Source organism: Oncorhynchus masou, chromosome 31, assembly GCF_036934945.1.
Source record: "Oncorhynchus masou masou isolate Uvic2021 chromosome 31, UVic_Omas_1.1, whole genome shotgun sequence".
Lineage (NCBI taxonomy): Eukaryota > Metazoa > Chordata > Actinopteri > Salmoniformes > Salmonidae > Oncorhynchus > Oncorhynchus masou.
Window position 1 is genome coordinate 93,296,964 of NC_088242.1, and position 247,412 is coordinate 93,544,375.

General features: G+C 43.8%; 7 protein-coding genes and 1 long non-coding RNA gene across 13 annotated transcripts in view; 3 read left to right on the top strand and 5 right to left on the bottom strand.

Annotated features, from left to right (window-relative positions):
* The first annotated feature begins 2,416 nt into the window (after positions 1-2,416).
* LOC135525065 (26S proteasome non-ATPase regulatory subunit 1) lies at positions 2,417-54,546 on the top strand. The gene is made up of 23 exons (XM_064952824.1): positions 2,417-2,599; positions 3,460-3,503; positions 3,840-3,913; positions 4,291-4,460; positions 4,721-4,929; positions 5,175-5,318; positions 5,857-6,083; positions 6,261-6,321; positions 6,433-6,561; positions 6,685-6,773; positions 7,345-7,423; positions 7,544-7,717; positions 8,327-8,438; positions 9,807-10,003; positions 13,173-13,268; positions 13,713-13,777; positions 40,713-40,827; positions 46,593-46,709; positions 47,942-48,044; positions 51,491-51,660; positions 51,871-51,963; positions 52,331-52,423; positions 54,421-54,546. Exons 1-23 carry the CDS (start codon positions 2,584-2,586, stop codon positions 54,544-54,546), a joined length of 2,703 nt encoding a protein of 900 aa, XP_064808896.1. The 5' UTR covers positions 2,417-2,583.
* Positions 18,813-34,833, bottom strand: htr2b (5-hydroxytryptamine (serotonin) receptor 2B, G protein-coupled). Its single transcript, XM_064952568.1, has 4 exons — positions 34,434-34,833; positions 32,918-33,540; positions 22,559-22,759; positions 18,813-20,711 (listed from the first exon to the last, which is right to left on the bottom strand). Exons 2-4 carry the CDS (start codon positions 33,177-33,179, stop codon positions 19,789-19,791), a joined length of 1,386 nt encoding a protein of 461 aa, XP_064808640.1. The 5' UTR covers positions 33,180-33,540; positions 34,434-34,833; the 3' UTR covers positions 18,813-19,788.
* A 145-nt stretch (positions 54,547-54,691) lies between the features above and the next one.
* Positions 54,692-59,886, top strand: LOC135524764 (uncharacterized). The gene is made up of 3 exons (XR_010453016.1): positions 54,692-54,708; positions 58,313-58,478; positions 59,702-59,886. It is a non-coding gene; the product is annotated as an uncharacterized LOC135524764 (long non-coding RNA).
* Positions 59,887-68,994: 9,108 nt separating this feature from the next.
* LOC135524765 (arf-GAP with coiled-coil, ANK repeat and PH domain-containing protein 2-like) lies at positions 68,995-145,537 on the bottom strand. 5 transcript variants are annotated; one of them, XM_064952571.1, is made up of 30 exons: positions 145,069-145,537; positions 126,312-126,369; positions 123,908-124,027; positions 120,134-120,187; positions 119,064-119,122; positions 117,593-117,776; positions 111,442-111,486; positions 111,232-111,327; positions 109,308-109,382; positions 99,588-99,700; positions 97,462-97,513; positions 96,939-97,039; positions 95,296-95,401; positions 94,820-95,025; positions 93,134-93,203; positions 92,798-92,892; positions 88,927-88,978; positions 88,408-88,508; positions 86,778-86,883; positions 86,312-86,520; positions 84,622-84,691; positions 84,284-84,378; positions 80,818-81,020; positions 80,142-80,243; positions 79,724-79,804; positions 79,293-79,528; positions 79,081-79,190; positions 78,132-78,242; positions 75,864-75,925; positions 68,995-71,085 (listed from the first exon to the last, which is right to left on the bottom strand). In XM_064952571.1, exons 1-30 carry the CDS (start codon positions 145,119-145,121, stop codon positions 70,979-70,981), a joined length of 3,132 nt encoding a protein of 1,043 aa, XP_064808643.1. In that variant the 5' UTR covers positions 145,122-145,537; the 3' UTR covers positions 68,995-70,978. The 5 variants fall into 5 exon arrangements, with proteins under 5 accessions (XP_064808643.1, XP_064808642.1, XP_064808641.1 ...); XM_064952570.1 differs by having other exon boundaries at positions 86,312-86,517; positions 94,820-95,028; XM_064952569.1 differs by having other exon boundaries at positions 94,820-95,028; positions 145,069-145,535.
* Positions 145,538-152,163: 6,626 nt separating this feature from the next.
* ppp1r2 (protein phosphatase 1, regulatory (inhibitor) subunit 2) lies at positions 152,164-187,119 on the bottom strand. Of its 2 annotated transcripts, none has more exons than XM_064952576.1 (6): positions 186,524-187,102; positions 175,986-176,093; positions 175,226-175,306; positions 161,548-161,639; positions 159,221-159,391; positions 152,164-154,651 (listed from the first exon to the last, which is right to left on the bottom strand). In XM_064952576.1, exons 1-6 carry the CDS (start codon positions 186,658-186,660, stop codon positions 154,638-154,640), a joined length of 603 nt encoding a protein of 200 aa, XP_064808648.1. In that variant the 5' UTR covers positions 186,661-187,102; the 3' UTR covers positions 152,164-154,637. The 2 variants fall into 2 exon arrangements, with proteins under 2 accessions (XP_064808648.1, XP_064808647.1); XM_064952575.1 differs by lacking the exon at positions 152,164-154,651 and adding an exon at positions 154,673-155,301 and having other exon boundaries at positions 186,524-187,119.
* Positions 187,120-213,350: 26,231 nt separating this feature from the next.
* LOC135525066 (protein ANKUB1-like) lies at positions 213,351-224,465 on the bottom strand. The gene is made up of 5 exons (XM_064952825.1): positions 224,457-224,465; positions 219,669-219,812; positions 216,586-216,672; positions 214,694-215,616; positions 213,351-213,868 (listed from the first exon to the last, which is right to left on the bottom strand). Exons 1-5 carry the CDS (start codon positions 224,463-224,465, stop codon positions 213,787-213,789), a joined length of 1,245 nt encoding a protein of 414 aa, XP_064808897.1. The 3' UTR covers positions 213,351-213,786.
* Positions 224,466-229,389: 4,924 nt separating this feature from the next.
* LOC135525068 (uncharacterized) lies at positions 229,390-231,357 on the top strand. Its single transcript, XM_064952826.1, has 3 exons — positions 229,390-230,583; positions 230,751-230,838; positions 231,179-231,357. The coding sequence occupies exons 1-3, from the start codon at positions 229,390-229,392 to the stop codon at positions 231,355-231,357; spliced, it is 1,461 nt and encodes a 486-aa protein (XP_064808898.1).
* Positions 231,358-237,602: 6,245 nt separating this feature from the next.
* LOC135525069 (protein ANKUB1-like) overlaps positions 237,603-247,412 on the bottom strand; it is a 47,349-nt gene continuing 37,539 nt past the window's right edge. Inside the window, exon 5 of the mRNA XM_064952827.1 lies at positions 237,603-238,873. Within this exon, the coding sequence (XP_064808899.1) occupies positions 237,934-238,873 (940 nt within the window). The 3' untranslated portion in view covers positions 237,603-237,933. The remainder of the gene's footprint in view (positions 238,874-247,412) is intronic.

A 247,412-nucleotide genomic window follows, 5' to 3' on the forward strand; every position in this document is an offset into this window, starting at 1 on the left:
CCTTCCCTGGCTTCTGGCTTGTTTCATTCTCGCGGGGTCCTTCCCTGGCTTCCAGATTGTTGTTCTCGCTGGATCCTTCCCTGGCTTCCGGATTGTTGTTCTCGATGGATCCTTCCCTGGCTTCTGGATTGGTACCATTACTGCCTCCTTTCAGCTGCCTGGTAGTTTCCCCTCCTCCCACAATCTGTACAACATCAATACCTTATCCAGTGCATCACTAAGATGGGCCAACATAACATTGCACACCTTGTCTTTCCCAGGTGAAGTTAACCCATCCTTACCTATTGCCCTTTTCATCTCTGCCATGGTAAATGGTGCATTCAATGCATAATTTACATCCTTCCTCCTATCCAGCACTCCAGGGTGCTCCTCTCTCATTCTCTCTCTCCCCATCCTCTGAAAAAGTTGCCAAGCTATGCACTTTGACAAATGCTTTGGCCATCATCTCTGCCTTCTCCTCATCTGTTACTGCCATATCCTCCCCACTCGTCAACACTGGATAGTCCCACTCCCTTCTGACCCCACTCATCCTCTTAATCATCCACCACAATTTCCCCACTGGTGTCGCCCTTCCAAGAACCGATGCCAACATGACCTCTTTGCCTGACAGATGGTTCTCCTCACCAGAGCCTGCTTATACTGAATCAAATGTTGGAAGTTACACATCCTTTTCAGTACTCTAAATGCCCTGTTCCTACTTATCAGCATTGCCCCACACTACTCCCTCCACCATGGAACTGCTTTCCTCCTCCTCCTCCCTGAACTCTTAGGTATCACCTTAGTAGCTGCCCTCACTAAAGCTGTTCTCACCCAGTTATTCATACTATCCACATCCCTTCTCATATCCGCCAGAGCCATCACCTGCTCACTCAGCTTCTGAAACTGATCCCACTTTGCCCTTCCAAACACCCACCTGCCTACTCCATCCACTGACACCTCCTCCTCCCTCCAGCCTACTGTGCATACTATGGGGTAATGATCACTCCCTACTGTCGACTCCTCCCATTCCTCCCACACACAGATTCCTGCCATCGCACTAGATACCAGAGTGAGGTCCAAGGCAGACTCTTTCCCTGTGGCTAAATCAATCCTGGTCCCTCGTCCATCATTCAGACACACCAGATCCCTTGGCCATTTTCATCCATCCGTTTGCCCCCCAGAGAGTGTTGTGGGCATTAAAATCCCCACACCACATTACCTTACTTCTATCCTGGCCCTCCAACCTCTCCAGCACTTTTAGGTTCAATATCTGACAAGGATTATCTACTGAACAAAAATATAAATGAAACACGCAACAATTTCAAAGACTTTATTGAGTTACAATTCATATAAGGAAATTAGTTAATTGAAATAAATAAATTAGGCCCTGATCTATGGATTTCACGTAACTGGGCAGGGGCGCAGTCATGGGTGGACCTGGGAGGGCATAGGCCCGCCCACTTGGGAGCCAAGCTCAGCCAATCACATTGAGTTTTTCCCCACTAAAGGGCTTTATTACAGACATAAATACTCCTCAGTTTCAAGTTTACCTCTTTAGAGCTAACACTCACAGGCAATCCTGTTATCACCCCTTTAATCCACTGCTTGAATGGTGCAGACAGAGGGTTGCCTCGCTTCTAGTCCTTAGGAAACTTGCAGTATTTTGTTTTTATTGCTGCACTGCCGGAACTAGAAGCACAAAGCATACCCACAATAACATCTGTTAAACACAAGTATGTGACCAATACAATTTGATTTAAAACTGTTGCTCTCCTCAAACTTCCTTTTCTACTTAATCCCCACCGCCATAGACATCTTGCTCCCATTCAAACCCCTGCTCAATTTCTCTACTGCTTTTGTTTTGTTTTCTCTTTCCTACTCCCTTCTCCATCACAATTGCCTACAATCTCTGACCCAGTCACAGCCGTGCCTACCCGCCGCCAGTTTGATTGTTTGCTTACTCCCTTTCAACCCGAAAGACTGATACGTAGCAAAAGTGCAAGCGCCAGCACCGTACCAAGCGGATACTCCCTTCGTATAACCAAAGATCTCCAACCCACACAACTCCGATATTTATTATGTTATTACTATGTCCAAAATACCACAGTCGAATGCAGTTTCAAAGCTGTAATATTTTTTCTGTAAGGGTCGCTAGGGGGCAGAAAAACAACGTGTGTAGGACAGGTAAAATAACTGATTCATTCGAGACTGGCAGAATAGAAGCCGGTTTGTGGATTTTTTAAAAATACCGAAATTATGTTTTAAATATTCTAGCTAAGAATACAAAATATACAGCCCATTACAATTATTTTATTCATCACTTTTCCTACCCCTATCCAAGAATCAGGATAAGATTAAATAATTGACGACGAGCTGTAATTTCATCAGGCACTATCTAGGTATACCTAACTATGGGTTTTTGGAAAGGGGGCTTTCATTATTGAACCAAAAATATTTTTCAACAGACAAGTGTCCCGCTGTTGTGGACAACTGACACATCTACTGTACTTTCAAGGTGTTGATGTTTTATCATTTCATTGTCACTAACTGAAACGGTATAACCTGGGTTCGTGGAGTTAAGAGGGGGAGAATAAAGAACCAACCATGATAACGTCTGCCGGTAAGCAGTAACATACTAGCAAATGTCAGCGTTTTGTAAAAGATTGCTAACGGTAGCAAGCTAGCATCCATTGATTTAGCTGAGTCACATAGCTAACTGGCTAGCTAACTAGCTATATACCCAGTTTACAGACTTTTAAAACTCACAGTTAGCTAATTTAGCTGCTGTACGTTAACAAATGTTAGTTAATTACGTATGTGGCTGGATAACAACTTTATTATTATCATATTGTTTCATGTCTATAGTCGCCATTAACGTTAGTCGTTGGACAATGACGTTAGCCAGATGGCTAGCTAACATTAGCTAGGAATTTACCGACCGCGTTGGTTAGCTGCTGACGTTACCTAGCTGTGCCCTGGCAAACTAACGTAGTTAGCTAGTTTACAATGTAATATTTTAATAGCCGCCGGCATGTAGCCCGGCGGCTAGGATTTCTAGTCACTCCTGCTCCTAGTAGCAGTGTTGGGCCAGTAACCGAAAGGTAGCTGGGTCGAATCCCCGAGCCGACAACGTTTAAATTTGCTGTTTAAATCTGCTCCTGGTCAAACTCGGAAGGGAAAGGGGAGACGTAGTCCAGTTATTAAATTGAAATATGTCGATTATGACACCTCTCTGATTTCCGAGGGGTTGGGGTAAATGCGGAAGGCACATTTCAGTTGAATGTATTCAGTTATACAACTGACAAGATATCCCCTTTTCCCTTTCGAGTTTGACCTGTTTAAGCTTCACGTGAAACATTTCTGTGTCAGTCATAAATGAGAAGGTTAACGTTTTCTGTCTAACCTGTGCATCAGGGTTCACACACACATCAGGGTTTATCCATGATGCTGAAACTGACTTACACATCATTTGATTTTTAGCTGGAATCATCTCACTGCTGGATGAGGAGGAGCCCCAACTCAAGGTATCATGAATTTAAGCTTGTTATCCAGTGAGAATACATTTACATTTAAGTCATTTAGCAGACGCTCTTATCCAGAGCGACTTACAAATTGGCCAGTTTGAATAGAATACACCAGTGGTCACCAACCATGGACCTAGAGAAGACGAAAAGCATTGTACAATAACATTAAAGACCATCATAAGTAGCAAGTTAGTGGAAGCAGTCATTAGTGCTGGACAGTAGCTCTCCTGGACCATGTTTGGTGACCACTAACATTCCTATTGACTTGGCAATGATTATTCTTGACTATTGTTTGCGTAAAAGTGTCTTAACATTTGTAAACATTTTTGCTTGTAGGAGTTTGCTCTGCACAAGCTGAACTCCATTGTCAATGACTTCTGGGCTGAGATATCGGGATCTGTTGACAAAATGTAAGTTTTTAAACAAGGGGAAAAAAGCCACAAATATTTACATGGTCAGTTTAAATTGGCAATATGTCACTTTTTGGGCAACCTGACCAAATTCACTTAATGTTCTGTTTTTGCTTATTTTAACTTTCGGTTTTGTACACCAGCTTCAAACAGCTGAAACAACAACATTTTTGGTTATGTAAAGTATTTTTCACAGCAGTTTAGATGATACATTGATTCTCTACACTATAGCTAACTTAGTTTGTCACAAACTGAAATTAGGAAAACTATTTAGTTTAAGCAATCAGGAAATGGCGGAGCGATTTCTGCATAGTGCAACTTTTAATTAGAATAAAGAAATTACTCAAGGGGGGGAGAAATGTGTTCTCTCCTCACAGCGAGGTCCTGTATGAAGATGAGACATTTCGGAGCAGGGCGTTTGCTGCCTTGGTGGCTTCCAAAGTGTTCTACCACCTCGGGGCGTTTGATGAGTCGTTGAACTATGCTCTGGGTGCAGGAGACCTTTTCAATGTCACAGACGACACTGAATATGTGGAGACCATTATCGGTGAGTGATGTCACAACTGCATGTTTTGGTATCCACAAGTACTCCATCTTAGTACTGACCTCAAGGGCTTGATGCTGATCCATAGGCTTACCTTTTTAGTTACATTACACATAGTCACCTCCAACAATGTTCAATTTATGTATACCCACTGTTGCTAATTTAGATATCAACACACTGATGCATGCCACTAATCATGGCAATTGATTATTCCACAGCGGTATACAGTAGTTCTTTGATGACCTCTGGTCTTTTCCCCGTAGCCAAATGCATTGATCACTACACCAAGCAGCGGGTGGAGAACGCCGAGCTTCCTGAGGACGAGGAGAAGAAGAGCATCGACCCCCGGCTGGAGGGCATCGTCAACAAGATGTTCCTGCGTTGCCTGGGCGACCATAAGTACAAGCAGGCCATCGGCATTGCCTTGGAGACTCGACGCCTGGACATCTTCGAGAAGACTATCCTTGAATCGGTCAGTGGCTCCCAGGTCGTCTTCTGAACACATTCTGTTTTGGTTCCACAGATTGTTTAATTTGGCGCAACTTCTACTTAATGTAATAAATAAAAAATTAGCTTAATGAAAATTCACAGATCCACGACTTTTGGTTTAGCCTACATTTTATTTAAATGTTTTTGTTGTGGTTTAAAACAAAACATTCAGTAACAACTTACATTTTATGTTGAGATCCTAACCCTCTTCCCTTTTGTCTTGTACAGAATGACGTTAGTGGCCTACTGGCCTACAGCCTGAAGGTCTGCATGTCACTAATGCAGAATAAGAAGTTCCGCAACGAGGTCCTCCGAGTGCTGGTCAAGCTCTACATGAATCTGGAGAAGCCTGACTTCATCAACGTTTGCCAGGTAACAGGGAGAAAGCACACTTCAAATTGGGCTCTGATTTTTAAAATATCTATTCAGCTGCCTGCAGTTTGGTGGTGCGATGGTTATCTGATTTCACAATCTGAAACAGTACCATCCTGATCCAGTGGAATTACATAGTCATTCAATAGCAATTTTCTTTGAAAATAAACAGTCACGTGGACATGTTATTGTTAGGGGGGGGTGAGAAACTGCATAATGAAATGAAAAGATCCTCTAAATATTGTTCACCTCAAATCTAACGATGCTTCTGTCTGAGGTGGATCTTTATCAGGTTGCATGTGCTCAACCCCACACGTGTTACCAGCAGAGGCAGTCACTTTGAGGCTGACTACAGACTATTGCTCTTCCTTCCCCCTCACCCCACCTGAATCTCTTTTTGATTACTGCAATTCAGCTTTTAGTGGCAAATATGTACAATATCAAATAAACCCATCTTACTAATACGAGGAAGGAACCGCTTGACCACCATGCATCACACTCAAACTCTGGCTCTCCTCCTTCTCTTTCTCCTCCACAGTGCCTGATCTTCCTGGACGACCCACAGGCGGTGAGCGACATCCTGGAGAAGCTGGTGAAGGAAGACAACCTGCTGATGGCCTACCAAATCTGCTTCGACCTGTACGAGAGTGCCAGCCAGCAGTTCCTCTCCTCCGTCATCCAGAACCTGCGCACCGTGGGCACGCCCATCCCCGCCGTGCCTGGCTCCACCAACACAGGCACCGTGTCCATCCCAGACAAAGACAGGTGCGTGAGGATGAGGGTGTAGTCACAGGGTGGGATGGGTAGGTTGGGGAAAGATGATGGGAAATATGAAGGAAATCAGGAAATAAGATCGGTGGAGGTGAAATATCTTGACACATCACAGGTAACCTACTGTGATACAAAGTTGATTTAGCCAATATGTTTTAAAAAATGTCTCAGTGATGCTATGGAGACGGACGACAAGGCCAGCAGCTCCCCTGCAGGAAAAGCTGCAGACAGTGTGAGTAGCTCTACTTGGTGCTTCTTTATAGCCACTCAGAGAAGCTGTCAATTTTATATAACTGTTCTTGTCACCCAAATTAATGGGTCTTCCCTTCTTCTGCTTGCATAGAAGGACGAGCCTAAGGACCAGAACGCGAAGATGATCAAAATTCTCAGTGGAGAAATGGCCATCGAATTTCATCTGCAGTTCCTCATCCGGAACAACAACACAGACTTAATGATTCTCAAGAACACAAAGGTAAAGGATGCCATTATGAGTATTAAACAGGCTATGTATTGCATGTTACATAGGCATTTGACATGTACTGCATTATAAGGCTTTCGCAATTATTTTTGTTGTTGCTTTGTCTACCTAATCCAGGATGCAGTCCGAAATTCGGTGTGTCACACAGCCACGGTCATAGCCAACTCCTTCATGCATACGGGGACCACAAGTGACCAGTTCCTCAGGTATAGCCACTATACTATAACATCACCAGCTATAGCATAAACACATAGAGAATATCACTTTCTGTTTTGCCAGCACACTTCATAACGTACCTTCCAGGAAGTCGTATTTATATATAAAAAAAAAATCTATATTTATATTTCGTTGTGTTGGTGGTAATGTGGTACATTCTATTGGTGTGAGGCAGACCTGGCTTCTGAATATTTTCAAATAATGTGGCTGAAATCAACTACTTCTACTTGAAGTATTTCAAATAATTCCTATAAATAGCATACTAATTATTTCCAAATGCATTATTTCAAATACTCCTAGGACCTGGGTTCAAATGCATCGGAGTACTTATTTGAATTTGTATGTACTCTGTATTAAATAACATTTTCTAATAAATGCTTATACTTCCCAATTTTATTTCCAAATACATTCCAATATTCAACTACTTATATTTTCTCCCCAAAAATATTTTAATATTATTTAAATAGTCAAAATAGTTTTTGGCTGAAGCCTGGTGTGGGGATATAAAGGATTAATGCTGTATTTGGCTGTGTGATGGGATTTTATTCATTCTTTCAACAGAGAGAACTTGGAGTGGCTTGCAAGAGCCACCAACTGGGCCAAGTTCACAGCCACAGCCAGTCTTGGCGTCATTCACAAGGTAAACTTTAGTGGAAACTATTTAAAACATAAAAGGATATCTCTGGTTTTCTGATTTAAAAAAAAGTATGTGTGTGTGTGTGTGTGTGTATGTTTCACTGAATAATCTGCATATTTTCAGGGTCACGAGAAAGAGGCACTGCAGTTGATGGCCACTTATCTGCCCAAAGACACCTCACCCGGATCAGCCTACCAGGAGGGAGGCGGCCTGTATGCCCTCGGGCTAATCCACGCCAACCACGGGGGGGACATCATCGACTACCTGCTCAGTCAGCTCAAGAACGCCAGCAACGACGTGAGTGGCAACATGCAGACATGTCACATTTCCCTTAATTAATTCCAAATCAACCCATATCCCCCACCCCTTTGGTTACTTAGATTTGTGTGGGTGTGTAAAGGCATCTGCATGATACCCAGCCGAAACAGTTCAGAAGAGTTTGTGCTTATATTATAAACAATTTGACACTTTTTTTTTTTTTTTTTTTTTTAATTGAGAAATACTGAATCAAACATTATTGATGTACAATTGCGCGGCTAAGATCTCCTCGGCAAAAACATAAATTAATTTATTGAGTTTCTTGAATTGATTTCTTGAGTTCTCTTCGATGAATTCTGACTATTTTGAGGAAGTCTACTGGCTACAGCATTTCAAGATGGACAAACAGTACGATTGGCACTTTTTTTCTAGTTTTTCAAGCGTAGGTCTTTTTTAAGGGAGTAAGCGAACACACTCGTTCGGTTCCGGGTAGGCGCCAGTCAAACTGAAGCATGTTAATGCATTAAGCAATACGGAGATAATTCCAACGAAGCCCATCAGGGGGATATCATTTCACATTTGAGTTGAAATCAAAGTTCTATTCGTGTCTGTGATGGCTGTTTTGGTTTGCTTTATTTCCTCCCACAGATTGTCCGTCACGGAGGAGGTCTGGGCCTGGGATTGGCTGCTTTGGGTACAGCCAGGCAGGATGTGTACGATCTGCTCAAGTCTAACCTGTACCAGGACGATGCAGTCACAGGTACATGACCCTGAACAGACAGTGAGGCATTTGGTGCTAGTTGAGTTCAAATTTAGCCAACTATTATACACTGAACAAAAATATAAAAGCAACAATTTAAAAGGTTTTACTGAGTTATAGTTCCTATAAGGAAATCAGTAAATTGAAATAAATTCAATCTATGGATTTCACACGACTGGGAGTACAGATAAGTTTTTTTTTTTTTAAATGGTAGGGGTGTGGATCAGGAAACAGGTCGGGAACATGCCGTGCAACATCTCCTTTGCGTGTAGTTCATCATCAGGCTGATTGTGGAATGTTGTCCCACTCCTCTTCAATGGCTGGGTGGAGTTGCTGGATATTGGTCGGAACTGGAACATGCTGTTGTACACGTTGATCCAGAGCATCCCAAACATGCTCAATGGGCGACATGTCTGAGTATGCAGGACATGGAAGAACTGGGACATTTTCAGCTTCCAGGAATTGTGTACAGATCCTTGCGACATGGGACTGTGCTTTATCATGCTGAAACATGAAGTGATGGTTGCAGATGAATGACATGACAATAGGTCATGGTATCGCTGTCCATTCAAATTTCCATTGATAAAATGGAATTGTTTGTTGTCCATAGATTATGCCGCCTGCCCATGCCGTAACCCCACCGCCACCATGGGGCACTCTGTTCACAACCGTGACCTCAGCATACCGCTTGCCCACACGACACCATGCATATGGTCGCGGTTGTGAGGCCAGTTGGACGTACTACCAAATTCTCTAAAACTACGTTGGAGTCTGCTTATGGTAGAGATTTGAGCATTAAAATTCTCTGGCAACAGCTCTGATGGACTTTCTTGCAGTCAACATGCCAATTGCACGCTCCCTCAAAATATGAGACATCTGTGGCATTATGGTGTGACAAAACTGTGCATTTTAGAGTGGTCTTTTATTGTCCCCAGCACAAGGTGAACCTGTGTTATGATCATGCTGTTTAATCAGCTTTTTTTTGCCACACCTGTCTGTTGGATGGATTATCTTGGCAAAGGAGAAATGCTCCCTAACGGGTGTAAACACAATTTGAGAGAAATAAGCGTTTTTTGCATATGGATTATTTTTGTGATCTTTTATTTCAGCTCATGAGACATGAGATCAACACATTACGTTTATATTTTTGTTCATTATCTCTGTAGCCCTTAGAGTTAAAAACATCTTGACATATTTGCATCTGTTGATAATACAGTATGCTTGCAACAAACTGCATTGCTTGTGCAATTTTACAAGAGATCAGTGATACGAGCAAAATCAACTCTGTGCTGCCAGTTGTTCAGATTTAGAAAGGACTTTTCTTTGGTTCCATTATGCGGTGCTCATGTTTTTACCCTCTGTTCACAGGCGAGGCAGCAGGACTGGCCCTGGGGCTCGTCATGCTGGGCTCCAAGTCTGCCCAGGCCATCGAGGACATGGTGGGCTACGCCCAGGAGACTCAGCACGAGAAGATCCTGCGCGGCCTGGCCGTGGGCATCGCCATGGTGATGTACGGACGCATGGAGGAGGCAGACACGCTCATCGAGAGCCTCTGCAGGGACAAGGTAACAATGGGACTTGGAAATGCATGTACTAGGACTGACCCCATTTATTTTGTTTGGTCGTTACGCTGTTTGACCGATATTTCTTTAGTCAAGCAGTCACAATTATTTTGAGTTTGATGTTTTTTTTTCTTGTTCTTTTGATTCACGCTGGTCTCAGTGGACTAATCCATTGTGGAGTCCACTGGGTCATCACTCTAAGATGTGAAATTGTATATGGTTATATTATGTAAAAATAATAGTGCATCACTACTACAGCTAATACACTGTGTAAATAATGCTCTTTATCCCGTGTTGGGTATGGTCACTGTTTGTGGTTCTGAAACGTAATCTTCAGTGCGCCATAGAATTGGCATCTTTCCTTACATCGCTATGTGCATAATGGCAAAATTTACCAGCATATTGCGAACAATGCCTTGACCCTATTCGGAAAGGATTAGATTTACATTAATTCGTTCATGCCATCACGCAGAATGAGACATGAAATGCAATCAAGCATTTTTTTGTTTTAAAATTAAATGACAAAGGGAGCTTTGAATAATTAGCCTAAACAATAAACTGCAATTAAGGAATGCATACAATAGTGTGCTGTAATAAAGACTTAAATAGGTGTGTGTGTATCTATTATATATGTTTTTCCCCAGTAGAACAGCACATTTAATTAGTGTTTACACTGTTCCAAATTGTAAAAAAATATCTATTCTCACGCAACGCTTGCACCTATACCCTCCTGAATCTCCAGTAGTTTCCACAACTAGGTCACATGTCTTCCACACGTCTGACTTCCCCTTTCCCTCCTGAGCAACCAGTAAACATTCACCCTTTTTGAGTTTTCACGTCCTCCGCATTTGTTTTGCAGTCAACATTACTGTGTTCGGAGTTTGTTATAACCAATTTATTGATGTGATTATGATAGGCTATAGGTCAGGCCCTATTGGTCATGTGCATGCTATGATTACATGTAGGCGATATATATCGTGTGACGATAGGAAAAAAAGTCTATCGTTTCATATTATGCTCTATCGTTTATTTCGTTGTCGCAAATCGCACTCTTTGCGGTAATTTTTTCTGTCAATTGGACAACGCTTTGTGTGAACTTTGCAACGCAAACCAATGTGGAGGAGAGTGAACGTGACACGGAGCTCATACCTAAAAGAGGGCCTACTTCGGTCGCATGGTCTCGGTTTGGATATGAAAAGTCTGACACGGACCAGAAAACCGTCCTCTGCAAAATATTCCGCAGGCCGGCCCCGACAACAGGCTCAAACAACACTAACCTCCTTTACCACCTACGCAAGAATCATGTGAAACATTTCGGAGAGAGTCTACGGATGAGACCCAAAAAAGTTCAGTCGAGTGCTCAAAACAAGCCCCGACTCAGACGTTGCAAGAGGCTTTTGCCCGCGGCACACCATATGGCAAAGAACCATATGGCAAAGAACCATATGGCAAAGAACCATATGGCAAAGAACCATATGGCAAAGAACCATATGGCAAAGAACCATATGGCAAAGAACCATATGGCAAAGAACCATATGGCAAAGTACCATGGAGATGGAAGGAGATAACAGCTTCCGTTACCACTTACATCTGCAAAGACATGGCCCTAATTTACACGGTCAAGGAAACGGGGGTTTCGTGAGTTGGCGCTTACACTCGACCCAAGGTACCAAATGCAAATTGATATGTGACACGTATTAATGCCAAAATAACATGCAATACAGGCAAGCCCCCCACAAAAAAATATTTATATTTTAGGCCTATATTTATTTTGTGCGCAACTATTTACCTTTTTAGATTTTGTTAAATGCTTAATTTAATATTTGCACAAAGGTTCTAAATAAAAGAGAAATAATCAAATATGAGTAAGTACCTTTTTATTGTTGAGTTAATTCAAAATGTAACAAGATAGGCCTTTACGTGTGGGCATTTTATGTAGACTATTCATTGAATTTACAGAACATGTGATATGTATCGTTATCGGGATATGAAATAACCTATATCGGGATGTGAGATTTTGACCATATCGCCCTGCTCTAATGACATGTTTCACATAAAGAGAGCAAGGTTTGAGGGAAAGGTTTTCCTGAATAAATTAGGGAGTTTTGATAACGGTTCAGTCAAACAGGTAAAACTGCATGTCTGAAATGATGTAGCAGCTTGAGCACGGGCAGTGCGATTAAACACTTGCTGTGGTGCCTTTTTCGCCGGAGTAGGGAGGAGAGACAACGTCTGCCAGTCACACAGGCACTCGCTGTCACTTGTTTTAACACTCTTGAGTAATTTGTGACTAACTATTTAATCAAACCATATGCTTATGTAGACAAGCTCAGTGCGTATGTAGTTGATTTTATTTAACTACATAATATGGGAAAAATGTTTAAACATATCGATTGGTTGAAAGAACAGGACTACTCTCGGGCGACCCCAAACATTTTTTTTTCTCGGGACCACCCTAACACACACACTAGTTTGCTATGCCTGCTGTGGGGATGGGTTCTGCTATGCCTGCCGTGGGGATGGGTTCTGCTATGCCTGCCGTGGGGATGGGTTCCGATATGCCTGCCGTGGGGATGGGTTCCGCTATGCCTGCCGTGGGGATGGGTTCCGCTATGCCTGCCGTGGGGATGGGTTCCGCTATGCCTGCCGTGGGGATGGGTTCCGCTATGCCTGCCGTGGGGATGGGTTCCGCTATGCGTTGTAGGGTGCGGAAACTCACCTCATCCCCTACTACCAATATATTGACCTTCATTCCTTTAATTCCTTGGCTATGCAACCATGACTGTTAACCTGGTTGCCTATTGTGGGTGTTTTTTATTTCTTCCAGCCTGTCGTCATCCGTTTCAATTTTCTGCGACAATGAGTACCTGTCCTGAACCGTAGTATGAATGATACATGCAGTACCCATACTTAAATGTGTTATTTGTCAAATAAGAGAGATACCTTTTGTTGACCATACATTGTTTCCATGACTACCTAGTAGGGTTGCAAAATCTGGGAACTTTCAATAAATTCCCTGGTTTTCCAGAAATCCTGTTTTGGAGGGTTCTGGATTTCCTGATTATGGGAATTATCCAACTGGGATTTGGGGAATACCAGAATGTTGCACCCTTACTGCTGCAGACTCTTCTCTTAGCTAAGGCTCTGTGTTCCACCACTGCGTTTGTTGTAGGACCCCATCCTGCGCCGCTCTGGAATGTACACAGTGGGCATGGCCTACTGTGGCTCCGGGAACAACAAGGCCATCAGACGCCTGCTGCATGTGGCTGTAAGTATTCTCCTTCCTCACGCAAAACACTGACAACCGGGAATCAGAGTAGGGATAGTCAAGCTGTGAAGTATTGGAATTGGGAGTATGGTTATGACAGACCATAGTATACCTCACAGTAAATTAAAATGTGTTGGTATGTTAAACGCTGTAATGAAATACTTTCCTGGGTAGTACAGAAAGCCCTGATAGATTCATTAATGTTACTGGGGCAGATGGTTGAGTTGGTATTGATACAGATGGCAGCCTGCACAAGCTAAAGATTTTGTGATACAAGAGTTTTTTTTATTTTTATGAACAAGTATAGGCTTTCCCCAAATCTTTGATATCTGGGCAGATTGGGAGTTTGGTGTTTAGGCAGGAAAATGGTTATTAGTAGCTGTTATCTCTTTGCCGTACTGTATTTTTTTTCCTACTATTAATACATTGTTCTCTACCTGTCAGGTAAGCGACGTCAACGATGATGTCAGAAGGGCAGCGGTGGAGTCCATTGGATTCATCATGTTCAGGTAAGGCCTTATTCAACCCTGTATCCGCTATGTGATCCCTTTTCCGCCCAGCAGAGGTCCCCCTACTTTCCAGCCTCTTGGTCCACTGCTTAGTCTCTTTGCCCAAGCTAACTGATCAATCAGCTCCTACTTGTATACACAAAGACTGCATTCCTCTCATAGCCCGGGCATCATTTCCAAATGATTTTGGAGTATATCCTCAGATGGGTGTTGTTGGCAGTTTATGTAGCCTCCCTCCCCTCATCCTGATTGTTAAAACAAACAGTGAGAGAGATTTCTTCCGCCTAGACCTCAGATAAATAGATGGGGCTTTTCCACTCCTGATTGCCACCGGGGCTGTTACCCATCTTTGGCCCTGAGGTTAACCCACATTTCCAAGTTCCATGTTTTCCCCATCAAGAATTTAGGTTTCGCAAGTTCTCACCTGTGGAATTTTCACCTCTGAAGAATTTGTCTGAACACTGTTTGGGGGTTTTAAGTAGCCAAGGACATGCAGTAGGGTTAACCTTTAGCCCAGATGGAGCTCTGGGCTGATTTGCGTTTTCTTATACACTGAATTGTTTATGTAAGCGCTAGTGCTGAGCGATATGGCCAAAATATCATATCACGGTATTTAAGTAAAAAAATAAGAAAATGGCTGTATGATGGTATTTGACACAATTTTTTTTTATTTTTTAAATAAGGACATTTCTAAATTTGCTTTATAAATAGTGCATGACCTCAGGGTGGTAACACATACATTCTAAGTGATTTCAACGTGTCTCCATTCTCATTTTGTTTTCTACTGTTCAATTCAACTTCAACCCAAACTATTTTTTGGCCGTTTTTCATAAATTTCTGCATTTTCTGCGTTCATTTGAGTATTTTCACACTGCCATGTGGGGCTGCACGATATGGGCAAACAATCTAAACCTTATTTTGAATCAAATGTTAATTGTTTCCTAGGGGACCCTTTAATCTTTGGCGACATTGTCTGTTTTCTGCTTCATGTAGCTAGCATATATTAATGCCTCTTGTATTCCTCTTTGATGTGGAAGGTACTGTTGCACAAACAACATGCTGATTTAGGTCGACACCACCACTGGTATTATCAGGCTGTATAATTAATTATGTTTGCTCTGACTCAGTACATTTATTAGCTAGCTCCCTAGCGATTAGCATTAGCGGCTAACAATATTTTGGCCCAACTTGCTAAGAAAAGACAAACTAGCTGTTTGCAGATGTAAGCAACACAAACTACTAGTCTAATAATAGAACGCTACTGCATTTATATGAAGAAGCAAAGTGAAAACAGCATTGTTGTCATCATGGTTGCCATCAACATTGTTGCATGTGCTGCATTGACCATGCAGAGAGAACGCAAGTGTCTCATTTTCTAGGAACAACAATGCGCTCCTTGAGTGACAGGGGGCGGGGCTAGGTCTGTGTGGAAGGGCAGCATGGAGAGAGATGACTCAAATAGCAAAGTAAACTATAAAAATGGACGTTTAACACCGCGCATCACATTTAACAAACCAAACAATAAAAAAAACAACGTTTTAGAAGGTAAAGTTAAATGACCCAAACCGGTCCGTGTATGCACGGTATACCGCCCACCCCTAGTAAGCGCCAAGTTTGGGCTCAGAATGCCTCAAATTCAAAATTGTTGAATTGAAGTAATAAACAGGATGCAGAATTGCTATTTGAATGAAAGGAAATAGAATAAATGGAAATTCAAATGCCTCTTCGATATTAGTAGTTGTCTATAGAAATACACAGCTTGTACATAACATCAACCATGTCGTTATTTATATGTATGTATGTAAATACAATTGAAACAATTTTTAGATTTTTAAGAAAAACTCAATTCATGCTCAAGGAAAACAAAACCTATGTGCTGTTATTATATTTCATTATTCACTTAGACCTGCTCAGGTACTTTGGAAAATAGTACGTTTTTGGGCTGGATGTGTCAGTTTGTAGTTCATACATGCATAATCTATGAGCAAAATAATACTGTCTTACCTCAATTAGCCACAAAATCCCTAGGTTAAAATTGACTGTTTTCTAGAAGCTGTGTGATGCCGTTTTCCCTACCTTTACCCTCATGTGGGGGTTTTAGTGACAGCTAGCAAGACACAGTACAGCGAGAGAGCAATGATGTGGTGCACATATCTGCACATTTGTGACGTAGTATGCAATTTTCAGGGACCACCTTTTGGCTCGGGCACTACTTTCAAAAGTACCAGAGAATATCTGTAAAGGTCCAATGCAGTTGTTTCTCAATATCAAATCATTTCTGGGTAACAATTAACTGCAATATGTAACTTTTTGGGTGACCTGACCAAATTCGCATAGAAAAGTGAGTTATAGATCTACTGCGTCTAAGACTTGCTTTCAGATCTGTTCTATGTGCACTTTCTATGCTTCCCATTCAGTTTTGTGTTTTTGCGTCGAACTATCGGTTTTGTACACCAGCTTCAAACGGCTGAAAATACAATATTTTGGGTTAGGTATTTCACAGCAGTTTAGATGGTACAATGATTCTCTACATGACATTTTCCTTGTTTTGTCACACAAACTGAAATTTTGTGAACTATTAGAATTTTAGCAACCAGGAAATGGCGTAGCAATTTCTTCATGTTGCACCTTTTTTTGAGTACCTTACTGTGATTGTATTATATTTAAATGTTCACAAAATAGCTTCTTAGCAAAGACCAATTTGTCATTCAAGAATTTTAGGTCTGTTTGGGAGTGATCTGCGTGGGGATAGGAAAACGATCTGTTATTGCCAGAGGTTTGGAACTTCTCTTTCTGTCTGTTAACGAATTAACACCTGGTGATGTCACGAGGCAGGCCAAAACTCCATCGCTCTGTAGTGTGATGGACGCGCTGCTGTGTGTGTTTGCGCAATGCCACCGAGTGCCAGAAGTCAGTTGGCAGCCACAGATTGATAAGCAGGATGTTTGCCACTTCCTCTGTCCTCTCAGACCTGATTTACTTGTCACAATGAGGGAATGTCTTTTCAAACAGCTCTTACGCCCTTTTAGTGTGTCATAATTTTCACAATTTCAGTGTTATTCCAACCTCATGGTATGGATATATATATATATATATATATATATATATATATGAAACACAGGTAAATCTAGTTTTTGACTGCGCTGGGCCTTGTAAATTCTGTTAAAAATAGGGAAAATACCCTCAAGTTGACCCTGAGGCCTTCAAAAAATAAAGACAAATGTTTTGATAGTGAGAGCAATTGTCCCATACTTTTTAAACGGGTTGTCTACATTTGTAAACAGAGAAATAAAAGCCTACAATTTTTTTTTTAGGGGTGGGGGGGGGGGTTATACACATCGGGCTATACACTCTGAGTGATATTCTCCAGGAGTCAATAGGTTTACATTTATACCCAAAAAAGTACAATATCTTTGTACCAATCATGAATTGTGGCATTAGAATATAAAACACAATATATAAGGTAGGGTCTAATATAACTATTATTTGTTAAGAAAATTTAATTGGCTTTTCTAAGCACTAAGGTTAAAATAGAATGTTTCTGCAGAAAAGTGATATTCTTTGCTGTCTTGACGTGTCACCTGTCATTCAATGAAACACATTCAATGACTGAGTGGAAATTGAATTTTAATTGAATCAAATTAAATTCTACATCCTGTGGGGGTGTAGACCAATTTGAATTTCAAGTCAAGAGTTGAATGGGATTCTATTCCAAAATTCTGAATTGAGCTCAACCCTGGTAAGCGCTGGGTATCATTTGTCGTTTGAAAAACCAACGCAGTTAAATGTTTTGAAAGTGTGCTTAAGTTTCAGCAATGTGAGAATTTGTTTCATGTCTAAGTTAAATCTATGGAACATGAATAATCTTTGAACCACCCTTGTGGTCTGTGCAGTGGTTTCATTATTCTCTTGTTAATTTTTAAATGCAATTCATGATCAAAGATATGATGCCTTTGGAAGTGATTTTACTTTAAAGCATAGCCTAACCTACATTGATCAGCTGCAAACTATCCCTCACTTTCCTAGTGTTTGCACTCTTAAGTGATCCTGTGATTGGTTTGCATGCGGATTATCAACATGACATAGTGATCAGCATCTCATCAAATGGATGACAGAATTTAGGTTAACTTTTAGCTGAGAGGATACAATTACTTCCTGGCTTCTTACAGGTAGTTCAGTGTCTGAGGACGTTGGCTCCATGTCATCCTCCCGAGCCACATTATTGTTTTTCGTTCTGTTTACGGAGGCTTATCACTCATTCTCTGACGTGAATTTACCCATCAGGCATCACTGCAGCATTCAACAGCATCAGGCAGCACTGCAGCATTAAACGGCACTGAGCCAAGCAGAGGAAAATGGAGGGACTATTTTAAGCCCAAAAAAGGCTATGCGATATTCTCATGATCAATTGGCTGTTAGATAAACCTAGTGTAAACCCTTCCTCTGTTTAGAGATCCTCCTGAGCGGCAACAATTCAGTTGAGCTCCCACTCCCCCCATGGCTTCCAGGCCCCCTTACAGTCTTGGGAAACCAGGACGTGGTGCTCAGAGCTGCTGTCTCTGAGTGGGTCAAAGGTCAGAGTGAACGCTGGTGCGCTGGCGTCTCTCACTCCCCAACTGCTTCGAAAGGGCATGGGTATATTCCTCCCCACCGTCTAGTCTCATGATGGCAGAAATATGCATTGGAATTTGTAAATGAACCAAACATGGGCTCTCATTACATTTCTGGCCATGTACTTCATGCTTATTATTATAAATTTTATGCTGTGGACTAATTTGGTACACTCACCATAAAAATCATTTTTTTTTTTAGGTTTATATAAAGTCAATTGTTCTTGAGTTGTTACGTCACTTCATTCACTGGTACGGAGAATGAATCAAAATGCCCTTTTTATTGCCCCTCATAAAGCGATCATGTCCCTACGCACTTAACGTTCAGGATTCAGCCTCCTCGTAGTCATTGTTTGTGACGATGAACTCCGAGCACAGTGGTTTATGGTGTGTTTATTTTGGCTCTCGTGTCCAGTTAGCTTTGCTTTGCCTCATTACCACCCCATCAAGGAGACACTATATAAACTCTGATGAAAGTGAAACAGTAGATCGGCCGTTGCGGCTGCAAAACACATATTTTCAGAGATAAAGACGTGCTTAAAATAAGATGACTTGGTCAGTAGTTACATCTGCTTTCGAGATCCTCTTTAAGAGCTGTAAAAAAGGACACGGCTTTTCTTTAAGCCAAGCAGTTTTTATACATTTCTGAACCATCACACATCCATTCGTAGGCTATACATTTTATATTTGACAAGCTTCCCATTTGCAAAGGTTTTGTCTGTTGAATTTATATATAAACATCCAAGTGGATTATTATAACACTTTGGGGAAAATAGGTCTTGTGACTTTTCATAACATCTGTTCACAGTTTATAAAAACACTTACCAAAACATTGCTGTTAAAATGGGTGGCATTTATAGTGTATTCCTTCAGAACTCTGTGTGATGTGGAGGCTGAATGTCTAGTTTATGTAGGAGTGTTTGTCCTCTCAATTGGTAAGCATGTCATCTCCTCCATGGAAATTGTCCATAGCAGACCACCAAATAGCCCAAGGTGGCATGGGAATACACATTGTATCCACTTGAGTGTTTCAAGACCGTCTGTCCTCATTCCTTATCTGTCTGGCAGCCTCTTTAAGGACAATCCAACCTGAGCGTTATAGGGTTCGTCTTTTATTGAAGGTAACTAACTACCTCGACGCACCTATTTGCTGTCTCGTTTTACTCCTAATGTTCAGCAATCTCTTTATAGAATCGGAGGGCCTCTTTCTCACCAAAGTGTTTGACAGAGATCGGTATCTCCTTTTGTTTCGCCCTTGAGAGCACACTGTTTTCTTTTAATAGCACTGAATCCACAGAAGTGATGCTCAAGGAAGGTGTCTTGTCACCTGAACCCCTGGACAACTCGAGCCTGGGCTGTCTTTTTCACATGACTTTCTGTTTCTAATTATTTCCTTTTGCACTACACATAACTGACATGCTCTTTGAGTTTGCAATCCTCATTCTCTGTAAGGAGCAGAGTGTCCAGTAGAACGCTAGCAGAAGACTCCATGGGTGCTTGCCGTCGCCTCGGCGGGCTTTGATAGCACACCGGCCCGATGCCGTTCTTCATCCCCCGCTTCATGAACAGCTTGGAGTTTTCCGCCACAGACGAATGGAAGGAGATCCGTGTCAGATTCCTGCAGCCATGCTGTTCCCTAGTTTGCCTGGCTGGCGTGTTAGTGGTGCTGCTGTAGTTACAGGTGATGTAGCGTGTGAAGGCCTGGCGGAAGGTCTTGTTGAAGAGGGTGTAGACCAGCGGATTGATGCCTGATGACACGTAGCCCACCCACACGAAGATCTCCATCAGACGGCCGATCACATGGACGTCGCAGCTGGCGCACAGCACAGAGGTGATGTTGGTGATGAAGAATGGGCACCACATGACCACAAAAAGAAGGAAGACGATGCCCAGCACCTTGGAGGCACGCTGCTCATTGGTCAGGTTCTGCATTGACTTCTTGCCCATGGTGGACATGCGACGGATGGGGATCTCGTCACCTATGATTGGGTTGGCGGGAGAAATTGATTTTCCTGGCAGTTTCTCAGTTGTGGGAGAAGCCACAGACTGCTCCCTCTGGAAGACTGAGGAGACGGTTGGGCGATTGAAGCGTTGGGTCACCTTTGACCTGAGCAGAAAGGCTTTCTTGCGCAGCACCTGGATGGTGAGCAGGTAGATGACCATCATGATAGTCAAAGGGATGAAAAAAGCTGTCATGGAGCCAAACATGATGAATTCTCGGAAGCTGTCTGGTTTCAGAAGGCAGGTGTGGTTGCTGTTAAAGGTGACATTGTTGGGAAGATGGTAGTTTCTCAGCCCCTTGATGGGAATGGGAATTGCGATACCTGTGAGAGAGAGAGAAGTTTGGTCAGTCAAATCATCAATCCGAACTTTGTTGTCTCTACACAGTGTTAGATGGGAAGACTAACAACTTTGTTTGTTTGGGATTAAATGTGTTATGGGAGTAGAGACAGGATCTTCTCACAGCCAGTGGACACTTTATGCTGCTTTTCTTTTTGCTTTTATTATAGCGCATGAAATCTTCACATCTGCTTTTCCTTTTGATGTTGCCAGAGTATAACTCTGTTTAAAGCTTCAGGCTTTCACGACTGAGTACAGCAGAGGTAGCGCAAAGGGTCATTCTGGGACTTCTGGAAGTTCTCATTCTTTGCTTAAAAATCAAATAAACAAATCATATATTACCAGCTATAATACAGTGACCGTGAGCACTACACCCTGGACGAAGAGACCCTTCTACTGTCGTGGCGTCTAAGTGCTGCTCGCGTAACTCTTAAGCAATCATCTGGTTTTGCTCACCGAAAGAAAGTCAATGTGTCGAACCTTAGCCATGAGGTGAAAACGAGAGAGCGTGCTGTTGTGAATGAGTCTGAACGCCCTATGAATTCTATTAACCTGCTAGTAAGCATGTCCGTTGGATGGTGTATACAATGTGTATCCTGTACATGTGACTAATAAAACTGGAATCTTGATTAATGCCAGGCTGAACTCTGTCGAGTTTCACACCAGTCGCCTAAATGCTTCAGCCAGAGGAACCGTCATGGCTAACGATGTTAACTAGAATAGGGGTGTTAAATTTAATTTCATACTGTGTGTGTGTATGTATATATAGATATAGATATAGATATATCTATCAATCAATGCAAACCAACTTATTTACCACGGGTTCACTGGCCAGTCATTAACAATACAGACTCTGTGGACAAGAATTAATAAGAAGCCCAACAATCAGGAAAATAAAACCAATGTTTGTCTCAAACTGTCTTATTGGACAGTGTCAAATGACCAATTTTGAGTATCGACTTATGATTGGGCCAAATATGGGAAACCATATTTTGTCTGACATTCCGTCGTATGAAACACGTTCTGTGTGAAGAGGATTCCAGTGGCTCAGCTGCTCCATCTCCCTCTTGTTTATGGACTAAGGGTATGGTCCTTAGCTTTATCCCTTACCCCTTATCCTCTTCAGTCCACATGTCCTTTTGTCTCGTAACCTAATTTTACTGAAAATACCAGAGGCTCTTTAGTGTTGCTTTACTATTCAGTTTTGTAAAATTGCAGATTCCGATCTGTTCTGCAGTGCACATTTATGCTTATTGTGAAGAGTCAAGTGGTTACAGGTCCAGGAGTCCTCAAATAAGGTCGTGGTTTGAATGCTTGGTTTGTCTTGAATGTTATTTTGGCTTAAACTTTTCTGAAAAACAAATCTGCGATCCATAGCGTTGTAGCAACATTGTAAAGCCGTTGTACTGCTCAAAGATACAATTGCAAAAATAACGCTGGCGAAGCCTTGTGTTTCACTACGCTCATCACAAGGGCAGTGACGTGAAATTAATTCCCTTCCTGGGGGCATACTCGATCATTTAAACCTCCTTTTTAATTTGATGCCGTTTTTGTGTAAATCTCCTCCGGCTCATTAACTGTTTACCCACAGGTCCCCTTGACTGCTAACACTATGATAACGTGTTAGTCGGGGTTAAGTTTAAGGGAGGTGCTGTATGCAAACCTTTTTATACAGCTTTTATTGCATCCTGCTTTTCTGAGGCATGTCACAGGCGCCCGGGGAATTGAACCGCAATGTCATAGCGTAAAGAAACGTGTTCAAACAACACTGGAGAATGCTCCTGATATCGACACAGGACGAAAAACAAACAAAAGAAACCGAGCAGCTTACCAATAGATATGAACCACACCACTGCTATCTTGGCCATGGCTTGGGCCCTGGACTTATACTGGCTGTGCTGAATGGGCTTCTTGATGGCGATGTAGCGGTCCAGTGAGATCGCACACAGGTGCATGATGGACGCTGTGGAGAACAGGACGTCCAGGAAGAGCCAGATTGGACAGAGAAACTCCGGAAGAGGCCACCCGGAATCTGAGAAATGGACATGATGGGAAGCATTGGATTATTAGCTGCTCTCGTAGGCCAATACAGAACCATTTGAAATGTAAACCATGCCTTTCTAGACAAATTCTCAAACTTCATTACTATGGTGCTAAATCTTTTTTATTTTATTTATTTTTTTACCCTGAGAAGAGCCTATTTGGCTTTTAGTTTAAGTCATTGTAAAAATCAACATAATAGCCATTCAAGTAATGTATTACCGTCTGCACTGAACAAAAATATAAGGCGTAACATGTGAAGTGTATGAGCTGAAATAGAAGAACCCAGAAATGTTCCATATGTGCAAAAAATCTTATTTCTCACAATTGTGCACAAATTTTATTATACCCATGTTAGTGAGCATTTCTCCAGTGATGTGAAGTACTTACCCCCCCCCCAAAAAAAACAACAACAACTACTTAATAAATAAATAAAGATGATAAATTATTATCTGTTTAACTTTTACTCCACTAAATTCCTAAAGATAATAATTTACTTTTACTCCAGAAGTACTTGTTACGTTTTGAATGCTTAGCCTTAGACCTAATTTTTCTGTCCTGCTAATTGGCATACGTATCAACAGAACCTCCCTGGTCATCCCTACTGCCTCTAAACTGGCAGACTCACTAGACGCATGCTTCGTCAGAGCGTGCCCCTGGCTATCTGTAAATAAATAACTCATGTGTCCATCTGCTTTGCTCAATATAAGGAATTTGAACTGATTTATACTTTTATTTTTTACTTTTGTTACTTAAGTGCATATATAAAACAAAATACTTTTAGACTTTTAATCAAGTAGTATTTTACTGGGTGGGTGACATCTTTTTAATAGAAAATTAATCATTACTTTTACTCAATTATGACAATTGGGTAAATTTTCCACCACTGCATTTCTCCTTTGCCAAGACAATCCATCCACCTTATAGGTGTGGAATATCAAGAAGCTGATTAAACAGCATGATCATTACACAGGTGCACCCTGGGCTGGGGACAAAAAGCCATTCAAATTTGCAGTTCTGTCACACAACACAATACCACAGATGTCTTAAGTTTTGAGGTAGTGTGCAATTGGCATGCTGACTGTAGGAATGTCCATCAGAGCTGTTGCCAGAGAATGTTAATTTCTCTACCGTAAGCCGCCTACGACGTCATTTTAGAGAATTTGGCAGTACGTCCAACCGTTCTCGCAACCGCAGACCACGTGTAACCACGCCAGCCCAGGATCTCCACATCCGGCTTCTTCACCTGCGAGATCGTCTAAGACCAGCGACCCGGACAACCGAGTATTTCTGTCTGTAATAAAGCCCTTTTGTGGTGAAAAACTCATTGTGATTGGCTGGCCCTGGCTCCCCCAGTGGGTGGGAAGGTGAGCAGTCGTGAAATCCATATGTTAGTGTTTAATTCATTTATTTAATTGAACTGATTTCCTTATATGAATTGTAACTCAGTGAAATCGTTGAAATTGTAGCATTTATAATGTCAAGGACTGCATGGGCTGTGTGTGTGTGTGTGTGTGTGTGTAGGAGATTTAATAGAGATTTGTCAAAGATGCCAAAATTAAAGGTGGAAATTTAGGATATTTTTCTAATAGGAAATGAAGTGTGAATATGTTGGACATTTATTCATGCCGTTTCTCTTAATTTGGTGGCCTATGACGCAGGTGTATTTGTTTTTAATTCCTGAGGAGCAATAGCCCATTTTTGAAAAAGGGACTAATTTCTGATTAGTCCCATTTTGTCAAGCAAACCTTTTGCATTCTAAACAGAACTTGTTTTGTGGACATCAGTGACGCCACCAGCATTGGGGAGATGCGCTTCAATAGCTAATGATTTAAAACCAGCTCTGATGTAAAGAATTCTGTTTATTTTAGTAAATAATTAATTTACTGCCGAGAAATACTTCTTATGACTCTTTGTATGGAGCTGAAAGCGCTATGTTCTTGATGTAGATGTATGGCGAGAAGGGGCCAGAACACGTGTTTGTTTATTTTGGGTCCTGGGCGTGAAATTGCCCCATAATTGTGTGTTGGAAAGGTTCTTGAATGATTTTCTTGTTAACCTGTTTTGCTGATGGCTTGTAATTTCATAATTCAAGCATTAGTGGATATGTTTATTTTTTTGTTAACAAGTATTACTTTTAATATTTGTATATACATATTAAACTATAAAATAAATACACATTTGATCACAATATTTTAGTGTCCTCCCTGTTCTAGATGTGCCCTATGAATGTAGTGGGCATTCATAATGTTGGGGGTCTACTGCACACCATTTCAGGGGCTTTGTTCGGCACCTCGTCTACTGCTCACCATTTCAGGGGCTTTGTTCGGCTCCACGTCTACTGCTCACCATTTCAGGGGCTTTGTTCGGCTCCACGTCTACTGCTCACCATTTCAGGGGCTTTGTTCGGCTCACCATTTCAGGGGCTTTCTACTGCTCACCATTTCAGGGGCTTTGTTCGGCTCCTCGTCTACTGCTCACCATTTCAGGGGCTTTGTTCGGCTCCTCGTCTACTGCTCACCATTCCAGGGGCTTTGTTCGGCTCCTCGTCTACTGCTCACCATTCCAGGGGCTTTGTTCGGCTCCTCGTCTACTGCTCACCATTCCAGGGGCTTTGTTCGGCTCCTCGTCTACTGCTCACCATTCCAGGGGCTTTTTGTTCGTCTACTGCTCACCTCCTCGTCTACTGCTCACCATTCCAGGGGCTTTGTTCGGCTCCTCGTCTACTGCTCACCATTTCAGGGGCTTTGTTCGGCTCCTCGTCTACTGCTCACCATTTCAGGGGCTTTGTTCGGCTCCTCGTCTACTGCTCACCATTCCAGGGGCTTTGTTCGGCTCCTCGTCTACTGCTCACCATTTCAGGGGCTTTGTTCGGCTCCTTCGGCTCCTCGTCTACTGCTCACCATTTCAGGGGCTTTGTTCGGCTCCTCGTCTACTGCTCACCATTCCAGGGGCTTTGTTCGGCTCCTCGTCTACTGCTCACCATTCCAGGGGCTTTGTTCGGCTCCGCACCACTTGCGCACCACTTTCTCCTTTTTTTCATTTAGATATATTTTCTGTGGAATATTTATACTTTGATAGGTAGGCTACTTTCTAAGAGTATATATTTTTTGTGGGACCTTTTTTTGTGGGCCCCTTCGATGGGAATAATACTCAACAAATTCTACATGTGAGGATTTTGTTTGCTTATACCAGATTTTAAAAATCTGTTTGCTGGTAAAGTTTCTGATATATAAGTGTTGCCAAGGCTACAGAGGTGTCCATCCAAGGCCACATTTTCTAAGACAAACGTGTGAGGTCATTGCAGTACACCAGCTTCAAGAGCGAGAAAGAGAATTCTATGAAAACCGAGCTACCAACCTCTAGGGTGAGGTCACCATTCCAGAGTTGTGGAAAAAGCCGAGTTGGACCTGTGGGTAAACAGTTAAACTACGCTGAGTTCGCTGTGTCTGAGTAGTATTATTGCCATTATGTAAATCATGATTATTGCTTATTTTTAGCAAATGGCCCCGTTCCAGCAAATACCGGGGTATAAACGATCTGACCTGAGTCATTGATGTTTGTCAGGCTCTGATTATACAAGACATGCCCACAGTTCTTAAGGGCCTCCATACTTTTATATTAGAATCTTTTTTTTTCTTCTGTAAGAAGAAAGTCGTCGCCCCCAACAGGCCATCAGGGAGAAGTACAAGGGCTCAACGTTTGGCAACGTGTCTATGCTAAGTCCTCCTGGGGATCTGCCTTTTTACTGAAGTTGCTGGGAAATGACTGACCACACGGCTCTTAGCTCCCTTAGTAGATGCCTACTGGAGAAGTTATTTGCATTGCTTTTAATCTTTTTAATGAATTTTGTCTTATTAACACTTTTTTTGTTCTCGCTAGCTATTTGTGTAGGTAGCTATCAAGTAAACGCAATGATATAGTAAATCTGGTAAAAGCTGATCTAGACATCACAATTGTTTTATAGTCTATGTATGATATATACAGTGCCTTCGGAAATTATTCATACCCCTTGACGTTGTCCACATTCTGTTACGTTACAGCGTTATACTAAAATTGATGAAGAGGAAAAAACTATCTACACACAATAGCCCAAAGGCAAAACCACAGGTTTTTAGAAATGTTTGCCAACTTATTAGAAATAAAACTGATATCACGTTTACATAAGTATTCAAACTCTTTCCTCAGTACTTTGTTGAAGCACCTTTTGGCAGCGACTACAGCATTGAGTCTTCTTGGGTATGATGCTACAAGCTTGGTACAACTGTATTTGGGGAGTTTAACAACAGCCCTTCTAGAGTTTTCTATTCTGCACCGATGTCCTTCAATGCAGCATTAATTCATACGTTGTATTTTTCTCGTTATAAAGCTCTCTGCCAGAGCACTAAATGGATCGCTTGGAGGTTTTGTTTACATTTTTAAATGAGGTATGTTTTTGACTTAATGACATTCCGGGGTTCTCAAAATGAATTATGGTGAAGTTTAGGTTAAGACAGCGCTGGTTGAAACGTAGATCTTTAAACCTAGGCCCTACCGTGTGTGTGTGTGGGGAGACTGGGTGAGTCTGGGGTCGAAGCTTGTCTTGCAAAAGAGTGACCTCTCCCTGAAACAATCTTAAGCTCATTAGTGAAGAAGGGTAAGAATGTTCTGTCGTCATCCTCTTATGGCCTGGTGGGCTATTTCGTGGAACCTTAATTCTACTCTTCACTCTGATTATAGAACAATGAACAAGTTTTCTGCACTGCCAGGTCTTATGCCACAGCCCAAATATATTGAGGTAAACATTTATCTGTCCGCCATGTAAACACTTCTAATGGTGCTTCCTCGTAAATATGGCGCTATGGTTAGTGCATCCCCTCCCCTCCCGAATCCTTCAAATAGCTTTTCTTAATTGTTCTCTCTCTCTCGTCACCCAAGCCTTAGTCAGCTGTATGTTTTTAGTTTAGCACTATAGTCAGTCTACAGTGCAGCCTTTAAACATTTGGAACCATGTCATTTTTCAAGGTGTTGACTGTAAAAGCCTTACATTCATCTGCTGGGCAGATGTGGAAGGGGCCCTCAGGACTTCTTTACAGCTCTTGGCTAGTGTGCAATTGCTTTCGATATGTCCTCCAGTAAAATGTTTAATTTTGGAAGAAGGTCTAATTATGATTGGGTTCACTAACTCATTAATATTGGATGTTTGAGGCGACTGATGTTTTCAACTCCGTTCACTCCAAAATAATCTTAGTTCATTAGATTCAGTAAGGACTACCCTACTGATGAACGATGAACTAAACTCTGAAACTAAAAAGAATCATGATTCTACAAGCCGCACGTTCACCATAAGGGAGGGCTTATTGGATCTGTAATCTGTGACTCAAACAATGTCCATTTTGTGATTGCTAGGCATACAAATACAATTATTTATTGATACCATCTGGTATGAGGTCTAGTTATTGTGAACGACTCTTGGCGGGAAGCAGTTGCTTGACTGCTGAGAGAGATTAGCACTATCGTTTAAGAACTGCAGCAATTTTTTATTTTTATTTTTCTGGATCAAGAAGTGACTTAGGTGGTGGGCGTGGCAACATTTTAAACACCCCAATTTGGTTGGTGTAGAGTTTTTAATTTTTTTTAAATTTAAGCCGATTTCCTGCAATTCTACACATTTCTGAGATTTTTTTTCCCGTTGCTGTTTTTAAAGCTAGTTTCCTGCCATGCTATGCGTTTTGCCATGGCTAACACTGCTAAGGCTCAACCTAACAATTTAATACTGCATTGTTTTCGGCCATTTCAATTTTCCCACACTGTCCATTTATCTTTTGTACATATTTTATCTGGTTTTAGTTAAGTTTACACTGAAAGCATTTTCCCATTTAATAAAATAAACCGATAGCTTGCTATCTTTTTTAATTAAATTTTTTTAACACAGCTTGGACCTGAAAATGCTGAGGTGGCCCTTCCAAGAATTATTATGGCAAAAAACATCCCTGTTGTCCATCGATAGCGGTCAATAATTAATTAATTGCATTAATTTGTGTATTTTTCTTCTCTATGCTGCAGCACAATCTAGAGTAGCGTGTATTAATGCCGCTCTTTTCATTTCGGCCAGCGGGGCAAACATACAACAAAATAAATGTTCAAGTTACTCGGTGGGGATTCAACTCTTTGGTCGGTAAAAGAGTCAACTGCACGTCACTAGTTTGAGGCTATAGCTACTCCCGGTTAGTCTGAAACTTCTCCAGCAGCCAGGGTTTGGGATGGAGAGGAGATCCACACAGGCAGACACAGAAGAAAGTGGATAAATGGTCAAACTGGAGTCGCTATTACTTTCTCTGTTTATTTTAAGCAAGTAGTTGTTGTGGTTTATTGGGAATTTAGAGAGTCTAGTGTTCAGTGGAGGTGATATATTAGTGGTGACAATACTGTAGCTACAACATCTTGTCTCTGTCCTCTGGTAAATTTCAGGTGGTATTTTGAAGTTTGCACTGATTCCCTCTCTTGCCGTTTGCCTGCACACACTGTTCTTAGAGCTGCAGGCCTTAACTGCTGAGTGGTTCTAAAGGGGCCCTCCTTGCTGTGTGCTCGGTCTCCAGCCAGTAGAGAAATGACAGCTGCCTCTGCACAAATGTACCTTGAGTCCATTCAGACATGGAACTCTGTGGAACTTACATGTGCGCACACGTACATACACAGCCCCCACCCCCACTGAACATGGGCTACTACTCCTCGGAAGCCTCTGGCTCTTATTTATGTGATCACATGGCCTTGACTTTGAACGTCATTAAGATGATCCTCTCCTTCCCCCTCCGTCCAGGCCTGATCCTCTCCTTCCCCTCCGTCCAGGCCTGATCCTCTCCTTCCCCTCCGTCTCGGCCTGATCCTCTCCTTCCCCTCCGTCCAGGCCTGATCCTCTCCTTCCCCTCCGTCCAGGCCTGATCCTCTCCTTCCCCTCCGTCCAGGCCTGATCCTCTCCTTCCCCTCCGTCTCGGCCTGATCCTCTCCTTCCCCTCCGTCTCGGCCTGATCCTCTCCTTCCCCTCCGTCTCGGCCTGATCCTCTCCTTCCCCTCCGTCTCGGCCTGATCCTCTCCTCCCCCTCCGTCTCGGCCTGATCCTCTCCTCCCCCTCCGTCTCGGCCTGATCCTCTCCTTCCCCTCCGTCTCGGCCTGATCCTCTCCTTCCCCCTCCGTCCAGGCCTGATCCTCTCCTTCCCCTCCGTCCAGGCCTGATCCTCTCCTTCCCCTCCGTCCAGGCCTGATCATCTCCTTCCCCTCCGTCCAGGCCTGATCCTCTCCTTCCCCTCCGTCCAGGCCTGATCCTCTCCTTCCCCTCCGTCCAGGCCTGATCCTCTCCTTCCCCTCCGTCCAGGCCTGATCCTCTCCTCCCCCTCCGTCCAGGCCTGATCCTCTCCTTCCCCTCCGTCTCGGCCTGATCCTCTCCTTCCCCTCCGTCCAGGCCTGATCCTCTCCTTCCCCTCCGTCCAGGCCTGATCCTCCGTCCAGGCCTGATCCTCTCCTTCCCCTCCGTCTCGGCCTGATCCTCTCCTTCCCCTCCGTCCAGGCCTGATCCTCCGTCCAGGCCTGATCCTCTCCTTCCCCTCCGTCTCGGCCTGATCCTCTCCTTCCCCTCCGTCTCGGCCTGATCCTCTCCTCCGTCTAGGCCTGATCCTCTCCTCCCCCTCCGTCTCGGCCTGATCCTCTCCTTCCCCTCCGTCCAGGCCTGATCCTCTCCTTCCCCTCCGTCCAGGCCTGATCCTCTCCTTCCCCTCCGTCCAGGCCTGATCCTCTCCTTCCCCTCCATCCAGGCCTGATCCTCTCCTCCCCCTCCGTCCAGGCCTGATCCTCTCCTTCCCCTCCGTCCAGGCCTGATCCTCTCCTTCCCCTCCGTCCAGGCCTGATCCTCTCCTTCCCCTCCGTCTCGGCCTGATCCTCTCCTCCCCCTCCGTCTCGGCCTGATCCTCTCCTCCCCCTCCGTCTCGGCCTGATCCTCTCCTCCCCCTCCGTCTCGGCCTGATCCTCTCCTCCCCCTCCGTCTCGGCCTGATCCTCTCCTCCCCCTCCGTCTCGGCCTGATCCTCTCCTCCCCCTCCGTCTCGGCCTGATCCTCTCCTCCCCCTCCGTCTCGGCCTGATCCTCTCCTTCCCCTCCGTCTCGGCCTGATCCTCTCCTCCCCCTCCGTCTAGGCCTGATGGGTGTCATTAAGGTCCGATGGAAGGATGGAGCCCCCCCCCCCCCCCCACTATACAGTTAGCCTCGTGCCCACTGTTTGCACGGCACATATGGTTCTTATACAAAGATGGTGCCTGTTTTCTGAAAGCATGACTTGAAATCAGATTCCTGCCAAGCACAGTCGAGGTGGGGTGTGTGTCACAGGGCCGTTTACTCCAACAGAATGAGTGAGGAGTAGTGGCTCGACTATAAATTCTGTGTCAGGAGAAAGAGGGGGGTTGTTTTAATTTTGCACTTTGAAACACAGCTGCATTTGTGGTGCGGCAGGTAGCCTAGTGGTTAGAGGGGGGAGGCAGGTAGCCTAGTGGTTAGTGTTGGGCCAGTAACTGAAAGGTTGCTGGATCGAATCCCCGGATTGACAAGGTAACAATCTGTCGTTCTGCCCCTGAACAAGGCAGTTAACCCACTGTTCCCCAGTAGGTTGTCATTATAAATAACAATTTGTTCTTGCCTAGTTAAATTGTAAAGCTACATCACTTAATGGAATCGAATGCAAATCTTTTCAGTTCGCTCTTATATTTTCCCTGGCGACCTAAGTGAGTGTGCGAGCCGAGGGAGAGGTTGGTTTGTGATTGGAAAGTCGTTTGTATAAGTATGTCACGCAGAAATTGGGTCATCGTGATCATTGCTACCTGATGTGAATGTGCCTCTACTGTGATTACACAGCTAAAGGAAGTACCTTGTTTATTGTCCACTATCTTGTGTTTTTGCCATCTGCTATTAATTTGTTTATACTGTGCTGGCGGAGATTCAGCAGCAGCTCTTGTGGGGCACGAACTCTGCTATTCTTGAATTATTATATTATGAATATGCATATGCTTATTTATTTTTTTTGCTCGGTTGTTCAGTTAACAAAAGAAGGCGGCAATTCTTGTCATCGAATGTTAGATCTGCTAGATTACAATGTTGTGTCTTACCTACTGAGGTGGATATCTGCTTTGCAATGCACATTTACAGGTGTTTCTCTGGTCTCAACTGACAGCAGCTTTAAAATAGCAGCTCCATGGGAACTGGGGTGACCCAAGTGTAATTTAGACCTGATCGATGGGAGCCAAGCTAAACACGAGTAAGAGGCCAGCCTTTGTGCTTGAATCAGCTGCTGTGTTGGGGCCAAAAAAATAATCATTCATTTTGATGTTGAGGCAATCATGGTGTTGCAGTTCTATGAACTGTTCACACTTATAGGATCAGTACCTTTTAGTATCAGCTGTGGTTGGGTTGTATACAGATGTTCATACCTAAATCCTATACCATCCTGGGGTATACAGTATTATCGTCAGTGCAAACTAGTGGGCAGGTATTTAAAAATGTACCAATTAAATACATTTTATGCTTTAAAAAAAAAATGCACGCGAACGTAAACCAACTGGGAAGACAGACCCCCCCCCCCCCCCCCACCCCCCCAAGCTCATGAAGTTGTACAATTAACTCTGAGGTTTTTCTGCACACAGAAAACAAATATCAAACAATAAGAATGTTGATCCAGGCGAGGATTGATTGTCTCTGCTGTAACCAAGAAACTTGATCTTGACATCTAGACACTTGGTTCGTAAACCAAATGCATAGCTGGAGCCCTGAGCTGGAGAGAATTTATTTGGCGCGTCTTTAGATATTTAGCTGGAAACCATTAGTAGGATCCTCACAAGTTTCCATGTGCTCTTTGAGCCAGTCATGGTGTTTTATGTTGAATGGCTTCTTAATTTCGCCTGTTGCATATTTCTTTTTATTAAGAACGCCATCTGCGTTATCTATTGACTCAAGTTGACCTTGTGAGGTGTAAATCATACCGTGTGTATTTAAAAGAAATACCCCAGTATACAGTATTCCGCCCAACCCTAGTATCAGCAGGGTCTTGAGTTACAATTGGTTGAATGAAGGTACCAATGAAGTGGTCCTTTCTGATGGCAAGGCAAGAGGTCAACCATGTTGAGGTGACTTACTGTAGAGCACAGTGATGAGGGCGATGGGCATCACCAGGAGTCCCACGAGCAGGTCGGCCACTGCCAGGGACATCAGGAAGTAGTTGGTGGCATTCTGCAGCTTCCTCTCCAGCGACACTGCCAGGATGACCAGGATGTTGCCCCCAATGGTGGGGATGATGACCATAATGATGAGCAATGCGGCCCAGCGTAGCTGAGCACCAGCCACCTCCCCGGACCCCGAACCGTTGACCGCCAGCGGGGGTGCCTCTGGCTGGGACATGCTGCTGTGGAGAGGACGGCTGGGTTGGGCGCGGGTCGGGGCTCTGCTCTGGCTGGTTCAGGGGGCTTGGTCAGCATGGTCACAGGGTCCCGCGAGCAGGGGCAGGTGGAGGGCAGCTTAGGTCCAGTACACAGGGCGGTGGCTCATACCCGGGTGCACCGTATAAACCAAAAGGCCCACTTCAACAATCAAAAAAGCCCAGCAGCTCCAAAACTTAACATGTCGCCTCAAAACGTGTTCAAGGCAGTAATCTAAGCACAGAATGTACCTCCACAGGAAAAAGGGGTGTTGGTTGTCTGACTCGTAATCCGGGCGCCGTTGTCTTCTGGTTTGTGTACGCTCTAGAACAGGCCAGTTTCTACTAAAAGTTTTAGAAGGAAACAAAAGTGACAATGTTAAACCCCTTGGACATTAGTTTTAGTGTGAAGGCCTCTAATGATGAGTGTCATTTATCATAACAAATGTCATGGGTTTTTCCTCCACAGTCATTAGTATTGTTTCTAGACCAAGGAAACGGCTATCGGCTAATCACTGCTTGCTTGCGCGCTTAACTCTGGCATGTTTTTCTACATGTTTTTTTGTGTGTGTGTAAAAAAAATAGTTTTTTTTATCAACTGCGTATATGGTCGTTCTGGGTCTCTTTGTGTAGTGGTTTGAACATTTTATTGTCAAACAAAATTGTTAACACCTAAGGTTAAACGATTGCATGTCATAAAAACATTGCTAGAATTATTTCTTGAACTAATGTTAAATTATGCATGGTTCAGTTTTGAACATACAATTTAATAAAGCTTTTGCATTTCACTTTTGAAAGTAATTTTATTTGTAAAAAATAATTTCCTTAATTTTCCCCTATTGGTTTGTAGTGTAAATAGTTACTCGTTACACATCTAGCTTATTCACTGCATATCATAGTGGTTTAAGTCTGTGGCACTAGGGTAATTATGACCCCCCCCCCTCCATTTTTATAGAACAATGTTATGCAAACGCAAGCATATTTGGTCATTATTTAATTGACAATATTACACTCAATATTGTCACAATCTCTAAATCGCTTATACGTGTTATTTCCATGCCATCATTAATTATAACTCATACATTTTTTTTATCTTCCTGTTAAAGTTAACTGTCTGACATTAAAATCAAGCACAGCTCAGAAGTTCTCAGACCTTTTGATCAAAAACATTAACCATTTCCTGTAGATTTGACTGATTTTTATTTTAGAATGATTAACAAATAGTTTGTCTTTCTTACCTTCATCAAAGGCAACAGCCCTTGTGTTCTCCTTTTTGGTTTGTCCTGTACATTTGTATCGCCTTCTGAGCTGCTATAATCCACTTTTTTTCCCACTCGTGCAAAACCAGTGCTGTTCATCACGAAACAACTCGATCCTCAAACTCCTTCAATGACTGCTTTTTTTTTCTTGTCCCCGATCATGTTTTTATAACTTAGAACTCCTCCAAAATCTAAAAATGTCACAGGCAGCCCTCCCCTTGTGAAAATATTTGCCTAATATTATCTCACTTTGGTGCATTCCATCCGTAGGAAATTCCTTTGTCCTGCTTGTTGGATGAGCCCCCGGTTTTGATTCGCGTCATCTACCGCGATCACAGGTTGAAAACTTTCATATGTCCTGTCTCCCCCCTTCTCGCACTCTGTCTCTCACTCCCCCATACTGCTTCTCCACCCCCCCCACTCCCTCCTATCTCGCTCTCTTTTACCACCTCACTTATCCATGAGTCAGGCTAGGGAGAAGACAGATGAATGTCTCAGAGCTGGCCGAATGCCGATGTTTCTGGGAGGCAATTTCCTTCAACACAGCCGACTTACTGTTTATGTTTGTCTCTTTCTGTTCTCTCCTCCAGTAGGGGCTGGGGATGGTGGTTGGAGGAGGAGAGAGTTTTTAGTTGTGTAGGTTAAATGTTGCTTCACGTGTCCTGTTGAAACAGCATTATCACTTTTTTTTATTTTTTAGATAAAAACTAAAACCGCATTTTCCAGGTGATGGTTATATAAGAAATTGCAGAGCCAAGTTTTTTTTTGTCTCCCTTTCCGTGCTTGTACAGGGGGTTATGTTTGACATCTCAAATCTCTCTTTTCTTGACAGCCTAACCACCCCCGGCCAAGTCGGAGCAATTGTCTTTTGATTAGAACAAAAGCCAAAGGTCACCCCCCTCCTCGCCTGATTCCCATGTGAATCACTTGGATGCTCCTGATCCTCTGATGTTAGGAGTTGCCCAGGGACTTCCTGCTAGCGCCTCACAAACATCTGTTTTCTACCTTTCTGCATTAACACTGCGGATGCTAATTGAAAAATGATTTAAATACAATTTGATTGAACATTCCGCTGACTTAGATTTTACGACAATGGCATGTCCCATTCTTCGTATCTTCTAGCTAGACAGGACAGCAATGGGCATGATTTCACTCATGTTTAAGTCTGTAGTCATTTCTAATTGGAGTGGGATTCATGGAGTACAGAGAAGTTCTGCAAAATGTTCTTATGTCTCTGTATGGAAAGAAACACTGCTTTTCATGACTAATTTGGATCGAGTGGAATGACTAAGTGAATCATATTGACTTTTTGGCAGTGTATGTATGAACTGGTATTGGTTTGATTAGCCTTAGTGTTTCCCTACGTGTGCCACTGTGCTGGGCATCTCTGGCGGCTGAGTGGAAGGGACATGATGGATTGAGCTGGTGCTACTGTGCTTTTTAATTATTATTATTTTTAAATTCAGCGTCGGACACCATCAGGTGCACACGCACATAGCCTATGTAGGTAGGGGTTGCGTTAAATACGGAATACTTTTTTTTTTTTTTTGTAGAATTGACTAGGTGTTTTTATTTTTTAACTTTTATTTAACTAGGCAAGTCAAATTCTTATTTACAATGACGGCCTAGGAACAGTGGGTTAACTGCCTTGTTCAGAGGCAGATTTTTTTATTTTTTTATTTTACCTTGTCAATTTGGGGATTCGATCCACCAACCTTTCGGTAACTGGCCCATCGCTCTAACCACTAGGCTACCTGCTGCCTCTCGGAGCAGTGTTTATTAACTCCAAATTTTATCGAATCAAAGTTTATTGGTTGTGTACACCGATTTGGAGATATTGCATGTGCAGTCAATGCTTGTGTTTTGTAGCTAGTTTGCTGTTGCTAGCTAATTTGTCCTGGGAGATGAACATTGGTTTGTTATTTTACCTGAAATGCAGATGGTCCTTTTTTTCTTTGTTCTTTTTTTTTTTTGCTGGATCTTTGTAGAAGTTTTTTGTAGTTATACATTTACCGACACCAACTGGACTGAAGTGTGGATCTCGTTCATCTTTGAATCACCCACGAGGGTATATGCTCGTAAAGCCAATGAGGGGATGGGGAAAGGGCGGGACTTGACGCAGTGCGTCAAGCGTATAAAATAGAACCAAGAAATGATTGAATGACATGTACACATTTATTTAGCAAAACGGACAGTTTGGTCGGTATGTAAGAGGCTTAATGTAGTGTCTGATTACAGCTAGCGACTCTACTTGGATTACATTTTAAAGATGCACTATATCGAAATCGCTCCGCCATTGGCTGGTTGCTAAAATTCTAATACTTGGCTTAATTTCAGTTTGTGACAAAACCAGCAAGGATAGTGCAGAGAATCATTGTACCATCAAACCGCAGTGAAATATTTTCCATAACCAAAAATATAGTATTTTCAGCTGTTGGAAGCTGGTGTACAAAAGTGAAAGACGTAAAAACTCAACTTTTAAAAATGGGAATCATAGAAAAGTGCATGTAGAACTGACCTACCACTACTTAGACTTCCTTTCAATGAGAATGGCATATCTCTAACACATTTCTATGAGAAATGTGCAGTTGGTTTGACACTACTAGTTTAAATTGGTTTTAAAATGAAGACGGCCTGTTCTTGGTTTGAAGGACTCTGGTTTGAGCAGTAGCACAACCGTAATAACGTGTTCAACGTGTTCGGTGTCCGGCAAAAGGGATCCATATTCCTCTGAGCTTTCTTAAGCCGCTTGATAATTATCACGTCCTCCTGGCCTCTTCACGCCATCAAACCGATGAGGTTTTCTCTGAGAAACAGAAAGGACCTCTTCGATTGCAGGGACGCGTCATATTTTCTTGTTTAGCTGCGCTATTTTGATTGAGTTAGTGGCATGAGAGTCATGGAGAGGGATTTGCACTGTTGACGATTATGCTTGTTTTTTTGGACAAGGCTGAGGGGTCTGGTTTTTATTATTATAGAGGATTGGTTTACCGCCTATCGTTTTTCGGGTGAATGACGATTGAAACCTAACTGACAGACTCTCAATGACCATTACGGAGAACGGAACCTTTCTGGGAAATCTGAAGGCATATGGTAATATCCTCATCTGTTTCACTGTCCGTGCCATGGCAGTGTTGGTCTTATCCAACTGCCTTTTTACAGCATAGCAGGCTGGATAACACGCTCAATATAATGCTGCTGACCTCATCCCATAGTGGCTGTTTGCCTCTGTCTCGACAGATTCCCTAATTCAAGACATTACCATGGGCTATGCTGTAATATATTTCCAGTGTTGATAATGTAGCACACATTGTAGTGATTTGAGTAAGAAGTGAATGTGAAGTCACCACTACTTCTGATGAAATCCCTCTTTCTCAGGCAGTATTGTTCCTGACCAGTTGTAATTGCGTTCCCTTTTTTTTGGTGACCAAATATGAGTAATAAATGTTTAATTTAGCTGACCGGTTTGGCAGGAATTTTCACTGAAAGACACACTGGAACACATTGCACAGGCTACAACAGGCGACTCATTTGCATTGCAGTAACACATTCTCATTTACAGCAACGACCTGGGGAATAGTTACGAATGAGCCAATTGGAAGCTGAGGATGATTAGGTGGATGGAACAAAGCCAGTATTACTTCCTCAAAATAGTCAGAATTAATCTAAGATACCTAAAGAAATCTGTAATTAATTAGGATTTTCTTTTTGACGAGGATGTTTTAGTCGCTAAATTTTTACATCTAGCTAAGGCCGCGGTTCCCAAACTAGGGGTCGTATGAAAATGGGGTTGCGGGAGAATTTCCAAAATAACAAACGTTTTTATATATCATCGTTGTATCTTAAAATCATTGTAATGTGGTTCATCTTAAAAATCTAAATGAGAAGTATTGAAATCTAAAAGATAAATTCAATCGGTTCCCTTAGATCGTGGGCAAAGGCCGTGACTGTGGCTCTTGAATCGGAATGATTCAAGTGCGGCCTTTCGAACTGTCATGTGACCGAGCTCTGCAGACAAAGCATTCACAGGTGTATTCCTGACTCGAAGGGAATAAATACCCTGCAGTCTCACTTAGACCATTAAAACTCAGTGCCCTTCGGCAGCTCACATCTGTGTGACGCTGGATTCATCACTGCTCTCGTCTGCATTAAAACCAAATATCGATTTAGGTGGGATGTGACCGCAAGAGGTGAGATGCACGCTGTTGACCCCATGCCCCCTTTGCTTTGAGAAGCTCTGACATGCATCAAACACACCCATCTCATCAGTGGTGGTGAGATGAGACGTTGTCAGACTCATTTGCAATTGACTGTCATAGCCCCACAATAAAAGTATGTATCGTGAGTTAAGACAATCAGAAATACTGTTAGAATGTTTTGTAATTGACTGCCATAGCCCTGGGGAAAATATATATATTATATGTATGTATATATTTATATTTATATATATAAGAATTTTCACATCAAAATGGGTTTGTGGATGACAAAAGTTTGGGAACCCCTGAGCTGAGGTGTTTGATGCAGTGTTTCTCTCAAGTAAAACCAAAGACACATCCTCTGGGTAGGTCTGTCTCACTGTATTCTGCAGTAGGATTGGAAAGAGCTCAGTCACCGACGCTGTGTATCCTGTGTTAGTGAACAACCCTAAATCATGACGAACTCACTTACAAAACTCTGTTTTGGACCAGACTGACTTTATGACCAAAATTATCCTCTTTATACTTTGTAGTCAATTTTGATAGTAGAATAAATGTTTCTGATTTAATATCGATGCCACATGGGCTGTTTTCTATCAGATGGTACGTTGTTTATTGACTTCAGTTGCCTTTAAAGAACCTACATTTCTTGTCCCAGAGCCACTTGCTCTCCGTTCCCACTTTACTCTTAGAATAGAGCCCATTTAAATTCACTTTAAATCTCAAGCGCCTAATGGCAAATGGCCCTTACCCTAACGGCACTTTGAGCCTTAAGTAAAGATGAGGTTAGGGTCCAAAATCTACATCCCACCCTGCTCTTACCTCTATTTTCTCACCCCATACTCCTGCTAGGGTGCTATTGGGGTGGGGTTTAACTATAATTACGTTGTGTAAATTGTTTAAAGAAACCATCTTGACACAGCTGCAGACCTGGGTGGGTTTGTATAAGGTCTTGGTTCGAAATGAACATGTGAGGAGTTTCCTCACAATGAGACGGTTGGACCTGTGGAAACCAGGGAAGTGTGATGAGGGAAGAAACCCTGGCATTTACATGTAAAACACGATGGTCGAAGGTAGTGGATTGGGAGGGTTAGACCAAAATACTCACTTCCACTGGCAGTGTTTAGACTTGAGGTAACATTCTGCCAAATTACACCGCAAGTTGCCTTGGGGCACAGTTTTTTTCTGCCAACGTCCCATCACCTAAATGGTGTTCTTGATCATAATTTTTTGGATGTAAAAATCATTATTAACAGTGCCTGTTGGATGGGCGTTATGTTTGAGCGTGCCTGTTCTTTTTGTAAGTCTAAAAATGATTTTTTACAAATGTAGTAGGCTAGTTAATAGGACAGAGTCTCCACTGCTGTATGTTTTAATTGTCTTGGCTCAGTTTTCACTTCAGTCAGCAAAGGAATAACTATTTATGATAAGCAAGAGATGATAAAAAAAAATGTTGCTCTAGACCTGTGCCATTATACTTCAAGTCAAAGATTTCAATCTTGCAAAATGGTTAAGCACAAGGTTTTTCTCTTCATACAGCAGCAGCCTCGGATACATCAAGGCTTGCGGAGGTGTCAGACCTATAAATCACTGCCCCTTTTCACACACCGTACACGTCCCCCCTCCCTCCATCACCGGTTCTGTAGCTGCAATCCCTTTGTTGTGCTGTAGCTTTGAGCCACCTGTCACCTGAACATTTATTATGTAATGATATTAAAACCTTGGACCAGGTCCAATTGGATTCATTCCTATGACCCGCAATGTTGACACAACCCCAGTCTTCAAAAATGGTCAAAAAAGTTAATAATGATTTATATTAGTGTTAGATGTTGTATTAACCATGTTTACATTGTATCTGTACAAGAGGCAAGACTGCAGACCCTAACATTGAGCGTAAATGAATTACCTATTGACTGTATGTTTGTTTGTGTAACTCTGTTGTTTTTGTCGCACTGCTTTGCTTTATCTTGGCCAGGCCGCAGTTGTAAATATGAACTTGTTCTCAACTGGCCTACCTGGTTAAATAAATAAAAGATAACCGTCTCTGTCTCTGTCTCTATAGGACCCCAGAGCAATGCCCCAGTGTGGTGTCTCTCCTGTCAGAGAGCTACAACCCCCATGTGCGCTGCGGAGCCGCCATGGCCTTGGGCATCTGCTGTGCCGGGACAGGCAACAAGGTAAGTGCCCCTCTTTTTTTCCTTATCCCACCCTACCGTGCATCCCGTCCTCACTTCTCTGTGAACAAGCTGCCAACTTCATTGTCCAGTCCAAAATAAACCCTTCTTAATGCAGCCTCGTGATTCTGAGATAAGCATAAGGGTCTATTGCCAAAAAGGCAATATTGGGAAAGCTCCTTCTAGCCAGCTCCTCCCGGCTCCGAGCCTGCCCCGACGGCTCCGAGCCAGCCCCGACGGCTCCGAGCCAGCCCCGACGGCTCCGAGCCAGCCCCGACGGCTCCGAGCCTGCCCCGACGGCTCCGAGCCTGCCCCGACGGCTCCGAGCCTGCCGCGCCATGCGTGTAGCAAAACAAACAGATACCACTGTTTCCTAGGAAACTGCCCCCCGGAGGAATGTTTAGCAGCTGTTAGTGTCTATCAGACTGAATAAAGTGACAGGTCTTTGCTAGAGGGCCATGATCCCTCCTGGCACACAGCGAGAATCACAGCTAGGATAGGATCTAGCCTGGCTCCTATGTGGAGACTGGGCTTAGAGGGGCTTCAATCTGAACCAACCCTGTTGAAGCATTCAACATACATACACATACACATATTTAGCAGATGTTATTGTGGGTTTGGTGAAAATGCTTGTGCACTTGGTTTTCACAGTGCGAGCCGAGAACGTGCCTGTTTGACCAATGGCTAGAGTCTTTATTTGGAATGCTTGTCAAAGACATGCTTCACCAATGTTGATACCCTGGAAGGATGACGCCTGCCTATTCCTGCTGACCTCTGTTGGGTCATATAAGGAAGACTTATATCTGGCCCACACACACTATGCGGTGATGGCAATTTTCCTTTTTCCTCATCGCCATTTTGGTTCTTTGTAGTCCCTTGTCTGTCACCGATACTGATGTCCTATGCTGAGCACAGGGCTTCATCTGAAGTGAAAGGCCTTCAGTAGGGTTAACTACTAGTCCACGCTGCTAAAACAACGGCAAATTATATCCTGAACCACAAAATATAAACGCAACATGCAACATGAGTTTACGGAGTTACTATTCACACAGTATAAGGTCAATCAGTCAATTGAAATACATTCATTCATCTGTTGATTTCAAATGTTGGTCACGGATTCTTTTTATTTTTAGTGGCATGGATCAGAAAACCAGTCAGTATCTGGTGTGACCACCATTTGCCTCATGCGGCACGACACACCTCCTTCTCATAGAGTTGATCAGGCTGTTGATCGTGGCCTAAGGAATGCTGTCCCACTTCTATTCAATCTCTGTGCGAAGTTGCTGGACATTGGCGGGAGCTGAAACACGTTGTCTTACACGTCGATCCAGAGTGTAATAAATGAAATACAATGCCTGAAATGCATTTTGATATATTGTGCAGTTTGGTTTTTGTTTGGTTGGCATATTGCCACTGAGCTGTACCCTGTCTGCCAGACAAGGACATTGTGGTCAGGTATAGAGGCGGGGAGAAGACGCTGCTGCCAGGCCCAGAACTGCTTAATGATGTGGACTGGTCACTCTCAGGTGCCCGAAGCCCAAACAGTCACAGCTCATTTCACTCAGGCCTTGGTGCCCAGAGGGGAGAACGTTCTAGGCCTACACTGGACTGTGCCAGACCAGGACTCCAGTCTTCACACAGCCAGTCCTCCAGTACGTTTAGTTCCGTCCTTTGGTGAGTGGAATGGTGTTGTGGCTGGAGAAGTGGGTCAGCAAGCTATTACATATGGAGCTAATACACTCTGTCATCATTTATACATCCTGGGGGTTTGGATATTTTTTTTATTGCCCTGTAATTTCGGGTTCTTGCTGACTGGTATTGGGTACAAACATGTTGAGGGAAGCGAATTGGATTGGAACCTATTTCACTCTCCCTATCCGTCAATACAAAGGTGTGCGTCGTCATGAAAATTTATGCGACGTGCAATTTTTGGGGTTTTGACGAATTGGGTAGAAAATGCACTCTGCGTGAGAAGCCACTTTTTAAAAATTTATTTACCAGCCTCGTGTAAACATTCACATGATTTCATTCTTCTGAGTGACTATGCAGTCCTTTTCATGTTTGACATTAGATATTCTATACATTTCAAATAGGCAAGTAAATAGCAGCCGTTTTTGTTTGACTCAATCAATATATTTAAACCTCTTGACAGTGTAGAACTTTCATCAAGCCCGAACGAGTGATGTCACCCTTCAGTACTACTGAGGCCCCTGTATGCCATGTTCTGTATCAGCCAGCTCTGCTGATTGAACTTAACATTAAATACTCTCAATTGAAACCTCAACCCACTACGGTAGCGGTTGTTGGACCTGGGGCTTTCCCACCCGAACACGATATGCATAAATGATTGTTTAAAAAATATAGAGACCTGTTCCAAACGGACCCGAGGACAACTAGGCTGGTTCCGTATAGACCTGGTTGGATCCAGACTCAATCCAAGGTGAGGGAAGCAGTAGACAAGTGCATTTGTAAGCTACTTTATTAACCAGAGCTGATGAAGCACGAGAGGGAAACTCTAGCAGGCGGAGCAATGGCCTTGCGGTGTGTTTACTGTGGGCACGGGGAGGGAGATTCAGAGAGACGTCAATCCACGCTAAAAAAACAGAAGAAAATATCAAGCATACCAAGCCGACTCGTTTCTAGCTTGTCATAGCTAGATTATTTATCATAAAATATGATTACGTTAATACCCGTCTTGACTGTATCAAGCTGATTTTAGAAGCAAGTTAGCTAAGCTAGCTAGCTAGGCTAATTGAAGACTGCATACGCTTCCTCCTTGTCCTACAGTTACAAATAACAACTCCATTCAGATTATTAACTAGCAACCTACCTGTTGGCTCTAGTAGCAACCTACCAGTTGGCTCTTGGTTGTTGTAGCCTGTCTTTCTCATTACGTTTTTTTTTATTCCATAGTTTTAATTCCGTTTTACGCGGATTATTTTGTAGTTGTATTTATTATAGATCCCCATTAGTTCCTGCCGAGGCAGCAGCTACTCTTCCTGGGGTTTATTATGGATCCCCATTAGTTCCTGCCGAGGCAGCAGCTACTCTTCCTGGGGATTTATTATGGATCCCCATTAGTTCCTGCCGAGGCAGCAGCTACTCTTCCTGGGGGTTTATTATGGATCCCCATTAGTTCCTGCCGAGGCAGCAGCTACTCTTCCTGGGGGTTTATTATGGGTCCCCATTAGTTCCTGCCGAGGCAGCAGCTACTCTTCCTGGGGTTTATTATGGATCCCTATTAGTTCCTGCCAAGGCAGCAGCTACTCTTCCTGGGGTTTATTATGGATCCCTATTAGTTCCTGCCAAGGCAGCAGCTACTCTTCCTGGGGTCCGGCAGAATTAAGGCAGTTATACAATTTTAAAAACGTTACAATACGTTAATTACAGAATTCACAACACACTGTGTGCCCTCAGGCCAATACTCCACTACCACATATCTACAACACAAAATCCATGTGCATGTCTGTGTATAGTGCGTATGTTTTAATGTGTGTATGCATGTGTCTGTGCCTGAGTCATAGCTCTACGTAGTGCTGTGTGCCTCCCATAGTCTGTTCTGGATTTGGGGACTGTGAAGAGACCTCTGGTGGCATGTCTTGTGGGGTATGCATGGGTGTCCGAGCTGTGTGCTAGTATATTAAACAGACAGCTCTGGATCTTCAGCTTGTCAACACTTATTATAAAAACAAGTAATGAGGAAGTCAATCTCTCTTCCACTTTGAGCCATGCGAGATTTACATGCGTGTCATTAATGTTAGTTCTCCGTGTACTTTTAAGGGCCAGCCGTGCTGCGCTGTTCTGAGCCAACTGCAATTTTCCCAAGGCCCCCTTTTGTGGCACATGACTGAACAGTAGTCCAGGTGCAACAACCAGGGCCTGTAGGACCTGCCTTGTTGATAGTGTTGTTAAGAAGGCAGAGCATCGCTTTATTATGGACAGACTTCTCCCCAATTTCCACATTATTCATGAGATAATCTCCTAACTTGCTTTGCCACACGGAGGCCCTATGACTGTTCAGCCGCATGGACGACTTGTGATTGGCCGACAACAACAAGCTATCTACACACGCCATTCTGCATCGGCTATTCTCGTTGAGCAGTGGCGACGCGCTGTTACTTTAAAAAATCGAATTGTGAATTTATTAGTAATTTTATTTACCGCCTTTTTCTCCCCAATTTTGTGATATCGAATTGCAATCCAATTACAATCTTGTCTCAACGCTGCAACTCCCCAATGGGAAGGGGGGGGGGGGGTAACACCCGCCCACTTAACCTGTAAGCCAGCTGCACCAATGTCGGAGGAAACACTGTTTAACTGACGACCGAGGTCAGCCTGCAGGCGTCCATACCGCCACAAGGAGTCGCTATAGCGCCATGAGCCAAGGAAAGCCTCCCCTAACCTGGACGACGCTGGGCCAATTGTGCGCCGCCCTATGAGACTCCCGGTCACGGCTGCTTGTGACACAGCCTGGGATCGAACACGGGTTTGTAGTGACGCCTCAAGCACTGGGAAGCCCCCATACTGTTTATGTTTTATCCACAACTCTCTGTCCATCGCCGTGGTAATCTGGGAAGCCAAAACGTTCCCTACCACTCCCCACCGTACAGAACTAGTTCCCCCGCTGCACTTCACTAAAGGATCGTTTTGAAATGCACCAGTAAAGATTTGAATTTAGATTAGAATGTGCTCACCGGCTCGTTGTTTATCCTGTAATGCCTGAAATGTTTTTTTTCCAGATCAGATTTACCCAGTAAGAGGCATACAACACAGTGTAGGTATAGCCTAAACAACTAGTGTTTAAAATGTTTTTGTTTTTTAAATTATGTATTCATTTGGGTTCACAGTGCGGTCCCAGTACCGAACGATCTGGTACGAATACGTGTACCGCTACCGCTGACCAATCAGGAAGGGGAAGTGGTAGCCAGGGCTCTACCAGTGCCCCTCCTATGCCATCGCTCCCTGCACGCCACAGCTCTCCTCTCTGCTTGCCGTGGCAAAGATTATAAAACCAAAGATAACAGATTCTGATTTGTTAAAGCCTTTTGTTTTGTAGTTTTCAGGGGGCGGCAGGGTAGCCTAGTGGTTAGAGTGTTGGACTAGTAACCGGGAGGTTGCAAGTTCAAAACCCCGAGCTGACGAGGTACAAATCTGTCGTTCTGCCCCTGAACAGGCAGTTAACCCACTGTTCCTAGGTTGTCATTGAAAATAAGAATTTGTTCTTAATTGACTTGCCTAGTTAAATAAAGGTAAAATAAATAAATAAAAGGGGATGCTCACTCATCCTTTCATATGGTTTTAATATGCAGTGTAAATAAATAAATCATTTTAAGGACAATAAGGTTTCAGTCTATGAATTCGATAGACATTTGACGTGATTGTAGGCCTCATCTTGGATCCTCACTGCTGAATGCTAAGGTTTTTCCTGGCACAGCTGAGCCCATCCCTGGTAAGATTTCCAAGCGGTTGAGCTAGCACCCTCTGCCAGCGCTTAACTCTTAATACCCAGAAGAGCGCTGGACCAATCACTAGGCCAGAGGTTTCTGAGCCAGGCTGAGAGTTCACCGTTGACCTTCCCGAGCCTCTTCTCCCTTAAGCTGGGGCTTATACTCTGGTAGTACTGCACTCGTACTTAGGGAATATCACTAAACTTCTATTTACTTACTCTAAGCGACTCAGCACGATAACCTCTCATCTTTAGGGTGATCTAGTTGTTAGTTTAATAAGTGTATTTTATTGTCATTGACAAGTTCTATTTCCCTTTTCAGGAGGCCATCAACCTGCTGGAACCTATGACCAACGACCCAGTGAACTACGTGAGACAGGGTGCCCTCATCTCCTCTGCCCTCATCATGATCCAGCAGACCGAGGTCACCTGTCCCAAGGTGGGTGTATGAGAAACAGCCCATCTCATTCACAGCCCACATTTACCAGAGCAATTGGCCACCAGTAACTTTGTTATCCAGACTAAAATATATTGAAGTTGATTGGCTAATGGAATCATCTGTTTTAAATGTGATTCTAGCCTATAGAAAGGTTCTCTATTTTGAGTCCAGTCCTCTTCTTCTCTCCTTATGAATCCTAACCCACGTGAAGGCTCTAGGTTCTAACCAAAAGCTGTCTGAAGTGTTTTGAACTTCATGGGACTCAGTGCCTAATATGACCACAGCTTTATACCGAGTACAAGGAGGGAGCGAGAAAAGGTGGGGAGGCTTGCTAAAAAATAGCTGTTCTCTCTCTCCATTTTGCACAACAAACTCTGTCACAGCTGTTTTAAGAAATGCCAGACCCATTTTCAAGCATCATCTGGTCATGGCCTGTAACATTACAGCAACAGGCTTTGTGCTTGGCGCGGTGTGAGAGATTGTTCAAGAGAGACTGGTTTTAAACTACAAACAGCAGGAGGCACTACACTTGTTCAAGAGAGACTGGTTTTAAACTACAAACAGCAGGAGGCACTACACTTGTTCAAGAGAGACTGGTTTTAAACTACAAACAGCAGGAGGCACTACACTTGTTCAAGAGAGACTGGTTTTAAAGCTGCAGTATGTCACTTTTTTTTTTTTTTGACCAAACTCATAGAAATGTGAGTTATAGAGCTGTCATTCTCATCGAAAGGAAGAAGCAGCAGATCTGTTCTATGTGCCCCGCAGGTGGATGACTTCCGTCACAATTTAATCTCCCTTTACATATGTTACACGGTCACACAGTGGTAGTGTTTTAGCCATATGACCTTTTGTTATTATAGATTGTCATGTGCCGCTGTTCTCCAAATAGTGAAGCCAATACATAGCCGGTCTCTCAGTAAAAAGTCAGTTAGAGAAACATAAAAGGAATTCTAGAGTCATAGACTTGAGTTAGTCCTTACCTTCCACCAATAGTGTCTCTCGTCAAAGGGTTTTAATCTGTTTTTAATATAATTAAAGGGGGGGGGGGGGCTTGTGGGCCCTGGCGTGCTCATTGACTTCGAATCAAAGCTACGTGGCAGAATAAATGTTTAACATGTTTCATTTAATAAGAATGTTACATTTGTAATGTGTAGACCCACTGAAAGAACTGAACAATGGGTTTGAGCCTTCGTGTTTTTATGTGTTGTTGTTGTTTTCCCGACACACAGGTGAACCAGTTCCGGCAGCTCTACTCCAAGGTCATCAACGACAAGCACGATGACGTCATGGCCAAGTTCGGGGCCATCCTGGCCCAGGGCATCCTGGATGCAGGTCAGTGTGTGGTGACATGTGGAGTCACAGGGGTTGGATTTCTTTAGAAGACAAGTGGGTGTATTCATCTGTTTCTGTCTGCTGTTAAGGGGAGGTGTCTGCGTGCGTGTGTGGTTTACAGGAAGTCCCAGCCCCCCCCAGGGCTTGACCCCGCCCCCCCCCTGTGATTTTTCCCAACTGTCTTCTCTGGAAGCGATCTGGTTACGATGTATTAGAGCCTGGCGGGTCAGCAATGTCAACAGCCACATGACTCTTGTGATTACTGTTAGTCTGACGGCCTCGTGTGTGTGTGTGTGTGTGTGTGTGTGTGTGTGGTACTTGCTCTTGTACTGTAGCAGTGTTTATTTTTGTTCCCATAATGCTTTCAGACGATCTTTTTCACTATGGCGACAGTCGAGACCAATCTGGGAGCCCTCGTTCTCCTGCCAAGATGAACTGCAGAGTCCCCACCCCCCTCCTCCCTGTTTTCCATTGTGTGAAACCGCCCAGACAAAATCTTTAGTATGGGGTCATTGTAAGATGGCACACGGAGGCTCTCTCCTCTCCCTTTACTACCCTTAACTGTCAGGCCACTGCTACCTGATACACATCCATGTTTTGAGACGGCCTAGAAGGCAGGGTGTTGATTAACGTCAGGAAGGCAGCTTCCTCCCAAAGAACCATCACTTCACTTCTAGTGTACCACTTTGATTTCAGATAAGGTGATGGGGAGTATTAGTCTGTAGTTATAAGTGGGGTTGTGATTTTGGGGGCAGTTGGATAATCATTTACATTACATTTACATAATCGGGGGCCATCCTGGCCCAGGGCATCCTGAAATGACAGGGTTCCGTTTCATGATCTCTGGTGTTCATTACCGACGGTTTAGCATTCAGAAACAGCTCTCGCAAACAACCACACGCCCAAGGGCCCTGGAAGTCCCCCCTATCTCTGGACGTCCCCCCCCCTCTCTCTGGACGTTCCCCCTCCCCCCCTCTGGACTCCGTCCCCCCTCTCTTTCTGGATGTCCCCCCCTCTCTCTGGATGTCCCCCCCTCTCTCTGGACGTTTCCCCCCTCCCCCTCTCTCTGGACGTCCGTCCCCCTCTCTCTCTCTCTGGATGTCCCCCCCCTCTCTCTGGATGTCCCCCCCCTCTCTCTGGACGTTCCCCCTCCCCCTCTCTCTGGACGTCCGTCCCCCTCTCTCTCTCTCTGGATGTCCCCCCTCTCTCTGGATGTCCCCCCCCTCTCTCTGGATGTTCCCCCCTCTCTCTGGACGTTCCCCCCCTCTCTCTCTTTCTGGATGTTCCCCCTCACGCTCTCCCGGACGTTCCTCTCTCTCTGGACGTTCCTCTCTCTCTCTCGTGCTCTCCCGGACGTTCCTCTCTCTCGCGCGCTCTCCCGGACGTTCCTCTCTCTCGCGCGCTCTCCCGGACGTTCCTCTCTCTCGCGCTCTCCCGGACGTTCCTCTCTCTCTCGCGCTCTCCCGGACGTTCCTCTCTCTCTCGCGCTCTCCCGGACGTTCCTCTCCCGGACTCTCGCGCTCTCCCGGACGCTCTCCCGGACGTTCCTCTCGCGCTCTCCCGGCGCTCTCCCGGACGTTCTCTCTCTCTCCCGCGCTCTCCCGGACGTTCCTCTCTCTCTCGCGCTCTCCCGGACGTTCCTCTCTCTCGCGCTCTCCCGGACGTTCCTCTCTCTCGCGCGCTCTCCCGGACGTTCCTCTCTCTCGCGCTCTCCCGGACGTTCTCTCCCGCTCTCCCGGACGTTCCTCTCTCGCGCTCTCCCGGACGTTCCTCTCTCTCTCGCACGCTCTCCCGGACGTTCTCTCTCTCGCGCGCTCTCCCGGACGTTCCTCTCTCTCTCGCGCTCTCCCGGACGTTCCTCTCTCTCTCTCGCGCTCTCCCGGACGTTCCTCTCTCTCGCGCTCTCCCGGACGTTCCTCTCTCTCTCGCGCGCTCTCCCGGACGCGCTCTCCCGGACGTTCCTCTCTCTCTCGCGCTCTCCCGGACGTTCCTCTCTCTCTCGCGCTCTCCCGGACGTTCCTCTCTCTCTCGCACGCTCTCCCGGACGTTCCTCTCTCTCTCGCGCGCTCTCCCGGACTTTCCTCTCTCTCTCGCGCGCTCTCCCGGACGTTGCGCTCTCCCGGACATTCCTCGCTCTCTCTCGACCTTAAAAAAATATACACATTTTATCATTTAGCAGAAATTCTATAGCCTCTAAAAAATACATATATTTTATTATTTAGACATTCTTATCAAGAGCAACAGAAATCCCTCAGCTCTGTTGTGCCGAAGGACCTTATGCCATCACGGAAAAATGCAAGTTGATCTCGGAATTACATAACACCTTGGATTCTGGGAAAGAAAGTCCCCTTCCACAGGAATAAAAATTAAACTGCCATAAAGTAGGTTGACAAAAATGACAGGATACCCTCCCCCCCAAGTAAATTGCACACTGCTGTCAAGCTGCATCGCAAGTTTTAAGAGACTGTGTGTGTGCGTGCGCTCTCATTGTGGTGTAGCAACTAGAATCTGTGAGTCACTCTGGCAACCAGTAAATCAATTTGTTCGGGGCATTAGGAGCCCATTTCAGCTGTCAAAAAAAAGTTATCAAATCACCCAGAAGTCATCATTGTAATTACCAGCCAGTCAACTGGGCTGCAGGTAGGCCTGTTTTTAAATGAAAACGGCCCGTGATTCAACCACCATTGTCTGATCTGATTTGACATTGGAAACATTTCCAGCTGTCTGCTGTTTATAATGTCTTTTTAATCAAAGGGTTCCTCCTTAGTAACTCTTGTTTTGAAGGGAGTTTTTACAATGTTTGTATGAGGATTGGGGAAGGACTTCCCAACTGATTCCAATCCCCTTTTCATCCATCCTGTCACTCCTCTGCAACCCTCTTCCTCCCACTCCCTAGCTCCCTTCATCCTCTTCTCCCTAGCGGTCTCCCAGAGGGCAAAAGAGGTCTATTGTTCTACTTGTCTGCATCCTAGCCCTTGACCCCGTTTTGTACACTGGACAAGGCTTTATTACCTCACACGAGCCATGCCACATTGTTTTACCGCCATTTTGTTCTTAAAAAAAATATAAAAAAATCTTAAGTTTGAAGGTCATAAATGATCTAAAGGAAATGAAAGTGGGGCCCTTGGCCTGGGATTAGGAGTAATCACGATGATTTAGTGAAATGGCTGGCTTTTGTCAGTGTAGTATGTTAGTTAATTAACCCCTCGTTATTCACTTCTTGTTTGTGGCTGCGTGCCCGACGGCACCCTATTCTCTTTATAGTGTATTTATTTTGGCCAAAGTACCCTTAGGGACGCAGCCTTTATAAGCATGACAGTAGAGGAACCCACCATAACATAATAAAAAGTTATATTAGGAGATTTGAGCGTTATAATGGAAACAATACATATATCAAAGTGAAATGTCAAAACTCTCTACTTCCCTGTGCCCTTCTTTGTGTGCAGGTGGTCGTAACGTCACCATCTCCCTGCAGTCGAGGACGGGCCACACCCACATGCCGTCAGTGGTGGGCCTGCTGGTGTTCACCCAGTTCTGGTTCTGGTTCCCCCTCTCCCACTTCCTCTCCCTGGCCTTCACCCCCACCGCCATCATCGGACTCAACAAGGACCTCAAGGTAAACGTCCCACCCTACTGTGTCTATGTCATTCCCACTGTGTCTATGTCATTCCCACTGTGTCTATGTCATTCCCACTGTGTCCATGTCATTCCCACTGTGTCCATGTCATTCCCACTGTGTCCATGTCATTCCCACTGTGTCCATGTCATTCCCACCCCACTGTGTCCATGCCAGACTTTTCTCTCATCTGTTGTCTTCCCTGTCCAGATGCCCAAGGTGCAGTACCGCTCCAACTGCAAGCCTTCCACCTTTGCCTACCCTCCGGCCCTGGAGGTACCCAAGGAGAAAGAGAAGGAGAAGGTGAGAGTCCCTCAATAGTGACGTCACCCTGTTTTAATGGACTGAAGTCGCCTTCGCAGCTTCTCACGGTCATCCTGAATGAAGTGTCCTCAGCCAATATCCATTTATTGTTATTAGAGTCCCTTTTGAACTCTCATTTCCATTTTGTCAGTCTGAGACCATGTTATTTTGGCCACTCAGAGTCTGGGCTCATTATAGAACATGGGTACATTTTTAATAACGTAATATTTAAAAAAAAATAGGGGATATTTTTTAGTTCACTTGTGCCATGTCTTTTGAGAGGTTTTGTCATTTCCCCTCAGTGCCTTGTTTATTTCTGTGCCAACACTCCCTTCATTTAGTCTCTCTCTCTCTTCCTCCATTATAGGTGTCTACTGCTGTTCTCTCCATCACAGCCAAAGCTAAGAAGAAGGAGAAAGAGAAGGAGAAGAAGGAGAAAGAGGAGGAGAAGATGGAAGTAGTAAGTGTATAACACAATAATTTCATAGGACGGCCAGCCTCATCGAGACCACTTTCTATTTATTTATTTTTTTAAATAGTTTTTCTTCAAATTAAGTCTTGCTTTTTATGTAGATGTTTTTTTAACTTTCCTCAAGCAGGAATCCTGTAGCCCCTGTCCCAAACAACATATCTTTGCTCATATTGACCAGCCTATTGAGGAATGATCTGTGTAATTGGTCGTGAGGAACTAATGGTTCAAAGACCTGAAAACAGTCTCCCTTAACGTCTCGTACATCTGCAGTCTGCAACTTCCTCCACTAATATTTCACTCCGTATCCCACAAAGCTTCTTATGTCTGATGTCCAGGCACACAGACACCTGCAGAGGAGACCATTTCAAAGGTAAGAAAACCATCAATGAAATGAGTCAACTCTCCCATAATTTTTTTTAAAGTAGCAGTTCCAAATCAAATTTTAATTGTCACATGCGCCAAATAAAACAACCTTTTACAGTGAAATTCTTACTTACAAGCCCTTAACCAACCATGCAGAGAGAAAAATTTTCTCAGGAAATCTTGAGTGAACTCTCTCGCTGAAATCTAATTCGCGTAATAATAAATAAAAAATGCCCATCAATCCATCAGTTTAAACTAGACTTTGCATGAGAATCGCGTTAAGGCCACCGTATCCGCCAATGCCGGCCTTCTGAGGTGGAAGGTAGCCGAGCTACAGCGACGTTGTCAGACCACGAGACATCCCGAAAATCAGTCTTCTCACGAAAACGTCAGTATTGTCCGAACGGTTTGGCCTAGAAAGTAATATGACCACATGAAAACACGTAAAATAAAACAAAAGGAAATGTTTAAAACAGACACTTCAGAACAAACATCATTTAGATTTTTTTGGGGGGGGAGAGAAGAGAACTATATTTTGTTCCATGTAGAGAATCTGTTATTCCATGTGTTTGTATCGGCTAAAAGGACTAAAATATATTTTTATTCAAATAACAAAACAAAAAAAACGTTATACGTTATACTTCAAGGGGTCTTAGAATTTCAAATCAGGAATCGAATTCTGCCGCCCCCCCAGGGCTTAGACTCTTATGGGTTAACGTAGCAGTTCTTAGGAAATGTGAGTGAACTAGGCCTTTTTTAAAATATCAGTTCTCAGGAAATGAGTGAAGTATCCCTTTAAGGAGCAGCTATCTGCCAGCCCTGGCAAGGTCCCTCAGCCCCCCCCCCCCTCCACTGATGTGACCAAGTTATCCATGAAGCACACGGCTGGAATACATACCATTACTGACAGCCTCTGTCAACCCAGTGCCAGTATTGCTTTCAGTGGGATGTTGACTGCTGGGCGGAATCGCTATGTTTGATGGCGTCCACCATGCTAGATTTCACGTCCTCGTTGAGGGATGGCTCTGCGATCTCAGGCAAAGTTGGATCCGCTCAGTTTGATTGATTGGACTTGGTGTCATCGAGGTTAACGAGAAGGAGGGAGTATTTTAACCCTCAGTTATATCAGTTTGTTTGTTTTAACCAAAAGGCATTGGACAGTGGAGATTTTGTTTTATTCTCTCACACAAACACTGTTTGGAAGTGTTGTTTTTAGTTGACACACACACGTAGACAAACAGGACTGCTGATACAAGTCATTGCACACCTATGGTCCAGTTTTCAGCCTAGCGTCAGATGGTGCAGGGCCTTGTGGTAGCAGCAGGGAGAGGGACAGATAGGAGGCAGGGAGAGCCTGACAAATCACTGGCCACCAAGTGCAAGACAACCAATAAGGATTAACACTTCTTCCAGACAACCAATAAGGAGTGTGTCACCCATCTCCAGATTAACACATCTTCCAGAGTGGTGGTGTCAGGAAATGAAGAGGTACTTTATTCCGAGGTGACCCTTACTGCCATGGTCTTTTTTATCATCCAATGCATTGCGGACTCACCGTGTCGTGGGTTTTCATCAGGAAAAGGGAGGGAAAACGCTTAACATTGTATTTGTTGGATTCTCAGGAGGTACAGGAGGCTGAGAAGGAAAAGAAAGATGAGGAGAAAGAGAAAGAGAAGGAGAAAGAGAAGGAGAAAGAGAAGAAGAAAGAACCCGAGCCCAACTTCCAGCTGATGGAGAACCCAGAGTGATGAAAGCTCAAAGTGCTCAACATGCCCGAGCCCAACTTCCAGCTGATGGAGAACCCAGCGTTTCTGGTAGAGATATTTATTTATTTATTTGATGCCCGCCCAGCTCAAAGTGCTCAACATGCCCGAGACGTGACAGAGCAGTTCAACCAGCCCTTCAAACCGGTACGTACGGTTGGTGTGAGTCTGTGAACACGTGACTTTTTTAAGTGCGTTTCTGGTAGAGATGTGACACACACATATATATATATATATATATATATATATATATATATATTAATGGGGTTTTTAAAAATCATAAAATGGCGTGAATTCACAATTCAGATATGGTCCTGCTTATGACCGCTAGGGGGCAGTGCAGTTCAATCTACTGCTGTCCTGGCTACCGAGTAGACAGAGCAGTTCAATCTACCGCAGTCCTGGCTACCCACCAGACAGAGCAGTTCAATCTACTGCAGTCCTGGCTACCGAGTAGACAGAGCAGTTCAATCTACTGCTGTCCTGGCTACCGAGTAGACAGAGCAGTTCAATCTACTGCAGTCCTGGCTACCGAGTAGACAGAGCAGTTCAATCTACCGCAGTCCTGGCTACCTAGTTTACAAAGCAGTTCAATCTACTGCAGTCCGTCCTGGCTACCCACCAGACAGAGCAGTTCAATCTACCGCAGTCCGTCCTGGCTACCGAGTAGACAGAGCAGTTCAATCTACCGCAGTCCTGGCTACCTAGTTTACAAAGCAGTTCAATCTACTGCAGTCCGTCCTGGCTACCGAGTAGACAGAGCAGTTCAATCTACTGCTGTCCCTACCCACTCAGCAGCGATGGTAGTTTATGCCATTTCAGATTCTCTGCTGTGTTCCTCTCCATGTGCGCGGTTATCAGTAGTACATTGGACTTCATTTCCCATCAATGTGATGGCTCGTTGCAGTATGTATGGCGACGTGTTCATAGACATTCGACCATCTGTTGTTTGAGAACTCGCGCTTTATACTTGCATAGCGATCATTATACAATTTTTCATCCGGGCCATCACGGTTTTTCGACATGTCATCTTGTCGTCTGGTTCTAGTCATGCCATCAGGGCAGTGAAGCCAACATACTCTACCATTGACAATGGCCGCAAAACTACAATAATTTCTTTCTTTTTTAAATTCTTCCAATTGGTTGGTTGGTAGTCTTGTCTCATCGCTGCAACTCCCGTACGGATTCGGGAGAGGCGAAGCTCGAGAGCAGCGCATCCTCCGAAACACAACCCAGCCAAGCCGCACTGCTTCTTGACACGAAGCCCACTTAACCCGGAAGCCAGCAGCAACAATGGGTCGGAGGAAACACCGTACACCCGGCGACCGTGTCAGCGTGCACTGCACCCGGGCCGCCACAGGAGTCGATAGTGCACAAGGACATCACTGCAAAAACTGTTTGCAAATGTTTAAAAAAGACAAAACGGAAATTACATAAGTATTGAAGCACCTTTGGCAGCGATTACAGCCTCGAGTCTTCTTGGGTATGATGCTACAAGCTTGGTACACCTGTATTTGGAGAGTTTTTTTCCCCCATTCCACTCTCAAGATCCTCTCAAGCTCTGTCTGGTTGGATGGGGAGCATCGCTGCACAGCTATTTTCAGGTCTCTCCAGAGATGTTCGAATGGGTTCAAGTCCGGGCTCTGGCTGGGCCACTCATGGACATTCAGAGACTTGTCCCAAAGTCACTCCTGTGTTGTCTTGGCTGTGTGCTCCGTGTCGTTGTTCTGTTGGAAGGTGAACCGTCGTCCCAGTCTGAGAACCTGTTCCAGAGCGCTCAGGACTTCATCAAGGATCTCTCTGTACTTTGTTCATTTTTCCCTCGTTCCTGAATCTCCCAGTCCCTGCCACTGAAAAACATCCCCACTGCAAGATGCTGCCACCACCATGCTTCAACATAGGGATGGTGCTAGATTTCCTCCAGATGTGACACTTAACATGCAGGCCAAAGAGTTCAATCTTGGTTTCATCAGACCAGAGAATCTTGTTTCTCATGGTCTGAGATTCCTTTAGGTCCCTTTTGGCAAACTCCAAGCGGGCTGTCATGTGCCTTTTTACTGATGAGTGGCCTCCGTCTGCCCACTCTACTACCATGAAGGCCTGATTTGGTGGAGTGCTGTAGAGATGGTTGTCCTTCTGGAAGGTTCTCCCATCTCCACAGAGGAACTATTGCTCATTTTGGCTGGGCAGCCAGCTCTAGGAAGAGTATTGGTGGTTATAAACTTCTTCCATTTAAGAAGGATGGAGACCATCATGTTCTTGTGGACTTTCAATACTGCAGAATAGTTTTTGGTAGCCTTCCCCAGATCTGTTCCTCGACACATCCCGTCTCGGAGCGCTACGGTCAATTCCTTCCACCTCATGGCTTTGTTTATGCTCTGACATGCACTGTCAACCGTGGGATCTTATATAGACTGGTGTGTACCTTTCCAAATCATGTCCAATCAATTGAATTTACCACAGATGGACTCCAATCAAGTTGTAGAAACATCTCAAGGATGATCAATGGAAACAGGATGCACCTGAGCTCAAGTTCGAGTCTCATGGCAAGGGGTCTGAATACTTCTGTAAATAATGAATGTGCAAACATTTTGAAAATCCAGTTTCTGCTTTGTCATTATGGGCTATTGTGTGTAGTGAGGATTTTAATTAATCCATTTTTGAATGAGGCTGTAATGAAATGTGGAGAAAGTCAAGGGGTCTGAATACTTCCCGAATGTACTGTATCCGTGGCAAATTATTTGAAAGATGTTTATCCTTCTATTGACAGAATTGTTGCATTACGCATGTTTTATTTATTTTAGCCTTGATGATGATCCAGACCGGTTGGTGGTAGTTTTGTGATAACTGCAATGCCATTTAAATTAGGTCAAAAATAAAGATTTTCGGTTCGTTTTTTTTTTTAAGCTTTTGGATCCAGCGTTGTAGTTGTCATCAGCATCCTTTTTTTTCGTCTTTCCAACCAAGCCCCGGTTATATCCACGGTGTCTTACAGTTGCCTGAGAATAAACCACTCTGGCCCTGTGCAAAATGTTGACAACTTTCCACAGTAAATAACATGAGATATGCAGTCACCCACACTCTTATCCTAATCCCACTCCTATAAAGAGGACTATCGTTTGGTTACATGTCAAATCAACACGCATCGAGCTGAGAGCAATGCATCATGGGTCATATCATATGACACTTAAGTGTTTTTGCTCTTGTCTGTATTCTAAAACTATTATTATTTGTATTTTTTTGAAGGCAGTGTTTTAACACGAAGTGAATCCTTGTTGTGGGGCCAGGGTATGCCTCCCACCCCCCCTTCTATATTGTGATGATTCCATTTCACCTATTCCGTAGAAGGCAATCCGAGCACACAGCAACTGTTCCAAAGGTCTTGTAGTGTAGTCTGTGTGTAAATTGGTGTTACTGAGCTGCCCAGAGATAATGTAGGAGGAAAAATCTAGTCTGGGCAGTGCTCACCATACCTGATGCTTTAGTCTGGACCTGACCATGCCTCCAAATGATTTACACTGATAACCAAGCTGCATGATGTACTGTACAACCACTACAAGGGCAATGTGCTCAGAGTATGACGAGACAACCAACTCATTTGGGGAGGTAGACGAGGTGTTGTGTAATACGACACCCGCACCACCCCCAGAAAATTAAAAAACTTTTTTTTTTAAAGACACCCAACATTGGTCGAACAGCTTAGTCCCTCATGTCCGTGTCCCTCATGTCCGTGTCCCTCATCTGTCTCCAGCTGCACACCGGCGGCATTATCATCATGAAGGACACCAGCGAGGAAGAGGAGGAGCTGGTGGAGCCTGTCTCTGCCCACGGCCCCAAGATCGAGGAGGAGGAACAGGAGCCCGAGGCCCCCGAGTCCTTCGAGTACGTTGACGAATGAACGCTGTCCAAGCAAAAAGGTATGTGTCCTGCACCAGTGTTTACCACATGATGGATCTGGCAACAATTGATGGTTTGCAGATTTAAAAAAAATTGAATGGGTTCACTCTGAAAGTGGGGTTTTTGCTTAGAAACAAGTTTTGTTTCAGCAAATGCTGTAGATAGTGCTGAACACGTTGTATCCCCAGCCACGGGGTAAATATATAGCGACCATTTCCTCCCGCTTTTGTGCGAGAACTCAAACTTTCAGGATCAAGCTACCTGAATATTCAGCATCGCCTTGTAATTATACAGGCAACCGTCTCAGAGTAGCTATGTCACTTTGATGGTTCAGAGAGAGGTAATGGTACAGTGTGCCGGTCTTTGGGTTCTTGTTCCCATGCCTAACCTGGCTCGCGTTCATCAGTGCCTATGGAATGTAAACCGTGCTGCCGTTGCCAAACCACACACCCCCGAGGGCAAACCCCCCTCCATCTGTAATTGCACGGCATAGAGAGCCGAGCTAGATTGTGCTGATGGCCAAAAATGACAAAACAATGTTATGTTTGTCTTGGTCCTCATTTTATCTCCCAGGGTTGTACATACAGTATGTATGTTAAACAAGATTGAAGTTTAGATATTGCCATGCCCTTTGGGAACAGAAATGCTCCTGCTCTGCGAGTACGATGATTTCAAAAACACACCACTGTGGTCAATATTTTAAAAGAAATCTCTTCAACTGTCCAATGTTTCCAGAGTTCTAGTTGAAATAATTTTCCTTCCAAAAAAAATGGTAATTGATTATGTTAAAAAGCAGCTTTTCTATATAGGAATGTATTGGGCGTAATATACCTGTAATTGAAAATATTAATGTGAGTAGACTGCTGATTGGCCAGCTCATCCTCCTCTGAGGAAATGACAGGCATTTTTTAAATTATCTGACAGAAGTTTTAGTATTTTTTTGAAGTGTTTATTTTTCTACAATTGATGCTTTGGTCACACGAGTATATGACGAGTCGTCAACATTATTTGGGTACGAGTTAACAGAATATTAACTTTTAAAAGTAAGATTTTTCGCTGCACAGTTTTTAAATTGATAATTTAAAAGTTCATTGTCATTTTAATAAAGATTTGAATATAGATATGCCCAATAAACAAAACATTCCTGTAAAAAAACAGTTGAATTGAATTATGGGTATTTTGTGATCAAACACAGAGCCTGGTCAGCTGGTATCCTAACCGCTCTGTCCTTTTGCTTCCACAGGTGACCTTACCAGGCTTCTACAGGAAGAAACTTCACATCCCAGCATGCACCTCTTTGTCTACTCCCCCTTACTTATTTTACATGCTCCTTCCCTGTCATGGCCCCCTTTGTCAGACAGGGAATGTTTGACATTCTCTTGTTAAATGGTATTATTTTCTGTCAGTACAATAAAATGAAAAAGTGGAGCATGTGTGCTTATTTTTTTTCCTGCATGTGCTGTGTGTACATAGTGTAATCCCCCTAATCATACACGTTTAGGATGGTTTACATTCTCTCCAGTGTTTCATCACAGCCTGGCCACCAGCCTGCTATTATTCTGCCCAGTCTAGTTTACACAAAACACAGTGAGCGGTCTCCCCGTCACACTGCTGAAGTCTCCTTACCATACCCAGGGCTTGAACACACACTCACATTGAATGCACAAGGGCAATACACTCTTAGACATACATGTCAGATTTAAACAAATAAATAAAAGATAAATGTAGACATCTCAACGGACGTTTTAGTCCTTGGCTGCGAAGTGCGCACCGTTAACGGAGAACTAGATGAGGATGTTCCACATTGAGTTTAAGTGACACGGGGTGTTTAAGTGACACGGGGTGTTAGTTTCCCAAGTTGGGTTCGGTTGTTTATGAAAGCCGGTGTAATGCCAGTTGGGGTTACGGAGCTAACGTTTGAAAATGTAACATTAGAAGCAAATGTTCTTTGCGGCAGGGTAGCCTAGTGGCTAGAGCGTTGGGCTAGTAACCGGAAGGTTGCGAGTTCAAACCCCCTAGCTGACAAGGTACAAATCTGTCGTTCTGTCCCTGAACGGGCAGTTAACCCACTGTTCCTAGGCCGTCATTGAAAATAAGAATTTTTTCTTAACTGACTTGCCTGGTTAAATAAAGGTAAAATTAAAAAAAAAATAAATTAAATTAATACTTTAAGGTAATTAGTGTTTTAATATGTGCCCTCTCTATTCCATTACCATCGGGGGAAAAGATGGGTTTACATGAAATGCTGCTGGGCAAGAATTAACAAAGCAAGTGGGGCGACGTGAAGCCACCATCGAATGTGCTGCATGTCGGAAAACAATTAACTAACTTCATTTTATGTCGCTTCAAACGATTGACCTATTTTTGCTATTTTGGGAGAGAGAGAAGTGTGCTTCACTGATTTGAAAACAATCAATGGTTATTCCTCCTCACTATAGTCCTTTCTACCTCAGCTATTTAGTAACACGAACCCATGCAGCTATGCTCTATCACCACAATGTGTTAAACAAGGTTAAAGAAATACAGCCCTGGTTGGTTAAGTCTACTGTGCACCTGATAACAAGCTTCTTTCCCCCCCCCTACGTGATGCCCCTACAATGGGGGGGGGGGGAAATAAACAAAAGTGTCACTCCATCTTCCTGCTTGTCAGGGGAGCATTTCAATGCTCCTAATCAAATTTAGACATTGTTATATGAACCAGCTACTGTATCATTGAGTGCATGCAGAAAATGTTAATGTACATTGCCTTCGGAACGTATTCAGACCCCTTCAGTTTTAACACATTTTATTACGTTACAGCCTTATTCTAAAATTGATTAAAACATTTTTTTCCCTTATCAATCTACTAACAATACTCCATAATGAGAAAGCAAAAACAGGTTGTTAGAAATGTTATCAAATGTATTTACATTTTTTTTATTTATTTAATCACATTTACGTAAGTATTCAGACCTGTTACTCAGTACTTTTTTGCCTCACAGCTATTTTCAGGTCTCTTCAAAGATGTTCAAACAGGTTCAAGTCTGTGCTCTGGCTTGGCCACTCAAAGACATTGAGACTTGTCCCTCAGCCACTCCTGCGTTGTCTTGGCTGTGTGCTTAGGGTCATTGTCCTGTTGGAAGGTGAACCTATGCCCCAGTCTGAGGTCCTGACTGCTCTGGAGCAGGTTGTCATGTTTTCATCGAGGATCTCTGTACTTTGCTTTGTTCATCTTTCCGTCGATCCTGACTAGTCTCCCAGTCCCTGTCGCTGAAAAACATCCCCACAGCAAGATGCTGCCACCACCATGCTTCAACATAGGGATGGTGCTAGGTTTCCTCCAGATGTGATGCTTGGCATTCAGGCCAAAGAGTTCAATCTTGGTTTTATCAGACAGAAGAATCTTGTTTCTCATGGTCTGAGTCCTTTAGGTGCCTTTTGTCAAACTCTGGGCTGGCTGTCGTGCCATTTTACTGAGGAGTGGCTTCCGTCTGGCCACTCTACCATAAAGGCCTGATTGGTGGAGTACTGCAGAGATATTTGTCTTTGTGGAGATGGGAGAACCTTCCAGAGAGGAACTCTGGAGCTCTGTCAGAGTGACCATTGGGTTCTTGGTCACCTCCTTGACCAAGGCCCATCTCCCCTGATACCCTTCCCCAGATCTGTGCCTCGACACAATCCTGTCTCGGAGCTCTACTGACAATTCCTCCGATCTCATTGTCTTGGTTATTGCTCCGACATGACCTGTCAACTGTGGGACCTTATATAGACAGGTGTGTACCTTTCCAAATCATCTCCAATCAATTGAATTTACGACAGGTGGACTCCAAGTTGTAGAAACATCTCAAGGATGATCAATGGTAACAAGATGCACTTGAGCTCAATTTTGAGTCTCAGCGCAAAGGGTCTGAATACTTATGTAAATAAGGTATTTTGTGTTTTTTTTTATTTCTAAAAACATTTTCACTTTGTTATTTTGGGGTATTGTGTGTAGATTGAGGATTTATTTAATCCATTTTAGAATAAGGCTGTAACAGAACAAAATGTGTAAAAAGTCAAGGGGCCTGAATAGTCCAGGTCGCGGTTGTAAATGAGAACTTGTTCTCAACTGGCCGACCTGATTAAATAAAGGTGAAAAAATAAACAATGCTTTCCGAATGCATTGTACCCAACCAAGCTCCAGTATCTGTGTGTTAGAGATGCGCCTCCTCTTTCACACCCAGGAAGTTCAGATTCAAACTCTCATTAGACTGCTCTGCAAGCGTTATGTCAAAATATATTAATTACTGACCACATATGGAGTTTCGCTAAGTAGCTATCTTTCATTTACTCCCGTTACGGCCGGTATGTACTTACAAAAAAAATCTAAATATTTGTTTTTACAAGCAACCTAAAAAATGTCTATTCAGCACCTCCAATGACAACAGCTCAATACGTTGGAGGTGCTGAAGAGACATTTTTTTTCAGTTGCTTCTACATTTTTATTTAGATTTTTTTTTTTTGGAAGTACATACAGGGAGTAAATGAAAATAGTTGCTCAGTGAAACTCCATATTTGGTGAGTAACAAACTTATTTTGGTACAACGCTTGCAGAGCTGTCTGAGAGTTTGAATCTGAGCTTCCTTGTGTTGGAAAGGTGACACGTCACACTGGAACAACTGAACCTCAAACACGCCACAGGAAGTTGTAACAGCCTGTAGTCCCCAACTGACACGAGGAAATGTTTAGTCATACTCTGAGCCTCCCTTCTCCACCCTGTTTCCCAAAGGAGATGAGATGACCGCCAATGTTTCACTTCCCGTATGTCTGTTCTATGCGGGTGGGATATTGTAGATTTCTGGGGGGAAAAAGTGGAAAATCTCAATTCCTGGAAGAACCTTGTAAATCTGAAATAGTTCACATTGTCTTTGTTTATTTTGCTTCCGCTTTTCTCTTCTTCAACATGCCATCCTGGCACTCACTTATCTGACCAAGTCATTTTAACAGAGCAATGAGATGTTGGCACACACACCCTTTCCATCATCAGCAGCAATGGTTCTTTATGACCCCAGTATTGCCGCATGGAATAATTCTATAGGTAACCAACTCTAACCATGGCCTTATTCTGTGACCTGAACCTGTCATGTAACCTTCAATTCTAAAACACAAACTTGTCTTCATGAATCAATATCTGGCGCAACATCAGTTCTAAAAATGGTGAGCTGTGATGTAGTTGGTGTTAGACGCGAAACTCCTCGGCGTCATTTCCCAACGGGGACAATATGCCCAACGCCATACAAGGCGAAAAGCTACTCCTGATGTGGCGTCCAGCCAGTCCGAGCCGTGAACCCTGGGGAGCAGTTCTGGCCAGGCGGTAGACTGGCGCCTCCAGTGCCCTTTCAGCATACTGATGAATGAGAGAAGGAACGAGCATACCTTTGGCGATCTCGCCCGTGGAGTCACCGTCTGTTGGAAACGTTGGTGAGTAAGTGTCGATGAAATGATTGCAGCTCAACAGCTCTCATGTTGTTTAGGCAAACAAGCAGTCCCACCAGGTCAGGATGGGCCAATAGAATTGTCGGAGGGGATGGTTGTTAAATTGATTGTGTGGCTATGGAGCTGAAGGCAGGGTTAAGGCCCCAGCGTGTTTGCTTGACTTATAGGCCAGCGAGTGACATGCAGGCGGTCCATGGGACTCTGGACAGGGCAGACTGTTTTGACTCCTCAATGAGACTTGAGATCTAACGGGTGGGATGTTGTGCATCTAGGCTGATGTCCAAAATCCTAGTATCTCTGAACTAAAAGGCAGGGTACATCAGTCAGACCTCGCATTGAGACGAGCATCATCTAGGAAAATATGGAGAGACAATCTATTGGGTCGTGATGATATGATTAATATGCTGTGGTTTGTTTTCATGCCTCCGTGATGTGATGAATATGCTGTGGTTTTGTTTGTTTGCCTCTGTCGCAATTTCTTCTGAAGTGCTTGACAAATGTTATTTTCAAATATACTAAATTGAGCTTCCCCCCCCCCCTTACAATCAACTAGTGCAGCTGAGTTCAGAACTCTTCCTTAATCCATTGCATTGGAGAATGGAAGACATGTTTGGCTATATTAAAAATAAATATGTACAATTGCAGAGAAATACTGTACCAATGACATGAGTCTAGTTTGCATCACAAGAGGAGCTTCTCTTACGTAACCTAGCTTTCTCGTGTTTTACGTGAATGGCTTAGTTTGATTCCAGTCACCCTCTATAACAGGAGTCCTGTTGCTTTTGCAGGTGGTTAGGTTCTGTTCAGCAAAGTTTTTAGATCATCAAAGCTTCTGCGACCTCTGATTTAAACACCTCAAATGTCCTCTTCTGTCAACCTCAGACGTATTGGGTTTCAGCTCTCGGAGGGCTGGCACACAACCACCCAAGACCAGTGTGGAAGATGAGGCAGTCTAGGGGTATTTTATTATGATTCTCATTAGCTATTGCGAAAGCAGCAGCTACTCTTCCTAACAAATCTCAAAGAAGTATGGAAGCCATAAAATCATATACTTCCATAAAGGTGTAATGGTAGAAGCTACTTGACCCAAAGGAGGGATGTCAGTATGGGTAGACTAGTCATTCTTCACTCTCTCCAGCTTTGGTTCCCCACACCTGGCAGAGGGGCGTTCTGTGGCCCTCTGAACAGCTGAAGGCCAGACCTGTGATGGTGAGGACTTCATTTTCCTATACGGGTCGTCCCACTGGAAAGGCCGACCGCTGGCTGCTCACCGGGTGTGGAGGACAGGCCTCCGGGGAGCCTTCTCCCCCCCCCAGTATAGTCTCCTCTAAAGGGGAGGGGCTACATTGCCAGCCCATTCTGGGAACCAGGGCTAGAGACATAAACAGCACAACTGCAGAATGAAGTAGCAAGTAAGAGGAGGGGTGGAAGGGAAGGTATAGAACCTGACACGTCGTCCACTTTTACCCCCCCCCCCCCTGGATGTGTGGAGGAGGATGGAGGATTTGCGGTGTGAAAGAATGCCTGTAACACTGTGCCTATTCATTCTGGCCATCCATTCATCATCAGCATTTAGAAAATACAGGCAGGACTGTTTTGGATTCTTTGCACAAGTAGTTCCAAAGTATGAAACCCAAGCCATTCTTTCAGAGTGAACTCATGAGCGGTCTACCCATTAGTATTGAGCTGTGGGACTGGAGAGTTAGAGGGTGAGGGCAAAATGAGGGCTACCCCCCCCCTCCAGGGACCACATCTACCCCCCCCCCCCCCCCCACCCTCCAAGGACAACATCTACCCCCTCCAGGGACAACATCTACTTCCTCCAGGGACTACATCTACCCCATCCCTCCAGGGACAATATCTACCCCCTCCAGGGACAACATCTACTTCCTCCAGGGACTACATCTACCCCATCCCCCTCCAGGGACTACCCCCCCCCCAGGGGACCACATCTACCCCCCCCCTCCAGTGACCACATCTACTCCCCCTCCCCCTCCAGTGACCACATCTACCACCCCCCTCCTGGGACCACATCTACCCACTCCAGCGACAACATCTACCCCCCCCTCCAGGGGCCACATCTACCCCCCCTCCAGGGGCCACATCTACCCCCTCCAGGGACATCTACCCCCTTCAGGGACAACATCTACCCCCTCCAGGGACTACATCTACCCCATCCCCCTCCAGGGACTATTCCCCCCCCCCCCCCCAGGCACTACATCTAACCCCCCCACCCTCCAGGGACATCATCTAACCCCCTCCCCCTCCAGGGACTATCCCCCCCCCCCCCCTCCAGGCACTACATCTAACCCCCCCCAGGCACTACATCTAACCCCCCTCCAGGTACTACATCTAACCCCCCCCTCCAGGCACTACATCTAACCCCCCCACCCTCCAGGGACATCATCTAACCCCCCTCCCCCTCCAGGGTAGATGTAGTCCTGGCAGTCTCAGTGTACCGAGACCCTTGGACGTTGCGGCTAGTGACATTAATGGAGCTTGGCCTCTTTGCGTTTGTGCACATTTCTCTTTTATAGAGGGGAAACGTCTCCAGCAGCGGCACTCTGCCTCTCTGCAGGGGAGTCCACCACAGACTTCCCAGAAAAAAGGCCAGGATCCAGGCCCTGTGGCTGGGTACAGACGGGACAGTTGAGCCTTTACCACCACGACCAGTCTGGAGCTCGACAGGTACAGGCTGACTCCGCGTCTATAGGATCTTCAATAGCAGAGTCACGCCTACACGGCAGATGTTTTCCATTGCCAATAGCAGTTACTGTATGTGACCAGGGTAGGAGTTTTGTGATGTGGCCCAGGACAATGCTTTGAAACAGACTAAACATGTCCGTGGGAGGACCATAGCTCATGAAAGGACTAGAGGACTGGATGCCTTACATTTTTGCACCAGGAGAAATAAACAGTGTAATTATTGAGTGGGTGACACACCATCAGGGACATATGTTCAATTTAAAATATGAGGAGCTCTCTTAAGCCCTGGTTATACTTGGTGCTAATGCTCTAAGGCCCTGTTTATACTTGGTTCTAACATGCATCTTTTGTCCTGATTTTGTCCACATTTTCAGACAGGTGTAGTTGATTAAAAGACACATTGTGATCAGATCTTCCTGACCACCTCCTGAGGTAGTCAGGCACGCAAGTGTCAATGGACCATTTTGATGCCATAAGTCAATGATGATTTAATGTGGCTTAAAATATATATTAATTATGAAAGAATATCTTTCAAATAGTTTACATACAGGGAGGGACAATAAAATCTGGTCACAATACAGACACATTGGACAGATAACAGACTCATTTTAATACCATGTCTAGCATTGGGATGGTAACCGAAAGGTCGCTCGTGGATTTAAAAAAAACATTTTTAATCTGACGTTCTGCCCTTAAGGAAGGCAGTTAGCCCCCGACGATAACTGCTCCCCGATGATGTGAATGTTGATTAAGGCAGCCCCCCCGCCCCGATGACGTGAATGTTGATTAAGGCAGCCCCCCCCCCGCACAGCTCTGATTGAGGGTTTGGGTTCGTGAAAGAAAATGCTGTTTGCTTTTCTCATGACCAATTTCTGTGTTCATACAAGTGACTGTTTGAACAAATCTTCACCATCAGTATCTGCATTTTGGCAGTATGCACAGACCCTAGTTTTGAGAATGAAAGATCTGTTTAAAATCAAATCAAATTGTGTGTTTCGAGCTCCAACAGTGCAGTAATATCTAAAACACAAATATAAGTAAAGGAATTAGAGAAGAAGAAGCGTTGTGAGGTGTTGGTCAGTCACACGAATGAACCAGTGTTGGTCAGTCACATGAACGAACGATAAGCTATGAATGAACCAGTGTTGGTCAGTCACATGAATGAACGATAAGCTATGAATGAACCAGTGTTGGTCAGTCACATGAATGAACGATAAGCTATGAATGAACCAGTATTGGTCAGTCACATGAATGAACCAGTGTTGGTCAGTCACATGAACAAACGATAAGCTATGAATGAACCAGTATTGGTCAGTCACATGAATGAACGATAAGCTATGAATGAACCAGTATTGGTCAGTCACATGAATGAACCAGTGTTGGTCAGTCACATGAACGAACAATAAGCTATGAATGAACCTGTATTGGTCAGTCACATGAATGAACCAGTGTTGGTCAGTCACATGAATGAACCTGTATTGGTCAGTCACATGAATGAACCAGTGTTGGTCAGTCACATGAATGAATGATAAGCTATGAATGAACCAGTGTTGGTCAGTCACATGAACAAACGATAAGCTATGAATGAACCAGTGTTGGTCAGTCAATGGAGCAGTTGCCAGACAATTGAATGTTCATTTCTCTACCAAAAGCCCCCGCCTCACAACCGCAGACCGTGTAACCACGCCAGCCCAGGCAGGACCTCCACATCCGGCTTCTTCGTCTGAGAGGTGCATTTCAGTCTGTCATAAAGCCCTCGTGGGGAAAAAATGATTCTGATTGATTGGGTGGGCCGGCCTATGCCCCTCCACCAGTCATGTGAAATCCGTAGATTAGGACCGAATGAATTTCAATTGACCGATTTCATTCCATGAACTGTAACGCAGTCAAATCTTCAAAATTGTTGCATGTTGTGTTTACATTTTTGTTCAGTATATTTGGCAGCCTTCTATGAAGTAGAAACAGCAATCCTTCATGAGGTAAGCACTCTGCATGGAAGAGTGGACAACATTTCTCAGAAGGATCAGATAACATCTATGCATCAGGGATAAAATGAGGATGCCAATTTTTGTGTATAAGAGTAAAGCCCTTAAAGGGATACTTCAAAATTTTGGGAGTGAAGCCCTTTGTCTACTTTTCCAGAGTCAGATGAACTCTGCGTGCAGTTTAAAGTTGCTAACTAGGGTTAGCGCAATGACGATGTCTATGGTAACTGCTAGCATACTAGTAGATACAATAGACTAACAGTTATTGCGCTAGTTAGAGGTAGTTCCGGGAGTCAATTCTAACTTCCTTCATACTGGATGCAAACAAAAATGGTATCGTTGGCAAAATAGTGAAGTATCCCTTTAATTAATGTAATAAAACAGACAATCAGAACGGAAAATTGCTTTATAAAATCAATACAACAAAACAGTTCAACATTCAGCAAGAAATTCAGTCCATGATTTGCAGTAAATGTAATATAGTCCTTAATTATATCGATAATATGCATATCTGAGTGGTATAGGGAGACAATTTCATCTTGTAATTGTCTTTTTTATATTATCAGCATTTACAAGCGCTTATTTAATGATTCAAGTACCACTACTTTAGATTTAACGTATGCCTATTCAAAAGCTGTACAAGATCTGTATCACATGTTGTATTTAAGAATAGCCCACTTTATAACTGGTGCTAACAAAAAATGTAAAAAACACTGATCAGATCTTCCTGACCACCTACAGAAGTAGTTGGGACAAATTAATTGGTTGGATGAAAGCTCAGTGGGCAGAGTTTACAAGTTAGAGTCCAATAAAAGTCAAGAAAGGAAAATCCCTAGTTACACATTTCATTTACATGTGATATAATCATTTTTATTTTACGTTATAGACCAATATTGATGCCTTCGGTCCATGGTGGCCCATGTCAATGATGAGGGTGGATTTAAATGGTTTGACAATCCAGATCGGTTTACAAAGACCTCCTCCAGAAGTGGTAAGGAGGATCTGATCACAATCAGTTGCTTTAATCATCTACACCCATTTCAAAATGTGGGCCCAATCAGAATGTGGACAAGATCAGGACAAAAGGCAAATGATAGCACCAGGTATAAACAGGGCTTGAGAGCATTAGCACCAGGTATAAACAGGGCTTGAGAAAGCTCCTCATATTGTAAATGCAATGCCACAGTAGTAGCATCCAGGAAGGTGGTACATGCTCGTTAGTGTTTCTAACACACTACTATACTAATAAACAAGGTATGTTTTATAGAAGTCGTTTTGTGCTATCCAATGAACAGGATGCTATAATACTGTTTAAAATAGTGAGACGTCAGAAAAGTGGATACTACAATATGGGGACCTAAATTCAAACGTACAGAAAGAGCCTAACATGTCATCTTTTCTCTTTTTAACAGTCATTGTTTCCGGTCTAAAACAAGATTGAATATGAAATTATACTTTAAAAACATAAGGCTTGTCTTCCTCACACACACAAAAAAATAAACAGATTACCCTCCTTCAGATCTTTAAAAAAAATCACAAAAACAAAAAGTATTGCCTCATCAAAAAAATGTAAAACAGAAAAATACCCACAATCAACATTTCTGCATGAGCCACATGAAGGGGTTTTCAACAGTAACGGAAGAGTAACGGAAGAGTGACAAACCTACACCTCAGCAACATGAGCACTTCACACCAACGTTTCACCGTACAAAACAGTGTTGACGAGGAAAGTGGGTGGCCAGCCATTAACATTAACTTTCATTTTTAACATAGAACAGATGAATGCTGTGAAAACACACTATAGTCAAAATCACAAAAAGGTGCTGCTTATTTATAAACAAAAACACCACATTGAAATGGGACGATATTAGCAAATTGATAGCTCAAATAAAATGTTTTTTTTTTAATATATATATTTTTAAAGTATCTACATGTAAAAAGCCTACTAAACCTCAAAAGACACGATGAGTGGTCTATTTGGTTTATATGAATTCAGAAACAACAATTACGACTCGACTCGATTTTTGTTTATGGTTATGTTTTGAACCAAACTGTCACATTATATATAAAGCATAATACTGTACCATTCAGGTTCAAATGTGAACTGTTTTACCAACTGGGCACCAGTCCAGAGTCTCATAAAACATTGTTTAGGTTCACAATCCTGAGCCAACCAGCCTCAATGAAATGTATACATTTTTAACTTTAAAATGTACAATTGTAGACCCATTCAAACCAATTAAAAATGATATACCACAGACACCTTCACCATTGAGGTTCCGGTGAAACAGACCCTCCAATACTCGTGCTGAGTACAGCACTGACCAGGAAAAAGCCCAGACAGCTTCCACAGACTTCCAGGTTGTCTCCCTCCCTCATGGCCTCTGCTGTGAGTCATACTGCTGGTAGCGGTTCAGCTTCTCCGGATCGTTTGAAGCCATCTGGGAAAAATCCTGGAAAATGTCTTGGTAGGTTTCATCTCCTGCAAGGACAAAGTAAACCATTACAGTGTAAGTAAACCATTACAGTGTAAGTAAACCATTACAGTGTAAGTAAACCATTACAGTGTAAGTAAACCATTACAGTGTAAGTAAACCATTACAGTGTAAGTAAACCATTACAGTGTAAGTACGACTCCGTAATACTATCAGACACTTAAAGAATAAAACTAGTTGGTATTGTAGAATAAAACTAGTTGGTATTGTAGAATAAAACTAGCTGGTATTGTAGAATAAAACTAGCTGGTATTGTAGAATAAAACTAGCTGGTATTGTAGAATAAAACTAGCTGGTATTGTAGAATAAAACTAGCTGGTATTGTAGAATAAAACTAGCTGGTATTGTAGAATAAAACTAGCTGGTATTGTAGAATAAAACTAGCTGGTATTGTAGAATAAAACTAGCTGGTATTGTAGAATAAAACTAGCTGGTATTGTAGAATAAAACTAGCTGGTATTGTAGAATAAAACTAGCTGTATTGTAGAATAAAACTTGGTATTGTAGAATAAAACTAAGTATTGGTATTGTAGAATAAAACTAGTTGGTATTGTAGAATAAAACTAGTTGGTATTGTAGAATAAAACTAGTTGGTATTGTAGAATAAAACTAGCTGGTATTGTAGAATAAAACTAGCTGGTATTGTAGAATAAAACTAGCTGGTATTGTAGAATAAAACTAGCTGGTATTGTAGAATAAAACTAGTTGGTATTGTAGAATAAAACTAGTTGGTATTGTAGAATAAAACTAGTTGGTATTGTAGAATAAAACTAGTTGGTATTGTAGAATAAAACTAGCTGGTATTGTAGAATAAAACTAGCTGGTATTGTAGAATACAATGCAAGCTTGCAAGAGGAAGATTTTCAAGAGCTCAGACTTTTGTCACAGACACACATAATACAGGTAAGATAGGAAGGTTTTTTTTTATTGCAAAAGGTTTGAAGAAGGAGTGAAAGAAATAGAAGTGACCATACCTTAAAGCGTCACGGTGAGGCAGTAGAGAGAAACAGCATTATGCAGAGGAAGATGTAACAATGAAAGAGGAAGCAGCCCAATGTTTGAGGAGTGTGCAGGCCTAAAGCAGTACTAAGGCAAGGAGCCCCTCTCTTTGCAGTGAATTGTGATGTGGAAGAAAAAGATGCCCACAAGATTAGTTTTGTTACCAACTGTATTGTATTTAAAGTGCAGGATTTATGTACAAAAATACAGCTGTGTTGGACTCAGCATCCCAAAGAAACGAGAGAACAGAAGAAAAGGCACAAACTCCGAGGAGAGAGAAAGAGTACAGGACAAAGTGATAGAGAGAGAGAGAAGAAATGAGAGAGAGAGAGAGACACCGAGACAAGCAATGAGAGAATAAGAGTGCAACAAGTAACTGAGCAGAGAGCATGACAAGACAGCATCGTTCCATTGGATCCCTTCCCTACAACACATTCATACACTTCAGGTTTGTACACTAACAAAATGTAAAACATTGTCTTTGTAGAAAACACTACTGTATCCCCAACTACTACAACTGTCTGTTGTTGACTTCAAGGTAATAACAGGCAAATATCGCTCACATTGGATTTAAATCATGACAGAAAACGGTACATGAACAGCCATATTAAAATCAACTATCATTACAGGTCGTTACAGGTCCAAGAATCTATGGGTCATTGACTGAATCTACACTGAGTATACAAAATCATGCTCTTTCCATGACACTGACCAGGTGAAAGCTATGATCCCTTATTGACGTGACTTGTTAAATCCATTTCAAATCAGCGTAGATGAAAAGGGAGGAGACGGGTTAAAGAAGGATTTTTAAGCCTTGAGACATGGATTGTGTGTGTGTGCCATTCAGAGGGTGAATGTGCAAGACAAAATATTTATGTGCCTTTGAACGGGGGGGTATGATAGTAGGTGCCAGGCAATGCTGCTGGGCTGTTCACTCTCAACAGTTTCCCATGTGTATCAAGAATGGTTCACCACCAAAGGTCATCCAGCCAACTTGACAATTGTGCATTGGAGTCAACATGGGCCAGCATCCCTGGGGAACGCTTTCAAACACCTTGTAGAGTCCATGCCCCAACGAATTGAGGCTGTTCTGATGGCAAAAGGCGGGGTGCAACTCAATATTAGGAAGGTGGAAGGTGTTCCAAAAGTTTGGAATACTCAATGACCAAACACTTTTGAAGTGGAGGAACTATATCCAGTAGAACTACATTAAGTCCAAAGAACAGCATGCTGGGTCACCTCCCTGTCAAACTCTACATTTATATTCCACTCACTCAGAGTGAAGTGGGGAATTTCTAAATGGAGCACTCCCTCCAGTGGCCATACGAGGTAATTGGACCAGTTGTTTCCTCACTGTGTCAGACCCACTACAAACTAGTTGTTTCCTCACCTGGTCAGACCCACTACAAACTAGTTGTTTCCTCACTGTGTCAGACCCACTACAAACTAGTTGTTTCTGTCAGACCCACTCAGTTGTTTCCTCCTGTCAGTACAAAGACCCACTACAAACTAGTTGTTTCCTCACCTGGTCAGACCCACTACAAACTAGTTGTTTCCTCACCCTGTCAGACCCACTACAAACTAGTTGTTTCCTCACCTGGTCAGACCCACTACAAACTAGTTGTTTCCTCACCCTGTCAGACCCACTACAAACTAGTTGTTTCCTCACCCTGTCAGACCCACTACAAACTAGTTGTTTACTCACCCTGTCAGACCCACTACAAACTAGTTGTTTACTCACCCTGTCAGACCCACTACAAACTAGTTGTTGTTTCAGACCCACTACAAACTGTGTCAGACCCACTACAAACTAGTTGTTTACTCACCCTGTCAGACCCACTACAAACTAGTTGTTTCCTCACCCTGTCAGACCCACTACAAACTAGTTGTTTGCTCACCCTGTGCCAATTTAAAAATTACCCATCAGGCCCAGGTACATTGCCAGGTGGCAAAGACTGCGTGATGGGGAAGACGAAAGGATGACATTTAAAAAAGGGAACATGTCATTCATTATTTACCAACAATACTGGAGAGGGCTTCACACTGTCCTATATTAAACATTTTTGTGAACGTCTCTTTGTTATCCAATAAGTTAAGTTAATTATGTAACTATTATGCGGCAAGATGCTGTACATGGGTAAACGTGGATACTTTTCTAGACTATTGCCCTTCCTTTTTGGTACACTCTACCACCATGATATCTCGTCTAAACTTAAATTCACACCCTTACCAGTGTCAGCTAACATTAAAAGGATACTTCTAATGCTAGCAGATAACCATAGACTTCCAGTCATTGCGCTAATGCTAGTTAGCATTGGCTTGCAAAACTACCTAAAACATCCTTCATACTGGACACAGAGACATAAAAAGGGTACCCACAAGTTCCTCAGACTCTGGGGAAGTTGTAGACTCTGCTAAAATCCCAAAGTATCCCTTTAAGGACTGTATAATTAATGTCAAATGTCAGAGAAAGAACAGGATTGCCGGGGGGGGGGTTCTATGTTCTATGTTCCAGCTCGACCAACAATCAATGAAATCATAATAGTCTTAAAACAGGTGTAGAAAATACACAAAAAAAACAACACACAAAAACAAGGATGCAAGCACATTCGACTTACAGTACTCACCCTTGTTCACAATGTGTTGTGTTTCTGACATTACCGCTTCCGAGAATCTCGCTCAACTTTACTTCCTATTCTGCTTATACTGTATATGATATAGAAATGTATGTATATTTATGTACAATACATCATGTACAATGACATCTTATCATTATATGGTTCCAATTGTTATAAAATAAAAAGTTGTATTCCCCCACAAAAGTAAAATGCATACATAAAATGTGCCAAAATTGATATTTCATCATTGTAACAAACAGTTCAAACAACTGAAGAAGAAAAAGTATTTTAAAAAGGGGGAGGTTAAGACTCACTGTGGGAACTATACATGTAACACACTGAGATATTGCATAAGCATACCAGTAATGTGCATAAATATTCCCTCAGGTAAATCACTAATAATCACACCTGGTGCATGGCAACACACTGCTAGCCACTCAACAGCCTGATGGTCAAAACCGCCATTCAAAAGTCGGGATTACTGCCTGCTAGTCAAGACCGACGTTGCTGTTCGAAAGTAATGACAACCTCTGTTGCTCTTTGACATCACAACTAATAAAGACGTGGCGGTTTGAAAGTAATGACAACCTCTGTTGCTCTTTGACATCACAACTAATAAAGACGTGGCGGTTTGAAAGTAATGACAACCTCTGTTGCTCTTCGACATCACAACTAATAAAGACGTGGCGGTTTGAAAGTAATGACAACCTCTGTTGCTCTTCGACATCACAACTAATAAAGACGGCGGTTTGAAAGTTGTTGGACATCACAACTAATAAAGACGGCGGTTTGAAAGTTGGGACGCAACAGAAAAAAAAAAAAAAAAAAAAGTAAAAAAAGGACTGTTTATGTCACCGCTGTTCAGTAGTCAAAACAATGGCTCTGGAGATAATGGCTTCGACCCCAGTTGGAAAGAAAAAGCAGAGCACCTCTGTCTAAATCACAAGGTGCAGCTTCGCTCACCACCTGGCTGGTATTGAACACAGGACATCACAGGGCCCAATGTCTGCTTAATAAAAGTACGTTGCTTCTTCTCGTCTTTGTATTGGGGCTCTATGATCTCTAAGGCTCAGCCAGCTGCAGGCAAATGAACTCCTGCATACACTTCCTGTATTGCATCTCTGTGGGGCTGTTGGTGGAATATTGACCTGACTGCATGTAGGGCCCCTCCGCCTCCCGCATCTCCTCGTTCATCTTGGCCAATCGCAGTCTGGGGAAAGGAGAGCGAGGGGAGGACAGTCATTCATTTTGTCATCTTTATCCAACCCACCTTTACTCTGTCCCAATTCATATTGATTGCTTCTATAAGTCTAAAGTCAAATAAAATGTTGCCTCAATCTCAAATTCAAAATGGAGTACTAAGTGACAAATAAGGCGAATTGCTTTTCCATAAAAAAATAAATGCACTTTATCTAATATTTATGTATACTGAACAAAAATATAAACCAACATGCAACAATTTCAAAGACTTTTCTGAGTTTTAGTTTATATAATTTATTAGGCACTAATCTATGGATTTCACATGACTGGGAATACAGATATCCATCTGTAGGTCACAGATATCTTTAAAAAACATGTAGGGGTGTGGATCTGAAAACCAGTCCGTATCTGGTGTGGCCAACATTTGCCTCATGCAGAATGACATCTCCTTTGCATAGAGTTGATCAGGCTGTTGATTGTGGCCTGTGGAATGTTGTACCCATTAGTGGGAACTGGAAAATGCTTTCAAACACATCAATCCAGAGCATCCCGAGCTACAACGAACTACAAAAAGCACTGAAACTGGAAACGCTTATCTCCCTCACTAGCTTTAAGCACCAACTGTCAGAGCAGCTCACAGATTACTGCACCTGTACATAGCCCACCTATATTTTAGCCCAAACAACTACATCTTTCCCTACTGTATTTAATTTATTTATTTATTTTGCTCCTTTGCACCCCATTATTTTTATTTCTACTTTGCACATTCTTCCATTGCAAATCTACCATTCCAGTGTTTTACTTGCTATATTGTATTTACTTTGCCACCATGGCCTTTTTTTGCCTTTACCTCCCTTATCTCACCTCATTTGCTCACATTGTATATAGACTTGTTTATACTGTATTATTGACTGTATGTTTGTTTTGCTCCATGTGTAACTCTGTGTCGTTGTATGTGTCGAACTGCTTTGCTTTATCTTGGCCAGGTCGCAATTGTAAATGAGAACTTGTTCTCAACTTGCCTACCTGGTTAAATAAAGGTGAAATAAAAAAATAAAAAATCCCAAACAGGCTCAATGGGTGTCTGGTGAGTGTGCAGGCCATGGAAGAACTGGGACATTTTCAGCATCAGGGAATTGTGAACTGATCCTTGTGACATGGGGCCGTACATTATCATCAAATCAAATGTTATTGGTCGCATACACATATTTAGCAGATGTTATGGCGAGTGTAGCGAAACGCTTTGGTTCCTGACTCCAACAGTGCAGTGGTATAATGGGCCTCAGGATCTCGTCACAGTGTCTCTGTGCATTCAAATTACCATTGATAAAATGCAATTGTTTTAGTTGTCCGTAGCTCATTGCCCCATACCATAACCCTACCGCCACCATGGGGCACTCTGTTCACAGCGTTGACATCAGCAAACCGCTCGCCCACACGACACCATACACGTGGTCTGCGGTTGTGAGGCCGGTTAGACGTACTGACAAATTCTCTAAAACAATGTTGGAGGCGGCTTGTGGTTGAAAATTAACATTAAATTATCTGTCAACAGCTCTGGTGGACATTGCAGTGGGCATGCCAATTGTACGCTCCCTTAAAACTTGAGACATCTGTGGCATTGTATTGTGAGACAAAACTGCACATTTTAGAGTTTCCTTTTATTGCCCCCAGCACAAGGTGCACCTGTGTAATGATCATGCTGTTTAAATCAGCTTCTTGATATGTCACACCTGTCAGGTGGATGGGTTACCTTGTCAAATATGTCTTCTGTGCCCATATGAATAACCTCTATGACGTAACTGGAATGATGAGATAGATGATGTTCTTCTCTGTTTTTGTTTTATTGTTTCACTGCCATACTGTGTTTAACTGTGTTGGATCTTGTCCACCCATCTTGTCTCAAGAGGACCACAATGGAAATAAGTCCCAGACTTTATTATTGTGTGTTATCCTCCGTGATTTTATTCATGTGCATGTATGGCTTGTAAGTTTTATGTGTGCTTGTTTTTTTAAATGGTCGAACTAATAAACAAACCTAAAAAAGGATAAATGCTCACTAACAGGGATGTGAACAAATTTGTGCACAAAAAGTGATATATAAGCTTTTTGTGCGTATGGAACATTTCTGGGATCTTTTTATTTCAGCTCATGAAACATTGAACCAACACTTATATATATATATTTTTTTAAAGGCCAAAAGACTTGGCACTCACAATGTGACGATGTCTGCATTGGCAGCGTCCACTGCCATGGATAGGGGCGTTTTCGCGTCAATGTCTGCCGCGTTCTGATTGGCTCCTCTTTTCAGGAACAAACACACTTGACTGGATTGGAGAATAACATTTAGAAAAGGAAAAAAAATCAATTGTAATACCCCAACATGAACTAAGATCATAGACTGAGTTCCCCTTTGTCACCACAATTAACCTCCACCCCCACTAATTAACCTCCACCCCCACTAATTAACCTCCACCCACACTAATTAACCTCCACCCCCACTAATTAACCTCAACCCCCACTAATTAACCTCAACCCCCACTAATTAACCTCAACCCACTACCCGCGTCTATTACAAATCAATTATAACATACAAAAAGGCTTAGCCGAGGCTTGCCATAAAGGCTTTAATCTAAACCAGAATACATGAACAAAAGGAACAGTCTGCCGTGTATTACTATGCCAGGTGAGATCTAGAAATAACAGATGCTGTGGGGCGGCAGGTAGACTAGTGGTTAGAGAATTGGACCAGTAAAGGTTGCTGGATTGAATCCCTGAGCTGACCAGGTACAAATATGGCAGTTCCCCTGTAGGCCATCATTGAACATTTTTAATTACATTTTTAATTTGACCTTTATTTAACTAGGCAAGTCAGTTAAGCACAAATTCTTATTTTTTATTTTTTAACTGCCAGGTGTTCAGGTGCAGAACTACAGATTTGTACCTTGTCAGCTCGGGGATTCGATCTTGCAACCTTTCGGTTACAAGTCCAATGCTCTAACCACTAGGCCACCTGCCGTCCCTCTTAACTGACTTGCCTAGTTAAATAAATAAATGTATTCTCTAATATCTTCTCTATGAGAGCAGTCGTGGTCATGGGGCCTTTAACGTTCTGCTAACAGACAGATTGGATGGTGTGGTAGGTGGTAAGGGGTGGGAACGGACCCGGTGTGTCCCAGGATGGTGGCGTGGTGGAGGGGTCCTCGACCCAGGGCGTCCTGCTGGTTCACGTTTCCTGCGTTCTGGAGCAGGAACTCACAGGTCACCAACGAGCCCTGGAAGAATAGAAAAGTACCAGTACACTTATCATGCATGAGCGCACACACACAGGGTCAGATCCACCCCCACGCCTGTCCACAACACTCAAGTATCCTCACCCCCTGCACAGCCATGATGAGCGGGGTCCTCTTGTCGTCGTCGGTGTTGACCCAGTTGACCTCCGCTCCGTGGGCCAGGGCCTCGGCCATGTCGGGCAGGCTGCGGGCACATGAGGCCCAGTACAGCTGCAGCCCCGAGGAGTACTCCTTGGGCTCCGAGAACACCACCAGCTCCTTACAGGGCGATGGGGGGGGCAGTGTGGCAGGCATGGCCATGGGGGGCGCCTCCGCAGCTTCTGAGTGGAGGGAAAGGAGGAGAGAGAGAGGGAGTTAAGAGGTGTGGGGTCATTTCAGTGGGCGTTCGTGTGTGGGGTTATTGAACAGCTGTTTGAATATAAGCTGGATACGAGTGAGACGGGTGTGAGTGAGTGAGTGAGTGAGTGAGTGAGTGAGTGAGTGAGTGAGTGTGAGTGAGTGAGAGAGCAGATCACCTGCTTCAGCCAGGCTGTTGTTGGCCAGCATCTCCCTACTTCCTTCTGCACTGTTCTGGATGCCACTGTCTGCACTTCTTACTGCAAGGGATCAAGCAGTCAATCACTACACACCAGCACACACACACATTCACCAACTTTAACCAAGTGGTTAGAGAATGCAGTGCATTTTGGTCACCACAGCCAGTGAGAATTTCCCAGCTGACCCCCACAGCCACAATAAGACAAATGAAACTCAGACACTGACCATAACGACACACTCAACATGACGGCACGGCTCATTAAGGGAGCAAGACGAGGGAACGTGGATGGGGAATTAGTCTACAGCCAGAGCAGAGAGTACAGATGGATGGCTAGAGGGAAGGATGGAAGGAAGGAGGGAAGAAGGGTGGAGAGTGAAACACAGAGCTATACTTACTGCTCCTGAGCTTGGCAGAGGTGTCAAAGTAGGAGAAGAGCGAGTCAAGCTCGTCTGGACAGAAGAGAGAGTCGCGGCGCGCCTTCAAGCCTTTGGCAGCAGCTAGGCAAGGGCAGTGGATGAGGTCAGAGAGAAAAGGGCACAAGGTGGAGGGGTAGGAAGATAGAAATAACAAGCAGCAAGGGGAAAGGGGTTAGTCCAGAAGCACAGAGCAGCCGGAGGAGGGTGGAGAAGAGGGGGATTGAGAGGAGAGGAGGAGGATAGAAGCACAGGCAGTTAAACTACAACGAAAAGAGAGAACGCGAGAGAGAAGATGGGAGGGTGCCTTCCGTTGTGTGTCCTGAGCATGACATAGTTCTATCAGCGCAATTCTGTTGCTGATCCTTTAAAAAAGGCTCACTCCGTAGCTTGTACTGTATTCCTGGGTCAACAGTAACAAGCCCTACGGCTTGATTATTTAAAAAAGACTGAGTGGGACGAAGTTTTTTCCAAGTGTAAAATCAAAACGGAACAGGCGCTATCGATGGGCATTTTTGGTGAATTTGCATGGTTAGAACCATGTTTATGTACAGTTAGCGTAAACAGTATACATGAATTCGCAATACTACCAAACCGAGAAGGAAGAGCTCTAGAGTGCACCTTTAAGAGACCGGACCTGGGACAGGTTGACACCTACCTGACTGACCTGAGGCGTTGGAGGAGGGCCGGAGTTTGGGCGTGGGCGGGGGCGGCCGGGGGGGCAGGTGCTCCGTGCTGCCGCTCAGCTTCTTCTCCCGTTTGGCCAGGGACACCACCTTGGCGCGTAACTCTTCATTGGACGGGCGCTGCACGAAACGCCGGTCCACATACTTGGCCCTGATGTAGGCTTCGATCTCCTGCCTGGGGAAAGACACCGAGAGAGAGGAAGACTGAATTCAACAACCTGAACAAAATCAGGCAAAGATAGCAAGCAACATTTTTATCTAAAGCAACAAATTAAACCACTCTGGCAACCGACGCAAAGATGGCAATCTTTGCGCAATGCTGTAGTACGACACCTCCAACTTGTATGGGACTACCCTTTATTTGCTTCATAGAAAAAGAAGAAAAAAGCTATAAAAAACATGGTGGTGGCTAAAATCAAATCACATTTTATTAGTCACATACACATGGTTAGCAGATGTTAAATGTGAGTGTAGTGAAATGCTTGTGCTTCTAGTTCCGACAATGCAGTAGTATATAACAAGTAATCTAACAGTTCCCCAACAACTACCTAATACACACAAATCTAAAAAGGGGTGAATGAGAATAGGTACAGATGAGCGATGGCCGAGCGGCATAGGCAAGGTGCAATAGCTGGTATGAGGTACAGTATATACATATGAGTAACGGAAGAAATGTTAACATTATTATAGTGGAATTATTTAAAGCGACTGGTGATCCATTTATTAAAGTGGCCAGTGATTTGAGTCTATGTAGGCAGCAGCCTCTCTGAGTTAGTGATGGCTGTTTAGTAGTCTGATGGCCTTGAGATAGAAGCTGTTTTTCAGTCTCTCGGTCCCAGCTTTGATGCACCTGTACTGACCTCGCCTTCTGGATGGTAGCGAGGTGAACAAGCAGTGGCTCAGGTGGTTGTTGTTGTCCTTCATCTTATTGGCCTTCCTGTGGCATCGGGTGCTGTAGGTGTACTGGAGGGCAAGTAGTTTGCCCCTGATGATGTGTTGGGCAGACCACACCACCCTCTGGAGAGCTCTGCGATTGAGGGCGGTGCAGTTGCCGTACCAGGTGGTGATACAGCCCGACAGGATACTCTCGATTGTGCATCTGTAAAAGTTTGTCAGGGTTTTAGGTGACAGGCCAAATCTCTTCAGCCTCCTGAGGTTGAAGAGGCGCTGTTGCACCTTCACCAAACTGTCTGTGTGGGCCATTTCAGTTTGTCTGTGAAGTGTACGCCAAGGAACTTTCCACCTTCTCCACTGCTGTCCCTTCAATGTGGATAGGGGGGTGCTCCCACTGCTGTTCCCTGAAGTCCACAATCACCTCCTTTGTTTTGTTGACGTTGAGCGAGAGGTTGTTTTCCTGACACCTCACTCAGAGGGCCCTCACCTCCTCCCTGTAGGCCGTCTCGTCGTTGTTGGTCATCAAGCCCACCACTGTTGTGTCTGAAAACTTGATGATTGAGTTGGAGGCGTGGCCACGCAGTCATGGGTGAACAGGGAGTACAGGAGGGGCTGAGCACACACCCTTGTGGGGCCCCAGTGTTGAGGGTAGGTGAAGTATAGATGTTGTTTCCTACGTTCTTCACCTGGGGGCAGCAAGTCAGAAAGTCCAGGACCCAATTGCAAAAGGCGGGGTTGAGACCTAGGGCCTCCAGCTTAATGATGAGCTTGGAGGGTAATATGGTGTTGAATGCTGAACTGTAGTCAATGAACAGCATTCTTACATAGGTATTCCTCTTGTCCAGATGGGATAGGGCAGTGTGATTGCATCGTCTGTGGACCTGTTGGGTTGGTATGAAAATTGAAGTGGGTCTAGGGTGGCAGGTAAAGTGGAGGTGATATGATCCTTGACTAGTCTCTCAAAGCACATCACGATGACAGAAGTGAGCGCTATGGGGCGGTAGTCATTTAGTTCAGTTATCTTTACCTTCATGGGTAAAGGAACAATGTTGGCCATTTTGAAGCATGTGGGGACAGCATACTGGGATAAGGAGCGATTGAATATGTCCCTAAACACACCAGAAAGCTGGTCTGCGCATGCTGAGGACGGGGCTCGGGATGCCAACACGTCTTACTCAGGTCAACCACGGAGAAGGTCAGTCTTTTGGGCCGCAACTGTGGTACTGTATTATCCTTTAGTTTGTCTGGGAGCGAGACGGTGTTCGTTATGTGGCATGTTTTCTTTTTGTAGTCCGCGATTTCCTGTAGACCCTGCCACATACGTCTCGTGTCTGAGCCGTTTAACTCTGACTCCACTTTGTCCCTATACCGACATTTTGTTTGCCTTGCGGAGGAATAACTACATTGTTTATATTCGGCCGTATTCCCAGTCCTCTTTCCATGATTAAATGTGGTGGTTCGTGCTTTCAGTTTTGCGCGAATGCCGCCATCCAGCCACGGTTTCTGGTTATGGTAGGTTTTAATAGTCACAGTGGGTGCAACATCTCCAATGCCTTTCCTTATAAACTCACTCACAGAGTCAACGTATAGATCAACGTTCTCTGAGGCTGCCCGGCACATTTCCCAGTCAGTGCGATCAAAACAATCTTGAAATGGGGCCTTGTATGCATCGAGGAAGTTAGAGTAGCAGTGATTGAGTGTATTGCCCACGCTAGTGCTGCAATCAATATGCTGATAGAATTTAGGTAACCTTGTTCTCAAATTTTCATTGTTAAAATTCCCGGCTCCAATAAATGCAGCCTCAGGATATATGGTTTCCAGTGAAGTTCCTTGAGGGCCATCGTGGTGTCTACTTGAGGGGGTATATACACAGCTGTGAAGATAACTGCCGAGAATTCTCTTGGGAGATAATATGGCCGGCATTTGATTGTAAGGAATTCTAGGTCGGGTGAGCAGAAGGACTTGAGTTCCTGTATGTTTACACCATGAGTCGTTAATCATGAAGCATACACCCCCGCCCTTCTTCCCAGAGAGGTGTTTATTTCGGTTGGCATGACACATGAAAAAGCCCGGTGGCTGAACCGACTCCGACAACGTATCCCGGGAGAGATACAATCTCTGATGTCTCTCTGGAAGGCAACCCTTGCTCTAATTTAGTCTAACTTGTTGTCAAGAGACTAGACATTGGCGAGTAGTATACTCGGAAGCGGTGGGCGATGGTGCCCGCCTACGGAGCCTGACCAGGTGGCCGCTCCGTCTGCCTCTTCTGCGGCGACGTTGTTTTGGGTCAGCTTCTGGGATTAGATCCACTGTCCTGGGTGGTGGTCCGAACAAAGGATCCGCTTCGGGAACGTCGTATTCCTGGTGGTTGTTGGTAAATTGACGTCGCACTTATATTCAATACCTCTTTCCGGCTGTATGTAATAACACATAGGATTTTCTGGGCTAGCAATGTAAGAAATAATCCTAAGGACTCGAAGCGAGAATCTCTGTCGGCGCCATCTTGCAATGAATGGTAGCTATAGAACAACACGGCGGCAGTACCTGGGGTCTGTCGGCTTTGGCTTCATGGCTCCCAGCTCCTCTCTCCCAGCCTCGTAGATCTGGTTGATGACCCCGTTACCCAGCTCACACATCAGCTGTGTTCAACACACCACACACACACAATAGTGTTACTATGACAAAATTAACCAGCACATTCCGAGGACAGCATGTCAGTCATGCAAATTCATGACATGCAAAAGACAGCAATCTGTAACCATTACATTTTAGCATTGATCTGTCACTAGCGAATCCAAGAGAGGGAGTATGTGAGTGTGAAAATCTCCTGCCTCTCTTTTTGTGCCCCCCCATCTCTCACCCTCCCCTCTTTCTTTTCTCACCTTGAGTAGTTCCGGTTCCCATGAGTCCAGGGTGAGCGAGCGCACTTTGGAGAAATGGACCCCCAGACTCCTGCAGATGGTGAGAGTCTGTTATTAACTCATGCATCAAAGAGACTGTCTAAAAATAACTGAGTCCACACAGCTTCATCCCAGGAACATGCTGTTCAATTGAGGGTGTAGTTTGTACTGTGGCCACAAGGTGGGAGTATGCAGTTAGTAAGAGTAAGTCTACAGTCTAAAATGCACATGGGGGCAGATTTACTGAGCTTTTGATTGTTTTATTCTCCATCTAGTAAAAAAAAAGGTGAACCTTTCTACTGTTGTACAGCACCAGTCTACAGTTCGGTATGTTGTCGGACAGCACCAGTCTACAGTTCGGTATGTTGTCTCGGACAGCACCAGTCTACAGTCTAAAATGCGGTCCATTTTTTCTACGTTGGAGAATTTGGGATTTTTCAAACAGCTGAAACAGCTTTTTCCTGAAATCTAGAGTCACCACCATTATGCTTGATTAAATGTAAAAAAAAAAATATATATCTCTCTCTCTCTCTCTCTAAGCACACTTCTCGAGCGGTCTGTATCCTCAGAACTGGTGGTTCTTATTGAAGAGGAACTGAATATGCTTCTCTACTAACATCTGGGTAAACGATTGAAAGGAAGGCGAGTCTTATACAGTACATTTAGTTATTGTTTGCTTTTCGAAAAAGTCTACCAATCATGCCAGCAGACATGTCTGCTAAGATAGTTAGACAAGCTAGCGACTCGAACTTGATTGACAGCCTAGTTATGAGGTTGTGGGAACCTGTCTGGGCTAGCTAAAACCATCTTCATTTACATTGCTAACTGGCTAGCATAATAAATCAAATTAAAAATCAATAAAAATCAAACACTTCCTCCGGTGCCCCCTATGTGCATGACGCCTACGAATACATATGAAGTTCGTAGTACCGTGATGTGTAGTATCTGCAGTGATAGGAATGTACTGTGTATCCTGGAAGCATTGGGTGACAAATGTATACAGTGAACAAAAATATATGCAATATGCAATTAAAATATTGCAATATGCAACAATTTCAAAGATTTTACTGAGCTACAATTCATATAAAATGGAAATCAGTCCATTTAAATAAATTCATTAGGCCCTTAAATCGATGGATTTCACATGACTGGGCAGGGGCGCAGCCATGGGTGGGCCTGGGAGGGTATAGACCCACCCACTGGGGAGCCAGGCCCAACCAATCAGATTAAGCCCCCCCCCCTCAGACAATCCCACAGGTGAAGAAGCTGGATGTTGAGGTCTGGGGCAGGTGAAGTTACACGTGGTCTGCGGATGTAATTCTCTAAAAAAAAAAACATTGGAGCTTACATTAAATTCACAGCTTAAATTCACAGCCAACAGCTCTGGTGGACATTCCTGCAAGTCAGCATGTCAATTTGCACGCTCCCTCAACTTGAGACATCTGTGTCATTCTGTTGTGTGACAAAACCGCACATTTTAAAGTGGCCTTTTATTGGCTCACTAACAGGGATGTAAACATATTTGTTTTAGAGAAATAAGCTTTTTGTGCGTACGGAACATTTCTGGGATTTTTTTTTATTGCAGCTCATGAAACACGGGACCAACACTTTACATGTTGCGTTTATATTTTTGTTCAGTGTATTACTACATACAGAAGTACTGGTAGTATACCTGTGTATCCCAGAGCACTGGATACAGAGGGTGATGCCCAGGTTGATGCTGGCCCAGCGTGGGTCAGGTTGACCACAGTCACAGCAGCAGGCGTTGCCCCCAATGACCATGACCCTCTGGAGGGCGCTCTCCCCTTTCAGTGACCTCTCTTTGGGCTCGCCGCCTGAGTCCAGGCTGCCTGTGGATGTGGAAGACTTCCGGTCCAGCTTCTGGCACGGAGGGTCATGAACACGACGTTATGCACAACATATAACACTAGAAGAACGTTACTTCATTGTCTATTGTCACACCCACACACACCCACCACCCCCCCCACACACACACGAGGGAAATCCTTTACTTTTGTTCACACGAGGTATGTCTGATCATTTTCATCCTGACATGTACTAAACAAAAACAAATGGCAAATAAATAACATGGAGAAATGTTGTGAGGTCATTAGTTCTGGCAGCGCGTGGTGACTCACCTCGGCGTCCTCTCCCTGCTCCCTGAAGGCAGTGGCGATGCTGTTCTGGACAGCTTTGATCCAAGCCTGCCTCAGCTTCTCAGAGTCAGCCTGCATAATACAACTCCTGGAGGGGGAGGGACACTGGGACATCAGCCTGCTTCCTGGCCTGATAGACCTCTACACACTAGATTTCAATTTGTTACTGAGCAGCACCAGACTGTGTGTGGTGTGACAATATTGGGGTGTCTAGGTACTCTGTGTGCACTTGTATCTGTAAGTGTATATACACTACATGACCAAAAGTATGTGGATACCTGCTCGTCAAACATCTCATTCCAAATTCAGGGGCATTAATATGGAGTTGGTTCCCCCCTTGCTGCCATAACAGCCTCCACTCGAAGGCTTTCCGCTAGATGTTGGAACATTGAAAGAAAGTCCGTGCAGCGTTCAGCCACAAGAGCATTAGTGAGGTCGGGCTCGCAGTCGGCATTCCAATTCATCACAAAGGTGTTCGAGGGGTTGAGGTCGGGCTTTGTGCAGGCCAGTGAAGTTCTTCCACACCGATCTTGACAAACCATTTCTGTATGGACCTCGCTTTGTAACGGTGGCATAGTCATGTTGTAACAGAAAAGGGCCTTCCCAAGCTATTGCCACAAAGTTGGAAGCACAGAATAGTCTAGAATATATGCTGTAGCATTAAGATTTCCCCCTCACTGGAACTAAGGTACCCGAACCATGAAAAACAGCCCCAGACCATTATTCCTCCTCCCCAAACTTTACAGTTTCACTATGCAGTCGGGCAGGTTGCGTTCTCCGTGGCATCCGCCGAACCCAGATTTGTCAGTTGGACTGCCAGATGGTGAAGCGTGATTCAACACTCCAGAAAACACGTTCTTAGTGCTCCACAGTCCAATGGCGGCGAGCTTTACACCACTTCAGCCGACGCTTGGCATTGCACACGGTGATCTTAGTCTTGTGTGTGGCTGCTCTGTCACGGAAACCCCTCCCGACGAACAGTTCTAGCAGTTCTTGTGCTGACGTTGCTTCCAGATGCAGTTTGGAACTAGGTAGTGAATGTTGCAACCGAGGACAGAATTTTTATGCGCTACGATCTTCAGCGATCCCATTCTGTGAGCTTGTGTGGCCTACCACTTCGCGGCTGAGCCGTTGTTGCTCCTAGACATTTCCACTTAACAATAACAGCACTTACAGGTGACCGGGAAATCTCTCGCAGGGCAGAAATTTGACAAACTGACTTGTTGGAAAGGTGGCATCCTATGACGGTGCCACGTTGAAAGTCACTGAGCTCTACAGTATGGGCCATTGTTCGTCTATGGAGATTGCATGGCGGTGAGCTCGATTGTATAAACCTGTCAGCAAGGGGTGTGGCTAAACTAGCTGAATCCACTAATTTGAAGGTGTGTCCACATACTTTTGTATATATGTGCATTATAGTGTATGTGTGTGTGTGTGTGTGTATGTGTGTGGATGTGTGTGGATGTGTGTGGATGTGTGTGGATGTGTGTGGATGTGTGTGGATGTGTGTGGATGTGTGTGGATGTGTGTGGGTGTGTGTGGGTGTGTGTGGGTGTGTGTGGGTGTGTGTGGGTGTGTGTGGGTGTGTGTGTGGATGTGTGTGGGTATTTACTTGGTGGGTGACACCACTTCAAAGCAGAAGCGGCGTTCGATATCTTCACAGTGTTTGACTGTACATAGCCGCAAGTCCTCCACCACCACTGTGGGATTATCCTGGGAAAGGAGAACACAGCCTCCGTACACACACACACACAATGCAATGTACACACTCATATACAATTGTATGGCGCAGCCTCAAGAGAGCACACACAGACACGCACGCAAATGTAATTTCTTCAGAGGTGTTAATTTAATTCCATATTGTAACCTGGTTACCTGCAGCAAAGTGAATTGTTTTTCCTCCCTATTCCACAAACTCATCTGTTTTGTGTTAACTGTGCTCCACATTCAACGCTACCTCGTTGTATTACAAATGCAGGGGAATTTGGGCTGGAAGTGTATATTTGATGATGGCCACATCCCAAATGGGACCCTTTGTCCCTATACAGGGCACTACCCATAGGGCTCTGGTCAAAAGTAGTGCACTATACAGGGAACCAATTTGGGACACGAATGGAATAATCCGACTTACCTTGAACTTCTTCTGGTAAACTAGCTGATTGTTTTGAATGGAGAACCAGCGCCTGAAAGGAGAGGAGCGTTCACATCACGGTCAACAGGTGAGACAATTTGAAGTATTTAAATAGTCAATTAAAATTGATAGAGATTTAATGAAGGACAAATAAATAGACAAAATAATAATCTGATATTATGGTGATTAAATCCTATTCTGGAAGGGCTGGTAGAAAACTATACCGTTTGTCACGGTTTGATAGAAGGTCTGGAATAAAAGCTTCCCTGCACTATAATACTGTATTTTTCAAACAGCATGGAGACCATCTCGCAGCACAGGGAATGTGTTTGGAGGCGACAGGACAATAAAAGGCTTGGTGTTCTCCTTGCTAACTCCATGCAGCTCAAGGAGCGCTGCGCCATTCAGGCTGCGCTCTCCCGGGTGTCAGATGACCACGTCACTACCCCCCCCCACCACCATTCTTCCCTCCTGACTGACTGCCCTGGATGAATGAATACTAAACAGTGGCTTATCACCTCCCCACCCAGCTAGTAACAAAAACCACCGTAAGGTTAGAGGACACAGAAAGATTACTGCTACCAGGAATGTTCTACCTACTGAACATGGTGTTTAGCGCAACAGTGAAGTCATTACAGGGCACAGCTGGAGAGAGAAGGGGGAACAGGGGGAGGGGGAGAGAGAAGGAGGAACAGGGGGAGAAGGAGAGAAGGAGGAACAGGGGGAGAAGGAGAGAGAAGGGGAGAAGGAGAGAGAAGGAGGAACAGGGGAGAAGGAGGAACAGGGGAGAAGGAGAGAGAAGGAGGAGAAGGAGGAGAAGGAGGAACAGGGGGGGGAGAAGGAGGAACAGGGGGAGAAGGAGAGAGAAGGAGGAACAGGGGGAGGGGGAGAGGAGGGGGAGAAGGAGGAACAGGGGGAGAAGGAGGAACAGGGGGGGAGGAAGGGAGAAGGAGGAACAGGGGAGGGGGAGAGGGGGAGAAGGGAGGGGGAGAAGGAGGAACAGGGGGAGAAGGAGGAACAGGGGGAGAAGAGGAGAGAGAGAGGAACAGGGGAGAAGGAGGAACAGGGGAGAAGGAGGAACAGGAGGGAGAAGGAGGAACAGGGGGAGAAGGAAGGGGGAGAAGGAGGAACAGGGGGAGAAGGGGGAGAAGGAGGAACAGGGGGAGAAGAGAGGAACAGGGGGAGAAGGAGAGAAGGAGGAACAGGGGGAGAAGGAGGAACAGGGGAGAAGGAGGAACAGGGGGAGAAGGAGGAACAGGGGGAGAAGGAGAGAGAAGGAGGAACAGGGGGAGAAGGAGAGAGAAGGAGGAACAGGGGGAGAAGGAGAGAGAAGGAGGAACAGGGGGAGAAGGGGGAACAGGGGGAGAAGGGAGAGAAGGAGGAACAGGGGGAGAAGGAGGAACAGGGGGAGAAGGAGAGAGAAGGAGGAACAGGGGAGAAGGGGGAACAGGGGGAGAAGGAGGAACAGGGGAGAAGGAGAGAGAAGGAGGAACAGGGGAGAAGGAGGAACAGGGGAGAAGGAGGAACAGGGGGAGAAGGAGAGAGAAGGAGGAACAGGGGGAGAAGGAGAGAGAAGGAGGAACAGTTTGTCTGTGAAGTGTACGCCAAGGAACTTTCCACCTTCTCCACTGCTGTCCCTTCAATGTGGATAGGGGGGTGCTCCCACTGCTGTTCCCTGAAGTCCACAATCACCTCCTTTGTTTTGTTGACGTTGAGCGAGAGGTTGTTTTCCTGACACCTCACTCAGAGGGCCCTCACCTCCTCCCTGTAGGCCGTCTCGTCGTTGTTGGTCATCAAGCCCACCACTGTTGTGTCTGAAAACTTGATGATTGAGTTGGAGGCGTGGCCACGCAGTCATGGGTGAACAGGGAGTACAGGAGGGGGCTGAGCACACACCCTTGTGGGGCCCCAGTGTTGAGGGTAGGTGAAGTATAGATGTTGTTTCCTACGTTCTTCACCTGGGGGCAGCAAGTCAGAAAGTCCAGGACCCAATTGCAAAAGGCGGGGTTGAGACCTAGGGCCTCCAGCTTAATGATGAGCTTGGAGGGTAATATGGTGTTGAATGCTGAACTGTAGTCAATGAACAGCATTCTTACATAGGTATTCCTCTTGTCCAGATGGGATAGGGCAGTGTGATTGCATCGTCTGTGGACCTGTTGGGTTGGTATGAAAATTGAAGTGGGTCTAGGGTGGCAGGTAAAGTGGAGGTGATATGATCCTTGACTAGTCTCTCAAAGCACATCACGATGACAGAAGTGAGCGCTATGGGGCGGTAGTCATTTAGTTCAGTTATCTTTACCTTCATGGGTAAAGGAACAATGTTGGCCATTTTGAAGCATGCGGGGACAGCATACTGGGATAAGGAGCGATTGAATATGTCCCTAAACACACCAGAAAGCTGGTCTGCGCATGCTGAGGACGGGGCTCGGGATGCCAACACGTCTTACTCAGGTCAACCACGGAGAAGGTCAGTCTTTTGGGCCGCAACTGTGGTACTGTATTATCCTTTAGTTTGTCTGGGAGCGAGACGGTGTTCGTTATGTGGCATGTTTTCTTTTTGTAGTCCGCGATTTCCTGTAGACCCTGCCACATACGTCTCGTGTCTGAGCCGTTTAACTCTGACTCCACTTTGTCCCTATACCGACATTTTGTTTGCCTTGCGGAGGGAATAACTACATTGTTTATATTCGGCCGTATTCCCAGTCCTCTTTCCATGATTAAATGTGGTGGTTCGTGCTTTCAGTTTTGCGCGAATGCCGCCATCCAGCCACGGTTTCTGGTTATGGTAGGTTTTAATAGTCACAGTGGGTGCAACATCTCCAATGCCTTTCCTTATAAACTCACTCACAGAGTCAACGTATAGATCAACGTTCTCTGAGGCTGCCCGGCACATTTCCCAGTCAGTGCGATCAAAACAATCTTGAAATGGGGCCTTGTATGCATCGAGGAAGTTAGAGTAGCAGTGATTGAGTGTATTGCCCACGCTAGTGCTGCAATCAATATGCTGATAGAATTTAGGTAACCTTGTTCTCAAATTTTCATTGTTAAAATTCCCGGCTCCAATAAATGCAGCCTCAGGATATATGGTTTCCAGTGAAGTTCCTTGAGGGCCATCGTGGTGTCTACTTGAGGGGGTATATACACAGCTGTGAAGATAACTGCCGAGAATTCTCTTGGGAGATAATATGGCCGGCATTTGATTGTAAGGAATTCTAGGTCGGGTGAGCAGAAGGACTTGAGTTCCTGTATGTTTACACCATGAGTCGTTAATCATGAAGCATACACCCCGCCCTTCTTCCCAGAGAGGTGTTTATTTCGGTCGGCATGACACATGAAAAAGCCCGGTGGCTGAACCGACTCCGACAACGTATCCCGGGAGAGATACAATCTCTGATGTCTCTCTGGAAGGCAACCCTTGCTCTAATTTAGTCTAACTTGTTGTCAAGAGACTAGACATTGGCGAGTAGTATACTCGGAAGCGGTGGGCGATGGTGCCCGCCTACGGAGCCTGACCAGGTGGCCGCTCCGTCTGCCTCTTCTGCGGCGACGTTGTTTTGGGTCAGCTTCTGGGATTAGATCCACTGTCCTGGGTGGTGGTCCGAACAAAGGATCCGCTTCGGGAACGTCGTATTCCTGGTGGTTGTTGGTAAATTGACGTCGCACTTATATTCAATACCTCTTTCCGGCTGTATGTAATAACACATAGGATTTTCTGGGCTAGCAATGTAAGAAATAATCCTAAGGACTCGAAGCGAGAATCTCTGTCGGCGCCATCTTGCAATGAATGGTAGCTATAGAACAACAAGCGGTAGCTATAGAACAACACAGCGGTAGCTATAGAACAACACAGCGGTAGCTATACGGCCAGTACCTGGGGTCTGTCGGCTTTGGCTTCATGGCTCCCAGCTCCTCTCTCCCAGCCTCGTAGATCTGGTTGATGACCCCGTTACCCAGCTCACACATCAGCTGTGTTCAACACACCACACACACACAATAGTGTTACTATGACAAAATTAACCAGCACATTCCGAGGACAGCATGTCAGTCATGCAAATTCATGACATGCAAAAGACAGCAATCTGTAACCATTACATTTTAGCATTGATCTGTCACTAGCGAATCCAAGAGAGGGAGTATGTGAGTGTGAAAATCTCCTGCCTCTCTTTTGTGCCCCTCCATCTCTCACCCTCCCTCTTTCTTTTCTCACCTTGAGTAGTTCCGGTTCCCATGAGTCCAGGGTGAGCGAGCGCACTTTGGAGAAATGGACCCCCAGACTCCTGCAGATGGTGAGAGTCTGTTATTAACTCATGCATCAAAGAGACTGTCTAAAAATAACTGAGTCCACACAGCTTCATCCCAGGAACATGCTGTTCAATTGAGGGTGTAGTTTGTACTGTGGCCACAAGGTGGGAGTATGCAGTTAGTAAGAGTAAGTCTACAGTCTAAAATGCACATGGGGGCAGATTTACTGAGCTTTTGATTGTTTTATTCTCCATCTAGTAAAAAAAAAGGTGAACCTTTCTACTGTTGTACAGCACCAGTCTACAGTTCGGTATGTTGTCATACAGCACCAGTCTACAGTTCGGTATGTTGTCTCGGACAGCACCAGTCTACAGTCTAAAATGCGGTCCATTTTTTCTACGTTGGAGAATTTGGGATTTTTCAAACAGCTGAAACAGCTTTTTCCTGAAATCTAGAGTCACCACCATTATGCTTGATTAAATGTAAAAAAAAAAATATATATCTCTCTCTCTCTCTCTCTAAGCACACTTCTCGAGCGGTCTGTATCCTCAGAACTGGTGGTTCTTATTGAAGAGGAACTGAATATGCTTCTCTACTAACATCTGGGTAAACGATTGAAAGGAAGGCGAGTCTTATACAGTACATTTAGTTATTGTTTGCTTTTCGAAAAAGTCTACCAATCATGCCAGCAGACATGTCTGCTAAGATAGTTAGACAAGCTAGCGACTCGAACTTGATTGACAGCCTAGTTATGAGGTTGTGGGAACCTGTCTGGGCTAGCTAAAACCATCTTCATTTACATTGCTAACTGGCTAGCATAATAAATCAAATTAAAAATCAATAAAAATCAAACACTTCCTCCGGTGCCCCCTATGTGCATGACGCCTACGAATACATATGAAGTTCGTAGTACCGTGATGTGTAGTATCTGCAGTGATAGGAATGTACTGTGTATCCTGGAAGCATTGGGTGACAAATGTATACAGTGAACAAAAATATATGCAATATGCAATTAAAATATTGCAATATGCAACAATTTCAAAGATTTTACTGAGCTACAATTCATATAAAATGGAAATCAGTCCATTTAAATAAATTCATTAGGCCCTTAAATCGATGGATTTCACATGACTGGGCAGGGGCGCAGCCATGGGTGGGCCTGGGAGGGTATAGACCCACCCACTGGGGAGCCAGGCCCAACCAATCAGATTAAGCCCCCCCCTCAGACAATCCCACAGGTGAAGAAGCTGGATGTTGAGGTCTGGGGCAGGTGAAGTTACACGTGGTCTGCGGATGTAATTCTCTAAAAAAAAACATTGTAGCTTACATTAAATTCACAGCTTAAATTCACAGCCAACAGCTCTGGTGGACATTCCTGCAAGTCAGCATGTCAATTTGCACGCTCCCTCAACTTGAGACATCTGTGTCATTCTGTTGTGTGACAAAACCGCACATTTTAAAGTGGCCTTTTATTGGCTCACTAACAGGGATGTAAACATATTTGTTTTAGAGAAATAAGCTTTTTGTGCGTACGGAACATTTCTGGGATTTTTTTTTATTGCAGCTCATGAAACACGGGACCAACACTTTACATGTTGCGTTTATATTTTTGTTCAGTGTATTACTACATACAGAAGTACTGGTAGTATACCTGTGTATCCCAGAGCACTGGATACAGAGGGTGATGCCCAGGTTGATGCTGGCCCAGCGTGGGTCAGGTTGACCACAGTCACAGCAGCAGGCGTTGCCCCCAATGACCATGACCCTCTGGAGGGCGCTCTCCCCTTTCAGTGACCTCTCTTTGGGCTCGCCGCCTGAGTCCAGGCTGCCTGTGGATGTGGAAGACTTCCGGTCCAGCTTCTGGCACGGAGGGTCATGAACACGACGTTATGCACAACATATAACACTAGAAGAACGTTACTTCATTGTCTATTGTCACACACACACACACACACCCACCACCCCCCCCCCCCACACACACACACGAGGGAAATCCTTTACTTTTGTTCACACGAGGTATGTCTGATCATTTTCATCCTGACATGTACTAAACAAAAACAAATGGCGAATAAATAACATGGAGAAATGTTGTGAGGTCATTAGTTCTGGCAGCGCGTGGTGACTCACCTCGGCGTCCTCTCCCTGCTCCCTGAAGGCAGTGGCGATGCTGTTCTGGACAGCTTTGATCCAAGCCTGCCTCAGCTTCTCAGAGTCAGCCTGCATAATACAACTCCTGGAGGGGGAGGGACACTGGGACATCAGCCTGCTTCCTGGCCTGATAGACCTCTACACACTAGATTTCAATTTGTTACTGAGCAGCACCAGACTGTGTGTGGTGTGACAATATTGGGGTGTCTAGGTACTCTGTGTGCACTTGTATCTGTAAGTGTATATACACTACATGACCAAAAGTATGTGGATACCTGCTCGTCAAACATCTCATTCCAAATTCAGGGGCATTAATATGGAGTTGGTTCCCCCCTTGCTGCCATAACAGCCTCCACTCGAAGGCTTTCCGCTAGATGTTGGAACATTGAAAGAAAGTCCGTGCAGCGTTCAGCCACAAGAGCATTAGTGAGGTCGGGCTCGCAGTCGGCATTCCAATTCATCACAAAGGTGTTCGAGGGGGTTGAGGTCCGGGCTTTGTGCAGGCCAGTGAAGTTCTTCCACACCGATCTTGACAAACCATTTCTGTATGGACCTCGCTTTGTAACGGTGGCATAGTCATGTTGTAACAGAAAAGGGCCTTCCCCAAGCTATTGCCACAAAGTTGGAAGCACAGAATAGTCTAGAATATATGCTGTAGCATTAAGATTTCCCCTCACTGGAACTAAGGTACCCGAACCATGAAAAACAGCCCCAGACCATTATTCCTCCTCCACCAAACTTTACAGTTTACACTATGCAGTCGGGCAGGTTGCGTTCTCGTGGCATCCGCCGAACCCAGATTTGTCAGTTGGACTGCCAGATGGTGAAGCGTGATTCAACACTCCAGAAAACACGTTCTTAGTGCTCCACAGTCCAATGGCGGCGAGCTTTACACCACTTCAGCCGACGCTTGGCATTGCACACGGTGATCTTAGTCTTGTGTGTGGCTGCTCTGTCACGGAAACCCCTCCCGACGAACAGTTCTAGCAGTTCTTGTGCTGACGTTGCTTCCAGATGCAGTTTGGAACTAGGTAGTGAATGTTGCAACCGAGGACAGAATTTTTATGCGCTACGATCTTCAGCGATCCCATTCTGTGAGCTTGTGTGGCCTACCACTTCGCGGCTGAGCCGTTGTTGCTCCTAGACATTTCCACTTAACAATAACAGCACTTACAGGTGACCGGGAAATCTCTCGCAGGGCAGAAATTTGACAAACTGACTTGTTGGAAAGGTGGCATCCTATGACGGTGCCACGTTGAAAGTCACTGAGCTCTACAGTATGGGCCATTGTTCGTCTATGGAGATTGCATGGCGGTGAGCTCGATTGTATAAACCTGTCAGCAAGGGGTGTGGCTAAACTAGCTGAATCCACTAATTTGAAGGTGTGTCCACATACTTTTGTATATATGTGCATTATAGTGTATGTGTGTGTGTGTGTGTGTGTATGTGTGTGGATGTGTGTGGATGTGTGTGGATGTGTGTGGATGTGTGTGGATGTGTGTGGATGTGTGTGGATGTGTGTGGATGTGTGTGGGTGTGTGTGGGTGTGTGTGGGTGTGTGTGGGTGTGTGTGGGTGTATGTGGGTGTGTGTGTGTGTGTGTGGATGTGTGTGGGTATTTACTTGGTGGGTGACACCACTTCAAAGCAGAAGCGGCGTTCGATATCTTCACAGTGTTTGACTGTACATAGCCGCAAGTCCTCCACCACCACTGTGGGATTATCCTGGGAAAGGAGAACACAGCCTCCGTAACACACACACACACACAATGCAATGTACACACTCATATACAATTGTATGGCGCAGCCTCAAGAGAGCACACACAGACACGCACGCAAATGTAATTTCTTCAGAGGTGTTAATTTAATTCCATATTGTAACCTGGTTACCTGCAGCAAAGTGAATTGTTTTTCCTCCCTATTCCACAAACTCATCTGTTTTGTGTTAACTGTGCTCCACATTCAACGCTACCTCGTTGTATTACAAATGCAGGGGGAATTTGGGCTGGAAGTGTATATTTGATGTTGGCCACATCCCAAATGGGACCCTTTGTCCCTATACAGGGCACTACCCATAGGGCTCTGGTCAAAAGTAGTGCACTATACAGGGAACCAATTTGGGACACGAATGGAATAATCCGACTTACCTTGAACTTCTTCTGGTAAACTAGCTGATTGTTTTGAATGGAGAACCAGCGCCTGAAAGGAGAGGAGCGTTCACATCACGGTCAACAGACAATTTGAAGTATTTAAATAGTCAATTAAAATTGATAGAGATTTAATGAAGGACAAATAAATAGACAAAATAATAATCTGATATTATGGTGATTAAATCCTATTCTGGAAGGACTGGTAGAAAACTATACCGTTTGTCACGGTTTGATAGAAGGTCTGGAATAAAAGCTTCCCTGCACTATAATACTGCATTTTTCAAACAGCATGGAGACCATCTCGCAGCACAGGGAATGTGTTTGGAGGCGACAGGACAATAAAAGGCTTGGTGTTCTCCTTGCTAACTCCATGCAGCTCTGCGCAATTCAGGCTGCGCTCTCCCGGGTGTCAGATGACCACGTCACTACCCCCCCCCCCTTTCTTCCCTCCCTCCTGACTGACTGCCCTGGATGAATGAATACTAAACAGTGGCTTATCACCTCCCCACCCAGCTAGTAACAAAAACCACCGTAAGGTTAGAGGACACAGAAAGATTACTGCTACCAGGAATGTTCTACCTACTGAACATGGTGTTTAGCGCAACAGTGAAGTCATTACAGGGCACAGCTGGAGAGAGGAACAGGGGGAGGGGGAACAGGGGGAGGGAGGAACAGGGGGAGAAGGAGAGGAACAGGGGAGAAGGAGAGAAGGAGAAAGGGGGAGAAGGAGAGAAGGAGGAACAGGGGAGAAGGAGGAAGGGGGAGAAGGAGAGAGAAGGAGGAAAGGGGGAGAAGGAGGAGGAACAGGGGAGAAGGAGGAAAGGAGAAGGAGAAGGAGGAACAGGGGGAGAAGGAGGAAGGAGGAACAGGGGGAGAAGGAGAGGAGGAGGAACAGGGGGAGAAGGGGAACAGGGGGAGAGGAACAGGGAGAAGGAAGGGAACAGGGGGAGAAGGAAGAGAAGGAGGAACAGGGGGAGAAGAGAGAAGGAGGAACAGGGGGAGAAGGGAGAAGGAGGAACAGGGGGGAAGGAGAAAGGGGGGAAGGAGGAACAGGGGGAGAAGGAGGAGGGGGAGAAGGAGGAGGAACAGGGGGAGAAAGGAGGAACAGGGGGAGAAGGAGGAAGGAGGAGGAACAGGGGGAGGGAGGAACAGGACAGGGAGAAGGAGGAGGGGGAGAAGGAGGAACAGGGGGAGAAGGAGGAACAGGGGGGAGAAGGAGGAACAGGGGGAGAAGGAGGAGAAGGAGGGAGGGGGAGAAGGAGGGGGAGAAGGAGGAACAGGGGAGAAGGAGGAACAGGGGAGAGAAGGAGGAACAGGGGGAGAAGGGAGGAAGGAGGAACAGGGGAGAAGGGGGAAGGGGGGAGGAGGAACAGGGGGAGAAGGAGAGAAGGGAACAGGGGGAGAAGGAGGAACAGGGGGAGAAGGAGGAACAGGAGGAGGAACAGGGGGAGAAGGAGGAACAGGGGGAAGGAGGAAAGGGGGAGAAGGAGGAACAGGGGGAGAAGGAGGAACAGGGGAGAAGGAGGAAGGAGGGGAGAAGGAGGAACAGGGGAGAAGGAGGAACAGGGGGAGAAGGAGGAACAGGGGGAGAAGGAGAGAGAAGGAGGAACAGGGGGAGAAGGAGGAACAGGGGGAGAAGGAGGAACAGGGGGAGAAGGAGGAACAGGGGGAGAAGGAGAGAGAAGGAGGAACAGGGGAGAAGGAGGAACAGGGGGAGAAGGAGGAACAGGGGGAGAAGGAGGAACAGGGGGAGAAGGAGGAACAGGGGGAGAAGGAGGAACAGGGGGAGAAGGAGAGAGAAGGAGGAACACGGGGAGAAGGAGGAACAGGGGGAGAAGGAGGAACAGGGGGAGAAGGAGAGAGAAGGAAGGGGGAGAAGGGGAACAGGGGGAGAAGGGGGAGAAGAAGGAGGAACAGAGGAACAGGGGGAGAAGGGAGAGAAGGAGGAACAGGGGGAGGGGAGAAGGAGGAACAGGGGGGAAGGGGGAACAGGGGGAGAAGGGGGAAGAAGGGGGAGAAGGGGGAACAGGGGGAGAAGGAGAGATTTGCATCATGTCCTCTAGGGAGAAGAAGCGTTGCTGGCCCTCTTAAACAGGAGATTTGCATCATGTCCTCTAGCTAACCTGTTCCATGTTTTGAAGGCGTTGCTGGCCCTCTTAAACAGGTAGCCCTCCATCGCAATGCCATTGTCTGCGTCCACATTGTACTCCAGCTTGGTGTCGTCATTCGAGAAGTCCTGAAAGAGAGAGCAGAGGTAGGAGAACACAGAGGGGGAGAGAGAGCAGAGGTAGGAGAACACAGAGAGGGAGAGAGAGCAGAGGTAGGAGAACACAGAGAGGGAGAGAGAGCAGAGGTAGGAGAACACAGAGAGGGAGAGAGAGCAGAGGTAGGAGAACACAGAGAGGGAGAGAGAGCAGAGGTAGGAGAACACAGAGAGGGAGAGAGAGCAGAGGTAGGAGAACACAGAGGGGGAGAGAGAGCAGAGGTAGGAGAACACAGAGAGGGAGAGAGAGCAGAGGGAGAAAGTGAGGGAGAAAAATAGACATTTGAATGGACAATGGCATTTGGTGTTGGTAGCACTTGGTTTTACACAGAATACACAGCACACACACAGGCTTGTGGCGTACAGACACGTTCAGTCAGTAAGGCAGGCAAAACAGTCTGATCCCGATTCACTGTGAGCGTCCAGGTGAAGAGCGACTCAGCACCATTGAGCAACACATTTTGGGGTCATGTTCACGAGGCATGAAAAGGAAGAAAACCACTAAACTTGTCCAATAAGAAAAGCCCGCTTTCGTTTTCCGTTGCACAACGTTTTTCTACGGTGGGCATTAATGAACAACCCTGTTGACCTTACAAAAAAGGACATTTCAGTAGGTAACAAACACAAAAACAAAAGCAATGGGTTTCTATAAAAGTCATGGCTAATTATACAACTCACATTAAATGGTATTTCTATGGAGTTTGGAGAGGAAGAGCAGGGTACTTTGAAAAGATGTTGGTTAAATATTTGGGTTTGATCAAAATTAAAACAGGGAGAATGCGTTTTCGTAAACCGGTGAGGTAGTCTCACACAAACTAGACATTTTCCTATTTAGTGCCTACTGAGCATGCCCGGTCCTTTGAAATAGAAATGTTCTTGAGATCCAGGCCCAAGAGAGATCCAGGCCCAAGAGAGATCCAGGCCCAAGAGAGATCCAGGCCCAAGAGAGATCCAGGCCCAAGAGATCCAGGCCCAAGAGATCCAGGCGGACGTAGCAGTGACCATAGAAATACTCTTAAAACAGCTGCCAATCCACCCATTATAGCGTCATTAACTTGAATGGGGACGCCCATTCTACTCATTCTAGTTCTGTTGCATCGGTCCTCATCCTGTGACAGTAAGCTGACTCGATCCTTTAACACCTGTGTCCTGGGGCAGAGTTGCCTTCTCTCTGAAAGAGCCACCGACACCCTTGTAACTTGACCAACCGGCCACCACTGTCATGAGATAGCCCTTCCCCTCCAGCCTGCCAGTTTCCTAAGCCTCTGGGACACTGGACACCATGCGGTCAGAGGGTGGGAATGGGGGGGGGGCGATTAAAACTTCTATGAATTCACTGTTCAAAGTGCTGCTGAACTTGTCGTTAAGAGTTTGAAGACAAACAATAGGATTTAATAAAAACAGATAATTTGTTTTCTGTTTGTTTTTTTAAAAACTTTTATTTAACAAGGCAAATCAAATTCTATCTGTGATAGGAAAGATAAGACTTTAATTGTAGGATATAAACATAAACAAGTGGAAAACGATGGCAGTAATCCTCTCAGTTCCAAATGACTACTAGCACACAATGTGTCCTTAGAGTGGCACGGTCAAATCTGCCCCCGGCAACACAAAACCATACTGTCAGATCTTGGTTCCACTGGTCTATAGTCGTCCCAATCGCTCTAGAGTAAGGTCTGCATCTGTCTGCAAGTCACCGTTGGTTGATCTGTGTGTAACAGGAGTTTGACCACTGTATTGTGCTTCAACATCAAACCTTCGGCCTCTACATACAGCTAACGGGGTGGTGGGGGGGGGGTCTTCACGACCAGATTGCACTCTGCACTGTAACCTGAGCAAAGGGGCCTGGAGCTAAACACCTCAGCCTAGCAATCCACTGGTTTGACACACACACTTATACTGGACAACAGAGGTTATTTTTGGATGGGGAGGGGGGGGGGTACAGTACAGAATGTAGGCAATGGCAGGCAGACAAATGGAGGGGGAACGGAAACTGTCTGTACAAAGATGCCCAACTGTGTCAATCCAAGAGAGGGTACCTACTAATGAACCCCTTCAATCCAAGAGAGGGTAACTACTAAATGAACCCCTTCAATCCAAGAGAGGGTAACTACTAAATGAACCCCTTCAATCCAAGAGAGGGTAACTACTAAATGAACCCCTTCAATCCAAGAGAGGGTAACTACTAAATGAACCCCTTCAATCCAAGAGAGGGTAACTACTAAATGAACCCCTTCAATCCAAGAGAGGGTAACTAGTAAAGTAACCCCTACAATCAAAGAGAGGGGAACTACTAAATGAACCCCTTCAATCCAAGAGAGGGTAACTACTAAATGAACCCCTTCAATCCAAGAGAGGGTAACTACTAAATGAACCCCTTCAATCCAAGAGAGGGTAACTACTAAATGAACCCCTTCAATCCAAGAGAGGGTAACTACTAAATAAACCCCTTCAATCAAAGAGAGGGTAACTACTAAATGAACCCCTTCAATCCAAGAGAGGGTAACTACTAAATGAACCCCTTCAATCCAAGAGAGGGTAACTACTAAATAAACCCCTTCAATCAAAGAGAGGGTAACTACTAAATGAACCCCTTCAATCAAAGAGAGGGTAACTACTAAATAAACCCCTTCAATCAAAGAGAGGGTAACTACTAAATGCACCACAACTCTTTTTTTTTATATATATATTTTTCAATTTTACCCCTTTTCATGGTATCCAATTGTTGTAGTAGTTACTATCTTGTCTCATCGCTACAACTCCCGTACGGGCTCGGGAGAGACGAAGGTTGAAAGTCATGCGTCCTCCGATACACAACCCAACCAAGCCGCACTGCTTCTTAACACAGCGCGCATCCAACCCTGAAGCCAGCCGCACCAATGTGTCGGAGGGTACACCATGCACCTGGCAACCTTGGTTAGCGCGCACTGCGCCCGGCCCGCTACAGGAGTCGCTGGTGCGCGATGAGACAAGGACATCCCTACCGATCAAGCCCTCCCTAACCCGGACGACGCTAGGCCAATTGTGCGTCACCCCACGGACCTCCCAGGGACTCTGATGGCACTGCTGGCGCTGCAGTACAGCGCCCTTGACCACTGCGCCACCCGAGAGGCCGCACCACAACTCTTACTACCAGTAAATATCATCACGGTTTTAAAATGCATTGTTGTTAAAAAAATAAAATAAAAACAGATTCCCCCCCGGATCTCCATAGCAAGACGGGTCAATCGTCGGGCCAGTGGTGAGCAGGACGGGCCAATCATCGGGCCAGTGGTGAGCTAGACGGGTCAATCGTCGGGCCAGTGGTGAGCAGGACGGGCCAATCGTCAGGCCAGTGGTGAGCAAGACGGGTCAATCGTCGGGCCAGTGGTGAGCAGGACGGGTCAATCGTCGGGCCAGTGGTGAGCAGGACGGGTCAATCGTCAGTCCAGTGGTGAGCTAGACGGGTCAATCGTCGGGCCAGTGGTGAGCTAGACGGGTCAATCGTCGGGCCAGTGGTGAGCTAGACGGGTCAATCGTCGGGCCAGTGGTGAGCTAGACGGGTCAATTGTCGGGCCAGTGGTGAGCTAGACGGGTCAGCGGTGAGCAGGACGGTCAGTGGTTAACAGGACGGGTCAGCGGTGAGCAGGACGGGTCAGCGGTGAGCAGGATGGTTCAGTGGTTGGGCCAGTGGTGTGAGATATTGCGTGTGACTGCCATACGAACTGAGATAGATCCAGTTTCAGCCCTCCACCGTGACCATAGTCTCCAGGGCCCTCCCCCCCCCCCCCCCATTTCATCGTGGGGGGAAATAATTATGTTTCAGCCCTCCACCGTGACAATAACAACTCTAAATAAGACAAAAAGGACAGGGCCCTCCTCACACCCTCTCCAGTCAGTCTTGAGAGAGAGTTTGGTAAGGAAATCCTGTCTCATATGACAGCTGGGTTTATCACTAACCATGATCAACCAAGGCAACAGTAAACACGTCGTCCTCCACAAATGATGCAGCAGCCCCCCCCCCCGCCCACTTGTTGACAATTGAGATATTGCATGTGACTAACACATTTCAATTACTGTGTGTGACCACAGATGATCCAATATATTGACCAGATACAAGTGGGCCGATCTAACACTGAAAATACATGCCTTCAAAAGTTACCCCCTCGCTTCTTCCTCTCTGGTGTTACTCACACATTCCAGTTCATTACCATAGCTCAAGCCTTAGGGCCAATCAGGGGGAATTTAGTGAAATGCCGGATCTCTATGGCAACACGCATCATTCCCCCAAGTTTAGTCAAAACCTGGGCCTGTGCTGTCAGAGACGTCGACCTGACGGACAAAATGAACAGATGTGATGTAATGCTCGAAAGACACCTGAGGAAGAGGAGATGATTTACCCTAGTGTGCACCGTCTACTTACAGTAACTAAGGCCTCATTTTACAGTGTTGCCTCCTTGTATCCTGTAAAGCATTTCACTGTGAGGTCTACTACACCTGTTGCATTCGGCAGTACACTGTAAGGTCTACTACACCTGTTGTATTCAGCATTTCACTGTAAGGTCTACTACACCTGTTGTATTCAGCATTTCACTGTAAGGTCTACTACACCTGTTGTATTCAGCATTTCACTGTAAGGTCTACTACACCTGTTGTATTCAGCATTTCACTGTAAGGTCTACTACACCTGTTGTATTCAGCATTTCACTGTAAGGTCTACGACACCTGTTGTATTCAGCATTTCACTGTAAGGTCTACTACACCTGTTGTATTCAGCATTTCACTGTGAGGTCTACTACACCTGTTGTATTCAGCATTTCACTGTAAGGTCTACGACACCTGTTGTATTCAGCATTTCACTGTAAGGTCTACGACACCTGTTGTATTCAGCATTTCACTGTGAGGTCTACTACACCTGTTGTATTCAGCATTTCACTGTGAGGTCTACTATACCTGTTGTATTCAGCATGTCACTGTAAGGTCTACGACACCTGTTGTATTCAGCATGTCACTGTAAGGTCTACTACACCTGTTGTATTCAGCATTTCACTGTGAGGTCTACTACACCTGTTGTAGTCAGCATTTCACTGTAAGGTCTACTACACCTGTTGTATTCAGCATTTCACTGTAAGGTCTACTACACCTGTTGTATTCAGCATTTCACTGTAAGGTCTACTACACCTGTTGTATTCAGCATTTCACTGTAAGGTCTACTACACCTGTTGTATTCAGCATTTCACTGTAAGGTCTACTACACCTGTTGTATTTAGCATTTCACTGTAAGGTCTACTACACCTGTTGTATTCGGCACATGTGACAAATAAAATATGATTTGATTGTACAGTGTAGCCTCACTAGTGTGTAGCCTGCTTGTACAGTGTAGCCTCACTGGTGTGTAGCCTGCTTGTACAGTATAGCCTCACTGGTGTGTAGCCTGCTTGTACAGTATAGCCTCACTGGTGTGTAGCCTTGTTGTACAGTATAGCCTCACTGGTGTGTAGCCTGCTTGTACAGTGTAGCCTCACTGGTGTGTAGCCTGCTTGTACAGTGTAGCCTCACTGGTGTGTAGCCTGCTTGTACAGTGTAGCCTCACTGGTGTGTAGCCTGCTTGTACAGTGTAGCCTCACTGGTGTGTAGCCTGCTTGTACAGTGTAGCCTCACTGGTGTGTAGCCTGCTTGTACAGTAAAGCCTCACTGGTGTGTAGCCTGGTTGTACAGTGTAGCCTCACTAGTGTGTAGCCTGCTTGTACAGTATAGCCTCACTGGTGTGTAGCCTTGTACAGTGTAGCCTCACTAGTGTGTAGCCTCGTTGTACAGTGTAGCCTCGTTGTACAGTGTAGCCTCGTTGTACAGTGTAGCCTCGTTGTACAGTGTAGCCTCACTAGTGTGTAGCCTGCTTGTACAGTATAGCCTCACTGGTGTGTAGCCTGCTTGTACAGTATAGCCTCACTGGTGTGTAGCCTGGTTGTACAGTGTAGCCTCACTAGTGTGTAGCCTGCTTGTACAGTATAGCCTCACTGGTGTGTAGCCTTGTACAGTGTAGCCTCACTAGTGTGTAGCCTCGTTGTACAGTGTAGCCTCACTAGTGTGTAGCCTGCTTGTACAGTATAGCCTCACTGGTGTGTAGCCTTGTACAGTGTAGCCTCACTAGTGTGTAACCTAGTCAGACTCTTAAGTCTTTTTGGGCTGTATGTATTATTCAGGGGCTGTGTCCCAGCATGTACCCTGGAGGAATGAAATAGTTGTTCATTTTGGGAAGTGGTGAAAACATGCCATCCCTCTGAAGACACTACTACAACTGGAGCCTGTCTGTAAGACCCAAACACAAAGCCATACAGCACAGCGGCCAATCAGCAAAGGGCTCAAGACAGACCGGGACATAGAATCCAAACCCCAACCAGTCAAAGACCAAGGCAATAATCGATTGTGTGGGCAAACCAATGCCTTGCTTTAAAAGTTATATATTTTTTTGAATCCTTCTCTCCTACCTTGAAGTAATCAGCAATCTAACAGTATTGGAAGGTGAAGGCAGGGTTGTACCACATAGCTTCCCATACATGTTCAATCAGGTATTGCTTCAAGGAGAAGAGGAAGTAAATGTTTCAAAACGGGACCTAAGTAATGACAGCAACCGGCCTTGCCAACTGGACAATGAGTGACAAGGAGTTGGAATGGCAGCCAAAACTAATCTGATGCTTTGTAGTGAGGAGGAAAACAATTAGAGCCAAACATTAGAATGAGGAAAAAACCCACGCCTCGGCAAAAAACATTAATGTACAGCATGACAATGCAAATCAGTCATCACTCCGGTTGTGCAGGCAGGAAAGGTGAGGTTGGGTGGGGGAGGAGGGGGGGGGTCAATGATAAATATCAAATTATAATGAACGATTACGTACAGAGGACCTCCACGCACAAAAGCTGTGGCCATCAACCTCTGTCCCCTAAAAGACTCACAACGGAAGAACAAGAAAGGCTGAGAAACACAGAAACTGAAAAAAAGAGCACACTTGTTTCTCTGACATACAAGATGGAGATTGTTAACCACACAGAGAATGCCCATAGCACAGAGCCATGTCAAGCTGAAAAGAAAAACACATGTTTTGCCCTATTCCTCCAGCGCTCTCACCAGATACCACACATAGTGGAACTTGATGAAAATCTCCATCTCCATGTCTGTGACAGGTTAGTGTGTGTGTGCCCCAGTCACCGTGACGATGGTTAGCTGGCGTCATCTACCTTCACCTATCCCATCGCAGCATCTCTAGTGACAGCCCCATCACAGTCGCAGGTTAGCTGCCTCTCCCACAACAAAACCTCCCTACCTTCCCTCTGTGCGTGTCTGTCATCAACACTTGTCACCGCTACTGGCTGAGCTTGGCCCCTCCCCCTTCCGCTAAGGCCCCATCGGCTTGCGAAGGTCAATGGGATGTGACAGTGTGTGTGTGTGTAGGTCGATGGGATGTGACAGTGTGTGTGTGTGTAGGTCGATGGGATGTGACAGTGTGTGTGTGTGTAGGTCGATGGGATGTGACAGTGTGTGTGTGTGTAGGTTGATGGGATGGGAGTGTGTGTGTGTAGGTCGATGGGATGTGACAGTGTGTGTGTAAGTCGATGCTGGCTGGTGCTATGGGGTTAGAATAACCAACACAACTCCATGCAGAGTAGCTCCGGCATGAAACATTTATACAGCTTCTGTTTGAGAGCCATGGAGCCGACTCCTCCCTCTCACACACTGTACGCCTGTGAACAGACATGTTTTTCTGCAGCATGAACAAACTTCAAGCCCCCTTCGTCCAATGAGATCCTTTGTGACACGATGGTGCCCTCTGGCAATTAGTAATTCACACAGGTAGATAGATATAAGACGTACTAAAACACACGCATGAAAATTAAATGCACATGAGTCTAGGCATGTCAATAGCTATAGCACCTATAGCATTTAGCTTATTGGTTGAGATTTATCAACCAAACAAAATCTCTCTTCCATTCCCTTTGCAGCAAGGCTTAATGACTAGAGAGTTAAAGAATATGCTGTATCAACAACACACAAGGTGAATGAATGATTGGCATTGACCACAGTCAGCATGCACGGACATCAACGGATACACACGACACAGAGCACGTCAGGCATGGAATGAACCCGGTCACTTCAGGCATTCGTCAATAACACATCATGGTGACTACCCTAGTCTGTCTACATGAATGACTGGGTCGGTTTTGCTCTAGCAGTCTACTAAATCCCTGTCCGGGGCAGTCAACATGCAGAAAGAACAGGAGACAGCACAGAAACAGGACAGAGACAAAAATGGGCAGGGGAAAAGGCTTACCTGCAGAGCAGCCTGGGAAAGAGTAGAGAGTGGAGGAGGAAGAAAGAGGAGAGATTAGAACTGCTTATACATACTGGCAGAAAGAGAAAGAGCGGGAGGGGATGGACGAGAAGGAGTTAGGAGAAAGGCAGAGAGAGAGGGAAAGAGGGAGTGTATGAAAGAGGCAGCGAGAGAGGGAAAGAGGGAATGAAGTACCGAGGCAGAGGGAGATGGAGGGAGCGAGACAATATAAAAATAGCATTCTACTGAAAGGGAGGGGGGGGGGTTGGAGAGTGAGGGCGCTGGGAAGCAATGAGCTCAAGGACGAGCAGAAGTTGGCACGGGCCACCTATGAGAGAGGTCCTGGCTGGAAATGGTGCTTAGGCTGGAGAGCCAGCTGCTGCTCACCACGTGCGCACACGCACACACACACACACACACACACACCCACCCACTAAAAAAGGGAGCGAGAAAGACATTTCCTTGAAGACGCAGACTACATGACGAGGCCAGGCAGAAACACACAGACGCACTTAAAACTCACCAAGTGTCTTGGACTTACATTAACTACCAATACAAAAGGAATTTTATTTGTTTTACCTTTAACGGGGAGTTCCATTGAGACCAAGGTCTCTTTCGCATGCACACATTTTAAATGGGAATTTTTCTGGGGATTTAGTTGGTGACTTAGGCCTAGATGACATCTACCACCCAACACGGTGGCATTAGAGGGCTGTGATGGTGACATGTGACATGGCGGTGGTGGTGAAACGAACCCGTTGTTAAGTGAGCCCTCCGGAGCTTCCGACCCACTTGAATAATGTAAGTTGTGTGACTGTATGAGATCACCCTAACGTTGTGTACCAAATGGCATCCTATTCACTATGTAGAGCACCACTTTTTACCAGAACGCCATTTTAGGATGTAGCCCTGTGAGATGCCATTACCCAAGCCTGTCCAATGAGATGCCATTACCCAAGCCTGTCCAATGAGATGCCATTACCCAAGCCTGTCCAATGAGATGCCATTACCCAAGCCTCTCCAATGACGCAGATAGTTAATAATGGCTCCATTCATAACAATACATACTGTATTTTTCTATGTCTGGGGGGGGGGGGTATTTGTTTAAATCGCAGCAGAGTTTCAGGGCTGGTCCTAACAGAAAAGGGTAGGAATATAATAAGAAAGGCTTTTTAAAATCGCTGAGAGAACCCCTCCCATCAGATCACCACTCTAGACCAGAGGCTCATAGAGCTGTCCAAGGCTAGGGACGGGGACGGGGACAGGGGTTGTACCTTCTGTTGAATGGTGGAGTGTTTCTGCTCCATGTCCCTCTTCTCTTTGGCTGCATCCACCACCAGCAGGTCCAGCTGAAACACAGCAGAGTGTGTGAAACCATTAAGTGTGTGAGTAAATGTGGGGCGACAGGGTAGCCTAGCGGTTAGAGTGTTGGACTAGTAACCGGAAGGTTGCAAGTTCAAATCCCCGAGCTGACAAGGTACAAATCTTTCGTTCTGCCCCTGAACAGGCAGTTAACCCACTGTTCCTAGGCCGTCATTGAAAAGAAGAATTTGTTATTAACTGACTTGCCTAGTTAAATAAAAGGTCAAATTAAAAGTAGGTTGCATGGTTTTGCTCACCTTAAACCTACAAATACCTCATGCCCATACCAGTAGTCTTAAAGAGGCTTCCCCTCTTGTTGACGGAGAGAAAACGCTACTTTAAATCTAAATTCAATTCAACACATTTTCCATGACGTGTGTTTTTATGATACCAGGAGTCGAAGCCTGACAGTTCCACCCCAAAAAAATTATAATAAATATATATTTTCTGGTGTGTGATTTTGTAGTCAAGACCTGTGGCCCGTACTGACCCCACCAGTCGGGTATAGGGGATCTAGTGTTTTCAGAACAGTGCAGATGAAGGATGTGAGACGAGGAAGACACTTTAGATTAGCAAGTATTTTGGAGATCAAGTCTGTCTGTAGGGGAAACTGAAAACTAGCAACCAGAGACCCCAAACTAGGCTACTAAACTATCTTGAACAGCCCTTTGATGTAGCTAGAGGATAGTCTGCTTGCTCCTTTTCAATCTAGCCCATAGACATGTCGATGTACCGTGGATAAACAACTGCTCCTCTAAGAGATGAGCTCTCCTCCTTGAACAAAATGGATGCCACCATTGATGCGTTATCATGTGTGAAATTGGATCGTGGGGAGATTTATTCTCTCCTTCGTGGTTAGCGCCACATCCACTACATTAAAAACAACTTCAGATTGAGTAACTTATTGACTGTTTAATTAGGTCACTGGATGACACCAGAGCTTGTTTCCTACATCAGTGTAATTCTAGTCTCCTCTTGTGAATCTAAAGTAGCAGCTAGGATAACTCATCTCACAGACAGGAAAACACTACCCGATGACAGAGGAAACGTATTACTTAGGCTTAGAGTTCCAATGAACCACAAATAACCATTCCTCATCCAGCTTCCTCATTTCCACTCTGCTCTACCAAGATAATAATAATCGCAGCAGGAGGAACAGCAGCAGGAGGAACAGCAGCAGGAGGATCAGCAGCAGGAGAAACAGCAGCAGGAAGAGCTCGGTCACATTTTCCGTTTAAACCTCCCCTGGCAAGGAAGAAATCTGCTGGTTTATCTGAGCAGTGACCACGGCAAACACACACACGAAAGTGCATTATTTCTGGCCAAAGACCCTGCCTCGTGCCACAACTAGGGCACATTTGTGAACCCAGAACAGAGAACTGTTTATAGGCAGAAGCAATTCGTTTTCAGCTCAACTCCGAAGCAGGGAGGCCAAGCGTTAACTTCCATCATGGCAACACCATTCTGTACCGGGAGCAATGCCATGACCGAGGTTCTCAAACCTCTCCTCGTCGGGGGGCGCCCTGCCCATGACCGAGGTTCTCAAACCTCTTCTCGTCGGGGGGCGCCCTGCCCATGACCGAGGTTCTCAAACCTCTCCTCGTCGGGGGGCGCCCTGACGTGACATGCATTTGATATAATCCAGATCAAGCACACCTGATTCAACATGTCGACTAATCATAAAGACCGACTAGGTGAATCAGGTGAGATAGTTCAGGGCTATGAAACCTCTCGCGAGGAGAGGTTTGATAAAACATTGCTATAAGGCATGAGAGGCCCAGGGCTGTGAACAGCTGTAGCTACAGTACAATGGGAGACAACAGGGTAAAGGCCTACCTGTCCCCCCAGTTGTTTCATCAGCGGTTGCAGTTCACTGAAAAGGTCGTAACCCTGATGGAAGAAGGTCAGGTGGGCGTACATGAAGGACAGCATCTGCGGAGAGAAACGGACCAATCAGAGATGTCGGGTATATGAGGCAAGAGATGTAGGATCAACATACTGGTACTTAGGTTTATATGAGGAGGTCCTCTGGAAAACAATATTTACCGATTTGAGAATTTCTGATCTTCTCTTGGACTGTAGTACATTGATCTGTGTGTGGGGAGGGAGGAAAGTTCAGGGTTAGATTATGTCTATGAGAAAGCTAGAGAGAGCACTGTGCTAATGAAATTATGGAATCAAAAACACTTCCTAGTTCCAACCAGTCAACTTTAAATGTATTTCAAATTAATTGGTCCCCATTAAAACGGGCATCATGACTAGCATATAATTAGCAAGAATTACGCCACTCTAGATTGAATAGATGGCTATCCCTCTCTTTGACATCAGGGGGAGCCCCTCCTCCCTCTAGCAGAGAGATGCTGCAGTCAGGATGTGTCCTGTGATCTCATATGCCCAGCTGCACTGTACACAAACTGCTATGACCTATCGGGTTTACCCTTTAGACAGAGTTAATTAACGTCACACACACACACACACACACACACACACACACGAGCCTGTTGCAGTCTGCAGGTCAAAATCAGGTTCATTTCAAGCCGGAGGAGGTATAAAAGAAACAGGGGCTTTTCTTAATCTGGGCTAACGCGGACAAATTCACGATGTGGTGCGTGTAGATATTTGATCGGTGGACGCAAGCGACAAAGGACGGGAGAGTTGGAGTGCTATCACCATGTTGCTTCTACCATCTTTCATATCTCCTAGACCCGCGGAAGGTTCAGGGGGGCTGGGTGTTTACCCACTGGGCAGTTGAGAAGATATTGAGCAACGTAAAGCACAGAGTCAACTGGAAAAGGTTTTAATATTACAGTACAGCTGTTAAAAGGGGGTCGTCGACACGAACAACCCACTCGTACAGAACACATTCAAAAATGTACAACTTAGGTGGAATGCCCCCTTTAAAAATGGTTTTTACCAGCTGTGATTTCAAGGCATGGGCTATAGGTTATCGGCGCTTAACAGCAGAAAAGCTAAATACTACACTACCCCATTTAGGGACGAGAGAGACAGATAATTTATCAATCAGCCCTTGAAAACAGAAAAATGCCCTCATTGTGAAACGTATGCACTAGAAAACAGTCACTTCCCCATTCACAGCAACACCGTCTTCGTCACAAACGGCACCCTATTCCCTATATAGTGCACTACTTTAGCCCAGAGTCTTATGGCACCCTATTCCCTATATAGCGCACTACTTTTGACCAGAGTCCTATGGGCCCTGGTCCAAAAGCAGTCCACTAAAATTAAGAATAAAGGTGTAATTTGGGCCGCACATTATGGCTACGGCTGGTCCCCTTATCAGCCGACATTGTCCATGAATCATCACTGCAGCCGCCCAGGAGCAGCCGCCCAGGAGCAGCCGCCCAGGAGCAGCCGCCCAGGAGCAGCCGCCCAGGAGCAGGCGCCCAGGAGCAGCCGCCCAGGAGCAGCCGCCCAGGAGCAGCCGCCCAGGAGCAGCCGACCCAGGAGCAGCCGCCCAGGAGCAGCCGCCCAGGAGCAGCCGCCCAGGAGCAGGCGCCCAGGAGCAGCCGTCCAGGAGCAGCCGCCCAGGAGCAGGCGCCCAGGAGCAGCCGCCCAGGAGCAGCCGTCCAGGAGCAGCCGCCCAGGAGCAGCCGCCCAGGAGCAGCCGCCCAGGAGCAGCCGCCCAGGAGCAGCCGTCCAGGAGCAGCCGCCCAGGAGCAGCCGTCCAGGAGCAGCCGCCCAGGAGCAGCCGCCCAGGAGCAGGCGCCCAGGAGCAGCCGCCCAGGAGCAGCCGACCCAGGAGCAGGCGCCCAGGAGCAGGCAGGGCTGTATTCATGTAAATGTATTCCGGTGATACACGACTGTTCTCTCCATTGTGAAAGGTCAGCTAAGCTATCAGGGAAATATACCTTGTGTACTGTAAAAGCCATGTGGCCTTGACAAGCCTGGGTCTTCAGACTAAATGTGACAGCCCTAAACACTATGACCATCTATGGGACGACAGAAAGACAGAGGTCCAGTGAGTGAACAGCACCCTGTTGGACCTATAGGCTGAATGTGCCTGAGTGTGAGGATTCTTATCAGGGTCTGCATTGCATGGACACTTTGGCCTTTACTTTCATGCTACAGAGTAGAGGCCTTCGCGGTTCCAAAAAGTTGGACTCGTTCCGAAAGGGCCCAGGGACTTTGCCAGACGGACCCGATTAGCAGAAATTAATTTTTAAAAGAGAGACCCGTTCCGAACGGACCCGAGGACAACTAGACACACTCCGTAAAGACCTGGTTTGACCCAGACCCTGTCCGATCCGAGGGAGAGAAACAGCAGAAAAGTCCATTATTGAGCTACATCCGGAGCTGATAAAGCGCGAGAGAGAGGGAGAGAGAGGTAACCCTCTAGCAGGGGCCGTGCTGTGTGTGTAGGCTACTGTGAGAGGAAGGAGAGAGAGGTAACCCTCTAGCAGGGGCCGTGCTGTGTGTGTAGGCTACTGTGAGAGGAAGGAGAGAGAGGTAACCCTCTAGCAGGGGCCGTGCTGTGTGCGTAGGCTACTGTGAGAGGGAGAGAGAGAGAGGTAACCCTCTAGCAGGGGCCGTGATGTGTGTGTAGGCTACTGTGAGAGGAGGGAGAGAGAGAGAGAGAGAGAGGTAACCCTCTAGTAGGGGCCGTGCTGTGTGTGTAGACTACTCCAAGTGAGCAAGTGACACAGGAACATGGAGGAGAGAGCGAGAGACCGCAACCAACCAAGCAGACTCTTGCTATAGTAGAATAATAGCTGCCATATCTAGGTTTTTGTATTTAACATGGTTTTAGAATAAGGCTGTAACCATAATGACAAAGGGAAAACAGATTTTTAGAAATGTTAGCAAATTTATTACGGAGCAAAGAACAGCGAGATTATTGATGAAAACCTGCTCTAGAGCGCTCAGACTGGAGCAAATGTTCACCTTCCAACAGGACAACAACCCTAAGCACACAGCCAACAACGCAGGAGCGGCTTCGGGACAAGTCTCTGAATGCTCGAGTGGCCAAGCTAGAGCCCGAACTAACATCCCTGGAGACACCTGAAAATAGCTGTGCAGCGACACTGCTCATCCAACTTGACAGAGCTTGAGATGATCTGCAGAGAAGAATGGGAGGAAATCCCCAAATACAGGTGTTCCAAAACTTGCAGCATCATACCCAAGAAGACTGGAGGCTGTAATCGCTGCCAAAGGTGCTACAACAAAGTACTGAGTAAAGTGTCAGAATACTTGTTTAAATGTGATAGAATTGGCTATGGGGATGACCAGTGAAATATACCTGCTGGAGCACGTGCTGCGGGTGGGTGCTGCTATGGTTACCAGTAAGCTGAGATAAGGCAGGGTTTACCTAGCAAAGACTTATAGATGACCTGGAGCCAGTGGGTTTGGTGACGGATATGAAGCGAGGGCCAGCCAACGAGTGCATGCAGGTCGCAGTGATGGGTAGTATATGGGGCTTTGGTGACAAAACGGATGGCACTGATAGACTGAATCCAATTTTCTGAGTAGAGTGTTGGAGGCTATTGTGTAAATGACATCGCCTAAGTCAAGGATCGGCAGGATAGTCAGTTTTACTAGGGTATGTTTGGCAGCATGAGTGAAGGATGCTTTGCTGCGAAATAGGATTCTAGATAACATTTTGGATTGGAGATGCTTAATGTCAGTCTGGAAGGAGAGTTTACAGTCTAACCAGACACCTAGGTATTTGTAGTGGTCCACACATTCTAAGTCGTGATGCTGGACGGGTGGGTAAGTGTGGGCAGCGATGGGTTGAAGAGCATGCATTTAGTTTAGCTTGCATTTAAGAGCAGTTGGAGGCCACGGAAGGAGAGTTGTATGGCATTGAAGCTCGTCTGGAGGTTAGTTAACACAGTGTCCAAAAAAGGGCCAGAAGTATACAGAATGGTGTCGTCTGCGTAGAGGTGGATCAGAGACTCACCAGCAGCAAGAGCGACATCATTGATGTATACAGAGAAGAGAGTCGGCCCGAGGATTGAACCTTGTGGCACACCCATAGAGACTGCCAGAGGACAACAGGCCCCCAGTAGAAAAATGCTTATTGAAATTTTCAATTATCGCTGATTTATCTGTTGTGACAGTGTTTCCTAGCCTCAATGCAGTGGGCAGCTGGGAGGAGGTGCTCTTATTCTCCATGAACTTTAGTGTCCCAGAACCTTTGGGAGTTAGTGCTATAGGATGCACATGAAAAAGCTAGCCTTAGCTTTCCTAACTGCCTGTGTATATTGGTTCCTAACTTCCCTGAAAAGTTACAAATCGCGGGGGCTATTCGATGCTAACGCAGTACCCCACAGGATGTTTTTGTGCTGGTCAAGGGCAGTTAGGTCTGGAGTGAACCAAAAGCTATATCTGTTCCTGGTTCAATTTTTTTTTAAATGGGGCATGCTTACTTAAAATGGTGAGGAAGCACGGAATGAGGTCAACATCCTCCCAGGATACCCAGGCCAGGGCGATTAGAAAACCCTGCTCGCTGAAGTGTTTTAGGGAGCGTTTGACAGTGATGAGGGGTGGTCGCTTGACCGCAGACCCATTACGGACGCAGGCAATGAGGCAGTGATCGCTGAGATCCTGGTTGAAGACAGTAGAGGTGTATTTGGAGTGCAGGTTGGTTAGGATTATCTATGAGAGTGCCCGTGTTTACGGATTTGGGGTTGTACCTGGTGGGTTCATTGATAATTTGTGTGAGGTTGAGGGCATCTAGCTTAGATTGTAGGATGGCCGGGGTGTTAAGGATGTCCCAGTTTAGGTCACCTAACAGCACAAGCTCTGTAGATAGATGGGGGGCAATCAATTCGCATATGGCGTCCAGGGCACAGCTGGGGGCAGGTGGTGGTCTATAGCAAGCGGCAACGGTAAGAGACTTGTTTCTGGAGAGGTGGATTTTTAAAAGTAGAAGCTCATTGTTTGGGCACAGACCTGGATAGTAAGAGAACTCTGCAGGCTATCCCTGCAGTAGATTGCAACTCCGCCCCCTTTGGCAGTTCCATCTTGTCAGAAAATGTTATAGTTAGGGATGGAAATTTCAGGATTTTTGGTGGTCTTCCTAAGCCAGGATTCAGACACGGCTAGGACATCCAGGTTGGCAGAGTGTGCTATGGCAGTGAATAAAGGCTTCTAATGTTAACATGCATGAAACCAAGGCTTTTACGGTTACAAAAGTCAACAAATGAGAGTGCCTGGGGAATGGGAGTGGAGCTAGGCACAGCAGGGCCTTGATTAATCTCCACATCACCAGAGGAAAAGAGGAGTAGGATAAGTGTACGGCTAAAGGCTAAAATAACTGGTCGTCTAGTACATTCAGAACAGAGAGTAAAAGGAGCAGGTTTCTGGGCAAGGTAGAATAGATTCAAGGCATAATGTACAGAAAAAGGGATGGTAGGATGTGAATACAGTGGGGGTAGACCTGTACATAGAGTGAAGATGAAAGAGATATTTCTAGAGACTATCATTTAAACCAGCTGATGTCACCGCATGTGTGGGAGGTGGAACTAAAGTGTTAACTAAGGCGTATTGAGCAGGGCTAGAGGCTCTACAGTGAAATAAGGGAATAATTACTAACCAAAACAGCAATGGACAAGGCATTTTGACGTTAGGGAGAGGCATTCGTAGCCGAGTGATCATAGGAGTCCAGTGAGTGGCTTCAGGCAGCTAGCGAGCCGGGGTCAGCAGAGCTCCGTGTGGCAGAAGGATCAGCAGGGCTCCGTGTGGTAAACCAGGCCAATTGGCAGAATAGGTATAGTGGCCAAAGTATATGTCCGATGGGCCTCTTAAGCTAACAGTCCAATGGCTATTATGACACCTCTACTGTGGGGCTCTATTGTTCCAGCCTAACACGGTCACACCTGATTCGTATTAATTTGACAACAAACAGAGGAAAACTGACTGAAACTGAGGGACTGAACTAGTCCAATATGAAACACCAATTTTTTGTTTTCCAGTGCAAAGCTAAGTTTTGCCCTTGAATACAAACGTGACAGGGATTCAGCCAATTATCTGCTATTTGCAGGTGTTGGCCTGAAACTAAACCTGGCACACTGGGGGTTTGCGCTCCAGGACAGGGCTTGGTGAACACACGTCTTTGCTACTTCATAGTAGGATGAAGTTGAAAAACGGATATAAAAGAAGGTCAGTCTAAGCATGTTTACTTACCTCCGAAGGTTAAGTTAAGGATTTATAAGGTAAACTGATCCTGGGCCTGTACCTGGAGGACGTAGTCAAGGACGATGTGGCGGAAGCACTTGCGCGTAGCCGTCAGGATGTTGGTGGCCTCCTCCACCTCGTGCTGCTTGTTGCGAGGCGCCTGGGCGTTCTTGTTCAACGCCGCCTCCTTCTCCTCACTCACCTTGTCAAACTGCTTCTTAGCCTCTTTGAACTTCCGCAGGTCCCTAAGGGCGGGAGTTAAAACATAGGTCAGAAATAGGTATGACACTGAGGAAAGCCTCATCTCCGCGAAATGTTTGTCAATTTAGTCAAATTGTACTTCATCCAGGAATATAGCCATTACTTTCTTTCATTCATTCATTGGCATTCAATTGTTTATTTTATTTTTGAGACCTTCTTTGCAGCCATGTTTTGGTTGTACAAGTTAAAAATGGAGAAGGCAATGAGATTCTCTCTGGTTTCACATGGTTCATTTGTTTTTCAAATAAATTTTAAAAAGCGCAAGTGAGATTCTATGATTCACATTGTTTAAAAAAATAACCAGAACTAGTGGCTGTAATAGCCCAAATACCAGTAACCAAGAAGAAAGGACCAATTGAAGTCACTCAGGCGAAAATAAGAAAATGTGCAACATTGAAAAATGTATTAACAAGCGGTCTAGCTAATCATTAGAGGAAAATGTATATATTCTATGTTTATAGTATTTTACAGGAAAGTAACGTCCACAAACATATAATTTCTCTCCCTTCTTGTGAGTCCAAATGAGTCTACCGCCTTCAGAGTGATGTCATATGCTCGAGTTAAGTACTTGACAAAGCAATTAATGACTAGTCGGCTATTAGCCTCACATGCACCCTGAATCATTTGCTAGTGTGCGCAGTGTGAATTGTACATTTAAAATGAATTGGTACAGATATGAGGACACTAGTTACTCTAAACAGAGGAAAAGGTTACTACCTCAACTCAAAATGTTGTTTTTTGGCTTGTACTGCTCGAGTCTGAGTAAAAGTCACCTTAGACTGCTTAGGAGGAGTGAGTAATTGTTTGGTTAGATAGTTTTGAGTGTTTCTTTAAAAAAAAGAACCCTGATGTAGGAGTTTTGCCTGTATGTGGTGTGGGCAAAGGCAGACTTAAACTCTTACGCAAACTCTCTGGGAAAATGACAGAAGCTAATATTCTGAACAAATAACCTAGTATTACACATTGCATCCTGGACTGAGTCTAATCCCATCCTCCATTGTATCGATGTGCTGCCCCTAATCTCTTCATTCATAAGCATGTGATGCTTGTGTGCGTGGGCTTCCTCCTTTTGAGCAGTTGTGCGGTGCGATTTTTTATTTTACACGGCTCAACCATGTCATTTACTTCCTTCGTTATTTTCGACCAAGATCATGATCTATCAGAAACCATTTGTATGTTAAATTCAGAGATACTGTTCATAACTTAATGTCCATTGTTATTGTGTACAAGAAGAACACTTAACAGTGATGTGTTGACATACTTATACTTACTCTTTGACAAATGATAGAAGCTGTGTCTTAATCGATCGCTGGGCCTGGTCAAACAGAATCTATAAGCAGAGAAACAAATGACTGATTCAAGTACCTGTCCAACCGAGTAACAGCAGCGAACTTTTCACATTTAATTATGACGAGCTGGAGTGTGTGAAACTCATTTATTTACACGCAAACGGTGTGTGTTCTGCAAGTCAGCACTCCATCGCACCAGGGTGTGTACCTCTACTTCATAGAGGAGTTCACAAAACGTGACAAATAAAATCAGCATTGTTCGGACTGTCCCCCTTCAGACATATTTTAATTCACACCAGCCTATAAGGTTTCAAAACCCAATCAGCTCAATAATGACATGCTGTGTAATGCAGCTAGTTAGTCAGAGACCACCGACTCATAGAGCTTCCTTCCAAAAACAGACAGTTAGCTAAATTAGCCTCAGACACACCAAAGCTGAAGGCCTCATGGTGTTGAACCTGCTGATGCAGGACCAGACAATACGACCAGTGTGGTTGGGACAGGAGGGCCGTGCTCTGGTGACAAAACAGATTTTTGGCTCTGTGCTTTAAGGATCATGTGCTCAGGGTTAACACTGGAGTAGCAAACTTGGAACAAATCATTCAGCTGATCTCACTGCAGTCTCCAGTGTCGAGTCATGGTCTCAGACCCTAGGGTTTAGGCAGTAGGACACTAAGACAGGACCTGGGAGGTCTCTCCAGTGTTAAGTCACCATCTAAAACCTGCTCTGGTGCACCATAGGGTTTAGGGGGAATGGTATTGAGGGTAGGACATTAACAAGTGTCCTACCAAACTTGAAAGAAGAGACTAGGGAGGCATTTAAGCAGGCAGGATGTTTGTTCCCTGTTACATGCGGTTGAAGGCTGTGTTTGGAACATGAGATGTTTTTGGTTTTGCAGTTCTGCTTTTCAGCGAGACGAAAGCCCGACTATTTTAAGGTCCCATTCCTGTCAAAACCACCCACTGGCACTTAACATTGATGGTCTTTGGGTTCGATACACAAGCCAACTGTATATCACAACCACGTTCTGTTTTAAAATCAAATGTCATACCGTGTGATAGTTGATCATCTCCTGCAGACTCTCAGCAAACGTTGTGAGACTGGACTGTGGGAGAAAAAAAAAAAGAGTAACACAAAGATACTAGGTCTGCACGTTAGATACTAGGGTCTGCACGTTAGATGCTTGGTCTGCACGTTAGATACTAGGGTCTGCACGTTAGATACTAGGGTCTGCACGTTAGATACTAGGGTCTGCACGTTAGATACTAGGTCTGCACGTTAGATACTAGGTCTGCACGTTAGATGCTTGGTCTGCACGTTAGATGCTTGGTCTGCACGTTAGATGCTTGGTCTGCACGTTAGATACTAGGGTCTGCACGTTAGATACTAGGGTCTGCACGTTAGATACTAGGGTCTGCACGTTAGATACTAGGGTCTGCACGTTAGATACTAGGGTCTGCACGTTAGATGCTAGGGTCTGCACGTTAGATGCTAGGGTCTGCACGTTAGAAACTAGGGTCTGCACGTTAGATACTAGGGTCTGCACGTTAGATGCTTGGTCTGCACGTTAGATACTAGGGTCTGCACGTTAGATACTAGGGTCTGCACGTTAGATACTAGGGTCTGCACGTTAGAAACTAGGGTCTGCACGTTAGATGCTTGGTCTGCACGTTAGATACTAGGGTCTGCACGTTAGATACTAGGGTCTGCACGTTAGATACTAGGGTCTGCACGTTAGATGCTAGGGTCTGCACGTTAGATACTAGGGTCTGCACGTTAGATACTAGGGTCTGCACGTTAGATGCTAGGTCTGCACGTTAGATGCTTGGTCTGCACGTTAGATGCTTGGTCTGCACGTTAGATGCTTGGTCTGCACGTTAGATACTAGGGTCTGCACGTTAGATGCTTGGTCTGCACGTTAGATGCTAGGGTCTGCACGTTAGATACTAGGGTCTGCACGTTAGATACTAGGTCTGCACGTTAGATGCTTGGGTCTGCACGTTAGATGCTTGGGTCTGCACGTTAGATGCTAGGGTCACGTTAGATGCTTGGGTCTGCACGTTAGATGCTTGGGTCTGCACGTTAGATACTAGGGTCTGCACGTTAGATACTAGGGTCTCGTTAGATGCGTTAGATACTAGGGTCTGCACGTTAGATACTAGGGTCTGTCACGTTAGATACTAGGGTCTGCACGTTAGATACTAGGGTCTGCACGTTAGATACTAGGGTCTGCACGTTAGATACTAGGGTCTGCACGTTAGATACTAGGGTCTGCACGTTAGATACTAGGGTCTGCACGTTAGATACTAGGGTCTGCACGTTAGATACTAGGGTCTGCACGTTAGATACTAGGGTCTGCACGTTAGATACTAGGGTCTGCACGTTAGATACTAGGGTCTGCACGTTAGATACTAGGGTCTGCACGTTAGATACTAGGGTCTACGTTAGATACTAGGGTCTGCACGTTAGATACTAGGGTCTGCACGTTAGATACTAGGGTCTGCACGTTAGATACTAGGGTCTGCACGTTAGATACTAGGGTCTGCACGTTAGATACTAGGGTCTGCACGTTAGATACTAGGGTCTGCACGTTAGATACTAGGGTCTGATCTAGGGTCACGTTAGATACTAGGGTCTGCACGTTAGATACTAGGGTCTGCACGTTAGATGCTTGGTCTGCACGTTAGATACTAGGGTCTGCACGTTAGATACTAGGGTCTGCACGTTAGATACTAGGGTCTGCACGTTAGATACTAGGGTCTGCACGTTAGATACTAGGGTCTGCACGTTAGATACTAGGGTCTGCACGTTAGATACTAGGGTCTGCACGTTAGATACTAGGTCTCCAGTCACCCAAGTCATAGACTGTTCTCTCTGCTACCGCACGGCAAGAGGTACCGGAGCTCCATGTCTAGGACCAAAAGGCTCCTTAACAGCTTCTACCCCCCAAACTGCTGAACAGTTAAATCAAATTAATCATTCTACTCACTGTTTATTAATTATGCATAGTCACTTCACCCCTACCTACATGTACAAATTACCTCAACTAACCTGTACCCCCCGCACATTGACTCGGTACCGGTACCCCCAGTATATAGCCTCCACATTGACTCGGTACCGGTACCCCCTGTATATAACCTCCACATTGACTCGGTACCGGTACCCCCAGTATATAGCCTCCACATTGACTCGGTACCGGTACCCCCTGTATATAGCCTCTTTAGTTTATTTGGTAAATAAACTCTTTCTTAAACTGCACTGTTGGTTAAGGGCTTGTAAGTAAGCATTTCACAGTTTTTATTTATTTAACTAGGCAAGTCAGTTAAGAACAAATTCTTATTTACATGGACGGCCTATCGTGGAACAGTGGGTTAACTGCCTTGTTCAGGGGCAAAAGGACAGATTTTTTACTTGTCAGCTCGGGGATTCGATCCAGCAACCTTTTTGGTTACAAGTCCAACGCTCTAACCACTAGGCTACCTGCTACACTTGTTGTATTCGGCACATGTGACAAAGTTAAATGTAAAAAAAAAAATCTAAATCAATCTGTATTGTGACGTTAGGTCCAGATACACGGGACAGAACAGCGACGTTAGGTCCATATACACGGGACAGAACAGTGCTGTGTGAAAACCTCGGTCTAAGACAAAAATGTATTTTCCATGGATAATAGTCCTATTGTATGAAATAGCCTCACACACACGGCTCCAGGCTGCGACCATTTAGTTGCATTTTGCGACCCTTTGGCTGCCCTTTCTACATGGTCACTTCACGCCAAAGGTCACTTTTTTTCCCAGGAGGTTAAAAACAGGATTTGGACAAACCATAAATGTGCATAATCCTCACATTTATCCTATCATTAAAGTCCCGCCCTGCAGCTGTGCCAGTTTTGCTGGACCCACTCCTGTGCTGAGCAAGCCACTTACTCCCTCTCCCCCTAGCACACTGGGAGAATAAAGTGTTTGTCCTGATTGTAGACTAACATTTCAAAATCCAATTGCAGGAAAAACACACTTAAAAAAATAGAGGAGGTTCTCAGCTTTCTGTAGGTATCATTTTTTATTTCCCATTTGTGCTCTATAACAACTATTTTACAACCAAGATTTTTTTGATATGGTATTGATGGGATATGGAGTGTGCTAAACACGCATTGTCCATTACGAGTGGCTACAACCGCATCGTTTTATTTAGGACATGGAATTTACCATTCCTCTATGGATGCGTTGGATTCTAATTATTTCTTGACTACCATCCCAGTAGTCTATTACATGTCTTAATAAAGCACTGTGAATGGCTTAATAAGAAATTACTTGCTTTTTCTATCAAGTGACGTTTCAGATTTCTTTCCTGGTGTGACCAAATCATGGGCTGGTGCCACCGACTGGAAAATGAAGTGACACCAGTGGACATTTAGTCAAGCCCTGACACACAACACACTTATGAGCGACGGGGTATAAACACTGAATTCCAGACTAGTAGAACCTCCGGAGGGTGACTGAGGTAAAAGGAAATCCACGAGTGTAGAGCTATGCTGCTTTCGGTCATTTGAACCTTGAGCAGCAATTGCGCTTTCAGGGAGAATTCTTCAGCTAGGGCATTCTTTCAGAAAAATGCACTATGGCTGAACTTCAGACCCAGGGGAGAAGCTGTAAAGGAAAGTGACACGAAAAAGGAACAGAAATGCAGAACCCTCAATGCAGAAATGTCTGAGAAGATAACAGAGGAGTCCCAGTAAAGAGAGTCGAGGGAACTGGCGGTTGTCTAACAGTATGAACAGACAGCTTGAGCTTCTCAAGTCCAAACTAAGTTAACATAGGTCTTTTACCTCAATGACTTCATCTTTGGTGGAGCTCGCAGCGAGCTCGCGGATTCCATTGACAAACTGTTTGTTTGCCGTGTTGTAAGCCTTGCCGGCGTCGATCATCCCGATGCATAGCTTCACCAGCTAGAGGTGAGAGAACGAGAGAGAGAAATGGAGAGGGATGACAGAAGTGAGTAATGGATGAAATAGCACTTGCTTTCCACGCTGACCCTTTGGAACACTTGTCCATGTTCAAACACTGGAAGTTTGATAAATAAACAACTTGGAGAAAGGCTGAAAATCTAACATTTAAATCCACCAGAAATATACTTTTTATTTTATATAATCCTTGAGAACTATCAATCACCAAAATAAAAGCTAGACAGTCAGGAAGAATAAAAATAAAATACTAATAATAATATTTAGCAGTATATTGTTATGTTTGAGCAGAAGAACACAGAATTAGCCATGGCAAAATGCATAGAATTGCATTAGCTTTGGCTCACAAAACTACCTCCAATTTCCTTCATACTTGACACAGAGACAAATGGTATCCACAACTTCATCTGAGACTCTGGGGGAAGTAGACAAAGGGCCTCATTGTTAAAATACCAAAGGATCCCTTAAAAACGGCAACATTCTCTTAGCGGCATGACAAAATGTGTAGAATAAAGGAAATTAGCTTTAAAGCAGCAAAAAAAGGTCTCAGCTCCATGGATTAATTTGTAGAATGGCAAGAAAATTGCTAAAATGTCTATACACCGCCTACGATGGGGGCCTCTAAAATGTTCTCAAATTCACACACCAACGGGCCGACCACGGCCACGACCACCACCTAAGCCCCTTTTTGAGCCCCCCCCCCAAAAAACTGGTTGCATTTCCCTCCCAAGAAAGCTGCGCACTTCCGTGTAACACGGAACCCAAACTGGCTGCGTGCGCCATCATGCATACATTTATTTTGCCCCCACACACCAAACGTGATCACAATACGCAGGTTAAAATATCAAAACAAACTCGGAACCAAGTACATTAATTTGGGGACAGGTCGAAAAGCATTAAACATGTATGGCAATTTAGCTAGCTAGCTTGCACTTGCTAGCTAATTTGTCCTGGGATATAAACAAAACAACATTTTACCTGAAATGCCCAAGGTCCTCTTCTCCGACAATTAATCCACACATAAAACGGTCAAACAAATTGTTTCTAGTCATCTCTCCTCCTTCTAGGCTTTTTCATCTTAGAACTTATATGGTGATTGGCATCTAAACTTTCATAGTATTTCACATACGACGACCGGCAACAAAGTTAGTCTTTCAATCACCCACGTGTGTATAACCAATGAGGAGATGGCACGTGGATACCTGATTCTAGAAACCAATGAGGAGAGAGGCAGCACTTGCAGCACGATCTGCGTCAGAAATAGAAATTACTTCTATTTTAGCCCTTGGCAACGCAGACGCTCGTTGACGCACACGAGCAGTGTGGGTGCAATAATTGAATAACATAGATTCCTACATTTATTTTGCGACGCGGGCGGTGTAGTCAGGGCATTCGTGCCATCATTGACTGCTACCTCCTAGATACTTCAATGTTTGTCCTGCAGCAGATTCAATCTTGAATAAAAAAATGTAAATAAATAATAATAGCCACTGATTTCCTTGATTGTATGACTGTTCATTCAACATTAGTATCTGTAGTTTATATTCTTTACACCCAAGGGGAATTAATATTGTCCCAATGAAACCTGTTTCTTTAAGATTCAACTTGGTTGTGTGGGTAGCTCTCTTTCTCAATGGCAAGGCCTAGTTTCTAAGAAAAGCCTGAACTTTAGCCTCCTCTTCCAGGCACACCCCTCCATCCCTCACCCTGCAGTCACACCACGACTCCTGGAGCAGATCCTTCCGCTGCAGAGCAACAGGGAAGTGACACCAGGGTATTGTATGAGAGGTGGGGGAGACACCAATAACAATGCAGTCCGCAATCACTGGAGATATAGGAATAGTGAGTAAACTTGCAAGCAATAAGTAAAATCCCACCTCTTCCACCAACAAAACATTTTATTTTTTAAAGAAAAATGCTCCAGTGACTGGCTGCAGGGTCTTTATAGAACTACAAGTGGGATTTCATCACACTCCTATGTACCCATCTTTCCAGATTGAGACTCTCGTTCCCTCACTCCAGGTCAACTCGTGCTGATCTCAGGCCAGTTAAAGGGGACCGGGACACCAGGTTAACTCGTGCTGATCTCAGGCCAGTTAAAGGGGACCGGGACACCGGGTCACTCCAGGTTAACTCGTACTGATCTCAGGCCAGTTAAAGGGGACCGGGACACAGGGTTACTATGACGAGGGAGTGGTTCATCTACACAAACAGCAGGAGTTCCATCACTGTGTTCATCCAAGCCCAAATCTGGACCATATGGACTCACCTTGTCGAGTTTGGACTCCAACTCTCCAACATCCCCTTCCACTTCCTCTATAGTGGCCCTGTGAGGAGAAAAACAGCATTACAGTTACTCTACTTGTAGAAGGGGGGGGCTTAATTTAAACTGATAACAGTCAATGATTTATTTGAAAGGATACAAGGGAAAATGGACGGTTGATACGGTGCTTTGCACTGGAAGGTGAGTCATTCAACTGAAATGAGCATCCCACGTGATGTTGGTGCTGTATGTGAGGTTGACGCAGAAAGGAAGCAAGAAGCGGAGGGAAAAGGGAACACACCCCACGAGGGGCCAGATTGAGAGATGACACATTGGGTAACGCCATGGGCCTAAATCTGGCACTTCGTTCCAACTAAAACGTGGCAAAGCACATTTTGGTCTTCCCAGGAACAACAACCTTGGAGCAGCAGCAAGCCACTGGAGAGGAAGAGGAAACTGGAATAACAATTTCAAGAAGTCACTTTAGAACAGAGGTCACCAACCTTTTTGAATCGAGATCACGGAGTCAAAATGACAGCCATGTTTTTTTTCCATGACAAAAAAAATATATATATATATATTTTTTTAAGACTATGCAACATTAACCAATTAAAAACAGTTCTGTATTAATGAGGTTTGTGCAGGTGGGGGCAGTAGGGGCAAAACAGCACCGCATATTGGTTTTGCTTGAATTGCCCTGCCAATGCTTTGTTGTTCTTCTCAGCACTGGTAATAGATCAGTTGTATTACATGTGAGGCACAGCTCAGTGAGCATACATTTAAAAATATTTTTTATTTTTATGGCTCTGGGCTGATGGAGCCTGCATCTGATGGTCAGTCTCAGCGGAGGGAGAGAGCAGCAGACTAAGGGTCCGCCTCTCAAACTCACTCCGCTCTCGTTCCTCTGCCGACACAAAAGGAACACAGTCTTCCAGCTGATGGAAAAACTCAAGTCGCACCAAATTAATTCTGCCTCATGCACAAAATCATGTTACTCCTACGACCAGAGAAAGTGACATATTCTTTGATAAAAAAGCAAGCCGCTAATAACAAAGCAAGCTTATCGATAAACCTTTGTAGTCATTCATTACAGCTGCAGTACTGGTTGTAGCGTGAGTGGAAGTAGGAGAACATGCATTTTATGACTTATGACTTCAAAAAAAGTGTCGAACAGAAAGTAGGGCTGTTCAACAGCAACATCTTAATCAGCAACATCTTAAAGAGTCGTCTGTTCTTTCGAACAATTGATTTTCCCATAGACACATCCTGTGTGTTTTAATCAACTACATGCACTGAGCTTGTCGGATGTTAAGCGCACTGTTAAAAAAAAAGATTACACACACAAATGACTGGAGGGTGTCCGACCGCAATTGATTTGATTGAGCAAACGGGATCAGACTTGCTACACTGTTAAAAAAAAGAAAGACAGAAAGTGTGACTAGCATTCGTTGTCGCTCTCGCCTCCCTGCTGCAGCAACAGTGCTAATCACGCTGTCCGTGTTAATGACCCTCCAACATAATTACAGGCATTTCTGACTGAAAGGTTCTATAACCGAAATCCCTCATTTGTTTAGGAAAAAAATACCGTATTCCCTCAACCCTTGCTCTCTTTGCGTGGCACATGGACGTGACCAGCAGGGCCTGCCCTATAGCAGCATATCGTAACGGATGCAGACGACGTGACAAATACATTCGAAAAACGGGGGAATGTTTTGGTTGCTCAGGAGGTAAAGGGAAAGTCAGATGTGTGGAATAAATTTGACTAGTTGTGGAAAATACTGGAGATAAAGAAAAATAAGTTAAGGAGCAAGTGCTGTGTGCTGTTAGATTACAATGTAATTACTCTGACCGTTTGAAACAATGTAAAAAAATAAAAATAATTATAAGCGTACCAGAGAGCTGGTTGGAATTAATTTTCCGGGAAAGCCTTTATTACAGAAAATGCTAACAACAGTCTCATGCATTCGACACGGAACGGTTTATTTATTGTTTTACGCTAAATATTCAATGGTTGCTTTGATATTTTATTTTATAACTAAAATGCTTGATTGCATTACAAATCACAAACGAATACACAAAAGAATAGATGATTCAGTAACCTATAATAAAGCATTGAAACACACAGATATAAGTTAGCTATGGTATGAAGACTAAACAGGATGCAGTCTTAGGCATACAGCTCAATAGTGGTTGTACAAGACTACTATACAAAGACTAGTAATGATGATATTACTTATTATAATGATGATTACAATAATAATGGTAATAACAATAAGGAGATCAAAGAAAATAGGTTATTTTCTGACAATTTAGAACAGTGTAAACAGTAAAATTATATAAGTAATACCAGAGAGGATGTTCTAAAGAAGAAGAAAAAAGTCAAACCTTTATTACAGCAAAGATTAAAAAACAGAAGAATTTGTGAAATCGTTTATCCATGTGGTTGCGTGGTTGGTTCACTGAATCACAAGCAGGATCTGTCTTGTTTATATATGGATGATTTTTAAAACCAGGGCTGTTCTGCTATCACAGACTGGAACATGTTCCGGGATTCTTCCGATGGCATTGAGGAGTACACCACATCAGTCACTGGCTTTATCAAGTGCATCGAGGACGTCGTCCCCACAGTGACTGTATGTACATACCCCAACCAGAAGCCATGGATTACAGGCAACATTCGCACTGAGCTAAAGGGTAGAGCTGCCGCTTTCAAGATGTGGGACTCCAACCCGGAAGCTTACAAGAAATCCTGCTATGCCCTGCGACGAACCATCAAACAGGCAAAGCGTCAATAAAGGGATAAGATTGAATCGTACTACACCGGCTACGACGCTTGTCTTATGTGGCAGGGCTTGAAAACTATTACAGACTACAAAGGGAAGCACATCCGCGAGCTGCCCAGTGACACGAGCTTACCAGACGAGCTAAATCACGTATATGCTCGCTTCGAGGCAAGCAACACTGAGGCATGCATGAGAGCATCAGCTGTTCCGGACGACTGTGTGATCACGCTCTCCGTAGCCGACGTGAGTAAGACCTTTGAACAGGTCAACATTCACAAAGCTGCGAGGCCAAACGGATTACCAGGACGTGTGCACCGGGCTTGTGCTGACCAACTGGCAGGTGTCTTCACTGATATTTTCAACACGTTCATGATTGAGTCTGTAATACCAACATGTTTCAAGCAGACTACCATAGTTCCTGTTCCCAAGAAGACAAAGGCAACCTGCCTAAATGACAACAAACCCGTAGCACTCACATCCGTAGCCATGAAATGCTTTGAAAGGCTGGTAATGGGTCACATCAACACCATCATCCCAGACCCTGGACCCATTCCAATTTGCATATCGCCCAAACAGATCCACAGATGATGCAATCTCTATTGCACTCCACACTGCCCTTTCCCACCTGGACAAAAGGAACACTTATGTGAGAATGCTCTTCATTGACTACAGCTCAGAGTTCAGCAATATAGTTACCTTCAAATCTCATCACTAAGCTAAGGATCCTTGGACTAAACACCTCCCTCTGCAACTGGATCCTGAACTTCCTGACAGGCCGCCCCCAGGTGGTGAGGGTAGGTAGCAACATCTGCCACGCTGATCCTCAACACCGGAGCCCCCCAGGGGTGCATGCTCAGTCCCCTCCTGTACTCCCTGTTCACCCATGACTGCATGGCCAGGCACGACTCCAACACCATCATTAAGTTTGCAGACGACACAACAGTGGTAGGCCTGATCACTGACAACGACGAGACAGCCTATAGGGAGGAGGTCAGAATAACAACCTATCCCTCAACATAGCCAAGACTAAGGAGATGATTGTGGACTACAGGAAAAGGAGCACCGAGCAAGCCCACATTCTCATCGACGGGGCTGTAGTGGAGCAGGTTGAGAGCTTCAAGTTCCTTGGTGTCCACATCAACAAACTAGAATGGTCCAAACACACCAAGTCAGTCGTGAAGAGGGCACGATAAAGCCTATACCCCCTCAGGAAACGAAAAAGACTTGGCATTGGTCCTGAGATCCTCAAAAAGTTCTACAGCTGCAACATCGAGAGCATCCTGAATGGTTGCATCACTGCCTGGTACAGCAATTGCTCGGCCTCCGACCGCAAGGTACTACAGAGGGTAGTGCTGACGGTTAAGTACATCACTGGGGCTAAGCTGTCTGCCATCCAGGACCTCTATACCAGGCAGTGTCAGAGGAAGGCCCTAAACATTATCAAAGACCCCAGTCACAGACTGTTCTCTCTACTATCGCATGGCAAGCGGTACCAAAGTGCCAAGTCTAGGACAAAAAGACTTCAACAGTTTTTACCCCCAAGCCTTAAGACTCCTGAACAGGTGACCAAATGGCTACCCAGACTATTTGTGTTGTGTGCCGCCCCCCAACCCCTCTTTTTACGCTGCTGCTACTACTCTCTGTTTATCATATATACATAGTCATTAACTGTACATACTACCTCAATTGGGCCGACCAACCAGAGCCCCCGCACATTGGCTAACCGGGCCATCTGCATTGTGTCCCACCTCGCCAACCCCTCTTTTACTCTACTGCTACTCTCTGTTCACTCTCTGCCGGGGGCAGCAGGTAGCCTAGTTGTTAGAGCAATGGACTAGTAACCGACAGGTTGCAAGATCGAATCTCCGAGATAAAAATCTGTCATTCTGCCCCTGAACAAGGCAGTTAACCCACTAGGCTGTCATTTAAGAACAAATTCTTATTTTCAATGACTTGCCTAGTTAAATAAAAAGGTCAAATAAAAAACAAATATATGCAGTCACTGTAACAATATCTACATACTACCTCAATCAGCCTGACTAACCAGTGTCTGTATGTAGCCTGTCTTTTTACTGTTGTTTTATTTCTTTATTTACCCATTGTTCACCTAATACCTTTTTTGCACTATTGGTTAGAGCCTGTAAGTTAGCATTTCACTGTAAGGTATTCAGCGCACGTGACAAATAAACTTTTATTTAACAGTTAGGCTGTTGATTATAGACCTAATTAAGTTGGCTCTCTCAACACCAACGAGCTGAGTAACTTTGCTATTATGCACATAGCAACATGGTTAAAGAAAAGATGGAAGCACCTTCCATCAACAGAACAAGACAAATAATTGAAATTTAAAAATAAGAACGCAAGGCTGGTCTTTGTTTTGTTTTTTTCAGAAATGTTTGGCAATCGACTCGGAATGCCTTGGAGACCGATCAATTGGTGATCACTGCTTCAGAATCTCAATTCGACTGAGAACTTTGAGCCCTTATGTGAACATATATAGGACCGGTTCGTGAAAAGTATTTGAGACCCTTGCCACTGAACACTAATAAACCTTCTGGCGCATTGGCTTGTGATGTTAGCACGGTTTCCTCGTCATATCTACATTTGATCAGAGAGTAGAATGGAAGACCAATACAGTGCAGGCATAGCTCTTTGAATACGCTGTGCCCTTAACGACTTTCTGTACCCTCCCCCTCCATGTCCGTCTCCCATGCTACACTTGCATCTGTCCTGTTAAATCAATAAAATACTTAACCCAGACATTCTGCATTCCAGCTAAATATTAAGGCTGGGAATTGCCAGGGACCTAAGATACGATCACGATACTTAGGTGCCAATAGGTTAAGTATTGTGATTCTATAGTGATTTTATTGCAATTCGATGTTCCAAAACATATTACTCACCATATATCGCTGCAGGGGGAAGAGAACATAAGAAAACAAGTTGATCAGTCATAGAAATAGAAGGGCTGATAACGAATGGGCTTTGTTATGAAAGAACAAATACCGGCGTTTTGGTGCAGGTACAGCAAACTAGCTCAATAATCATATGTAACTGTATTGATCCCCCTCAATACTAAATATCAATTATGTAGGCCTATACTATTTAATTTGGCACAAACCGAGCCAAATACAGAGCATTAATAAAGTACAGTGCGTTCATAAGGTATTCAGACTTTTTCCACATTTTGTAACAATAGAGCCTTATTCTAAAATTGATTAAAATTGTTTTTCCCCCCTCAAATCGACAATCAATACCCCATAATGACCAAGCAAAAATGGGATTTGACATTTTTAGCAAATGTATTAAAATTAATTGACGTACCTGCATATGCAATGCATACATAAATGTTTACAAATGTCTAAAAGTGTGTATGCATGTCTAAAAACCTGTTTTCACTGTTACTACGGGGTATTGTGTGTAGATTGATGAAAACAAAATATATTTCAGAATGACGCTGTAATGTAACAAAATGTGGAGAAAGTCAAGGGGTCTGAATACTTTCTGAATACACTGTAAATGAATGAGTGCAGAGTTAGTCTGGGATATTCCTCCGCACTGCAAACACATACTGCAGTGAAAGCTTATCTCGTTTCCTCCAAACATCCCTAGCGTCCTTCCTCATTGGGATAACGGGCCACCGATAGGGATCAGCGAGTCTGAATAAGCGCGTGGTAGTGGCGATTGGGAAAGTTGGAATGATCCCCTTTGGGTTTGATGCGATGTCATTGGGGTTGAATGCTGCTTCCGGCGTAATCAAATGAAGACAGTGTAACGGGGGGAGGGGGGGGGGGACCAGGCGGAAGAGCCCATCCAAAACCCCTACAGCTGTTTCTATGACTGCCACGTCCCGCCACAGCATCTGGCAGCGGAGTGTGAATAACAAGATGAAAACATGTTGCCGTCGACTCCTAAAGCAGTGAGAAGATGTTTTTCGAAAGATCCTCCCAATTCAGCCCTTAAAGACTACTCCGTCTTTGTCTGTGTGTATAGGAGATGTGCAGACAGACGCTTTCCCTTCATACTAAGTTGTCAGAATGGAGTCAAAGAAATGGTTGTTTGGCTACTGGCATAACATGGAGCTGAACAACTTATCAACACACCTACACCGAGCTAACAAACAATAGGGAGTAGTAAAAGCCTATTTACAGACACCACGCATCCTCACAGTCTGACAGCAATCCAAATGAGAACTGTTAAATCAGGAGCTGGCTGAAGCCAAAAGAGCTATGACTCGAGCCACCCAGTATATTTCAGACAAGAAGCCAAGTCATGCCATAGGCCACATTTCTTTCACAATTCCGCTGGGCAGTTCTAGGTTGATATGAGCTGCCACTGATTACTACTTGCAATGTGCAATATAGACATGTCAAAGACGATAATGGTAGACTGCACACTCCAGCTGCTGAAGCAGTTGATTCCACCCCAACTGCACAAAATACCACTTACTTTGCATTGGATAATCCCCCCCCCCCCCCTTCAGTTTAAAAAAATAAAAATAGATTGGGACTAAATGAAAGAAACAAATGGATTCAACCGCTTAAAATGATCCCTGTGCTCTCCACAATAACAGAGCACTGTTAAATCAAAATGGCTGAGTCTGGGTGGCCACAGACAAATGCCATTTCATTGATTTATCATTCATAATAAAAAAGGTTAAACTGGATGACTATGCCTCCTGGAAAATATCAATGGACGACGACTAGGGTATAAATCACAAATGTAACATTGTGATGACAACACTAACTCAACTAACAATATCCAACCTGATTCAACTTTAAGGACAGACTTAAAAAAGGTTAGGCCCAACTTCAAATCACCCTGGGAATAACATAGCACTAAGTAGTCTGGTAATTAATGGAGGCTCGTTCTGTTCAATTCCTTTGAACAATCCCACTAGCTCCTATCAAACCCAAATCTAAATGAATTGGCCCACTTTCCTGCTCTCTATAGCCAAGAGAAAACTAATGTTTTCTTTTAATATGAAACTGTGCCTCGGGGGGGAACTGGTGAAAGTGCTGAGGAGTGATTCCGGCAAACAAGATCTAGAACGTAGCCTCAGTCACAGCCTGGGAGCGAGTCCATTGTATGTCTGTATAATGAGCAGAGAGCAAGAGTCACACTAACGAGGGAAGTTCTGAGACAAAGGCAGCGCTTTAAACCAGGAATTCACAGACACATCAAAAGCTATAAATAAAACCGGCCCAGCTATCAGTACTGCTAAATACAACAAATGCTACCGCTACTATCGTGGCTGCCGCCACCACTAATGTTGCTGCCGCCACCAGAACCACTAATGTTGCTGCCGCTACCAGAACCACTAATGTTGCTGCCGCTACCGCTACCACAACCACTAATGTTGCTGCCACTACCGCTACCACTAATGCTGCTGCCACTACCACTGACGTTGCTGCCGCTACCACTGACGTTGCTGCCGCTAATGTTGCTACCGCTACCACAACCACTATTGTTGCTGCCGCTAATGTTGCTGCCGCTACCGCTAATGTTGCTGCCGTTACCACTAATGTTGCTGCCGCTACCACTAATGTTGCTGCCGCTACCACTAATGTTGCTGCCGCTACCGTTACCGCTAATGTTGCTGCCGCTACCGCTAATGTTGCTGCCGCTACCGCTACCACTAATGTTGCTGCCGCTACTGTGGCTGCCGCTACCACTAATGTTGCTGCCGCTACCGTTACCACTAATGTTGCTGCCGCTACCACTAATGTTGCTGCCGCTACCGTTACCACTAATGTTGCTACCGCTACCGCTAATGTTGCTGCCGCTACTGTTACCGCTAATGTTGCTGCCGCTACCGTGGCTGCCGCTACCTCTACCACTAATGTTGCTGCCGCTGCCGCAACTGCTACCGCTAATGTTGCTGCCGCTACCGCTACCACAACCACTAATATTGCTGCCGCTACCACTAATATTGCTGCCGCTACTGTTACCACTAATGTTGTTGCTGCTGCTGCCTCTACCACTAACGTTGCTGCCGCAAGTCTTCTGAACGTACAGCTACCATTAAAAACAGTTGCGGCTTATATTTAAGCTACCACCACAGCTGGGCAAATGCAGAGACCCTGCTAGGCTAATTCTTCACTTATGCTGTGTGAGTCATGTTAACTAAGCCTTTGTCTACCCATATACCGCTTCCACAAACTCAGTAGTGTCTGCTGTCACCACCGGCTGGCTATATTACGGTTGTCAGTGGCTAAGTTCCTACTGCACCAAACTACGGGTCATCGCATCATGAGCAGGCTGTGATCAGCATGAAAGAGTAGGATGATACTGAGCTTTAAAAGAGATCAACAACCTCCAAGAGTCTAATAATCAAGTCAGTATGGATAGTCAAGGCAACATAATGAACAGAAACATTTGGATCGCATAAGCAGGCCTAACTGTGAGGGGGGAAAAAATTGATTTTCTTCACCTGTTTAGGTGAAAGCATAGCAAGAAACTTCAGCTGTTTTCACAACACCAGCGGCACAATTGGAGGAATATGGGGTATTGTATATGTGTGTATGTGTGTGTTGGTCCAATTAAGCGATAACAATACCTCCAACGCCAGTGTTTCCCTAATAAGCCTTTAGACCCCGACACTGCTAAAACAAAGCCACCCCACAAAAAAAACGAGTAAATATTACACTCATTCATGGGTTTTTCTTTATTTGTACTATTTTCTAACATTGTAGAATAATAGTGAAAACATCAAAACTATGAATACCACATATGGAATCATGTAATAACCGAGAAAAAAAAAGTTTAATATATTTTATATTCTTCAAAAAGTAGCCACCCTTTGCCTTGACAGCTTTGCACACTCTTGGCATTCTCTCAACCAGCATCATGAGAGTCACCTGGAATGCTTTTCCAACAGTCCTGAAGGAGTTTCAACATATGCTGAGCACTTGTTGGCTGCTTTTCCTTCACTCTCAGTCCAACTCATCCCAAACCATCTCAGTTGGGTTGAGGCTGGGTGATTGTGGCAGCCAGGTCATCTGACGCAGCCATGGTGGTTAAGTGTGCCTTTAATTCTAAATAAAATCACTGACAGTGTCACCAGCAAAACACCCCACACCACCTCCTCCATGCTTCACGGTGGGAACCACAAGCGGAGATCACCCGTTCACCGACTCTGCGCCTCACAAAGACACAGCAGTTGGAACCAAAAAGCTCAAATTTTGACTCATCAGACCAAAGGACAGATTTCCACCGGTCTAATGTCCATTGCTCATGTTTCTTGGCCCAAGCGAGTCTCTTCTTCTTATTGGTGTCTTTTAGTAGTGGTTTCTTTGCAGCAGTTTGACCCTGAAGTCCTGATTCACGCAGTCTCCTCTGAACAGTTGATGTTGAGATGTGTTTGTTACTTGAACTCTGTGAAGCATTTATTTAGGCTGCAATCTGAGGTGCAGTTAACTCTAATGAACTTATCCTCTGTAATAGAGGTTACTGATGGTTTTTGCAAATGCACTTGAAGAAACTTTTCAAAGTTCTTGACACTTTCTGCATCGACTGACCTTCATGTCTTAAAGTAATGATGGGCTATCGTTTTTCTTTGCTGAGTTGTTCTCAGGAAAATATTATGAACCATCTTCTGTATACCACCCCTACCGTGTCACAACAACTGATTGGCTTAAATGCATTAAGAAGGAATGAAATTCCAGAAATTAACTTTTAACAAGGCACACCAGTTTATTGAAATGCATTCCATGTGACTACTTCATGAAACTGGGGTTGAGAGAATGCCAAGAGTGTGAAAAGCTGTAATCAAGGCAAAGGGTGGCTAATTTGAATAATCTAAAATATATTTTGATTCGTTTAAAAACTTTTTGGGTTGTTACATGATTCCATAGGTCTTATTTCTTAGTTTGTCTTCACTATTATTCTACAACGTAGAAAATAGTAAAAATAAAATAAAATGTGGAAATTGAGCAAGATGAGGAGACTGAACTGCTTGGAGTAACCCTGGATTGTAAACTGTCATGGTCAAAACATATTAATACAACAGTAGCTAAGATGGGGAGAAGTCTTTCCATAATAAAGCACTGCTCTGCATTCTGAACACGATCAACAAGTCAGGTCCTACAGCCTGAGATTGACTTCATCCCCACCTGTATTTATGAGGGGTCTTGAGATGTTGACTGCACCGAGCTGTATGTTTGAACTACTGGCACACAGCTCGGACACCCCATGCATACCCCACAAGAGCTCTCTTCACAGTCCAAGTCCAGAACAGACTATGGGAGGCGCACAGTACTACATATACCCATGACTATGGAACTCTATTCCACAGATGCAAGCAGTAGAATCAGATTTAAAAAATTAAAAGAAATACCTTTTGGAACAGCAGGGAATGTGAAGCACACAAACATATGCAGACATGCATACAAACACACAATACAAACACACAATAAAATATGCACTACACACACATGGATGTTGTGTTGTAGATATGTGGTAGTAGAGTAGGGGCCTGAGGGAACAGTGTGTTGTGAATATATTGTTTTTAAAAATTAAATTAAATGTGTAACTGGCTTAAATGTTGCTGGACCCCAGGATGAGTAGCTGCTGCCTTTACAAGAACTAATGGGGATCCACAGTAAATAAAAAAATCTCTGCAGCACTCCACAAAATCAGGCCTTTATGGTAGAGTGGTCAGACGCCACTCCTCAGTAAAAGACACATGGCAAACTCCATGCGGGCTGTCAAAAGGCAACTAAAGGACTCTCAGACCATGAGAAACAAGATTATTGTGTCTGTTGAAACCAAGATAGAACACTTTGGCCTGAATTTCAAGCATCACGTCTGGAGGAAACCTGGCACCATCTTTACGGTGAAACATGGTGGTGGCAGCATCATGCTGTGGGGATGTTTTTCAGCAGCAGGGACTGGCATACTAGTCAGCATCAAGGCAAAGATTAACGGAGCAAAGTTCAGAGAGATCCTTGATGACAACCTGCTCCAGAGTGCTCAGGGACTCCGACTGGGGGCGAAGGTTCACCTTCCAACAGGACAACAATACTAAGCACACAGCCAAGACAACGCAGGAGTGGCTTCAGGACAAGTCTCTGAATGTATTCATTTTACCTTTATATAACAAGGCAAGTCAGTAAAGAACAAATTCTTATTTTCATGTCCTTTAGTGGCCCAGACAGAGCCCAGACTTAAACCCAATCTAACATCTCTGGGGAGACATGAAAATAGCTGAGCAGTGACGCTCCCAATCCAACATGACAGCGCTTGAGAGTATCTGCAGAGAAGAGTGGGAGAAACTCTTAATACAGGTGTGCCAAGCTTGTAGCGTCAAACCCACGACGGCTTGAGGCCGTCACCGCTGCGTCAACAAAGGGTCTGAATACTTACGTAAATGTGAATTCAGTTTCTTATTTGTAATACATCTGCAGACATTTCTAAAAACCTGTTTTTTGCTTTGACATGAGGTATTGTGTGTAGATTGATAAGGGGGGGGGACTATTGAATCCTTTTTAGAATAAATTGTGAAAAAAATTAATAAATCAAGGGGTATGAATACTTTCACAGCATTTCCAAACATTAAAACGCATTGGTAAAGTAGCAGACACAGTACTCCGGTCTGCAGCTCTAGACTTTAAATAGGATGCATGTCAAAGAAAACTGGCGTCGATGCAGAATAATGAAATTGGACGCTCACTTGAAGAATATTGTTCATTCATAAAAGGCTCCTACAGTAGCATAATGATTGTATCTTGCGCCAACACATCTTAAATCATTATAATACATGGGTTATTACCACATCCTTTCATAATGGCTTAAAAAAAAAAAGAAAGTCCAGCTTCCATCCGAGCAGCACCAGAACTCACGCTGAGCTGTGATAAAAGCAACATTATGGAGATAGAGGTGTCCCGTCTTCCTCTCACAGGGATCCTGGCCAAAATGCAGGTATCTGCGTCTCTCCGTCTAATAATAAAGACGGCTAGCTGCCAAAAAGGCAGACAGGGAGTCATCTGGTCCACTTCCATTTCACAATCCACAATCCACGTCTGACCGGCAAGACCTGCACACTCAGTAACATCTTAATTTGAGTCCGTGTGAAAGTATGCGAATACAGATTTCCCTCTCAGAAAAAGCCAGACAACAGAACAATTGTTAATAGCCCTTTATTGCGGTATGAAAATTCAAAAATTGACAGAGGAACTGTGTTTCGTGCAGTTCGGGTGCGAGTGAGATTCAGGCTGGTGTGTGGCATGACTGGCTGAATCAGGTCCATGAAGACTCATTTCAGTCTGGGGAAACCACAGCAACGACAGAGAGGAGGCCGTCTAGGCCACGAGGTAGATGTAGACTCAAGGCCAAGAATGTTTTGGGTTTGGCTGCTGTCGTTTAGATTCAGTTTATCAGGGGAGAGAAAGCTGATCCGAGATCGATGTTTGGGGGAGCTCTGACATCAACAGGGCACATATGTAAGTCCAACTTCATCTGTACCAAGTCTCTCATAAATATAGCACCCCTTTTTAGGCCAAACCACTCAAGTCGCCCAGGCTGACACACACAATCCGCTATACCATTTCACAACGCAGAGCTACAAGTGGGAGGGTGTGGACAGGCTTGTCAAGACAGAGAGTATTGGGGAGTCCGTTTAGCCTACATTCAGCCAACCTTCTCACCCATGCCCATGCCACAAAGACAATCAAATGGCCATAATAGAGGTTCTGGAGCACTGGTTTTGACCTGTATCGATTCTAAAAACAGACGTAAATGAACTCCCTCCCAATGACTCATTGAGCGTTGCCTGTGTAAACCTCTGGCTACTTAGAGGAGGTTTGCTGGCTGTGAGCCAAGAGGGGTTTGTGTGGTAGGCTTAAGAGCGGAAGTGAGGTATTTAAAACAGGTTAGTCACACTATTGGGTTGCACATTTCTGGGAACTCTCTATAAATTCCCTGGTGTACCCTAGAATCAGGAGAGAATAAGCAGAAAATCCAGAGTCCTTCAACCAGGATTTCTGGAAAACAAGGGAATTTATTGAAAGTCCCAGGAATTGTAATCCCTGTAACACCTCCCAAATCAAAAGCTGTGTCTCACAGCCTCTTCCTGCCAACGTTTGAGGACGTCGATATCATGTAGGATCCTACGAGACAAGCAGGAAGTGTGGTTTGAGAGGGACAGAATGACAGTCCCAACGATTGACACTTCTACTTCATACTGCTCTGTAACTCTAGACGGAAAAATTAAAGACCGGGGTCGAGCCCCTGTGCTGTGGCGTATATCCTGTAATTGTTAGAGAACGGGGATGTTGGAGAGGGGGGGGGGGGGTCCGCTGGGTTTCGAACCCATCATTACACACAAACTCCAAGGAATAACAAACAAGATCAAATCCTTGGTGGTAATATTCAAATGAAGGATCTTAGGCAAAGTACAGTATGGCCCCATATGGTATAGGCTAAGTGACTCAATGAGTAAGCATGTGTGTGTTTGGGTGTGTCATTCAGTTACAGTAACTAGGGAGCCAGTCCAAGGGAGAACCTAGTGCTTCACAAGTCCTCTGACTCCATCCAGAACTCTGACGATCCCCATACCACTACTCTGTTGCAGTGTAAATCGGCTGACGATCTCCATACCACTACTCTATTTGCAGTGTAAAATCGGCTGACAGACATCATCTCAAGTGCTCTGCTCAACTGTAGGCCAGGTCTAAAGGTGTACCCAAAAATCAGACATAACCACAAACCTCAACCTTGATCATACCCATTTTAAAAAGACAGTGATAAATATTTAATTAGCTCCTGTACCCAGTAGTGTTCCAGCTGCTCAGTAGTCGGTTAAGCAAACAGGGCCTGTGTGTTCATTGCTAATGGTATCCCGTACAATCCAGAGGGAATCGTAGATTAGGCTGAGGCTACATCGGGCGTGCAAATGAGCTCACCTGAAGGGTAGCAAAGATGTTAGTGTACAACCACCACTTGACGTCTGTGAGGAACAAACTCAAAGGCTAACTAAAGTTAGCCCAGGGACTGGCTGGCCCACCATCAACGTTCTTGAACTGTAGTGAATGTATCCCGGTGCAGTCCTCTGCTCTGCATTATCAATGTCAGTGATGAGGTGTCAGCTGTGGGTTTGTCATTGAGGCAGGTCAAATTGCTACCACTATCGAGCGGCCTATGACATCATGTCAACGGCACTCAGCCAAGCTCGGTTTCTGCATCACTCTCAATTACAAAGAAAGTCACAGGGTGAGGAGGAAAGAGAACATAAGGACAATCCAGAATTGCGAAATTAAACAGCAAACTTCCTCAAAATGCTGAATATACTGTAGGCTGAAATGAATGTGTCGAACAACAGTGCGCAAAACCAAACTGTCACAAAAATATATATATATATATTCCACGAAGGGCTGAGTGTCTGCAGGTTTTTGGCTTTTCTTTTCAAATAAGCCCTAGCCAGCCAGGTGAGGAGAGTTCCTTACTAATTAGTGAGCTTAATTAACCAAGTACAAGGGTGGAGCGAAAACTTGCAGACACTCATTCCCTTCGTAGAATGAGTTTGACAAGCGCTTTAAAGCCTAAAATTTGGTTCAAAGTTCATCAAAAGCTGACATATAGTCTCGGCCTGCCTGTCACTGAAAACTTTGACTGTAGATAAGTGAGCTAGAGTATTTATTTCAGCAATCTCATAACATATCGCAAATAAGGTATACAGAATCAGCAGCCTTTTGGCATCCGAGACCCGGAGAAGTTGTTGAAAACAGGTTTCAGAGCAGCATGATAACTTCGGCTACATCTAAAAATGAGACCTTAGAGGTGGTAATGATGGGTGTAGCCTACCCACTTGGGAATAAAAGAAAACATTCATTGGACACAGAGTTGAAAGTGCACACACACACAAATGGAAACAGATGTCAAAAGACAGTTCTTTGCTGGTCTGCATCCCCGTTCTCATCCATTACTCGCCCGCTCTCTCGTTGTCCTCTTCTCTGCCAAATCAAACACGATGGAAAACAGAGTGAAGCAATGATGGTCAAAGTGGAAAGAATGTATGTTGTTTAAGGATCTTTGGAACCCCAAGGGTCATTCTAGCCCACAGTAGAAATGAACTGTCCAGCGTTGCTTAGGTCACAGTCATGTAGAAACTGGGCTCTGTCCATAATCTACCTGTCACAGTGCAGGAGTCAGTAGAAACCTGGGTGCAGGGGTCAGTAGAAACCTGGGCTCTGTCCATAGGTCTACCTGTCACAGTGCAGGGATCAGTAGAAACCTGGGCTCTGTCCATACGTCTACCTGTCACAGTGCAGGGGTCAGTAGAAACCTGGGCTCTGTCCATACGTCTACCTGTCACAGTGCAGGGGTCAGTAGAAACCTGGGCTCTGTCCATACGTCTACCTGTCACAGTGCAGGGATCAGTAGAAACCTGGGCTCTGTCCATACGTCTACCTGTCACAGTTCAGGGATCAGTAGAAACCTGGGCTCTGGTCTACCTGTCACAGTGCAGGAGTCAGTAGAAACCTGGGCTCTGTCCATACGTCTACCTGTCACAGTGCAGGGGTCAGTAGAAACCTGGGCTCTGTCCATACGTCTACCTGTCACAGTGCAGGGGTCAGTAGAAACCTGGGCTCTGTCCATAGGTCTACCTGTCACAGTGCAGGGGTCAGTAGAAACCTGGGCTCTGTCCATACGTCTACCTGTCACAGTGGGCAGGGTCACAGTCAGGGTCAGTAGAAACCTGGGCTCTGTCCATACGTCTACCTGTCACAGTGCAGGGGTCAGTAGAAACCTGGGCTCTGTCCATACGTCTACCTGTCACAGTGCAGGGTCTACCTGTCAGTAGAAACCTGGGCTCTGTCCATCCACCTGTCACAGTGCAGGGGTCTAGAAACCTGGGCTCTGTCCACGTCTACCTGTCACAGTGCAGGGATCAGTAGAAACCTGGGCTCTGTCCATAGGTCTACCTGTCACAGTGCAGGGATCAGTAGAAACCTGGGCTCTGTCCATACGTCTACCTGTCACAGTGCAGGAGTCAGTAGAAACCTGGGCTCCGTCCATACGTCTACCTGTCACAGTGCAGGGATCAGTAGAAACCTGGGCTCTGTCCATACGTCTACCTGCCACAGTGGACTGCACTGAGCTCCCAGATTAACCAACTTCCTGACAGATGAGGGTTTACAGCATGTTATCTTTTTATTTTAGAAACCTGGGCTCTGTTTTTTCACAGTGCCCCTTTTTCTCCCAGTTCAGGGTCAGTAGAAACCTGGGCTCCAAGGAACATTGTCACAGTGGTATCCAATTGTTTTTTCAGTAGCTACTATCTTGTCTCATCGTCTAGAAACCTGGGCTCTGTCCAACTCCCTGTCACAGTGCAGGGTCTCTGGGGGACCTGTCACAGTGACGAAGGTTGAAAGTCAGTGTCAGTAGAAACCTCCTGTCCATACACAACCTGTCAACCAAGAAACCTGGGCTCTGTCCATACGTCTACCTTCAGTTAACACCCTTTGGACTAAGATTTTTGCACACCTCTGCCATTTCTACCTGTCACAGTTCAGGGATCAAGAGCAAAAACATTTGCCTTATATGATAACAAATACAAAAAATACAATTAAATAGTGGCACAGACAGTCCACTAGAGCAGAGCAGCACCTCTTACATTATTCAGATAAGGAAACGAGGCTGTGTGATATGACAATGTCCTCTGTGGCTCAGTTGGTGGAGAATGACACTTGCAATCCCAAAATAGTGGGTTCAATTCCCAGGAACACCCATATGTATATAAAAAAAAAAAAGTTTTTTTTAATGTACGCGTGCCTAAGGTGCTCTGACTAAATGCATCTGCTCAATGGCGTATACATTATTCAGATAAGGAAACGAGGCTGTGTGATATGACAATGTCCTCTGTGGCTCAGTTGGTGGAGAATGACTCTTGCAATCCCAAAATAGTGGGTTCAATTATGATATTGCATCTGCTCAATGGCGTATATTATGATATTGCAGGCATTTTGTGTCTTGTGAAGGAGCCAAAACGAAAGCGCAGGTGTCACAACCAGTGCCAACCAGAGTACCAGTCATCGTTTCAAGCTCAGCTGATTGTAAGGCTTTTTTGTTCATCCCCCAAGCTGATCCTTGAGGAAATGTTTTCATTCAACAACATTTTTTTTGTTTTTTTAAAGCCTCTTTCCACGTTTCCTGCCAACAACTTTCTAACATCTGCTTGTCATTTTGTAAGAGAGGATGTTGTTCAGCGCAGCGGGAGGGAGAAGGGGGCAGTCCGAGAGGAAGTGGAGGCTCTTTCTCAAAGCTCGGGAAGCCCACGTTTTACTGAATAGGATGAAATAACAATTTGATAACAAAAAAGCAAAAACATTTAGCCACATAAGGTGGAAAACCTTTGATAGGCAGAGGCATCTTCTACAGTTTCAAAGCAAGCACAGGGCATTATAATAGGAGCTATTAACTGCCTACTATTCTTGAAGACAATGTAAATGGAGGTCAATGACAGCACTGTTGAAAACCTAGAACCAAGCTGCAATGTTTGTTACTACTGTAGGATCATGAGCAACAATAAACTTGCAACTTTATAGGTTGCCAGTTGAGACTTCTGGAGATGTCATATATTCTTATTACCAACATGAAAAATGAACAACCTCCCATCCACCAAACAAACCAAAATAAGTGCTTGTGTTGAGGTTACAATGCAGGTAGCACTGTACAACTGAGTTGACCCTGGCAGTGAAAATAGCAATCACTTCGCTAGCTTACCATTCCTCTTCAGAATAAAATAAATCTAGTCGTTGTACTGACATTTTGTTGTTATTCCGTCTCACATACACAGATAAATGGTTAGGTAATTTAGCTAGCTAAGGGAACAAAAGCTGAGTCCCCTGAGCTAATAAAGCTAATTATATATTTTTTTGACAAGAAGCAAGCTAACGTCTCCGTAATATTAGCTCGCTAACACTTAACTAACTTGTCAGATAAATGTAGGAGGAACAAAGTAGCAAGGACATTTGGTCTACCTGAATCTCGGAGAGTCTTTGAGACATTCCTCGAATTCCACCGTTATCTTCATCTTCTTGAACAAGTAAAAACAGGGATTAATACACTAGGATTATAAACAGCTGTCCCTTGTTTTGGACTCGGCTACCCCGTTAAAGAGCTGGGAATCAATCCACAACACGTCGGCAAAGCTGGTTGACAAATAATATGTTCCCGACAATGCAACCATAAACAAATTACAAGTAAAATAACTACTTAAATAAAATATATTTTAAACTGATCGTTTTTTTGTTTGTTAAATTGAATAGGAAAATAACGCTTCACTAGCTAGGTTATAGCAGCCAAGTGGGATGAGGCTTTTCATTTCACGCATACAATTACAAACTGCTGCTGCTGTATCTACGAATCATCGTGTCCAGTGTTTCCTGATCCATGAAAAAACGACTTGAGTGATACTTGGACCATCCAAAGAGAAGGCTCTCTTCTGGACTAGGAGGCTGGACATGTGGCATGTGGTATCGTCAGGAACTGTACCCATAGAGATATATAGAGGACTCGTCTTTGTGTAGATGTGCGAGTGTAGCGTCTGTGACAGTATAGACCATACTGAATGAAGTACATTGTCTTCTTAAAGATTGGCTGAGCCCTCTTAATAACCCGGTTGGACATGACACCAACATGGTCACCAGGAGGAGTCCCAACCAGTCGACTAAATTAAAATGGTGGACGCTCTTCAAATGGCCCTGCCCATGTTAATGCCAAAGATGTTTATAATTAACCCAAGATGGGGGGGGGGGGGACAGGCTGTTGTCCAATTGGAGCAAATTAATCATAGTGAGCAGAACAAGCAAGGAGGTGGGCAGAGCCAAGCACAAGTTTGCGAGATTCTATTGGCTGTCCGTTATGGAACGCCTACTTTATGAAGCAGCGCATTTGCAGAAGGTCAATTCGCTCTTGCACTCCAAAACAATGTAATTTAAAAAAAACTTTGACAAATGCTAAAAGTCTACAAAACGTAGTCCACTTGAGTCTAGTTTTGGGAATAGAAAACTCTATTGAAATAAAAAATGTTCCATCCATCTCGCTCCATCTTCTCCCACTAGACTGCCTCATCACCATATTTAGTGGTGAGCGGAATTGTTTTATTTAACTATGCAAGTCACTTAAGAACAAATTCTTAATTACAATGACGGCCCACCCCGGCCAAACCCTAACGACGCTGGTTATGATAAAGGCTGGAATCAAACCAAGGTCTGTAGTGACGCCTCTAGCACTGAGATGCAGTGCCTTAGACCGCAGCATCACTCCACTCAAGAGCCCATAAAAGTGCCAAAATTTGGCAATTTTCTTCTTCATTGGCCGATCGCTCCCAACTCATAGGAATCCCCAACCAGTTGACTACTTTAAAATGGTGGAAGCCCTCAATGGCAATGTTCATACTTAGATGGTTTATATCCATGATGATTCCTCTGTGACAAGCGGAACAACTCTCATATAGTAGTTGTTTTAACAATTGGCCAAATGTCATGTGTCCACTTCTATCAGGTCATTCATACCAACCTAAACATTACGCAACTTCTTTTCAATCAAATGAGCCCCATGTAGAAAATGAGCAGTTAGCTGACCGTCATACAAAAATCCCCCACTTTGTGGGCTTATTTTTGTGGATAGATTTTGGGCGGAGTAAAACCTCTCACGTCGCCTCTTTCTCGATCTAACATTAGTTTGTTTTCAATTGCTAACATTCAGTCAAAACTGAAGTCACATTGTCAAAATTCTTCACAGTCAGTGAAACAGCAGTGTATGTGGACCAAACTGAATACTTTTTCATTGCCTTCACACACAAAAATGCATTCAATGACCACATTCTCTGAAATCCATGAACTCTTTTCTCATTCATACTCCACCACCTGCAAAACTATATATTTGCAGCACCTTTTCAAATGCTAAAACACCGTTTCCAAAACTGTTAAAAACACATTAAAAACAGAATGATTGCAAATGTCTTGCATTTCTGCAGTAACCAGACTGAAACATATCGAAAATCTCAGCAGAATATCGGAACATCTCAGCAGAATATCGGAACATCTCAGCAGAATATCGGAACATCTCAGCAGAATATCGGAACATCTCAGCAGAATATCGGAACATCTCAGCAGAATATTGGAACATTCCAAAGATGGCTGATTGCAATTTCAGCTGAAACCCTACGGAGGTGTCCTGTTTTTAGTCTCGTTACCAAACAATTTTAAATAAATTCAATGCAATACCTATTAAATCTCACTCAGATTGTCAAGTGTGTAACAAGGTTGAATATAAAGTATCCTCTGAAATCCTCTTTGATTGATTTGATCTTAACCAATACTTCATTTTAATGCTTTTGGTATTTTTGCAAATGACATGTGATCACTGTGCTATTGCCTGTGAGAGAGATGGTTAAATTCCTAATTCCTCCTTTTCATCCTTCTCTTTTTTCAGAAGTGTGTAAAGCCCTGAAAGAAATTGATGGGGGGGGGGGGAAATCCCCTGGCCCTGATGAACTAGATCCCCATCATTGCTCCCCTCTTAACATGTATTTTAAACCTCACGCTTGATGTGAAGGAAATCCAAGTTACGGAAATCTGCTTTTGTACGGCCTCTCCTAATAGGTGGAGATCCTTTGCTACTTGACAACTATCGACCCATATCAACATTGTCTGTACTGTCAAAGGTACTGGAGTCCTTAGTAAGCAGCTAAAGGCCTACTTCCAAGAAAACAACATATTGAATGGAATGCCATCAGGTTTTAGGTCTGGCCACAGCACTGTTTCAGCAACATTGAAGGTTTTAAATTACATCCACTGGGCTCTTGATAAGAAGTTACATTGTATGTCTGTCTGTATTGATTTGTCAAATGCTTTTGACACAGTGGACCATGTAGTGTTAGTGCAAAGGTTAAAATGTTGTGGAATTAATTGTCATGCTCTAGATTGGTTTATTAATTACCTATCAAATCGTACACTGTGTAATGGCAGATGGTTGTAAATCTGAGTCCATAGAGGTGTGCTCAGGTGTTCCGCAGGGTTCTAATTTTGGCCCACTGTTGTTCATTTTGTATAACAACAACAGAGGGAGAATGTGTGGAGGACAAAGGAGAGGAAGACCAAGAGCGGTGGTCTATAATGAGAGAGGCCACAGTTATTGACCATGTTGTAAACCATGGTCTCTCTTTGAGAGAGGCCGGTTTAAGGGTGCAACCAACCAAATCTGCAGTGTTCAAACAGTATGTTCACATTTTTTTTTACATGTACTGACATTTTGAAATATATTGATTGTTTTGTGTTTTTCAGTAGGATCCAAAGGTTGCCTCCCACAGGAGGGAGGGGCAGAATATTATCAGACACGCAGGAAATTGCCATTGTTGCCATGGTGATTGGCAACAACGGCAATAAAACGGCGGGAAATTCGGGACTGAGTGCTGGCAGACAACATCACTGTTGGGAACGTGAATACGGTCAGCGCAACATCACTGTTGGGAACGTGAATACGGTCAGCGCAACATCACTGTTGGGAACGTGAATACGGTCAGCGCAACATCACTGTTGGGAACGTGAATACGGTCAGCGCAACATCACTGTTGGGAACGTGAATACGGTCAGCGCAACATCACTGTTGGGAACGTGAATACGGTCAGCGCAACGACAATATCACTGTTGGGAACGTGAATACGGTCAGCGCAACGACAATATCACTGTTGGGAACGTGAATACGGTCAGCGCAACGACAATATCACTGTTGGGAACGTGAATACGGTCAGCGCAACGACAACATCACTGTTGGGAACGTGAATACGGTCAGCGCAACGACAACATCACTGTTGGGAACGTGAATACGGTCAGCACAACATCACTGTTGGGAACGTGAATACGGTCAGCACAACATCACTGTTGGGAACGTGAATACGGTCAGCGCAACGACAACATCACTGTTGGGAACGTGAATACGGTCAGCGCAACGACAACATCACTGTTGGGAACGTGAATACGGTCAGCACAACATCACTGTTGGGAACGTGAATACGGTCAGCACAACATCACTGTTGGGAACGTGAATACGGTCAGCACAACATCACTGTTGGGAACGTGAATACGGTCAGCACAACGACAATATCACTGTTGGGAACGTGAATACGGTCAGCACAATATCACTGTTGGGAATGTGAATACGGTCAGCACAACGACAATATCACTGTTGGGAACGTGAATACGGTCAGCACAACGACAACATCACTGTTGGGAATGTGAATACGGTCAGCACAATATCACTGTTGGGAACGTGAATACGGTCAGCGACAACATCACTGTTGGGAATGTGAATACGGTCAGCACAATATCACTGTTGGGAATGTGAATACGGGCACAGCACAATATCACTGTTGGGAAGAGTCCTCAGAGAAACATGGGAACATAAAATCACCACCTCAAGCTGAACCTCGGAAGACGGAGCTGCTCTTCCTCCCGGGGAAGGACTGCCCGCACATCACTGTTCCATGATCTCGCCATCACTGTTGACAACTCCATTGTGTCCTCCTCCCAGAGCGCTAAGAACCTTGGGCGTGATCCTGGACAACACCCTGTCTTTCTCAACTAACATCAAGGCAATATCCTGTTCCTGTAGGTTCATGCTCTACAACATCACTGTTGGGAAGTGAATACGGTCACCCTGCCTCATCACAGGAAGCGGCGCAGGTCCTAATCCAGGCACTTGTCATCTCCCGTCTGGATTACTGCAATATCACTGTTGGCTGGGCTCCCTGCCTGTGCCATATCACTGTTACAACTCATCCAGAACGCCGCAATATCACTGTCTGGTGTTCAACCTTCCCAAGTTCTATCACTGTTGGGACCCCGCTCCTCCGCTCTCTCCACTGGCTTCCAGTTGAATACGGCATCCGCTACAAGACATCATGGTGCTTGCCTACGGAGCACAACATCACTGTGGGAACGTGAAACGGTCACCAACATCACTCCAGGCTCTGATCAGGCCCTACACCAAAACAAGGGCACTGCGTTCATCCACACTCTGGCCTGCTCGCCTCCCTACCACTGAGGAAGTACAGTTACGCTCAGCCCAGTCAAAACTGTTCGCTGCTCTGGCCCCCATCAATGGTGGAACAAACGGTCCTCACAACATCAGGACAGCGGAGTCAATCAACATCACTGTCCGGGACACCTGAAACCCCATCACTCTTGGGAAGGAATACCACAGGATCACTGGGGAATGTAATCCTTCTCACGACAATATCACCTTAAATGATTTAGATGCACTATCACTGTTGGGAACGTGGCTGTTCCACTGACAACATCATGTGGGAATGTGAAAGGTGAATTCACCAATTTGTAAGTCGCTCTGGATAAGAGCGTCTGCCAGAGTCCTAAATGTAAATGTAATGATAAGGAGGAAGCAGTTGTACACTGTTCCCTTTAAGAGAAACGTTGAATGTGTGAAAGAACTCCGGTATCAATATGTCCAGGTAAGATGTCTGTTCAATAACCAAACAGGGTACATACACAGCTATGCATGATGTAAAGTACTGCAAAACTGTATTTTAGAGAGTAATGGAGATGGAAGCCAGTCAAACTGCACATATTCATCTTTGTGGATGAAGCTGGATTCAACCTGGAAAAAAAGAAAAAAAACAGCGGGAGAAGAAACGTGATTGGACAGAGAGCAACCATAGATGTCCCAGGCCAGAGAGGAGCTAACATCAATGTGTACAGCACTGTCCAATGATGATTTGCTGTTACACAAGCCACTCACTGGCCCCTACAATACAGAGTGGTTCATTTATTTTCTGAATGACCTGCATAAATCGATTTGTGCACGCAGAGGATAGGGAAAGAAACACCCCTACCTTCGTTGTTGTGTGGGATCATGTGACATTCCACCACTCTGCTGCAGTCAGACTGGTTTACTGCACATCCCAGGATGTCAGAACTATCCCTGCCTCCATACTCACCCTTCCTAAACCCCATAGAGGAGTTTCTCTCTGCGTGGAGGTGGAAGGTTTATGACCAGATGTCCTTACTGAATGCCATAAATGCGGGTTGTGGAGACACTTCTCCTGAAGACTGCCAGGGTTGGATTTGACATTCCATTAGATATTTTTCCAAGATGCATCGCCAGAGAAGACATGTGATGAGAACTTGGGGCCAAATGCAGGAGAGAGGGAGAACTTGAACTCTCACAGGACTGCACAAGTATGTGTGATTATACTATACATGTTTGTTGTAATAATTATTGCAGCCTTAGAATCTCGGGAATTTGTTTTGTTTCAATGTATTTTTCCACAAGTAAATTACTATATGCAAAGATATAGAAAAAAAATCAAGTGTATTGAAGCAAATTGCTGCATTTCTGATTCATTCTTGTTACGTTCTTTACAGTCAATAAAGTGAATAAGTGTGATTCTATAATGAAATACTGATGTGAAAAATAATAGAAACTTCTAAAAGATAAAAGTTAATCATTTATGTAATGCTCCCTGTTAGTATTTTTTAGGTCCGTGTGTTATGAGTGACAATGTATGCTTTCTGAGTGAGAATTATTGCCAGTGTTATGGTTGAACGAGCTTATTTTGAGACATGTATGAAGTGTTTTGAGTTAATTTTGGAGGTGAGCTTTGGCCAAAATGCATGTAGGTAATGCAGACTGAAGAGTTCTGAAAAATTGGTTTCAGTATTGACCGACGCTTGTTAGCAACTGAAAAAAACCCAATAAGGATTAGTAGAGTAACAGAACAAAAAAACGAAAAAAACAGGAGTTTAAATATTTCTTTCAATTAAATACATCTACCCTTAATTTCTGTATCATACCTCATCTAGTTGCCAATGGATTATTCAAATACAAATGGAGAACGTATATAATATGAATCCACAGAACTAACTGCTGGAGTAATAGCACCTCTCAACATGAAGATTTGATACTATTGCCATCTAGTGGCCATACAGAAGTACTGCGTGATCTGTTAGGCGTAGGTACACTGGCTCAAAAACATGACCCGGAGAATAAATGGTGTTCAATGGTATTACATTCTACTTCCACATAAAAACAACACCAAGCTCATAAGCAGACACTTCATAAACAGTATCTTTTAATTATGGGAGACAAAAATACACACATCCTTATGTTTAAGAACATGCAAATTTAAAGATACAAAAAAAAAAAAAATCAAAAGTCCATTATTTGGGGACAGACAAAATTATCACGAGACAGAATGTTAGTCCACTGTCCAACGTAAAGAAAGAAAATATGGTGGAATATAAGCAAGACAACAAGTAGCCAGTAGAATCCAAGCCTTGAACTGCACAGGGAAGAACACGAGCATCGCCTATTCATTCACAATACACATAAATACATCATATAGGCACATTTGCCTTGTAATAACCACCCCGGGTTAATGTCATACAAGTTGATTCACAGACAACCTCATCCTTTTGTCTTAAGTCCTGAAAATTGAAAAAAAGAAAATCTTCATAGTAATAACTCCTAAGTGTTAATGACTTAGTTTTTCTCCTCTGTGCCTTGCCTTATTATTTGGATAATAGTAGATAAAAAAAAAACAAAGAGCAAGGAGGATAGTGGGAACAGTCAGTGTTTCAGTGTTTCCTGTGGATGTGATGCTGTAATTTTCAAAAGGAATCCAGCACTGCTGAGCTTTTGAAATCGTGAGGACAGAATCCAATGGATGGACACCTAGCTTATATGGTCATTCAGTCCCCAGAATTAAAAGGGCTTGGTAGTCTAGTTCTGAGAAGAAATAAACCATCTCTACATGCCCTGATAAAACAAACAAAAAATGGTTTTGTAAATGTGCTCATTCAGGAAGAGGACATCAAAACTCAATGTTTAAGACTTCATTTATCACTGGAGGACAGTGGTTCTCAGAGGTTCATGTAGATTGATGTGCCATGACGTAAATATCACAGAGGTAATAAATACACAGTAACCAACTGTCTTGGTTGCCCAGATATCACTCATTTTGTCCGCCAAGCTAGCTAGCAGATTACAAAAGGTAACGGGAAGCAAAAACTAAAATGGGGGTAAATTGATCCAAATCAACAACCTCACAATACCATACCCTTCATACAGAATGTAAGAGTGAAAATAATATCAACTACATACCAGAAATCTTTCCGTTCATGCAGCCAATCAACCCATAAACCCCCAAAAGTCCTACTGCAGGATGGTAAGTAGTAGTATTGACATTGTACAGGAAACAGTCCTGGAGTATTTTCCTTAGTGTACACTGTAGCAAAATGTTTTGCAATGAAAACAAGCATTTCTTATTGGATAAAATGCAAGTCAGTCCCTCGCTGTTTTGGCCCATTTGCTTACTAGTGAATACACCCCTGCTTATCAGTAGTACAAACCCTTCTCTGGGAGGTTCCTTTCCCAAATGTTGTCCTTCTTATTATCTTCGTGAGCTAAAATGGCATGAGTGCTGATAAGCACAAGGCTTTAGTAGCCATGCACAATACAGCTGCGTCCCATTGGTATAATGGCAAGCCTGGACATCTCCATTTTAATATGCAGATGTCCTGTGAGAAACGACGTTATATTACGCTGTTTTATGGTTACTTATCACAACGCAATCCATAATAAAATGGTAATTTTATTGCATGAGAATAAATTGATTTTGCTATCAATTACAATACATTTAGCCACCCTATTCAGATGATGGTACCTTGTTGGTTACATATCTATTCCCATTAGTCAGTGGACTTGTATGTTCTGTACCAAATATCCTATAGTGGGCGTGTATATATTATGTAGGACTGAAATGCTGCTCACCTTGGACATCGAGGTGCCTTGCGGGCTGGTAGTAAATGTTAAGTTTGCTGTTCCTATATCCATACCAGACAAACCTACATCCAAGATCAGGGGAACGGAGAAGACGACAGACAAAAACCCAGGACAGAAGCTCTCTCACCAAGGTTTCTTCAACAACGGTTATGTTGGTAGTTAGTTCAAATTAAAATGAAATAAAAAACAGGTACGGGTACAGGGGGAACTAAAGACAACAAAAAAAGACCAAAATCCTCCTACCACCATCATCATCATCATCATCATAATTATCCACCACTTCCATCCAATGGGTGCTGCTGCTTTTTTAGGAAGTGGGGTTTCCGACAGCTCAGGAGGAGCCAGGACAGTCGGACAAAGAAAGACAGACAGACTGCAGCTAGCGAGCGAGCAGGTGAGTGATTGAGCACGGAGTGAGGCAGGAGTCCTCACTGATAATAACAGTCTGTCATAACAGTCTTTCGGTCTCGGTTCCTATAGGTCTGGTTTCCTTTGAGGTGACAGCAACTTTTTGAGAGGGACTCTTTCGCAACGAGGAGAAGTGACCGGCAGGGTCGATATGCTTTGCATTGCAGTGTTTCTGAGAAATATACACACGCGTGGGGGCGGGGGGGGGGGGTCGAGGTGAGGTTATGAAGCGGTCTGCTCTATGGCCCGGCACATGTAGCAAAGTGTCTCTTTTGAATGTTTTATGAGAGCCGAGACACACAGGCTGGGGACAGGAGAGGTGGCGTGTCCTCCTCCTCTAGGAATCCAGAGCTGCAATCCAAAAAGAGAGGACATGTGAGTGACAGCACCATATGCGTTAATTCATTACAACAGTAACTGAGACCGACAAACAACAGAAACGCTAACATTTTAGTAGTCTTTATAGTAGAGTGAACATGGGGCCTGTATTCACAAAGTGTCTCGGAGTCAGAGTGCTGATCTGGGATCAGTTTTGCCCCTTTAAATCACAATGAATAAAATGGTCGGTCAAACTGATCCTAAATACGGGCCCCTTTCTCAATTCAGACTGTTTTCTGTCAACAGCGGAGTCCAGTATTAACACCTTTAATCTTTTCTCCAACGCGCCACATCAGTCCTCCGCGGAGGAACTGCATGACCTCTTGCAATTTGGAAGGCCTACTAAAATCAGGGCATGGTAACGTTTATGTGGAGCTTTACACATATCTAACACTTTCAGAATCCAACTGCCTTTCTAGAAGGTTCCCCATGCATGTACGCTAGGGCAGAAGTCTTAAAACCAAGAGAACATTTATCATTTCCCCCTGTTTATATATTACTACTTCAGGCTACAGGGTAATGAAGTGTCTCCACAGCGTACTCAGTGCTTCCTGTGGTCCTGTATGGCTCAGTTGGTAGAGCATGCACCGGCAGGGTTGCGGGTTCGATTCCCGGTACCACCCCTGCGATAAAGAAAAATGTCTGCTAAAACATATGATATTACTCAGCAAGGCTTGAAGGAAATCTGAGTGCTTGACTGAGGGACATTGAAAGCAAATAAATTCTCCCAGGATACAGTGGGGCAAAAAGTATTTAGTCAGCCACCAATTGTGCAAGTTCTCCCACTTAAAAAGATGAGGCCTGTAATTTTCATCATAGGTACACTTCAACTATGACAGACAAAATGAGAAAAAAAATCCAGAAAAATCTAATTTTTAAGTGGGAGAACTTGCACAATTGGTGACTGACTAAATACTTTTTTGCCCCACTGTACATACATGGTAATAACAGAAAAGCAAGAGCACCGAGATGTCTGCACAGTGACGTTTGTTCACTACAAACGAAGTTAGCTGGGCAAGAAAATAAAAAAAAAGCTCAGCGAAAAGAGTGTGGGCAGGGCTTAAGTTGGAGAAAGAAAATGCTTGGCCATGTCATGGCATGATTGACCAATAAAGGCTCGCTATAGCTTCCATCCCGTGATGGATTGGCTATTGATTCGTAGCACGCTGTCAGCTTGCTGCCGTAAATGTTATACAAAAACACAAATCAACCATTTTCTCTCTTTCAATGGATATCGCCAGAGTGTGATCTCAATGTTCATTTTCTGACTAGTCCTGTCCTAAGGTTTCTAAGACCCCCCCCATTTGTCTTACCCAAAGTATCTGGAGGTTAAATTTAAGACTTAAGACCTATTTAATACCACTTGAAATGCAATACCATTTGAGTTCTTCGTGCACCACACTCCTAATATTCCTCTCAAGAAATGAGCCAATGTTGGCAAACAGTAGTATTTGTAGAGCTGGCTCCTTCACCGAAGGCTACAACCTACATAGCTCATATTTACAAGTAGGTGTGCTATTCTAGCAATGAGCATTCTCCTGTATTCTAGCAATGAGCATTCTCCTGTATTCTAGCAGTGAGCATTCTCCTGTATTCTAGCAGTGAGCATTCTCCTGTATTCTAGCAGTGAGCATTCTCCTGTATTCTAGCAGTGAGCATTCTCCTGTATTCTAGCAGTGAGCATTCTCCTGTATTCTAGCAGTGAGCATTCTCCTGTATTCTAGCAGTGCGCATTCTCCTGTGTTCTAGCAGTGCGCATTCTCCTGTGTTCTAGCGGTGTGGGAGGGCTCGTTCACCAGTGCTATTCTAGCAGTGAGCATTCTCCTGTAGTCTAGCGGTGTGGGAGGGCTCGTTCACCAGTGCTATTCTAGCAGTGAGCATTCTCCTGTAGTCTAGCGGTGTGGGAGGGCTCTTTCACCAGTGCTATTCTAGCAGTGCGCATTCTCCTGTAGTCTAGCGGTGTGGGAGGGCTCTTTCACCAGTGCTATTCTAGCAGTGCGCATTCTCCTGTATTCTAGCAGTGTGGGAGGGCTCTTTCACCAGTGCTATTCTAGTAGTGAGCATTCTCCTGTAGTCTAGCGGTGTGGGAGGGCTCTGGACTGACTTCTTCCAGTGGCAAGCGAAAAAAGTTTGCCATGTCATCTAACATGTTCAAGCAATGCATGATGGATATTTAAAATACGATCCATTATAATCAGATATCTTGTTTGTCTCTTTAGAGATTAATTTGCCTGCATGTTTTTTTGTGTGCATATTGATCTAGGCTATGCCCCATATCACTTACCATCGGAGGAAGTGGGAACTCAAAACACATTAGCTAGATTGCTAACTCTAAATAGGCTTTGTTCTGCTGGCACATCATCTCAATGACATACTCTGTAAAGTGGTATCATTTCCTCTATATATTGACATTTGAAAAATGCACATGACGTGCAAACAACTAAGCAGTGGCACAAACACCATAGGAAGTGCGACGGAGATGACTAAGACAGTTCAAAACAAAATTAAATACATTAAGGTTATTCATTCATTTAAGACCAAAGCTGTGTAGTCGAATACCCATACTAACATACTGTATACTACATACTTAATGATTATATACACGGCATACTATTAGTATACTGTAAACAAACTGTATCCTTTCAGTTGAACGTACTAGCTTCGCCTATCTACCGGAAGTTGATGCTGTTCCTATGCAAACTCTGGCTAGCTTGTTAGCATAACAAAGTACTAGCTAGACATTTTACGATTTCGGGTGTGTTCGTAAATTCAATCTGGAGAGCGCTCGGGTCGTTCGTAAATCCAATCTGGAGAGCGCTCGGGTCGTTCGTAAATCTAATCTGGAGAGCGCTCGGGTCGTTCGTAAATTCAATCTGGAGAGCGCTCTGGTCGTTCGTAAATTCAGAGCGCGTCGCTCTTGGTGCGCTTCACTCGACGCTCTGGCCGAAGAGTAGGGTTGATCCGAGTTCTGACCTCACAACGGCAGTCAAGCGCCCAAGCTAACTGGCTAACGTTGCCTAGCTATTTCCAGACAAATGAGAGAACACATTATCCATTTTACCCACCCTAGCTGGTTAGGCAGTTTATGTTATCCAGATTGTTGGTGATTGCAACTGTGCTGTTGGCAACAATTTAATTGCCGACATTTACTGGCCGCGGCGCGTTCGTAAACTCAGTTATTCTGCACTATGGCACACTCAGACAAGAGTGCTCTGAAATCGGAGTAGATAGCCAGAATTAGCCATGTCCATGGAGAATGCACAACGACTATACCACTTAGCTAAGAATGACGTGAATAATCAAGTCAATGAACGTTGGGTAGTTAGATTATAGTCAATATACTGCCTGGCAAGTTCAATGTATTAGCAACCAACTAATGTTAGGTAACTAACATTCCGGCGGCAGGTAGCCTCGTGGTTAGAGCGTTGGACGAGTAGTAACGTTGCAAGATCGAATGCCCGACACGACAAGGTTAAAAAATATATTTTTTAAATCTGTCGTTCAGGGGCAGACCAAGGCAGTCAACCCACTGTTCCGAGGTAGTCATTGAAAATAACAATTTGTTCTTAACTGACTTGCCTAGTTAAATTTAAAAAAAATGTAAAATAAAAAAAACATACTGCTGTAATGCTATGTGGTTCGTAAGGACAGCGTAGCTAACAAATTGTCAGCCAACCTAACGTGTAACGTAACTACTTCATTACAGTGCTCAACATTTGTCATAATTAGTTAAAGTAATGAATTTGTATGCGCTCGGACTTCGACTGAATATTTTCCACCATTTTCTTCAAATATGGTCTATACTTCGTATTTTGGTAAATTTAGTACGACATCCGGGAACTTTTGGCATACTAACTCTATCCATACTATAACCAATAAGCATACTAACTCTATCCATACTATAACCAATAAGCATACTAACTCTATCCATACTATAACCAATAAGCATACTAACTCTATCCATACTATAACCAATAAGCATACTAACTCTATCCATACTATAACCAATAAGCTATAATACTAATCTATCCATACTATATCCAATAAGCATACTAACTCTATCCATACTATAACCAATAAGCATACTAACATCTATGACCAATCCATACATATAACCAATAAGCATACTAACTCTATCCATACTATAACCAATAAGCATACTAACTCTATCCATACTATAACCAATAACATACTAACTCTATCCATACTATAACCAATAAGCATACTGACTCTATCCATACTATAACCAATAAGCATACTAACTCTATCCATACTATGACCAATGACCTAAATCCAAGCATACTAACTAACTCTATCTATAACCAATCCTAATATCCATATATAACCAATAAGCATACTAACTCTATCCATACTATATCCAATAAGCATACTAACTCTATCCATACTATAACCAATAAGCGTACTCAATTTAACGTCACAAATAGTATGGTTAGTGTGAGTATTTGAACACGGCACAATAGTTAAGGACCTGCATACGCCCTGCTTACGGTCTTAAGGTTTGAGTATGCCCGTTTGGCTTACCGTCATGCGGGGGATCGACAATAAAGTCCTCTGTTTCCATGTCCTCCTTCATCTCCTCGTCCTCGTCCTCTTCTTCCGCCTGTTCGTTGGCTATGAGTTGTCGGGCCATCCTGATGCTGAGGCCCTCGTTGTAATGCATCTTCCTCATCATTTCAAACTGCTTCTTTTTCGCTGATGGGGAGAAAGAGAGGTTTCAATTGCTTTGGCGACGTAAAACATATATGTTTCCCATGCCAATAAAGCCCTTTGAATTGAGGTGGGTTGAAAGAGAGAAAGTGAGGGAGGGAGGCTAGGGGGAGCCACAATTCAGACACATACTGTAAATATCCTGATTTCCAGTCTGTGGAGGAGACAGTGGATACATAGAGTTACTTTAGTAGAGGCTAGGACGGCGCATTCAAAAGCTAAAGGAAAAAAGGGAGGTTTTAACATGCTTATCCTCAAAATGGCGGTTGAAGGATCAATACACCATAAACAAACTTTCCTGCGGATCCAGACTGAACAGTTCCAGTTGAATCTGATCTACCTTCAAGGACATGGTTCTGAGATGAACCGGTCAAAATAACTGCCTTCTAATTCCAGCAATCAATCTACTACTACACAAATATACCTTTGATACGTTTCAGTCAACGTTTTAGTCACCTTGTATTTACAGGGCCTTGCGAAAGTATTCGGCCCCCTTGAACTTTGCGACCTTTTGCCACATTTCAGGCTTCAAACATAAAGATATAAAACTGTATTTTTTTTGTGAAGAAACAACAACAAGTGGGACACAATCATGAAGTGGAACGACATTCATTGGATGTTTCAAACTTTTTTAACAAATCAAAAACTGAAAAATTGGGCGTGCAAAATTATTCAGCCCCTTTACTTTCAGTGCAGCAAACTCTCTCCAGAAGTTCAGTGAGGATCTCTGAATGATCAAATGTTGACCTAAATGACTAATGATGATAAATACAATACGTTTTGATAAATCAAAACGACGCCCGACTGAACAGTCGTCCAGGTGTGTCAAACCTCGGGCCTGTAGGACCTGCCTTGTCGATAGTGCTGTACTTCTATTTCTGCCAACCGATCTAGTCATGATTGCTGGAACATATTTAATAGTCCCACCATTGGCCAACTTTCTTCTCACCAGAACAGGGAAATACAAGGTAATTACTTACAAATGATTTACACGTAGGCTAGGGCAAGCCGCTAATCTAGTGTAGTGAATGTAAGAATTTAAAAGGAGTGGAAAGTCTATTGATAAAAGACATTTAGAACATGCAGCTGTCAGGTTATCATGACGACGGTTGCAACAGGGTCAAAGTTTAACGTTTCTTGCTCCTTCCCCACGAAAGTAGTGGTTGTTATATGAAAAGTAAATGCCGACGAGCTAAAAATAATAATAAAATAACATGTTTACAGCCAACATACCAGGAACCCTTTCTGAAAGCAATCAGAGACATTTTCAAAAAATGACTTGCAATTGCAGCAGTACACGAGAGGCTGTCAGGAGAGGCTTATTTTTAGCAAACAATAGCTTTGGAGTGTGAAGCAACAACCTTGAGGGACATTGTTACATGGAAACTAGGTGGCAGAGAGGATGTGACACAGATTTCAAATTTGGAAGCCAATGTCTGGAGGCTTAGTGATGTCACATTAGTACAGTCTCATGGAGTAACAGTGTGAGGTTAGGGGACTGCTGGCTCAATGTGTTGGGGATGAATTTTGTTACTACTAGTTGTCAAGATCACTCCAATCAATCAATTCCCTTGCTGATTGTTCGAAGCACACTACTTCAAATTCAGGTCACTCATAATTTAGAAAATCAAAAGATAATCTAATATTAAATACATGTTGTATTCAGTTGATGGCCCATCTAACTCTGAAGAAAAGTATGTATGAAGGTCAGCAGGTCTCATATACAAATATATTATAGGTGATTATTTATTTATTTTTAGAAACACCATTTTGTAAAACGGTTAGGATTCTAACTCATAGCAACATTATTAATCTATGAGAGTATGTCGGGACACAGATTTCAGTATTTGGGGAGAATTTACACGTTAAGCTCTTGCTTTCCCCTTTACTCCTGAGATAAAAATGCAGGAAAGTGAGGAGAGAGACAAGTGTGTCTGGAGCCAAAATGGACTACAGTCAATTGGAACAGTCACCGGGAGCAAGCTCCGTTTGGACCGTCGGCAGTGCCCGGGGCTGCTGAGCTGATAGAATCCGTTATCAGGCACAGAGCGCTTGACACAACACAAGGAGAGGTCAGGGAAAAGTCAGGGCCTGATGCCCAGTGGGAATAGGGACGTGAGGGGGTGAGAGGCAGGCCCCACCTTGAGCCTCTGGGGTTAGTTCATCCTCTTCCTCACTGCTCTCCTCTTCCTCTCTCATGAAGCGAGGTTCTGTTCCTTCTGCTGCCGTCAACCTGGGGTGGAAGGGAAGAGAAATAAGTGAGAAAGTGTCTAAAAAAAGACAGAAATAAACATGTGCAGGGGAAGTAGATGTGGCCATCAGCACACGTGAATCAAAGTCAACCCTCCAAGATCAATGTCCACATCCCCACGGAAATCTAATTACCAACATGTACGTGTTCATGAGGGTCTCACATTAAACAGAAGGGTCATATAAGTGTGTAGCCATTACTGTAAGGACGCTACAGACAGAACAGTCAGTTTAAGCTAGAGAAATTTTATTTGCATTGGATGAGTCTCCAATCCACCACATCTGCCTACGTAATACTTCTGAGGTGAAAGGTGACAGAGCTAGAGCGGTGTTTGTCAGACCATGAGACATCCCGAAAAACATTTTTTTTTAGGTCTCCTCACAAAATAATTTGTGGCCTACAACCTATTATGACCCCTTTACGGAAAGATGACTCTCTCGAACACGATGGTGTTCTCCGTTTCACTCTACGACCCCCCACAAGCGTCTTGGGACTTGTCTGAAGTCGCTACAGCCGACCTGCCAACTCGTCTCTGTAGCGTCCTTACAGATTTGGCTACACAGTAATATGACCCCTCTGTGTAAAAGGTGAGAATCATGAACATGTTGGTTGTCGTGCACTAGGACAACCAACAGATCTCACGACTGAAGGTTCCCCGGTATCAGTTGAAACATTTATATAGAAGTATATATGGGAGACTGTTTAGTGTCAAAAATCACATTTCCTGATCTTTCAGGTATAGGACAGACAGTTCAGAACAAAGTACCGTTCCATGTAGTGAATCTGTAATTCAATGGGTTTGTATGAGCTAATAGCAGCAAGGCCAAATAAAAAATGTCAAATCATTCTTAAAATATATATTTTTATACTTCAAAAATGGTCAAAAATCAAAGAGCAAAATGATCCTTGGTATCAAAGACCCCCTGCGGCTTAGACAGGGCTTATATTCTTATGGGTGAAAATGCAGTACGACACAGGCGCACACCCTAGAGGAAGTCAGATTCACACTGCTTGTGTTAAGTCAGTGCCTTGCTAATTCCCTTATTTTCCACCAGCTGAATCAGGCAAACATTTTCCAGTTGTGTGACCTTTCACGCCTTCAGACAAAACCATTCAATTCTTTGCCTCATAAAAAATTTAAAAAAAAAATCTGGGTGAAGTTTGGGATATGGCACAATAACCTGACTTTTGACTGTGAGAAACACTTCTCCTAAAATAAAATGTTGTCCTTAATTAACATACTGGTTCATGAAGTCCAGAAGAGTTTGAGTCAGACAATATAATAGCAAGACTATGAGCTCTATATATACATCTATGAAGTTCCCTACTGGAAGAGGATGAGCATCCCAGTAGTCACGGTCACAACTTTTCCTGGTCCACATTCACTTTCTAAATGACCTTTTAAAGGAGGAAGAGCAGAATTATTTAAAAACAGGCCCTAGTTCTCTTGGAGAGAGATACAGATGAGGGCAGGAACAGAGTGAGACAAAACACCGAATAAGAAAGGGAGGGAGGATAGATTTGGGGGAGGGGGAGAGAACGAGTGAACGCAAGAGGGTAAGGAGGAAGGGAGTAAGGGGAAAGTAGAGAGAAACAAAACGAGTATGTGAGTAAGAGAAAGAGGGACAAAGAAAACGAAGGAGCGAGAGAGACCAGGCACTAGCCATTTTAATAGGATGAGGTTGAACAATGGTACACTGAGTGAAAATAAACAATGCCGGCAGATAGAGTTTCAGGCCGGAAACTCAGCAGAACAATCCTCTTCACTTATTTACTGTCATCCATCTCCACAACACCAGACTTTTGATGTGAGTAGACACGAGCAATGCACATACAGGCCCAGAGCATAAACAGACATCTCTTTCAAGCCTAGACCAGACCCAATATGATTGCACAATAGCCGACCAGACGGCCACTGATGTAATACTTCAAACAGCGTCCTTTAAACCTTTCCAAGTGCTTTTATTTCCTTGAACAGCGGCCATGATATCCTGTGTCTTGTTCTGAAGATGGCGATGCATTAAGTTTGACAGTTGAGGGAGAAACGGACTGAATAGTCAAACATTATTTTAGACGTGTTGATGGTGACAAAGCCAGATTTTTTTTTTAAATTTGTAGTGTTACGCGACGAATACTGTGTTAAATATGTAACACTGAACTCCGTGGTCTTTATCCCTCCAACTAAATGGGGATATGCAAATGTGCAGCATCCGTTGAGACAGTTAAGTGTGTAGGCCTGGGATATATCATGCATTTCAATGTAGAAATAAATAACCGCGATAAGACGATTGTGGACTACAGGAAACGGAGGGCCAAGCACATCGACAGGGCTGTAGTGGAGCGGGTCGACAGCGTGTTCACATTACTAAGGAATTAACATGGTCCACACACACACAAACACCTCTCCCTATGGAGGCTGAAAAGATTTTGCATGGGCCCCTCAGATCCTCAAAAAGTTTTTTAGCTGCACCATTTGACGGCATCTTGAATGGCTGCGTCACCGCTTGGTATGGCAACTGCTTGGCATCTGACCGCATGGCGCTAGTGGGTAGCTTCCTACAATCCCAGACCGCTATACCAGGCGGTGTCAGATGAAGGACCTAAAATAAATGAAAATGTCCAGCCACCCAAGTCATACGGTTCTCTCCACTACCACACGGGAAACAGTAACAGCGCACTAAGTCTGGAACCAACAGAACCCTGAAACAGCTTCTACCCCTAAGCCATAACACTACTAAATTTTTATTTTACCTTTAATTAACTAGGCAAGTCAGTTAAGAACAAATTCTTATTTTCAATCACGGCCTAGGAACAGCCTGTTCAGGGGCAGAATGACAAATTTTTACCTTGTCAGCTCGGGGGTTTGATCTTGCAACCTTCCGGTTACTAGTCCAACGCTCTAGCCACTAGGCTACCCTGCCGCCCCTAGTTACCCAAATAGCTAATAGGACTATCTGCATTGACCCTCTTTGCACAAACACTTTTGACTCATCACATACCCTAAATCAACTGTTAATCCTGTTGCCTAGTAACCCCTAGTCACTTCACTCCTACATAACTTGGCTATATATGCAGGGTACCAGTACCGAGTCGATGTGCAGGGGTAGGAGGTAATAGTAGATATGTACATATACAGTGCCATCAGAAAGTATTCCCACAGACTTTATCCCCCCCCAAAAAATTGTTAAGACGATGTAAAATGTTTTCAATTGAGATTATCGTCACTGGCCTACACACAAAACCCCATGAGATAATAGTGGAACTTCAGTGCATTCAGAAAGTATTCAGACGCCTTGATTGTTACGTTACAGCCTTATCCCCCCTCCAACAATACCAGATAATGACAATGCAAAAAAAAAATTACATCACATTTACATAAGTATTCAGACCCTTTACTCAGTTCTTTGTTGAAGGACCTTTGGCAACAATTACAGCATCAAGTCTTCCTGGGTACATTTACATTTAAGTCATTTAGCAGACGCTCTTATCCAGAGCGACTTACAAATTGGTGAATTCACCTTCTGACATCCAGTGGAACAGCCACTTTACAATAGTGCATCTAAATCATTTAAGGGGGGGTGAGAAGGATTACTTTATCCTATCCTAGGTATTCCTTGAAGAGGTGGGGTTTCAGGTGTCTCCGGAAGGTGGTGATTGACTATTCCTGGGTATGATGCCACAAGTGCACCTGTATTTGGGGAGTTTTTCCCCCTTTTTCTCTGCAGATCCTCTCTAGCTGTCAGGTTGGATGGAGAGCGTTGCTGCACAGCTATTGTCAAGTCTCTCCAGAGATGTTAGATTGGGTTTAAGTCCGGGCTCTGTCTGGGCCACTCAAGGACATTCAGAGATTTGTCCCAAAGCCACTGCTGCGTTGTGTTGGCTGTGTGCTTAGGGTCATTGTCCTGTCATTGTTATTGTCCTGTTGGAAGGTGAACCTTCGCCCCAGTCTGAGGTCCTGAGCAGGTTTTCATCAAGGATCTCTGTACTTTTGCGCCGTTCATTTTTTCCCTAAATCCTGACAAGTCTCCAGTCCAATGCCGCTGAAAAAGATCCCCACAGCAAGATGCTGCCACCACCATGCTTCACCGCCGGGATGGTACCAGGTTTCCTCCAAACGTGACACTTGACATTCAGGCCAAAGAGTTCAGTCTTGGTTTCATCAGACCAGAGAATCATGTTTCTCATGGTCAGAGTCCTTTCGGTGCCTCTTCGCAAACTCCAAGGGGGCTGTCATGTGCCAGTTACTGGAGGAGTGGCTTCAGTCTGGCCAATCTACCATAAAGGCCTGATTGGTGGTGTGCTGCAGAGATGGTTGGTTTTCCCATCTCCAGAGAGGAACTCTGGAGCTCTGTCAGTGACCATCGGGTTCTTGGTCATATCCCTGACCAAGGCCCTTCTCCCACAATTGCTCAGTTTGGCCGGGCAGCCAGCTTAAGGAAGAGTATTGGTGGTTACAAACTTCTTCCATTTAAGAATGGAGGCAACTGTGTTCTTGGGGACCTTCAATGCTGCAGAAAATGTTGGTACCCTTCCCCATATCTGTGCTTCGAAACAATCCTGTCTCGGCGCTCTACGGACAATTCCTTCGACCTCACGGCTTGGTTTTTGCTCTGACATGCACTGTCAACTGTGGGACCTTCTATAGACAGGTGTGTGCCATTCCAAATCATGTCCAATCAATTGAATTTACCACAGGTTGGGTAAAATCAAGTTGTAGAAACATCAAGGATGATCAATGGAAACAGGATGCACCCGAGTCTCATAGCAAAGGGTCGGAATACTTAAGTAAATGTATCCATTTTTTGTTAATACATTTGCATACTTTATTATTATGGGGTATTGTGTAAATTGAAGGATTTTTTTTATTTAATCCATTTTAGAATAAGGCTGTAACGTAACAAAATCTGGAAAAAAGTCAAGGGATCTGAATACTTTCCAAATGCACTGTTTTACACATTTTTTACTAATTAATAAAAATGAAAATCTGAAATGTCTTGAATCAAGTGTCAACCCCTCAGTTACTGCAAGCCTAAAGATCAGGATGAAACATTTCCTCATTTTGGATGGTGTATGAATACACACCGTCCCTACAAAGACACGGGACTCCTTCCTAACTTAGTTGCCGGAGAGGAAGGAAACCACTCGGGGATTTCACCATGAGGCAGTTAAAGTTTAATGGTTGTGATAGGAGAAAACTGAAGATGGATCAACAACATTGTAGTTACTACACAATACTAACCTATTTGACAGAGTAATACTGCAAAGCATGTGGCAAAGCAATTCATTTTTTTTTGTATGAATACAAAAATGTTATGTATAGGGAAAATCCAAAACACATTACAGAGCACCACTCTCCATATTTTCAAACAGTGGTGGCTGCATCATTTTATGGGTATGCTTGTAATCTTTAAGGCCCAGGGAGTTTTTAGGGATAAAAAAAATAAATAAAAAACGGAACTAGGCAAAGACAAAATCCTAGAGGAAAACCGAGTTCAGTCAGCTTTCCACCAGACACAGGGAGATGAATTCACCTTTCAGCAGGACAATAACCTTAAACACAAGGCCAAATCTACACTGGAGTTGCTTACCAAGCCGACAGTGAACATTCCGGAGTGACCAAGTTAATTTTGACATAAATCTACAGCAAGACCCGAAATGACTGACAAGCAACGATCAGCAACAAATTTGACAGCACTTGAATTCAGGCTGTAACACAAAATGTGGGATAAGTCAAGGGGTATGCATAGTATCAGAAAGCACTGTATATGTACATATCTACTTCAATTGCCTCCGACCCCTGCACATCGACTCAGTACAGGTACCCTATGTATTATAGCCAATCTATCATTACTTATTGTGTATTTATTCCTTGAGTTATACTTTCAATATCTTTCCTCTGCATAGTTGGGAAGGAAAGGTAAGTAAGCATTTCACTGTTAGTCCACACCTTTTGTTTACGAAGCATGTGACAAACACATTTTTGATTTGAAAATGTCGAAGAGGCATAACACAAGATAAGGCTGCGTGTAAGTTAATTATTCATTTCCATTTCACAGGTTTAAACCAACCGGACAGGTCGAGTCAACGCTGCAGGAAGTAACTGATCCAAGTCTGTAATCGCCTCCCGTTACATTGTCCTCATTCCCCTGGATTCAGGGTTGATGGGATCTATTGAGTGGCACTTATTGATCCAAGCGGTTTCATTTAAACAAATTCCTGGGCGCAGATCCATCTAACACCATTACGTGATGTTTAGCCAATACGTTCCACTGGGGGGAGATTAGGACGAGAGGTAATATCAGTGAGGTTAGAGATAGTTCTGTGCCTCGAGCATCTGTGGCCTAGTAGTCAACACCGGGATGAAAGTCAGAGAGAACAGATACCAGTGAAGAGACACAAGGGCTTACTCACTCCCTCTAACCCACATGCATTACTCACGCTGTCTGAAACACAAAGAAAACACTCAGTGCATCAGTAGTGTGATCACATTGAGGGATAAAGGTAACACTGAGATTAATGCAGTCGTCCAAGGCAGAGTCGATTTAGAGGGAATAGAAACACTTATTGAGTGGACACAGCGCTTGCAATGCCAGGGTCGTGGATTTAATTCCCGCATGGGACACATGCGCCCCAAAAAAATATACACACACACACACTAGATAAAAACTGCTATAATGGCATGTTACTTACACACAAAGGGCTGACCTCCCTGCCTGTTAAGTGGGTATAAAAACGTGTGGTAACAGAACATGTGACAGACCTTTGCCTCAGTGGAGTTTGGCCTTCAGGCTGTGACGGAGCATCTGCTCAACTCTATGATGAGGGCTAATGCTAAAGCAGTAGACTGGCTCCTACTGCGTTGCTACTGAAAATCTACACAGTGTTATCATAGCCGTGCCCACCTCTCTCTCGCCGTGTTATGGGATATAAGGTACCAGTTACATATGCACCATTGAGAGCATCCTGTCGGGATGTATCACCGCATGGCACGGCAACTGCACCGCATCGTGACTGCAGGGGTTCCCCAGAGGGTGGTGCTGTCTGCACAACACATGGCCGGGGGGGGTGGAATACCTGCCCTCACAGGAAACCAACAACACCCGATGTCACAAGAAGGCCAAACAGATCATCAAGGACATCGACCACACGAGCCACGGCCTGTTCACCCGGTTATCATCCGGAAGGCGAGGTCAGTACAGGTGCATCAAAGCTGGAACTGGAAGGAAGCATCTATCACTAGCCGGCTTCCACCTGGTTACGCAACCTTGCACCTTGGAGGCTGCTAGCCTATGTACATAGACCTGGAATCACTAGTCACTTTAAAAATGTTTGCATGCTGCTTTCCTCATCTCATACTGTATGTTAGTCAATGCCACGCTGACATTGAGCAATCTAATATTTATACAGTACCAGTCAAAAGTTTGGACACCTACTCATTCAAGAGTTATTTATTTTTTACAATTTTATACAGTGTAGAATAATAATGAAGACATCGAAACCATGAAATAACCCATGGAATCATGTAGTAACCAAACAAAGTGTTACAGTGAGGGAACAAAGTATTTGATCCCCTGCTGATTTTGTACGTTTGCCCACTGACAAAGAAATGATCAGTCTATAATTTTAATGGTAGGTTTATTTGAACAGTGAGAGACAGAATAACAACAAAAAAAATCCAGAAAAACACGTCAAAAATGTTATAAATTGATTTGCATTTTAATGAGGGAATCAAATACTTTTTTCCCCTCACTGTAGATCAAAGTAGACGTCATATTTGAGATTATTCAAAGTAGCCACTCTTTACCTTGACTGCTTTGCACACTCCTGGCCTTCTCTTAACCAGCTTCATTAGGTAGCCACCTGGAATGCATTTAAATTAACAGGTGTGCCTTGTTAAAAGCTCATTGGGGAATTTCTTTCCTTCTTAATGCATTTCAGCCAATCAGTTGTGTTGTGACAAGGTAGGGGTGGTATATAGAAGATCGCCCTATTTGGTAAAATACCAAATCCATATTACAGCAAGAACAGCTCAAACAAGCAAAGAGAAAACGACAGTCCATCATTAGTTTAGGACATGAAGGTCAGTCATTCTGGAAAATTTCCAGAACTTTGAACGTTTCTTCAAGTGCAGTCGCAAAAAACATCAAGCGCTATGATCAAACTGGCTCTCATGAGGACCGCTACAGGAAAGGAAATTACAACCCAGATAAATACTTCAGAGTTCAAGTAAAAAAGACATCAACTGTTCAGAGGAGACCATGTAAATCAGGCCTTCATGAGTCGAATTGCTGCAAAGAAACCACTACTATAGGACACCAAAAAGAAGACTACAAGAAGAGACTTGTGCTTGGGCCAAGAAAAACATGAGCAATGGACATTAGACCAGTGGACCATGTCCTTGGTCTGATGAGTCCAAATGACAGATTATTGCTTTCAACCGGCGTATCTTTGTGAGACGCAGAGTAGGAGAACGGATGATCGCTGCATGCATGGTTCCCACCGTGAAGCATGGAGGTGGTGTGATGGTGCTATGCTGGTGACACTGTCCGTGATTCATTTAGAATTCAAGGCACACTTGCCACCACAGCATTCTGCAGTGATATGCCACCACAGCATTCTGCAGTGATATGCCACCACAGCATTCTGCAGTGATATGCCACCACAGCATTCTGCAGTGATATGCCACCACAGCATTCTGCAGTGATATGCCACCACAGCATTCTGCAGTGATATGCCATCACAGCATTCTGCAGTGATATGCCATCACATCTGGTTTGCATTTATTGGGAGTGTCTTTTTTCAACAAGACAATAACCAAAAACACACATCCAGGCTGTGTAAGGGCTATTTGACCAAGAGTGATGGAGTGCGACATCAGATGAACGGATCTCCACAATCACCCAACCTCAACCCAATTGAGATGATTTGGGGTGAGTTGGATCACAGAGTGAAGGAAAAGCAGCCAGCAAGTGCTCAGCATATGTGGGAACTCCTTCAAGACTGTTAGAAACACATTCCAGGTGAAGCTGGTTGAGAGAAAGCTTTGTACACTCTTGGCAGTCAATTCAAAGGGTGGCTACTTGGAAGAATCTAACATATATTTAGATTTTTTTAACACTTTCTTGGTTATTTCTAGGGATGCACGATATAGTCGGTGAACATATCGGAATCGTCCGATATTAGCTAAAAATGCCAACATCGACCCGATGTCTAGTTTAATGCCGATGTGCAAAACTGATGTCAAAACTTACGTGCATACCTATATAACACAGATAAGAACATCTTTGTATATAACGTAGGTACATAACGACACCATGTAAAATGTTGAGATACACCGCATTCCTAACCTAGCCCACAATGTCTGCTGTGTGGATCGAGCAGTCAAGTAGTCATTTGAAAGTAAGAACATTTCAGCTTGACAACCCAAAGGCAAAATCCATTATCGCCAAGATAATGGAATTCATTGTCCTTGACAATCAACCGTTCTCTGCCGTGGGTGATGTTGGCTTTCACCGACTGGTCTAGCACACTTTTTTTTTTGAGGGGTACTATTTTTCAGATGTTGCCCTACCGGAGTTACACAGTAATAGTGTCCCTGCTATTAGCTTCACAGCTGACCTTTGGACCAGCGATAACAGCCCCATGAGCATGCCGAGTCTGACAGCACAGTGGGTCGTCGAGGATTTCATACTGAGGAAAGTCGTATTGCCTGCTCATGAATATGCTGGTTGTCATACCTCTGCTGCCATTGCAAATGGCACTTGAGGACATGAACACATAAGCTCGGTCCATTCAAACAACTGACTGGAGAAATAAGCTCATCAACTGTGCCTGCAGCAGACGTGATACCCTCGGTCATGGCATTGAAACGCCTGCTCAAAACTGACAGGGACGTAAACAAAATGTGCACAACATTTGAGAAAAGCTTTATGTGCGTATGGAACATTTCTGGGATCTTTTTTTTTTCAGCTCATGAAACATGGGACAAACTTTACATGTTGCGTTTATATTTTTATTCAGCGTAGAATTTGTATTCTAATTCCTAATTCTAATGCCGCCGATTCTGTCACGACAGTGGAGTGCGCATGCCCATTCTGACTTCGCCAATACTAAGATAACCAGTTAGCTAGCAGCTAGAGTGTAACGTTAGATGGCCCCTTTTCCCGACGAGGTGGATGCTTTTACTGGCCCACATTGGGGAATTAAACAGTTGCCCTTGACAAAAGTTTGGCCTGGCAACTAAACTGCCCACACAGGCTAGTTGTCGCCACCATGCTCGATGCTATGTACAAGGACCGCTACTTCGATGCAGACAAGAAACAGGGTTTATGTGAAATGTTACATACACAGCTGGACAAGATGGAAACAGACAGTGACAGTGCCCACCAAGGAAGAGGCCACAGACAGACAGTGCTGAAACTTCACTGCTTGACATGTATGATGCCATCCTGGTTAAATGAAATGATTGAACAACGAAACAGCACAGTAAGTAAGTGAAAGAAATATGTTTTGATTATGTTTTACTGGTAATGGGGACATACATAAATGCCAACAAAATAACTTTTTGGTCAGTGTGGTGTGTGTAACCTTTAATTAACTGACTTGACTAGTTAAATAAGAACAAATTCTTACTTACAATGGGCGGCCAAACCCGGATGACGCTGGGCCAATTGTGTGCTGCCCTATGGGACTCCCAATCACGGCCAGATGTGATACAGCCTGCATTCTAACCAAGGGACTGTAGCGACGCCTCTTATTTATCCGTTATTTTACCAGGTAAGTTGACTGAGAACACGTTCTCATTTGCAGCAACGACCTGGGGAATAGTTACAGGGAAGAGGGGGATTAATGAGCCAATTGTAAACTGGGGATTATTAGGTGACTGATGGTTTGATGGCCAGATTGAGAATTTAGCCAGGACACCGGGGTTAACACCCCTACTCTCACGATAAATGCCATGGGATCTTTAATGACCGCAGAGTCAGGACACTCGTTTAACGTCCCATCCACAAGACGGCACCCTACACAGGGCAGTGTCCCCAATCACTGCTCTGGGGCATAGGGATATTTTTTAGACCAGAGGAAAGAGTGCCTCCTACTGACCCTCCAACACCACTTCCAGCAGAATCTGGTCACCCATCCAGGAACTGACCAGGACCAACCCTGCTTAGCTTCAGAAGCAAGCCAGCGGTGGTATGCAGGGTGGTATGCTGCTGGCACTGTGCCTTAGACCGCTGAGTCCATGTGTGTGTTAACTATTAAACTGTACTAGAATGCTTAAAATGCCATTAAAATTTTAGATAACCGACAGTTTTCGGGCTTTGAAAAAATCAGATATCGGTATCTGTCAAATGTAATATCGGTGCTTCACTAGTTATTTCATAGTTTAATGACTTCACTATTTACAATGTAGAAAGTAGTAAAATTAAAGAAAAACCATTGGAGCAGGTGTCCAAACTTTTGGCTGGTACTGTAGGTAAATAAACAGGGTATCAGTTACTGAAAAACTGTATCACACACACAATGTTTGAGTTTGGAAAGAGGCTTAACACACCTCCCGAGTGGCGCAGTGGACTAAAGCACTGCATTGCTAGAGGCGTCACTACAGACCCTGGTTCGTTTCCAGGCTGTGTCACAACCAGACGCGATCGGGAGTCCCAGAGGGCGGTGCACATTTAGCCCAGCGTCGTCTGGGTTAGAGAAGGACGTCATTGTAAATAATCATTTATTTTAACTGACTTGTCTAGTTCAATAAAGGTTACATTTAAAAACTCTTGGACTGTAGGCTAATTGAGAGTAACAGTAAAGTCGGTGCTAGTAGGAAAAAAATATAGGACAGTTTAAGTTCACGAAAGGCAAGGGTATTAATTTTAGATTTTTGTATTTTTTTTTAATGGGGGGTGATTTCACTTCTGCAGTTTTACCTCTACTGTTAACTCAACTGCTGAGACCATCTTCTGACAGCTGCAAAAGTATTTAGCTGATCATTCAATTTAACAAAGATCAACATTCCCTCTACACACAATGTTATTGGGGGGGTGGCATGCCCTTGAGGTCAAATAGTGAGAAGTATCCAGCTGTGTGCAACCAGTAGGCTTTTGTGGGCCTGGTGTATCGCGTGAGTCAGTGGCTTAATTCCAGGGCGTCACTGTGCTGTGCACATGCCAGTCGGCGCACTAACGCTGGTCCAGGGTGTTGCGTTAACCACCGTTGCTTTAACAGCTAGCTAGCACGAACTCTCTCTAGCACAAACGCTCGCTAGCACACGCTAGCTAGCACAAACGCTCTCTAGCACACGCTAGCGAGCACAAACGCTCTCTAGCACACGCTAGCTAGCACACGCTAGCGAGCACAAACTCTAGCACACGCTAGCTAACACAAACTCTCTCTAGCACACACTACCAAGTACCTATCTTCTAATTCTAAATGTAATTTCACCACCTGTGCTGTTGGTGGCGGTAACGCACCATCTTCTCTGGCACCATTCAACATCCTGTCAGAGTTCGTATGTCCCATAGCATCTGTGGCGTAAGAAGGCTTCTGCTGCAGCCAGACCCTAATTGCAAATAGTTGAAATCCAGATGAGTACATTCTGTTATACAGCGCGTTCAAGCCGTATCTCCATACGGAGTCCCCGGTCAGTGACGACGACCTCCCCCCAGACCTAGTCAGTCAGTGACGACCTCCCCCCAGACCTAGTCAGTCAGTGACGACCCCCCCCACCCCCCCAGACCTATTCAGTCAGTGATGACCCCCCCCCCCCACCCTCCCAGACCTATTCAGTCAGTGACGACCTACCCCAGACCTATTCAGTCAGTGACGACCCCCCCCCACCCTATTCAGTCAGTGACGACCCTCCACCCTCCCAGACCTATTCAGTCAGTGATGACCCTCCACCCTCCCAGACCTATTCAGTCAGTGACCCCCCACCCCCCAGACCTATTCAGTCCACCCCCCCAGACCTATTCAGTCAGTGACCCCCCACCCCCCAGACCTATTCAGTCCACCCCCCCAGACCTATTCAGTCAGTGACGACCCCCCACCCCCCAGACCTATTCAGTCAGTGACGACCCCCCACCCCCAGACCTATTCAGTCCACCCCCCACCCCCCAGACCTATTCAGTGACGACCCTCCACCCCCCCAGACCTATTCAGTCAGTGACCCTCCACCCTCCCAGACCTATTCAGTCAGTGATGACCCTCCACCCTCCCAGACCTATTCAGTCAGTGATGACCCTCCACCCTCCCAAACCTATTCAGTCAGTGATGACCCTCCACCCTCCCAGACCTATTCAGTCAGTGATGACCCTCCACCCCCCAGACCTATTCAGTCAGTGATGACCCTCCAGCCCCCCCCCAGACCTATTCAGTCAGTGATGACCCCCCACCCCCAGACCTATTCAGTCAGTGATGACCCCGCCCACCCCCCCAGACCTATTCAGTCAGTGATGACCCTCCACCCCCCCACACCTCTTCAGTCAGTGACGACCCCCCCCCACCCTCCCAGACCTCTTCAGTCAGTGATGACCCTCCACCCTCCCAGACCTCTTCAGTCAGAAATAACTTACTTGGAGGCCAGGTCACCCACAGTGGGCAAGTTGACCTCTGAGTCGCTGTGCGCCCCTTCATCCTCCTCGTCCCCCACCATCCTGAGGGAGAGAGAATGAGAGAACAGTGTGTCACAACGGTGACCTTCTATGCAGCGGCCTTGGAGATTGGGTTACCAGTTTAGATGGCCCACCCCACCTACGCTTTATGCAGACTAGGCAGAAACTCATCCACACGCACGTACACACACTGAACCTGCACTGCAAGAATTGAGGTGCCCTGTGAGAGCAGGCCAATCTAATATCAAAATTGTATCTAATCCGGGGTGAGCATATTCTCTACAAAAATGATCAAATTATAGTCTCCTTTCTACATCACATTAGTCTGGGATCTCGGTACTGTTCACACACACATTATAAAAGCAGGATGACGCCAAACTTATCAGAGCAGAGTTTCTTCTCAGGCCAAGTCAATCACAAATCTCTGTTCTCAACAAATGTGTATATTTGACTCGAGAAAAGTAGTTTGTCTTTTGGTTTTCCATGGGCCAAGAATGTGTAGTGTGAAAATTCCAACTGTCATTTTCACATGTAATAGGCCTTACTAATTGAATAAAAGAATACCATTATGAGGTATTCGTAAACAATAAAGTCGAAAACTGGTAATACCAGATAAAATGGCCTCCCATAGACAATGTTGACAGTCGCTGGGTAACTATGTCCTTACCTGTTCATGAGAATGAATTGCATCGTGTTTTACACATTGACTGGGGCAACTCACCTGTTGTAGGGCGTGCTGGGCTCGTCGATCTTCATCAACCCATAGTCCTTGTCTGCCGGGTGGTACGTGGCCAGGATGTTCATCTCGTCCCATTTCTGTGACTTCTTCCTGAAAGAATGAGTCCAGAGATGAGCTCAGGGTAGTACTAAAAACCAACCAGATATTACCCTAGAGACCTGGCAGATTTAATCTAGGACTACACAGTGACCCAGTTTTCACTCCCATAGTGTATTTTGGGAACAAAAACAAGGCAGCAATTTTAAATAAATAAATAAGGGTCTTATGTACAATTAAATGATTAATTGTTGGGAAAATGACAGTGTCCCCGTACAGAGGTTGGTCACTTCACTTTCAGCATGATGATCAAGTGATCAAGCGAGTGAGTGTGAGTGGGTGTGTTGAAAAGCTTCACAAATGTACTTTCCCCAGGTACAAATTGTAGGCTCTCTCTGGGCTTCTGGCTAGAGTTGGCGCCTTCAATAACACCGCTGTCTGGACTTGGAGACAGTGCCAAATACAGCCGTTAAACTGTCTCTGCTGGCGCGCCCTCCTCCCTTTGTCAAAGTAGCCAGCCTCCCGGACGTGTTTATGGAGGCAGAGGCCTGCCATCATGGTAGAGAGGGGTGGGTGGGGTGATAAATCTGCTCCCTGCTGCAGTAATCCTGCAGAGCCATCGCTAGCTGCTCACACACACACACACACACACACACAATAAGTCAGGCACACAGCAGGCAGTTTGACTGTCGATGGCACTGGGCGAAATCAATGGGAGACACGCCCTGTACAGCTGTGTCTCACACTAAAATGGCACATCATGGGATGAGGCACATATCAATACTGCTCAGTCAGGCTTGCTGAGGTAGGCCGGCTCTTAGCCACTGTTTCACAACCTATATAACCCATGGGATACATGTAAGAAACCAATGTAAGCTCGTGAAGACAAAACATAAAATGATACCATTACATTAAACTGTCAGAGACATACAGTGAGCTCCAAAAGTATGTCAGTCACACATGTTGTTTTGGCTCTGTACTTCAGAAATTATATGATGACTGAGGTTAAAGGGCAGGCGGTCAGCTTTAACGTGAAGGTATTTTCATCCGTATCATGGGAACAGTTTAGAAATTACAGCACTTTCTATACATATTCCCCCCCATGGTAGGGGACAAATGCACTTACACTCAGCAACAAAAAAAAGTCCCATTTTCAGGACCCTGCCTTTCAAAGATAATTCGTAAAAATCCAAATACCTTCACAGATCTTCATTGTAAAATGGTTTAATCACTGTTAACCATGCTTGTTCAATGAACCATAAACAATTAATGAACATGCACCTGTGGACCGGTTAAGACACTAACAGCTTACAGACGGTAGGCAATTAAGGTCACAGTTCTGAAAACATAGGAAACTAAAGAGGCCTTTCTACTTACTCTGAAAAATACCAAAAGAAAGATGCCCAGGGTCCCTGCTCATCTGCGTGAACGTGTCTTAGGCATGCTGCAAGGAGGCATGAGGACTGCAGATGTGGCCAGGGCAATAAATTGCAATGTCCGTACTGTGAGACACCTAAAGACAGAGCTAAAGGGAGACAGGACGGACAGCTGATCATCCTCACAGTGGCAGACCACGTGTAACAACAAATGCACAGGATCGGTACATCCGAACATCACACCTAAGGGACAGGTACAGGATGGCAACAACTGCCCGAGTTACTCCAGGAACGCACAATCACTCAATCGTTGCTCAGACTGTCCGCAATAGGCTGAGAGAGGCTGGACTGAGGGCTTGTAGGCCTGTTGTAAGGCAGGTCCTCACCAGCAACGTCGCCTATGGGCACAAACCCACCATCGCTGGACCAGACAGGACTTGCAAAAAGTGCTCTTCACTGACGAGTCGTGGTTGTCTCACCAGGGGTGATAGTCGGATTCACGTTCATCGAAGGAATGAGCGTTACACAGAGGCCTGTACTCTGGAGCAGGATCGATTTGGAGGGGAGGGTTCGTCATGGTCTGGGGCAGTGTGTCACAGCATCATCTGACTGAGCTTGTTGCCATTGCAGGCAATCTCCTCCCTCATGTGGTACCCTTCCTGCAGGCTCATCCTGACATGACCCTCCAGCATGACAATGCCACCAGCCATACTGCTCGTTCTGTGCACGATTTCCTGCAAGACAGGAATGTCAGTGTTCTGCCATGGCCAGCGAAGAGCACGGATCTCAATCCCATTGAGCACGTCTGGGACCTGTTTTATCGGAGGGTGAGGGCTAGGGCCATTACCCCCAGACATTTCCGGGAACTTGCAGGTGCCTTGGTGGAAGAGTGGGGTAACATCTCACAGCAAGAACAGGAAAATCTGGTGCAGTCCATGAGAAGGAGATGCACTGCATGGCTTTTGATTTTGACCCCCGCTTTGTTCAGAGACACATTATTTAATTTATGTTAGTCACATGTCTGTGGAACTTGTTCAGTTTATGTCTCAGTTGTTGAATCTTATGTTCATACAAATATTTACACATGTTACATATGCTGAAAATAAAACAAAGTGAGAGGGCGTTTCTTTTTTTGCTGGGTTCATATGCGTCTTAAAGTAGTCAAAAGTTTAGTATTTGGTCCTATATTCATAGCAAGCAAAGATTACATCAAGCTTGTGACTCTACAAACTTGTTGAATGCATTTGCAGTTTGTTTCAGATGATTTTGTGCCCAATGTAAATGGTAAAGAATGTATTGTAAATAAGAATAGCATGTTTCTAAACACTTCAACATGAATGTTGAAGCTACCATAATTATGGATTATCCTGAATGAATAATAAATGATGAATGATAAATTCAGAGGGATAATTATCATAACCAAAAACAAACAAAAAAAAACACTTCCCTGTTACTGTAATGGTGAGAGGTTAGCATGTCTTGGGGGTATGATATTTGTCCGTGTGTATTTCTCATTCATCCAGGATTATACGTAATCATGGTAACTTCCACATTAATGTAGAAGTGTTTAGAAACATATTATATTTTTATTTCCAATAAAAGTGACTCTAAAATGACAAAATACATTACTTACAATTAATTTCTATTGGGCACAAAATCATCTGAAACACAACCAAAGACAATAAGCAACTGCATCCAACAAGTTTGTAGAGTCACAAGCTTGATGTAATCATTGCGTGCTATGAATATGAGATTAAATGCTAAACTTGAGAACACAAGTGAATGGCCCAATACTTTTAGTCGCCTAAAATGGTCTATGTACAAAAAGTGCAGTAATTTCTAAACGTTTTACCCCATATGGATGAAAATATCCTCAAATTAACGCTGACAGTCTGCACTTTAACCTCATAGTCATGGTATTATTTCAAATCCAAGTGTTGGGAGTACAGAATCAAAACAATAACAGAAATCGGTCACTGTCCAAACAGGTTTGGAGCTCACTGTATGTGGAAATGACTAGTTTGCATTTACTTTTTAAAATTTCACCAACCCTACTTTGATGCGTCTACATTCACCAGACTTTGAACCATACCTTACATTTACATTACATTTAAGTCATTTAGCAGGCACCTTCAAGGACAATTTCTAAATCCTTTAAAACACTAGCCAAACTAGTATGACTACATCTGGGCCAGTGCAGATAGGGAGTTTTGTCTGTATGTGAGAAGTGTTGACATGCCAGTAGAGGAGAGGAGCCAGTTTCACTGCTCTAAAATGTCTGTATGTCAGTCTGTGTATTTCTGCGTCTGTCTTTATCCTTCTGTGTGAGGGGGTTGGTTATACAACACATCCCAGACACTGCCAGCCAGCCTGGCCTGATTTACAGTACACAGCACCCATGCAAATCCACTCAAGACCTGACGCAGCCAGTCAGATTTGTGTTCTTCTAAAAAATAAAAATACATAATGGAATGACGACAACCACCTCTTCAAGTAAAAAAAAAAATATATACATTACTTCTGTTATTCTTATTCGTATATTATTATTTTTCAACTGATTTGTTGGTTAAGGGCTCCTAAGTAAGCATTTCACTGTAAAGTCTACATCTGTTGTATTCGGCACATGATGTGACTAATAAACTTTGATTTGTGAACGGACGCTATTTGACTCTCCCATTCAGTGTGTGTGCAGTGAGCATCTCTTGGAGAGGCCAACAGCTAGGTACATCCCTCTAAAAGTGGGAGGTGACTACACTATCAGATAGCATATGCTAAGACAAGCAGTGTGTTAAAAGAGCTCTCTGGTCTATGCTTTCCAGCCATGGTCTTTGTGTGGCTCAGTTGGTAGAGCATGGCGCTTTCAAAAAAATGCCAGGGTTGTGGGTTCGATTCCCATGGGGGACCAGTACCAAAATGCATGCGCTCTACTGTAAGTCGCTCTGGATAAGAGCATCTGTTAAATGACTAAAATGTTGTTTGTTAAAACCAGAGCACACTAAAGTCAATACAAGGAGTATTAGGGACTTGGAGAGGCGGGGAAAGACTAAACATCCACTCATGTTGAGATAAATCTGTTTAAAAATACATTTATTTTTGTTGTTGTTGCTTGAACCCAGTGGAGCCCATTGTCAAGGGACTGCAGTGCCCATTTGATCTACTATACTGGAGCAGGAAGTAGGCTACTATGCAGGTTGCTCCAAAGGCATTTTCTCCCCACAAAAGTCATGATAGTCGATGAATGTCCCTCAACCCACTCATGAAATGGTCATATTGGGCATCTAAGACAATGGAGGAGAGATATGGTTCCATGAAACCATGCCTTTGACTCAGTTAAAAGTCATTGACTATCATGAATAATGAACGACTGAGCTTGGGGTCCATGCGTCAATGTTGACTGATTAGTGAGTGCAATGAAATGGCCTCCATTGAAATTGAGAAGATACTTGACTATTGTTTACGGGGCACCACTAGTCATGCCCCATGACACTTTCTAGAACTCTATGGCAGGAAGTTGTGATTGTTTGGACTCTGGACAGGTGCAGAGTGGACAACTTCTTTGTGACAGCAATATGGATATTTGGAAAGCTGGCTCAGGATATCCCTTGGTGCTGTATAATGAATTGAAAGCTCCAGTCTTTTCTGTCCCCTTCAGTAAACAAGAGATGGCAACACAGCCTAGCGGTTAAGAGCGTTGGGCCAGTAATAGAAAGGTCGCTGGCTCGAATCCCCAAGCCGGCAAGGTGAGAAAAAAATAAAAATCTGCCCTAGATGCCCTTAACCCCCAACAACAACTGCTCCCCGGGCTCCAATGATGTGGATTAAGGCAGTCGTCATTGTCCCTCACCTCTCTGATTCAGAGGGGTTGGGTTAAATGCAGAAGTTTCAGTTGAATGCATTCACTTGGACAACTGACTAGGTACCACTTACCCTTTCCACCCTTACCAGGGTTCCATCCAACCATTTCACATGAATAAAGTGCATGTTGGATTTTTTATGTTACGACAGGCCTGATGGGAAAAAGCCATATATGATAGTCAAGGTAGGATCTTTTTTTGAGTTGGTCAAATCAATCATGCGAGAAAAGGCAGTGGAAACCGCAAATATTGATATAACAAGCAGTAAACTTCCATGATATGTTGTGTGGTCCCTCCCATTACAACTCAGTAAAGAATGCAGTTTGTTAGGCACACCCTTTAAGTGGCAACAAGTCAATTTGATGGAAACCGATCTCAGGTGGAAAAAATGTGCATATTGTTTTTATGCAGGTTTTAGAATATCTGCCACCAATTGGAGGAAAACCTAGCAACAGATAACACATTTTCCCAAACAATACATGACTTAAAGAATGAGAAACTGTATCTAGAATGAGAAACTGGCAGTCTATTGGGGTGCCACAGGGTTCAATTCTCAGGCAGACTCTTCTCTGTATACATCAATTATGTCAATTTCACAACAAAGCCTCCTTCACTCATGCTGTCCAACTGACTATCCTACCGATCCTTGACTTCGGCGATGTCATTTATCAAATCAAATTTTATTTGTCACATACACATGGTTAGCAGATGTTAATGCGAGTGTAGCGAAATGCTTGTGCTTCTAGTTCCGACAATGCAGTAATAACCAACAAGTAATCTAACTAACAATTCCTAAACTACTGTCTTATACACAGTGTAAGGGGATAAAGAATATGTACATAAGGATATGAATGAGTGATGGTACAGAGCAGCATAGGCAAGATACAGTAGATGGTATCGAGTACAGTATATACATATGAGATGAGTATGTAAACAAAGTGGCATAGTTAAAGTGGCTAGTGATACATGTATTACATAAGGATGCAGTCGATGATATAGAGTACAGTATATACGTATGCATATGAGATGAATAATGTAGGGTAAGTAACATTATATAAGGTAGCATTGTTTAAAGTGGCTAGTGATATATTTACATCATTTCCCATTAATTCCCATTATTAAAGTGGCTGGAGTTGAGTCAGTGTGTTGGCAGCAGCCACTCAATGTTAGTGGTGGCTGTTTAACAGTCTGATGGCCTTGAGATAGAAGCTGTTTGTCAGTCTCTCGGTCCCAGCTTTGATACACCTGTACTGACCTCGCCTTCTGGATGATAGCGGGGTGAACAGGCAGTGGCTCGGGTGGTTGATGTCCTTGATGATCTTTATGGCCTTCCTGTAACATCGGGTGGTGTAGGTGTCCTGGAGGGCAGGTAGTTTGCCCCCGGTGATGCGTTGTGCAGACCTCACTACCCTCTGGAGAGCCTTACGGTTGAGGGCGGAGCAGTTGCCGTACCAGGCGGTGATACAGCCCGCCAGGATGCTCTCGATTGTGCATCTGTAGAAGTTTGTGAGTGCTTTTGGTGACAAGCCGAATTTCTTCAGCCTCCTGAGGTTGAAGAGGCGCTGCTGCGCCTTCTTCACGATGCGGTCTGTGTGAGTGGACCAATTCAGTTTGTCTGTGATGTGTATGCCGAGGAACTTAAAACTTGCTACTCTCTCCACTACTGTTCCATCGATGTGGATAGGGGGTGTTCCCTCTGCTGTTTCCTGAAGTCCACAATCATCTCCTTAGTTTTGTTGAAGTTGAGTGTGAGGTTATTTTCCTGACACCACACTCCGAGGGCCCTCACCTCCTCCCTGTAGGCCGTCTCGTCGTTGTTGGTAATCAAGCCTACCACTGTTGTGTCGTCCGCAAACTTGATGATTGAGTTGGAGGCGTGCGTGGCCACGCAGTCGTGGGTGAACAGGGAGTACAGGAGAGGGCAGCGAGGCGGACATCTCTGTCGGCGCCGGAAGGTATTTACACAATAGCCTCCAACACTCTACTCAGCAAATTGGATGCAGTATATCACAGTGCCATCCGTTTTGTCACCAAAGCCCCATATACTACCTACCACTGCAACCTGTATGCTCTCGTTGGCTGGCCCTCGCTTCATACTCGTCGCCAAACCCACTGGCTCCAGGTCATCTATAAGTCTCTGCTAGGTAAAGCCCCGCCTTATTTCAGCTCACTGGTCACCATAGTAGCACCCACCAGTAGAACTCGCTCCAGCAGTTCTCTCACTGGTCACCTCCAAAGCCAATTCCTCCTTTGGCCACGTTTCCTTCCAGTCTATGACTGGAACGAACTGCAAAAATCACTGAAGCTGGAGACTCATATCTCCCTCACTAGTTTTAAGCACCAGCTGTCAGAGCAGCTCACAGATCACTGCACCTGTACATAACCCATCCCCCATACTGTTATTTATTTTGCGCCATTGCACCACAGTATCTCTACTTGCACACTCAACTTCTGCACACTCCAGTGTTTAACTGTTATATTGTAATTATTTTGCCACTACGGCCTATTTATTGCCTATAGACTTTTTCTATTGTGTTATTGACTGCATGTTTGTTTATTCCATGTTTAACTCTGTGTTGCTTGTGTCGCACTGCTTTGCTTCATCTTGGCCAGGTCGCAGGTGTAAATGAGAACTTGTTCTCAACTAGCCAACCTGGAGATTTAAACATTTTAAAAAAAAAAATATTATTTTTTTAAATCTAGAAAAGCATGGGAAAACTCCACTGCTGTGACAATGAGGCCAACATAGATACAATTCCGATAGCTTTAGTTCATTCATTTGTCTGCCAGCACAGCAAACTGAACGAAGTAAGCTAACCTTGAGATGGTATAGCCAAATAGTGTTGGTGTAGAAGGATAAAGTACTTAATGTGGCTTGTTGTTTCGCCATAACAATAGCATGCAGTGTTATAATTTCCCTGGCACATACAGTACAAGTCAAACATTTGCACACACCTACTCATTCAAGGTTTTTTTTAAAACTATTTTCAACATTGTAGAATAATACTGAAGACATCAAAACACATATGGAATCAACACATATGGAATCATGTAGTAAGCAAAAAAAAGATATTTTATATTTGAGATTCTTCAAATTAGCCACCCTTTGCCTTGATATTCTCTCAACCAGTTGTCATCCAGAATTGTATTTATTTTCCAAGCTATGGCACACAATATTTTACATAAAGCAGGTTTTTAAAAGGACCAAAAAGTTGCCTGCTTTGTGGTTTTATTTTTGGCATGGAAAAAACGTTGTGACAATGGTGTCGTCTGCTCATGGATGACCCTACTGCTCATCCATCAAATTTAAATCTGATTTTGACTGAAAGTAGTACCCTAATATGGACAGATGGCTTAAGCAAAACATTTGGGAAAGAGCCTAAAAATTGTCGTGATGAAAAAAAAAATAAGCCATGTGTGTGGTTTTGGTTTGTGAGGACTGGTGAAATTCCACAGTGTGCCATCACAGCAGCAAGATTTGTGACCTGCCACAAGAAAAGGGCAACCAGTGAAGAACACACACCATTGTAAATACAACCCATATCTATGCTTATTTATTTTATCTTGTGTCCTTTACCATTTGTACATTGTTAAAACACTAATATATATATATATATATAATGACATTTGTAATGTCTTTATTGTTTTGAAACTTCTGTATGTGTGATGTTTACTGTTAATTTTTATTGTTTATTTCACTTTATATATCATCTACCTCACTTGCTTTGGCAATGTTAACACATGTTTCCCATGCCAATAAAGCCCGTGAATTGAAAGGATATAAACAACACCCTATGAGTTCTGGTGCTGAAGGGGTGTGTTCTTGTTTGTTTGCTACAGACATAGCTTGAACTGAAGGAGTAGGCTACAGCGCAGCCAGCCGTGCTGGTCTCATCCCACTCCATTTGAAGAAAGACAATCGTTCAGGAAACCTTTTTACCCATTTCCTACAGAGAAAATATTTTGGTATCAACACAGAACTGGCTTGACTTACGGCTGGGAATGGAATACACTGATAAGTAGGCCATACAAGGACGGCAGTCTCACATGGACGGGAAGTTATGAGTCTCATAGTAGGTTATATGAAGGATAGCCACCTAACACTATAAATGGACTACATAAATCACATGCATGAATTATTGAAACTCCAACAACCTCCATCTAAACATGGACCACCAGCTCTTTGTTTAAAAAGACAAGCTGGAATTGAGAAACAACACTCATGTTGCAATTAGCCGAGGTATATTTCCTAGAGGTATCATTTGAGCAACTGAACAGCTCAAAAGGACTAGCTCACTGACAGTTTAAAGTTCTGACAACCCCAGAGGGCAATGGTGTAAATATAACGTGACAGCTTGGGATGTGGAAGTCAGTGCCTTGACAGCAGACACTCTCTGATGGCACTCTAGGCACTAAGGGTGGAGTGTACAGTAAGCTACCATCCAGCTTCCACATTTACCCACAGTCTTAGAAACTAAACTGTATCGGACAGTCTGTGCCCACCACACAATGATAAGTGAATATCATTTACAGGTCTGAATCCTTCAGCTACTGCTGTACATCATAAGTGTGTGTGATGGAGAGTAGGAATGGGTAACTTGCTGGCTAACATACCTGATGCCAACATAACGTTTCTTAAATCTTAACCAAATTACTAAAATCGTCTGTTACTAAAAACATATCTGTAGAAAAAAAAACTTCAAAATTGTTTGTTTGAGCTGGTAAAAATGTCTGTGGCTAGACTATACTTTGGCTAGCTAGCCAGTCAACCCATTTCATCGCCCACCTTTAAAAACAACTAACATCAGTGAGTTGGCTGATGATAAAGCCACATTTACTCGCGATTACAAATGTGAAACCGGATAAAATATTAACTAGCCACCTTATCAACTGACATCGACAAGTAGACATTTGGGACGTTGCTAACGTTAGCTAGGTAACGTAGCTAGCCAATGTTACCTTCTCGGGCAAACTAGCTAGCAAATTGGCTAGCCAACATTAACTGCTAAGTTAACAGTCCTAGTGAGAAGAATGTGAGTGAATTGGAAAGCAAGCATGACAACTGACTTGCTAACGTTATCTAGTTAGATCGTGTTATGTACTACCTGGCACATTGTTGCCGAGTCTACGTTAGCTAGCAAGTCCATAAAGTTTTCAGCCAGGGCAGCACACAACGCGGAGCAAGCTAAGCTAACGCTACCCAGACTGTCGGTGTCAACAAGAAACTAAGATAGCTGACTGTCTGTCTACTCACTGTTGGTCATCTTCCAGAAGTCCAGGATCGCCTTGTTCTGGAGTCTCTACTGGCACTTCTTCGGCTGGGCCCACTTTGATACCCGTCCCGCTGTTCTTGTTCTTCAGAATACCTTTTATTGGCCGGGGAGCTGCCATTTCCACAAGCGCTAGGTCACTCACTGGAGAGTGGTTGTCAATTATCAGAACTAGTTGGTACGCGGATGCACCTTAATTTTGTGCCCTTTGCTTTTATGATTCAAAAAGACAAAATCCCGATTCGGTTACAACTGTTCCTGCACTCCAAACTCTCGGTTGTTTCATTAACACGCTTAACTTCACCGCTGAAAGTATTTGGCATGCCCCCCGACGTCGCACGCTGTTGTGTCTGTGGCAACCACTGAAGTACAGGAGGCGACGAGCGGCAAAAACACAGCAGTCGCCGACAGTCGTCACGACTGACCACAGACACAAAGTCATAAACCCCGCCCGTTTCTACAATTCCTCCTCTTAAAATCTGATTTTAATCTAACCCTAATCCCTTAACCGTAACTATAGCCTCACTGCCAACTTTATGTCTAACCTTACATTAGGACCAAAAAGCTTTAGTTTTCATGATTTTTGACGATATAAACCATTTTTATTTTATAGCTGTGGTAACTAGTGACAACCGTCGCCGACACCCTCTTATTTTTTATCATCGCGAGAATATAGAGTTGCTATAACAACGCATTCTTCCCAGTGACCTGCAAAGGTAGCCATACTTATTGTGGCACTGGGTTATAATTCAGGGGTAGGTTTGGCAACTCCAGTCCTCGAGGTCCTGATTGGTGTCACACTTTGTCTCCATCCCTAGAAAACACAGCTGATTAATCAAATTGCATTTTAAAATGAAGATCATAATTAGTTGATTATTGGAGTCAGGTGTGTTTGCTGGGGCTGGGCAAAACTGTGACAACAATCAGGCCCTTGAGGACTGAAATTGCCCACCCCTGGGTTATACACATATATAAATGCCTAATGGCTCATAATAATGGCTGGAATGACGCAAATGCAATGGTATCAAACACATTTAAACCATGTGTTTGATACCATTCCACCTTTTCCGCTCTATCCATTTCTATGAGCCCGTCCTCTCCAATTAAGGTGCCACAAACCTCTGTAATTTGTTTTCACAGACATACAAAGCATTTGGAAAGTATTCTTCAGTAATACTTTTTCCATATTTTGTTACGTTACAGCCTTTTTATAAAATTGATGAAATAAACATTTTTCCTCATCAATCTACATACAATATCCCATAACGACAAAGCGAAAACAGGTTTTTAGACATTTTTGCAAAAGTATTAAAAAATAACAGAAATACCTTATTTACATAAGTATTCAGACCCTTTGCCATGAGACTCGAAATTGAATTCAGGTGTATCCTGTTTCCATTGATCATCCTTGAGATGTTTCTACAACTTGATTGGAGTCCACCTGTGGTAAATTCAATTGATTGGACATGATTTGGAAAGGCACACACCTATCTATATAAGGTCCCACAGTTGACAGTGCATATCAGAGCAAAAACCAAGCCATCAGGTCTAAGGAATTGTCCATAGAGCGCTGAGACAGGATTCTGTCGAAGTACAGATCTGTGGATGGGTACCGAAAAATGTCTACAGCATTGAATGTCCCCAAGAACACAGTGGCATCCATTCTTAATGACAGAGCTCCAGAGTTCTTATGTGGAGATGGGAGAACATTCCAGAAGGACAACCATCTCTGCCCCACTCCACCAATCAGGCCTTTAATGGTTGAGTGGCCAGATGGAAGCCACTCCCCAGTAAAAGGCACAACAGGCCGCTTGGAGTTTGCCAAGAGGTCCCTAAAGGACTCTGACCATAAGGAACAATATTCTCTGGTCTGATGAAAACAAGCTTGAACTCTTTGGCATGAATGCCAAGCGTCACGTTTCGAGGAAACCTGGCACCATTCCTATAGTGACGCATGGTTGTGGCAGCATCACAAAAGTATCCCATACATTGAAGTATATTTTAAGTTGTCAAATACCCCAAATGTACATAAGTCTCACTGCCAGATCACAACAGGCTGAACAGAAACTGGAGCTAAATTATGGTTAAGGACAAATCAACCTTACGACCACAAGGTGTCATCGTATACTCATATCAAAATGATTTCATATTTTTGTAAGATATATATATTCTTCTTTTTACAAAACATACGACAGCATACAAACATCAACACACCTGCTCACACCCCCATCTCCATCATACTCCTCTATAAACTCGTCATCTCTGTATACCTGTCGCAAGAACCACTTAGTTCTCACTCCCCCCTATTTGAGATATCTACTGCAGCCCTCATCCTCCACATACAACACCCGTTCTGTCAGTCACATTATGTTTAAGGCCCCAAAAGCGCACACATCTCTGGGTCGCTCCTCTTTTCAGTTCGCTGCAGCTAACGACTGGAATGAGTTGCAACAATCACTCAAACTGGACAGTTTAATCTCCATCTCTTCATTCAAAGACCCAATCATGGACACGCATACTGACAGTTGTGCATTCCTTGCATGAAGTGTTGTTGTCTCTACGTGCTTGTCCTTTGTGCTGTTGTCTATGCCCAATAATGTTTGTACCATGTTTTATGCTGCTACCATGTTGTGTCGCTACCCGGTTATGTTGTGTTGCTACCATGCTGTGTTGTCATGTGTTGCTTCCTTGCTATGTTGCTGTCTTAGGTCTCTCTTGTCGTGTGTGTGTGTTTTCCTATATTTATATTTTATTCATTTATTTTTTAACCCAGCCTCAGTCCCCGCAGGAGGCCGTTTGCCTTTTGGTAAGCCGTCATAAGAATTTCTTCTTTGAAGCTATAGGTCCTCTGTGGCTAAATTGTAGGGCTTCTCATGACGTTTTAAAATATTCTGAATTATTTAATTTATTTCTGAAACAGACAGCAGTAATTCCATAACTTTAGAAAATTCCCCCAGAACCCTTCACGCAGCTATGATTATATAAGGAAACAAATTATGAAGTTCAATTCTGGAGAGATGAGGGGGCAGGATAATTGACGAAGAGGCAACTCGAATGAACTTTGATCGCTTTTATTATAATTGTTACATAGCAAAAAGTGAAAATTATTTTTCATGGCACGAGAGGTAGCGGATTCGGCCAAATAGGTTCCGGAATAAAGCAGTCCAGAACGGAAAGGCTCGAATTAAGCACTGATTTGAAGTACCTCGGCCTCTACCTGCTGAGTAAAAAGATTATTAAACGAGATTCAGTGGGCTTGTCATTCACAGTCTTCATGAAAAATCAAGTACATTTGATCTAAATGTGGGTATACGAGGCCATCTAGTGGTCACCGGATTTAAAAAAATCTATGTAAGCTAAGAGGTCATGCGATGCCATATATTTGACGCAGATATTTATTATTCAACATGTATTGTCATTGACTGGAACAAAATATAATTGTATGAGCTATGCCTCTGTACCGGTGTTGTTACACCCCTCTACTATGTTGCTTGGTGGATCTTGTTCTGCATGCCTGCTTCACTTATATTCAATGTGTCGTCATGCTTTTGTGCATGCACGCTGTTAACGGTCATACCCGTCTTGCTAGCTAATTTAGCTAGCTCATCAACCAGTATTTTACTCGCTTTTTCTGCACGATAGCACTTATTAAAGCCTTGAAACTCATGGGGACCTCACTGTTGCCTCGCAACCTTCCGGTTACTCGTCCAAGGCTCTAACCACTAGGCTACCCTGCCGCCCCTGGCTTACTTGCCAGCAGGGTTGCATCGGTTTCCATTGGATGTGACAGCTTGTTAGGCTGGCTAGCTAGGTAGCTAATTCGCTAACGCGAACTGTTTATCATGAAGCAGCCTATGCTGACAAGCGTCGCTAGCAACTAGCTAACATGGATAAAGTCTAGTCGTGGGTCCACAAAATCAAACAAATGGTACTGAACTGATGACAAAATCATGTTTCGAAATTGTAGTATTTTATGTTTTTTGTTGTTGTTAATTAATGACATTGCGAATATAACATTTTTTTGTCATTTGACTACCGGTATGTATTTAATCCGGTTTCGGCATGAGAAAAGTATTAATCGCAAATTCCAGCACTAACGGATACCGGGAAATAGAAGTAAGAGAACCGGTCACGAATGCGGAGCCACGCCCTAAAATAACATGTGACCACAAGGCGTTTGTGACACATTCATGTGTTCCAACTTTGTCTTTGTCTGGAGGTTCTAAATTGCTTATGAGCTTGGCTTCCCTTCATAAAGAATCTGATTCTTGTACTTTACAGCTGTGTTTTCCTACAGTTAATAATAATACTAGCAACAAAACAGATTTCATTCCTTAAAATGATTTTACCAGATGGAAGAAAATAATAAGGTAGGCCTAAACTGTAATAAGATATACCTTAAAGACTGCTTGTGTTTAATCCTGAATCAAGTTGCCCCTCTTGTACTGGGATAAAACAATAGGCAAGCCATGAACCTTATGCAGGAGTGCATGTGTGTTGCAGACACACCTGGGTTCTAGACTGGCTGAGGTAAACATTTTAGGAAAGCCTGGGTTTTTAAATCCCGGTGAAAGCAGATATGACAAGGTTTGTCAATGTCATGTTGCCCTTCTATTTAGATGAAACTAGCGAAAAGGATAATTTTTCTTCTCTTTGTCCACATTCTAGCAAAAAAACATGTTCATGCTTTAGGGCTGGTGGGCTGCATACATATTGGTCAAATGTAGAGTGTGTGGGGGGATATATGGATATTTTTATTTTACCTTTATTTAACCAGGCAAGTCAGTTAAGAACAAATTCTTATTTTCAATGACAGCCTGGGAACAGTGGGTTAACTGCCTGTTCAGGGGCAGAATGACAGATTTGTACCTTGTCAGCTCGGGGGTTTGAACTCGCAACCTTCCGGTTACTAGTCCAACACTCTAACCACTAGGCTACCCTGCCGCCCCATATAATGGGGTTTAGGCCTACACTGTCTTCATCCTCTAAACTCTGGATGTTTACTAACTTTGGGAAGTTGGAAACACAAGCATCTTCATATACAATAGGTTGAATTTGTACCTTTGAAACAATGTCAGATTTTCAACATTATATACACTTTCAGAAAAAAAACAATAGGCTGGGCAGCACCTCAGCCCAGGATCGAACCCCATCCAGGGTTTTAACTACACCCAGCCCTGCTTAGCTTTAATATGTCACTGACTACTACCAATATGCTATTGTGAGAATTATTATTGAGAGATCTCTTAATAACAACATATATTCAGTGTTAATATCGAAGTCATTCTAAGGGGTAGGTTTGACAAAGCAAATGAGTGAGTGAGTCTTTGACATGAAGACAGTGGTTAGATTCTGCCATTGGGACTGCTCTGATGTTGTTTCCATTCTCTCCTGGTTATGACCATAGAGCCTTGTCCCAGTCTCTAGACCTGCCTGTCTGTGTGGTGGATGACCACCTGACCTCTGAAGCTGTCAATGAGATGGTAAGTTGACCTTGTCATTTCATATTACAACATTAATCCAATAAAATGTTATAGTGATGCTATCATTGGCAATGTTGATGTACCACAACCATCTCTGTTGTGTTTCAGTTGTTTAATTTGTCCAACTTTGCCAATGCTCCTCCACTCTCTAACGGTTCATAAGTTCTTTCAGTATGATATTTGTTGTATATTAAGTTTGATATTAAGTTTTATTATTTGCAATATAATTACATTTCTACCAGGAGCAGAGCAATTCTACCAGGAGCAGAGCAACCTCAGTGATGGAAACCACAGAAGAGGGGAAGCTCAACAATGTGGAACATCAGACACTTATGGACTTCCTTCAAAACCTAACTGAGAAGTATGTTCTGTTTTCTTTGGTACTATCACACCTTCAAGGAAATAGGATCAAATTAGAAACTGATCAATCGGAAAAAAATGTTCATTGCTAGAAAAGTTGTCATATTGCAATTTTGCCAAAAAACTGACACAAAGCAAGTATAACTTCACGATCAGGCAAATAATTAAATAAAAACTATTCTGCCACGCATCCTGATATGACAACATTTATAACAATATTGTTTTCAGGCAATGGAGGGGGATTCGTGAGGGCATGTTTGACCCGGTAAGATCATGTTACTGACAATTAGATTAGATTACCATGAAAACTCTGCCTAATGTTTAACCTTGTTCATAAGCTTTTGAAAGACTCACTATGCAACATTTTAAAACACTTCTTCTGTTTCTGGAATACAGCTGACAAAACAACAGCTTGCCGGCTTGTGTCTGAGGATTGTCCAGTTTTTATCGGACAAGCTGATGCAGATCATCATCCCAGGTCTTTACGAACTACTGGGCATCCAAGATGCTGCCTCCTCTCCATTGTCACAGAGATCTCTCACAGCGTCACTCACCAGTCTGTTAGACGATAAGACTAACACCAAGTCCCGCGTGAGATTTACTGAGGCTGGTGTACCTAAGAGGCCAGGCAGTCGAAAGTCTTACAATAGCTTTCGCATCCCGACTCCCTACCCTTCCTCCAACTGTATTAAGCAGGAAGAGGAGAAAGAGCAGGAATCACAACTTAAGTTCAAGGAGATTTACCTGACTAAGGGCAGTGGAAGCTACCTGCCCAAGGGGGCCATGAGGTATGTTCTTAAAGGGAAATTTAACAACTTCATATTCATCTCCAGCATCACCATATGTGAAAATTACACATTTCCATGCTTTGTAGTAAAAAAAATATAGAGGGATGTAACTGTTTCCAATTGTGCTGAGAAATTAGTGTTTTTTGAGGTTGGTTTGGTTTCGATTCAAATATTTTAAAAAATAATCACGGTTTTGGATTTCAATACTTTTTTAGACATTGAATGCACTATGGATTATGTGTGTTGAATGCTGTAACAACACATAATAAAACAATGAATGAAAGTCCCATGATGGTAGTGACTGTCCATTACTGTTTATGACTTATCAACCATCATTTACTTTCTCATATAAAATATTTATTTGATGACTTTATTAATTCATTCCAAGTCATCAACTCATCTCTATAGAGCTGCTGCTTATCCTGTCTGACAAAATCACTATTTTAGTAGTTCTTCTAAGTAAATAAGACCTACTTTTATGACCGCTGAACACCAACTGTCAATCACTTAGATCATGTATTTCCAGTTAGAGAATCCTCGCAACGCAACTGCTTTTTATCTCTCTCGTCTCTCCGTCTCAGTCAATGAGGTTTCCGTATCTGCTCCACACAGAGTGGACAAGTAAGTGGGCGTGCAATGGATTATGGGAATTAATTGCCATATTTTCTGTGCTAAACTATGTAGAATATTGGCCTGTTGGAAACTACAACTCCCTACTACATTGCATAGTTCGTGCTTGATCTGATTTATCTCTACAGAAACTGAGCATCGAGCTCACAGAAGAAGAAAAAAATTAACTATATGGAATTCAAATAATTGAGCCCGACGTCGGTCAATTAGTTGTTTAAAAACCGAAAAATAACAAAAATGTTGGTTAAATGCTCAGCTCTAGATTCTAATGACATCATCAGTGTGCATCGTGTGATTTTAACCAATTATGAGTAGGCATTGCCTACTAATTGGTTGATGATGTCATAGAAAACACTTATCTTCCTCTTTCTTTTTTACTACAAAACATAGAAATGCCCGTTTTTCACATATGCTGATGTTGGGGTGGTGCTGGAGATGATGAATATGAAGTTGAAACATTTAGAAATTTCCCTTTTAACATTTCTTCAAACTGCCTTGTATTTATGATTGTCCTTGAAGTTATTAGAAGTTACAGTATTTGAAGTTTATAGCTATTTGGATTTTTGTAGAGGATAGATATGGCCAGGATAGATAGATATCTACAGGCCAGTTTCAATACAAATGACTTATACAAAATACATTTTATTGGGCTTTAGAAATTAAGCAGTTAGGCTGACATCACACTAAGGTTTTTTCTCAGAGAAACAGCAGCGTTTTCCTCATTGTTTTCAATGGTGCAGATGTATTTGACACACTGAATGTGCATCACAGCCTAACATATTATTTGTTTGACTTTGATGATTTCTGTTGTTTTTTTCCAAGGACTCTAACCTCTCTGTCTGATGTGCAGAAGAAAACAACCAACTCTGAGACGCTACAAGTCCTCTTAGGTGTCTCAGAGGACACCCTCGTCACCTGTGTGCAGGACAGCCTGCAAGGTTCTCTCTCCAAACTTGCATGCATGTCCAATTCTCCATCTGGAAGTGCAGGCTCTATGATGCTAACCCCTGCTGTAATGGCAGAGTTGGCTAAAGATGTCAAGTCGGCCTTATCAGTGGTCGTTAAGAGTGCCTCCGCAAGTCAAACCTCTCTAGTGACACCGGTAAGGGGAGACTCACAGACCAAGGTGACTGAGAGCATGGTGAGAGAGCTGGCTGCTAAACTTGAAAAAGTTGACCAAGAGAGCAAGAGTCTAACAGGGCAAGTCATGACCACCATCTCTGACACAATGGTGGCTTTTGTTGACGAGAACAAACAGAATTTGCTGGAAGATCTGAAGGACAAGATCACGTTTTTGGCATCGCATGTTGGCTTCATTGAGGATCTTGATGCCCTGATAAGGAAATACGAGAGCAGCTACAATATTGGTGAATCTGGTTCCTCCTGCACGCTCACATCTAAGAGCATCCAAAAACTCTCCAGCCGGGAGTTTCAAACATCAGCAATACAAGCAGTGAGTGGAGTTCTTGCCAAAAAAGTCAGTAGTTTGAGCTTTCCTAGTTCAGTCATTCAGTCTGAGTTAACAGGTGCTGTATCAGGTCAAACATTGTCTGGCATTGTAAAGACAGAGTCAATTCACCCAGTGGGCTCAGCAGCGTCAGTAGTTGTTAAGACTTTCGTGTCAGATATGAAGTCCTTGGCTGAATCTGAAGAGAGTCCCCAACAGAAGAGTGCCTGGTCTGCTGCTGTTCACATTTACCACAGCATCCAAAACAACTTGAAAGATTATTTCGGCAAGCTTCAGCGATGTGCCTTAAAGAGCATTGTCACATCTGATGACAACATCACAAATGCTGAGTTTAAGGAGACAGTTCCACTTCCTTGCTTAGACATGAAATATAGGCCCAGTAAGAGTGAGCCTCAGTTGCCAGAGTCCACTGGTGAAGTTACTTTACAAAGAGGCCTAAGTGAGAGCTCAAAACTTCTTTGGGCACAAACTGAGTCAGAAGAAAGCAAGCTCCTTCTGACAACTTGCACCAAAGATGTCATCTCAGAGCTTCTGGTCTTGTACAACACTGAGATGTCAAAGGAGGACCCCCTGTACACTGTTGGAGAAAAAGGATCAGGCTTCTCTATTGAGAGAGAGAAATTTGTAGAGGGTGTTCTGGCTCAGCTTGGGGATATCTCCCATTCCAGGGCCTCATCACCAATAGTATGTGAGTTCCCCTGTCAAATTGAGGACAGCAGAAGTAAGGCCACAGCTTCTTTGACCAGTCTGTTAGATTGTATTAGAAAACTCTCAAGTGAGGAATTTAAGAGAAATGCCACTCAAGCAGTGAGTGAGTTCCTAGTTAAAAAGTCCACCAGTAGCTTAACTAGTGCAAAGCCTGCTTATTCTGTAGCATCCAGGTTTTGTTCCATTCAACACCAGTACACATGGTCAAAGGATATTTGTGCGGATTCTGCTGCCTTTGGCATCATTGACACATTTGTGGAAGACCTGCAGAGCTTGTCGCGACCTGCAGAAGTAGAGGAGAGAGAACCTGACCTCCAGGAAAATGCACAAAAGCTACAGAGCAGGATCTGGTCTGCTACCACTAGTTTATATAACAATATTAAGAAGACATTGAAGGACTTCATCATTCATCAGCGGAGGTCAGACATGCTGAGCAGAATGTCTAGTCATATACCCACAGAGGACTCTGGACATCTTGGGACTAAGGAGCACATTTGTTTGGCAAGCCAGGACTTGAGGCAAGCTAGTAAGAGTGTGCCTCACTTGCGCAGTTTGAACCTTGATGTGGATCTACACAGGGGTGTCAGCGAGAGTTCAAAACTTCTCTGGACTGAAACAGACGAGGCTCTACTGACCAATAGTACCAAAGAGGTCATTTCAACAATCTTGACCTCATGCGAGGATCAGACATCAAATGCACCTTGCTTCTCCACAGTAGGAAAGAAAATATCTGATATGTCTCTTGAGGTCAACATGTTGGTAGGTGGTGTTCTGTCTCAGCTGAAGGACATCTCCTTGTCAAGGTCCCCAACACCATGTGAAGACATGTTTGAACGTCTCCAAGGTTCTCCTGAGCGCACCTCTCCAGTAAGTCTAGATTGCAGCACGGCTGCCTCCAAAGGCATTGCATCTTCCCACAGTCTTTCAACAAAGAGCCTCCAAAAACTCTCTAGTCATGAGTTCCAAACCAAAGCTGAGAAAGGAGTGAGTGAGGTCCTCTCTCGATCATTTAACATTGTGGAGGAAGGTACAACAGATAAGTACCTTCAGTCTGTATCTACATCTACCACATCTACTGATATTATACAAACCATGGTGAAAGACCAGCAAGAGCTCACCCAGACGACCCAATCATCTGACATGGTATCTGGAACCTCCCTGCTCACCACTGGACAGGTTTCTGAGAAAAGGATCTGGTCTGTTGCTCGTAACATCTACTACAGTTTGCAAAGTAAGATTACGGAGTTTCTCAGAAAAGATCTTCAAAGATCAGACACAACACTTGGTTCAATCCAAATCTTTACATATCAAAGTAGTCCTGCATCACACAGAGCAAGTCTTGGCCATCTTGAGGTCAACCAGAGCAGTGTTACACCTGGTGGAAACGATGCCTGTGTGGACATTCCGCACAAATTACTACCTAAAACCACTGAGCTCTCAGGATCCATGCTGGAGGATATTGACACGATCTGTTGTAGGAGTGCTGACAGCCAAAATACAAGAAATACCTCTTCTTCACGCTCCTCCATCTCTCTAACACCTACTTCAAAATTAAGGCAGTCGAAATGGCACTTTGCCTTACCCGGGACTCCCATCCCCACTGAGTTTCCTGCTCAGATTGACTTTCCCATTGTTAGAAACACAATCATTGAGGACTTCTTTCACACAGAGGACTTACTTCCTGTAACCTTTGTGGACAAAGTCAGGCAAGCTGCTGGGGTGGTAGTGGACATTATGGTGGAAAGTGTTGAGAACACACAGGAAGATGGACAGGGTGCTTCACATCTTGACGACCTCCGATCTGCTGTTAGGAAATTGAGAAAAATCATTTCCACTTGGACCATCCACATTTTCAGCCATGAATTGGTGGATAAAGTGATAGCCCTTCAGGACAGCCACAGCACTCCACAGGTCTTAACATTGGAAGCAGCCAAAAGTGCTTCAGACTCCATTCTTTCAAGGCTGAAATGGGGAAAGGAACAATGTGCCATATCCAAGGAGCTCTCCTCTCAGCTTCTCCAGATATTTGCTGAAGAGACAGTGAAGGGCTTCCTGAGACAGTGGTCAGATGAGTATGAAAATATAAACTTTGATGTTTCAGTCCAGAACGATCCAAAGACTTCGACTTGCATGGTCATTCTTCAAATGATCACCAAAGCCACTGCTAAATGTTATTTTGAGTCCGCTACCAGCGTGGCCACCAGTGACATTGTAGAAGGCGTGTTTGATTTGGAAAGGGATACCATCAGCAGTACTGGAGAGCAGGTCCTCACCTTTAACACAAAGGTATAGTACACATACATCTTTCATGAATAACACTGCTGTTGACCTTTTATGAGATATATGATTCTTTGTGTCATGGCATTGCACTGCTTCTTTACAATTGATATGCTGTACTTTAAGATATCGAACATTTTTCAGTTTGTTTTAATGTGCCTTTTCCCACCAACCAGGGTTCCAAGAAAGTTAGTAAGAACCTCTGTCCTCAAGAGTCTCTGGAGTACCAGCCTCAGAACATTTCCCCTACTGTGTACTTTACAGGTAAGCCCTGCTGTTGTTTAGGCTGCTGCTCAGTCAAGACTGAGACATTATCCCTTTACCATTCCACTAATTCATTTGGAAAGACATTGTACTCCTCTGAGTTGTTACCTATGACATACTGTACTGTGGGCTGGGTGGTAGCCTAGTGGGTTAAGAGGTTGGGCCAGTAACCGATAGGTTGCTGGTTCAGAATCCCTGAGTTCACGAGGCAAAATCTGTCAATGTGCTCTTGAGCTAGGCACTTCATCCTAATTGCTCCTTGTAAGTCTCTCTGGATAACAGTGTCTGATAAATTAGTAAAATGTAAATTGATGGCATGCTGGATGGTCTTTCGTTGCAGAGACGATGACAACATCTCATGGCTCCTTTTCTCCAGAGGGAATTTATGATATCGCATCGTCCTTCCCACTTGAAGAGAAGAGTCGCAAACCCTCCCTTTTCACCAGATTGTCTAGATCCATCACGAAAGGCTTTCTCAGCCCATTCAAATCTTCAAGGAAAACCAAATTATTTAAATAAATTCCTCATTATAACAACGAGAGCATTCATTTGTTCAGATGAAAATCTAATCGTATTGGTCACATACGCCGAAAACAACTGTGAGAGGCTTTATTTCGAGCCCATTCCCAACAATGCAGAGTTAAAAAAGTAAGAAAATATTTTCTAAATAGTAACACAATAACAATAAAGAGGCTATATACAAGGAGTACCAGTACCGAGTCAATGTGCAAGGTAGTCGAGGTAATACAGTATGTACATGTAGGTAAGGGTAAAAGTGACAATGCAATCAGCATAGATAATAAACACAGTAGCAGCAGCTAGTGTGAAAGTCGGTCAGTGTCACAGTGAATGTGTGGGTAGAGTGTAGTGAGTGTGCATCGAGCCAATTCAAGAGAGTCAGTGGAAAACAATTAGAAAAATACATCAATAACAAAGGGGGTCAATGCAAATAGTGCAGGTGGCCATTTAATTAACGTTCAGCAGTCTAATGACTTGGGGGTAGAAGCTGTTCAGCAGTCTAATGACTTGGGGGTAGAAGCTGTTCAGCAGTCTTATGAGTTGGGGGTAGAAGCTGAAGTCTGGGGGTAGAAGCTGTTCAGCAGTCTAATGACTTGGGGGTAGAAGCTGTTCAGCAGTCTAATGGCTTGGGGGTAGAAGCTGTTCAGCAGTCTAATGGCTTGGGGGTAGAAGCTGTTCAGCAGTCTAATGGCTTGGGGGTAGAAGCTGTTCAGCAGTCTAATGGCTTGGGGTAGAAGCTGTTCAACAGTCTAATGACTTGGGGGTAGAAGCTGTTCAGCAGTCTAATGGCTTGGGGGTAGAAGCTGTTCAGCAGTCTAATGACTTGGGGTAGAAGCTGTTCAGCAGTCTAATGGCTTGGGGGTAGAAGCTGTTCAGCAGTCTAATGGCTTGGGGTAGAAGCTGTTCAGCAGTCTAATGACTTGGGGGTGGAAGCTGTTCAGCAGTCTAATGGCTTGGGGGTAGAAGCTGTTCAGCAGTCTAATGAGTCTAATGGGGGTAGAAGCTGTTCAGCAGTCTAATGGCTTGGGGGTAGAAGCTGTTCAGTCAGCTTCTAAGCTGTTCAGCAGTCTAATGGCTTGGGGGTAGAAGCTGTTAAGGAGCCTTTTGTCCCAGACTTGGTGCTCTCGTATCGCTTGCCGTGTGGTAGCAGAGTGAACAGTCTATGATTTGGGTGGTTGGAGCCTTTTGCCAATCATTTACATATCACTATATTTTTATTTTGATCATTTACATATCACTTATTTTATTTTGATGTCATATTGTAAACGTATGTATCTGTTTTGCTGAAAATATGATTTTGAAAACAATGAATGTCTACCAGTGCTTCATAAAACAGTTATTTATTTTTGTATTTTCAAAAGACAGCAAATAGCCAATCAAGTATCAACATAAGTGAAATGAAAGACAGATTTAATTTTCAGTGAATAATTGTCTTGTCCAGTGAGCAACTCAATGACAGCGATTCAATGACATCATTAGATCACCTCCAAGAAGCATCTTCAACGTTCACCTGACAACCCATTGGATAAGACACATACACTAACCAAGTGTTTCGTACCTGTCAAGAAGGTTGAGATCAGAATATAAGGTCCATAAACAAACTGAAAATGGCATGCTGAAGATGGAGTCAAAAGGAACTCAGCCTTTCACCCTTTTCATAGCAATGGAATATGTGACACAGTTCGTTATAGTTCATGTTATCTACAAAAAATGATAAAGGCAGATTCGATTATCCAGTTTAAAAAAAAAAAACTTTGGGTGTTCCTGATGTAACAGTATAATTTTAAAACGTCCCCTCGCCCATACCCGAGCCCTTCTGCACACATCAACAACAGTCACCCTAGAAGCGTCGTTACCCATCGCTCCACAAAAGCGGCGGCCCTTGCAGAGCAAGGGGAACAACTACTTCAAGGTCTCAGAGCAAGTGACGTCACCGATTGAAACGCTATTTAGCGCACACCGCTAACTAAGCTAGCCGTTTCACATCCGTTACACTGAGCTCACAGTAAAAGGTTAAACTTGACATGTTATTGTGAGTTCTGGAGGCAGCAGATGCTGTTGGTGGTCGATCAAGGGCACTTCCTGTCTACGCACTGCTTCCCGCCCTCTTCGAACTCCTGTTTTGAGATCCACATTTGCTGGAAAGTTCCCTGGAGTAAGACAACATGATGCTTATCAGTACAAATCCAAAACAATACAACCACCATCATTGATGAAGTGCATTAGGTCAAAGTAATAGGTTATTATCAAACTATTTCAAAACAGGCCAACACACAAATCCCAAAACAAAGAGACAAATCATAGTGTGCAAGTGACCAGAAGCATTGCAATACAGTATAAGTATATATCAATGGAGGCTGCTGAGCTGCTCAGTGGAGGCTGCTGCCTCTCTGTGGTGAGAGCACTAACACACTGAACATGATGGACAAGGATGCTCCATATAGCCATCCATCACTGTCCAGTTGTGATGGATGTAATACAGAATGACAAGATATGGTTTGATATCTCTTCTGAAACTGGGGTGGGGTTATTGAGTTCAGGGTTGTGTAATGGTTGCTTCCATGTCAGTCCTCAAAGATGAAATTGCATAGAATCGAATGAATCACATCCAATGATTTCCCGCTTTGGACATTGTTTTGAAAATGATTCTCCATAGCTGCCATACCTTTGATGTCATAAACTGTTACAGAATTCCCCTTCCTTATTATAAACTCTGATTAAAACTATGGAGTTCATTGGCCTACAACACATGTGTGTGTATTTGCCCTTAAAATGATATTGCTAGATGGAAGAAAATAATAAGATAGGCCTAAACTGTAATAAGATGTACTTGAAAGATACTATAAATAGCAGGAGACATACCTGGGTTCTAGACTGGTATTTAGGGCAAGCATTTTAGGATTATACATATGGTTAGTGTCAACTTCTACTTACACGTTAAAGCTCAGCCATGTTGCTACATGTTTACTCATTGACTTCAAGTAGAGCATTGTTTGTGAATCTGAATAAAAGCCTAATAAAAGTGTATCGCCCCCAGCTTGGGCAGCACTGCTACACTGCTTTTTTGGGCTAAAGGTGTTTGTGACACGTGCATGTGTTCCAATGATGTCATAATTGTCTGTAGCTTCTATGTTGCCTATCAACTTGGCTGTCCTTCAGAAAGTAGATAATACTTGTGTTTTCAAACAATTAATAAAAATACTAGCAACAAAACAAACTAAATAGATTTAATCCATTAATATGATATTGCCAGATGGAAGAAAATAACAAGGTAGGCCTAAACTGTAATAAGATATATCTTATAGACTGCTTCAGTGCATTTGGAAAGTATTCAGACCCCTTGACTTTTTACACATTTCATTTTTTACGCTACAGCCTTATTCTAAAATGGATTACATACAACATTTTCCTCATCAATCTACACACAATATCCCATAATGACAAAGCAAAAACTGTTTTTTAGACATTTTTGCAATTTAAAACGGAAAAAAACAGAAATACCTTATTTACATAAGTATTCAAACCCTTTGCTATGAGACTCGAAATTGAGCATCCTGTTTCCCTTGATCATCCTTGAAATGTTTCTACAAAATGATTGGAGTCCCCCTGTGGTAAATTCAATTGATTGAACTTCCTGCAGAACCTTGATTTCGACAGAAATATGGCTGAGACGCAAAGAAAGTTCAAGGAGAGGGGCTACAAGAATGATCAGATTAATATTGCCATTGAGAAAATTCAAAACAAAACGAGACATTACCTTTTTCAAGGTCAGTCTCGCAAAAAGACGCATTCTTGCGTTCTAACTAGCCGATATTCAAAGTGCTCTGAACAAATTAAGGGAATTGTTCACAAACATTGGCACATCATAAAATCCGATGATAGTCTCGGTAATGTGTTTTCGGACCTTCCCTTGGTCGTATTCTCGCGGGGCAGAAATCTCAGAGACCAATTGGTAAACTCTAATTTACCACCCCAAGATATTCCTGAACAACGTCTATTTGCTCTCCTACTGGATGGAAATTACAAATGTAATGGCTGTGCTCAATGCAATGGCACTTATAAATGTAGGTCCTTCAAACACCCACAAACAGGGAAATCGATCCCAATCAAAGGTGTTGTTACGTGCTCCACTAAGGCAGTTATTTAACTTATAACTTGTCCTTGTGGTAAAAATTATGTAGGTAAAACAAAGCGCGAATTAAAAGTACGTATCTCAGAGCATCGTAGTACCATTAGGTGTAAAAACTTTACTTATCCAGTTGCGGCCCACTTCTTGGTGGCAGGCCACTCGATTTCGTCTCTGCGTTATATTGGCATCGAACATGTCACCCTCCCTAGGAGAGGGGGTGACCTTGATAATTTATTGTTAAAACGAGAGACTGCCTGGATCTATAATTTAAAAGACCCTTGCGCCCTTCGGTCTCAACGTAGACTTTGATCTGAAGCCATTCTTGTGATTATTGTGACTTTGCCATTGTAATTGTTTGTAAGCTTGTGTAGTCAAATTAATCTATGATTGTACGTTATCCATTTGTTTGTATGCTGTTCTTTGTATGACATTTTAATATTTGATTATTAACCAATGATATTAGGCCACTCTTGGCCATGATTACAGACACCTGTGTCTTTTGACACGATATAAACAAGTCATCCCGCAGTGTTTGTGATTATACCCTGATGAAGACAGCTTGGCTGTCCAAACGTTGGTAATTAAATTATTCCATCTGAGCTCCAAGAGTGTGCGGCTCTCTTTTATTTTATTTTCAAATTCAATTGATTGGACATGATTTGGAAAGGCACATACCTAAGGTCCCACAGTTGGCAGTGCATGTCAGAGCAAAGACCAAGCCATGAGGTCGAAGGAAATGTCCGTAGAGCTCCGAGACAGGATTGTGTCGAGGCACAGATCTGGGGAAGGATACCAAAAACTGCCTGCAGCATTGAAGGTCCCCAAGATCACAGTGGCCTCCATCATTCTTAAATGGAAGAAGTTTGGAACCACCAAGACTTTTCCTACAGCTGGCCGCCCGGCCAAACTGAGCATTCAGGGGAGAAGGGCATTGGTCAGGAAGGTGACCATGAACCTGATAGTCACTCTGACAGAGCTCCAGTTCCTCTGTGAAGATGGGAGAACCTTCCAGAAGGACAACCATCTCTGCAGCACTCCACCAATCAGACCTTTATGGTAGAGTGGCCAGACGGAAGCCACTCCTCAGTAAAAGGCACCTAAAGGACTCAGATATGAGAAACAAGATTCTCTGGTCTGATGAATCCAAAATGGAACCCTTTGGCCTGAATGCCAAGCGTCACGTCTAGAGGAAACCTGGCACCATCCCTACGGTGAAGCATGGTGGTAGTGCATCATGCTGTGGGGATGTTTTTCAGAAAGCAGGGACTGGGAGACATTTGAGAATCTGGGGTATGACTTAAAGATTGTTGTACACCTGACGGAACCCATCCAACTTGAAGGAGCTGGAGCAGTTTTGCCTTGAAGAATGGGCAATTCCCAGTGGCTAGACATGCCAAGCTTATAGAGACGTACCCCAAGAGACTTGCAGCTGTAATTGCTGCAAAATGTGGCTCTACAAAGTATTGACTTTGGGAGGTGAATAGTTAACACCACGCTCAAGTTTCCTGTTTTTTTGTGTGTCTTATTTCATGTTTGTTTCACAATAAAAAGTATTTTGCATCTTCCTTCCTCCAAGTGGTAGGCATGTTGTGAAGAAATCAAATTATCACAACAATAAATTTTAATTCCAGATTTACCTGACTAAGGAGATGGGCAGTCTGGGCAGTGGAAGCTACTGCCCAAAACCATTGCCCAAGCCAGTCATGAGGTATGTCTGTAACCATTCTTCAATACTGCCTTTTATTTATGATTGTCCTTAAACAGTATTTGATGTTTATAGCAATTTCAACATATTTTTTAGAGGATAGATATGCCCATATACAGTTGAATTCGGAAGTTTACATACACCTTAGCCAGGTACATTTAAACTCAGTTTTTCACAATTCCGGACATTTAATCCTAGTAAAAATTCCCTGTTTTAGGTCAGTTAGGATCACCACTTTATTTTAAGAATGTGAAATGTCAGAATAATAGAAGAAGAAAGAATAATTTATTTCAGCTTTTATTTATTTCTTCACATTCCCAGTGGGTCAGAAGTTTACATGCACTCAAATAGTATTTGGTAGCATTGCCTTTAAATTGTTTACTTGGGTCAAATGTTTTGGGTAGCCTTCCATAAGCTTCCCACAATAGGTTGGGAGAATTTTGGCCCATTCCTCCTGACAGAGCTGGTATGACTGAGTCAGGTTTGTAGGCCTTTGGCTTCACAAGCTTTTCAGTTCTGCCGACAAATGTTCTATAGCAATGAGGTCAGGGCTTTGTGATGGCCACTCCAACACCTTGACTTTGTTGTTCTTAAGTCATTTTGCCACAACTTTGGAAGTATGCTTGGGGTCATGTCCATTTGTAAGACCCATTTGGGACCAAGCTTTAACTTCCTGACTGAAGTCTTGAGATGTTGCTTCAATATATCCAGGTAATTTTCCATCCTCATGATGCTATTTACTTTGTGAAGTGCACTAGACCCTCCTTTTGCACCCCCACAACATGATTCTGCTCCCCGTGCTTCACGGTTGGGATGGTGTCCTTTGGCTTGCAAGCCTCAATTTTTTCCTCCAGACATAATGGGATGCCTAAACAGTTCTATTTTGTTTCATCAGACCAGAGGACATTTCTCCCCAAGTACTATCTTTGTCCCCATGTGCAGTTCATCTCTAGTGGCTTTTCCCTGGAGACAGAACGTGGATATAGATACTTTTGTGTTTCCTCCAGATCTTATGGTCCTTTGCTGTTGTTCTGGGATTGATTTACTTTTCGTACTGTTTCTCCTTCCTGAGTGGTATGACGGCTGCGTGGTCCCATGGTGTTTATACTTGCGTACTATTGTTTGTACAGATGAACGTGGTACCTTCAGCTGTTTGGAAATTGCTCCCAAGGATGAACCAATTTTTTTCTGAGGTCTTGGCTGATTTCTTTTGATTTTCCCATGATGTCAAGCGAAGAGGCACTGAGTTTGAAGGTTGGCCTTGACTAACATCCAAAGACTCAAATGATGTCAATTAGTCTAACAGAAGCTTCTAAAGCCATGACATCCTTTTCTGGAATTTTCCGAGCTGTTTAAAGGCACAGTCAACTTAGTGCATGTAAACTTCTGACCCACTGGAATTGAGATACAGTGAATTATAAGTTAACTAATCTGTCTGTAAACAATTGTTGGAAAAATTACTTGTGTCATGCACAAAGTAGATGTCCTAACCGATTTGCCAAAACTAGAGTTTGTTAACAAGGAATTTGTGGAGTGGTTGAAAAGCGACTTTTAATGACTCCAACCTAAGTGTATGTAAACTTCCGACTTCAACTGTACAAGCCAGTTTCAATACAAATTACTTCTACAAAAAAGTACTCTAATTTATCATATTATTTGACTTTAAAACAGAATAATTTAGTCTTTTTTTTCTTCTCCAAACCAGCAGAAGCTTTTCTCTTTTATCTTTCTGTCATGAAAAGAACTATAGAAGTTGAATAAATTATTATTTTTTATCATTAGATGTGGTTGACACACCTCCACCACACTAAGGTGTTTTCCCAGAGCAAAAGCAACGATTCCCCCACTATTTTCAATGGTGCAGATGTGTTTGACACACCTCCACCAGAGCAACGTTCCTCACAGCCTTACATATTATTTGTTTGACTGTGATGATTTCTGTTTTTTTTTTCAAGGACTCTCACCTCTCTGTCTGATGTGCAGAAGAAGACAACCAACTCTGACTCGCTACAAGTCCTCTTAGGTGTCTCAGAGGACACCCTCGTCACCTGTGTGCAGGACAGCCTGCAAGGTCTCTCTCCAAACTTGCATGCATGTCCAATTCTCCATCTGGAAGTGCAGGCTCTATGAAGATGACCCCTGCTGTAATGGCAGAAGTGATTAAAGATGTCAAGTCGGCCTTATCAGTGGTCGTTAAGAGTGCCTCCGATAGCCAAACCTCTCAAGTGACACCGGTAAGTGGAGACTCACAGACCAAGGTGACTGAGAGCATGGTGAGAGAGCTGGCTGCTAAACTTGAAAAAGTTGACCAAGAGAGCAAGAGTCTAACAGGGCAAGTCATGACCATGATCTCTGACACAATGGTGGCTTTTGTTGACGAGAACGAACAGAATTTGCTGAAAGATCTGAAGGACAAGATCACGTTTTTGGCATCGCATGTTGGCTTCATTGAGGATCTTGATGCCCTGATAAGGAAATACGAGAGCAGCTACAATATTGGTGAATCTGGTTCCTCCTGCACGCTCACATCTAAGAGCATCCAAAAACTCTCCAGCCGGGAGTTTCAAACATCAGCAATACAAGCAGTGAGTGGAGTTCTTGCCAAAAAAGTCAGTAGTTTGAGCTTTCCTAGTTCAGTCATTCAGTCTGAGTTAACAGGTGCTGTATCAGGTCAAACATTGTCTGGCATTGTAAAGACAGAGTCAATTCACCCAGTGGGCTCAGCAGCGTCAGTAGTTGTTAAGACTTTCGTGTCAGATATGAAGTCCTTGGCTGAATCTGAAGAGAGTCCCCAACAGAAGAGTGCCTGGTCTGCTGCTGTTCACATTTACCACAGCATCCAAAACAACTTGAAAGATTATTTCGGCAAGCTTCAGCGATGTGCCTTAAAGAGTATTGTCACATCTGATGACAACATCACAAATGCTGAGTTTAAGGAGACAGTTCCACTTCCTTGCTTAGACATGAAATATAGGCCCAGTAAGAGTGAGCCTCAGTTGCCAGAGTCCACTGGTGAAGTTACTTTACAAAGAGGCCTAAGTGAGTGCTCAAAACTTCTTTGGGCACAAACTGAGTCAGAAGAATGCAAGCTCCTTCTGACAACTTGCACCAAAGAAGTCATCTCAGAGCTTCTGGTCTTGTACAACACTGAGATGTCAAAGGAGGACCCCCTGTACACTGTTGGAGAAAAAGGATCAGACTTCTCTATTGAGATACAACAATTTGTAGAGGGTGTTCTGGTTCAGCTTGGGGATATCTCCCATTCCAGGGCCTCATCACCAATAGTATATGAGTTCCCCTGTCAAATTGAGGACAGCAGAAGTAAGGCCACAGCTTCTTTGACCAGTCTGTTAGATTGCATGAAAAAACTCTCAAGTGAGGAATTCAAGAGAGACACCACTCAAGCAGTGAGTGAATTCCTAGTTAAAAAGTCCACCAGTAGCTTAACTAGTGTACAGCCTGCGTATTCTGTAGCATCCAGGTCTTGTTCCATTCAAAACCAGAGCACATTGTCAAAGGATATTTGTGCGGATTCTGCTGCCTTTGGCATCATTGACACATTTGTGGAAGACCTGCAGAGCTTGGCGCAACCTGCAGAAGTAGAGGAGAGAGAACCTGACCTCCAGGAAAATGCACAAAAGCTACAGAGCAGGATCTGGTCTGCTACCACTAGTTTATATAACAATATTAAGAAGACATTAAAGGACTTCATCATTCACCAGCGGAGGTCAGACATGGAGAGCAGAATGTCTAGTCATAAACCCACAGAGGACTCTGGACATCTTGGCACTAAGGAGTACCTTGGTTTGGCAAGCCAGGACTTGAGGCAAGCTAGTAAGAGTGTGCCTCACTTGCCCAGTTTGAACCTTGAAGTGGCTGTACACAGGGGTGTCAGCGAGAGTTCAAAACTTCTCTGGACTGAAACAGACGAGGCTCTACTGACCAATAGTACCAAAGAGGTCATTTCAACAATCTTGACCTCATGCGAGGATCAGACATCAAATGCACCTTGCTTCTCCACAGTAGGAAAGAAAATATCTGATATGTCCCTTGAGGTCAACATGTTGGTAGGTGGTGTTCTGTCTCAGCTGAAGGACATCTCCTTGTCAAGGTCCCCAACACCATGTGGAGACATGTTTCAACGTCTCCAAGATTCTACTGAGCGAACCTCTCCAGTAAGTCTAGATTGCAGCACGGCTGCCTCCAAAGGCATTGCATCTTCCCACAGTCTTTCAACAAAGAGCCTCCAAAAACTCTCTAGTCATGAGTCCCAAGCTAAAGATGAGAAAGGAGTGAGTGAGGTCCTCTCTAGATCATTTAACATTGTGGAGGAAGGTACAACAGATAAGTACCTTCAGTCTGTATCTACATCCACCACATCTACTGATATTATACAAACCATGGTGAAAGACCAGCAGGAGCTCACCCAGACCACCCAATCATCTGACATGGTATCTGGAACCTCCCTGCTCACCACTGGACAGGTTTCTGAGAAAAGGATCTGGTCTGTTGCTCGTAACATCTACTACAGTCTGCAAAGTAAGATTACGGAGTTTCTCAGAAAAGATCTTCAAAGATCAGACACAACACTTGGTTCAATCCAAATCTTTACATATCAAAGCAGTCCTGCATCACAAAGAGCAAGTCTCGGCCATCTTGAGGTCAACCAGAGCAGTGTTACACCTGGTGGAAACGATGCCTGTGTGGACATTCCGCACAAATTACTACCTAAAACCACTGAGCTCTCAGGATCCATGCTGGAGGATATTGACACGATCCGTTGTAGGAGTGCTGACAGCCAAAATACAAGAAATACCTCTTCTTCACGATCCTCTATCTCTCTAACACCTACTTCAAAATTAAGGCAGTCGAAATGGCACTTTGCCTTACCCGGGACTCCCATCCCCACTGAGGTTCCTGCTCAGATTGACTTTCCCATTGTTAGAAACACAATCATTGAGGACTTCTTTCACACAGAGGACTTACTTCCTGTAACCTTTGTGGACAAAGTCAGGCAAGCTGCTGGGGTGGTAGTGGACATTATGGTGGAAAGTGTTGAGAACACACAGGAAGATGGACAGGGTGCTTCACATCTTGACGACCTCCGATCTGCTGTTAGGAAATTGAGAAAAATAATTTCCACTTGGACCATCCACATTTTCAGCCATGAATTGGTGGATAAAGTGATAGCCCTTCAGGACAGCCACAGCACTCCACAGGTCTTAACATTGGAAGCAGCCAGAAGTGCTTCAGACTCCATTCTTTCAAGGCTGAAATGGGGAAAGGAACAATGTGCCATATCCAAGGAGCTCTCCTCTCAGCTTCTCCAGATATTTGCTGAAGAGACAGTGAAGGGCTTCCTGAGACAGTGGTCAGATGAGTATGAAAATATAAACTTTGATGTTTCAGTCCAGAACGATCCAAAGACTTCTACTTGCATGGTCATTCTTCAAATGATCACCAAAGCCACTGCTAAATGTTATTTTGAGTCCACTACCAGCGTTGCCACCAGTGACATTGTAGAAGGCGTGTTTGATTTGGAAAGGGATACCATCAGCAGTACTGGAGAGCAGGTCCTCACCTTTAACACAAAGGTATAGTACACATACATCTTTCATGAATAACACTGCTGTTGACCTTTTATGAGATATATGATTCTTTGTGTCAATGCATTGCACTGCTTCTTTGCAATTGAAATGATATACTTTAAGATATCAAACATTTTTCAGTTTGTTTTAATGTGCCTTTTCCCACCAACCAGGGTTCGAAGAAAGTTAGTAAGAACCTCTGTCCTCAAGAGTCTCTGGAGTACCAGCCTCAGAACATTTCCCCTACTGTGTACTTTACAGGTAAGCCCTGCTGTTGTTTAGGCTGCTGCTCAGTCAAGACTGAGACATTATCCCTTTACCATTCCACTAATTCATTTGGAAAGACATTGTACTCCTCTGAGTTGTTACCTATGACATACTGTACTGTGGGCTGGGTGGTAGCCTAGTGGGTTAAGAGGTTGGGCCAGTAACCGATAGGTTGCTGGTTCAGAATCCCTGAGTTCACGAGGCAAAATCTGTCAATGTGCTCTTGAGCTAGGCACTTCATCCTAATTGCTCCTTGTAAGTCTCTCTGGATAACAGTGTCTGATAAATTAGTTAAAATGTAAATTGATGGCATGATGGATGGTCTTTCGTTGCAGAGACGATGACAACATCTCATGGCTCCTTTTCTCCAGAGGGAATTTATGATATCGCATCGTCCTTCCCACTTGAAGAGAAGAGTCGCAAACCCTCCCTTTTCACCAGATTGTCTAGATCCATCACGAAAGGCTTTCCCAGCCCATTCAAATCTTCAAGGAAAACCAAATTATTTAATTAAATTCCTCATTATAACAACGAGAGCATTCATTTGTTCAGATGAGAATCTAATCGTATTGGTCACATACGCCGAAAACAACTGTGAGATGCTTTATTACGAGCCCATTCCCAACAATGCAGAGTTAAAAAGTAAGAAAATATTTTCTAAATAGTAACACAATAACAATAACAAGGCTATATACAAGGAGTACCAGTACCGAGTCAATGTGCAAGGTAGTCGAGGTAATACAGTATGTACATGTAGGTAAGGGTAAAAGTGACAATGCAATCAGCATAGATAATAAACACAGTAGCAGCAGCTAGTGTGAAAGTCGGTCAGTGTCACAGTGAATGTGTGGGTAGAGTGTAGTGAGTGTGCATCGAGCCAATTCAAGAGAGTCAGTGGAAAACAATTAGAAAAATACATCAATAACAAAGGGGGTCAATGCAAATAGTGCAGGTGGCCATTTAATTAACGTTCAGCAGTCTAATGGCTTGGGGGTAGAAGCTGTTCAGCAGTCTAATGACTTGGGGGTAGAAGCTGTTCAGCAGTCTAATGACTTGGGGGTAGAAGCTGTTCAGCAGTCTAATGACTTGGGGGTAGAAGCTGTTCAGCAGTCTAATGGCTTGGGGGTAGAAGCTGTTCAGCAGTCTAATGACTTGGGGGTAGAAGCTGTTCAGCAGTCTAATGACTTGGGGGTAGAAGCTGTTCAGCAGTCTAATGACTTGGGGGTAGAAGCTGTTCAGCAGTCTAATGACTTGGGGGTAGAAGCTGTTCAGCAGTCTAATGACTTGGGGGTAGAAGCTGTTCAGCAGTCTAATGGCTTGGGGGTAGAAGCTGTTCAGCAGTCTAATGACTTGGGGGTAGAAGCTGTTCAGCAGTCTAATGGCTTTTGGCTTTGGGGTAGAAGCTGTTCAGCAGTCTAATGGCTTGGGGGTAGAAGCAGACTTGGTCCCAGCTTGGTCTCTCGTATCGCTTGCCGTGTGGTAGCAGAGTGAACAGTCTATGACTTGGGTGGTTGGAGCCTTTTGCCAATCATTTACATATCACTTATTTTATTTTTATTTGATGTCATATTGTAAACATATGTATCTGTTTTGCTGAAAATATGATTTTGAAAACAATGAATGTCTACAAGTGCTTCATAAAACAGTTATATTTATTTTTATATTTTCAAAAGACAGCAAATAGCCAATCAAGTATCAACATAAGTGAAATGAAAGACAGATTTCATTTTCAGTGAATAATTGTCTTGTCCAGTGAGCAACTCAATGACAGCGATTCAATGACATCATTAGTTCACCTCCAAGAAGCATCTTCAACGTTCACCTGACAACCCATTGGATAAGACACATACACTAACCAAGTGTTTTGTACCTGTCAAGAAGGTTGAGATCAGAAGCTTCTTCAATACCCCAGAAATGGAAAGGCTTTGAGACAAAGACAATCAACTGACAAGATAATGCACATACACTAACCCGGACGTTCTACTTGCCCCACTGAGTTACAGCAAAGTTATCATTTATGCATGGGTCCACGATCCACTCATAGCTCTCACAGCTATCTGACAGTTCTCAGAATACTAAGGAAGAAGTGTGTGATATTGGATTTGGTATCCTTCCCACTCCCAAGTGATTGGGAGTCCCATAGGGTGCAGCATAATTGGCCCAGCGTCGTCCGGGTTTGGCCATCATTGGAAATAAGAATTTGTTCTTAACTGACTTGTCTAGTGAAAAAAAAAGGTTAAATAAAAATAAAAAACTATTTAAGCTGTTCTGCTATGTTGCTGTGTAAATAAAATAAAAACACTGCAGGGGAATGATGACACATGCTGTGCTAGTTAACATCGTTACAAGTCGTTGTCAGTTTTGTGCTGTGTAAATAAAGAGTTTGTCAAATACTCTAGTTGAAATACAGTATGTATTATTTTGACACTGCACAGACTCATTTAAATGAGCAATAATGATCCACATCTTAATAAAAGAGTTTTAAGGCAGCAGTGTTCATACTGTATTTTACATTGATTTCAACCACTACAGGTCTTCATCAGCAAGTGAGGATTTCTATGGATAAAAAATAGTGTTAAGTGTGTGTGTGTGTGGGGGGGGGTTGGAGCCTCAATTAGACCCATGTCAAACACTTACAATCACGTACAGTACAACCACATTCAGTACAATCACATACAGCACAACCACATAGTCACATTCAGTCAACTGAATGATTCTAGAATAATAATAATTCCATTCACATTTGGCTACTACAAATAGCCAGTGAAATATGATACGTTTTTTGTTACTTGAGAATAGGAATGACTGAGAATCCACTGCCTGCCGTTGTAAACTTTCTGCACACAAATCAAACACAGTACTGACTATATCTATAAGCATCATCCAAAGGAACGAAATTCTAAGTCGTCCGCATTGTTTCAGGCATCATCCGTTCCAAAGTCTCATCTTGTTCACTGTAAAAAATAAAAATAAAAACTCAAATAAGAGTTCCTTTTTGGACAATTCCAGGTTGTCCCTCCTTGTTTCAGTTTAATCTGCCTGATGACCAGGATCCTGGTGTCTACCCAATGTGCTGAGCACTCCTCCTGGACAGAGTCCGCGCTACATTCAGCTGCTGCAACCATGGTCTCTGTGTGAAGGCACTGTTAGAGAGTCAATCAACCAGAACAAGGTTAGGAGACCAAATCTGTGTCCTAGCATTGTGAAATACTGTATATGTAATGGCCTCAATACATTAATGAAGTGCCCTTACATCCTATCCTCTCCCCATACTGAAACAACTTGTTAGGGTGAACCAATAAGACTGACACTATATACCTTCTAAGCATGATAGTTGGCTCATGATTTGTTTCAGGACTTGTTAGGGTAAACCTATAACAGCTTCTAACCCCAAGTCATAAGACTGCTGAACAATTAATCAAATGGCCACCGGACAAGTTCAACTGTTTTATTATTTGTTACTTTAGTTTATTGGGTAAATATTCTCTTCAACTCTTCTTGAACTGCACTGTTTGTTAAGGGCTTGTAAGCAAAGTATTTCACGGAAAGATCTACACTTGTTGTATTCAGCGCATGTGACAAATAAAGTTTGAGTTGATTTGATTTGACTATGTACCTTCTAAGCATGATGGTTGGCTCATGATTTGTTTGTACTGAAATCTATTCAGGGAGGATAAGGGTATATCATAGGCAGTGATGTAGTGGTAAAAACATTGACTGGTAAATGCTGATTGCCGTTCAGGATTAAAGAAGTAACGCTCCCTCTACTTTCAATGCATCTTCCACAAAAGGTGGGTAAATGCTTGAACAAAATAAAATAAAAAGTGTGTAAACAGCTTTTACATGTGTTCCCCTCCCCCCCACCACTGATTATAGGAGGCTTCTTCTGACAGTATTCACACCTTTCATAAGAAACCTCCAGAGAAATATTCATATTCACCGTAGCTGTCATTTAAACTTGGACTAACCTGGCCAAGGCCAAACAGTATATGGCGTTTTCTCTGGGTGTGCGGTCGCAGTGGAGAGAAAAGGCCTCCAGTGAGGTGGTGAGGATCTGGGCGGAGTTTGGCGAGGCAAACACAGGTCTGAGATTGGTGTCTCTGGAAATGGGCGGGAGCGGGACTCTGCTCCTCCATTGGTTGCTGTTCTGATCCCCACTCTCATCCTCCTCACATCCCTTCCTTCCACATCCCCTCTTCTTCTCTCTTTCATCCCTCGTGGCCACAGGGTGGAGCTTCGGTAGTTGAAGAGGTTTATCCTGGGATGCCAGGGCGCGGAGGGGGCAGGATACATGAGATGGGCAGTTGATGGGGATCAAACATCGAGAGGCTGTGGACATCACCCTGATACCCGCCTTGGCCTCACTCCTCCTGGGCTTGGAGGACATCTTGGGGAGGGTGAAGCCGTCCACCAGGACCGTGTCGCCCACCCTGGTCCTGAACGGAGCCCTGTTGAGGCTCATGCAGTGCCTGGATGCTGCCCTCCTCTGCCCCAGCCTCACCCAGCCCTTTATCTGGAGGTATGTCCGCATGGGCAGGGCCATACCTGGGAGGACCACCACAGAGCACAGCTTGGTGGCCAGGTGACGCACACACTCCCTGTGGCCATACTGGAGGGCGATCCTCAGGGGGTCACGACCCTGGGGATCCCGACAGGCAAGGGTCAGAACGCTGCTGGCGATAAAGAGTTTGAGGATGGTGAGCTGGCCGCGCTCGATGGAGGCGACAGCGGGACACTTGGCGACGTCGGGGTGGGCCGTCTGGTGGCACCACTCACGGTAAGGGTGAACCCCCACCGGCTCAATGACACGCACCCCCTCTCCAGCAGCCAGCCGGCCAGGTCCAGGTGGCCCAGAGAAGCAGCGATGTAGAGTGCCACCCGGAGCTGGAACCTGGAATAATACAGAATCAATTTATTTATAACACGTTTCAATTTTTTTTGTCAAGTTCACAAGATACAGTGGGTTATAAAACAGTACAGTAAAATGCTTACTTGCAAGCTCTTTCCCACAATGCAGTATTAAATATCAGGGTAAGAGAAAAACGTATGAAGGAAAAAAACACGAGAATATAAGCTACATATATCATTGTAAGCTATATACAGGGTCAGTACTATCATTGTAAGCTATATACAGGGTCAGTACCATCATCATTGTAAGCTATATACAGGGTCAGTACTATCATTGTAAGCTATATACAGGGTCAGTACTATCATTGTAAGCTATATACAGGGTCAGTACTATCATTGTAAGCTATATACAGGGTCAGTACATCATTGTAAGCTATATCAGGGTCAGTACTATCATTGTAAGCTATATACAGGTTCAGTACTATCATTGTAAGCTATATACAGGTCAGTACTATCATTGTAAGCTATATACAGGTCAGTACTATCATTGTAAGCTATATAAAGGTTCAGTACCATCATTGTAAGCTATATAAAGGTTCAGTACCATCCTGTTGCTATATAGAGGGTCTATGTACAGTATAACAGGTGTCATATATCATTGACCTCATCACAGGGTCAGTACCGTAGACAGGTGTAAGCTATGGACAGGGTCAGTACTATCCCATTGTAAGCTATATGCCATGGAACTCATTTGCCCACATACATCCATTTGGTGTCAGTACTGGGAGACAGAAAATAAGTGTATGGGCCAGCCCCTGGGACCATTGAGACACATGCAGGTTGTCCTCCTATCAGGCCATAACCAAGAATGTGTTCCATACAGTCCATTTGGCTCTGTGTTACATCCATGACATAAATAAATGAGCCAGTGTAGGACCATTGATCTATGCACAAGGAAGGCCATACATTGAGGTCAATGGCCATCATTGTAAGTATATGCACAGGTTCAAACACAGTTGCAGGCCGGTAGACTGAGGGTCAGTCTGAAGGAGCTGAACGGGAGGGTCAGCCCACACTGCTGGGCACCAGGGTCATGAGCCTGGCACAGAAAAGTACCATGGAGAATACAGTGCCCAAGACAGAGGGTCTCCCCAGTGACACGGTCACTGAAAATGCTTATTGTAAGCCCACTTGGGTAAATATCATTGACACACAGCTATATACACAGAGAAAACAGTGACCAAGATAAACAGGGTACATAAGTACTACATAACACCTATAAACAAAAGGGAACACCTGTTCTTTCCATGACAAAGACTGACCAGGTGAATCCAGGTGTAAGCTATATACATCCTTCATGATGTCACTGTATAAATCCACTTCAGTGTATATGAAGGGAGTACGGACAGGTAAGCTATAGAAGGATTTTTAAGCCTTGAGACAACTGTTGAGTAAGTCTATCATACAGTTCAGTGTGTAGATGTGTATTGTGCCATTCACAGGGTGACAGGTGGGTTGGTGGTCAGTCTGTGTCCCAGGAAGTGCCTCTTGAACTGGGGTACCCATCCCAGGTGTCCAGGTAGAGTAGCCATGAATGGGAGACAGAGAACATGCAATGCTCCTGGGCCATGAACCAAGAATGGCCAGCATCCCTGTTCCATACAGTCCATTTGTCTCTGTGTTACATCCATAAGGTGTTGAGCCAGAGGACCATTGATCTACTGCACAAGGAAGGCCATACCCAGGTCAATGGCGTAGTCGTGCAGCCGGTTGCAGTCTAGAGTTGCAGGCCGGTGGAGAGCTCAGTCTGAAGGAGCTGACGGGAAGCCCACATGGGACACCAGGGTCATGAGCCTGGCCACAGACACTCAGGAGAAACACAGTGCCCAAGACTGAGAGGTCTCCCCCGTCACGGCACTGCCAACACACGCTTTCAAACACCTTGTAGAGTCCATGCCCCCGCTGAAGGCTGTTCTGATGGCAGTAAATTCAGGTGTTTTACAATAAATACCTAGGTGTTTCTCATGTTTGGTACACTCAGTATATATAACATTATGAGTCATATAATTCCAGGGGTAAGATGAAGTGAATCCTTTGCACTGATCTTATGATGTCTGGTTTGTGTTTTTACTGCTAATGGTAAAGGTTAGGATTTGGGTAAACTGATCTGATCTGGGTACAGTTAAACTGATCCTAGATCTGTGCCCAAGGGCAATTTCTATCCAGAGACAAATCAAAGGTCCATGCTATTTAAACTTATAATCTACCACCATCTCGTGGCTCAAATTTGTAACAACATTTTCTAATTCATGTGCTGTACTGAGTTTTGTTCTATCACATTGAACACTAATCTGGGTGCAGATTAAATTGAACACTAATCTTGTTGAAAATTAAATTGAGGACTAATCTGGGTGCAGATTAAATTGAACACTAATCTGGGTGAAAATTAAATTGAAGACTAATCTGGGTGCAGATTAAATTGTTAGCAGAAATATTATGAATATGTATTTCAATGAACCCAAAGGGCCTCTTCTTCTCCTACTATACGGCCTGCTGTGCTCTACTGTACTCTGCTGTGCCCTACTGTACTCTGCTGTGCTCTACTATACTATACACCACTGGGTATGCAGACTCTTCAGATACTGTTAGCGAACACCAGACTGAGGTCGAGGCGATTACATGGGGAAAGGTTTATGACTGTAAGGGTGTTTGGTACAAAGGCAACACTACATCGGGCCACATTTCAGCTCTATCCCAGGTCAACCATACAATACTATAGATTTCCACTCTAGTCAACCAGCAAGAAGGAGAGACAGACAGAAGGTCTGGCTTTGACTATGTCAATGATGGGATGTAAGTAAAGTAAGGAACACAAATAAACATTATTCTGATGGTTAAATTTGTACTTAGATACATAACCACTCTCCTCTGTTAGCAAATCTTCCACAGAACTTTGTGGAACAGAGTGAGTTCTGTCCCTGTCTGGCTCTGGACATGTACCCAGGGACCTCTGTACAACAACACTTCACAACTCACGAAGCACTTACTAACCAATCACTCTACCATCATGGTCTCAGTATAAAGCAGTGTTCTTACTAACCAATCACTCTACCATAACCATGGTCTTGGTATAAAGCAGTGTTCTTACTAACCAATCACTCTACCATAACCATGGTCTCAGTATAAGCAGTGTTCTTACTGGTCTCGGTATAAACCAATCACTCTACCATAACTATGGTCTCAGTATAAAGCAGTGTTCTTACTAACCAATCACTCTACCATAACCATGGTCTCGGTATAAAGCAGTGTTCTTACTAACCAATCACTCTACCATAACCATGGTCTTGGTTGAGCAAGGGCAACATTACTTTAAGTCTCAAGCAGGGTGACCTCAACATACTATATATCACCATACTATATACCACCACACTATACAGTGGGGCAAAAAAGTATTTAGTCAGCCACCAATTGTGCAAGTTCTCCCACTTAAAAAGATGAGAGAGGCCTGTAATTTTCATCATAGGTACACTTCAACTATGACAGACAAAATGAGAAAAAAAAAATCCAGAAAAATCACATTGTAGGATTTTTAATGAATTTATTTGCAAATTATGGTGGAAAATAAGTATTTGGTCACCTACAAACAAGCAAGATTTCTGGCTCTCACAGACCTGTAACTTCATCTTTAAGAGGCTCCTCTGTATTTATCCACTAAATTACCTGTATTATATGGCATACTGTTTGACTATATAACTAAATCACCACACTAATCATACTATATATAACCATACTATTTAACCATACTATATAACCATACTATTTAACCATACTATATAACCATACTATATATCACCACACTATATATCACCATAATATATATAATCATACTATATAACCATACTATATAACCATACTATACTATAATATCACCATACTATATATCACCATACTATATATCACCATACTATATATCACCACACTATATCTGAAACACTTTATGCTAATGATAGTATGAAGCTGTTTCAAGCAATAGCCAGCTCACTTTGATATGCATTTTCAAGCACGGGTAGAAACAGCTAGGTGTTCGGCTGGTACCTTCAGCAGGCAGCAGATGGCACTGCTAGGGGTGATGCCAACGTCTGTCAGGACCCAGCTGTCCCGAAGGATGGCACCAGCATAGCTCAGCTCCAGGAAGTGCCTCACCTGCTTGTCGTCTGACAGTTGCACGTGGAAGTAATCCTGCCAGAGGAAGAAGATTGGAAACACAAGGAGCCGTAATTGAGTGTCCCATACAATCAGAGTGAGAGGGCTCAACACTGATGGAGCCGTAATGGAGGGTGTCCCACACAGACACCCATTATGGAGGGTGTTCCACCCAGACAGATGTCAATGTTTACCATTCAATAATTGTAAAAGTGTCCAATTGTGTCCAATTAAGAAATAAGGCCCAAGGAGGTGTGGTATATGGCCAATATACCACGGCCAAGGGCTGTTCTTAGGCACAACGCAGCTAGGAGGTATATTGGCCATATACCACAAACCCCCAAGGTGACTTCTTTTTTTTCCCAATTTAGTGGTATCCAATTGGTAGTTACAGTCTTGTCCCATTGCTACAACTCGGGAGAGGCGAGAGCCAAGAGCCGTGCGTCCTCCGAAACCCATCCCAGCCAAGCCACACTGCTTCACGACACCACTAGTAACCGAAAGGTTGCAAGTTCAAATCCCTGAACTGACAAGGTACAAATCTGTCATTCTGCCCCTGAACAGGCAGTTAACCCACTGTTCCTAGGCCTTTATTGAAAATAAGAATTTTTTCTTAACTGACTTGCCTTGTAAAATAAAAATTTGAAGCAGAGCTTAATTTGTAAATTGGGAGGTGCCAGAACAAAGAGTGAGTGCTAGAGGGGGGGTTCTGTGGTACCAGAACTCATGAGAAAAAAGATCACCTATTATAATAGAGCATTGAACGCATATCATCACATTTGGGTAGAGCCACTTATAGAAGGTGCACATGTAACAGATGTATATGTACTCTCCATGCGTTGTGTTTTCTCAATATAAATCACTTCGGCCAGTGGTCCCAGTTGAGCATTTATTTCTGTTGTTAAATGGGAAACAGCACGTTAGTTGTGCAGGGCTTAACGGTATTGATGGCTGTCGATGGCAAAATCCCTTGCAATCACATTTTCATACTGGGCGAACAAAATTCAAAAATACAATACAAAATATAACATGTGTAAATACCTGTTGTTAAATGGGAAACAGCACGTTAGTTGTGCAGAGCTGAACGGTATTGATGGCTGTCGATGGCAAAATCTGTAGCATGAAGACAACTGTGTTAGCAGTGGCTTATGTGACCATTACATCGGTGTATGCTAGCTAACACACTTATTTACAGCAATCATATGCCAAAGCACATCCCAGAAAGCCCGTCAATCACCAACAGGTACCATATACCCACACATGTATAAATCAGTAACGTACAGCAAACTTGTACACATTGTAAAATAGAAAACAGTATTCATAACCTGACCTACCCCTTGCATCACATTTTCATACTGGGGAGACCTGACGTTCGCGATCTCCCCCTATCTGCAAGCGGGGCCAATCACAACACACCTTATTGTCATCAGAGTTGAACTAACCAATAACAATGCTTGAACATTAAATACACATTTCTTTAGAGGCAAGTGGAAACATAACCAACCCTGTTACACACACATGGGGAACAGTTTTAGTAGCCTAGGGTCCGGGAAAGTGTTGGCCTTTTTAAAACCGCATTTCGTGCAATTCTACATAATTTTACATGACTGGAGACTTTGGCATTATTTTTTTTTAATCCGCACAAATGATCGAAATGGCAGGCTACTTTGACACTGACAAACTTAGTATCTGAGATCATTAAAAATGACCTTGTATTGAATCCATCAATAGTCTATAGGCCGAGGTTTGTGGAGAAACATATAGTAGGCTACAATATGAGGAGGAAATTAGTCCTAAAAATGCTTTCCAGTTTCACTGACTCACCCAATGATGCGCAGCTCACTGGCTGGAGATTGTCGATGCGCTCGTGTCAAAAGCCTATCTCTCTCTCTCTGTTTTGTAAAACAATGTTTGGGAGTTGATCAAATATTTTGGTAGTCTACAGCATAGTCTTATCTTTTCAGCAAGAGTCATTGCTTTTCAACCTGTGTTTTCCCTCGATTGTATTTGAAATATTGCAAAATGCCTGTTTTGTCTGCGTGCTGTTTTTTCACTGACACATTTGCCTCACGTTCCCGACTGTAGGCTATTCTTTGTTATTGGGCTACAATCCGCAGCAAGGCTATTTAAAAAAAGGGGGCATTGGTCCTCTGTAGCTAAATTATAGGGTTTCTCATGACGTATTGGGCTATTATGAATGATTTAATTTATTTCTGAACAGACAGCAGTAATTCCGTAACTTTAGAAAATTCCTCCAGAACCCTTCATGCAGCTATGATTCTATAAGGAAACAAATGATGAAGTGCAACTCTGGAGAGATGAGGGGGCAGGATAATTGACGAAGAGGCAACTCGAATGAACTTTGATCGCTTTTATTATAATTGTTACATAGCAAAAAGTGAAAATTATTTTTCATGGCACGAGAGGTACCGGATTCGGCCAAATAGGTTCCGGAAGAAAACAGTCCAGAACGGAAAGGTGCCGGATCCTGTTCTGGCTCAAATTAAGCACTGATTTGAAGTACCGAGGCCTCTACCTGCTGAGTATAAAGATTATTAAACAAGATTCAGTGGGCTTGTCATTCACAGTACTGATGAAAAATCAAGTACAGTTGATCTAAATGTGGATATACGAGGACATCTAGTGGTCACCGGATTATTTTAAAAATTCATGCAAGCTATCTTTGCACAAGCATGCGATGCCATATATTTGACGCAGGTGTTTATTTTTCAACATGTATTGTCATTGACTGGAACAAAATATAATTGTATGAGCTATGCCTCTGTGTCCCGGCGTTGTTGTACCCTCTACTATCTGGCTTGGTGGGGCGATCCCCTCTCTATCTGGCTTGGTGGGGCGATCTCGTTCTGCATGCCTGCTTCACTTATATTCAATGTGTCGTCATGCATTTGTGCATGCACGCTGTTAACGGTCATACCCGTCTTGCTGGCTAATTTAGCTAGCTCATCAACCAGTATTTTATTCGCTTTTTCTGCACGATAACTCATGGGGACCTCACTGTTACCACGGGTCATCGAGCTAGCCCTTATTTGGCAGCAGGGTTGCATCGGTTTCCACTGGATGTGACAGCTTGTTAGGCTGGCTAGCTAGGTAGCTAATTCGCTAACGCGAACTGTTTATCATGAAGCAGCCTATGCTGACTAGCGTCGCTAGCAACTAGCTAACATAGATAAAGTTTAGTCGTGGGTCCACAAAATCAAACAAATGGTACTAAACTGATGACAAAATCATGTTTCGAAATTGTAGTAGCTATTTATGTTTTTTTTTGTTGTTGTTTAATGACATTGCGAATATCATAATTTTTGTCATTTAACTACCGGTATGTATTTAATCCGGTTTCGGCATGAGAAAAGTATTAATCGCAAATTCCAGCACTAACGGATACCGGGAAATAGAAATAAGAGAACCGGTCACGAATGCGGAGCCACGCCCTAAAATAACATGTGACCACAAGGCGTTTGTGACACATTCATGCGTTCCAATGTTGTCATAATTGTCTGTAGGTTCTAAATTGCTTATGAGCTTGGCTTCCCTTCAGAAAGTAGCTGATTCTTGTACTCTACAGCTGTATTTTCCTACAATTAATAATAATATTAGCAACAAAACAGATTTCATTCCTTAAAATGATATTGCCAGATGGAAGAAAATAATAAGGTAGGCCTAAACTGTAAAAGATATACCTTAAAGACTGCTTGTGTTTAATCCTGAATCCAGTTGCCCCTCTTGTACTGGGATAAAACAATAGGCAAGCCATGAACCTTATGGAGGAGTGCATGTGTTTTGCAGACACACCTGGGTTCTAAACTGGCTGAGGTAAACATTTTAGGAAAGCCTTGGTTTTTAAATCCCGGTGAAAGCAGATATGACAAAGTTTATCAATGTCATGTTGCCCTTCTATTTAGATGAAACTAGCGAAAAGGATAATTTTTCTTCTCTTAATCCACATTTTCTAGCAAAAAAACAGGTTCATGCTTTAGGGCTGGTGGGCTGCATACATATTGGTAAAATATAAAGTGTGTGTGTGGGGGGGAGGGGCGTAGTGGATATAATGGGGTATAGGCCAAACTGTTGTTTTGAGGGTGGAATTTCAACCACAGGATGATGTTATCATTGTAAACTAAATTCAGCATAGCCAAACCCTGTATAAAATAGGTTGAATTTGTACCTTTGAAAACATGTCAGATGTTCAACATTATATACACTTTCAGAAAAAAACAATAGGCTGCACCTCAGCCCGGGATCAAACCCCATCCAGGGTTTTAACTACACCCAGCCCTGCTTAGCTTTAATATGTCACTGACTACTACCAATATGCCATTGTGAGAATTATTATTGAGAGATCTCTTAATAACAAAATATATTCAGTGTTAATATCGAAGTCATTCTAAGGGGTAGGTTTGACAAAGCAAATGAGTGAGTGAGTCTTTGACATGAAGACAGTGGTTAGATTCTGCCATTGGGACTGCTCTGATGTTGTTTCCATTCTCTCCTGGTTATGACCATAGAGCCTTGTCCCAGTCTCTAGACCTGCCTGTCTGTGTGGTGGATGACCACCTGACCTCTGAAGCTGTCAATGAGATGGTAAGTTGACCTGGTCATTTCATATTACAACATTAATAAAATGTTATAGTGATGCTATCATTGGCAATGTTGACGTACCACAACCATCTCTGTTGTGTTGCAGTTGTTTAAATTTGTCCAACGTTGCCAATGCTACTCCACTCTTTAACAGTTAATAATCATTTCAGTATGATATTTGTTGTATATTAAGTTTGATTATTTGCAATATAATTACATTTCTACCAGGAGCAGAGCAATTCTACCAGGAGCAGAGCAACCTCAGTGATGGAAACCACAGAAGAGGGGAAGCTCAACAATGTGGAACATCTGACACTTATGGACTTCCTTCAAAACCTAACTGAGAAGTATGTTCTGTTTTCTTTGGTACTATCACACCTTCAAGGAAATAGGATCAAATTAGAAACGGATTAATCGGAAAAAAATGTTCAGTGCTAGAAAAGTTGTCACATTGCAATTTTGCCAAAACAACTGACACAAAGCAAGTATAACTTCACGATCAGGCAAATAATTAAATAAAAACAATTCTGCCACGCATCCTGATATGACAACATTTATAACAATATTGTTTTCAGGCAATGGAGGGGGATTCGTGAGGGCATGTTTGACCCGGTAAGATCATGTTACTGACAATTTAATTAGATTACCATGAAAACTCTGCCTAATGTTTAACCTTGTTCATAAGCTTTTGAAAGACGCACTATGCAACATTTTAAAACACTTCTTCTGTTTCTGGAATACAGCTGACAAAACAACAGCTTGCCGGCTTGTGTCTGAGGATTGTCCAGTTTTTATCGGACAAGCTGATGCAGATCATCATCCCAGGTCTTTACGAACTACTGGGCATCCAAGATGCTGCCTCCTCTCCATTGTCACAGAGATCTCTCACAGCGTCACTCACCAGTCTGTTAGACGATAAGACTAACACCAAGTCCCGCGTGAGATTTACTGAGGCTGGTGTACCTAAGAGGCCAGGCAGTCGAAAGTCTTACAATAGCTTTCGCATCCCGACTCCCTACCCTTCCTCCAACTGTATGGAGCAGGAAGAGGAAGAAGAGCAGGAATCACAACTTAAGTTCAAGGAGATTTACCTGACTAAGGGCAGTGGAAGCTACCTGCCCAAGGGGGCCATGAGGTATGTTCTTAAAGGGAAATTTAACAACTTCATATTCATCTCCAGCATCACCATATGTGAAAATTACACATTTCCATGCTTTGTAGTAAAAAAAAAATATAGAGGGACGTAACTGTTTCCAATAGTGCTGAGAAATTAGTGCTTTTTGAGGTTGGTTTGGTTTCGATTCAAATATTTAAAAAATAATCACGGTTCTGGATTTCAATACTTTTTTTAGACATTGAATGCACTATGCTGTAACAACACATAATAAAACAATGAATAAAAGTCCCATGATGGTAGTGACTGTCCATTACTGTTTATGACTTATCAACCATCATTTACTTTCTCATATAAAATATTTATTTGATGACTTTATTATTTCATTCCAAGTCATCAACTCATCTCTATAGAGCTGCTGCTTATCCTGTCTGACAAAATCACTATTTTAGTAGTTCTTCTAAGTAAATAAGACCTACTTTTATGACCGCTGAACACCAACTGTCAATCACTTAGATCATGTATTTCCAGGTAGAGAATCCTCGCAACGCAACTGCTTTTTATCTCTCTCATGCATTCTCTCTCTCCGTCTCAGTCAATGAGGTTTCCGTATCTGCTCCACACAGAGTGGACAAGTAAGTGGGCGTGCAATGGATTATGGGAATTAATTGCCATATTTTCTGTGCTAAACTATGTAGAATATTGGCCTGTTGGAAACTACAACTCCCTACTACATTGCATAGTTCGTGCTTGATCTGATTTATCTCTACAGAAACTGAGCATCGAGCTCACAGAAGAAGAAAAAATTAACTATATGGAATTCAAATAATTGAGCCGACGTTGTTTAAAAACCGAAAAATAACAAAAATGTTGGTTAAATGCTCAGCTCTAGATTCTAATGACATCATCAGTGTGCATCGTGTGATTTTAACCAATTATGAGTAGGCATTGCCTACTAATTGGTTGATGATGTCATAGAAAACACTTATCTTCCTCTTTCTTTTTTACTACAAAACATAGAAATGCCCGTTTTTCACATATGCTGATGTTGGGGTGGTGCTGGAGATGATGAATATGAAGTTGAAACATTTAGAAATTTCCCTTTAACATTTCTTCAAACTGCCTTGTATTTATGATTGTCCTTGAAGTTATTAGAAGTTACAGTATTTGAAGTTTATAGCAATTTGGATTTTTGTAGAGGATAGATATTGCCAGGATAGATAGATATCTACAGGCCAGTTTCAATTCAAATGACCTATACAAAAAAAAAACATTTAATTGGGCTTTAGAAATTAAGCAGTTAGGCTGACATCACACTAAGGTTTTTTCTCAGAGAAACAGCAGCGTTTTCCTCATTGTTTTCAATGGTGCAGATGTATTTGACACACTGAATGTGCATCACAGCCTTACATATTATTTGTTTGACTTTGATGATTTCTGTTGTTTTTTTCCAAGGACTCTAACCTCTCTGTCTGATGTGCAGAAGAAAACAACCAACTCTGAGACGCTACAAGTCCTCTTAGGTGTCTCAGAGGACACCCTCGTCACCTGTGTGCAGGACAGCCTGCAAGGATCTCTCTCCAAACTTGCATGCATGTCCAATTCTCCATCTGGAAGTGCAGGCTCTATGATGCTAACCCCTGCTGTAATGGCAGAGTTGGCTAAAGATGTCAAGTCGGCCTTATCAGTGGTCGTTAAGAGTGCCTCCGCAAGTCAAACCTCTCTAGTGACACCGGTAAGGGGAGACTCACAGACCAAGGTGACTGAGAGCATGGTGAGAGAGCTGGCTGCTAAACTTGAAAAGTTGACCAAGAGAGCAAGAGTCTAACAGGGCAAGTCATGACCACCATCTCTGACACAATGGTGGCTTTTGTTGACGAGAACAAACAGAATTTGCTGAAAGATCTGAAGGACAAGATCACGTTTTTGGCATCGCATGTTGGCTTCATTGAGGATCTTGATGCCCTGATAAGAAAATACGAGAGCAGCTACAATATTGGTGAATCTGGTTCCTCCTGCACGCTCACATCTAAGAGCATCCAAAAACTCTCCAGCCGGGAGTTTCAAACATCAGCAATACAAGCAGTGAGTGGAGTTCTTGCCAAAAAAGTCAGTAGTTTGAGCTTTCCTAGTTCAGTCATTCAGTCTGAGTTAACAGGTGCTGTATCAGGTCAAACATTGTCTGGCATTGTAAAGACAGAGTCAATTCACCCAGTGGGCTCAGCAGCGTCAGTAGTTGTTAAGACTTTCGTGTCAGATATGAAGTCCTTGGCTGAATCTGAAGAGAGTCCCCAACAGAAGAGTGCCTGGTCTGCTGCTGTTCACATTTACCACAGCATCCAAAACAACTTGAAAGATTATTTCGGCAAGCTTCAGCGATGTGCCTTAAAGAGTATTGTCACATCTGATGACAACATCACAAATGCTGAGTTTAAGGAGACAGTTCCACTTCCTTGCTTAGACATGAAATATAGGCCCAGTAAGAGTGAGCCTCAGTTGCCAGAGTCCACTGGTGAAGTTACTTTACAAAGAGGCCTAAGTGAGAGCTCAAAACTTCTTTGGGCACAAACTGAGTCAGAAGAAAGCAAGCTCCTTCTGACAACTTGCACCAAAGAAGTCATCTCAGAGCTTCTGGTCTTGTACAACACTGAGATGTCAAAGGAGGACCCCCTGTACACTGTTGGAGAAAAAGGATCAGACTTCTCTATTGAGAGAGAGAAATTTGTAGAGGGTGTTCTGGCTCAGCTTGGGGATATCTCCCATTCCAGGGCCTCATCACCAATAGTATGTGAGTTCCCCTGTCAAATTGAGGACAGCAGAAGTAAGGCCACAGCTTCTTTGACCAGTCTGTTAGATTGTATTAGAAAACTCTCAAGTGAGGAATTTAAGAGAAATGCCACTCAAGCAGTGAGTGAGTTCCTAGTTAAAAAGTCCACCAGTAGCTTAACTAGTGCAAAGCCTGCTTATTCTGTAGCATCCAGGTCTTGTTCCATTCAAAACCAGTACACATGGTCAAAGGATATTTGTGCGGATTCTGCTGCCTTTGGCATCATTGACACATTTGTGGAAGACCTGCAGAGCTCGGCGCAACCTGCAGAAGTAGAGGAGAGAGAACCTGACCTCCAGGAAAATGCACAAAAGCTACAGAGCAGGATCTGGTCTGCTACCACTAGTTTATATAACAATATTAAGAAGACATTAAAGGACTTCATCATTCATCAGCGGAGGTCAGACATGCTGAGCAGAATGTCTAGTCATATACCCACAGAGGACTCTGGACATCTTGGGACTAAGGAGCACATTTGTTTGGCAAGCCAGGACTTGAGGCAAGCTAGTAAGAGTGTGCCTCACTTGCGCAGTTTGAACCTTGAAGTGGCTCTACACAGGGGTGTCAGCGAGAGTTCAAAACTTCTCTGGACTGAAACAGACGAGGCTCTACTGACCAATAGTACCAAAGAGGTCATTTCAACAATCTTGACCTCATGCGAGGATCAGACATCAAATGCACCTTGCTTCTCCACAGTAGGAAAGAAAATATCTGATATGTCCCTTGAGGTCAACATGTTGGTAGGTGGTGTTCTGTCTCAGCTGAAGGACATCTCCTTGTCAAGGTCCCCAACACCATGTGAAGACATGTTTGAACGTCTCCAAGGTTCTCCTGAGCGAACCTCTCCAGTAAGTCTAGATTGCAGCACGGCTGCCTCCAAAGGCATTGCATCTTCCCACAGTCTTTCAACAAAGAGCCTCCAAAAACTCTCTAGTCATGAGTTCCAAACCAAAGCTGAGAAAGGAGTGAGTGAGGTCCTCTCTAGATCATTTAACATTGTGGAGGAAGGTACAACAGATAAGTACCTTCAGTCTGTATCTACATCCACCACATCTACTGATATTATACAAACCATGGTGAAAGACCAGCAGGAGCTCACCCAGACCACCCAATCATCTGACATGGTATCTGGAACCTCCCTGCTCACCACTGGACAGGTTTCTGAGAAAAGGATCTGGTCTGTTGCTCGTAACATCTACTACAGTCTGCAAAGTAAGATTACGGAGTTTCTCAGAAAAGATCTTCAAAGATCAGACACAACACTTGGTTCAATCCAAATCTTTACATATCAAAGCAGTCCTGCATCACAAAGAGCAAGTCTCGGCCATCTTGAGGTCAACCAGAGCAGTGTTACACCTGGTGGAAACGATGCCTGTGTGGACATTCCGCACAAATTACTACCTAAAACCACTGAGCTCTCAGGATCCATGCTGGAGGATATTGACACGATCCGTTGTAGGAGTGCTGACAGCCAAAATACAAGAAATACCTCTTCTTCACGCTCCTCCATCTCTCTAACACCTACTTCAAAATTAAGGCAGTCGAAATGGCACTTTGCCTTACCCGGGACTCCCATCCCCACTGAGTTTCCTGCTCAGATTGACTTTCCCATTGTTAGAAACACAATCATTGAGGACTTCTTTCACACAGAGGACTTACTTCCTGTAACCTTTGTGGACAAAGTCAGGCAAGCTGCTGGGGTGGTAGTGGACATTATGGTGGAAAGTGTTGAGAACACACAGGAAGATGGACAGGGTGCTTCACATCTTGACGACCTCCGATCTGCTGTTAGGAAATTGAGAAAAATCATTTCCACTTGGACCATCCACATTTTCAGCCATGAATTGGTGGATAAAGTGATAGCCCTTCAGGACAGCCACAGCACTCCACAGGTCTTAACATTGGAAGCAGCCAAAAGTGCTTCAGACTCCATTCTTTCAAGGCTGAAATGGGGAAAGGAACAATGTGCCATATCCAAGGAGCTCTCCTCTCAGCTTCTCCAGATATTTGCTGAAGAGACAGTGAAGGGCTTCCTGAGACAGTGGTCAGATGAGTATGAAAATATAAACTTTGATGTTTCAGTCCAGAACGATCCAAAGACTTCTACTTGCATGGTCATTCTTCAAATGATCACCAAAGCCACTGCTAAATGTTATTTTGAGTCCGCTACCAGCGTGGCCACCAGTGACATTGTAGAAGGCGTGTTTGATTTGGAAAGGGATACCATCAGCAGTACTGGAGAGCAGGTCCTCACCTTTAACACAAAGGTATAGTACACATACATCTTTCATGAATAACACTGCTGTTGACCTTTTATGAGATATATGATTCTTTGTGTCATGGCATTGCACTGCTTCTTTACAATTGATATGCTGTACTTTAAGATATCGAACATTTTTCAGTTTGTTTTAATGTGCCTTTTCCCACCAACCAGGGTTCCAAGAAAGTTAGTAAGAACCTCTGTCCTCAAGAGTCTCTGGAGTACCAGCCTCAGAACATTTCCCCTACTGTGTACTTTACAGGTAAGCCCTGCTGTTGTTTAGGCTGCTGCTCAGTCAAGACTGAGACATTATCCCTTTACCATTCCACTAATTCATTTGGAAAGACATTGTACTCCTCTGAGTTGTTACCTATGACATACTGTACTGTGGGCTGGGTGGTAGCCTAGTGGGTTAAGAGGTTGGGCCAGTAACCGATAGGTTGCTGGTTCAGAATCCCTGAGTTCACGAGGCAAAATCTGTCAATGTGCTCTTGAGCAAGGCACTTCATCCTAATTGCTCCTGTAAGTCTCTCTGGATAACAGTGTCTGATAAATTAGTAAAAATGTAAATTGATGGCATGCTGGATGGTCTTTCGTTGCAGAGACGATGACAACATCTCATGGCTCCTTTTCTCCAGAGGGAATTTATGATATCGCATCGTCCTTCCCACTTGAAGAGAAGAGTCGCAAACCCTCCCTTTTCACCAGATTGTCTAGATCCATCACGAAAGGCTTTCTCAGCCCATTCAAATCTTCAAGGAAAACCAAATTATTTAATTAAATTCCTCATTATAACAACGAGAGCATTCATTTGTTCAGATGAAAATCTAATCTAATTGTGAGGTGAGATCTGTCAGGTGTTTGAGAGTCTGACGTCATTTCCGGTCACAACTTGCAGACTTGTTTTCGAGTTGCTGTGCGTTTTGTTGTCAACCTATTTTGCTACCTGACAACTTTACGGTTTATACTTTTTAATTACCATTTATATTTTTGTTTTTTTTTCCTCAACTTTTTCACTCCGGACGCTTTATCTGGACACGATTCGTCAGGACCTCCAACAGCCGAAGCTAAGTAGTAACATTAACATGATTCCTTCTAATTGCAGTCGCTGTACTCGCCTTACGGCGAGGATAGCTGTGCTACAAGCCCGGCTTCAGACGCAATCGTTAGGCAGGGTAATTTCAGTGTAGGAAAGGATGAAACAGCGTCTGTGCCACCAGTAAGTACAGATAGTAGTATAAATCCCCTGGCACAGTCCCCGCAGCCGGACAACTTTCTCACGGTTTCTGGAAGGAAATGCTGTAGGAACGCTCAACCGGTGTCGCTCATTCAGCCGACAGAAACTTTCAACCGGTTTTCCCCATTAAGCAGCGAGTCGGAGTCAGAGGCCGAGTCTTCTCTGGTCTCTACTCCTCCCGTTACGGGGCCTGAGACGCCGAAGCTTCCCACCATTAGCTCTGACAAATTGAAAACTCTAGTCATTGGCGACTCCATTACCCGCAGTATTAGACTTAAAACTAATCATCCAGCGATCATACACTGTTTACCAGGGGGCAAGGCTACCAACGTTAAGGCTAATCTGAAGATGGTGCTGGCTAAAGCTAAAACTGGCGAGTGTAGAGAGATTGTTATCCACGTCGGCACCAACGATGTTAGGATGAAACAGTCAGATCACCAAGCGCAACATAGCTTCTGCGTGTAAATCAGCTAGAAAGATGTCGGCATCAAGTAATTGTCTCTGGCCCCCTCCCAGTTAGGGGGAGTGATGAGCTCTACAGCAGAGTCTCACAACTCAATCGCTGGTTGAAAACTTTTCTGCCCCTCCCAAAAGATAGAATTTGTAGATAATTGGCCCTCTTTCTGGGACTCACCCACAAAAAGGACCAAGCCTGACCTGCTGAGGAGTGACTGACTCCATCCTAGCTGGAGGGGTGCTCTCATCTTATCTACCAACATAGACAGGGCTCTAACTCCTCTAGCTCCACAATGAAATAGGGTGCAGGCCAGGCAGCAGGCTGTTTGCCAGCCTGCCAGCATAGTGGAGTCTGCCACTAGCACAGTCAGTGTAGTCAGCTCAGCTATCACCATTGAGACCGTGTCTGTGCCTCGACCTAGGTTGGTTAAAACTAAACATGGCGGTGTTCGCCTTAGCAATTTCACTAGGATAAAGACCACCTCCATTCCTGTCATTATTGAAAGAGATCATGATACCTCACATCTCAAAATAGGGCTACATAATGTTAGATCCCTTACTTCAAAGGCAATTATAGTCAATGAACTAATCACTGATCATAATCTTGATGTGATTGACCTGACTGAAACATGGCTTAAGCCTGATGAATTTACTGTGTTAAATGAGGCCTCACCTCCTGACTACACTCGTGACCATATCCCCCGTGCATCCTGCAAAGGCGGAGGTGTTGCTAACATTTACGATAGCAAATCTCAATTTACAACAAAAAAAATGACGTTTTCATCTTTTGAGCTTCTCGTCATGAAATCTATGCAGCCTACTCAATCACTTTTTATAGCTACTGTTTACAGGCCTCCTGGGCCATATACAGCGTTCCTCATTGAGTTCCCTGAATTCCTATCGGACCTTGTAGTCATAGCAGATAATATTCTAATCTTTGGTGACTTTAATATTCACATGGAAAAGTCCACAGACCCACTCCAAAAGGCTTTCGGAGCCATCATCGACTCAGTGGGTTTTGTCCAACATGTCTCTGGACCCGCTCACTGTCACAGTCATACGCTGGACCTAGTTTTGTCCCATGGAATAAATGTTGTGGATCTTAATGTTTTTCCTCATAATACTGGACTATCGGACCACCATTTTATTATGTTTGCAATTGCAACAAATAATCTGCTCAGACCCCAACCAAGGAACATCAAAAGTCGTGCTATAAATTCACAGACAACACAAAGATTCCTTGATGTCCTTCCAGATTCCCTCTGTCTACCCAAGGACGCCAGAGGACAAAAATCAGTTAACCACCTAACTGAGGAACTCAATTTAACCTTGCGCAATACCCTAGATGCAGTTGCACCCCTAAAAACTAAAAACATTTCTCATAAGAAACTAGCTCCCTGGTACACAGAAAATACCCGAGCTCTGAAGCAAGCTTCCAGAAAATTGGAACGGAAATGGCGCCACACCAAACTGGAAGTCTTCCGACGAGCTTGGAAAGACAGTACCGTGCAGTACCGAAGAGCCCTTACTGCTGCTCGATCATCCTATTTTTCTAACTTAATTGAGGAAAATAAGAACAATCCGAAATTCCTTTTTGATACTGTCGCAAAGCTAACTAAAAAGCAGCATTCCCCAAGAGAGGATGACTTTCACTTTAGCAGTGATAAATTCATGAACTTCTTTGAGGAAAAGATTATGATTATTCGAAAGCAAATTACGGACTCCTCTTTAAATCTGCGTATTCCTTCAAAGCTCAGTTGTCCTGAGTCTGCACAACTCTGCCAGGACCAAGGATCAAGAGAGACGCTCAAGTGTTTTAGTACTATATCTCTTGACACAATGATGAAAATAATCATGGCCTCTAAACCTTCAAGCTGCATACTGGACCCTATTCCAACTAAACTACTGAAAGAGCTGCTTCCTGTGCTTGGCCCTCCTATGTTGAACATAATAAACTGCTCTCTTTCCACCGGATGTGTACCAAACTCACTAAAAGTGGCAGTAATAAAGCCTCTCTTGAAAAAGCCAAACCTTGACCCAGAAAATATAAAAAACTATCGGCCTATATCGAATCTTCCATTCCTCTCAAAAATTTTAGAAAAGGCTGTTGCGCAGCAACTCACTGCCTTCCTGAAGACAAACAATGTATACGAAATGCTTCAGTCTGGTTTTAGACCCCATCATAGCACTGAGACGGCACTTGTGAAGGTGGTAAATGACATCTTAATAGCATCGGACCGAGGCTCTGCATCTGTCCTCGTGCTCCTAGACCTTAGTGCTACTTTTGATACCATCGATCACCACATTCTTTTGGAGAGATTGGAAACCCAAATTGGTCTACACGGACAAGTTCTGGCCTGGTTTAGATCTTATCTGTCGGAAAGATATCAGTTTGTCTCTGTGAATGGTTTGTCCTCTGACAAATCAACTGTAAATTTCGGTGTTCCTCAAGGTTCCGTTTTAGGACCACTATTGTTTTCACTATATATTTTACCTCTTGGGGATGTTATTCGAAAACATAATGTTAACTTTCACTGCTATGCGGATGACACACAGCTGTACATTTCAATGAAACATGGTGAAGCCCCAAAATTGCCCTTGCTAGAAGCATGTGTTTCAGACATAAGGAAGTGGATGGCTGCAAACTTTCTACTTTTAAACTCAGACAAAACAGAGATGCTTGTTCTAGGTCCCAAGAAACAAAGAGATATTCTGTAGAATCTGACAATTAATCTTAATGGTTGTACAGTCGTCTCAAATAAAACTGTGAAGGACCTCGGCGTTACTCTGGACCCTGATCTCTCTTTTGAAGAACATATCAAGGCCATTTCAAGGACAGCTTTTTTCCATCTACGTAACATTGCAAAAATCAGAAACTTTGTCCAAAAATGATGCAGAAAAATTAATCCATGCTTTTGTCACTTCTAGGTTAGACTACTGCAATGCTTCTACTTTCCGGCTACCCGGATAAAGCACTAAATAAACTTCAGTTAGTGCTAAATACGGCTGCTAGAATCCTGACTAGAACCAAATAATTTGATCATATTACTCCAGTGCTAGCCTCTCTACACTGGCTTCCTGTCAAAGCAAGGGCTGATTTCAAGGTTTTACTGCTAACCTACAAAGCATTACATGGGCTTGCTCCTACCTATCTCTCTGATTTGGTCCTGCCGTACATACCTACACGTACGCTACGGTCACAAGACGCAGGCCTCCTAATTGTCCCTAGAATTTCTAAGCAAACAGCTGGAGGCAGGGCTTTCTCCTATAGAGCTCCATTTTCATGGAACGGTCTGTCTACCCATGTCAGAGACGCAAACTCGGTCTCAACCTTTAAGTCTTTACTGAAGACTCATCTCTTCAGTGGTCATATGATTGAGTGTAGTCAGGCCCAGGAGTGGGAAGGTGAACGGAAAGGCTCTGGAGCATCGAACCGCACTTGCTGTCTCTGCCTGGCCGGTTCCCCTCTTTCCACTGGGATTCTCTGCCTCTCACCCTATTACAGGGGCTGAGTCACTGGCTTACTGGGGCTCTCTCATGCCGTCCCTGGAAGGGGTGCGTCACCTGAGTGGGTTGATTCACTGATGTGATCATCCTGTCTGAGTTGGCGCCCCCCCCCCCTGGGTTGTGCCGTGGCGGAGATCTTTGTGGGCTATACTCAGCCTTGTCTCAGGATGGTAAGTTGGTGGTTGAAGATATCCCTCTAGTGGTGTGGGAGCTGTGCTTTGGTAAAGTTTGGCCCTGTCTGGGGGTGTAATCGGATGGGGCCACAGTGTCTCCTGACCCCTCCTGTCTCAGCTTCCAGTATTTATGCTGCAGTAGTTTATGTGTCGGGGGGCTAGGGTGAGTTTGTTATATCTGGAGTACTTCTCCTGTCCTATTCGGTGTCCTGTGTGAATCTAAGTGTGCGTTCTCTAATTCTCTCCTCTCTTTCTTTCTCTCTCTCGGAGGACCTGAGCCCTAGGACCATGCCCCAGGACTACCTGACATGATGACTCCTTGCTGTCCCCAGTCCACCTGGCCGTGCTGCTGCTCCAGTTTCAACTGTTCTGCCTTATTATTATTTGACCATGCTGGTCATTTATGAACATTTGAACATCTTGGCCATCTCCTGTTATAATCTCCACCCGGCACAGTCAGAAGAGGACTGGCCACCCCACATAGCCTGGTTCCTCTCTAGGTTTCTTCCTAGGTTTTGGCCTTTCTAGGGAGTTTTTCCTAGCCACCGTGCTTCTACACCTGCATTGCTTGCTGTTTGGGGTTTTAGGCTGGGTTTCTGTACAGCACTTTGAGATATCAGCTGATGTACGAAGGGCTATATAAATACATTTGATTTGATTTGATAATCGTATTGGTCACATACGCCGAAAACAACTGTGAGATGCTTTCCCAGCCCATTCCCAACAATGCAGAGTTATAAAGTAAGAAAATATTTTCTAAATAGTAACACAATAACAATAACAAGGCTATATACAAGGAGTACCAGTACCGAGTCAATGTGCATGGGTGCGAGGTAGTTGAGGTAATACAGTATGTACATGTAGGTAAGGGTAAAAGTGACTAGGCAATCAGGATAGATAATAAACACAGTAGCAGCAGCTAGTGTGAAAGTCGGTTAGTGTCACAGTGAATGTGTGGGTAGAGTGTAGTGAGTGTGCATCGAGCCAATTCAAGAGAGTCAGTGGAAAACAATTAGAAAAATACATCAATAACAAGGGGGGGTCAATGCAAATAGTGAAGGTGGCAGTTTAATGACTTGGGGGTAGAAGCTGTTCATCAGTCTGATGGCTTGGGGGTAGAAGCTGTTCAGCAGTCTAATGACTTGGGGTAGAAGCTGTTCAGCAGTCTAAGCTTGGGGGTAGAAGCTGTTCAGCAGTCTAATGACTTGGGGGTAGAAGCTGTTCAGCAGTCTAATGACTTGGGGGTAGAAGCTGTTCAGCAGTCTAATGTAGAAGCTGTTCAGCAGTCTAATGACTTGGGGGTAGAAGCTGTTCAGCAGTCTAATGGCTTGGGGGTAGAAGCTGTTCAGCAGTCTAATGGCTTGGGGGTAGAAGCTGTTTGGGGTAGAAGCTGTTCAGCAGTCTAATGACTTGGGGGTAGAAGCTGTTCAGCAGTCTAATGGCTTGGGGGTAGAAGCTGTTCAGCAGTCTAATGGCTTGGGGTAGAAGCTGTTCAGCAGTCTAATGGCTTGGGGTAAATATTCTCTTCAACTCTTCTTGAACTGCACTGTTGGTTAAGGGCTTGTCAGTAAAGTATTTCACGGAAAGATCTACACTTGTTGTATTCAGCGCATGTGACAAATAAAGTTTGAGTTGATTTGACTACGTACCTTCTCAGCATGATGGTTGGCTCATGATTTGTTTGTACTGAAATCTATTCAGGGAGGATAAGGGTATATCATAGGCAGTGATGTAGTGGTAAAAACATTGACTGGTAAATGCTGATTGCCGTTCAGGATTAAAGAAGTAACGCTCCCTCTACTTTCAATGCATCTTCCACAAAAGGTGGGTAAATGCTTGAACAAAATAAAATAAAAAGTGTGTAAACAGCTTTTACATGTGTTCCCCCCCCACCACCACTGATTATAGGAGGCTTCTTCTGACAGTATTCACACCTTTCATAAGAAACCTCCAGAGAAATATTCATATTCACCGTAGCTGTCATTTAAACTTGGACTAACCTGGCCAAGGCCAAACAGTATATGGCGTTTTCTCTGGGTGTGCGGTCGCAGTGGAGAGAAAAGGCCTCCAGTGAGGTGGTGAGGATCTGGGCGGAGTTTGGCGAGGCAAACACAGGTCTGAGATTGGTGTCTCTGGAAATGGGCGGGAGCGGGACTCTGCTCCTCCATTGGTTGCTGTTCTGATCCCCACTCTCATCCTTCTCACATCCCTTCCCTCCACATCCCCTCTTCTTCTCTCTTTCATCCCTCGTGGCCACAGGGTGGAGCTTCGGTAGTTGAAGAGGTTTATCCTGGGATGCCAGGGCGCGGAGCGGGCAGGATACATGAGATGGGCAGTTGATGGGGATCAAACGTCGAGAGGCTGTGGACATCACCCTGATACCCGCCTTGGCCTCACTCCTCCTGGGCTTGGAGGACATCTTGGGGAGGGTGAAGCCGTCCACCAGGACCGTGTCGCCCACCCTGGTCCTGAACGGAGCCCTGTTGAGGCCCATGCAGTGCCTGGATGCTGCCCTCCTCTGCCCCAGCCTCACCCAGCCCTTTATCTGGAGGTATGTCCGCATGGGCAGGGCCATACCTGGGAGGACCACCACAGAGCACAGCTTGGTGGCCAGGTGATGCACACACTCCCTGTGGCCATACTGGAGGGTGATCCTCAGGGGATCACGACCCTGGGGATCCCGACAGGCAAGGGTCAGAACGCTGCTGGCGATAAAGAGTTTGAGGATGGTGAGCTGGCCGCGCTCGATGGAGGCGACAGCGGGACACTTGGCGACGTCGGGGTGGGCCGTCTGGTGGCACCACTCACGGTAAGGGTGAACCCCCACCGGCTCAATGACACGCACCCCCCTCTCCAGCAGCCAGCCGGCCAGGTCCAGGTGGCCCAGAGAAGCAGCGATGTAGAGTGCCACCCGGAGCTGGAACCTGGAATAATACAGAATCAATGTATTTATAACACGTTTCAAGTTTTTTTTGTCAAGTTCACAAGATACAGTGGGTTATAAAACAGTACAGTAAAATGCTTACTTGCAAGCTCTTTCCCACAATGCAGTATTAAATATCAGGGTAAGAGAAAAAACGTATGAAGGAAAAAAAACAGAATATAAAATAAGGTCATATATCATTGTAAGCTATATACAGGGTCAGTACTATCATTGTAAGCTATATACAGGGTCAGTACTATCATCAGCTATATACAGGGTCAGTACTATCATTGTAAGCTATATACAGGGTCAGTACCATCATTGTAAGCTATATAAAGGGGTATCAGTACCATCACTGTTGATAGTAAGTCTATCATACAGTTCAGTGTGTAGATGTGTATTCTGACCTCATCACAGGTCTCTCCCTAGACAGGTGTCATCAGTCTGTCATTGTAAGCTATATAGCTATATACAGGTCAGTCATGTGTATATCAGTAAGCTATATAAGGTGTCAGGACGGTCATCTTGTCCCAGGAACAGCCTCTGAGAACTCCGCCCACCCATCCCAGGTGTCCAACCGTAGAGTAGCCCCTGGGAGACAGAGACACATGCAGGTTGTCCTCCTGGTTGCCATGAACCAAGAATGTGTTCCATACAGTCCATTTGTCTCTGTGTTACATCCATAAGGTGTTGAGCCAGAGGACCATTGATCTACTATAATACAGGGGTACTATCATGAAGCTATATGGCTCCTATGCATTGTAAGCTATCTAAAGGTATGTGCTTTATACTGTACTATCATGGTAAAGGTCAGGTGAATTGGTGAGAATAAACTGATCCATATGACTGTCATTTCTATCAGCTATAAGACAGTACTATCATTGTAAGCTATATAAGGTCAGTACTATCATTGTAAGCTATATACAGGGTCAGTACCATGTGCTAATACTGCTACATTTAAGGAAGGGGCCTATCATTGTAAGCATACCAGGGGTACAATTGGATGGATCATTTAAGCCTATACAGGGTCAGTCATTGAGGCACACAGTCAGACTTCATTGTATGTGTGCCATTCAGGGTCAGTACTAATCTTGTGAATGGGCAAGACTAATCTGGACATCAGAAAGCTATAAATTAATCTGGTGCAGACCATTTGAACATAATCTGGGTCAGTACTATCATTGTAAGCTAATACTGGGTGCACCATTGGCTTATGTGTTTATCAAGAACTATCAATGAACACTATCTGTTATTTTTTATCATTGTCTAAACAGGGTCCCTTAATGATGTCCTGTGTGTAAGCTATATACAGGGTCAACTATCATTAAATGATCATTGTAAGACTATAAGGGTCCACTAAATTGAAACTAATCATGAAGGGGCATTAAATTGAAGACTAAACTGGGCAGGTATAAAAAGTACCATCACTGTTGATAGTAAGTCTAATCATGACAGTTCAGTGTGTAGATGTGTATTCACATTCATCACAGTCTCATAGACCCTGGGTTGGATTAAGTCTTTGTCCCAAACAGCCTCTTTGAACTAGCCCACCCATCCCAGGTGTCCATGTTTGTAGCCCCTGGGAGACAGAACATGCAGGTTGTCCTCCTGGTTGCCATAAAATAAGAATTGTTCCATACAGTCCATTTGTTTCTGTGTTACATCCATAAGGTGTTGAGCCAGAGGACCATTGATCTACTGCACAAGGAAGGCCATACCCAGGTCAATGGCGTACGTGCTTTGACTATGTCATGTATTCTGATGGTTAAAACTTAGATACAGCCGTTTGCAGTCGTGAGTTGCAGGCCGGTGGGTTTGGGACACCAGGGTCATGATGGCCACAACGTTCAGGAGAAACACAGTCAATACTGAAGGGTTTCTATGTTTGGCACTGAACACAGCACCATGAAATAAGACCATGGTAACATACAGTAAATTCACTTGCACTGATCTTAGGTCTGGTTTGTGTTTTTTACTGCTAATGGTAAAGGTTAGGATTTGGTGAGTGTAAACTGATCCTAGATCTGTGCCCAAGGGCAATATTCTATCCAGAGACAAATCAAAGGTCCATGCTATTTAAACTTATAATCTACCACCATCTCGTGGCTCAAATTTGTAACAACATTTTCTAATTCATGTGCTGTACTGAGTTTTGTTCTATATCACATTGAACACTAATCTGGGTGCAAAATTAAATTGAAACACTAATCTGGGTGAAAATTAAATTGAAGACTAATCTGGGTGCAGATTAAATTGTTAACAGAAATATTATGAATATGTATTTCAATGAACCCAAAGGGCCTCCTCTTCTCCTACTATACGGCCTGCTGTGCTCTACTGTACTCTGTCTGAATTAACTGTACTCTGCTAATCTACTGTACTCTGCTGTGCTCTACTGTACTATACACCACTGGGTATACAGACTCTTCAGATACTGTTAGTGGAACACCAGACTGAGGTCGAGGCGATTACATGGGGAAAAGGTTTATGACTGTAAGGGTGTTTGGTACAAAGGCAACACTACATCGGGCCACATTTCAGCTCTATCCCAGGTCAACCATACAATATATAGATTTCCACTCTAGTCAACCAGCAAGAAGGAGAGACAGACAGAAGGTCTGGCTGACTATGTCAATGATGGGATGTGTAAGTAAGGAGTAAGGAACACAAATAAACATTATTCTGATGGTTAAAAATGTACTTGGATACATAACCACTCTCCTCTATTAGCAAATCTTCCACAGAACTTTGTGGAACAGTGTGAGTTCTGTCCCTGTCTGGCTCTGGACATGTACCCAGGGACCTCTGTACAACAACACTTCACATCACAAGCAGTGTTCTTACTAACCAATCACTCTACCACCATGGTCTCAGTATAAATACAGTGTTCTTACTAACCAATCACTCTACCATAACCAGGTTTTGGAAATCATTGGTCTGTGGCCAATTTCAGCTGGGCTGTTCAACACTTTGAACCATATCAGCTACTACGAAGGGCTATACCATATCTCGGTATAAAGCAGGTGTTCTTACTCAATGATACCATAACCATGGTCTCAGTATCAGTGTATAACCAATCACTATACTATAACTGGTCTCAGTATAAAGCAGTGTATCTTACAACCAATCACTCTACCATAATCATCACTCAGTATAAAGCAGTGTTCTTACTAACCAATCACTCTACCATCACCATGGTCTTGGTGAGCAAAGCAGTGTTCTTACTAACCAATCACTTACCATAACCATGGAGGGCAGTGTTCTTACTAACCAATCACTCTACCATAACCATGGTCTTGGTATCAGCCATATATTACTTCAGTCTCAAGCAGGGTGACCTCAACATACTATATATCACCATACTATATACCACCACACTATACAGTTTATTTAGTCAGCCACCAATTGTGCAAGTTCTCCCACTTAAAAAGATGAGAGAGGCCTGTAATTTTCATCATAGGTACACTTCAACTATGACAGACAAAATGACAAAAAAATCCAGAAAAATCACATTGTAGGATTTTTAATGAATTTATTTGCAAATTATGGTGGAAAATAAGTATTTGGTCACCTACAAACAAGCAAGATTTCTGGCTCTCACAGACCTGTAACTTCATCTTTAAGAGGCTCCTCTGTCCTCCACTCGTTACCTGTATTTATGGCACCTGTTTGAATTAACTAAATCACATAATCATACTATATAACCATACTATATAATCATACTATATAACCATACTATATAACCATACTATATCACCATACTATATATCACCACAATCTATATCACCATAATATATATATAATCATACTATATAACCATACTATATCACCACACTCTATATCACCATAATATATATAATCATACTATATAACCATACTATATAACCATACTATATATCACCACACTCTATATCACCATAATATATATAATCATACTATATAACCATACTATATAACCATACTATACATCACCACACTATAAATCACCATACTATATATCACCTCACTATAAATCACCATACCATATATCACCACACTATATCTGAAACACTTTATGTTAATGATAGTATGAAGCTGTTTCAAGCAATAGCCAGCTCACTTTGATATGCATTTTCAAGCACGGGTAGAAACAGCTAGGTGTTCGGCTGGTACCTTCAGCAGGCAGCAGATGGCACTGCTAGGGGTGATGCCAACGTCTGTCAGGACCCAGCTGTCCCGAAGGATGGCACCAGCATAGCTCAGCTCCAGGAAGTGCCTCACCTGCTTGTCGTCTGACAGTTGCACGTGGAAGTAATCCTGCCAGAGGAAGAAGATTGGAAACACAAGGAGCCGTAATTGAGTGTCCCATACAATCAGAGTGAGAGGGCTCAACACTGATGGAGCCGTAATGGAGGGTGTCCCACACAGACACCCATTATGGAGGGTGTTCCACCCAGACAGATGTCAATGTTTACCATTCAATAATTGTAAAAGTGTCCAATTGTGTACAATTAAGAAATAAGGCCCAAGGAGGTGTGGTATATGGCCAATATACCACGGCCAAGGGCTGTTCTTAGGACACAACGCAACGCGGAGGTATATTGGCCATATACCACAAACCCCCAAGGTGACTTTTTTTTTTTTTCCAATTTAGTGGTATCCAATTGGTAGTTACAGTCTTGTCCCATTGCTACAACTCCCATATGGACTTGGGAGAGGCGAGAGCCAAGAGCCGTCATTTCCTACAAAACACAACCCAGCCAAGCCAAGCCACACTGCTTCACGACACCACTAGAAACCAAAAGGTTGCAAGTTCAAATCCCTGAACTGACAAGGTACACATCTGTCGTTCTGCCCCTGAACTCACAGTTAACCCACTGTTCCTAGGCCTTTATTGAAAATAAGAATTTGTTCTTAACTGACTTGCCTTGTAAAATAAAAATTTGAAGCATAGCTAAATTTGTAAATTGGGAGGTGCCAGAACAAAGAGTGGGTGCTGGAGGGGGAGTTCTGTGGTACCAGAACTCATGAGAAAAAATATCACCTATTATAATAGAGCATTGAACGCATATCATCACATTTGGGTAGAGCCACTTATAGAAGGTGCACATGGAACAGATGTATATGTACTCTCCATGCGTTGTGTTTTCTCAATATAAATAACTTCGGCCAGTGGTCCCAGTTGAGCATTTATTTCTGTTGTTAAATGGGAAACAGCACGTTAGTTGTGCAGGGCTTAACGGTATTGATGGCTGTCGATGGCAAAATCTTGTAGCATGAAGACAACTGTGTTAGCAGTGGCTTATGTGACCATTACATGATGGTGTATGCTAGCATAAACACTTATTTACAGCAATCATATGCCAAAGCACTTATTTAAAGCCATATGAAAGCCCGTAACCTCACTGTTCACCTAACAGGTACCATATACCCACACATGTATAAATCAGTAACGTACAGCAAACGTGTACACATTTTAAAATATAAAACAGTATTCATAACCTGACCTACCCTTTGCATCACATTTTCATACTGGGGAGACCTGACGTTCGCGATCTACCCCTATCTGCAAGCGGGGCCAATCACAACACACCTTATTGTCATCAGAGTTGAACTAACCAATAACAATGCTTGAACATTAAATACACATTTCTTTGCAAGTGGAAACATAACCAACCCTGTTTGGGGAACAGTTTTAGTAGCCTAGGGTCCGGGAAAGTGTTGGCCTTTTTAAAACCGCATTTCGTGCAATTCTACATAATTTTACATGACTGGAGACTTTGGCATTATTTTTTTTTAATCCGCACAAATGATCGAAATGGCAGGCTACTTTGACACTGACAAACTTAGTATCTGAGATCAATAAAAATGACCTTGTATTGAATCCATCAATAGTCTATAGGCCGAGGTTTGTGGAGAAACATATAGTAGGCTACAATATGAGGAGGAAATTAGTCCTAAAAATGCTTTCCAGTTTCACTGACTCACCCAATGATGCGCAGCTCACTGGCTGGAGATTGTCGATGCGCTCGTGTCAAAAGCCTATCTCTCCCTTTCTCTGTTTTGTAAAACAATGTTTGGGAGTTGATCAAATATTTTGGTAGTCTACAGCATAGTCTTATCTTTTCAGCAAGAGTCATTGCTTTTCAACCTGTGTTTTCCCTCGATTGTATTTGAAATATGGCAAAAGGCCTGTTTTGTCTGCCTGCTGTTTTTTCACTGACAGATTTGCCTCACGTTCCCGACTGTAGGCTATTCTTTGTTATTGGGCTACAATCCGCAGCTCGGCTATTAAAAAAATAAGCTATTGGTCCTCTGTAGCTAAATTATAGGGCTTCTCATGACGTATTGGGCTATTATGAATGATATAATTTATTTCTGAACAGACAGCAGTAATTCCGTAACTTTAGAAAATTCCTCCAGAACCCTTCATGCAGCTATGATTCTATAAGGAAACAAATGATGAAGTGCAACTCTGGAGAGATGAGGGGGCAGGATAATTGACGAAGAGGCAACTCGAATGAACTTTGATCGCTTTTATTATAATTGTTACATAGCAAAAAAGTGAAAATGATTTTTCATGGCACAGAGGTACCGGATTCGGCCAAATAGGTTCCGGAACAAAACAGTCCAGAACGGAAAGGTGCCGGATCCTGTTCTGGCTCAAATTAAGCACTGATTTGAAGTACCTAGGCCTCTACCTGCTGAGTATAAAGATTATTAAACTAGATTCAGTGGGCTTGTCATTCACAGTACTGATGAAAAATCAAGTACAGTTGATCTAAATGTGGATATACGAGGACATCTAGTGGTCACCGGATTATTTTAAAAATTCATGCAAGCTATCTTTGCACAAGCATGCGATGCCATATATTTGACGCAGGTGTTTATTTTTCAACATGTATTGTCATTGACTGGAACAAAATATAATTGTATGAGCTATGCCTCTGTGTCCCGGCGTTGTTGTACCCCTCTACTATCTGGCTTGGTGGGGCGATCTCGTTCTGCATGCCTGCTTCACTTATATTCAATGTGTCGTCATGCATTTGTGCATGCACGCTGTTAACGGTCATACCCGTCTTGCTAGCTAATTTAGCTAGCTCATCAACCAGTATTTTATTCGCTTTTTCTGCACGATAGCACTTATTAAAGCCTTGAAACTCATGGGGACCTCACTGTTACCACGGGTCATCGAGCTAGCCCTTATTTGGCAGCAGGGTTGCATCGGTTTCCACTGGATGTGACAGCTTGTTAGGCTGGCTAGCTAGGTAGCTAATTCGCTAACGCGAACTGTTTATCACGTAGCAGCCTATGCTGAGAGCGTCGCTAGCAACTAGCTAACATGGATAAAGTCTAGTCGTGGGTCCACAAAATCAAACAAATGGTACTAAACTGATGACAAAATCATGTTTCGAAATTGTAGTAGCTATTTATGTTGTTGTTTTAATGACATTGCGAATAAATAATTTTTGACATTTAACTACCGGTATGTATTTAATCCGGAGGCATGAGAAAAGTATTCATCGCAAATTCCAGCACTAACGGATACCGGGAAATAGAAATAAGAGAACCGGTCACGAATGCGGAGCCACGCCCTAAAATAACATGTGACCACAAGGCGTTTGTGACACATTCATGCGTTCCAATGTTGTCATAATTGTCTGAAGGTTCAAAATTGCTTATGAGCTTGGCTTCCCTTCAGAAAGTAGCTGATTCTTGTACTCTACAGCTGTATTTTCCTACAATTAATAATAATATTAGCAACAAAACAGATTTCATTCCTTAAAATGATTTGCCAGATGGAAGAAAATAATAAGGTAGGCCTAAACTGTAAAAGACATACCTTAAAGACTGCTTGTGTTTAATCCTGAATCCAGTTGCCCCTCTTGTACTGGGATAAAACAATAGGCAAGCCATGAACCTTATGGAGGAGTGCATGTGTTTTGCAGACACACCTGGGTTCTAGACTGGCTGAGGTAAACATTTTAGGAAAGCCTGGGTTTTTAAATCCCGGTGAAAGCAGATATGTCAAAGTTTGTCAATGTCATGTTGCCCTTCCATTTAGATGAATCTAGTGAAAAGGATAATTTTGCTTCTCTTAATCCACATTTTCTAGCAGAAAAACATGTTCATGCTTTAGGGCTGGTGGGCTGCATATATATTGGTAAAATATAAAGTGTGTGTGTGTGTGTGGGGGGGTGAAATTTCAACCACAGGATGATATCATCATTGTAAACTAAATTCAGCATAGCCAAACCTTGTTATAAAATAGGTTGAATTTGTACCTTTGAAAACATGTCAGATTTTCGACATTATATACACATTTAGAAAAAAACAATAGGCAGCACCTCAGCCCGGTATCAAACCCCAGGGTTTTAACTACACCCAGCCCTGCTTAGCTTTAATATGTCACTGACTACTACCAATATGCCATTGTGAGAATTATTATTGAGAGATCTCTTAATAACAAAATATATTCCGTGTTAATATCGAAGTCATTCTAAGGGGTAGGTTTGACAAAGCAAAATGAGTGAGTGAGTCTTTGACATGAAGACAGTGGT

Excerpts from the sequence above, each read along its gene's own strand:
- LOC135524765 (XM_064952569.1), bottom strand. The coding sequence starts at position 145,121 with ATGAAGATAACGGTGGAATTCGAGGAATGTCTCAAAGACTCTCCGAGA. Across the intron at positions 126,370-145,068 it reads AAAGACTCTCCGAGATTCAG|GGCCACTATAGAGGAAGTGG; the intron begins GTAGACCAAATG and ends TTCTCCTCACAG. Across the intron at positions 80,244-80,817 it reads CAACGCCTCAGGTCAGTCAG|CTGCTGCCAAAGGCTTGAAG; the intron begins GTAGGTGTCAAC and ends GCCCTTGCCTAG.
- LOC135525066 (XM_064952825.1), bottom strand. Across the intron at positions 216,673-219,668 it reads CCATCTGCTGCCTGCTGAAG|GCTCATGACCCTGGTGCCCA; the intron begins GTACCAGCCGAA and ends TTTCTGTGCCAG. Across the intron at positions 213,869-214,693 it reads TACTGTTTGGCCTTGGCCAG|TGCCTTCACACAGAGACCAT; the intron begins GTTAGTCCAAGT and ends ACTCTCTAACAG.
- LOC135525065 (XM_064952824.1), top strand. Across the intron at positions 6,322-6,432 it reads CAGGAAAAGCTGCAGACAGT|AAGGACGAGCCTAAGGACCA; the intron begins GTGAGTAGCTCT and ends CTGCTTGCATAG. Across the intron at positions 13,778-40,712 it reads ATTGGATTCATCATGTTCAG|GACCCCAGAGCAATGCCCCA; the intron begins GTAAGGCCTTAT and ends CTGTCTCTATAG.
- htr2b (XM_064952568.1), bottom strand. The coding sequence starts at position 33,179 with ATGTCCCAGCCAGAGGCACCCCCGCTGGCGGTCAACGGTTCGGGGTCC. Across the intron at positions 22,760-32,917 it reads CCTCATCACTGTGCTCTACA|ATTCCGGGTGGCCTCTTCCG; the intron begins GTAAGTCACCTC and ends TCCATTTCTCAG. Across the intron at positions 20,712-22,558 it reads GGTGTGGTTCATATCTATTG|GTATCGCAATTCCCATTCCC; the intron begins GTAAGCTGCTCG and ends TCTCTCTCACAG.
- ppp1r2 (XM_064952575.1), bottom strand. The coding sequence starts at position 186,660 with ATGGCAGCTCCCCGGCCAATAAAAGGTATTCTGAAGAACAAGAACAGC. Across the intron at positions 159,392-161,547 it reads ACTAACCCCAGAGGCTCAAG|CGAAAAAGAAGCAGTTTGAA; the intron begins GTGGGGCCTGCC and ends TCTCCCCATCAG. Across the intron at positions 155,302-159,220 it reads TGTCGATCCCCCGCATGACG|GGGTGGTACCGGGAATCGAA; the intron begins GTAAGCCAAACG and ends TCTTTATCGCAG.
- LOC135525068 (XM_064952826.1), top strand. The coding sequence starts at position 229,390 with ATGGTGAAAGACCAGCAGGAGCTCACCCAGACCACCCAATCATCTGAC. Across the intron at positions 230,584-230,750 it reads TCCTCACCTTTAACACAAAG|GGTTCCAAGAAAGTTAGTAA; the intron begins GTATAGTACACA and ends CCCACCAACCAG. Across the intron at positions 230,839-231,178 it reads CCCTACTGTGTACTTTACAG|AGACGATGACAACATCTCAT; the intron begins GTAAGCCCTGCT and ends CTTTCGTTGCAG.